A 288,358-nucleotide genomic window follows, 5' to 3' on the forward strand; every position below is an offset into this window, starting at 1 on the left:
TCTGTGCCCCAAGTACTGCACTTCTGTCAGACAGTACTGCAATTTTCCCGGGGACACCTTGTGCCCATTTACAGCTAGGTGATTTAGCAAAGCAATGGAATCCTCCCTGCAAGCTTCTTCTGTCTCTGACGCCACAAGGAGGTCGTCTATGTACTGGACCAGAACTGACTTCTGGGGCAGTACCAGACTTTCAAGATTCTTCTTCAATAGCTGGTTAAAGATCGATGGGCTTTCTGTATACCCCTGGGGGATACGACACCATGTTAATACGCGATTTTCCAGCTTAAAAGCGAAAAGGAAATGGCTATCCTCATCCAATGGGATCGAAAAGAAAGCCTGGCAAAGATCAATCACAGTGAACCATTCAGCTTGGAACGGTATCTGAAACAATATCACGGATGGATTCGGTACCACTGGACAACATGAGACAACTATGTTATTAATCTTTCGGAGGTCCTGCACTATCCTAAACTTCCCATTTGGTTTCTGCAAACCCATGATCGGGGAGTTACATGGACTACCCACGATTTCCTTCAGTATTCCCTGCTTAATCATGGACTCGATCACTGGTTTTATGCCTGCAATCGTTTCTGGAGTCAATTTATATTGGGGTGTTCTTGGAAACTCAGCATGCGGTTTCACTACAATTTTCACTGGGTCCACTCCCTTGACCAGTCCGATCTCTTCCCCAGTGAAATCCCACACTTCTGGTGCTACTGTCTCTCTCAGATCCCATGGGAGCTCATCCACGGTCAAAGTGGGATACAACTCCACACATATTCTTGAATTTGCGACTTTGAAGTCCGCATCGTCATCATTGGTCAACACCTCCACTCCTTGTGGTGTGCAGTATATTGTACAATTTAATTTGCACAAAAGGTCTCTTCCTAACAGACATACAGGACTAGAATCGCAAACCACAAACTGATGCTCATCGCTGTATTTCCCTATTTTCACCTGCACTGGTTCTGTCAATTGGCTAGTCATTCTCCTGTTTGCGACCCCCACCACTTGTATAGTCTCTCCAGACATGGGCAGGCCTGGTACTGCGGCTGATCTTATCGTGGATCGAGTGGCTCCTGTGTCCACTAGGAAGGTCGTGGGGCACCCTGCCACTTCGGCCTCAACATAGGGTCCCCTTTGGTCCACATCTAAGGCTGCCCCAAGGGTACAATCTTCTCTTTCCACTCTCTGTCCTGTTAGTGGATCAATGTAATAGCATTCTTCCCCTCCTACAAACAGAGGCATCTGTCTATATGTCTTACCCATGGTCCCTACTCTGGGTGGCTGGGGGAACTGGGCTCGTGGGGGTGGGGTCCCCCCTTTGAGCACCTTCCCTTGGTAGGGTATAACCCCTCTCGCCGGAGTACTCTGAACCTCTTCCCCCTCTACCTCCTGTTCTCCAATTTCAACGTTGTAGGAACACTCGCGTTTCCAATGCCCCACCTCGTTACACTGGTGGCATCGAGTCGTTTTCTTCAATGCGGCTATATCCACCCTTGGTCTAAAGGTGGAGTTCTCCTCATTGCCCTTGCTCTGGCCATACTGTTTCTTACCCCCAGTTCCTGTTCCCTGCTGCTGTTGCTGCTGTCCACCCTTACCAGCTGCCTGCATCTGCACCACCATCAGTTTTTCTTTTAACTTCTTTGCCTTGGAGTCTATCTCATCACAGCAGTACCTGGCATATCTCAGGATTTCATCTAAAGGTTTATTTTGCCAACAAATTAAGTGTTGCTGAATCATTAAGCTAATATCCGGTCTTAAACCCAGGACAAACTTAAACACGAACTGCCCAATGTCTTTCGGGTCCATCACATCCAACCCGCTATATTGTTTAAACGCTTTCAGCAATCTCTCATAATATTCATGGACAGTCTCCTTGGGTTCTTGTCTAGTTCGATCTATTTTGACCCAATCTATGTCCTGCATTGGCACCTTGTCCTTCAACCAAGTCATCACTCTCTCGTATTTTACCATTACTGTCTCGGACGGCCCATTAGTCTTTGCATCCCTTTCTGGTTCTGCTGTGGGCCACTCGGCGCTAACCTTACATGCGGTCCACAGGTCTCCTGGTACCACTATATCAAATAGTGTATTCAAATCTATCCACAGTACCTTGGAGATTTTCACGAACCTCTCCACTTGCTTATACCACTCGACGGGGTTCTCCCTTAATTTTGGGAAAGAGTTAGTAAAGGCTGCTAAGTCCCCCCTACTCCATGGCACATGCACATAGTTCCCATTTGCAACCTCACGCAAAGGGTATGCCTCTACTCTTTGTAATCCTCCTGGTGTCATACCAAGCATGCTTCTCCTGACGGTCCCCTTCTTGGACCACCTTTCCTCCCACTTATCTAGTGCCCTCCACGTCCTTATTCCCGTGATCAGTTCCCTTATGTGCGTTTTCAATCCTATTGTTCTTCTCTCATCTAAGTCTCGATCTGAATAATGTAGCCTGTGGTTACCCTGTAACGCTTTAGTCCGCGACAGGTCCACCATATATTTGCCTGCTAGTTCAACTAATTTCTCATGGATTGTTCTCGCCTTCCGGGTGATGTCCTTTGCCATGAACAGTATTTCATCCTGCTCATACATCTCCATTCTTTCTAGAGGCAAGGTACCATCTACCATGTCATCCAGATCTGACTTTAAGCTGGCGACATCGAGTCTCTTGGCTTTTATCTCTGCTCGCAGTATGTCTTTCGAAGGGGGTTCACTGGCCTCTCTGCCATCCCAACTCCGAGCCCTACGCTTGGGCTCCGGAGAGTTAAGGAGAGTCCTACCTTCCTCCCATCTCTCTAAATCCCACGCTCGGCCATCCTGCCTGGGGAGGTGATGAAACACAGGCCTGTTTCCCCCTATCCCATTTTGTCCATTCTCTTTGGCTCCCCTTCCTTCATGGCAAGGTTCTCCGTGGTTCTCTACCCTGTCCTCATTCTCTCGTAGTCTAGTGTCACTCAGTATCTGGTAAGATCCTTCCCGGTTCCCCATATCCCCTGGAATGCGTTCCTGTCCGTAATCACAGGGGTCTTGGCGAGACCTCTCGCAACTCCCGTTCTGTCCACTATTCCCAGACACATAGTGGGTGCACTTGAAACTGTTTCTATACTCCTGCGTCCTCCGGTCTCCTTCACTGTGTATTGCGCGAGACACCCCCCCACACTCGGGGCCCCTGTTTTCCAGGTCTGACCTCCCTCTCCTCCTGATAGGGCAAGTGTCCCCTCTCCTGTCCTGTTCCTTCCCGTCCCACTCTGGACTGCTTTCACCAGCCCCACAGTGAGTCCGGGTCCTGCTATCCTGGTTTTCCCTACCAGCTTCCGCTGTTATGATGCTCTTGTGAGCCTCTACGGCCTCGTCCCACTTCTTCATGTACTCACTTAGCTCCTGGAAGGATTTTCGTCCTGATCCCCTCAGATCCTCAGGCCATCTAGGGCCCCCCGGATCCCCTATCTGATCTACTGCTGTATTTACTGGGGTGCTACAATCTCTCGGTCTTGGCAACTGACTTGGGGAGTTGATCGTATCGTTCCTCCTTGCCATCTCTGCTCTTTCCCTGTCCCTCCGTACCTGTTCCTCCCCTCTAGCTCTTTCTGGGTCATAAATCGATACTATAGGGCCTATAGTAACAGGTACTTGCAGGGCATCTGGTAGCGCGTAAGATGTGGCACACTCCGTTTCCGGCACCCGTTGTACCACAAACCTTCCGACCACCTGCTGCACCGGACTAGGTTGGGGCGGTTCCTTCTTTGCCGTGGGATCCCAATCAGTAATGGGAAGCGGTCTATTCTCCCCTATGCTGGCCCCCCCTTCTCCACTGGTCTCTACACTTCCTGGCTCTTTGTTATACGGGGTGGCCTATCTGTCAGTAACCTATTTATCAGGCTGTCCTCTGTCTCGCTCTCTTCGTCTTCTTCTAATGGACTTTTGTTTCCTGGCATTTCCAACACTGGGTACAGTTTATTTACTTCAATGTTATGCACTCTCCATCTTTTAGCATCCGCATCCCATTTGGCATCCTGCACTGCTCTTACCGATCGTTTCACCCTTTCCTGTCGTCTATTCAGGTTCCTCTCGTGCGCTGCCCTAATCCATGCATTGAGAGCTTCGAACTGGGTCGGTCTAGGCATAGGTCTCGTTGAGGTCATGACTGCTTTCAATCTGTGTAGCACCTCTAATCTGAACGTCCCATACTTTGGAAACGTCAGTTCCTCATTTCCCTCTGTAATCTTACTCCACTCTGATATCCACATTATTGTATGGAGCCCAACATTTGCCGCCATATAATAAGCCGGCGTAACCTCCGGCGGGGCTTCTTCCCCTTCATAAGATCTCCGCCTCTCTCTTTTAAACGCCGCTCTTAACCATTTAAAACACTTCATGATTATACGCACAATTTCCAGCCTCACTATTCTGTTTACTTCTTGATGACAATCCACCAATCCTAGCGCAGCTTTGCTAGCTGGCCTATCACAGCGCGGTCTTGCTCCGGCCGGCCAATCCCAGCGCGGCACTTCCTGACGTCACTCGTCTCCGCTTTGCAGCAGCACCCCTCCTTTCTCAGCTCGTCTCCCGGTCATGCATGCGTCCCATTCATACGCCGAAAAATGACTACTTCCGACCAAGCCGTCACTTCTCTTGACTGTACGTCCACAGTCTATCTGTAATTGTCATACCAATTGACGAAACGTCCTCCGTCTCTCTGATAGGTTGCTTACACACAGTAACTTCCGACCAGCGTCCGTTACTCACACACTCACTCTTACGTTCCCCCTATCACAGTCCTGCGGGCGATCAATGGTACCTCATGACCCCCTTCACTCTGGCTGACAATTACTCTGGATGTCCGATACACCCGAACCACTTAAGCTCTCCTTGAACTTAAGATTTTCACCGGTTGCGCGCGCTCACAACCTGTTCCACAGTCACTCTACAGGCATTCAACTCCGCCAGACATTACAACATAGATACAGCACAAAAACACCGCAATCTAACACGCATGACCCTTTATACTCACTCTCGACCGATACTGCTGCTTTTCTGTCTCACGTCATCCGGACCTTCTTCGGCGGGCGGCTCTTCCGATCATCGATCTCTAGGGGCCTTGGGGTAATCTAACCTGGCCTAGGTCACCTTCCTCAAGAAGGCAACCATCCTCTGCTACCAACTGCGGGGGCGGGATTTTGATCGCTATCTTATCACCTTTGATCTAAACCCCGTTCTGGTCGACTGAACCTTTGTTGCCTGTCTTTGAGGAAAGAAGGTGCATCTCTTACCAGGTTAGTTCAATCAATAATGGACTCCGCTCGGAAGAACCACAAACAACTTCTAGCTTTCAAGGATTTATTATAAAGTTAGGTAAGTTGTAAGTACAAGCACCTCAGCATAATATTCACCAGATACATGGGTACGATTACATACATGTGCTCTCTGAAAACTCTCAGACGAGCAAAGAAAACTACCAAGACTAGCTCCAATATTAATAGAGCTGCAAGCATAGACACGTTTTGTGATCTCTCAATCATTTACAGGCGGAGTAAAAGGGTCAGGTTAGGCTGTCCCTACCCTGCTCTGGATGGTATCCCTACTTAACAGAATCCCAACCTACCAAAAGGTGTCAGCGGTGAATGACTCCCTGGGGAGATCACCCACTCTTAGTCTCTAGATGAAAACCTATGATCGCCGGTCATGACCCCTCTCTGCCTACCCATCCGCTCTCTAAAGGGTCCTCAGGCTTCTGCTCTAACTCCACCCAGGGGTGCTGTCCCTAATACAAAAACACAATCTCATTTGAGACGCCCCTCGAGAGACGCCCCTCACGTGATGTTGCTTCTGGCTTTTTCCATGATGTTCTTCATTGGGGCCTCGTGCGTTAGAGTTGACCTAGCTTCTCAGACTCTTCTCCGGCCCGCTGATACCCCTCAAACATTCCTAAACCCTCCTCCATGTCTGGTTCATTTCCCTGAACAACCTTCTATTCATTCTATGTATAATTGGATCCCCCTTCTCATTTGTAGACAGACATCTGCAGCCAGGATCCCAATTCTCATAAACTTCTAACAGAAGTTTGCAACATTCCGTCTCGGCGCACTTGGCTCATACTAATATGTGTAAATCAAGCATGGCTAAACATTTCAGGCCTACAACATTTCTCTTAATGATTATATTCTTCAACTTCTTTCATTAATCAATATCTCGTGTTAATACTCTACTTTAGGATTATATAACACATCTATATAATATAAACCTATTGCATACATAACTACTAAATATCATTTAGTGCAATCCACGTCGTGCAAATGAATACCTTTCCCAAACCCTTTCAGCTCTGGCCCTGAGGCCTACTCCGTTCTGTGCTTACAGCATGTCATTCTTTCATTTTAGCAGCTACACGACATGGATTCAGGATTAATCACGTCTAATAAGGTTATACATGTTCACACATTTCTGCATTAGTTCCACTTCTACATAAATCTCTAGATTAACTACACATGTCAGAATATAGGTGCATATAATGTTAGCACTCATGGCATTTCTCTTCATGATTGTGCGTACTACGTGTAAGTGTGGTGTACTGCTACAATTCGTTCAGTTTGCGCTCTCTCACTGCTTTCAACAGAACAATCAACTCATCAACTACGAAATTGTCCTCTCTCACTGACAAAGCCTTGTTGTCAAAAAGATCAAATGCATGCATGACAATTGGCTCAGACGACCTCTTTACATCACAGACCTATCTAGGTGAACTGCTTGGATGGAGGGTAAAGTTAAAGCTTTCATGCTACTGGCTGGGTTGCTTTACCACCTTATGTTACTCCACTGCTTAGCTGAGACAACCCTTGGAGACCGCATACAGATTATGCCAATATCTAAAGAAAGACATCTTTCACGTTGTTTGTCTCTGCCCGATACTGAAGGCTGAGCAAAAGAGGCTTCTGAAACCACACTTCTTGAGGATCAGAATCCGTACATGTCGATCTGCAGTATTTGGCTACTTACAAGGAGAAGACAGGGGCTTATTTACAAGCCTCTTGCACCACTGGTGCGTCACTTTTTCCCATATCAAAAAAGGGGCTTGTAAATATGCCCATTAGTGCTCTGCTAGATATTTCTGAGGTTCATGCCATACGCAGAAAGAAAACTGACATTGCAAGCCTTACAGAGACAGGATATACGCTATTTTGTTGATATGCTGCCCGTCCTACACTTACTTTGGCCATTTCACCTGAGCTGTGGGGTAACAATTAGTATTTTACCATCAATTAACTGATTGCACCTTGCCCTTCTTAAGCTAATACACTGACTGCACTTTGTTCATTTTCATCCATCTGCTATTCAATCTGCATTAACAAGTTAGTTCTTTCTCATATCACATGCATACTGAAAGCATTTAGTTTAACTGCCTTTCTTTGTACGTAGGTGCAATTGTATTCTACACTTTATTTAGTTAGCCTCTGAGACAGTGAGTGCAATAACACATTGTTAGTGCTAGCTCCCTGTACACATTTGTATTCTATCGTTCTAGATATACACTAAGCACTTTTATGTAACATATGGAAGGGCATCTTAAGACAAATGTTGTTGCCCGGGCTACGAGTTCGGCCTGATGAGACAAAAACCAACGAAAATGTATTTGGTTCTTTCTATCATAGTTTGCTTAACAATATAATTATTGTGTGCTTCCTTCCTTTTAAAGTGTTTTAAATGTAAGTTTTTAATTGAATGGGCTCAGTCTGACGGGATAAAAGCAGAGAGAAAACTGACCCTCTTAGCCCAGCATGTTGAAAGATGTAATGAGTGTGTGCTTCCTTCTTTTTACAGTATTTTTACTGTACATTTTGGTTAACTGAACAATAAAGGTATTCTCTCCCTCCAATCACCATCAAATGTCTTTCATATTTCACTGGGAGTTATCTCACTATCGGTGCCCTAAATTGGAAATCTTTATCTCAACAAAACAAGACCAAAATGACAAAAATACACCATTCATCACAATATCATCAGAAATAAGGCTTTCTGCATCAAAGAGCTCCCCCTAGGGCTATTAGGAGGTTGTGACAGATGAAAATCCAAAAGTATGACGCCGACCGCATCAAAGGCAGGCCAGGCACAGTACCTTGACAAACGATGAAAACAAAGACGTGCACAACTTTGGGGATGTGATGCATCATTCGTGCTAGGCAGCGTTGGTTCCTTATGACCACAGGGGAAGTGAGGCATTGGTTCCATACGACCTCAGAGGAGGCGAGGCATTCTTTCCTTATGACCACAGGGGAGGTGAGGAATTGGTTCTTTACTGTGATGAAGGGGCGGTGATACGTTGGTTCCTTACTGTTGCCGGGGAGGTGAGGCGTTGGTTACTTATTGTTGCCAGGGAGATGATATTGTAATGGCGGTGAAGCATCAGTTCCTTACAACGGTGCAGGTTCGATGTATTCGGGGGTTACTCATGTCAGGTATAGGCTCCACGAGGGGGAAGCACCGATGTCGGTGAGGTCGGGTCTGCGGTGCGAGTTGGGGTAGTGCGTACCATTGAGTTGGGTAACAATAAACACCTGTTATTCAGCGCTAAAATGCCTCCAGGTGAACGTGTGCTTTATAAATACACATCCTATGTTATGTTATGCATAACGAGCGTCACTAGTGGTGCCCTTGGCTCCGGTGCAGGCAGTGGCCTCAGTGACGGTGTCAGAGGTGATATGGTGTGGAGGCAGCAGGTGACGCAGGCTGCGGGACAAGTTGGGGAGGTGTGTCGTGCACTTCACAGGTAGTACCCACAACTTCTTTTTTGTTGCTTTTTCCCTCTGTGGCAGCCGAAACAGAAGTTCCAGGTGCAGGGTGACAGAGGAATTGAAGTCGTTATGTCCCTGAGACTTCAGAACAGGAGCTCTACAGAAAGCCCTAGGAGATCTTCTTCAAGCAGTACACACAGCACAGTTCAGTCTTTGTCCTCTCCTTGGCAGAAGCAGCCACTGCAGGCCAACCCAGCAAAGTATCCACACTGGGGTAATACTCCTCATTACAGCTTCTACAGCTCTTCTCCTTGGCAGAGGTTACTCTTGAGTCCAGAAGTATTCTGACATTTTAAAATCTGGGCCCCAAGGTTATAACACATTTTCCTTTGTTCCCTAGTGGCAAAAAGTATCTTAGCTCAGTCCAAACCAGTTCTGTCTTCTCAGGTCCAGCTTCTTAGTAGGAGGTAGAGCCAGCATTGCGCCTAGGAGACAGGGCCTATTCAGGTGCAAGGAAAACTCATCCCCCTACTCTAAATGCAACCCAGGACTATTCAGCCTAGACCTGAGTCACCCAGGAAAGGCAGGAAACACCTCAAACCACACCTCAAACCCCTCCCCAAGTGACTGTCTGCAGTGAATGCACATCCACAGCCCCTGTTGCTCCAAAACAAGACAGTCAATCCACAACTCAGCAGAGGAACAGTGGATGGCTAAACAAAAAAATGCCTTCTTTCTATAAGTAAACACAAGGAGATGATGCACGGAGTGCTGAAACTTTTCAGACATTCACCCCCAGTCACAGATCTGGGTTGAATCGATCATCGTTCTTTAGCTCACTTTGCCACCCCAGTTCAGAAACAGCTTTATGCAAATCAGTCGACCCTGTGCCTCAGGGGAACAGTCCAGCTGGAACTGCCAAGCCATGTCTTCTCTGGACCGGAAACAAGCATCCTGGGACCGGTTTCTATAAGTGGCATTTTCAAACGCACAATTAAAAAAACATCTTTACTAAAAGATGTGTTGCTAAATTCTGAGTTTAGAGAACCTAAACTCAATTTTTCCATCTTGTCCCCATGGGAAGTTATACTTGTAAGATGTTACATAGTATGTCCCATGCTATCCAATGGGACAGATAGCCTTTCAATAGTGAAAAATGAAATACACAGTATTTCACTATCAGGACAAGTCACACATACAGTACATGTCCTACCTTTCATATACACCGCACCCTGCCAATGGGGTACCTTGGGCCTACCTTAGTGGTGACTCACAAGTAAGAAAAGGGAAGTTTATGGCCTGGCAAGTGGGTGCCCTTGCCAGGTCGACATGGCAGTAGAAAATGCACGCAGACACTGCAGTGGCAGGTCAGTGACACCTTTGAAAGGATGCTGTGTGGGTGGCACAATCAGTACTGCAGGCCCACTAGCAGCATTTGATTTACAGGCTCTGGGCACACACAGTGCCCTGTGCTAGGGTTTAGCAGTAAATCAAATGAGCCAATCATGAAAATACTAATCCATAAACACCATGGAGAGCATATGCACCTGGCACTCACTGAATAGCAGAGGTAAAGTGCCCAGAGTCCTAAAGCCATCAAAAACAAGGTCAAAAACAGGAGGCCAAAAAGCAAAAAGTTCACAAGTGAACCCAATGAAAAAGCCAGGTCTAACAGGTTTCTCTTCCAATCCACAAATACAGTTCAACCCATTTGGCTACACAGTAAAGCTTCAAGTCAGAAAATTAGGTTAAACATAGATTTATTACACATTCAAAACCAATGCAGAAACGTTGCATAGCAATGCAGAATTATCAAAGGACCTCCAACTCTGTGTAAATAATTCATTCTCAATCGCAAATAACCAATGAGAACCTCAGTAGCAACGGTATATAGTAAAGGGAGGGTTGTGGAACCAGCTTCACTGGGGTTTGAGGTACTGTCAGACCTGACATCATTGGCTTGAGTCTCTCCTCCATTTTTTCTGTTTGCCTCTACTGAAATACTTATTTTTATAATACTACGGTGTTGTGTCCATTTGTAGTGTATTCACTGAATTACTGTATGTGGTCATAATTGCTTAACACACAGCCTCTGAGATAAGCCTGTTCTGCTCTGCCAAGCTACCAAGGGGGTGAGCAGGGGTTATCGAAGGGTGTGATCCCCTTGCCCTAACTAGAAAAGGAGTGTCCCTATTTGTCAGAAGTGTATACCTCTGCCAACTGGAGACAGCCGGTTCTAACAGGTACACTGAAAGTTTGAACTCACGATCTAGGCACATTCTGCATCTGCATAGGTCTGTTACCTTGTTGAAGCACAAACCGCGTATTTTGCCCTTGATTTACTGGATTAAATTGACATTTAAGCTTCAAGTGCCCCAACCTAATACAGATTAGGCATGGGTTAGACTTTTTCAATGTAGCCACATCAATTCCACTACTAGGGTCTATAGGAACCCATCTACCTCTACGTTGAGATGGAAATCCACCTCCACCCTGGGCGGCAGAGACTTCTTGCTGATATAGTCCCTGCATAGTAAGATCATTCACAACTAATGGTGGAAGCTGATTTCATCTCTCTGCTGCTTTAATTTGTGCCACCATGAGCTTCTCTTTCAATTTTTTCTGCTTCAACTCAATCTCGTCATTGTAGTGTTTTGCATATCACAAAAGTTCCCTGATGGACTTATTCTGCCAGCTTATCAAATGCTGCTGTATCATCAATTTAATCTCAGTTCTCAATCCTGGCACACACCTGGACACAAAAGGGCCCATATCCTTAGGTTCCATTGTATCCATTCTTCTATACTGCTTGAATACCTGCACGATTCTCTCATAGAAAGCATGAATTGTTTCCTTGGGTTCATGAGTTGTAAAATCAATTTTAACCCAATCAACATCCTTGGGTGACAGCTTATATTTCAAGCATATCACCACTTGATTATACTTCTCATCACAATATCTAACAGACAATTAGTCATTGGATCTCTCTCAGGTTCTCTCTCAGGCCATTCATTGGCTATTTTGCATTCCGACCACAAATCATTGGGAACCACAATATCTAACATAGTATTCAAATTGGTCCACAAAACCTTCCAAATCTTCACAAAACTGCTCAAATTTTTGTACCAATCTACAAATTTATCTCCTAACTCGGGATAATCATTTGTGAATGATGCAAGATTGCTTCGACTCCATGGTCCATGAAGATAACCTTCACCAGGCACTTCTCTTAAAGGTAAATTCTTAATACATGTTCGATCATCTCTCAGAGGAGGTGGTTTTCCTAACAGTCTTCCTGGGCTTTTCTTCTTTGACCATCTCACCTCCCACTTCTCCAATGTTCCCCAAATTTGAATACTTTGAATTAGTCCCTGAATTAGCATTTTTAAGCCTATCATCCTCATGTTTCCCAAGTCCTGATCGAAAAAACTAAGTGATGACTTTTCTGTATGTCTGTGCCAATTTGGACAATTTCTCATGAGCCTGTCTCGCCTTTCGAGTACCATTATTGCTCATAATAAAAAGGTCATTTATTTGATAAGTGTCCGATTTAACTCCAAACTTCCACTTATGATTTCACACAATTCAAGTTTTAATTTGCATACAACTACCAAATTCACCTTTGAAGCTGACTGAATCCCCTGACTTATTTCTGTACTCTGAGTCTCATTTAATGCAACATTACATTCCCTTAAAGAACCTTTGCGTTCCCTTAACTACTCATCTATATTCTCATTTGTCAGTATGCATGTCATCTCAAGTGACATGGACACTACCTTAACATTAGGCGTGCTTTTGGGTACATTCAAATGCGTTTCCCATACAAGGGAACCCAGTTCTGGCAATCCCACAAAATGACCGTCAAGGTCTAATTTTCCCTGACTCATAAAAGGATCTGTATTCCCAGCACAAGAAGAATCCTCATTTATGGGACCTAAGGAAACAAGCTCTGCATTCGATCTAGTAAAAGCCTTTTCTGGGGGTTTTGTCTCACCTGGAATGGAGACATCACGCATAACACTCTCTGTAGTACTAGGGTTATATATCGGGATGTCGGGTGAAATGATGACTGAAACTGTGAGGGTATCCAGTATATTTGGGGCAGTAGAATTATTCGGGGCTATAGGGTAACTAAGAATGCAATTTTCTGAATTAGCTTGTGTCATATTCTCATTCCAAATTATAAAGTTATCTCCCACTGCTTGTACTGCATTAAGTGCCTCGAACTGTGCAGGTCAGGGCTGTGGCTTCATTCCATAGAAAATTAATCTAAATTTTTCAATGATTCATATATTAAATATACATAGCGAGGAAATGATAATGCACCCTCCTTTTCTGTGATCTTGTGCCATTGTTTAAGCCAAACACAAATAAGGAGCCCTATATTTATCGCCACATAATGACCTGCTGTATCCTCAGGCGGCGCATATTCTCCCTCTCTTATGGGATTAGATCATCTCTAAGCAAGTTCCGTATCACTTTAAAACATTTAAATTTTATTACAATATATTAAAAAAAACACAATCAATATTATCCATTTAAAGAGAAAAACAATGATTTTTGCACAATGTATTTTCGGAATCAGCAACTCATACCAGCACGGCACAGTGTGACATAATCAAACAATAACAGCACGATTTCACACCAATTGACCAATGCCAGCATGGCCCAGCCTGATGCTGATCTCACTCCTTGCAGTGTTCACCCTGCTTTATAAGTTTTCAAGAATGCACTCTTTCAGTCTCACACATACAGCCAAATACAATAGAACAATTGTCTGCTTTGCTAAAGAAATCAACAACATTCTGTCACACTTGAAAATCTCCTCAAGCACACATTGAAGCAAAACCTCAACCTTCGAAGAATCAACTTGATCAATACAGCATTCCCCTGAGCAAAGGTTCCACTGCACTAATCGTACTCCTCAATTACACAAAAATGTAAATTGATACTTGTATAGCGCACTACTCACCCGCAAGGGTCTCAAGGCGTTAGAAAAAGGCAAAAGAAAAGTTCCTATCTTAATTTGGCTGTCTCCCGAGAAATCCCACAAAATTCTAGCAGACAATGCAATACAGTGTCTTCTACACCTTTTAATACTGTCCCAAGATCTAAGGCCACGTCGGACCCATTAACAAATTTACCACGTTAAACACCACATTCTCACAACATACCCAATACCTCTGCTAGACATCACACAAACATTACAACACTGTAAGCTAAGCCATATGCACACAACCCTGTTGATACTCGTTCCTTCTGCTGCTATTACACCAACTCCTGACACTGTAACTGCACTGATCTACCAAATCAAATCATAAACTTTAGGGCTGAAAGCGACTTAACCTGGGGATATACATGTATTCACCAAAACGCACTTACTTCCTATTTCTAGACCATAATCATCCTACTTCCCTACCTTTTCTGTCCCCTCCAACTCAGATCTTTTTTGGGAGCTTGAGGAATAAAAGAGTTTCAACTCAAATTCACCAATACAGTGCAACCCATTTGGCTACACAGTAAAGTTCCAAGTTGGAAAGTCAGGTTAAACATATATTTATTACAAATTCACAGCCAACGTAATATAAATCAGCCTCAGCAACATTACATAGCCATACAGAATTATCAAAGGACTTCCAACTCTGCAAAACAAATTAATTCTCAGTAGTAAATAGCTAATGAGAGCCTCAGTAGCAATGGTACATAGTAAAATGAACGTGGCAGAATGAGAAGATTGAAACGTCCGATCCTCCTGTCTATGATGCATTAAGATTTCTAATTCTCCAATTAAACTACACTAAAAATGCTAAACTAATTTTCAGTTAAATCTATAAAATAAGGCGAAAGGTGTTACTGTGAAACTTCAGTAGAAGTTTCTAAAGCAAAGCATTGCATAGCACGAAGCCAATGAGAACAAGGCGTAGAATGTAAGGCACAAAGGTCCTAACCTCTACTATCCTAAACAAATCTCAGCATGGTGTGGATTCAAAGCCACAGAAAATTGAATAGTTATGCCCTCAAAGACCCTCCAAAATTATTCAGTACAAATAGGGGGAACCGGTTCTGGACAATATTTAGCGGGGTCCAGTGTACATGTCCAATCAATCATGAAATGCAGAAGGTACAAAGTTCCCAGAGAACATAGAAGAAGGAGTGTGTGTGTTTGTATATTAGGAGAGTGGAGGCAGGGAGCAAGCAGCTCCATTGTTGGAACTGAGAGGCCTCACACACCCAGCGAGCTAGATGTCAAGCTTCATCATTGGCCTCTTGCTCCTCGTCAGACTGGCACTGCAATGTCTGACGGGCGCCTAAAAGGCGCTCTTTGTCGGAGTTCTTTTGTTCCAGCCAATGGTTGTGTGCGTGTGAGGGGTAAGGTGAAGGTGTAGTCGTGTGGGGATAGTGATTTAAAAAAAGGTGAGTCAATTCACAAGGACATTTATTCGCGTGAATGATTCCCTTGGTTAAAAGGTGGGAGGGGAGATAGAGACTGTAAGGGGCACAGTGGAACTACCTCAAACCCTCTGGTCAGGTCGACATGTTTCTTGCTTAATTTGCAATTCCTCAGGACCTCAAGTTAACAGTGCTATACAGTGATAAGAAAAAGGAGTAAATACAACCTCTCTGGGTCTGTATGGGGGCAGGCCAAGTGGTTCTGCGGTAATGAGGTGACCTAGAAAAGATGTATGAAAATAAGCCAAACGTTTTATAATGGCATTATCGCCTCATTGAGCAGTTGGTCACCCTTGCTCTCCAAAGAAATTCACACACACATAGGAATATTAAAAACGGGGCATATCAGCAGAATAAGCCCGTAGACACATTAGTACATAACAACGATTAAAAAACAGGAAATGAATGAAGACGTAGGCTGATTCTCACCCTAAAGGTGTCCCTAAAGGGCCCGCAGTCTGCTCCCGTGGGGCAGCACAGTAAGGTATGGTAACCTGGAGAGATAGAAATGTATACACATACCAGGTACCAGGTTTAAATAGGTATGGGGATTGAGCCATTCGAAAAGTCATGGCTAAGAAGATGCCATGATATCAGGGGTCTAGGCATGTTTGTGGCAGCACTAGAGCCCGATATCCGGAACACCACGAGCCGAAACCGGCCCCCAGAACCCCCCGTCCGGCCGGCGTGCAGTGCGGCCCCATGATGCCGGAAGGTGGGCACTGCATGCATCACATATGGCATGCACACTCAGAAATCAAGCCATCCATGCCCCCGTGTGATGCAGACAAGGAGTGAGGCAGGCAGCAAGGTTCGCCACGAAGCAAAATGCGTACCGAGTAACACAACCCATGGAGGCCACACGCACAGCCCACCAATCGTGGAGAGGTCCAGCGAGGCCAGGCAACAGATTCGAGTGAACCATGAGACATCGCGGATACAGTACTGTAATCGGTAATCTCTCACCTGAATTCGGAGTATTGGCATGTATGTCCTGCATACAAGGCACAACACCCAGAGGTTTTATATGGTGTTCATATGGTGAAAACATGAAAGTGTCTAGTCGTGTACGTGTCTGCCGAAGTAAGGAACGCCTCCTTCAGGAAAGTGTTAGCGCTCTTCTTCATGCAAATTTCAGAGCACATACAGGGCTATCAGATGGAAATAATTTCACAACTGAGCTCGGTCAATAAAACAATACATTCAATGAATGTGAAGCACACTAGGCTCCACAGAAAAGACAGAGTATTTTAGTTTTCAAACAATGAAGGCTTACTAAAGATTAAGGAAAGCAAAAATCTGATGTCAATCGATTGTGATCAAAATATGAATACATCAAATAATATGAAGTTCAAATCATTTCAAATTCTTATAAAGTAGAGGACGAACAAATATGGGTTTGCCTCAAAGGGAAGGACAAAAGGAAGTCAGTTTCCTCACTTGCCAGAGCACTCTAACATCTCCTGCTTTGCGCTTTTCTAAGTCTAAGTCTGAATTCAAATCTGCACTATATTAAAAGCACCATTCTAACAGTTTTCCCACCTATACACACACACACATACACAGAGTTCTCACAAGGCTGAGCGATCAGGTTAAAGCAAGATGATACAATTACATGCTCGTTAATTGCTCAGGACACGTCACAATAAAGGCTTCTATCAGCCTCCTTCAGACTTACACTTATCTGTATCAGGATGAGGCACATGTACCATTCATTAAGACATTCCATGATTTCCACAAAGAACATTGAATTTGTTATTAGGACTCCAGCTTCACCAAGAAATAAAATGTTTACATGCCACAAACCAAGATGGCCACCAGTTATAACTATTTTAAATTTCAGGCATGCATTAACTACAGTCAATCTAAATGTGAATGAAACTGATGGAGCAGGGTTTTGCTGAAAGAAACCTGCTCGGATTGACACCCTTGTAATACATACTTACAGTGTGCGGTGGAAACTAACATCCAAATCATATGAAATACACAGGAAACCGCTTTGCGCATGCATGCACTAATGTGAACTAATGCATGAAAGAACTAAGCTGCATTTTACATTGCGCTTTGAAAGAAACAAGAAATAAATGTATGACTAGGCTGCAGTTTGCATCTTGCATCTTGCTTTAAAAATAATAATAAATAATGCCGCTTTTGCTTAAAGCTTTCCTAAGAAAAATACTAATATGGGATAGTGCAAAGATGGGTGGTAAACTGTGAAAAGTGCATTTCTATGTAATGAATGAAAACTTATTTTTTATTTGTCATTGTGAGCCGAATGGGCCTGTATTTTCCTAAAATTGACATGATAGATGGGGGCTGAAGAGGGCATAAATAACCCGACAAATAGACAGAAAAGCTGAAGTGCCTGAAAAGTGAAGGTTGTTCAGCCACAGAGAACATTGTTTGTCTGCCAAAAGAGGAGACTGGCCGTTGGACCCAAGAATTCTTCCAGGGATGTAGCTGAGAGACACAGGTGAAATAATGAAAAAGTTACAAGTATTAAAAATGAATTAACGAGTCAAGATTTATGTCCTGTGAAAGTATGTAAAACAAAAGACTGTAGTATACTGAATGTGATCATGGTGGTGTGACAGACCACCTCCCAACCTATCAAATAAAAAGCCGAATTTTATGAATTGTTTCAACTAAAGTGTATTGGACATGTAGATTTTAGGGTTTAACTGGGGTGACTTTGGGGGTGTGGTTTGGAGAGAGAGAGAGCTGATAGGAGAGGTTGGTCGTCTGGAGAGGAGAGTGGGGTGATTCGTCGTTGTCCATCGGTTTGCAGAGAGGCCTAGCTGTTCCTGTCCCAATCCTGAGTTCTGAAATCTTTGTTCCCTGACTCTATGTCAGGGGACCCCCACTACCTCCTTGGCCAGGGGAGTGGTATTCCACTGATCTTTGTGTTAGTATTATCCTTCTGACTCAAACTATGCATAATCATATGCAAATGTATTTTTGTCTCTGAAACTTATGTCTTTTCATCTGTCCCCTCCGTCATATGTATGATGTTTCACATTATTTTGCTGAAACTTATGTCTCTTCATCTATCCACTCCTTCATACGCATATTGTTCATTTGATGATGAGTATGACACTTTTTGCATTTTGCTGATGTTTTTCTCCCCCTCTTGTGGGATTCTTTGTTTGCATTTGTAAACTGTATGTGATGAGCATTAATTATTCACATTTATTTGCGATAAACTTCATTAATCTTACCAAGAGTCTGTGATTATTTAGCTAACTAGACAGATAGATAGATAATACTATTATTACCGTCAACTACTCAACCAATTGGTCCATTGACCAGAGGAAAGAGAGTTGAAATACAGGCTTAGTTATTTATTTAGAAATGTTAAACATGAACCTGTGAAGGAAATACATTTTGACATCATTAAAACTTGACCCCCAGTGCAAAAGGGATTTCATGAGTTGGGTGCATGTGTATGGGCCATTTGTTCGATGTATTAATGAGTATTGATCCCTGATAAAGTGTTGAGCATGATCAAAACCATAAACTAACATTTGTGTGAATGTGTTAATGTTGTTTTAATGCAAATCATTTAAAAACCAATCGTTTGGAACAGCCACACTCACAAAGCTTTCCACAGCCCATTACCACTATGTTATGCTGCAGGGATTTGTAAAGTGTCACTAATCATCCAAGGGGTATACAGGCACTAGCTGGAGCAGGAGAGAAGATTGTATGCAGGTTCTTAGTTGAAGAGACAGGTCTTCAGCTTCTTACGGAATTCCACAAGCGAGGAGGAGGCCCTTAGGTGCAGAGTGAGGGTGTTTCATGTTTTGGGTGGATGTATGAGAAGGCTAGCCCTCCTGTTCTGCTTAAGCAAATGTGAGGTGTGTATGTGAGAGAAAAGAAGAGCTATGATGTCTGGTGGGCTGGTGGAAGTGGAGGAGAGAGTTGATTTATGCTGGTCCAATGTTGTGCAGAGCCTTCTATGCTAGCGTGAAGATTTTGAATTGGCAACGTTTGTTTGTCTGCAGCCTTTGGAGACCTCAGAAGTCGAGTGTGATGTGGGTGATGATCCCCAGGTTGCATGCATGGTTGGTGAGTAAGGAGTAGGGCCAAGCTCTGGTGGCCACCAGGTGGAGTCCCAGGGAGAGTTTTTGTTCCCAAAGATCTGCATTTCTGTCTTATCCGTGTTGAGTTTCATGCAGTTGGTTCTCATCCATTTTGCTACCTGAACCATGCATTTAATGAAGTAGGACCTAGTCGTGGGGAATTTTTCTGACATAGAAAGGATGAATTGTGGTCATCGGCATAGAAGATGATGGAGATGCCATGGGATCTGATGACATCCACGAGTGATGTTATGTAAATATTTAACAGGGTGAGGCCGAGGGATTATCCTCAAGGGACTCCTCAGATCAGGTTCTTGGGCACTGATCTGTGAGGGGGATCTGACTTGCTGAGTTTTCTTCATGAGGAAGGAGTGAGTGTATCCAGTCGAGGACTGTGCCTTGGATGCCTTTTTCGTGTAATCATTTGATGAGGTTGGAGTGTGACATGGTGCCGAATGCTGCCGAGAGGTCTAGCAGTATGAGGGAGGTGGTTTCTCCTTGGTGTAGGAAGTGCAGCAATAATGTTGTCTCTGTGCTGTGATTGCTGCGAAATCTCGATTGGCAGTGGTCGAGAAGATTGTGGAGACTCAGGTGGTTGGTGAGTTGCTGATATATTGCTTTCTCTATCACCTATGCTGGGTATGGTACAAGGGAGATGGGCCTGAAGTTGCTTTGTTAGTTGGGGGTCAAACCAATGTTTTTTTTAAGAGGTCTGTAACTGCAGCCTGCTTCCACTCCTCTGGGAAAGTTGCAGACTCAGTGGAGGAGTTGATGATATGGGTGAGGAATTTGCTGATCACAGGTCCTTCTAGGTTATAGAGATGGTGTGGACATGGGTTTGTGGAGTCCTGGAGTGAATGATCTTCATGACTGCTGTGGTGCCTTCCTCAGTGAGTGTTTACAATTGGTTAGGTGTCTGTCTGAGTGGTTGGTGTGCAGTTTTTGATGACGTCCTCTGGGTTTGGTTGCTCATCAAAGTTATTGGACATCTTCTCTATTTTGTTGTTGAAATGATGGAATTGATCATGTCAAAGTGGTTGGGCTGTTGGGAAAGTGTTTCTTCTAGAGAAAAGAAATCTCTGCGGAGAAAAAAAAGAACTTAAAAAGTGCAATTGCACTTATGAAAGACAAGCTTCCAACTGTAAACATTCATTTTCACTAACGCATGTCTGAATATCTTTTTATTGCATGAAATTGTAATTCACAGAAATGTCTCAAGAACACTGCTGAAAACCTATGCACACCCAGCTATTGGAAAGCTTTTTATTTGCTATTAAAATTGAGTATTTGATCTAAAACTACGACTGAATGAGTTTGGGAGGTGGGGTAGATTTGTACTTTTTATGTTATGCAGGTCATTGTATTCTGATTGGCCTGATTTCATTTGCACAGAAGGATGAGCTGCTCCAGAAACAGAATGATCAGGGATTGTTAGACCTCTTTCTGTTTGCGGCCAGTGCTAGGGGGTGGTGCAACCGCTGTGGGCTGACTTTGGATGGGGCCTTCGTGTTTGAAGCACCTGTTGACAAGTTCCTGGCCTCCAGCAATTCAAGCAACATTAAAAATGTCAAGATACCTCTGTGATTAATGTTCTTCCAGGAGAGAGATCAGAGTTTTGCCTAGTGGAAGTTTTGACTCATCTTAAGGTTAATGTGCCCGCTGCAAAGAACACGTATCATTCAGATCACAAAGTACCTATAATGTAAATACTGCTTTTGTCTGAGATGCTTTTGTCACTTGTAGTTTATAAGTTATAATCTTAACATAGAACAGTGAGCTATTTATTAACTGTCATCAAAAAGCTGCATGCAAACAGCAAAATATACATTAGACCCTTATGATTTTTTTCTCCAGTCTTACACTATCCTAATGTTGGAAAAGGGTTCATTTCGATAGAAATCAGTTCTGATTAGTAAAGAGTACCCCGAACCATGGTGTCATGTTTAAAATTCTGAGTTTGTGTTTTTCCAGACCAAGACCTCTTTAACTATACTGCCTCCCTGTGTGGATGACATGTCGCTCCTATACCTTGTCTTATGTAACATTTCCTATACTCTGATTTACACATGTATGATTAATTGTCTCTGTGTGGTGTGTGAGGGGGGAACGGCGTTTACAACGCAACTTTTACAACGCAGTACCTTTACGACGCAACCATTACAACGCAAATCATTACAACGACTTGCGCTGGGGGGCGCTCTAGGATAGGGAATAGTTTTAATTTACTATCCAACACCTTCTCTACTATCCACGGGGACTGGAGTTGGAATAGTAAATTAAACTATTCACTATCCAGCGCCCCCCAATGCAAATCGTTGTAAAGACTTGCGTTGTAAAAGTTGCGTCATAAAGGCATGCGTTGTACAAGCATGCGTTGTAACGACGTTCATCCGTGTGATGGAATTGCTCTGTTTACACCCTACAGTGGTGAGTGGCGGCGCCGCCATAACACTAAGGCAATGTATCTGAGAGAGAGTGGGTATGGAGCAGACCCTCCAGGATTTCGCGATTTCGTGATTTGCTAAATAATCGCGAAATCAGCACTTTTGTAAAAAAGGCGTGCCCGCGAAATCAGGTGTTGCAAGCTCCTCGGGGGTCTGATTAGTCTTAATCGGCGTCAATTGTTAACACCTCTCAGACAGAGAGCCTCCAGGTCACATCAGAGAGAGCGCTGTGAAAGGAAGACACACAGGAGTCACCGGGAGCAGGAAGGATTTACATGCTGTTATTTTTAAACTCTCTGCATTGTGCACAGTATGGGGCCCCTCCTGTCCTTTTAAAGTCTAGTTGGATGCTACTTTCATTATATTCCGAGATGAGAAAGTGGCGTAATTGGAGACTTGGGGGGCACTGTTAAAGGGTGGTAGTGAGGGAATCCGTGGCAGAGGTGGTCATTGGGCGGCGCCGACAAACATTGTCGCACAAGGCGCCAACAAAGCTAAAGCCGGCCCTGTCTGTTTGTTATTGTCCAGGCACTGTGAATGTGAGGGTTGACTGCTTCTACCAAATAATCTTCTGCCAGCAGATGAACTCAGTCAGCCACTGGTGTTTTCATTTCCGCCATGAATGATGTTTAAGCGCCAGACAACGACCAGCTATGATCAACTTCGTTTAATTCAATAGTAACAAAGCCATGCCAAGTGTGATAAGGATCAAGAGATGCTGCTTGCACTCTTGAAAAAACAGGATTTGAGTGGATCTTTCAACTTCCAATTTTTTTAACAAACTATTAGGGAATTATTCTCCAGCTGTAAGCAAAAGCTTAAGAAATTACAGGCTCTTCCTTGCAGAAATGTCCCTTTTAATGTAACCCTCTGAACAATAACGTATGTTCTTGGACCAGGCCTTTATCCAAAATACTGTGGCTTGGCAAATAGCATGTCTCAGATTTCAACCACATGTATTTTGGGGAAAAAAACAAAAGATTTTTTATTTGGCAGGTTAGTCGCATATCTTTAAATGCACTGTTTGTGCGTGAGACGCAAAAATAATTCAAACCAGGACAGCAAGATGATTTCTTCTTTCAGGATGTTTCGACTTCGATCGATTCCAAAACACATCAAGACAAGACTCGGAGAAGAAAAAATAACTAGAGCACACAACCCTATACTTGGGTTCTTATCTAAAGGTCACGGTTATGTACTGGCGCCCAAAGTGAAAAACAAATGCCGTTGCCTAAATGTATCCTTTAGTGTACAATTATTGCATTGCTTCGCATTTCTGCTGTTGTGGACTTAAACAGCAGCGACATGTGAATCATGTCTAAATCCTCTCTGTCTGCCAAATTCCCATAAACTACTTTCTTCCACACGTGCAGATCAAGAGCCAAGACTTTGCCGATAAAACGTAGGGCCATATTATCAAGAACGGCGTTAATTTTATCGCTGCTTTATCGGCAGGAAACTGCCGCTTTAGCGACAATAATGGGCTTGATAATATGCCCTTGTGAATTCCCATAGAAACCCAGGTTCACACCAGAATCAGGGCTTCTATGGGAATTCACAAGGGCGTATATGATCAAGCCCATTATCGATGCTTTAGCGGCAATTTCCTCCCGCTAAAGCAGCGATAATTTTAACGCCGTTCTTGATAATCTACCCCGTAGATTTTAGAGGCTACTGAGGTCAAGGTGCCTTTAGAAAGCACTACATGTAAGTTGTTTCCAGTATGTTGGTTCATTATCTCGGTGTCCAGCGGGACATTTGCCACAGAAATTAAGAACAAGCAATAGTAAAGTCAGTAGGTCTAGCCTGGCATGCTACTGCAATGGTTATGTTTTTTAAACGTTTTATTTATTGTAAACCTATGTCGCAAAAAATGATTTAAAACAGAAAACATGATGGCATCCAAATATGGCCAACATATATGCGCACTAAAAAATTTTAATAAAAAAAAAACAGTGATGTAGATTTTTTTTAAGCGTTGCTGTAAAAAAATAAATACTGTTTCACTTGTGCCTTGATTGTCCTGTTATTTTAGCGAAGGTGGCAAGAAGGAATTATCGCCCAAACAACCACTCAACTTGCAAGCTACTAAAATATCAAAATGTCACGTAAACCGTATATAGCAATCATTTTCAGAAGGCAGAAGGATGTCATTTACCATCAAATTGGACATCCACAGTACAGACAAAATGAAGAGGTAGAGGATGTAGCCTTACATCTAGAGCGGTCGACCTCAGAGCTGGGGAACCAGGTTCGAGTCTCGGCAATGATGCTCAACATCCTCTGATTCTCGGCAAATCATTTAGGGGCATATGTATTAGGCTAAATTGCGATTGCAAATGCTAAAATTCGCAGAATTTCCGCATTTGCATTCGCAAATTAGCTGTGTGGAATATATGAGATAGAAAACAAAATAGGGAATCGCAAAATTTGTGATTCCCTATTTTGCAATTGCATTTAAGGAATTGCAAATTGCTATTCCTTAAATGCAACGTAGGAAGCACAGAAAAAGTGCGATTTGGCCGTAAGTAATCGCAAATTACCACCAACTTCAAGTTGGTGGCAATTTGCGATTTCTTTAAAAAATTAACTTTTTTGCATTTTTCAAAGTGCCATGTGGCGCACATACATGCCCTTAGGGCATGTATGTGAGGCAAATGTGCACACATACATATTTCAGGGGTGCAACAGGGTGTCCTTTTGACACCCTGGCACCATTGAAATTGCATTCTCAATTTGCGATTCTCTAATTGCTAATCGCAAATTGAGAATGCCTTCCCATTTATTCTTATGGGCCTCCTAGCCCATAGGAATAGCATTTTGCGATTCTCAAATTGCGATTCGCTGAAAATCGCAATTTGAGAATCGCAAAAACAACATTTTGATACATATGGCCCTTGATCTCCATGTGCCCAATAAAAATTAATGTGTCAGTCTGTAACGCGAATGGTGCTCATGTAAAGCGTTATAGACCGGAAGGAATCAACTTGATATCTTCGGGTCTAGTTCCCGCTATATAAACCTTACAAAAAAGTGTCATTTGAAGATAATACACTAAAATAAAAGATTTGTCACTGAAAATAATAAACTATTTAAACAGATTTGAACAATATAGTCAAGTCCTATGCAGCCACTCAAAGTGAAATTAGCCAATAGATAAAGTGGGCTGTCCCACTACCACTTACTGTATGTTGTGCTGAGCAGAAGCAGAAGCAAACTGTAATGACAATTCAACAGACCAATAAATTAAACCTGCTGACCCTCTCTATGTAAGTGCATTATGTATGGATATTTTGGAAAACAGTCGTCTGGGGGCACAACTAAAGCTGTTTCAAAGACCAGACTTAAACAAGGGTCTCTCCCACTTCCACTGTTACAAGCATAAAAGGCTAGAGGACCCAGGTTGGAGAAACAGCATAGACTCTGAGACACTAGCTGAGTGGCAAACCAAGCTGCTCAGACCAATTCTGGCGCTGCTCTCATACTATTGAGAGCAGCACCGTTATTGGGTGGGGATTCTGTGCTGGTGTCCCAGGGACTGCTGGGAAACTATCAGGAGAGAAGAGGAGCATCAAGGCGGCTGGTAGCATAGGAACAGGAACTTAAAACAAATTATAAGTATTTCTCTAATCCCTGTCCCGTCCTCCTCCTCTGCCCCCCCTACTTGAACTTTGCAGTGGCCGCCACTGATAACATGCACTTCAGAGTCCAAGGTACCCTTGCAAGTTGTGCTAGAGGTTTCCTGCATAAAGTCAGGCAGATCAATCAGAAACATGAGAATATATTCTAGTCAAATAATTTCTTGATTTGTCCTTTGAAGGTCTGAAGGCGAAAGGCCCACATAATATTGGATTTACTTAGTTACCTCATGCATATTCATAGACTCTGTCAAAGATAAAGGTTGTGGTCTGCTCTCATTGAAAGAGTGTCAGAAAGGTGACTGCCTCTGCCACTCATCAAGTAGAGATGCATCTGTATGCCATTCAGGTGGTGAAGGCAGTAGGATGATATATGCTTGCCTTGATCAGCATGTAGCGTCTTGAGGGTTAGAGATGATGGGGCCCTTTTGGTTCCTGGCAGATTCCATAGAACAGTGATGTAAGTGCTTGGGTGTGGTTGATAGTATTCATGATGTAGAATGTTCAGTTAATGGTTGCACACTGAGAAAAAAAACACTTGTAGCGCCAAGCTACACATGTGTGGCATAATCATTTACATGCTTCGAGGCTGGGGAGGTTGCTAAAATTGTTGACAAGATAGGGGATGCATAACCCAAATAACTGACAGTACTCTCCCAGAAGGTTTGCTGTGGTCCAGCAAACTGCTTGTGCATGCCACTCGCACCTCAAATAAAGCGAAGATTGACAGTTGGAGTATGTGGAGTAAACACTGCTCCAGGCAGTGCAAAGCTTTTGAAGAAGACAAAGGCCTTACAAAGGAATTTGCATATTATTGACCAGGAACCTGCTGTTGAAACCATGAAAGAGGTACTGAACCGCAACACAACTTGGGAATGATAGCGCTAAAGGCAGCGACAACCTGATACAGAGAAGCGCTAAAGGCAGCAATAGCAGGTACTAGGAAGCACTAAAAGAGAAATAACAGCTTCAGAGTAACATGAAAGACAGTGGAAAACAGATGAAATGCAGTAGACTGAAAATGGTGATAGACACAAGCAAGAGACAAAACGAGTACTTACTGTAAAAGAGGAAGAAGGTGCTGCACGTCTGATGAGTGGGCCAGATGACCTGAGTTCCAGTACAGAGCTAGTACTTCCAGAAGGTACAGAAGTAGGTGCTCATCAAGCGCTGTATGAACAGCACATACACTTCACGTCAGTAAGTTCCACAGCTGGTCAATAGCGCTGCTGCTTTCCTGAAACCACTGCTTTCATTCAATACAGCCAAAAAGCAGAGTATTGGCGCCAGATGGACTGCCTGGATGGAAACTTTTGATGATTTGATTGATGCATTGGAAGAAGTAGATAACATAAAGCTCATCAAATATCTCAAGAATTTTGCAGGTGAAGGAGTAAAGGAAGTAATAAAGAAAATACTACATGCTGATGAAGTTTCATTTCATCAAATCAAAGAAGTGCTAAATATCAAGTTTAATCCAATGCTGAATGTCGATTATGAAAGATACATTTTAAACCAAGAAAGGCAAAAAGCTGGTGAAATGATTGACGAGTTTTGTCGAAAGACTTGATACGCTCAACAAACATTGTATGTTTAGTGAGAGTGGGAACCTCAGCGTCTTTGTTTGTTTGGACAGACCCAGCGAGGTACTCGAAGTCCCAGGAGGCAGTTTGCACCTATTGCCCACACCTGTGCCTGCGGGGATATAAAACTACCTCGCTGCTCTGCGGGAGCCACATCGTCTTTGTTTGGACTGATCCAGCGTGGGACTTGAAGTCCGAGGAGGGAGGAGGCAGCTTGCACCTATTGCGCACACCTGTGCCTGCGGGGGATATAAAACTACCTCGCACGCTCCGCAGGAGCCGCAGCGTCTTTGTTTGTTTGGACGGATTCAGCGAGGGATTCGAAGTCCCAGGAGGCAGGAGGCAGCTTGCACCTATTGACCACACCTGTGCCTTCGGGGGATATAAAACTAAGTTGCCGCTCCTGCACAGCGGGACATGTGCGGGCGCGTGCCAGGCGAAGCCCGGGACAAGGGTGGGCCCGTCTGAATCCGCCAGAGTCCGGACGAGGACTGGCCGGGACCATTATCTAACATCCCACCAAACGGTTAGTTTATCTGTATGATCGTCTAATCATCTTAACTGTGTATTTTTATCATCTGTTGAAAGACAGCCTAGGCTCCTTTGATTTTTTTTTTTTTATTTGTTTTATTTTTTTATTATTAACAATGAGCAAGCGGGACGCAAAGAGGCCAGTTGCTCCTACTGGTGGAAGTATACCAGGAACTTTAGATCAATTTATAACTAGGGCATCGTCGGTCAATGAGAAGGAAATTGAATTAACTGAGCGCCGCTTGTCTTTGGACCCATATTTGTTGAAAAGATCGTCGCTAGGTTTAATAGCTACAGCACTCTCACCGGTTAACTCTCAGAAAACTATAACTACAGTTTTAACCTCTAATGAGAATAGCTCGTCCGTGTCCATTCCATCAAGCCCTCAGGATAATTCGGCAAAACTCCCTACAGCTACAGCTACTGTATCCATTGTAGCTAGTGCCCCATTGAGATCATCAGTTAGATCCCTGGAAAAGAATAAAGCAAAGAACAACAAATGTTCACCTGATCCACCAATTAAAAGGAAGAGAGGAAACTGCCCTCAGAGGCCGACTATAGCAAAAGCTTCCAGGACTAATAAAAATGGAGGACGCTCTCAACCAGCTATACCTAGTATTTCGAGCATCGAGCCTATGACATCCCCAGATTTTGAATTTGCAGCATTGGGGGGGGTCACTGTACGAATCCTAATAAGGACATGTGGAGAAGGTTGGAGAATCTCCTGTCAACTCTACTATCCCCTATTACCTATAGACTGTCCCGGATTGAAGAACGTCTTGTTAATGTAGAAACTCAGGTTAAATTAAACCTCTTGGCCTTTGAGGAGCTTTCAGCCCATTTAAAACCTACATCGGAGCTCCCAACAAACCATTTAGCGAGCTCTTTGCCAACCCCGGTTATAGCCAAATCGATGCATCTAAATCGTCAACCTCTGCACGAAATTGCCTCTAAACCAACTATAACCCCATCAGTTGTAACTGAGAGGAATGGATAATTGTGAAGTCGAATGAGTCGAATAAGTATGCACAGACATCATAATCAGAACCTGCCACTCTGTTTAAAAACAAGGAATTTATCTTGGAATATTGCGGGTCTGAATAATAAGATAGATGACCCGGATTGGGAATCTTTTATAACCCAATTTGAGATCTGCATGTTTCAGGAAACCTGGGCACGAGGGGATGCTTTTAAGTCAGGCTTTGCATCAGTAAGTACCCCCACAACATTCTGGGGTAAAGGGAGACCTTCTGGTGGTCTGATGACATGGGTGGGGGTTCATTTGGGTTGTACTGCCGAAAAGATCGATACAGGCTCAAATGACATATTATGTGTCATATTGAAATTTTCATCATCAATCTCGGTAGCCCTCCTAAATATTTATTCTAGACCAATACCCCAGGGCAAAGAGTCTACCACGCTGGAGGAATTAACAATATTTTTAGGCACCATAGCTGTCAGCCACATGGTGATCCTAGGTGGAACCTTTAACTGCCAGTTAGAGCCCTTAGAGGGTATGCTCCGGGATTGTCTAGATGATGAGGATAATTTCTGGGCAATTCTGGAGACAAGGTGCCCAACAGTCAAAAAATGGTCCCCACTGGTGATTCAGTTGAACTCCCTTGTCCTGAAATACTCATTAAGAGCGTGTAATGGGAGAACCCTTTCAGATACATCTAATGGTTTTACGTTTTATAGAAAGGATTGTGGTTCCCTACTAGATTATATCATTATCGACTCCAAATCATGGGGAAGATTGATCGATTTTAAAATTATGCCATGACTGGATAGTGACCATCATGCGCTTGTACTTGAATTAAAATCATTCACCCCAGGGAGTATGTCCACTTGGGACAACCCTAGAGATTCCAGGTTAAATATCTCCAATTGCAGGCGGAGAGTACAATGGTCTGTTTTTATTCATTCAGAAGATAAATTGGGCACCCTATATGAAGTTATACTGCCACTGCTTCTGACGGCCCCCACCACAAAAACTGATAATGGAGATGGCATAGACTTAGATTTGGTTGAGACGAATCACGCCAGATTAGGAGAAGTTGCATTGAACTTTTTTTATCCCAAAAAAAACAATTGGCCCAGTAGGACCCCTCCCCACCCTTGGTATAACGATATTTGCCGTAAGGCTAAAAGATCATTAGTAGCTTCTATCAAAGCCAATGATCGCCCACAAGTAGGAACTGCAAGGAAGGCATATAAAGTGGCTACCTTAGAGGCTAAAAAAGGGTGGCAAATAAAAAATTGGAATACATTGAGAATTTCTTTGGGAGATAGGGACATGAGAACCTTTTGGCGTGTGGTCAACACAGGTAGCTCTGCTCCCGATACATTGGCAGTCCCTAACCTGGACGAAGAGGTCTGGCGGGATCACTTTGAATCTCTCTATTATGAGGTAGAGATGATGAATGGTGTCTCGTCTGATGAAAGTTATATGGGGACTGATGTTACCCCCCTTCCAAGGGGAGCGTAACCTCCCCGAGGAAGACAGCTTCAGTACAGGTATAAGTCTAAACGAAGTAAAGGGAGCTCTAGCAAAAATAGCCCCAGGTAAAGCTCCAGGTTTGGATAAGATTCCCGGGGATCTTTTTCGAAGTGAAACATCTGTCTGGGCTCCCTATTTTTGGATGTTATTCAATGCAATTTTGCAGGGCATGAAGATTTCCGCCAGCTGGGTTGGCGTGGAAATAATTCCGATTTTTAAAAAAGGTTCACCGCTCCTCCCAACTAATTATAGATTAATCAGCCTGATAGATATCTCACAAAAAAAATTCTCACGTATTTTGCTTCTCAGGCTACAAACTTGGATGGAAGAAATGGGGATAGTATTGCCCTTACAGGCAGGTTTCAGGGAGAAGTTGTCCACCCTGGACCAAGTACTTAGGTTATAATTGTTGCACTGGAAGACCCTGTCCCTGGAGGGGGGTAGTCTCTACCTAGTATTTGTAGTCCTGAGGTCACCCTTTGATTTGGTTCTGAGGGAAAAATTATGGCTAGTACTGCGTGAGTTGGGGGTTCCAGCATATTTAATCAATTTAATCAGCTCCATGATAACAACTTCGTGCAGATTAGGTTTGGCAGGGATGGGAAGTTAACTGCACCTATCCCGATCAAGCGTGGTGTGCACCAGGGTTGTGTGTTGGCCCCTACTCTATTTAGCCTATACATCAATGACTTGATAGATTCTCTGTTAGCAGAAAAAGACCTTGATGCCCCTAAGCTAGCCTCCAGCCTAATCCCGGCAATGATGACACTTTGTTAGTATCTAAATCTCCTATGGGGATACAAAGGGTTCTTAATAAATTTGAAATTTTCTGTGGTGAAAGAGGTTTAGAAATTAACCAACAGAAAACCAAATTTATGGCATTTAATTGTCCAAAAAGCACTCGCCCTAACCCTTCATTAAATGGTAAACCTCTTGAAAGAGTATCCTCCTTTATTTATCTCGGCATCACCGTTACTGAATCTATGGATTGGGGGCCCATATTATCAAATCATCTTTAAAATTGGCACAATCTTCAGGTGGCATCATGAGAGTCTTCTGCAAGTCTAGTCAGAAACCAGTCAGCCCAGCAATTGAAATATACAGGGCCCAAGCACGGGGAGGATGTGCTTTATGATGCTGAATTATGGGGCCACTCCAAGCTTGAGAATTTATCGGAGGTCGAGAATCCTTTTCTTAGACAGTTGTTAAGACTCCCACAGAGCACTCCATTAATCCCGCTCCAATTAGATCTGGGGATAGTGGTGATTGCTGACGTACTGAATCTTAAACCTTTAATGTATTGGCGGCACCTGTGGACAACCCCTGATCTTCTATCATACATGGAGGAATTGCTAGAAGTACTAAACCTGCGGGGGGGTATTAAAATGCTATGGTTACCTCATATCAAACTTATGCTAACCAGAATCGGGTTGGCGGATTGTTGGGATGCTCCAGAGTCCGCATGTTTATCAATCACAAGTAAAGAACTAAAGGCTTACTTCATGAGGTATAGGTTGGCTCAGCTTCACAGTTGCCCTCATACAGGCAAATTGACATCAGTGTTTCTGAAAATTAAAGATACATTATGCTTTGAGCATGCTTTAGACGTTATCAAACCTGTAGCTGCTCGAAAGCTTTACCTACAGTTCAGACATGGGGCCCTACCTCTTCGCTGTTTTACATCTAAATGGAAAGGTTTGCAAGAAGTGAACTGCCCGGCATGTGACTGCCTGAGGAATCTGTACTCCACGTCTTCTTTAGCTGTCCTGGCTATGATAAAGCAAGGAAACGCTGGTTGAAGCAGATTTGTAGGAACCTTGGTAGCAGGCGATGCTCTGAGGCGTTCAGGATACTGAAGTATGACACCAGTATATCGATTGTCTACTCAGTTGCAGGCTTCCTATTTTCTATGTGGTGTACTCAAAGGATTTTTATGAAATCAATTTAATATGCTGTAGTACGTAATTTTGGGGATATAATATTATTGGTATTCCAATAGCTGGGAATAATATCGCCCGGCGGTGGGCCCTGATATCTCACATAAAATTGTGCTTGTGACTGGACATGATTGAAAAAAGTTGCTGGTAGCAGTTGTCTGGTTGTTAGGAAATGGTAAATCGTTAGTTTATGTCAGTAAAACAAAAACTTTTGCATAGGGGTGATTTGTAGACCTGGGGAAGTCAGTGCAAGTACAAATAATATTTTTTTATTGGACATATGGGAATAACGTTGGTCATTCCGTTTAAGATCCTTTTTTATCTAATTATTTATTTATTTATTTACTCTATGCACCTTGAAGTGACCTTTGTCTCCCGTTCAGAATTAATCATTGAGATTCTTTTTAACTGTTTTCTTTTTAAATATATGTAAAAGTTTTCTTTTTGATGTAACCTTTTTAAATCATATTGTATATACTGTGTTGTACTTTTTAGGCCATACTGACCGAAATAAAGTTGTTTGAACTTGGAATTCAATGATGAAGAAGCCATCCATCTCAGAGTCATAGATGGTTGCCTTTCCAATTCATTCAGATGACAAATGCTGAGAAAAAGCACATTCTGGAGTGATCACCCATAGATTCAATAGCTGAAGAACGTAAAGAATGACAAGCTACTCTCATGGAGGCTGGAGGAGCCCAAATTGAGTCAGCACTGAACATGAAAAGAAAGCAGAGACACAAGGTCAAGGGCCACAAACTTATGTCTCCAAAGAAAAAGAAACTATGTTTCAGATACAACTTTTCTTTTAACATGAAGGTAAACGTCCCACCATTGAACACATATGTAAGGGCTGAGAGAAAGACAACCATTTTGTAATGGTTTGCAAAGCGAAGTAAAAGCGAAATGCGTCACATCGAAAAAACAAAATGGACGACTGAACATTCCAGAAGCGGCGTTCTACTCACATTCACAAGGCAATGTGGCCCCATCAATTGAGGCAAATGGATACTGAATGAAGTTGATTGTTGTCTAAATCTGACAGTAAAGAATTTAGATGTGCACTGTTGATGTTAACTAAAGAGAAATGTGCACCTGTTGGATTAGCAGCATTCAAGGAAAAATGTGAGTTGAAGAAAGATTGACTTGTGAAGTCACAAAATACCGACCCCAATACTATTTCTTTCTTAGTTAATTGGATTGCCTTGCCGGATAACCTACTCAATACACATGTAACATCATACCAGAACGTGGTTAGTTGAAAACATGTAACAAACATATGTCTGAGATCCGCAGCATACTCATTACATTTAGGGCAGTATGACTTCGAAGAGACCTGGAAAGTAGGCCATTTTGAAATTACCTGCAGGGTACATTATAACATGAATGTGGTGCGATGTTGTTGCAAATAAGTTGATCGAAGAGACAACAGAATTTATTATAGCCATTGAATCAACAACCTCTTTCACATTAATCCCAATTGCAAACATACGATTGAGTTTGGCTACAATCTGTGATCCGTCATTTCCAATTGCAGACTGGAAGCTCTGATAAGCTTTCCCAATCTGACCCTGCCCGAAGGTTTTAAAGATAGCCAGAAGTACATCAGAAGTATAAGGGAGGGCTAACAAGCCCTTCCCTTGTATAAAATAATCCCTGGCTTGCAGGTACTTAAAAAATGAATTATGGGATATCCCAAACTCATCTTTTAAAGAGGAGAATGAGCGAAAACCACATTCATCATACATCTGCCCCAACCATGTTATGCCACACTTTTGCCACATTCTACAGACCGAGACTGAGAATATACCCGGAAGCCTGGGTTTGTCCCATAAAAAAATTAATTCATGTAGATCTGGCACAACAAAAGTTTTACAAATATCTTGCCAAATACGATAAATGTGCCTAACTACCTTGAAACGGACTCTGTTGAAATAGTTTGGGTCCTATATATAGTGTAGCAGAAACCCAGCGTTTGGACCAAATGTGAGCTGATACACAAACCATCTTTTGACCACAATGGGTCCCAAAAGTAGACTCTAAATACTATTCAGAAAAGCTGCCCACAAATATGTTTTAAAATCGGATAGTTGAAACCCACCCTGCTCATATGTCAGCTTTATATATCTGAGAGCTCTCCTGGCTCTGCGATAGCCCTAGATAAAGCTTCCAATAATGGAGTCTAGCCGTTTAGAAAAAGACATTGGAACTCTTAGAGGAATTGAGCTGAACAAGTAAAGGAATTTAGGCAAAATATTCATTTTTACTATGTTGCATCTCCCGATGATAGTCAGAGGCAACCTGTGCCACCTACGCAGATCAGCAGTAATTTGTTTGAACAGTGGGAGGTACAGAGCAGGAATATCGTCGTAAAAATATCGACTAACCTAAATATCACTGCAAAAATATCTACAGGAAGAAATATCGATGGCAAAAATATCGTCTGACCAGAATATCGACAGACAGGTAAGTAATATCGTTAACATTAATATAGTTGTAATAAATATCGTTTACAAAAACATAGTTTACAATAATATCATTTTTTAAATAATTATAAGTAATGTAGTGTTTTTAATGAATATTTGTAGTCAAAGTAGTATTTTTAGTAGTATATTATTATTTAATAATGTATTTTCAGTTGAATTTAGTATTAATAGTTCCGTAGCGGGTTGTGGGTTTATAGGGGAGTAGGGTGGGAAGTAATTTAAATATAATGAAATAATACATTAATTAAGGTTTTAAATGAATATAACTAGTGTAATAAATAATAGTTAATTAATTTCAATTAGTTAATTGAATAATAATTATGTAATTAATTATGTTAATTTTTTTTATTAATTTTAGGTGTGTGTACAGGATTTTTTTAGTGAAAATGTTTTTGGGTAAAGGGGTATTTTTAGGGTTCAGGGTCAGTTTTCAGTTTTTGGGTAAAGTGGTATTTTTAGGGTTCAGGGTCAGTTTTCAGTTTTTGGGTAAAGGGGTATTTTTAGGGTTCAGGGTCAGTTTTCAGTTCTTGGGTAAAGGGGTATTTTTAGGGTTCAGGGTCAGTTTTCAGTTTTTGGGTAAAGGGGTATTTTTAGGGTTCAGGGTCAGTTTTCAGTTTTTGGGTAAAGGGGTATTTTTAGGGTTCAGGGTCAGTTTTCAGTTCTTGGGTAAAGGGGTATTTTTAGGGTTCAGGGTCAGTTTTCAGTTTTTGGGTAAAGGGGTATTTTTAGGGTTCAGGGTCAGTTTTGGGTTTTTGGGTAAAGGGGTATTTTAATTATATGTATGTATTATTGTTGTTATATAAAGTAATGTGTAAAATCAATTTATATGTCCACATTTATTAAGTTTATAATTAAAAAGTGTAGTAAATTTTTTTGAAATAGTTAAAAAATAAAAGTAATGTAATGTATTTTGTTAATAGTACTTATATTTATTTATTATTTAATGTAATTTTAATTATTTTAAAAAGTCGATATTTTTTACATCTATATTAATTACAACGATATTTTGGAGTCGATATTTATGTACTTACCTGTTTAAGTATAGGGTGTCGATATTTTTGTAAACGATATTTTTACAACGATATTTATGTCAGCTATATTTTTGTAATCGATATTTTAACACCCTACCCAGTGGTCATAGTTCAAGGCCATAAAATCATCAGTACAACTACTGAGACAGACACCAAGATACGTAGCAGAGGCAATAATACCTAGCAGGGGTAGAGCACGTACTGGGACATAATTGAGAATAGACTGTATTTTATTTAAATTAAGCTTATAGCCAGAAAAGGAACCAAAATGTTGTGCCGCCTGTGTTATTACAGCAATAGCCACCTCCGACCCCGTAGTGAATACAGCGATGTTGTCTGCATAAGCAGTAACTTTTAGCGTCATACCATTAAGAGATACCAGCAAGACACAGACATTCTGACGAAGATGCCTGATCAATGGCTCAATGTACAGAGCGAATAGTAAAGGAGAAAGCGGGCACCCCTGATGTGTGCCCAGCTGTATACTAACTGCCCTAGATGTACACCCATTAAGTTTGATGACAGCAGAGGGATTGCAATACAATTGCTGGACCGCAGAGACGAACCTCGGACCGAGGCCTAATTATAGCATAGTACACCATAAGAACCCCCAGGCAACTCGATCGACGGCCTTTTCGGCGTCCAGCATTAACATCCCTATCCGCTGACCCAGATGACCAGCAACATCAAAAGTGGCAAATGCAGTGTTTATATGTGCTACCGTATCCCTACCTGGAATGAACCCATGCTGTTCTTCTGAGACCAATAAATGAATAAGTGGGGCAAGGCAAGATGCTAAAATCTTAGAATTTTTTTTACCATCCGCCTTGATAAGGGATATCGGTCGATATGACCCTAAGTCCTCCACACATTTGCCCTTTTTGGGGGAAAACCACAATATTTGTTCGATTCCAGGAAGGGGGAGCATCCCCTCCCAGTAGAATATCGTTAATCAACTCAAGGAGAACTGGCATCAAAACTTCCCTAAATGTTTTGTAGAACTCCAGCGGAATAGTGTCTTCACCCACCGCCTTGCCACTGGGCAGAGCCCCAATAGCTACGATCAATTCCACGAGGTCGGCATTACTCTCTAGACTCAAAGTATGAGAAACATCCAGATAAGGTAAGACGCTCTCTTGTAAATAATTCCTTGCAATTTGTTGGTTATAGCTTCCGGCTTCCTTATATAAGCTAGCATAAAAGATCCTGAACTGCTCGGCTACATCCTTGGACGATGTATAAGTAGCACCATCCACACCCATAATTTTCTTAATGTGAGAATTAGCCCTCTGATCAGCAAGTTGAAAAAGCCAATATCCGTCCCACCCTCTCCATACTCATACTGCCTTGTTCTAAACTGGAGGAAGTTGTTGGCAACTTTATCCTTCAACCTTCTATGGAGTTTCGCTTTAGCATCAGTAATCTGGGCATATATCTGTTGTTCATTCATATTCTTTGATGCTATTGCACTAGCATGTTGCTGTTCTAACTCAATATATTGCCTTTGTTCATTGGCCAACTGAGTACAAATAGTCTGTTCTGCTTCACTACATACTGGAGAGTAGCCCCTCTCACACATGCTTTTAAACAGTTCCATTCCACAGCAAGGGATGAGGTGTGAAGATTGTTCAGAATATATTCCTTCAAGACCTCATGCATATAAGTAAAAAAGTCAGGAAGACTTCTTCTTTTTGAGAATTGTCATACCAGAGAGTCTAAGACAGCAAGTCATTGAAGTGGCACATGAGGGACATTGTGGAATTGTCTCCACTAAGTGAGCTCTCCGAGCCCGAGTTTGGTGTCCTCATCTCGATGAAAGGGTTGAAAGGGAAATAAAGGCCTGTCATTTGTGCAACTGTTTTTCTCTGAAAACAACCCAGCATCCACTGAAAATGTCTGTTCTTTCATAGCATGTGTGGGAGAAAATCACTATTGTCTTCTTAGGGGCCCTTAACAATGGACATCATTAAATGGTAGTCCTTGATGAGTATTCTTGTTTTCCCTTGGTAGGAGACCTCTCATCAATCACTCCGTAAAATGTAATCGAGAACTGAGATGGTATTTTTGCAACATGGGTTGTTCCTTCAGTTCTGAAGTCTGACAATGAAACACCCTTCAATAGTTGAGAAATCAAAGACTTTCTTACTCATTTGAACGTTAAGAATCATAAAAGCACAACTCTTTGGCCACAAGCAAACAGCGTTGTTGAGCATTTTATAAGCAACAAAAAAAGACTATCAGATTGCAGTACTAGAAAAGCTGGAAATCAAAGTAGCTCTTCATTCTGCTCTTCTTTCACACAGTTCAACTCCCCATTAAACTACATGTGAAAGTCCTGTAACGTTCATGTTTGGGAGAGCAATGAAGACCAAGTTGCCACAATGAATCACTACAAGATTGATTGATGATGGTGAATGTTGACAATCAGATTCATGTCACTAACACAAAATGTAGACCTACGTGGACAAATGCTGATTTGTGAGGAACAGTGTCTTTACAGAAGGAGACCGCACACTTGCCCGACAGAAACGAAAATACGCTTCTGATTCTCCTTTTGATGCTAACCCACTGAGGGTTATGACTACTAAAGGACGCATTTTGCCTGCTCACCATCCTGGACAGTCATTAGGCCAAATTATTTGCATTTCAAGCACCTGTCTCGACATTTGCCAACTCCAGATGTCAGAGGTGAGACTTTCCACCTGAGAGCCCAATGACAGCACCTGTGTTTCTGTCACCAGCGCCATTCATTGATTCTTCTCCTCTATCTCTGCAGCCTCACATAACAAGATCTGAGAGATTCATTTGCACACCAAAATGACTTATTGAAGAGTTTTGATGAATATATGTATTATTTGTACTTTCTATTTAACAAAAGAGGAGATGTAGTGTTTTGTGGGTTAGAGATGAGGGGATCCATTTGGTTTGTGATAGACTAAGTATAACAGTGACATTAGTGCTTGGGTCTGATTGATAGAATTCATCATGTAGAATGTTCAGTAAATGGTTACACACTGAGGAATAAAGACATGTAATACCAAGCTCTGTGAGTGGTTAATCATTTACATTATCTGGTGCAGGGAAGGATGCTACACAGTATTGTTCTGGTAGGGCAGTAGTTTACAATTGGTTTTGAGTCTCTCCCTGGAATGTGCAGGATTCCACTCTGGCTGTTGCTACGTTACTCTTCTACCCTTCACACACTCACACACACACTAAACACCCACACATACACAATAGACAGGGCTGAACATATACGTGCAGATCAGTAGCGATGTGACAAGAGCTTGCATGTGACTCTCCAGGCAATGGCACCTTTCAATAGAAAACAATATACAACAACCAAAACAAGACTGTAAAGAGAGCACTGCGGACACCTCCAGCAGAACTTAAATACTTTATATAGCTGACTACTACTGGGCACACAAGAGTGCCAACTACAATAAATAAACAGTCACAATACCCAACAGCAAGCATTACTCAAAGCAACTCATACAAATCCAACACAGCTAGGAGTCACCATATGGTTGTACAACATACTTCTTCTGAAAAAACTTGACACAATGATTGCACAACAACTCAATACCGCACATGTATTCTATTATGAAGGGGAATTGTGAACCCTAACAAGATATATGTACTATTACCTCAGACACATACTTAAAAGTGGGCAATGAACATACAAATCTCATGGTAGAAGGTACTGAAATTTATAAAGACCTCCATCTACACATCCACACCTACACCACTAACCATTACAACATACATATATAACTAAGCACATACAAGAAAGCATTAGATTCACCACATCCATACTACAGATTATCCAATTCAAATATTTGGAAAACACACTTGGCTCTGTGACGAAATCGTTGAGACCAGGTCTCAATGGTAGCTGAACTCTGACAAGGCTGCAAGATCATACTAATTACATCTTTAAAAAAATCTGTAAAATACATCAACATTGTGTTCTAAATATTAATTACAAAATTGTGTACTGTTGGGTGTAGATTTGCTCGTATTAAATGAAATGTAAATTATATTTAGGACAGGATATTTCTATCAGACGATATTCTGATGATGATATTCTGGTACTACATGCAACTGTTAATCTGGCTATGAAATAAAGTTTTCTGTGGTCTCACATATAATGGAGGACTACAACAGATATGTGACCGGTAATTCTGATGACCGCTTGCTATTAGTGTGGTTCTCCAATGCAGCATCCGATGTCCTCTAGGATATGATTGATTTCAAACATAAAAGTCCTGATTCACAGTGCTGGGCCTGGCTCTTTCTGCAGGGTCACCCCAGATTTTCTCTCCCTTTTAAACATGCTACAACTGGCCTATACGTGAATGGTACATTTAATTTACTTGTAAGTCCCTAGTATATGGGACCCAGGGCCTGTAAATTAAATGCTTAGTAGGCTGCGGAACTCATTGTACCACCCACTAAAGTACCTTTTTAAAACATCTCAGGCCTGCCACTGCAGCCTGTAGTGCAATTGTAAACTGCCATTTCAACTTGGCAAAGTAAACCTTTTGCCAGGCCTAATCCTTCCACCTTAAAACGTACGTCACTTCTAAGGTAAACCATAAAGGCTCAAAAGGCAGGGTGCTAAGTATTTAAAAAAGTAGGATAAGTGGGTTTAAGTTTCATATGCATGCCAGAGAAATCTCCTAAAGTCGTTTTCACTGTTGTGATGCTAACTCTCCCTCTGAGAAAGTCATCTTTTTTTCCATGATCACCCCCACGTTTTGACAGATACTGGTGATTACTGACTCTGATTGTGTCCTGGGCTCTGCACACCAGGCCCAGGGCTAGTGCTCTGTTTAAAAGGTATATGGTAATTAGGTGTAATTACAATTGGTAAGTCCCTAGTATATGGTAAGGCATGTAGGTTTATAGGCCCAGTAGCTATAATGCACTATAGTGTGCCCTGCTGTGGTGCCTGCTGTCATTTTGAAGGCAGCCCTGTTTTGCGCACTGCTATTAAAGTAAAACTATGTCACAATTTCACAATGGAATTAACAGTTCCTCCAAAGCCTTAAAATACCTAATTTTTACATATACGTCACTACTTAAGTCTACCCTAGGTGCCCCAATGGTAGGAGGAATTGTGATAAAAAAGCAGGGGCATTATAAAAGATGTTTTATATGCCCTCTGGAAGAAAATAACTCCCCATTGTAGATTGCTATCTCCATAAGCTAACATGGGAATGCTTTCTTAAACTTTAATAAAGTCTATCTTTTGATTGGAGTGGGCTGGAAATACAATTCAAAGTATGACAATAATGGTTACAATAAATCCAGTAACTTGCCAAGGTTGGATTTATTATAACGATTGCAGAAAAGAGGTTATAGAACTGCTTTCCAGAAGTCACCTAAAATCAACCCTGTAGCAACCTCTTCTTGTTGCCCAGTTTTTGAAAGGCTGAGCCAACCTTCCTTAATCAGGTGTGAAGTGGCCTGGGCTGAGACGCAGAGACCATCTAGTGGGGGGAGATCTACAGCTGCAGATGCCAGGACAGGAAGGGGGCTGGGTAGTCAAACTGGTTTTCAAAGGAAGAAAGGTAGGACCAGAACCAGGTCCACCTCCACTTCCTGCACCCCCAGCCAAAGGGGAGCACCTGTAATTAAATTAGGAGTGAAGCTGGAAAGGGAGTGTAAGGGAAAAGTTAGCCACACCTGTGTGTTGGGTTAGCCAGACCAGAAGCTCCAGGAGAGATTTTCTCCATTTAGATTTTTATTTAGAAGAGCTTTCTGGGACAAAAGTATGCCATACGTCTAAGGAAGTTGTCATCACAGAGGGTTGCACCCTGCACCCCATTGGTCAGGGGTGCCCCCCTCTTGCCAGCCCAGAAACTGGAATAAATATATTTCAAGAATTTCCATTCTTATTTGTAGTGTTGACTAAGAATATCTATGCAAAGACTTGTGTGCTCCACAAATTTACCCATTTAGCTAAGAGGACTTGGCTATTGTGCAGTGACTGAGAATTCTGACTCACCTGACAGTGAGACAACGAATTAGTATACAATAGCCGGATTATCACTTATCTAATGGTTATTCATTGACATCACAATTTTCCTGCCTTTCTGGATATGTTTTCACATATTTTAAGTTGTGCAAAACTATTGCAATTCTTATCTCATGTATCGATCAATTTGAGAATGAGCGGTGCACTGCCAAAGATGAAGAGAACCTTTTTTTTTTTTACGAATACACTAAGGGGCTTATGATGCACTACAATACATGGCTTACAGACCGAAGCAGTTCTTCTGACTCCGACTGGAAGTTCTGAATGCAACGGTTTTGGAAAGGTCAATTACAGCGGATCAGAGCGCAGTCTGGCCCCTGAACCGACCACCCTATTACAATGCATATATCCGACACGCCATCTGTGTCGGTCAACCCACCTCATCAGAGCTGGTGAAAGCAACGGAATATAAGGATGAAACTCACCACAACATGCTGCCACATTTTGGGTGCAGTTATGGAGCCAATTGCGCACGTCATACCACTTCTATACCTAATTGATAACCTACAAATCAGAACCGTTGTGTATGTTGCCGGCAGAAAGTGACACACCTACCCTAACACAAGTGAGCTTCAAACATCTGAATGCTGCACACCCCCTGTAAAAAAAAACAAATCCTCAGGCCCCCCTCAATTTTTTCACAATTATTCTGCTAAATTGGCAATGTTTAAAGATGTGTAAAAATATTTAAATATTGCAGTTAAGCTCTGTTACCCTTTTTTACACATACTCCCAGTCAGGAAATAATTGACAACTTTTTTCAGTGACAGTGCATTACTAGGAGCCTAACTGCCGCTCATGCTTCTAACACTTAAAACAAAACATGATGCTTCTCTTGGCCAGAGACTGGCACTCCCCCATTATCCCTTAAGGCCTCCACAGACTGGCCCATCTCCCTAGTTCGAAGACCTCTGCCCTACACATTGAAGTGATCACAAAGCGAAGGTGCAGTAATGAGAACAGGTACTGTAGCATGTTGCACAGAAGGAATGAGGGAATGACAGCATTGGGTATCCACAGTGTGAACTTGAAATACAGGGATACCCAACATAACGTTAGGAATAGAAATGTGCATAGGCACATAGATATATGTACAGAAATATGTATGTTGAGATCGCAATTGCTCTATGTGTCAGATGTCATGGCAACATAACACTAATGCACATATGAAAGTATGTCCCACAGAAACCCATACACTGGCATACTACATCCTCCCAGAGCCCAATGTCCTCATCCCCACTGCCAGTAGCAAAGACTAAGGGTCCACCTGATTCCCTAAACTTCACCATGAAGGAGGGTAGTGTCACACTGAAAAGGTATACCTTGAGATGTACCACATGAGGGGGCAGATTGTACACTGAATCTGTATAACTATCTTGTGGTACCACGTTTTGATTGGCTTTGTGGCACCTAAGTAGCAATTTACATATGCATGTTGACCTAGGTTGATTACTCTTTCATCAGAGTGATCACATAATACTTACAATTGTAGATAGATGTAAAAAGGCACAACATGAGCTGCTATTGATGTGCAAAGTGTTTTTATTCCACAAACATGGTGAATAGGTGATGACACACAATATGGATCAGTAATAAAAAAAAGAAAATTAGAGAAGTTGACAGTGTTGTTGGTTGAAGTCCAAAGCCCAACAATGTACTTCCATCTGATGTGGAACGTTTGGTATGATTGGTCAACAAAGTGAACAGTTAGTGATGTGCTGTTTGTTACTGGCTGGGAGTAGTGCATTGCCATCTGACCCTCCCTTATCTTTCTTTGGATGACCCACCCCATGTTTGGTGTGGGGAACAACAGCAGGCTCCTGGTGTACTGAGGAGTCTCCACCAGGCTCAGCACCCCTCCCTATGACTTGCAAAGATGTTGAGGGCACGAATGGGGATGTCACACAGAGAGGGGTACTTATTTGTGAAAATGCCTGGCGGAGGGTGTTAATGATCTCCCTCAGCCCCCATGACCTCGTTCACTTTGTCATTGAAACGCTCAAGTATTTGGTCTTGGGTCGCCTGCAGTTGTTCAATACCCCAGAGGTGTTCAGAAACCTGGCACATTGCCCCCGGTACCCCTCAGAGGCATCCAGCAACCGGGAGAGGTTAGCCTGGGCATCAGTGGTACCAGCTGTTTGCCGACATGGTCTACACATCCCCTCCCACCACCCATACCCCCAAGAGCTGGTACGGTTTGTGCCTGCACAGTCAAACATGATCCTTCTTCCTCATTAACCGGGTTTGTGTCCGCCATCTCTAGAGTGGACTGTGTTGCTGTGTTGATTTTGAAGCCCGTGGTTGATGGTGTATCTGTTGTGGTAGGGGTCAGCTGTGTGCTGGTAGCTGAGGTGGGAGATGTCACAGTGGATACTGCTGGACGTGCTGGTGCCATCTACTGAGCCAAACCTGATGGGCCAGGTTCCTCCTTCTCATCAAAGGATACTGGCAAGACTTCTTTGTCGGGCAGCTCATTCAGGGTTGGAGTCCGAGCCTGGTTGGTTTCTTCAATCTGCATGGAGTTGTTCCCAGGTTGCCCTGTTGGTACAGATATGACACAGTCAATTATGTGATTATACATTGTACATCAACTGGTAAACATCAAGTAAATGCCTGGATTCCAAAACAGTTTTAGATGGAGGATTTGGCACCTATCCCCGTGATGTTAGGCTTTATTTGGCAAAAGCAATGCAACTTAATCATTATGTTGATTATGGTCTTGCTCCACGTCTGTGCTGATATGGTTATGTTTTCAAATTTGATTGTAACATTTCTACTGACATTGATTGATGCCACTTGAGGATTACTGAGCTACACATCCAAATAATTGTCATGACATACATACTCATTAATTAGAAATGTTATTTGTTGTTATTTATGTGTGCTGTGCATGGTCTATGTATCACCAGGCACATTGAATTAACAGCTTAACCCCGAACAGTTTGTGTATTTTACAGAAAAATGCAGTCATGCTGTGAGTGATGGGCTCATACTTTTCTACTCAAGATACTGGGGTACATCATCCTCATTAGGCATACATGTATGTGCATAGCCTTGTGCATACACACCTCAGTGATTTCTAACTTACACTGCATAGTAAGATATAAAGGTAAATGGTTTTAGAGGTACACTACAGGTGACTGTTTCTGTGATCTTGTGTAAGAAGGCCTGATGGGAGTTGTGCCAATTCAAACACTCCTCCACACCCCACTGCTTGACCAATGGCTTCCTGCCAGTGAGGGGGATTGAAGTAGAGAGATGGCTGTCCCAGGTGCCTGAGTTTGGGATACAAGGCCTGATGGGATTTGTGGCCATTTCTAACACCTCCCCCCCCCCAGTTGACCAATGACTGCCTGCCAGTGAGGGGGAGTGTAGTAGCAAGATGGCTGACCCAGGCGCCTGTAGGTCGGAGTACAAGACCTGATAGGATTTGTGGTCATTTCTAACACTGCCCCTCCAACTAATGACTTCCTACCAGTGAGTGGGAGTGAGGTAGAGAGATTTGACCCAGGTGCCTGTAGTTTAGAGTACAAGACCTGATGAGATTTGTGGTCAGTAGAATGTGTCCTCCTCTCACCCAGCTCAGTCAGCCCACCTGGGTCTATCGCTTCCTGCCAGTGAGGGAGAGTGAAGTAAGAAAAATGGCTGACCGAGGTGGCTGTAGTTTGGAGTACAAGATATAATGGGCTGTGTGGTCAGTGGAATGTGTCCTCCACCCACCCAGCACAGCCAGCCCACCTGCTGGCCCACCTTCCTACTAGGGAGGCCTCCATTGTTTGGCCATATGTTTGTCATCACTGATGCCCGGTGGTCTCCGCCGCCTCCTCTTAGTCGCCGATGATATTCTTCTGGATGCTTTCTGCAGCTCCGTTGATTGCCGCGGCGACGACCATTCCAAGGCCATGTTCTCCTTCTCTCTTCTGTGCGGGGGAGTGGTTTGTGGTTAATCGGGCCTGTTGCCCCCTATTTATCCCCCCCTGCTTTGTTCCGCTGGACCCCGTATTGGGGGGTCCGAGCTTGCCCTGGGGTGACCTCTATTGGGCTATGCAGATGGGCGGGGAGGGCCTTCTCACCTCTGGACGACATTTGCCCTGGGCCCCTACTGGGTCCTGGCTTCGCCTTCTCCGGTCCAGATTACAACGTGATCCAGTGAAATTTGGAAGATATAAGAAGGTTTTTTATCACATTGGCCCACTGGACGGGCATGAAGATTGTGATAATGCAAATGTTGCAAGAAAAATATTTGTGAATGTTGAATTTGAATTTTGCATATTTCTTTTAGAAGTATTGTGGAAAAGTCACATGCAATACAATACATAACCCATTGCCACAAAAATAAAACAACTGCCCCATTTCAACATGCACGTCTTACTAACAGTTTACCATTGGACTACACACCACATTTTTATTCATTTTAGAAGTGCAAACATCTCTGTGGGGACATTACATCATGGCGATATACAAAGAAGTTTCTGAGGACTTCCCTAACAGATGTGTTTTACCATTGTTATCCCTTTAACAATGTGAAATACATTTCTTTACGGCAGGTTGCTATGCAGCCGCGAAGCCTTTACGACCTTGCCACGTGTGTTCCTTGTTACAGAACCTTACAATGCCAGCTAGCAGTCCTCAGCGGAATAATAAGGCTTCATTCTTTTCAAGCCTCCCCCCCTCGGTGACCTGGGTTCACTGCTGCTGTTAGCTAGAAATAGGATGCAAGCTGTGATGTGGTGTAGTGCCTTAATTCTGAATTCAGAACGGAGTCTAATTTCTAATTCTTGACCCCTTCTTCACTAAAACTGGGCAATTCTGGGCTAAACACCTCATCACGCTTGCTTCTAGTTCCATTGCTGCAAAACTTGAAAAGGTTTCTTAAAAGCAGCTTAATTCTGTTTGACAAGAGCGTGGGTCCATAATATGTTCCCTTTTTAGGTCGAGCCTAGCATAACCAGTGCGAAGCACTGCTGTCGCCAGCGACCTCTATTGTTAGGGAATTGGCTTGGAAGTGGGACAGGAGATGGGCACGCGCAGAGCTTTTGGTCATTTCAGCAGGTGTACGTGCACGTAGAGCCACGCACTGTGCACATCTCCTGTCCCGCTTCTGAGGCAAGTCAGCCTCCTGCAATCGCGCCCACACACGCAAACTCACACACACACACACCACACTCCACGCACCACACACACACACAAAAATAAAACACTCACCGGGCTCTTTGTCGCTGCGCTGGTGTCATCTCCTCCGCATCACCTGGCACACGCAGGGCTTCCTTCACTCATAAGAGCCCCGCACTTGCATCGGTGGCCTCAGGTAAGAGGAGTGGTTCTCTACACAGGGGGAATTGTTGTAGCTGCTTGAGGAGGGTGGATGACGCAGGATGGTGCATGATTCATGGGCATGGATAACACTGGTTTGATGTATATCTATTGTCTTAGCACTTCGCGGACAGGTGCATACAGGCTTGCTTTTGGCGTGCCATCAGCGCGCCTACACATCGGCTGCCATTCAGTTGGGGTCGGGGGGAAGAACAGCTGGCAGGCGGGAGTGACACATTGGGGAAGGAGGGGTCGCAGGGGCAGCAGTCACGGGGAGCGCAGGAAAAGGGGGTGGGTTGGCCATGTGGAAAAAAGAGGCAGAAGCGAAAAGGAAAGGGGAAAAGAGGCACAAAGGAGTAAAAAAGAGAAGAGGCACAAAAGAGAGAAAGAGGCAAAGAGACAGAAAGAGGCACAAGAGAGGAAAAAAGGCAAAGAGAAAGAGGCACAAAGGAGAAAAAGGTAGAGAAAGTGGCAAAGAGATAGAAAGAATTAAAGAGAAAAAGGCAAACAAGTAAATAGGCAAACACGAGAAAAAGCACAGAACAGAGCGGAATAGCAGAAGAGCAGGGTGCTCTTCCACTAGATCACCAGGGATGAGAAACAAAGAGGCAAAGAGAAAAAGGCAAACATGAGAAAACGGCAAACAAGGAACGAGGCAAACACGAGAAAAAGACAAACAAGAAAAAAGGCAGACACGAGAAAAAGCACAGAACAGAGCAGAATAGCAGAAGAGCAGGGTGCTCTTCCACTAGACCACCAGGGATGAGGCACAGGCAGGAGCCTGTGCATGGAGGAGGGCCTTGAACACCTACATGCGGAGCTCAAGCTAAAGCTAAGTGCAGACCCTAATGGTGGAGCTCTGCGGGGAAGAGCAGTTACTCTGACCAGGAGGTCAGATGTCTTGCTCTTCTTCGCAAGCAGCGGCCTACATTAAGTAGGGCTCGGGGGAGGGCGATCAGCTGGTATGCGAGAGCAACATGCTTGGGGAAGGGGCCATGGGGGCAGCAGAAAGTGGGAGCGCAGGAAGAGGGAGCGGGGAGGGCAAGAGGGAAAAAGAGGAGGAAGCGGAAAGGCAAGTGGAAAAGAGGCACACAACATGGAAAAAAGGCAAAGATAATGAGGCACAAAAGAGAGGAAGTGTAGTAGTTTTATTAGTCTGTCCTTGACATTAATTCTATGTTTCTATGATGTCACTGCCATGGTGACGGAATGTGTATTTTTGAATACTTGGAGGCAGTTATTGTGTTCCCTGGAAGCTGTGGAGATGAACAGACAATAAACATATTGTTTACACACTTACCTGCCTCAGTGTGATCACTACAAAATTGGCGACGAGTTGGTCTGTTCCTCTCTCCACCCACGTGTACTGCAGTCTCCCATGTCATGTTCCTGACTCATTTGTGGTCATCTAGCTGTTCTATTTCAACTCCGCCATCCTGGTTCTCCTATTCGGCGCTCAACTGTCTCCGCTGTGCTGCTCCTCATTAGAATATTTAAAAGCTTATCTTGATATCTGCAGGTTTGCTCGATGTGATCCAGAGTAAGAGGCAAAGATAGAAAGGCAAATATGAGAAAAAGGCGAACAAGAAACTAGGCAAACACGAGAAAAAGACAAAACAAGAAAAAAAGGCAGACATGAGAAAAAGCACAGAACAGAGTGGAATAGCAGAAGAGCAGGGTGCTCTTCCACTAGACCACCAGGGATGAAGCACAGGCGAGAGCAGTGACTCTGAAGAGGAGGGTGGGTCTGCATATTAGGGTGTGTATAAGGACAGGCCTCTTTTATCAAACATCTCTATCAGATGACAGGTGTGCATATCAGGAAGTGTGCATGGACTAGCTTCTCCTTCCAGACCTCTCTCTCAAATGACGGTTGTGCATAGTAGAGTGTGTAGAGAGAAACTGGCCTCTCCGTGTTCATACTACAGTGTATTCAAAGATGACCTACTCCTTTCTACTTTACAGGATTCCACGAGGGTCTCGCAAGGTGGCAAAATAAAATCAAAATAAGAGTTAACCATCTACTCATCACAGTACTTATCTGTTAAACAATCACCCTCAAAAACAAGGGCTACAATATGTATTCCTACTAATAGAGTATTTTGAGAGTGCACCTACTCCTTTTTACTATTCACAATCCTGCGAGAGTCCCGCGAGATAATGTAAATGACTTAAAAACAGTACACATTTATTATCTTCACAGTAGTTATCCCTTAAACACCTACTTTCTAAATCTAGGGGGACAGAATGCCTTTCTGCTGACCTCTTACATTGCTTTTTTTACTTCATTTCCACAACACCTCCAGTTTTTCACAGTAAACAGTAATGGCAACCTTTTATTTTCTAACACTCCAAAAGGCAGCCAATCAGAATGCTCACTTTAACAGGACTCGCGGGAGTGTCTTGCTCCCGTGAGAGCGTGAAGGCTCATGGGAAAAAGGGGCCTCTTGACCAATGATACGCCTCTTTTTTTGATTTAGCGAGACTCTTGCAAGCCTAACTGCCAAAATATACAATTATGTTTTACCCTTAATATCTCTAAAAACCAGTGAATAGATTTGCAACAAATCACAAAAAGCACAATCTGTAGACCAAGATCTAGCTTCCTGTTGAATTTGGTGCAATTCCATGCAGTTTTTACTGTAGCCCTACCTAAAAATGCATGGGGATTTTTCGTTTTTGGACTCTGAAACTTTCCAGGAAGGAGCTGAGGTGGAATTAACTCTTTTTTGGAAAGTTTTTTTAACATTAGTCTAACAGGGCCAAAGTTATTAGCAAACCAGAAAACGCTCAGTCTACAGGAAAGCAGACCTTACTATAACAACTTAGTGTCGACCACAATTTTTGCAGTGGATACTTTCTCAGATAAGATGGTTTAGTTTCCTTCATTTATCCTTATTAATATTTTATTTGTATGCCATGCCTGAATGCAGAGATGTGCTAGGAAAGTTATATTATTATATTATTCAGCTATTTCATTCATTTTATGGGCTGTATTTGAGTGCCGAACTTTCATTTGCATTACTGAGTGTGTTTTTATTAGTAGGCACCGTCGCAGAATTTAGGTGTGGTCTTGAATTTGGTAACACTCATTATTGGATTTTTCCACTATGGATTACTTGAGTATGCTATGGTTATTACAATATGGATGTAGACTTTATTCAACCAAAGCGTTTATTATAAGCTCAGAAAAGACACATTCCATGACTACCAGTATGTATTTTTTGCAACATTCAACGCAATTTCCACTATGGACATATTGTTTTCTGATGTTAAGACACTGTGTCATCATATTCGCATTATGCCACATATATTTGGGGATAATCGTGTTCACTTTCTGCTATGGAAATCCATACTGCTTATAGATAATTGAAACTAATAAGCTGGACTAAACCGCTATTTGTAATAATATTGTTTTGCTTTATAAATATCCAATAATGCTATCCTCTATTTAAGTTATGAGGATTTCCCGTGATTTTAGGATAAGTGACATTGTTTAACAGCACATTATATGACTTTGCTAATATATTTCTTCTAATAGGCACCACATTACAAAATGGGCCCACAATTGTATGTTGTTTTCACAGTCCTTTCTTTATGTTATCACTATTCTGTATCGTGGTGGTCATGTGATTAAGGCCCCCTGGGGCTGAAATGCATCATGTGTTTATGGTGTAATAAACTGTGTTTATCCTTGTGAGCGGTAAACCTATTTTCATCTAAAAGAATGAAAAAACAATCCCCCACTGAGTATGGCCTTCGACCCCGTCACCAACGTCAATGCAGCGTGCTGGTGGGCTTGCAGCACTGGTTGTGCCACCCACAGAAGCAGCCTGGTAAAATGTGTCTAGGTCTGGTACTGTCATGCTGGCTGGACAAGTGTACACACTTGCCAGCCCCTAAACCTTCCCTTAACTTCATATTAGTCACCCCTATGGTAAGCCCAAAGGCAGGGTTCATTGTAGGCATAAGCTAGGACAAGCCCTGATGTGTGTGGCATGTCCTAATAGTGAATTACAGCCATTTTCGTTTTTTACTATTGTAAGGCTACCTGTTCTCATAGGCCAGAATGGGCTGTTGGAGTTGTTACATCATACATTCCTAACAGACTCAGGGAACATGGTAGAAAGTCAAGTTTAGTATGCCTGAACTCAGAATAATAAAATACATCTTTTAGTAAAGTTTATTTTAATATCCTGTGTTTGCAAATGCCACTTTTAGAAAGCTGGCATTTGCTTGCCTAACCAGTTCAGCCTGCCTCTGCTAAGATGTGTATCTGCTGTCTGGTTTCTGTGTGTGATAGGGCTGAGGAATTCCAGGAGACAGTCTGGGCTGCCAGGTGGTGAATAGAGAGATTACACCTGGATGGGTGGGAGGAGTGTCCCTTGACTCTGAATAGGGCTGTGCTCTGCCACCACAATGCTGGCTCCACCTCCTGCGGAGCGTCTGATGTCTCTGCCCTGCACCCTGAAAGAAGAAGCAAGAGTCTCCAAAACAAAGTGCTCCAAAACTGGACTCACTAAGGCTCTGGCCCCCTGGCCTGCAAGAACAAAAGAAATGCAGTATAAAGATAGGAGCCCTGCTCCTAAGAAATCAGATACTGCTTGAACCACGAAGAACCTCTGCCCGACAAGAAGGACCTGGAAAAGCTGAAGGAGGAGTACTGTCCCTAACCTGGGGATTGACCTACAGTGGGTGCCTTGCTGTGGAAGGAGAGGAAAAGACTAAAAAGACTTTGCAACTTGTGCTTCAACGATCTCCAAGGGCTTGTGGGTGAGCTTGCCCCCTGTACAGAGTCCCAGGACTATTGGACTCTCTCCTGCCTTCCCTGATGAGCTGCTGGACTTTTGCTCGATCTTCTGTGCCGCTGGAGCCGCGAATTTAAGTGCGCCTAACCCCTGTCTGTTGTGCAGACTGTGCCTGGCCGCCCCACCATGGGTGACTCTGCTCTGCCCTGAGCCATGTTCGCCCCGTCCTGCTTGGGCCGCCCTCACCCTGCCTCCTCCTCCCCTTCGAGCCGCACTGCTCGCTTCGCCGCCCCCACCACTAGAAGCCCAGCCGGAGTAAAATGCGAGGTGAAGTACGGCCCTTACGCACGAAGCGTACCGGCCGCCTCGCACCACGCTCCTGATTGCTGTGACCGCGCCGCACCAAGGAGCCTGCCTGCATACCTCGTACTGGCGGCCTCGTGCTGCACGCATCCCCCCAGCAGCCTCGAACGGAAGGTACGCCTCGTACGCCGCAGCACAAGTGAACGCACTGCACCCCGCACCGTCCGCCTTTTTCAACGCAGCTCATTCCTCTACGCCTCGTATTGACAACGCCAATGAGCCGGAGCTCGCACCTTACCAGGCCGACAAAGCCGCTTGCATCGCCTTCGCTTTCCCCGCACTGTGCGCGACGAACTCTTCACCTAAGATACTGTGTGCAATTCGAACCCCATCCCCGTGTGCACTGGACAGAAGCGTCCACTGCGCACGTTTGACTCTCTGTGTTCACTTTACATTGCCGAACGCACCGAACTAAGAGAATGAGTCGCACAGGCCTAAAAAAGTACGCTTTTAACAAGAACGCTTTGCTGAACAGTATTGTGGCCTGATTTGAAATGTTATCTGGGTCTTGTAATAAGTCTGCTTGATATATATATATAAAACAACCTATTTTTGATATAAAACTAGACTGGTGTCCATTTGTGGTGTATTCTTGAATTACTGTATGTGATCATAAATGCTTAACCAATAACGCTCTGAGATTAGCCTTGTCTGCTCGCGCCAGGCAACCAAGAGGGTGAGCAGGGGTTATTTTAAAGAGTAAGTCCCTTGCCCTGACTAGAGGAAAGGGTCCCTGCTTGTCACAAGTGCTTACCTGTGCCAACCAGAGACCCCCAATTCTAACATGTGCCGAGTCTGAGCATAAAATGATGGACTTGGACGCAGCCCTTAGTAAGTAATAATTCAAGCATTTCACTCACCACTGTTTTATATACTTCAGTGCAATGCCCTAAGTGCAATGGGTAGCTCAGACAGGGGTCCTATTCTCGTTGTGCCACTGGAGACAAGCTGCTCTCGATTGACAAGCCCCAATCAGAGCAAAAACGGTTTTGGGTTGCTTGTGTTTCTGGCTTGGTAATTTGGGCTGCACTGTTCCTATTGGAGCAGGACCACGGCTGGTTTGCATACAGCTGGATCCAATCTGAGGTTGCAGGGTGAGCCAAATAATGATAGACTGTGATGCAGCTCCAAGTTATTACCAGTGACTGAGATTAATTTGAGCGTTCTACCCATCGCTGTTTTGTTTACTTTAAAGTGTTGATTATAGCACCAGTATTATCGGTGCGGAGAAGGGAGATCAGATAAACCATTCCCAGAAGCTAAATGAAACAGAATGATCTTGACAGTGGAATGTCACTTGGCACTCATGAATTGTGTCTCATCAATGTAGAAAACCACACTTTTTACTTTATGTTTTGCTGGTGGCTACTTGATCAAAGAGACAGAGGCAAAACACTTCAAGAAGCAGTGTATTAGGCCTGGCTCTGACACTAGTAAGTATTGTCATGGCCTTTCCAACATTATGCTGGAGCCAACTGTGACTCATCCTCAACTCAATGTTCTTGAAGTATGCCAAAAAGGAATCACATAATCCGGCATCTTTGTATATCTTTACCACAAGCCTTGTTTCATTGGCATTATACTAAAAAAGAGCTTTAATTTTCTGATGAGATCTATCAATGGAACGAATTGACCTTTGTTTCTCTGAAAATGTTAAAGGGGAAAAGTGGCATAACAGTCAAGGAAATGCTAAAGGTACCTGCCGCAGTGCTCACCTGGTGGATCAGTAGTGAATTATTCACCATTTCAAACATTGTTTAGAGGTCCAACAGGACCGCCATCCCAAAATGTCGCTGTCTTAAATGATACAGGGCAGATTGTACTGTACAGCCAGAAGTAAGATCTCAATGCCATGCCTGGCCAAAAGTCTGATGCCTGAAAGCAGTAGTACTAAAACAGTTTTTGAAGTTGGGGCTGTCATCAATGTTACATCTCTGAAGTAATAGGGATTGTGAAAAATCAAAGTGTCACCCAAAGAAAAATTGTAGTAAATAAGCCACACCATTCAGTAGGAGAGTGATAACGTTGTGGTACATAGCTGATAGTGCACTTTGCATGACACTGTCACAAATATTTTACTAAAGCATGGTGTGGTGGTACACTGTAATTCACAGACAGTGCATTTTCCATTGCAATAGCAACAAAATTCACACTGACATGCACTAATATGGAATGTAGGAAGTGTCCAATCATAGGCCTTATGAAACAGTCAGCTTTAAGTACCTTTTAAAATTGGGTCTAATAAGTAATTGATTTTATAGCTAAGAGCAACGTGGTAAGGAGAGGGTGGGGCGAAGCACAGAAAACAAGTGACCTCCAGGTTGTGCTCTAGAATATTTATGTTTGAGATCAGGAACTCTTGAGCAGAGCAAATAGTTTGATTAGCTTGCTAGGTTAGAGGCAATAATACCAGTAGAAGAAAACACACTTTCTTCATAACAAAGGTGCATGACAGAACAACAAAGTAGACCTGACAGTGTATTTGAAGAAAATTGCCAACCATGACACCCAACCTCATCACAGAATATGGGACTGATTATGAGTCAGTCATTTTTTCCAAGCCGAGCATAACGTGCATAAACCACTGTTTATGCACAAGTCAGAATTACGAGTTGCCACTACACAACACTGAGATATAAATCATGCAGAATGATAATGCTAAAGGCTTGAACAACCAGGTACCGAAAAGAAGTGCTGAAGGATCTAATAGTCAAAAAAGAGAAGTGCTAGCTAACACAAGACAAAAAAATTAAACATATCAATGGACTTACCGCAACCTGAGTAAAGCGAGTCATCAGACCACCGCTGTGAGCCAAGTGACCCAAGTGAAAGCTTGCAGGGTTGTTGTTATAGACCTGTTGCTCCTTGAATAAACCACAATAAAAGGCTTTAATGGCCACACAACATCAAGGCAGTTGCGATGACCCAAAGGTTAGTGCTCAGGGAGGGCTAGACAAAAATGTCGATTCATGTGGGCAGTGAACAGCACTGGAGACAACTCCACTCCCAATGTCAGTAAGTTCCATTAAAGGTTATACAGCAGCTGCCTGAAACCACTACTTCCATTCGATACTGCTAAAAAGCAAAATATTTTTTACGGATGGACTGCCTGGATAGTAACATTTAATGGTTTTATTGATGCACTGAAAGAAACATACAGCAAAATAATTGTCAAATATATAAAAAATCTTGACAGTGAAGGAATAAAAGAGGTGATAACGAAACTACCAGGAAACTGAAAAAGTCACATAGCGCCAAATCAAAGAAGTGTTAAATCTCATGTTCAATCCAATGCCGAATGTCAATGACGAAATATGTATTTTTAGGCAGGAATGACAGAAAGCCAGTGAAACAATTGACAAATTTGTTGGGAGACTTGATAGGCCCATCAAATACTGTAAGTTTCATGAATACGTTGATGAAGAAGCTACACATCTCAGAGTTATCGACGTCTGTCTGTCAGATTCATTCAGACAGTGAATGCTGAGAGAAACCCTTAGTCTCAAGCACCTTATCATGGCTGCCAGAGTTGAGGAACATGCTGATCAACGAGCTGCTCAAATGGAAGCCAGAGGTGCCCAGAATGAGTCAGTCATGAACATGAAAAGTAAGCCAAAACACAAAGCTGAAGATTGCAAAGTGAAGTCTTCAAAGAAAAAAAAAACGTGCTTTAGATGTGGATTTTCATCTCCTCACGAAGGTAACTGTCCTGCCATTGGACAAGCTTGCAAAGGTTGTGGGAAGGAGAACCACTTTGTAATGGTTTGCAAGGAAAAGCTAAGTGTGCCACGATGAGAAAATAAAATGTACCAGAAGCGACATCATACGTGTGAGCACAAGGCCAAGTCTTAACATAAACGGAGGCAAAGCGACCTAAATGAAGTTCATCATCATCTAAATCTTCGTCCAAGAAAAGTTTCCCTTTATTGTTAAGTGACAGTGAGAAATACGGGTGTGTGATGTTGATGTCTACCTCAAAAAAATGCGCACCTATCAAACTAGCTGCATGCAAAGAAAAATACAAGTCAAAAATTTGACGAGTAAAATCAAAAAAGTCATTCAATCTTTGTACAAAGATTACACTAAAGATAAACGGTTCCTCCATACCTTTTATTTTTAACAATGGTGCATAGATAAACATTATGCCTGTGGAAAAAATACAATGAACTGTCTGCATTGCCCCGTCTCAAACCACCGAAGGCTAAAGGGCCCGATTCACAAAAGTAATCTGAAACAAAATGCTAACGTTATGACTTGCTGTATTCACAAAAGGCATTTAGGAGTAGTAAAGTTAGGATTCCTAACTTTACCTCTCCTAAACTGAGACAAAATCCTAACTTTATGACTTTCGTATCCACAAAAGTTATTTAGGAGTAGTAAAGTTAGGATTCCTAACTTTACTACTCCTAAACTGAGACAAAATCCTAACTTTACGACTTTTGGTATTCACAGAAGGCATTTAGAAGTAGTAAAGGTAGGATTCCTAACTTTACTACTCCTAAACTGAGACAAAATCCTAACTTTATGACTTTTGGTATTCACAGAAGGCATTTAGGAGTATTAAAGTTAGGATTCCTAACTTTACTACTCTTAAACTTAGACAACATCCTAACTTTACGACTTTCTGTATTCACAAAAGGCATTTAGGAGTAGTAAAGTTAGAAATACCTAAAAGGAAAATGATAAAGCTCTTATACAAGTGTGTTATTTACTTGTTGATGCAGGTTTAACCTTGAATGTAAATTCCACAAAACAAAACTCAACTTCTTTGGCCACATCTCTTCTGATGGGGGCATGATGTCAGATCTAGCTAGAGTACAAGCTTTGTCAGCCACCAATCCCCCACAAGATGTTACCATGTTATGGCAGTTCCTTGGCATGGCCAGTTGCTGTTCCAGACACATATGTGACTTTGCCACAGCAAGTGCAGCCTTAAGGCACTTTACCCAAAAATATCATCATTTTACTGGTCACACAAATGTGAACAAAGTTATAGGAAAGTTAAACATGCAATTGAGAACGCTACTAAAAATGGCCTAATTTGATCTGAAACTTCATACCGAGTTTGTTGTTGATGCAAGCCCGGTCAGGTTGGGCACAATCCTTGCCCAACATAATGGACACACAAATGCTCAAAGGCATATTGTAGCATATGCAAGCAGTAGTTTGTCACAAACTGAAAGTGCATATTCACAACCTGAGATAGAAGGTTTAGCAGTGGTGGGGTTTGTGAACATTTCCACATATTCAGATATCGGAAACCTTTCATTCTTCTAACAGATCATCAAGCATTGCTTACAATCTTTGGCAACCCAAAATCCAAGATGCCGTCTAGAATTGAACATTGGGGTTTGCAACCCCAGGAATATAAATACACTATTGTGCACTGACCAGGAAAAGATCAAAACCCTGCTGACTACTTTTCTTGAGTGCCAGTACAGTGCCATAGTATTTATTTATTTATAAGTTTTATACAGCGCTTGAATCACCCCCAAAGGGGTATCTCAGCACTTTGGACTCTGCGACTAGACAGGGTTGATGGCAAATATTAGAATAGAACGGTCTTGAGGAGTTTCCTGAAGCGCACATAGTCGGAGCATTGTCTAAGGTGAATAGAGAGCTGGTTCCAGTGGAGGGGAGCAAGGTAGGAAAAGGATTTCCCACCTAGCCTAGTTTTTCTAATCCAGGGTACGAAGAGGAGCACTTTCTTTCCTGACCTAAGGGTCCTGGAAGGAGCTTAAGGCTCGAGTTTCGTCGAGATGTAAAGCGGACCTTTGTTATGCAAAGCCTTGTGTGTCTGATACATCAAACTTTGAAAATCACGTGTTTGCGGACAAGAAGCCAGTGAAGACATTAAAAAAGTGGGAGGGTGGCAGTTCTCAGAGGGGCATTCTTGATGAGGCATGCTGCAGTGTTCTGTACCACCTGCAATCTGCTAAATGAGGACTCATTGGCGGAGACTAGGAGAGCAGTGCAGAAGTCCAGCGGACTTATAACCATAGCCTGAATAAGGGTTTTTTGAGTGGAATCTAGTTCAGAGGACGAAAACTCGTTGTAACAGGCCCAGCATATAGAAGCAGGACCCGGCGGTTCAAGCCGCATGCTCCTTCAAGGACAGGGTGCGATCAAGGTGGATCCCCAGGTTTTAACTAGGGCTTTATGGCCAGGGGGAGTGCCAAGAGAAGCCGGCCACAATCTTGTGACCACAGCGATGGTGCATCTCCGAATAGCATAAACTCTGTCTTTCCCATGGACAGCTGGAGAAAATTGCTCTTCATCCAATTCGCGATGGCTGTCCTTCCCATAGAGAATGTGGACTGGACCGATGAATTTTTTCGTTAAATAAAAAGAGGAGCTAGGTGCCATCAGCATATGAAATGGGTATAAAGCCACAGGATCTGTGGAGGTTGGCCAAGGGAACAATGTAGATATTAAACAGAGTGGGGCTCAAATATGAGCCCTGTGGGACTCCCTTGGTCAGTTCCATCGGTTTTGACCAAAAAGAGCCAAGATTGACAGTCTGGGAACACGAGGATAGAAAGCTTGCCCTCCACTGGAAAGCAGGCCCTCTTAGTCCAATCTCTTCCAATCTCCTGAGCTAAATCAGGTGAGATAACGTGTCAAAAGCAACAGAGAGGTCTCCCTTCCAAAGCGGCAGAACCTTACATTATTATCCTCATAAAGCCTAGTACACCTCCCCCTATTTCATTGGCACAAATCATTGCTGAAACAAGCAATATATTAATCCTAGACACAGCACAATCGACATACCACACATGACAGCAAATATCAGAACTTCAAAAATGTGAAAGATGAACTGTCCATTACTCAAGAAAGTATCATCTTACAAGATTCAAGAATTGTCATACAAGAGAGTCTGCAACAACTAGTAATTGAAGTGCTCATGAAGGACATTGTGGAACGTTGCCACTAAACAAGCTCTCCGATACTTAGTATGGTTTCCTCATCTTGAGGGAGTTGAAAGAGAGTTGAAGGCCTGTAATTTGTGCAATTGCTTATCTCCCAAAACCATTCATCCTACCTTGAACATGTCTGATTTACCAAAACCTGTATGGGGGAAAACTGGTGTTGATTTCTTCGGTCCTCTTGACAATGGACAGCACCTGGTGGTTATCAATGAATGCTTCCGTTTCCATTGGTACAAGATCTCTCATCGATCACTCAAGAAGTGGTTTTTGCAACATGGGGTTTTCTTCTGTTTTAAAGTCTGACAATGGCCCACCTTTGAACAGTTGAGAATTCAGAGACTTTCTTAATCATCTCTATGTGAAGCATTAAGAAAACACACCTCTTTGGCCACAAGCAAATAGTGTTGTTGAACACTTTATGGGCACACATAAAAAGAAAGTTAAAGCATGCTACATTGGAGATGCTTGATCTGAAGTCAGCTCTCCAATCTCCATGCTGTTCTTCAAGCTTACTGGATGACTCCTCATTCAACAACAGGTTAAAGTCCTGCCACCCTGATGTTCGGAAGAGCCATGATGATCAAGTTACTACAATGGACCAACAGACGATCTACAACAGATGGCGAACTTTGTCAAACAGACTTACGTCACAAAAGATGAAAATATATACTGACAAGCGGTGATGTGCCAAGAACACTACTTTTAATGAAGGAGATCGAGCATTGGTACAACAACAAAGAAAACGCAAATCTGATGCTCCCTTTGTTGCTGTACCCTTCAAAGTTGTGACTTGTGAAGGACACATGATGACTGCTTACCGTCCTGGAAAATCCATTACACAAGATTCTTTGCACTTCAAGCTTCTGCCTCATCATTCGCAAGTCGCTGATGCCAGAGATAAGACTAGTTTGATTGAGATTGTAGAGAGCTCCCTGACTGCAACTGTCCCTACATCACCAGTGCCAGTCATGTATTCTTCTCTTTTTTGTTCCAAGCCTCAGAAGGCATGATCAGTCCATTTGGTCAGAGCACCATTATGACTTATAGAAGAGTTGTAATGCATATATATCTGTAAAAACATTTTTAAATTTAACAAGGGAGGAGATGAAGGGGGATATTCACAAGAACGTGTGACAATCATCACAAAATAAGCTTAACGCAACTCTTCACATCTAAGTTTGTTGCAGGAAAATAACACTGTGTTAACATTGTATTCTCAACACGGCGGTACCATGCAAGAGGCTCAAGATAATGTGTCAAATGTCTGTGATAAAGTCAACGCGACACAGCAAAAATGCAAAATACAGAAGTTGTGATGAGGCCAATCGCAACACAAAAACCAGTGACAGGCCTGAAATTCCCACATGTCAAGCGGGAAAAAGCACCATGAAATCTGAACAAAGTACAAAGCGAAACAACAACAAACTGCGTAGCACCATGGATGCACCTGGACCGAGTGCAGAGGTCAACGTGAACCCCACAATCTACACAGACCACCAGCATGGAACCTCAGGGTCAGGGAAGGCCAAGGAGAAGAGGAAGACTGGGTGCAGTCCACAGGAAAACTGGATCAGCGTCTTAGAGGTGACAGTACACTACCATCAACTGAATTTCAATTTGACAAACGTGTATGCAGGCGGAGTGTGGAGGAGGTCAGTGGAGGAGGCCAAGAGGCGCTGGCATTATGTGAAAAACAAAACCATGCAAAAACCAGGCAGCAACGGCGACAGGAGGTGGGAGTCCTGCGCCACAGGAGGAGCTGGAGGAAATGGTGTGCACAGTCATCAGTGTGAAGACACTGCAAGGAGTTGGGAGCCGGACACAGATCGATAGGACCTGACACAACATCAACAGGGTGAGTAATGACCAGGGACTGGTGGGACGGCGGGAGATGGGCACAATGGCAGAGATGCACAATGATGTGTAGCACATTGCACATTCACAATGACTTTGGATCATGTCCATGATCCCCGTGGCACAATGCAGCACACATACAAACACCAAGTTGGCCCCCGTCCACCATGTGCCCAAAGGGGTCCCACCCCATACATCAACAATCCCAAAACCAACACATGCACAAGTGCGAAACTCTGCACAGATGCATATTTGTGACCCACACTGACAATGTAACTGACACTACATGACTATCAGCATTGCTGCAGTACAATCATCATGACATTGTGCACGCCACAACACTGAGGTGGCCGAGTGTGGACCACATCCGGAAAGGAGCAGGTCACACTCTGACACATCCACTCGCACAATCAACCCTTGACGTCAACAACACATCTGCATACAAACATGCACAAGAGTACAATAACCGTTCAAGAGCACAAATGACCACATATCCAACATCTCAGTACCGTAAAAGCACATAGGTCAAAGGCACACTGCCTCAAAGGAATAAGGGGCAGCAAAATCACAGCTGCAGGGATGACTCCCCTCCAATGCTGAACAGTCACATAGCAATCACTCCACATCCACATTGATGACAATGTGGTACAAAGTTCAACACTTCCAATGCAGAACAGCGGACACAACTGGGTCTGCTCATGGGTAGGCACGGGACAATCACATCTGACATAGCAGGAAACTGTCAGATGAAAATGTATGTGTACAACTTCACATCCGTCATGTGGTCCAAATGTCCCCTATAACGCATTAAACATTCTGCACCTCCCAAACTGTCACAATGTACATTGTCATACAGTCTGCAAGTAAACTTGAACAATGCGCCACCATACATGTCAACACAATGTCAAAATGCATCTCCCCTTCACATTGCAGAGGGACAAACAACACCTCCAGCATAGCAGACCAGACAACTCTTCACTGATGCTGAAGAGGACCTCCACATCTTTGACACCGACACCCTACAACAGCTCATGGACATCTTAGACAAACCAACCCCAGGAGCAGGGCAGCCCAGCTACATAGAAGAGACCCCACCCCCTGCACAGACCACACAGTAGGAAGCACCCTCCACCACGGTTAGCTCCCAACACTTTACCGAAGCACACATCGCATTCCAATACCAGGTGTCAGAATGCCAGAAGGAGGTCGCCAAACGGGTGCGGGTTGGGTCCGACCTCATGGAAGCTGAACTAGATCACATCCCCAACAGAGAACCCCACTGTGACAGAGACACATGCAGTTGCACATTTCTAATACTGAACCACGCCCAGAGCCCCGGAATATTCATTCACACCCCCACGCTGGACCTTCGTACAATGGACCACTCCACTACTCTTACATATTGAGTGGGTGACGGCAAAGCTACATGTCCAAGGCCTTATCCTCTGCCTGCAGTGACATGGTTGCATCTGATGTACACAGCACCATGTAATGTTTTAAGGCCCGGGACCCTCATGCACACATTATGACTACATGGACACACTCAGATAGTATGTTGAACTGGCTAGGGGCACATGCACCCAGCACCTTTTTTGCCAGGGTCACATGTACTGTGACTCCTGTGTTGTATGTGTGTAGGATGAGTATAAGCCAGCCTCACATAGGTGTTGGTGCTGGCAACACTTTGAACAGTGATCACTATTGAAACAGAAACAGAATACAACAGCATGACAGAAACAACTGCGTAGCATCATGCTGGTAGCCGGAGCAAGTTCAGGGGTCAACCAATATGCTAACAGAAGTGGAGAAATTGTCTAGGATTGTGTCCCTTCGGGATTGTCCTGCTGCAGCTGCTGTGGGGTGTGTTACACCTGCATCATCTTCCTCATCATCGTCCCTGCTCTCCCACACTGCGTGGGGTGACATTGCTGCATGAGCTCTCCACAGCACAAAACTCCATAAGAAATGGCCCATGAGTTGTGGTGCACTGAGTTAGTGGCACCTGAAGAGCTGAGCAGGGTATCAAGCAGATGATGGCATCCTCTTCAGGTGTGAGTAACTCTGATAGTCTGGCAGTAAGACTGTTTCGACTTAGCTAGTTGTTGGTTGGATCTGGTCCTGACAGTGGTGGCGAGTACCTCTTGTGGTGATGAGATGTTTGGGCAGGTCAGGACTCAATGTGTGATACTGGTGGACCGCAGTTGAGGTCGGAGGCAGCGGACTGCGCAGGGCCACAGAAACATGGCGTTGATTATCCCAAGGACATCGACCCAGAGGCCATCCAATATTCCATCAGACAGGACCCCTGACTTAAGCTGCACAGAGTTAGTGGCTCCGGATGCACTGTGGCCAGCACAGGCACACTGCCACAGAACGGTAACTTGTGGTGCACTGAGGTAGGGCCACGCAAACTGAGCGGGTCCTCATCGATGTCGAAGGTGAATGTAGCGGAGGGTTGCGGGGAGCAGTGGAAGGTGTCCTCCAGGGCATGATGCAGATTGCAGAAGGCAGCAGGAAGTACCAAATGGAGGAGTGGAATGCTACAACCTCGTTATTACCACCAAGTCAGTCTCAGCTACATGATAATGAAGACAACCCCCAGCCCATAGACTCATACGCCACCAAAGTTCAACCAGATAGTGTCTATGAATGTCGGGGAACAGACTTAGTGGCACCGGAGCTGAAAGGGTATGCAGTCTGCGATGAGGCCTGTACAGTGATATGAACTCCACCATGAATAAATCGAAGCTCAGTTCCAAATGTGTGACCTACTCGATCACAGTGTAGGCCAAGGGCAGCGGTCAAGAGGGGCCCACAGCCATGTGAATATGGCTTGTGACGCACAAAGTTAGTGACACCAGAGCAGTTGTTGGTAGTTTTTGTTCACCTCCGTAACGATGATCCTTTTTCCCACCGGACTGAACCACGTTTTCCTCTTACACCTCTCCTTGCGTGCAATGATATGAACTCTGCCATTGGCAAATCAAGACTTAGTTCCAAATTTGTGGCCTACTCACCGCAGTGTGGGCCGAAGGCAGTAGTCAGCGAGGGACCACAGACATGTGTGGTTGGAATGCTATACACAGACTTGGTGGCACCACAATAAAGGGAGTACAGTGACATCAAACGTCCTATGAACTTATGAACTCGGCCATCCGGATATCAAGACTCTGTTCCAAATGTGTGACCTACTTGACCGTAGTGTAGGCCAGAGGCAATGGTGGAGTACATCAACGAGAAAGGAGTAATGCGGGCCTGTGTCGCAGAGGCTGTGATGGTCGGAGGAGGCTGCCAAGGTCCTGGGCCTCAGGCTTGGAGCTTGCACCGCCACATGGTGGGCCCTCTTTGACACACTCCGGTGTCGGCAGGTGAGCAGTGAGGCCTGGATGCGCAGGGGTGGGCAGGACGGGTTCGGGACCAGCAGCCTGGGGTGCAGCAGGCGCATAGGATCGCAGACAACACCATTCATGGTGACGGCCTCATGGCAGGGTAAGAGGTGCCACCCTGGGAAAGACGTTGTGCATTCCGGACGAGAACCATGCCCAGAACTACGTGCTTTTTATTCACACCCCTACGCTGACCTGGCATTCGCCGGGCCATCCCACTCCGCTTACGCTTACAAGAGGGTGACGTCACAAGCTACATTTCCGCAATCTTCCCCACTGGCTGGGGTGACATGATTGCGTCCACTGTCCACTACACACCAAACATCAGCAGTGTCTGTCAACATGGATATGTGTGTGGTCTGCATACTGCAGTTTGGCCAGCACATCCACGCCACGCTTGACATTGTGTACATTCTCATTCATGGGTCAGTTGACTCCTTCGCACATGCCTGGTACCCACCGCTCCACACATTCTGCTATTGTTTGACTGCGGTGCCATGCCGTTGATAGCTCATGTACATGACTAGCCCAGGTTACCACAGTAGGTTGTGCTGTTATGTCTGGTGGGTGGGCATGTTGTTTGGCATGTTGTATGTGAGTTTGTATCATGTGCATTCCCAGAGTTGCGAGTTGCATGTTTGTGGAGTTGTGGTGTGAGGTGTGTTCATTTGGAACTTATCAACAGTCAGCGCATTTCCATAGGTGCCATCCTGGAAGCGCCGGTTGATGATGGACTGTCGGAAGATGTAGGAATCATGCACACTGCCTGGGTAGTTGGCGAGGACATTGGTGAAGAGTCCCCGGTCCACTGTTGTCTGCACATTGATGGAATGCGTGTGCTTTCTGTTGCGGTAATTGTGTGCAGTGTCGGCAGGGGGCACAAGTAGGATATGTGTGCAGTCAATGCCCCCAACACGTGCGGGAAGCCAGCAATGGCGTAGCAGACTTGCTTGGTCTCCAGCTGTTCCTGCGCTGTGTTGGGGGAGTGAAGGTACTGGGGTACCATGCTGATGATGGCATCCAAGACAGTTGTGAGGAACTTTGATAGGGCTGGCTGTGAGACTCCTCCGATTCTGTCAGTTGTTGGTTGGAAGGTACCAGAGGCCAACAGATGCAGCACAATCAGCAGCTTTGTCTGCGGAGGAATGTTGGTTGTCCGCTGTGTGGGTACCATCAGCCTGTGGGCAATGATGTTCAGGATGTGGAGAATGGTTGTACTTCTAAACCTGTGGTGGGCAATGACATCCTCTGGTGTTAGGTCTGTGAGGCTGGTGCGTTTTCCGAAGGTCCGCTGTCTTTGTCTTCGCTGCCTCTGTGGCAGTCTGGAGGAGGCACCGGAGGGTTCGGGGGCGGGGGGTATTGCGGGCCTGGGTGTAGTGGCGGTGGGTGTTGTGGCCCTATTGGGTCTCCGAGCTGCATGATCATTGGCTCCACGCCATCTGTTCTTCTTCAGGTGTGGCTCTTGGCTGGGTTCCCTTTTCATGTGCAGGTTGTCGTCCGGCTTTACACCAGGTAGAAGTAGGTGTTAGATCCCTGCTGCTAACGTGCCTTATCGCCTGTTTTGTGATCTTATTGCCGTTCTGGATGGTTGTCGAGAATGTTGCAGAGTGGTGTTGTCTCTGCATTTTACACTGGAATGCCTACTCTGCATCTCATTAAGGTTAGTTGCCAGGGTCATCGGTGGCGGTGTTTTTGGTGGCTACTATTGCAAGTTAACTGGTGATATGGGCTGGTAGCACCAGCTTGTGAATGGGGCGAGAAATTTATCGCCAATTTGGCTGCTATAAAGTGCTGATAACTCGGCGATAAGTCCTTTAGAATATGCCCCGAAGTGTATTGTGAGTTTAACGATGATGATGCCTTTTTGGTTTCTGGTGTACTTCATAGAACTGTGACGTAAGTGTTCGGCGTGGTGAATAGAGTTCCTGTGTAGAATGTTGAGTTCACAGTTACACACAGAGGAATAAATACATGTAATATCTTGCTCAGTGTGTGGTGTATTCACTTATGAATGCCCAGGCTGGAGAAGACACTACTGATAGACATCTAATAGAAATTGTGCCAGAGCAAGATTCCAAATTAGAAGTGAGTATGGCATTGAGTCCTGTGGTTTAATATGGTTTGAGCTCAATTCCTATAGCAACCAGAGGGGTCAAAGGTGTCAGAAAGGTTGATGCCAAATTCCCTCCGCTGTGGTGTCACTAATAGCACTGGTATTTATTAAAAATTAATTCACTAATTGTTCACTGAAGAACTGAAAGATATTGTTGGAACTGATGGCGGCTTCACCGGACAGTTTGTTAGTGATTTAAAAGAGTTGTTTTTATTGGATGTAAAGATAACACTAAAAGAACGCTGGTGATGAGCTTCTTATATTGTCAATGTATTATTCGACAAGGATACCTTATATCATGATTTCTTTAAAGTATCATAGTTCAATGCCACTGTCACACAGCACATTTTTCCCTACGGGCATATTCATGACATTTGAAGTGAAGGGCAGCACAGCAAGTTACCTTGTTGCACTGCCCTGGTGCAAGGATATGTGTATTGTAGGCACAATTGTTTTTGTGCAGGACAAAGCACCTTCCTGCACAAAAACAATCGTTCTTTCTATATGTGCTGTATTATGCAGCACACATAAAAAGGGAAAGAAATGAGTAGAAATAAAGATATTTTTCATCTGTGAGCCCCTTTTATCTTTTTGGTGCTTTCCTGGTTTACAATGTCTTCTAAGTCTGGGAAGGCATCAAAACCATGGGAGTTGCATGGGAACACCCACGCAACACCTGTTGAACACACACCCATGGCAGATTAACACAATGCAGCGATTTTCACTGCCTTGCATTTCTCCATATTTTTGGAGCCACACAAAGTGGCTTTGCATGGCTTCAAATATATGACTTAAGGTTTGTATTGCTCTTGCACTACATTGCATAGTGCAAGAGAGACGCAGATCAGATAATAAATATGTCCCTAGGTTTGAGTGTTTGAAGAGATTCATTAAACCAAGTGTATAGTTCTTCATGTCTGGTGTCCTAGAAGAAGGCGCCAACCCTTCCGGGTGAGAAAAGAAGTGGTAGTTTGTACAGTACTCCTCCTTGGGGGGAGACATCAAGCAAATATTGCTAAGAGTGGTGGCAAGCAAGGGACTCATAGAAGACAGAAGGATGCTCTAGGAGATTTGAGACGTTCCTTCTATATAGTGCAGTCATAAATATTATAAAATGTTAGGCAAGAAGAAAACAACTTCAATTTAATGAAACCAGCTAACAAGGGAGAGTCATAATTTCTGGTGCAGAGTATAGATCAACTATATGAGCTGATAAATAGGCAGCTGAGTAAATTATTGCTTACATGATACATTTAATACTAATATTTACTATTAATACAGTAACAGTTAGTAGTACAACAACATTTTTTTAAATAATTAATATTAAAAACAATATAAAATATATATTACATTTCTTCTGAACCTATTACCCAAAAAACATGTATACATGCAAAATCAAATAAAAGTAATATCTGAAAGAAACAATACACATTAGTTTAACAAATAGTACTATTACAATAATTTATAGAAAAATCATTCAAATAAATTAAACAATTTATAAAATTCTAATTCCAATCAACAAAATAAAAATTACAACAATTAATTATTATTTTATTTCAAATTATCTAGTAAGTAATTTACAACTAAAATAATGTACATAAATGTTAGACCTGGCATTCTTGGCGTGGGTTTCCCCTGCATTTTTGCCTTTGCCTCCTGTTATTTTGCTGTGTGTTGGACTTTATTTTTGCTGGTCTAGATGCTTTGGGCACTTTACCACTGCGGTTCTTTGCCAAAGTGCAAGCGCTTCCTCCGTAAATTGCAGTTATGGAATGGGGATTCCAGGATTAGCAAATTTGATTTACTGGCAAGTCCCTAGTACAGTGCACTGTATGTGCCCAGGGCCTGTAAATCAAATGCTGCTTTTGGCCTGCAGCAATGATTGTGCCACCCGCATAATCAGCCTATAAATGTAAGTCAGACCTGCCACTGTAGTGTCTGTGCGCAGTTTGGTACTGCCATGTCGACTTGGCAAGTGCACCCACTTGCCAGGGCTTGTCTTACATGTGAGTCACCCCTAAGGTAGGCCCAAGGTACCCCTTTGGGCAGGGTTTGGTATATGTGAAAGGTAGGACATGCCCTGATGTGTAGGCCATTTCCTGATATTGAAATACTGCCAATTTCGTTTTTCACTATTGAAAGGCAATCTGTCCAATAGGATAGAACCGGAGTTTATGTATAACATCTTATAAAAATAACTTCAGATTGGAACAAGATAGGAAAATGAAGTTTAGTATGCCTGAACTCAGAATATAAAGATGCAGCTTTTAGTAAGAATGATATTTGTGTTCTTGGTTTATTTTTATTTAAGAAGTTTTATATAGCGCTAGCCTGACCGGAGGGTATCGGAGCGCTTCGCATCAGTTACACAGCAGAGGAAAAGAGAGCAGAACAAAATACAATAAGGCAAGACAGTCCATATAATAATAATCATAGTGACAGTGACGTAAGAGTTGTTCCATTTAAAGGTCATGTTAACACCGTCAATCTCAAGGCTCCAATCTGTTCACTAGGGATCGGCCAAGGTAAAGGGTTTTGAGCTGACTTTTGAATTTAGCGAAAGAAGGAGTAGTACTGATGTGAGGGGGAATAGAGTTCCAGATTTTGGGCGCGTTGCCAGCGAAGGACCTAGCCGTGGTTTTCTGTTTTCATGATTTTTGCAGGATGAGGAGTAGGGTGTTGGAGTTTCTGAGAGTTCTGTTCTGGCCTGCTTTTTTAAGTTTGGCCGCCAGATATTCGGGTTTGCCTGTGTAAAGGGCTTTGTGGGTGAGGCAGGCTGTTCTGAAGTTCACCCGCAGTTCTATTGGTAGCCACTTAAGTTCTTTGAGACAGGAGAAATATGATCAAATTTCTTTATTCCAGTGACCATTCTGGCAGCCGCATTGAGAGTTGTTTTCAGAGGAGCAAGATGTGTTTTAGCTATTCCAGAAAGGACTGCGTTTCCATAGTCAAGTCTTGACAGCACCAATGCTTGGGTGGCTTGTTCAAGATCTTTGGGCGGGATAAAAGGTTTTATTTTGTTTAGCAGCTTCAGGTTGAGGAAGGCGCTCTTCGCCGAGATCTTAATATGTTTGGTCATGTCCAGTTTTGAGTCTAGTGTAATGCCTAAAGATTTAACAGAATCAGCCAGGGTGAGGTTCACGCATCGATAGCTTTTATCCACTCAACCATTTGTGGGTTTTCTTCTTTGTTCGAAATGAGGAGTAGTTCGGTTTTGGCCAGATTCAGTTTTAAGTGGTTACTTGACACCCACAGTTGCACTTCTCTTAGTGTTTCATTGAGTCTTTGAATGTCTTTGGCCGAGGAGATTTCCAAATAAATTTGAGTAGCATCAGCATATAAGTGGACAGGGGTGTTAGCTTTTCTGAGTGGGGTGGTGAGGGGTTCCATGTAAATTTTGAAGAGTTGAGGGGAGAGCACTGATCCTTGGGGTACTCCCCTGTTGATGTAGAGGAGGTTGGACTCAAAGCTTTTTATTTTGATTCTCTAGAAGCAGTTGTGGAGGAATGAAGAGAACCATTTGAGGACCACCTCGTCTAGACGTGCCCTATCTTTGAGAGCCTTGAGGAGAAGTTTGTGGTCTACTGTGTCGAATGCTGCTGATAGGTCTAGGAGAATGAGTAGGCAGCATTGGTCTGAGTCCAATGATTTGTGGATGTCATCTATTATGTTGAGGATTGCGGTATCAGTGCCGCAAACTTTCCTGAATCCCAACTGATGGGAGTCGAGAAAGTTGGTGTTGTCCAGGTGTTGGGTTAGTTGTTGGAGTACACATTTTGCTAGGATTTTGGAGAGAAGAGGAAGGTTGGAGACGGGTCTGAAGTTGTTCAAGTCATTTATGTCTAGGCCTGTTTTTTTTTAGCAGTGGGGTGACTTGTCCCACTTTCAGACAATCCAGAACGATTTCGGTTTTTAGGGAGCTATTATTAATCCTGCACCAGAGAGGGGCTAGGGAGAGTTTCAGCTTTTAGTGATTTGAGCAGGTAGAGGGTCTAGGGCATGTGATGAGGGGTTGGAGATGGAGATACGTTTGACTATCTCTTCTTCTGGGATGGGCTGGAAGAGAGACCGGGGTTCAATAGTAAGAGAGGGAGCGCTACTAAACACCCCACCCGGGCTGCTATGTGGAAGTAAGGCGCAATTGATGTCGAGTGATTGCTCGATATTGGAGATATTATCATTGAAGACGTTGGCGAAGTTGTCGCACCGTTCTTTGGATGCCGGCCCTAGGGACGTATCAGGTTAGGAGGTTTGGCATCTGATGATGTTAAAGAGCTCATTGGGTCTGTTTTTTGCGCTATCCAGTGCGGAGCGGAAATACATGGATTTTTTGTTCTTTAATTATCTGTTGTATTTCTTACGGACTGTTCTGAGTTGATCGCAATGAGTGGTTGTGGGCATGGTCCTCAAGCGTCTTTCAGTGGCTCTTAGTTGTCTCCTTTCATCATTGATGTCTGAGTCGAACCATGATCTGGACGGAATAGGACGATTTTTTTTAATTATAGGGGAGCAAGTTGGTCGAGTAAGGTTACCACATTCGCGTTATAGAGCGAGGTGAGATCAGTTGTGGAGAGCTCATTGTCGCTAGGTAGAAGCAGATTTAGCCTCTCTTCCATGACATCCAGGAGAATCTGGGTGATATTTCTGGACCATTTGGGGTGGGTCAAGGACCAAAGGCAGGGATAAAACTTTTTGGTTAATGTGGAATAAGATCATGTGGTGATCCGACCAGTCCACTGGAAGAATGTTGTCGATCGTAATTGCGTCCTGGTGGGCAATGATGTCATCCAAGGTTGCTCCTTTGTTGTGCATTTCTTTAGAACAGTGTTGGGAAAGATTATTGTCACAGTGGAGGTTGTTGAGAGATTGGTTTGGAGAGATGTTGGTTTCATTCCACCATAGGTTGAGATCACCCAAGATTAGGTAGTTAGTGTCTTTGAGTGCGCAATGGGCAATCAGGTTGGATAAGTGTTCCCCGAATGTAGGGGTGTTGCCTGGGGGGTGATAGAGAAGGTAACAGACAAAAGGGCTGTTCTCTTTAGTCTTAATGTTGACAGAGAGACATTCAAATGAGCTGTACTTGCAGGAGTCAATTACACCTCCCCCTCGTTGATCTTTTCTATCTTTGTTGACAATGGAGTAACCTGGGGGCACAAGCATATCTAAACAGGGAGGGGAGATCTCATTTAGCCATGTCTCTGTGATGAACGCAATGTATAGATCGTGCAAGAGGATGGCTTCTGCTAATTCCATTGCATGTTTGGGAGCTGATCTACAGTTAATGAGCAAGCAGTTAGTGGATAGATTATTATTGCTAGGGTACTTTCCTGGTGGGGCCTTAGGTATGGAGGAGAGGGAGGGCGGGGTCTTTTGACTTTAGAGGGGGGTATTCTCTTCTGAAGCCTGTGATCACTTGAATATTGGATTCAGGGGAGGCTGTGGGAAGAGAGTCGTATGTGGAGGTTAGGTCCGCTGCTTCTTCCGCGGACATTGCTGCTTTGGTCCTAGAAGGTCTTTGCGTCTGGGACACAGCAACCTTACTTGGAGGACTCAGAATACAGGACACAGGGGATTTGATTCTAGTGAGGGTCTGTAACAGGATCTCAACGTCAGTTTTTGAAGGCCTCGGGAGCCGGTTATCGAGGATGGAAAAGGGCTTGGACTGGGGTTTAAGAAGGTTACAGTTGGTCGGTTGAGAGGCCCTTGTATGGGATTGCTCGGGAATTCGAGCCTCGTCTAGGTTGGTTATAATTTCATAAAGGCCTCTGAATATTATTTCTAACTGATTCTCTAGTAAGATCAGCCGGTGCATCATGTTTTCCGGGGCAGGAGGCATTCTATTGTGGTGGTAGGCAAGACCGAATTGTGGGGTCTAATGCTGATTGGGTCGCCCAGATTGCCACTGTTCATGACCCTTGATAGGGGGTTGAGTCGCAAGCTCTTCCTCAGTGGTTCTGTAAGAGTGGGAAGGGGTCAGTAGACCAAGCTCTTGGGATGGTGTTGGGGTGTAGGGGAGGATGAGTCTGAGGGGGTGGAGGGGTCAGATCTACCTCAGGATATTGACGGTCGCGATTAGTAGGAACTGGGGAGTGAGAGGAGCTTCTATCGGGGAGGCTGACTGGTCTCACCGGGGGAGTGGGAGTAGGTATTTGCATCCCCTGGTGGGGAAGGAAGTCCAGGGAAGGGGGTTGGGGTGGAGCGGATCGAAGAGAGTGAAGATGGGCGGAACGGAGAGCAGGGAAGAGGGAGTCGAAGGCCTCTAGGTTCTCGTTGTTAGCCTGTATCAACACTGTACCATTTGAGTAAATGGTGACTGTTGTGTTCCCATTTCTAGTCGCCTGGTTAGGGAGAGAGGTCGTCCATTTACAGCTATGTGAGGTGGTCGTCGTTTTGGATATGTGAAGTTGCATTCTTAGAGTAGTGATCTAGTTCTCAGGTCTATCCGTGTGGAAGATGACATCCATCTTTACCTGCCCTTTGGAGGTGCAGTGACCGTTGTACACAAATAGTGTTTCTGACTGTTGCCTGATTAGACTATGTTTGAGTTTCTCTTTGCTCTGATGGAGAGCTTGGGGGGGGGAAGCTAATTTCGAAGGCGTTCACGCCTTGTGGTTTCGTGTGGGTCAGCATGGGGGAGTTGACAGAAATGGGGTTCCCTGTGGTATTGTTGTGGTTTTATGAAGTTGGCAGGCACGTGGGGGCCGTCACTGCTATGGGAGCCAAGGGACTCTCTAGGTAGAAAAGGCCGCAGAGTAGTGGTGGAAGCTATAGGTGGTGTGGGATCGCGTAGCCACCATAGGAGTCGGCGGGATCTTGAAGGCCTGGTCAGAGGTGAAGAGGGAGCTATGCGACTAAATTGGGAGAGAAGCTGCTCTGAAAGGGAGGAATGGGTGAGAACTTGTGGGATCTAACTTGCCCGCGCTCGGGCCCTATTCCTTTGGAGGTTAGGTGCTCCTGGTCTCGTTAAGACCCTTATCAGTGTTTCATGTGCTCGCTTGTGGTGCAGCTGTAGACCCTCTTCTATTTAGTTGCTTAGCCATCTAGTGTGCCTCTGCTAGGTTTGTGTATTGACTGTCTGGTTTTGGAGTGACAGGGGCTAGGGATATGCATTTGGTTCAGACAGCCACTTGGGGGTTGAGGTGTGTCCTGCCTTTCCAGGGTGAGTCAGGGCTTGTCTGAATAGACCTGGGCTGCATTCAGACTAGGGGTAGGAGATTTATTTCTCAACTGAATGGGCCTGGCCAGCCTTAGACAATGCTGTCTCCACCCACCTTCTGCTGGACGGTTGCACCAGAGAGGCCAGAACTGGTTTTGGCTGGGCAAAGAGCTTCTCTGCCACCAGAGAACAAAGGAATTTGTGCTATAAAAAGTGGGGCCCAGACTCCAGACTGTTAGACTACGTTTGGACTTCAAGAATGAACCACTGCCAAGGAGAAGAGCTTAAAGAAACTGGAGGAGGAGTACTGCCCCTTTTCTGTGTGCTGCCAGCGGTTGGAATCCGGAAGCTGCTTCTGGCAAAGAGAGGAACTGTGTGTGTATCCAGATTGAGAAAGTATCACCAAGGGCTTGGAAGTGGAGCTTAACACCTGTTCAAGAGGTCTCAGGAACAGCAAAGACCTCACCATCCTTCTGGGCACCGTTTCTAGAAACGCTGGTTTCAGCCGCTGCAGAAGAAAGGAGCAGCTGACTCTGTCACTGAGTCCATTGCAGGGTTCCATGTCCTGAAGGAACCACTAAAGGCCCGCCACACTTTGCACCACATCCTTACTCAAACTGACGCCATCTGGACGATCGTCACCAAGCCGTTGCTTGCATTTGCGCCCTGTGGGCACCGTACTCTGCAAAACCTCGCCTCACCCTCCCTGGACATCACTGACACCATCGCTGCACGACCCAAAGATCGACCAGCTCCATCTCCTGCACCTCAAACTGCCAGTACGGCATCAAGCCTTAGTCTCACTAATGATGTCTCGATGACCGTCACTGAGCCGCTGCCTGCACTGCTTCATAAGAGCACCGCACCCTGCACCGCTTCAATTTTGCAACTTAACTGCAACGGTTGCCCCGTCCGACTCGCACTAGTGTGTCAGCCGCAATGAGAAAGTTACTATTCACTAGTATGTCAAGACTTTAGCTGGCCCGTACTGATGTGGTCGGCTGCAACTGTTAGGCTCTGTTGTTTTCAGCATTGTGGTAGCCCCGGACAGAGCTACTGACTCAGAGGAATTGTGATTTTCAGCTATTTCTGCAATTTAAAGGTTATCTTGCAAAATAACTATTTTTACACATTGTATATTGAATTTGTGTTGTATTTGGTCATGTTGGTTTAGATAAAGTTTTGCTTATTTTTCTAAACGGGTCGGGTGTGCATTTGTAGTGTTTTCACTGTATTATTGTATGTATGCACAAATGCTTTACACACTGCCTCTGAGATAAGCCTGTCTGCTCGTACCAAGCTACCAAGGGTGTGAGCAGGGGTTATTTTAGAAGTGTACCCTCTTACCCTGACTAGGAAGAAGGGTCCCTACTTAGACAAAGGTGCAAACCATTGCCAATTAGAGGCCCCCATTTCTAACAATAATTTATCATCAAAGTAGCACATGAAGAATACCAATAATATTTAAAAACTAGGTAAAAAAAAATATACATTTCTTTCTTTAGAAACATGATATTCTTATCACCTATATTCTGTCCCATGATATTTTTTGAATCTCAATATGTTGACACAATATTTGTGTCCCACTATAGATATTATGGTGGAACACCCCAGATGACGACACTATACATGATGGAAAACCTCCTAGGCCAAGTTAATTGGACAGGCACGTAGGTGGGTTGGCATGACTAAATCCTGTGATCTGGGAGGAATAATTTTTCCAACAGTAGTCCACTGTGCTTAAGATATTCATGCAATAGTGGCAATTATCCGCCTTAATGGGCTCCCTCAGACGACTGATAAAGAGATTTATGCATTAGATAACATTATGAAATGTTACCAAGATGTGGCAAAGATTTACTGCCTGTATTCAGGGCCATTGCATGCACAAAATTCTATTGAGGCACCAGAACATAAGAGGACCACCAGCAAATCCTGCTGTCAGTCCCCATGAAACACCCACAAACTTACCACCTCCACCACCTAAACCACCACCAACTCAACCATCACTGACTCGACCACCACCAACACAAGCACCATCACAAGCTTACTTGTAATAACACTCACAACCAGTATTGTATAGGCAAAGTTTTAAGCTTAACCTCTGATAATCATTCTAAATTTGTTTGCATTCTCTTTTCTATCCAAAACATACAGATTTAAACACACAATTAAAATAGCATTTGTATGTACCGTTCCCGAAAATCTAGAAACCTTGATATGGCCATAGGTCATATGCAATGTCCATATGTAAGCTCCAACATTTGACCGTGTTATGCAACATACACCAGGCTATTTTGCTCTTGCTCACAACTTCTGAGAGTGCATGAGCACTCCACCCTCATATAGTCAAGACATCTGCAGCATGACTTAAGGATACTAAAATATGCTTAATGATAGCTTGCGTATGTGAGTGTGATGCACGTTTGTCCTCCATTGATTGTTCCTCTGTTGGGGTAGTGTGGTTGGACATGTCTGAAGTGTATGAGGAAAAGGGGAAAGTGAGTATAATAGACATTGCCTGCAATAAAGGAACCTTTTTAAAACAAAAAGTGCTTCCAATCTAAATGTGCTGCATCATGCTTACATACATGTACTGCCTGTAAAAGTCATGCATATCTATTGTGTTGTAGTGAGTAATGATTTAGTATTTTTACAATGTCAGCCCTCAGATACCTTATTCAAGCGTAGTGTGAGATGCTATTACTTACATATGAGCCACATGTCAGTATAACCCCAGCAACCAACTGATGTACAGGGAAGATGTGGCTGCTGTGTGTGCCTGTAGGAAAGCTAGCATTCGAATCAGTGAAGCAGTCCCTGGCATAGCACACAGATTGCACATCGATGGAGTGCTAGAGGTGTCTCTTGCAGAAAATGTGTTCTATATGGTGAGTTGGCTGAAATGTCGTGTGTGCAATCAATATCACAAAAGACTTGAGTGAAGTGGGTAAATGCCTTAAAATACCTTGACACCCATTACCTTTTCTAAGGCGACAATGGTATGGTGATAAACTGGCAGACGTGGCTTTCCTATGAGATGCCTGTATTGCAAGAAGTCATCTTCTGGAAAGACCCAGAGTCCAATAAATGGAATGCAGCTAGTTTTTAAATATGGGCAAGGATAGCCTGGGAGCAGTCTTTAGTTTAATCAAGCTCCTGCTCCCATATCAAGGATCACTTGAGGGGAGAAAGATATCTTGCAAGAACTTCTCCCCTGGAAATGCCAAATATGCTGATCATTTGCCTGTAAACCCCCTCCCTCCTCCAGAAACACGTGTTTATAAAAATGAGGGACAAAACAACAAAAATATTAACCAACATAGTGAAGTTCAAAAACTGTTGTTTGGTGTGTGTTTACTTTTTTAGGTGGTCACCTTATGTGATTGTTTGGTGCGATGTGTTCCACCTGTAGATGGGTGGTGGAGTCTACAATCATCACTCCCCACTGCATTATCAGGTGTGCTGTAAGTGTAGTGAGCCTTGTTAGAAATTTAAAATAATAACTATAGATTTGAATAATTTAAAGAACCCATAGAAAACATTGAAATGGTGCATTTTACACCTCACTTTTCTAAGAATTTGATAAAAAAGGCATAGGCTTTCTATGCCTCCAAAATTGTTCAAGATGTGCCTAATGTGGGTGGCCTTCACCAGAGACTTTATGAATCAATTGTTTTGATTAAAGGTTTCAAATAGACACTGCACAATCCTCAGCAAGCGTATCTGCATTACCATTCATGGATCCACTTCCCCTTATCTTGTTTAACTGTCCTTTTCACTGTGTGGTTCTTATTTCTAAAATCCAATCGATCTTTTCTAATTTTGACACATCTCTCAAGTTTTGTTCTGTATTTGTTGTGAGTAAATATTTGCCACCCTCCTTTAGGTTTGATGTATTTCATGATCATCTGTGCTGTCAGCTGTTGGCTCTATAAACGTTAGAGCTCCGATGGTTCTCACACATGTAAGTTCTCTCTTTGGTTAGCAAAATAAAGAAAATCCATCCCTTTATGTCACTAAATGTTCTTTCTATTCCATCTACAACATGTGTAATTGTTTAAGTAAGTAGAATGCGCCAACCATTAGGATGCCATTTATGTATGCTTGAGCAGGCCTCTGTGTCCCACTTGACCAAGTCAGTGATGAACCAATTAACCAATTATTATGGTCCCTTATGAGAAGCCCATCTAATATCTGGCATCAATCCCAGGAGAATGCTGCTTAGGAGGGAGTCTGGGATATGAAACCCTGTCATTTCTGCTATGGTTGGTATAATTTTCCTTCCACAGGGGCCTAATTTGAGGCCAGCTCCATAGTATATAGATTATTGAACCTTCCTGCCACTATCACTCCATCACAGGTAAGACCATGTAGGGTCAAACATGTACAGGCAATTAAGTGTCCAGTTCCATCTCAGGAATACCCAGTGTAGAAACTGGGTTACTGTTTGAGATGGGGGTGGGGGGGGGGTGAAACTCCAGTTTTTGTCAGGGATAACACAGGCAAATCCCAAAGTTACCTAATGCTTGACACAAAGCGGTCAAGTTTAAATTATAGGCAATGTGTAAAGTATGTATGCAGTACTTCAAACAGTAATAAAAGTGAAAACACAACACAAGTACATTTCCACACCAATTAGGAAAAATAGAGTAAAATGTAATTAATTTTTTGAGTCCAAAAGAACAAAAATGTAAGCAGTAGAACCCGAGATATGCAATTCTAAATATGTAAGTGAAAACTGTGCTTAAAAGCACAAAGTGCCAACCGTGGTTATCTCCTCGTGATGGAACGCGCAAAAGGCACAAGTTCAGGCCAACTGTTAAGGAGTGCCGGCCGGGTACAGGGACACTTTATCATGTTTAATGGGGAGAACACAAGCACTTTAGCAGTGGTTAGCTGTGATAAATTGTGCGGAGTCCTAAGGCCTACAAACATTGGAGGATGGAAGGAAAACAGTTGGAGAAAAGCCACACTGAGTATGTCAGGTCCAACACCATTGGATGATGCCTTTAAATGTGTTCTGCAAGACAGTCCTAGTTCTCTCTCTCATATATACTGAAATCATTTCTTGCCCTGTGTTTCATAGTGCCCTTGCGCAGCCTTGAGGTGAGAAGGGCCTCACCATCAACCTGTTTGAGTAAATGTTTAAAACTGGGCAATTGGCCATTAGGTCTATTTGAGTGTATTGAACTGCTATTGCTCTTGTAAATATATTTTGTTTTAAGTTGCTCAAAGAGTTTTAATTTCTCCTTTGCCAAATATGTTGTCCAACTTGTTCCACCTTCCATTTTGAAGACCTCAGCTAAACTCAGATTTCTAAGAATGGGTATGTATTGTGACAAGAAGCTATGCAGAACTTATATAATTGCACTTCGGTCCCAGACCCTAAGAGTGGCTGATGTGTATTTATACTCACAGGTCTGTCTTTCCAAGGCAATCACTTCATCCAAGGGAGATCTCCTTGCTAATGTGTGATCTAGGAAGCACCAATATTTCTGCTTTAGACTGGTTAGTAGGAGCAGAGGTGCGCTGCCTGACAGCACAGTAATATATCTGCTATGCCCATGCCTACCTTAACACTGGACAAGCCCCCTACCTTTCTTGGTATTCCTACCTTCCTTCCTCCATCGTTAATGTGTGCGCCTATCAACTGTAGTTGGTGGACACATTTATGTTCTATCCAAATGAGTTTTAATTGGAATAAGAATACAATTCTTGACCAAATCATCATCTTCACCATAGCTATCATTCCTAGTCAGGATAAAGTCTGATTGTATCTTCTCTGAAGATCGTGCTTGATTGCTTGGGATCACTGGGGAAAGTTAGCTGTAAACAACCTAGTATGGTTGGTGTCAAATGTATGCCTAGATATCTAATAGAAGAGGTACTCCATTTAAATGTGGAATGCTGGGTAAGGCATACTTTATCTTTTCTCAGGGTCTTGATTAAGGCTTCTAACTTGTGCTTGTTTAGATACAAACATACACTGCAAAGAAGCAATTTAGCTAATCTATGGGAGGCAGGATTAAGTTTAGAGAATTCCCCAGTGTGATTATGATATTGTCAATAAATAATGCAATTTTGAAAGTATCTGTACCTAGTTGCATTCCAGCTAAAATAATATTCTCTCTGAGCTAACTGCTCTCTACAACATGAAAATAGCAAAGATGACAATGGGCATCCCTGTATAATTCAACAGTGGTGGGAATCTTTTCAGAGTCCCTTTAGTGTTAACACATGCTCTAGCTGAGGGTGAATCACAGGGCCAATTTTAGAAAGTGTTGCCATACATATTTTTCACATAGGACCAACCTTAAGAATATCAAATAGACCTTGTCAAATGCTTATTCAGCACATAATGATGGGAGTAGAACTTTCTTCTATTGGCTTGTTGACAACATCAGTGATGTGTGCTGATTTCTTTATGACGTCTTCATCTTGTCTCTTGTGTATCATCCCAACTTGGCTGGGATGCATTATTGAGGCATCTATTTCTACAGGCAAGTTGCTCAAATGTAGGTGTCTATTTTCACACCATTGTTAAGGAATGATTATGAACTGCTACTTTCTGAATCGTTACCGGATTTACGTCTGATGGAAATTCTTGCCTCTGCATTGATGAGGTAAACTCTCCAGTTTCAGCAAAATGATTAAACAGTTTATACAGGAATTTTAGCATCCATGCCACAAAAATTGATGAAGGGAATATGTCAGAAGCCGGCACTTTCCAAAACTGGTTATTCTTATTAGCTCATTTCTTCTTGTGAGATGGGGAGGTCTCACTCTGTTGTTGATGTTTCTGAAACTTTTGTTTGTGTGCCTCCTTCACGTGTCTAGGTAGGAGCCTTTCGTTCTACTGTTTAATTTTTTTAATAAAATTCTTTAAAGAGCTTTCTCTTTTCTATCTCCGCAATCCTTGTCCTACCAAGTTCTATCACGATGGGACCTTGGTAAGACTGAACTTGGCATTATTCCAAGCAGCTTCCTGCCTTTTTTGCCTCTGTCATAGTATCTTGTTGGAATTTAACTAAAGAGTTTTGCCTTATTCAGTTCCATCAATCTGATCTGTCCTTGTACTGCTTTCCTCCTAACTTTTAGAATACGTCTGTGTCTGCTCTGGCCCCGTAAGGTCAGATTCCACTTTTTTTATATTTCTTCTGATTGCTAATATTCAAGCTGATTCAGCAAGACAAAAAGCCTTACTGATAGCCCTCAATGAGTCCCAAGCCATCCCTGGCTTGAACTCCCCACTGGCTTTGGGTCACAAGTGCTCTTTTATTTACACTTGTAAAGCAGCTTTGGATATGGGATCTCAAAATAGAATTATGTTAAATTATCGGCTAAGACAACCTCAGCTCTACGTTGCATCCCAGACCAGAGAACAACAGCCCGGACCTTGGTCAGTGATCACAAGGGTCCCAGGTTGAAAGTCAGTAATGAAGAGATCTATTTCAATGTCTAATCTAGCATAGGTTTTGTGGGCTTCTGAATGCTGTGCCTATCTCTTAGATGTGATGTGTTATCTGCACATCAATAAGGCCCATTTCATTCAACCACTCTTGTCTATTAATACTGTTGTGCCCTCATATCTCTGTTTGGTTTTATCTCCATATTCATTGGGCACTATTCCAGACTCACCCTGTAATCTGGAGTCCCCTTTCCAGGTATATTATGTTATGTTATGTTAAGTTTAGGGGTTAATTATTAAAGAAAAAGATTCAGAGGTGGGCGGTAAACTACGCTCCTCCAGCAGAGTTCACACAGTCTTGCCATTTTGGCTGTTCTCTTTAGTCTTAATGTTGACAGAGAGACATTCATATGAGCTGTACTTGCAGTAGTCAATTACAGTGATGTCTATGTCGTCTCGATGGATGATGGCTACACCTCCCCCTCGTTGATCTTTTCTATCTTAGTTGACAATGGAGTAACCTGGGGGCACAAGCATATCTAAACAGGGAGGGGAGATCTCATTTAGCCATGTCTCTGTGATGAACGCAATGTCTAGATCGTGCAAGAGGATGGCTTCTGCTAATTCGATTGCATGTTTCGGAGATGATCTACAGTTAATGAGCAAGCAGTTAGGGGATAGATTATTATTGCTAGGGTACTTTCCTGGTGGGGCCTTAGGTATGGAGGAGAGGGAGGGCGGGTCTTTTGACTTTAGGGGGGGTATTCTCTTCTGAAGCCCGTGAACACTTGAATATTGGATTCAGGGGAGGCTGTGGGAAGAGAGTCGCATGTGGAGGTTAGGTTTGCTGCTTTTTCCGCGGACATTGCTGCTTTGGTCCGAGAAGGTCTTTGCGTCTGGGACACAGCAACCTTACTTGGAGGACTCAGAATACTGGACACAGGGGATTTGATTCTAGTGAGGGTCTGTAACAGGATCTCAATGTCGGTTTTTGAAGGCCTCGGGAGCCGGTTATCGAGGACGGAAAAGGGCTTGGACTGGGGTTTAAGAAGGTTAGAGTTGGTCGGTGGAGAGGCCCTTGTATGGGATTGCTCAGGAATTCGAGCCTCATCTAGGTTGGTTATAATTTCGTAAAGGCCTCTGAATATTATTTCTAACTGATTCTCTAGTAGGATCAGCCGGTGCATCATGTTTTCCGGGGCAGGAGGCATGCCATTGTGGTGGTAGGCTAGACCGCATTGTGGGGTCTAATGCTGATTGGTTCGCCCAGATTGCCACTGTTCATGACCCTTGAGACGGGGTTGAGTCGCAAGCTCTTCCTCAGTGGTTCTGTAGGAGTGGGAAGGGGGTCAGTAGACCAAGCTCTTGGGATGGTGATGGGGTGTAGGGGAGGATGAGTCTGAGGGGGTGGAGGGGTCAGATCTACCTCATTATATATACGGTCACAATTAGTGGGAACTGGGGAGTGAGAGGAGCTTCTAGCGGGGAGGCTGACTGGTCTCACCGGGGGAGTGGGAGTAGGTATTTGCATCCCCTGGTGGGGAAGGAAGTCCAGGGAAGGAGGTTGGGTGGAGCAGATCGAAGAGAGTGAAGATGGGCGGAACGGAGAGCAGGGAAGAGGGAGTCGAAGGCCTCTAGGCTCTCGTTGTTAGCCTGTATCAACACTGTACCATTTGAGTAAATGGTCACTGTTGAGTTCCCATTTCTAGTCGCCTGGTTAGGGAGAGAGGTCGTCAATTTACAGCTATGTGTGGTGGTCGTCGTTTTGGATATGTGAAGTTGCATTCTTAGTGTAGTGATCTAGTTCTCAGGTCTATCCGTGTGGAAGATGACATCCATCTTTACCTGCCCTTTGGAGGTGCAGTGACAGGTGTCCACAAATAGTGTTTCTGACTGTTGCCTGATTAGACTATGTTTGAGTTTCTCCTTGCTCTGATGGAGAGCTTTGGGGGAAGCTAATTTTGAAGGCGTTCACGCCTTGCGGTTTCGTGTGGGTCAGCATGGGGCAGTTGACAGAAATGGGGTGCCCGGTGGCATTATTGTGGTTTTGTGAGGTTGGCAGGCACGTGGGGGCCGTCACCGCTATGGGGGCCAAGGGACTCGCTAGGTAGAAAAGGCCGCAGAGTAGTGGTGGAAGCTATAGGTGGTGTGGGATCACGTAGCCACCATAGGAGTCGGCGGGATCTCGACCTGGTCAGAGGTGAAGAGGGAGCCTTGCAACTAAATTGGGAGAGAAGCTGCTGTGAAAGGGAGGAATGGAATACGGAGAGAGGCAAGATAGCGACGGAGTGTTAGACCACTGTGAGACACCTCCCAGGCCAGCGCTTGGAGCACGGCGAGAAATGGAGATGTTTTGTTCACTTAAGTAATTAACGGGTGTAAAAGGACTTACCCTTCTTCTTGTTGCTACTTCTTTCTCCCGACGATGATATCGAAGAGATGGCTGGGAATCAAGTAGAGAACCGACTCTTGATGGCTACACCGGACCCGACTGCCCTGCAGCTCCGCTTTTCATTCTGCACTTCGCTGATTGGGGTGCTTGTGCTGAGACTGATTGCTCGTATCCAGACCGGAGAGGCAGCCACACAAAAGAAGCGAGTTAGCCCCCCAGGGCTAGTCCAACTGACTTGGCTTCCTAACGAGGCTCCGCCTTCACGGAGTAACCTTTGCGATATGGCGCCGAAAAACGCCGCAACGGTACCTGCCGCCGCAGCCAAGACTAGAGCAGCAAAGCAGGCTCTCCGTGATAGAGAGCTGATGACAAAATGAGGCGGTGCACGACTGGAGGGGAGCGGTGATTTTGCTGACTCCGACACTACAGCTGGCAGGCCAGCAAGAGGATCCAAACAGCAGCCTAATACGCCCGTAGCTGGTCCCTCAGTAATCGAGCTGCTCCGGAAGACTCCCGCTCCTGCTCCGGCTCCGGCTCCTTCAATTCAGGTGCCGGCAGATCGACCATCAACCCTGAATGCTCAGAATGTTTTTTCAGGGTCTACAGTGACATCAAGTGGGCAAATCAGGAATGACAAAGCTGGGAATGAGGGAAAAGCTGACACTATTGCAAATACTTCAGCAAATGCAGCGAGTGCAGAGAATACTTCTATGAGGCTCCAGGAATCTGCAGTGGCAGTGGCAGTGGCAGGAATAGCAGACCCTAACGCTGGAGTACAAGGTATGGAGAGCCATTCTTCATGTGATACTCTTTCCTTCCCTACTGCTTCGGTAGCCTTATCAACACCAATAACACCGATAACTCTGACAGTCCTGGTAACCTCACCAGTACTAGTACCAGGAACAGTATTCGATGCTGTTCCAACGGTCCCTAATACCCCTGAGATTGTGGCTGAGCAGGATGGTCAAACGCCGCAGGGTGAGCAGAATCAGGCCATATGTAATGCTCCAAAGAATGATATGCGGACATTAGAGGTGAGAGACATCTCAAAGAATTTGGAGAGTTTGCTGGGGGCTCCTGATGGCAGTGATAAAGCCGATGGAGATGAGATAGACCCTGACCCTACTGACACTGATAGGGATCCCTCAGATTTTTATTCAATCTCAGAAGGGATCGAAGATACAAGATGGTCTGATGATTCTGAGCTCGACATCGAGACTAATACTGGGTCTGAGACGGAAAGTGACCATGAGGTGAGAACTGCCGAATCCAGGGAAAATAAGAGAACTGCCTTGTGGAAGAAAAGGGCCCTGGGATTAACATGGGATTATTCCCCCTCTATGGCACTTGGCTCTCAAGAAAATACCACTGGCTCACGCCCTACACAACGGGGCTCTCCACATCAGCAAGACGCTACGCTTTCCACGGTGATGGACACAGTTCTCCAGGCTATCGCCTCCCATCGAGAGGAAACATCAAGGGATGGATGTAAGGCGCAACTAGCTCTACATAAGGTACAGGGCACAGTACGTAAATTGTCAAAATCTGTCAATACCTTTAACACTCGAATGACAGAAATGGAAGATCGTATAGTCATCAATGAGGCTGAGGCTACAGCCACACAGGAACAGGTCAAATTACATGAAGCAGAGCTAAGTGATGTCAGATGGAAGTTCGAGGACATGGAAAATCGCCTTCGACGTAATAACTTACGCGTCCTTGGAATACCTGAAAATATTGAAGGTACTGATATGCGAGCCTTCATCATCCAACTCTTTAAAGACACACTTCCTGAGCTCTCTTCGTGGAATTGGGAGTTAGAAGTGCAACGTGCACATAGAACACCATTTACTCTAAAATCCAACCAGAAACAGGGGAGTTATCCACGAGCAGTCCTGGTATTTTTGGAAACTTTCTTCTCCGACAAGCCATTTCAGATAGAGTCAGGCCAGAAGCTCGACGTACTAGAGACTCCATCTCCTATTTTGTGAGACCGGACTTCTGCCACACTACGGTGGAAAGGAGGTGGCGCCTTCGACAGCTTATCAAACCCCTTATAGAGAAGAAAGCACAAGTGTACCTTAACAACCCAGCCAAACTGAAAGTTCTGTACAATGGTCAGACCAAATTTTTCACCTCCGAGATAAAAGCCAAAGAATTTCTAGACAGTATGACTTAATGGCTTAATGATGACAAAATCCGGTTTATAAATGATTTTTGCTGGCTACTGGCTGAGAAATGGAGAAGTCCAGGAGGTTGGAAACTCGGGGATTGGACTGGAGAGTGGAGAGAGGAGAGAAGAGAGTGCATTTAGACATTATTTAGACATTATTTAGATATGTTAGGATAATTCACTAACTGCCCTTATATTCCCCCTTTTTTTTCCCTCTCTTCTTTTTTTCTTTCTTTTTTCCTTTTTAGTTTTATAATTCTTTCTTCTCGCTCCTTCTTTTCTTCAATTTCCTTTTCTTTTACATTCTTTATCCCTCTAATAAATCTCTCTCTTTCTCTTTCTCTTCCGGGAAAGGTATACCCCCTTCTTTTTTTTTTTTGTGTCTATTGGCTAGGTCTGGTTTGGAAGTGTCTCTCCATCACTAAAGACTTTTATAGAGTCTAATTGCCTCACTGTGCGGGTGGCTGAGGGTGGGGGGTGGGCAGTAGAGGCTTGGAGGGAGGGGGAGGGGGAGGGTGAGAAGGGGGAAAAAACGATAAAATGAGCTTGATCAATAGTACAAGAAATGTTCAAAATATACTGTTTTCTTTAATTTTTCTAATTATTAGGAACTACATGTCAACTATTTTGATTAACTGGAAATTGGATTGGAATATTAACATTAACATCGAGTCTAAAAGTTGTTGGTGTATACTATACTGTTTAGATGGTGCCGGTTTGCTGGGGAATAGCTTTGAATGGGGAGAGTAAAACTGCGCTGTTGGAATGCTGCCGGTCTTAATGATGCGAAAAAAAGGGCTCAACTTTTTCAATCATTACATCAGGATCCTGTCGACAGCCTATGTATTCAGGAGACCCATATAGCTGAAAGTGATAAAAATTTGCTAAAAATTCCTGGGTATAATCTGACTGCATCAACATCTCAAACATCTAAAACACGGGGAGTTGCTATTTTGGTAAAACCCGGCTTGGGGGGCCCCAGACGCCGACTTGTTGATAAACACAGTAGGTGGGTTGTGGTTCAACTAGAGTTGGGCATCACCATCTGCTCACTCTATGGTTCTAATCTGGACGATCCACAACTGTTTATCGACCTTGAATTAGAACTGGCCTCCTGGCCTGGTCCACTCATTCTGTGTGGGGATTTTAATGTGAATATAGGGAAGTTAGTAAATAACAAATTGCCCCAGAATTATAACGGCCGTAAACCTAAGGTTTATAGGGCAGTATCCCATCTGATGGACAGTCATGACTTATTTGATGTATGGGATACGTTGAGGCAGAACAATAACGGCTTCACTTAATATTCTTATCCCCATAATAAGTATGTCCGATTAGACTACATCATGACATCATTGCAGAAACTGGCCCTAATAGACATAATCAAATCCCCTAAAACTATTTCTGACCATAATGCGCTTACTCTGATCTTTGATTTGGATAGTTTTAAAAGACCTAATATCCAATGGTCATTTGACCGCAAGCTCCTTGTTAACCCAGAATATATAGGCCATATAACATCATGGGCCCAATCCTTCTTTGATCGTAATCAATATAGCGCACCTAGATTTATTGTCTGGGACTGTTTTAAGGCAGCGATGAGGGGGGAGACTATATCGTTTGTAGCTAACCGCAAAAAAACTCAGGATAGTATTGATAAACAGCTTAATTCGGAACTCACTAACCTGGAAATACTACACGCTAGTCAGATACAGCAAGGAATATCAACTTCTGATACACTTCAAAAGGTATTGATTTTAAAAACAGAAATTAACAGCTCGTTAACTCAAAAAGCGGCGGAAATATATCAAGCCAACAAAAATAAAATCTATGAAGCAGGAGAAAATGTAGGGAGACAATTAGCCCTTAAAACTAGACAAAAGCAAACATACAATAAAATAAAGCATATTGAATATGAGGGACAGCAATACTCTTCCACTCAAGACATCGTAGGTGTGTTTCAAAAATATTATCAAAAGCTTTATCAGAGTGAAAATGAACATCAACCTACCAGAGACACGAAAACCTTTCTCAATGAGTGGCTGCCTGCATTAGAATTAACTAGAAAAATTGATCAAGCAGTTAAGGAAGACCTGGAAAAAGAAATCACAATTACAGAGTTAGAGATTGCACTATCGGACCTCGCTAATGGGAAGGCTGCTGGTCCCGACAAGATCCCTTTAGATTTATATAAGGTGTTGGGCAAGCAGATACTACCCTACCTATTAGACCTGTTTCTGGGGGTACAATACCACTCAACTTCACCAGACTCTTGGAAACACACTAACATAGCGATATTCCCTAAAAAGGGGAAACCCCCTCAGCTTCCATCTTCATACAGGCCTATCTCCCTCATAAACTCTGACTCAAAGCTATATGCTAAGATTCTTGCAAATCGGCTGAGTAGGGTCATCGAACATCTTGTATCCCCGTGGCAGCATGGCTTTATTCCCGGGTGGGGCACGACTGATCATACCCGTAGAGTCATCTCCCTATTTGACATCATGGGCGCCACGGGGGTGAAATGTCGATGATCCTACTCAATGCCGAAAAGGCATTTGGTCGAGTATCTTGGCAGTTCCTATGGGACATTATGGAATTTAACAACTTTGGACCAGGCTTTATTAAAGCCATAAAAGCTCTGTATATCAATCCTAGGGCTAAACTTCCATTGGTGGCTTAGAGTCAGAGTTTGTCGAGGTACAAAGAGGCACTAGGCAGGGCTGCCCATGCTCCCCGATATTATTTGCCCTAGTAATTAATCCTTTAATTGTAAAGCTTCTTACCTCCCCTCCAATTCAACCAGTTAAGGTGGGCCCCTACTCAACTAAAATTCTGGCATATGCCGACGATATTGCCGTGCTTACAACCAACCCGGCAGATGCAGTAGTAGAAATAGAGCAAATAACCCAGGTTTTTGGATCTTACTCTGGCTATTCCCTTAATAGGGATAAAACCATGGTTCTCTGTACAAATAACATCATATATGACAGCCCCTATAAAGTTAAAAATGCAACCTATCTCGGTGTAAATATATCTCCTGAGGTGAAGGAGATTAATTGGCTTAATTATGATCCTCTGATCAATTTAGTAAAAACTGACCTTAAGAGGGTAGACAATCTACATCTCTCAATATTAGGGAGGGCGAATTATATCAAAATGAGCTTATTCCCGAGAATACTCTATCAGTTCCGGGCTATTCCATTGATGGCCGATGGTAGCACTATTAAAATTCTAGATTCCACTATATCTAAATCCCTATGGAACTATGGTAAAATCAGGAGAGCGCTATCATTACTGACTCTTCCTCTACATAGAGGTGGCCTTGGTATCCCGAATTTGACACTCTATCTTTGGGAGACACTACTCCAGCAAATGGGCCCGCTTTTTAATGTTAAACCTTCCAATCCGTCTAATATAGATTCTCGTATCCCCTCTATTTTTGAACTTGGACTAGGTGTTAGATGTCAAGGGCTATTCTTGAGACAACTTGAAGCATCATATTATATAAAGATCAAATTCAAGGTGATTAGTGATTCGTGGAAAATATGGAAACTTGCCTCTAAACAACTAGGCATACCTAAAATCACTAAATACACCTCTCTATGGTATAGTAAGATCATACCATCTTGTCTAAATGATAATATTTCTAGGAATTGGGAGAATCTCGGCATTCATAAACTAGGCGATTTCTTTGGACAGAATGTTATTCCATCTTTTGAAGGGTTACTTACAGCATAGATTCGATATTCCATCCACAGACTATTTAAAATACTTCCAAGTGTTTACCAGTATCCGTAACTCTAAATTTAACATTAATTTAGACAGCTTTCATTTTTTTACTATTATTGGGAGACGGGCTACCAGGATAGGTACCTTATATGACATACTCTCTGAATCTTCTTCTGATGATTTAGATTGTGTTGAGCGGACTTGGGCGCTAAAACTCGGAAATCCAGATGTGGACATTGACTATTCCCTAAACCTCTCTACAACATTATTTCTAGCCCCCAATCTTAAAGCACAATACTATAAAACTATTTACAATCTTTATTTTACCCCGTTTAAACTTTTCACATGGGGATTGCGGGCAGACGGCTGCTGCCCAAGATGTAGACAGGGGCAAGCAAATCTAATCCACATGTTTGCTGAATGTCCTAAGCTCGATATTCTACAGACTATGATTGGAGGATTTTGGGCTCAAGTTTTTGGTCGGAATCTCAGATCCTCCGCTACTCTATATCTTCTAGGTCATGATGAATCCTTAGGTTATAGTACGGAGGAACGCAGGATTGTCTTCTTGGGCACCGCCGTCTTTCGTATTATACTGGCGGCCCGATGGAAAGACCCTAATCCACCTACTTTTCAGATGTGGCTTGGTCGATTTCTTGCCACATACATGCAGGACATAGCTTTATATAATACAAGAGGTAGAAAAGCTAGAGCTCGCTGTACCCAGATTTTGGCCCCAATTTCTGATTGGTACTCCAATGCTAGACCTCCCTACTGATATGAGAGGAAATGACATGATGCATGATGTTATAAATCTATATAATTTTATTATTTTTTATTTCATTGTGCTTTTTTTCTGTTGAATTTCTTTTTTCTTTGTTAGCTGTACACCTGTATTGTTTATTAATGTTTTCCTGTTTTTTGTCTACCTGCTATTGATATATACATTTTTTTTAATAAATTCTCTGATGTATTATCGTTACATTATGCTGTTACTCTTTTGTAATGAAAATTTTTAATTGCTACTGATCATGCTCAATAAAAAACTTAAAAAGTAAAAAAAAAAAAAGAAAAGAAAGGGAGGAATGGGTGAGAGTTTGTGGGATCTAAATTGCCCCGGCACGGGACCTATTCCCTTGGAGGTTAGGTGCTCCTGGTCTTGTTAAGACCCTTATCAGTGTTTTATGTGCTCGCTTGTGGTGCAGCTGTAGACCCTCTTCTATTTAGTTGCTTAGCCATCTAGTGTGCCTCTGCTAGGTTTGTGTATTGACTGTCTGGTTTTGGAGTGACAGGGGCTGGGGATATGCATTTGGTTCAGACTGCCACTTGGGGGTTGAGGTGTGTCCTGCCTTTCCATGGCGAGTCAGGGCTTGGCTGAATAGACCTTGGCTGCATTCAGACTAGGGGTAGGAGATTTCTTTCTCACCTGAATGGGCCTGGCCAGCCTTAGACAATGCTGTCTCCACCCGCCTTCTGCTGGACAGTTGCACCAGAGAGGCCAGAACTGGTTTTGGCTGGGCAAAGAGCTTCTCTGCCACCAGAGAACAAAGGAATTTGTGCTATAAAAAGTGGGGCCCAGACTCCAGACTGTTAGATTACGTTTGGACTTCAAGAATGAACCACTGCCAAGGAGAAGAGCTTAAAGAAACTGGAGGAGGAGTATGCCCCTTTTCTGTGTGCTGCCAGCGGTTGGAATCCAGAAGCTGTTTCTGGCAATGAGAGGAACTGTGTGTGTATCCTGCATGAGAAAGTATCACCAAGGGCTTGGAAGTGGAGCTTAACCCCTGTTCAAGAGGTCTCAGGAACAGCAAAGACCTCACCATCCTTCTGGGCACCGTTTCTAGAAACGCTGGTTTCAGCCGCTGCAGAAGAAAGGAGCAGCTGACTCTGTCACTGAGTCCATTGCAGGGTTCCATGTCCTGAAGGAACCACTGAAGGCCCGCCACACTTCGCACCACATCCTTGGTCTCACTGACGCCATCTGGACGATTGTCACCAAGCCGTTGCTTGCACTTGCACCCTGTGGGCACCGTATTCTGCACCACCTCGCCGCACCTTCCCTGGACATCACTGACACCATCGCTGCACGACCCAAAGATCGACCAGCTCCATCTCCTGCACCTCAAACTGCCAGTACTGCATCGAGCCTTAGTCTCACTAACGATGTCTCGATGACCGTCACTGAGCCACTGCCTGCACTGCTTCATAAGGGCAACGCACCCTGCACCCCTTCAATTTTGCAACTTAACCGCAGCGGTTGCCCCCGACCGACTCGCACTAGTGTGTCAGCCGCAATGAGAAAGTTACTATTCACGAGTATGTCAAGACTTTAGCTGGCCCTTACTGATGTGGTCGGCTAGAACTGTTAGGCTCTGTTGTTTTCAGCATTGTGGTAGCCCCGGACAGAGCTACTGACTTGGAGGAATTGTGATTTTCAGCTATTTCTGCAATTTAAAGGTTATCTTGCAAAGTAACTATTTTTACATATTGTATATTAATATATATATATTAAGTTAATTGGACAGGCACGTAGGTGGGTTGGCATGACTAAATCCTGTGGTCTGGGAGGATTCTTTTTCCAACAGTAGTCCACTGAGCTTGAGATATTCATGCAATAATGGCAATTACCACCTTAATGGGCTCCCTCAGATGACTGATAAAGAGATTTATGCATTAGATAACATTATGAAATGTTACCAAGATGTGGCAAAGATTTGCTGCCTGTCTTCAGGGCCATTGCATGCACACAATTCTATTGAGGCACCAGACCATAAGAGGACCACCAGCAAATCCTGCTGTCAGTCCCCATGAAACACCCACAAACTTACCACCTCCACCACCTAAACCACCACCAACTCAACCACCACCGACTCGACCACCACCAACACAAGCACCATCACAAGCTTACTTCTAATAACCCTGAGGTTCCGTGACGGTTCCGTGACAATTTGAACCCGTGTTTTCAAGTTTGTCGGAAATACATAATATTGGTATCAGTGAACCGCAAATGATCCATTTAGTATATCCTGGTGTTTTCGCTACGCTACAAGCAAGAGCACTCCTTCTATTGATATATTTCCGATCTACCCACGGCATCCATCTTAGATCATGGCCGCCATTTTGTGTTTCCTTGCCCTCACATATGCAATAGCCTCTGATCACTCCACTTTGATTAAGGACACGTAGCCTTAGCCGGAGATTCACCTCTTACATGACACGTACACCTTAAACCAGATCACGCTGTGGCTGCATGACTCGACAAAGGCTGCCTCCTCTGCCCGAGGCCAGTCCTGCCAAACTGGTCCTCGTGTCCATTGTACCTGATCATGATTAGGCGGCCGAAGCCGGCAGCCTTGCCCATTTACAACCCACAAACATCCCTTATCCCGCTTTCCTATCTTCCACACCTGGCTCTGTTTCTTTCTTTCTGAACCTTTATTAGGGGGAGGTAACGAACTTTACGATGAGGCGGTCCGGGTCCTGAATGCAATATTGACAGGGAATTGTGACAAACTAGTGGGAACCCCTCTCTTCGCAATGTTTGGCCTCAGATATTATCGACGGTTCCTGTGTAACGCCAAATATTTATTGTTTTAGACACAAAGGTTTTGGGAATGTATTACATGTAAAGAATTCGCCCCCAGCTTAAAATTTAGTATATAAGGAGCAACCCTCTTTGTACAAATCGAACAGGCTCCTGGTTACTGCCCGTGTGTAGTATCTATGACTTCTGTGTCCCTGCAGTAATAAACCTTTGGTCTTTGACGCCACCATCGAGAAGCCCGTGTTTCTGTTCATTTGTGCACCAAGGCAGGTTGGAACTCCGGGGTCTTTGGGTGTTGTACCCTGACACCTCTGGACGGAACCAAAAAGTCCAGAACTCCAGTTGGCGCCCAACGTGGGGCGACGTCATTCGGTACCGGTCCAAAAGCCTGAAGAGTTCGAGAAGCTTCGTGTGAAGATTCCTGAGGGAGGCGCCCCACTTCATCGATCCCGGCATATCGCAAAAGTGGCCCGAAGTTCTCTTCCACGAGGGTTTCCCGTTCAGGACGGCTGCAGTGGGCCGTTGCCTTGACCGTCGCCCTGTCTTGGACCCGAAGAGGTGCAGTCCTTAGTACGGCGAAACGTGACGGGTTTCTCCTTGGTGACGTCTTCAGTGACTCAGTTAAGTATTTAGTGATAGCTAGCTGGTTACTTTTGTGAGGATTGTTAAAAATCCTTGATCGGTTCTTGGTTTGGTTTGGTTTTGTCAGATTATCACTGGTTGTTCTAGTTACGATAATCTATTTGGTTTAGTTTGGGTATCGATACATCAGTTCGTTTTGGTAGGCCTAAGTTCTTGGTTCGAGTGCACATATTTGTTCCGTGTTTGTTTGTTTTGTGTTCCGGACTGAAAATGGTAAGTCGGAAAATGTTGTCTTGTTTTAGTTGCAACAGTGACTCACGATTGGAGGACTCTTGTCTGGTTCCTCCGATTGGGACTCCCCTATATGATTTATATTGCAAGTATGGCGTGGGTCCTATATCTTATAATGAGATATGGGTCCGTTATTGTAAGAAGGATGGTGTCCTTAGTTGGCCACTGCATGGTAGTTTTGAACCAGAGATTCTCGACAACTTGGAAGCGAAATTGTTTAAGAAGAAAGCCCGGCCGGCAATGTTTGATTCTTTCCGTTATTGGCGAAAAGAATCCAAACAGAGAGAAATGAGAAGGTTGAAGAAAGAACAGAAAGAACAAGAAGAGTTAACTCTAGAGCAAGCGACTAAACAGTTGCAGGCTAACGAGTGTGAGAAGGCTATAGATGTAGCCATTAGAGAGCATAATCTAGCGATTGACAAGTGCTATCCTGCCTTGCCATCGAAAATGGCTAAGATATTGGAGGATTCCGAAAACGATCCTCTGTTATCTTATCTGTTACGGTCACCTCCACCGTATGCACAAGGTGCTGCGGCTCCACTCGTCCCGAATGTTCAATTGCCGGTTGCTGGACAACCTGGTGCTCCTGCTCCTGTTCCTCAGAATCAAGTTCCTGTACCTCCTGTGATGAATGTGAATGTTCCTACAGCTCCTCCTCTTCCTACACTGCCAGCCTCTATACCTACTTCTGTACCCACTGTTCCTCAAACTATTTTTCTCGATACTCCTACTGTTCCGTTATCTATTCCTACCTCTACTGCGTTCTCTACGTCTGCGAGTGTACTAACTCCACTTTCTGTTCGTCGAAGAATCACTGATTCTGTTACTAATATGCTGTCTCCTATATATAAAACTTTGATTAAGACTCCTACTCCTGACTCTGTGCAGAGACGGAGTCAGCTTCCAAGTACTGAGGAACGGGGAGTTTTAGATTCCACGGCTCTCAGATGGATTTCGAAGGGTAGAAGATATAGTACGAGAGATGTGCTAGACACATTTATGCAGTGGGGGGAACCAACACAACGGTACGTCTTTGATGAGATGTGCTCGTTGTTACGTGAAGAGATAGAAGAAGACGATGTTGAATCAGATTTGGAAGATTTAATTAGGGTTCAAAAAGAGTTTGCTGCTGGAATGATAGTGGGTGAGAATATAAAGGAAGCGATGGAACTCATTTTAAGTTTTAGGAATGATCCATCTCTTCGTTCACCGAGAGATTTAGAAAAAGGTAAAATGAAGCTAAGCCGCCAATATCCTATGAGGGAGGTTCCTCCAATTTGGCGCGAAGCAATACAACGTGATGATAATGCAGGTATTGCAGCTGCTCCAGCACAGTTCCAACGAGTGTGGATACACATTCCATGGAAGCGAGCAGAAGTGCTAGCGGTGAAACAGGCCTTGCCAGATCCACGTAAGAATCCAGACGGATATTACAAGGAATTGACACAGACAGTTGAGGCTTGTATAATGAACCTAGCCGACATCGATATGTTGTTTGGTAACGTAGTTCCGCAACCAGTGTGGGCTAAAATTCGTAGAGAGGATCATCAAGCTGCTTTAGGTGGTGATTGGGCAGCTATCACTGCAGCAGATGGTCAACAAATAGGTGGTGCGAAACCCGAACCTTTAATTGCTAATCTGCCAGGTAGAATAATTGATCTAATGAAGACTCTGATGCCAGCACTACGTGTAAATTGGGACAAGTTGTCAGCATGCAGGCAGAAGAAAGACGAAAGTGTCTCCGACTTCTTCACGAGGTTTGAAGAGACTTTTGTGGATCATAGTGGTCAGGACATGAGTACAGAAGGAGGACAGAGATTGTTTGTCGATAAATTTGTGCATAATTTGTTACCTGAATTATGCAATAAATTAAAAGACTCAGAAAGTGCGTGGGCTGTATCTACGACAGCGCAAATACTTGCAACTGCACAGTACTACGAAAATAGAGATAAAGAGGAAAAGGAAAAATCAGAGAAGAAAACGAAAGATTTAAAAACTAAAGTTCTTTTGCAGCAGGCGTATCCGCCTCGCGCGAATCAAACTAGTACGCAGCAAAACTCATACCAAAGGACAGATTATGGTTCATCAAGACCTCAATATCAGTGGAATCAGTGTGCGTACTGTAAGAAAGAGGGTCACTATAAAAATGAATGTCCGATCTTAGCGCAAAATAATGCAGCAGCAGCTCAGAGAGGTCGTGGTGGTTTTGTGCAGAATTCTAGAGGTCGAGGGCGAGGTGCTATGCCTCCACAAACGAATGATCGTCCCTCCAATCACTTTGATCAACGAAATGGACAATCTACTCAGCAAAATAGATCTCAACAATATCTTGTCGAGGACTATAATGAAGTAGATGAGGGTTATCAACAAAATGGGTACTAGGACAGCCATGGACAGAGAGAGGGAGTAGTATCAGTTCCAGTGGATCAGAGTGGGCCTTATGTCGCAGTAGCAACATCAGGTGTAGTCGAACCGTTTCTGTAGGATACTGGTGCCGCAAAAAGTTCTATCATTCATGCGAAACTCCCTGGCGCACCTTTGTCTGGCTCAACAAATGTTTCCGTAGGTTTTTCAGGCGCCCCTGTTTACAACCCGATATCTGGTCCTTTGTCTATTTCTGTTGGACCGTGCCAATTGAAAGCACCCCTAATTTTGACGACAGGTTGTAATGAAAACCTGCTTGGTTTAGATTTGTTAAAAAGACTATATGCGACATTGTACTGTTCTCCGGAAGGAGTACAGCTTACATTGGGTAAAAATATCACCTCTCCGATGTATTTGTCAATGGACGCACTCCCGCCGGAGCTACGTTCACTCCCTGATTCTCTTTGGGCGACTGGTCCGAATGATGTAGGTCTCCTAGAAATTCCACCGTATGTAGTAACTTTAAAAGCGAATGTGAAATTTCCAAGAATTCCCCAATATAAAATATCGAGTGAAGGTGAGCGTGCACTTTTATTGATTGTGCAAGATTTGATTAAGAAGGGTGTGGTTGAGGAAACTAGAGGAAATGTCTGTAATAGTCCTGTATTACCGATTCTGAAGCGAACTGATCCTACAAAACCTCCAGTTTATAGGTTTGTCATAGACCTTAGAGAAGTTAATAAGATTGTAATCCCGCAGTTTCCTGTAGTGCCAGACATTACTGCCTTGTTAACATTGATTCCTGCCACAGCCACATGGTTCTCAGTTATTGACCTAAAGAATGCCTTTTTCAGCATTCCGATAGCCGAAGAAAGTAGGGATATTTTCGGCTTCTGTCTAGGAGGTCGCAGTTTCAGATTTAAACGCGCTCCACAAGGCTATTGTGAAAGTCCATCAATTTACAGTCAAGCTTTAAAAAGTCAGTTAGATTCTTTTGTCCTTCCTCCAGGTTCTGCCCTAGTACAGTACGTAGACGATCTTTTAGTGGCTGCCGATGACAAGGAAACTTGCAAAGCAGCTACAATTTCCCTATTGCATCATTTGTCTAATTTGAATCACAAGGTCTCTCCTTCGAAAATGCAATACTGCTGCCAAGAAGTGACCTACCTAGGTCACCTCTTATCAAAGGAGGGAAGGAAGTTGACCCCAGAGAGAATAAAAGCAATTACGCAGATGAGTGTTCCACGCACACAGAGAGAAGTACGTGCCTTCCTAGGTATTACCTCTTACTGTAGGCAGTGGATTCCAAATTTTTCTCTGTTAGCGAAACCATTGGTAGCCTTGACTGGGAAAAATGTTCCGAGTCCGGTGCCATGGTCTGATGAATGTCAAGAGAGTTTTACTGAATTACGAAAAGCATTGTGCTCAGCTCCTGTATTGGGTACACCTGATTACAGTAAGCCATTCACGCTCTACGTTCACGAAAGAGAAGGTTGCGCGTTGAGTGTTCTGACACAGAAGTTTGGTGATAAACAACGCCCTTGTGCGTATTTTTCATCAACATTAGATCCGGTAGCCAGAGCGTTACCTAGTTGTTTGAGAGCTACAGCGGCAGCTGCAGCTTCCATTCGACAATCTGCTGGTTTGGTGATGAACAATATGCTAGTGGTCATGGTTCCTCATGCAGTGGATACACTCATGAACCGAACGAAGACACAACACCTTACTAGTGCGAGATTATCTGGTTACGAGCTGACATTACTAGCGAGTCATATTCAGATCAAGAGATGCAATGTATTGAATCCAGCAACATTGTTGCCGACTGATCAAGAGTCGAGTGATTCCGAGCCACATGACTGCTATTTCAAAACGGAGGAAGAGACAAAAGGACGCATCGATTTGAAGGATACTCCGCTATCCGACCCAGATGGTACGCTGTATGTGGACGGGTCATGTTTTAAATTGGAGAATGGTGATGTGACTGCTGCCTACGCGGTAACGACTTTGAAGACGATTGTGGAGAGTGCAAGAGTGAGTCAGAATTCTGCCCAAGCTGCAGAATTAATAGCTCTAACAAGAGCGTGTGTTTTAGCGGAGGGAAAGAGAGTGAATGTGTTTACAGATAGTCAGTACGCATTTGGCGTGGCCCATAGTTTTGGCCGGTTGTGGAGAGAAAGAGGTTTCATTACGTCCCATGGGACTAAGATCCAGCATGGTCAGCTAGTTAACGACTTGTTGGAATCTCTAACCTTACCGACTGAAGTTGCGATTGTGAAGTGCAGTGCTCATAAAGCAATCACGGATGATGTTGGTCGTGGGAATGCCTTTGCTGATGAAATTGCTAAACAGACAGCTAGAGACACGATGAGTAGAATGTATGTTGCTACGTCTGCAAGATGGATTGCTGAGTCTGGAATGTGTGAGGACACTATGGAAAGTGTGAAAGAGATTCAGAAAGAAGCGACTGAGGAAGAGAAACGTGTATGGAGAGAAAGTACGGGCAAATTGGACTCGAATGGATGTTGGATTGATTTGACAGAACAGCAGCGTTGGATGTTGCCCGATGCGTATGTGCTTGCAGTAGTGACAATGGCGCATGGAGTAGCGCATATAAGTTCTAAAGGGATATGTAAGATGTTGGCTCCGGTCTGGAAGAATGAGGGAATCAGTAAGTGTGCAGAAAGAGTGGTGAAAAATTGTATGGTGTGCTTGATGCATAATCCTGGCAAGGGAACTCCAACTCCAGCTGGTCATTTCGCTCCTCCTTCCTGTCCCTTTGAAGTGATTCAGTTAGACTTCATTCACATGGAACGCTGCAACAATTTAAAGTACGTCCTGGTGGTAGTTTGTGCTTTTTCCAGGTGGATAGAAGCATACCCACTAAAGGACAACACTGCCCTATCGACTGCCAAAATTCTTCTCAAGGAATTTTTCCCTAGGTATGGAATGCCACGGATTGTATGGTCAGACAACGGAAGTGAGTTTATAGGGAAAGTTATGCAGAGTGTGTGTGCCGGTTTAGGATTGAAACAGAAATTTCACAGTGCAAACCATCCCCAGTATGCTGGTTTAGTCGAGGGTTACAATGGCACCCTCAAGCTAAAAATAGCCAAAATACAAGCATCCACAGGTTTAGCCTGGCCAGACGCACTTCCTTTGGCCCTGTTATCAACGAGAGCAACAGTACATTCTAGAATAGGGCTTAGTCCATACGAGATTGTGTTTGGCCGCCCGGCAAATATCTGGGGTGTGCCAAGGCCTAAACAATTTTGCTCCATTGAATATCCTATGTTGATAGACTACCTTTACGACTTGACTGCTAAATTGAGTCTTATTCATCAACAGGTTTTCGATGCCTTGCCAAAACCTCCGGAGAGTCCAGGGCACCAGCTGAAACCGGGTGACTTCATTGTAATCAAGAACTTCGCGAGGACGAAGAACCTTCAACCAAGATTTGTGGGGCCTTTTCAGATCTTACTGGCAACGAGGACAGCAGTTCGTGTCGCTGGCCGCAAACACTGGATTCACGCTTCTCATGTAAAGCGTGTTCCGTTGCCGCTCCCTTACGACGACTGGGTGAAAAAGGGAATTGGTGCCTCCGAATCTGAAATCACACCGAAGTTCATCTATTGCAGCGATGCCGAATTGATTACTGACACTTTGAAACCTGACTCTCCTCCTGAAAAAACTCCTTTGAACATTGAACATTTGTCCCCAGCATCAGAAGAAACTTTGCCACCTGCGAACTTAAACTCTGCAACAGCTGCTAGTGATACACTATTTTCCGATCAGACAGTACCAGCGAAGCAGAGATACAACCTAAGAAGCCATAAAATGGACAAATAAAGCAGGCAACTGCATATTGTGATTTTGATATATATATATTGAACTTTTGCCTTCAGCCAGGAAGTTTGCTATTGTTTATTGTTTTTAAAATTGCCTTGCCGTCTGGGTAGCCGTAGGGTCGTGGCTGTGTGCCTAGTTTGAATTTGCAGGGATCTGACACAAGGTCGATCTTTCTGTTGGTTCTGGGAACTCCCAGGGCTGATAGAGGCATTTTCATCTACGTACACATCATCAGTGGTCGCGAGCGGATTGTAGAAGATGGAGCTTCCTGCGCTGCAACGAGAAAATGTGATTTATGTTCGCAGAAACAGACTTAATAGAATTCTTCATAGCAAATGTTTTCTGATGCAATGTGCCATTACATTTTTGATTGTTTTAGCAACATTGGTGGGTGGAATCGTCTTTAGCATAAATTTGATTTTTGTGCCAGTTTCTACAGTACCTCCCCTTGATCCTGCTATTTCTACTGTTTCTTCTATACACTCTTTTCACTCGTTTCCAGAACATGAGCAAGCCCGACGCTCAGAATTTACCAACAACACTTTTGTACAGCTCTTGCACCAACACCAACTGGTAGATAACACGACAGACTGTTGGGTGTGTGGCTTGATACCTCACACCATGGATAAAGGTATTCCCTATCTGGTTTTGCCTTACAGCTATAATGGATCATTTCAGGCCTTCCAAACCATCTTTGCTTATGCCCTTGAAACCTATCCTCCACGTCCACCGCGTTCCACTAAATATAACTCTGCCAATAAAGCTTTAGTCCAGGGAATTATTGACATGGTCAAGGACGTCAATAATACTCCATCTTACCCTAGAGACGAATTGCGAGTATATTTAAGTTGGAATACTTCAGAGTATCGCCTTAGTTTAGGAGAAAGCAAGCGTAAAAGCTCAACTCCAATCTGGGTCGTACCTCACCGAGGTCAGGTCTGTTTGCAAGGTAATGGGAGAAATCCAAGAGCTCAGCTAGGGAGGAGTGAGTGCGTAGAGACTTATGTGTTTCCGGCTAACTCTTCCCCTGCCTTTCTCACTGCTAGGGGTACCTATTTCATTTGTCGAGACAGAGCTTATACATGGTTGCCTGCCGACTTCTCAGGATCATGTTATATTGCTCGACTATTGCCTCCGACATACACTGCTTCACCTGATTACCACAGAACAAGAGTAGCGAGAGGTGTCTTCAGCAAGGAAGATACCGCTGGTCAGGAAGCTGGAGACTTCTTCAAAGGCTTCCTTCCGTTCTGGGGGCCTATGGCCAATAGTAGAAACATACGTCAGCTAACACGGGTAGTTGAATCTACTATTACCGAAACTGCTGGTGCCCTTAGCAATCTAACAGCTGAGCTTCAGGCGGATAGGCTCATGACGTTGCAGAACCGTATGGTTCTAGACGTTATACTTGCAGATCGAGGTGGGGTATGTAAAATGATCCAATCGAGCTGCTGTGTCTTTATTCCTAACAATGCTCCAACAGTCTATGAGGCGATCTCTAAGTTGCACAAGATTTCAGACTCCATACATGTAGACAAGGGAAACTGGTCCTTCATGGAGTGGTTTTGGACTCTAATCTCAGCGTGGGGATGGAAGGTTCTAATGGTCATTGGTGTCATCCTAGTATTCCTATTCTCATGTTGTCTGATTATCCAGTGTGGTCCTGCTCTGTGTAGTCTTTGTGCTGCGACTTGTCTCAGAAAACCACCTGCGTTTGGAGAAAAGACACGAGAAAGGATGATGATACAACAGCATGTCACTGACCTGATGAGCATAGAACTAGATTCTGACATAGACTGAGTAATTGCCTATGTAAGGGCAAAAGGAGGGTCTGAGGTTCCGTGACGGTTCCGTGACAATTTGAACCCGTGTTTTCAAGTTTGTCGGAAATACATAATATTGGTATCAGTGAACCGCAAATGATCCATTTAGTATATCCTGGTGTTTTCGCTACGCTACAAGCAAGAGCACTCCTTCTATTGATATATTTCCGATCTACCCACGGCATCCATCTTAGATCATGGCCGCCATTTTGTGTTTCCTTGCCCTCACATATGCAATAGCCTCTGATCACTCCACTTTGATTAAGGACACGTAGCCTTAGCCGGAGATTCACCTCTTACATGACACGTACACCTTAAACCAGATCACGCTGTGGCTGCATGACTCGACAAAGGCTGCCTCCTCTGCCCGAGGCCAGTCCTGCCAAACTGGTCCTCGTGTCCATTGTACCTGATCATGATTAGGCGGCCGAAGCCGGTAGCCTTGCCCATTTACAACCCACAAACATCCCTTATCCCGCTTTCCTATCTTCCACACCTGGCTCTGTTTCTTTCTTTCTGAACCTTTATTAGGGGGAGGTAACGAACTTTACGATGAGGCGGTCCGGGTCCTGAATGCAATATTGACAGGGAATTGTGACAAACTAGTGGGAACCCCTCTCTTCGCAATGTTTGGCCTCAGATATTATCGACGGTTCCTGTGTAACGCCAAATATTTATTGTTTTAGACACAAAGGTTTTGGGAATGTATTACATGTAAAGAATTCGCCCCCAGCTTAAAATTTAGTATATAAGGAGCAACCCTCTTTGTACAAATCGAACAGGCTCCTGGTTACTGCCCGTGTGTAGTATCTATGACTTCTGTGTCCCTGCAGTAATAAACCTTTGGTCTTTGACGCCACCATCGAGAAGCCCGTGTTTCTGTTCATTTGTGCACCAAGGCAGGTTGGAACTCCGGGGTCTTTGGGTGTTGTACCCTGACACCTCTGGACGGAACCAAAAAGTCCAGAACTCCAACCCTCACAACCAGTATTGTATAGGCAAAGTTGTAAGCTTAACCTCTGATAATCATTCTAAATGTGTTTGCATTCTCTTTTCTATCCACAACATACAGATTTAAACACACAATTAAAATAGCATTTGTATGTACCGTTCCCGAAAATCTAGAAACCATGATATGGCCATAGGTCATATGCAATGTCCATATGTAAGCTCCAACATTTGACCGTGTTATGCAACATACACCAGGCTATTTTGCTCTTGCTCACAACTTCTGAGAGTGCATGAGCACTCCACCCTCATATAGTTAAGACATCTGCAGCATGACTTAAGGATACTAAAATATGCTTAATGATGGCTTGCGTATGTGAGTGTGATGCACGTTTGTCCTCCATTGTTCCTCTGTTGGGGTAGTGTGGTTGGGCATGTCTGAAGTGTATGAGGAAAAGGGGAAAGCGAGTATAATAGACATTGCCTGCAATAAAGGAACCTTTTTAAAACAAAAAGTGCTTCCAATCTAAATGTGCTGCATCATGCTTACATACATGTACTGCCTGTAAAAGTCATGTATATCTATTGTGTTGTAGTGAGTAATGATTTAGTATTTTTACAATGTCATCCCTCAGATACCTTATTCCACCGTAGTGTGAGATGCTATTACTTACATATGAGCCACATGTCAGTAAAACCCCAGCAACCAACTGATGTACAGGGAAGATGTGGCTGCTGGGTGTGTCTGTAGGAAAGCTAGCATTCGCATCAGTGAAGCAGTCCCTGGCATAGCAGACAGATTGCACATTGATGTAGTGCTAGAGGTGTCTCTTGCAGAAAATGTGTTCCCTATGGTGAGGTGGCTGAAATGTGTGTGCAATCAATATCTCAAAAGACTTGAGGGAAGTGGGTAAATGCCTTAAAATACCTTGAAACCCATTACCTTTTCCCAAGCGACAATGGTATGGTGATAAACTGGCAGACGTGGCTTTCCTATGAGATGCCTATATTGCAAGAAGTCACATTCTGGATAGACCCATAGTCCATTAAATGGAATGCTTCTATTTTTTAAACATGGGCAAGGATAGCCTGGGAGCAGTCTTTAGTTTAATCAAGCTCCTGCTCCCATATCAAGGATCACTTGAAGGGAGAAGGATATCTTGCAATAACTTCTCCCCTGGAAATGCCAAATATGCTTATCATTTGCCTGTTAACCCCCTCCCTCCTCCAGGAACACATGTTTATAAAAATGAGTGACAAAACAACAAAAATATTAACCAACATAGTGAAGTTCAAAAACTGTTGTTTGGTGTGTGTTTACTTTTTTAGGTGGTCACCTTATGTGATTGTTTGGTGTGATGTGTTCCACCTGTAGATGGGTGGTGGAGTCTACAATCATCACTCCCCACTGCATTATCAGGTGCACACCTAAGTGTAGTGAGCCTTGTAGAAATTGAAAAAATAACTATAGATTTGAATAATTAAAAGAACCCATGAAAAAATTGAAATGGTGCATTTTACACCTTACTTTTCTAAGAATTTGATAAAAAAGGCATAGGCTTTCTATGCTTCCAAAATTGTTCAAGATGTGCTTAATGTGGGTGGCCTTCACCAGAGACTTTATGAATCAATTGTTTTGATCAAAGGTTTCAAATAGACACTGCACAATCCTCAGTAAGCGTATCTGCATTACATTCATGGATCCACTTCCCCTTATCTTGTTTAACTGTCCTTTTCACTGTGTGGTTCTTATTTCTAAAATCCAATCGATCTTTTCTCATTTTGACACATCTCTCAAGTTTTGTTCTGTATTTGTTGTGAGTAGATATTTGGCACCCTCCTTTAGGTTTGTTGTATTTCATGATCATCTGTGCTGTCAGCTGTTGGCTCTATAACTGTAGAGCTCTGATGGTTCTCCCACATGTAAGTTCTCTCTTTGCTTAGCAAAATAAAGAAAAATCCATCCCTTTATGGCACTAAATGTTCTTTCTATTCCATCTACAACATTTGTATTTTTTTAAGTAACTAGAATGCGCCAACCTTTAGGATGCCATTTATGTATGCTTGAGCAGGCCTCTGTGTCCCACTTGACCAAGTCAGTGATTAACCAATTAACCAATTATTATGGTCCCTTATGAGAAGCCCATCTAATATCTGGCATCCATCCCAGGAGAATGCTGCTTAGGAGGGAGTCTGGGATATGAAACCCTGTCTTTTCTGCTATGGTTGGTATAATTTTCCTTCCACAAGGGCCTAATTTGAGGCCAACTCCATAGTATATGGATTATTGAACCTTCCTGCCACAATCACTCCACCACAGGCAAGACCATGTAGGGTCAATCATGTACAGGCAATTAAGTGTCCAGTTCCATCTCAGGAATGCCCAGTGTAGAAACTGGGTTACTGTTTCAGGAGGGGGAGGGTGAAAGCCCAGTTCTTGTCAGGGATAACACAGGCAAATCCCAAAGTTACCTAATGCTTGACACAAAGCGGTCAAGTTTAAATTATAGGCAATGTGTAAAGTATGTATGCAGTACTTCAAACAGTAATTAAAGTGAAAACACAACACAAGTTCAGGCCAACTGTTAAGGAGTGCTGGCCGGGTACAGGGACACTTTATCATGTTTAATATGGAGAACACAAGAACTTTAGCAGTGGTTAGCTGTGATAAATTGTGCAGAGTCCTAAGGCCTACAAAAATAGGAGGATGGAAGGAAAACAGTTGGAGAAAAGCCACACTGAGCATGTTTTGTCCAACACCATGTACATTGGATGATGCCTTTAAATGTGTTCTGCAAGACCACATCCCAATCTGTGTCTGTGAAGGACAGTCCTAGTTCTCCCTCTCATATATATTCAAATCATTTCTTGCCCTGTGTTTCATAATGCACTTGCGCAGCCTTGAGATGAGAAGGGCCTCACCATCAACCTGTTTGAGTAAATGTTTAAAACTGGGCTATTGGCCATTAGGTCTATTTGAGTGTATTGAACTGCTATTGCTCTGGTAAATATATTTTGTTTTAAGTTGCTCAAAGAGTTTTAATTTCTCCTTTTCCAAAAAGGTTGACCAACTTGTTCCACCTTCCATTTTGAAGACCTCAGCTAAACTCAGAATTCTAAGAATGGGTATGTATTGTGGCAAGAAGCTAGGCAGAACTTATCTAATTGCACTTGGCCCCAGACCCAAAGAGTGGCTCATGTGTATTTATACTCACAGGTCTGTCTTTCCAAGGCAATCACTTCCTCCAAGGGAGATCTCCTTGCTAATGTGTGATCTAGGAAGCACCAATGTTTCTGCTTTAGACTGGTTAGTAGGAGCAGAGGTGCGCTGCCTGACAGCACAGTAATATATCTGCTATGCCCATGCCTACCTTAACACTGGACAAGCCCCCTACCTTTCTTGGTATTCCTACCTTCCTTCCTCCATCTTTAATGTGTGTGCCTATCAACTGTAGTTGGTGGACACATTTAAGTTCTATCCAAAAGAGTTTTAATTGGAATAAGAATAGGATTTTTGACCAAATCATCATCTTCACCATAGCTATCATTCCTAGTCACTTTGCTAATATTCAAGCTGATTCAGCAAGACAAAAAGCCTTACTGATAGCCCTAAATGAGTCCCAAGCCATCCCTGGCTGGAACTCCCCACTGGCTTTGGGTCACAAGTACTCTTTTATTTACACTTGTAAAGCAGCTTTGGATATAGGATCTCAAAATAGAATTATGTTAAATTATCAGCTAAGGCAACCTCAACTCTACGTTGCATCCCAGACCAGGGAACACTAGCCAGGACATTGGTCAGTGATCACTAGGGTCCCAGGTTGAAAGTCAGTAATGAAGAGATCTATGTCATGGTCTAATCTAGCATAGGTTTTGTGGGCTTCTGAATGCTGTGCCTATCTCTTAGATGTAATGTGTTATCTGCACATCAATAAGGACCATTTAATTCAACCACTCTTGTCTATTAATACTGTTGTGCCCTCATATCTCCGATTGGTTTTATCTCTATATTCATTGAGCACTATTCCAGACTCACCCTGTAATCTGGAGTCCCCTTTCCAGGTATATTATGTTATGTTATGTTATGTTATGTTATGTTAAGTTTAGGGGTGGATTATTAAAGAAAAACATTCAGAGGTGGCCGGTAAACTACGCTCCTCCAGCAGAGTTCACAGAGTCTTGCCATTTTGCAAAAATTCTGCCAACCGTGGCAGAGTTTTTTCTCGTGAGCGGCTTGCCAACATTAAGTTGCCGAGCAAGGGCGAGAAGGTCAAATTCTAGACTGCTTCCTGACGAAATTTCTCAACACGGGCAATCGTAGCAAGTCGCTACCACTCGCATTTAGAAAGCTGCTGGTCGCATTGAGAAACCTGCTGCTTGAGTAGAAAGTCTACTCAAGCGGCAGAAAGAAGCAGCATCCTCTGGCGCACTGTGGGATGCACTTCGTGCTGATTTTTCAGCACGGGACAAGCTCCTGGCACTAAAAATCAGCACACCCTTCTCTGCTACTTGAGAAACTCGGCAGAGTTTTTAGGCAACTGCGGATTTCCATGGAGTCAAACTCCTTGAGTTCCGCCCACCCCTAGTTATTTTATATTATGTCATGTTATGTCATGTTATGATTTATAGCGTAACATAACCCTCAAAGAGCATCCTGGAACAGGAGGCTGAACACACATAGCAACTGATACTGAAGGACAGTGAGGAAAATTAAAGAAACATGTGAGTTTAAGCATGTGAGTTTAGGTGGGTGTTAATAAGCTTTGGCTCATATAGATTTCTTGCACTTAGTTTGAAGCATACACAAGAGCTAGAAAGATTGATCTCCTTGCAGAATTCCACTAATCAAGAGCAATTTGTCTTTCTTTTCCTAATGCATGTCATTAATAAGCAGGCTCAAAGTTGGATTCCAACTAACTTGGATTCAGTGTTACTTGAGGTGAGGTGCTACACTAGGAAGGATCTTTATATGAACCTCCATATATCACATGTTAGTAGGTGCATTTCGTGAAGAAAAATAAATCTCCTCCCATTTTTCCTAGTACCCTCAGAGTCATAAGCCTCTTGTTAGAGGGGTTTAGGCCTCTCACATGCAATAAAATTAATGTTAGGTTTGCTAGGTCTCATCCCTTAGGTTCCTGGAGAAGTGTGGCTCAAGAGTTTGGAGCGGCAGACCCTGATGCAGAGGTCTGGCCCGGACCAGGGTTCAATTCTCCGCCTCGGCGGGACTTGGGCTCAAATTTCCCCGGACCTGACAATTCTCGCCTCGGTGCCTATTCCAATCATGGAGTCCCACTCTGTAACTCTGGGCAATAGCTTGCTTAATCTCTACAACGGCCCCTCGCAGCGGGATGCCTGGCTTTCACCTTGGGGATGCCCAGTAATGGGTTATGTCGCAGGGGAATACCAGGACGGGTTCCCTAAGCAAGCGCTGGGACGCTTTCGGGCAGCCATGCGCTCTTCAAATCAAATTTCATTTCATTTCATTTCATTTCCTAATAGTCTGTTTTCCTTTGTTCATAACTGCCAAGGAGCTGCACAGAGGTGTATGATGTCTCAGAAGAAGCTATTACAATTGCTGAAGTGAGGTGAAGGTTTTCCTTGTTCTCTGTACTCCTCCCTTCCCCTAAACTTGGATAGAACATAACTCAGAATTGAGATTGGTTAACAGTGATTGGATGTGGCATTTTACTCATTGATGTAGTCAGTAACTACTTCATTTTTGAAAGGTAATGGCAAATAGGTTACTGAAGAATGAAACTTGATGGTCTTTGAATGTGAAGTAAAGGTGTATGATTTTTTCTTAATTTACTCTCCCATAATTTCGAAAAAATTCAGGAACATTTTGCAAAATGACGTATCATTATCTGTAATGTAAAATTGAAATGCACTAGGTTTTACTACACAATACTTCCATCCAGCAGGGAGGTCACCAGCAGGGAGATCAACCAACTGACCCTTGGAGTTCCTTTTACAGTCATCAATAAATGTGGGAGCAGATCCAGACTTTAAGATTCTCACAGGTCACAACAGCAGATGCAGTCCTCCTTCTGTTGTCCACAGGTCCAGTAGTGTTCTGAATAGGGTGCTACTTTTATTCTTGACACTAGGCTGTGGGTGGGAGTGAATCTTCCGCACTCCCTGACTATTTTAGAAATATTTCCTCGGGGTAACCCTAACCATATGTGCAGCAATTCCTGTGTGCCCTTCTACACACAATCACACAGTGTCCCTCTCTACCTAAAACCAATGTGGCATAACATTTCCTCCCTTGTGTAGAACTCCTGTGCCCACACTAGAGGTGTGGTCAGGGAAATGAACAAACCAGCAATAAAACATAGCAAAAATTCGAAGCCACCATGTAAAAAAGGGGCACAAGGGTTTTTTTTCCTACAAAGATTTTAGCCACCTCTGAGATAATGAGGATAATTAAAATACATATTTCCTTTATTCCTTTTACTTTACTTCTTTTCTTATGTCATTCATTTACTGTTTCAATCTTAATTTCTTTCTTTCTTCCTCTCTTTGTTTATTTCTCTTCATATTTTTTTCCTTGATTCATTTTTTCAATCTATCTTTCCACCTTAACTGACATTCATCTTTTTTGCTCTTTTGCTTCTTTTCTGATTACTTCTTTTCCATATTTCTTTTCTTTTTTCTTTCTGTGTTCATCCAACTTTCCTCGTCTTTCTGTCATACCCTGTTTGGGTCGCGACAGGGCTACTGAACTTCATCCATGGTGATTGAGGCCTTTTTATACTATTGTCTTTGCTTGGGTTCTACTATGACTCTGCAAACTGGGACAAGTACAGTCCTTTCCACACTTGACTCTCAAAATACCGAGTGCAAGCAGACACAGGTTTCTTAGTTATGTAGTTTGGGGTGAGCAAGCTCAGAACTCAACAAGCAGTAACTGACACAACTACTTAATACCTTTAATGTCCAACCCAGTGCTTGCAATTTAAGAAATGAAAGTATGTTTTAATCACAGATCAGTACTGAATACAGCCAGGGGCGGACTGGGAACCCAAAGCAGCTCTGGCAATTTTTTCGGACCTGTCCTTTGGGGTGGAGGGTGGAAGAGTGGGTGATGGGACAAGTATGAAGCCCTACTGCTTTTGTAACTGGGGTGTTATATTGCAGCACTGCTGCAAAACCGTCCCCCAGCAACAAAACTGGCCCCCACCACTGTAAAACCACCCCTCACCCTTCTAGCCTCTTTGGGAAACTCCTGATGCCTGCTACAGCCTGTCTGGCCCTGAATTCTACACAATAAAACTTAGTACACAGGAGAGTGATCAAGGTTATGATTCTCTTTTGTGGCTGAGTTTTCTCTTGCTAATCCCACCCTGGTGACCAGTTAATTGCTGTCGTCTCTTAGAGCTAGAGCAGAGGCATGAATCAGGCTAAGGTGCCGTATTAAGTTCCCTTCACAAGCTCCCTCAGTCCACACGTTTGTGGTTGTAGTGCTCGAGCAAAGGGGCATGACCTGCTGCTGTGGCTCAGTCTGACCACCCAATGAGGTTAGTCCCAACTGAGTTAATCAGCCAAAGCAGATGCAGGGCCAAACTGGACTGTCACAGTCACTTTAGCAGTTGTAGCCGTGAACAGGTCAATTCAGTCTCCTAAGCAGATGCCACCCTAATTGGGCCGATGCAGTCACTCCTAGCTTGCTCTCAGGTAGTAAGTTTTCCATGGTTGTCCTTCAATCTCTGCGGTGTGCTGGGTTTCTCTTCCAGGACAGTCTCTCCTACTGTAGGGCCTAGTAGACTAGATCTCTCTCACAGCAGACTGGCAGGCCTGCTTGTCATGAAGAACTTGGAACTTGAACGAAGTGTGCAGTTTGTGTCCCATTTTATAAACATTTTAAAGAAAGGGGATGTAGCGTCACTGTCTCAAACTTCAGAACTCATCTTTCCAAGTTGCTCTCTTGTAGAGTGATCCTTCACTCAGCAGGTAGCACAGTCGCCTTTTCCAAATCAGAGAATGTACAACACAAGCACAATTAAGTGGGAGGCGTCTACACCTGGCTGTCATCAGTCCGTCTGAGGTAGCAATCTGGTACCCTTTCTTCCTTTTTACATTATTCCTTCTTTACTTCTATCTTTGTTTCCTTCCTTCATTCTTGTCATCTTTTTTGCCTTACTTTCCATCTTTCTCTCATTCTTTCTGTTGTACTTTCATTTTCTGTCCTGCTCTTCCTTCATTCTCGTTTTGTCTCCTTCCTTCACTCTTTCAGTCCTTATTTCCTATTTCCTTGATTCTCTCCATCTCCTTGTCAGTCTTTTTCCTTCTTTCCTCCCTTCATTCTCTCCATTTCCAGTTAGTAATTTTCCTTCCTACCTCTCTTCTTCTACCCATCATTGTTTTGGTCTTTTTTCAATAGGTAACATTACCTAACATAACATGTATTTATAAAGCACACAGTCTCCCAGTGGCATGTTGGTGCTGTATAAGATAATTGATTGTACGTAACTCGTTTTATCGAACTCAATACGAAGAAAGCTGACTGAACCCTCTGGGATATTGGACCTGTGACACACAGATCTCCAAAATGTATGCAATGGTCCACTGAGTCATCTCCTCTTTCATTCCTTCTTTATCTCAATCTATCTTCATGTTTTCTCAGATTTTGGCCATCTTTTCCTCATGTCACCCTACTCTCAATCCACCCATCATCCCCTTCCCCTTCCACCCTACTCTCTATCAACGCAACATCCACTGATCCTTCTCTCACCAATGACCGATTGATCAATCGATTGGTCCCAATAGGATTGGGTGGTAAAATACCGACTCTTAAGGGCCTGTGGCAATCTTAGGAGTGCCACCTACATATGGATTTACCGAATCGGTAAATATACCGATTCGGTATTTTACCGATTCTGTAAATTTACTGATTCGGTAAATTTACAGAATCGGTAAAATATAGGCCCCCTACATATGGAAACCCTAATACCGAGCTGGGCGTAGGAGGAATATATATATTGACCAACTTCAATGATCTTTTTTGTTCATACATCCTATACCTTACTAGTATAGACTGTACCTAAGTACTGTCAATGACTATTTCCGCATGTTCCGCATTTAAATCAATTGATATGAAAGTTGCTAGGCCGCCTGAGGGGCGCCCATAAATGCTTTGCTTGGTAGTGGGTACATAGTATCCTTTATAGCCATGGATTATGAACAGGGCTATTGCTCAGGTCTCTTGCAACAGAATGATTTGATAATTCTTGAGTGATTCAGTTATATTATCTAATTTGCTGCCTATACCGTTTACATTCCTAGAGCAAATCGTTGTTTCCTTACTGATTTTATTTGTATTCTTAGCCGATCTTTCTTGTTTTGCTTGTCATTTTGTGTTGCTTCCATGTAATGCACTTTTTATCCATGAATCCTTTATCCCATTTTCGATTTCATCGCTAATATCTTTAGCTTGGGGTAAAACACCTTTACCTAATTGTTGATTTGGATTTCTTAGAACAGAGTAGGTTCAATTCAATTCAATTCAATTAATTTATATAGCGCGCTACATACCCAGAGGGTCTCAAGGCGCTTGGAGAAGGGTGGGGGATTACTTGTCGAATATCCAGGTTTTAAGTTGTTTTCTGAATGCCAGGTGGTTCTGAGTGAGTCGAAGTTGAATGGGAAGTGAGTTCCAGGTTTTAGCCGCCAGGTAGGAGAAGGATCTTCCTCCCATGGTGGTTTTGTTGATGCGAGGTACAGCAGCAAGGGCTTGGTTGGAGGAGCGTAGCTGGCGGGAGGGGGTGTAGAAGGAAAGTCGTGTGTTGAGGCATTCGGGTCCAAGTTCGTAAAGTGCTTTGTGTGCGTGGGTTAGGAGGCGGAATGTTATCCTCTTATTGACGGGGAGCCAGTGGAGGTTTTTCAGGTGACCAGAAATGTGGTCGTTACGCGGGATGTCTAGTATGAGTCTGGCTGATGCGTTCTGGATGCGTTGGAGTTTTTTCTGAAGTTTTGCAGTGGTACCGGCGTAAAGGGTGTTTCCGTAGTCCAGGCAGCTTGTAACCAGTGCGTGGGTGACCGTTTTTCTAGTTTGGGTGGGGATCCAGCGAAATGTTTTTTTGAGCATGCGAAGAATGTTGAAGCAAGATGATGAAATGGCGTTGACTTGTCTGGTCATCGAGAGTGAGGAGTCCAGAATGACGCCCAGGTTCCGTGCGTGGTCAGTTGGGATGGGTGCTTTTCCAAGGGACTCTGGCCACCAAGAGTCGTCCCAGGCAGAGGGGGAGGTACCTAAGATAAGGACTTCTGTTTTGTCGGAATTCAGTTTCAGACGGCTGTGCTTCATCCACTCGGCTACTTCTTTCATTCCTTCATGTAGGTTGGTTTTGACGGCGTTAGGGTCTTTGGTGAGTGAGAGGATAAGTTGAGTGTCATCAGCGTAGGAGATGATGTTGAGGTTGTGTTGGCGTGCGATGGCCGCGAGGGGGCTCATGTATACGTTGAAGAGGGTGGGACTGAGTGAGGATCCTTGTGGCACGCCGCAAATGACTTCTGTGGCCTCTGACTTGAATGGTGGGAGGCGGACTCTCTGTGTTCTTCCGGCAAGGAACGAGGTGATCCATTCCAGTGCTTTTACCTGGATTCCGATGTTTCTGAGGCGTTGTATCAGGGTGCTATGACAGACTGTGTCGAAGGCTGCGGAGAGGTCGAGGAGGATGAGGGCGACTGTGTCTCCATTGTCCAGTAGAGTTCGAATGTCATCTGTTGCTGCGATGAGTGTGGTCTCAGTGCTGTGTTTGGCTCGGAAGCCGGACTGTGAGGAGTCGAGGGATTTGTTGGTTTCGAGGAAGGCGGCGAGTTGGTTGTTGACAGCTTTCTCGATGACTTTGGCCGGGAATGGAAGGAGCGAGATGGGGCGGTAGTTTTTGAGTTTGGTGGGGTCAGCTGTGGGTTTTTTCAGAAGGGCGCTGAGTTCGGCGTGTTTCCAGCTTTCTGGGAAGGTGGCGGAGTTGAGGGAGCAGTTGATGAGGTCTCGGAGGTGTGGTGCTATGATGGAATCTGCTTTGTTGAAGATGTGGTGAGGGCATGGGTCTGTGGGGGACCCTGAGTGGATGGAGTTCATCAGGCGATGGTGTCCTCAGTGGAGATTGGGTTCCATTCATTAAGGATGTTTAAGGGGGGTGAAGGGGGGTGAAGGGGGGTGAAGGTACGGCAGAAGGTTGGGAGGGTTGGTCTCCTGGGTGGCTGTCGAAGCTGTTGTGGATGTCTGCGATTTTGTCGTGGAAGAACGAAGCTAGGGAGTCGCAAAGTGTTTGAGAGGTAGTGATGTCGTTGGAGTTGGCAGTGGGGTTGGTAAACTCTTTGACAATGTTGAATAATTCCTTGCTGTTTTGGGCGTTGTTGTCTAGTCGGTCTTTGAATGCGGCTTTCTTGGCAGTCCGGATCAGTTGGTGGTGTATGCGGGTGGCGTTTTTGAAGGCGTCTCTGGTGTTGGTGTTTGGGTCTTTTTTCCAGGCCTTCTGAAAGGAGCGACAGAGTTTCTTGGATTTCTTAAGATCATCGTTGAACCAGGGTGTGTTTTTGTTGCCTAGTTTGATATGACGTTTTTTCAGGGGTGCTAGGTTGTCGGCGCTGTTGGTTAACCATTGAGTGAGGTTAATGGCTGCTTGGTTGGGGTTCGAAGAGTGGTCAGGGGGGTTTTGAAGAAGCGATGAGGAGATCTGGTCGATGGTGATTTTGTTCCAGTTTCTTCGCAGAGTAGGTTGAGGATGGTTGTGGGTTGTGGTCTTATTGTAGATAAAGTGAACGCAGCTGTGGTTCGTCCAATGGAGAGCTGTGGTGTGACTGAAGGAGATATGTTTGCTGGAGGTGAAGATAGGGTCAAGTGTGTGACCTGCGTAGTGAGTGGGGGTATTAACAAGTTGTTTGAGTCCGAGGTTGGCGAGATTGTCCAGAAGGGCGGTGGTGTTGCTGTCGTTGCTTTTTTCCAGGTGAAAATTGAGGTCTCCCAATAGAATGTAGTCCTCGAAGGGGAGGGCGTGTGGGGTGATAAAGTCAGTGATGTCTTCACTGAATTGTGCACGGGGTCCTGGTGGCCTGTAGAGGAGGGTGCCTCTGAGTGTGGTCTTGGGGTCGGTGTGGATCTGGAAGTGAAGGTGTTCGGCGGGTTGAGATGCAGATGGAATTCTTGTGGACGATGGCGATGCCTCCTCCTGTTTGCTTGTTGCGGTCTTTTCGGATGATCTTGTAGCCTTCCGGGATGGCAATGGTGATGTCTGGGGCTGAGGAGGCGTTCATCCATGTTTCTGTTAGGAAGGCGACGTCCGGAGAGATGGTGTCTAGTAGATTCCAGAGGTCGATGGCGTGTCTGTGGACCGAGCGGGTGTTGAGCAGGATGCATTTTAGGTGGTTGGTGTCTGGTCTCTGTTTGGTTTTAGTGGATGAGGAGTTGGTCTTGGTGCCGTCAAACTTGCAGGAGTTGCATGTGAAGGGCCCATGGGTGTGTCCAGGGGCGGCTTGGGCGCAGTTGGAGAGTCGGCCGGGGTTAAGGGCTAGGAGGGTGGAGGCGGCGTATGTAATGCGGGTGGGTGGGACGGGGGCCAGGGGGTCTGGTGCTGGGCCGAAGATGGCTGAAATGCCAGAAACCGGTCCCCGGTAGCTTGTTTCCTTCCCAGTATAAGAATTGGCTTGGTAGTTTGGTCTGCCCTGTTCCCATGATGCACTGGGCCAGGGTCAGACTAATTTGCATATAGCCAAGTTCTGAGCTGGGATGGTGCAGTGAGCTGAAAAACGGTGATGGATTAAGCCCTGATCCTTGGACTGGGTAAGAGTGGTCTGCTTAATTCAGACACTCTGTTCATCACCACCCCCTTTTCTGAATCATGGTGCTGGGCGCGGGCTTGGCGCGGACGGGCGTAGACGGGCTTACCTTTGGCGCACCTTCGGCGCGACTGGGGCGCGACCGCTGCGCGTGACCGCTGCGCGCAAGAGCATCTGTCATAAGTGGGTGGGGAGGGGGAAGGGGCGAGGGAGGAGCAGCTGGGAGGCAGGTGCGTGGTGGAGGGGGCGGGCTCCGGGCAACAACAACAACAACAGCAATGGCGGCTGGGGCGGAAGCGCCGACCGGGTCGGGTGAAACCGACTAAATAACTACGTGGAGGTCAGCGAGGCGGCCACACAAATAGCACTCACTAAAACAATGTAGGCACGGGCCCACGGACTCCCAACAAGCAGTGCAGTAGGCTCAAAACAGGTAAATTATGCAGGCACGGGCACACGAACTCCACGCAACCAATACAGGCAGCTCAAAATAAATAAGCAATGCAAGCACGGGCACACGATCTCAAGGCAGCCAATACAGGGAGTTAAAATAAATAAATAATGCAGCAATGGACAACAAGCACGGGCACACGATCTCAAGGCAGCCAATACAGGGAGTTAAAATAAATAAATAATGCAGCAACGGACAATCTCTGTGATTAGCAGCAGAGCTGTGCAAACGATACCCAACTTGAGGCAGGAGAGAGCAAGGGCAGGAGGGAGCGACCGCAACTGATGAAGTCAGGTTGGTTGTCCCTTTTTGCTTTTTTCAGGACCCAGCGGATTTACTGTTTTCAAAAGTGGTATGGGGTATTCTTTTGGCATATTTCTATTAACCAATATTCCCCAGCTGCGGAAAGTGTCTTCTTCTTTCATGATTTGTTCAGCTACAGCAGGGGACGCAAGTGTTATCAATGTTATCGGTAATTGACTGTCTGGATTTTAGAGGAAGCCAACACAATCAATATCTTTAGTTGTAAATTTAGCCTGCGATGGGACTGATAAAAAAAGGCACAATAAGTTGCCTCTATTAAAAGTATCTTGATGTCCTCTGGACTCGTATACTGGCTTAAAATGAATTGAACCTTCCTCCGATTTTTTGTATCCCATGTGTTGTTTGTATTCAATTCTTTTTTTACTATATTTATAAGTCGTTTATTATTACCACTTTTAACTATTAGTATTTGGTCTTCTTTTACTATATCCTATATCGGTCACATCTTCTGTTAGGGAAATTGCTTCCGATGGTTTTGCTGGTTCAATCAATGGAATTTGTCTTGTATTTATAGTTATTTGTTTGGAGTTTGTTTTAGTATTTGTCTTACTAGTTTATTTGATGAAAGTTCATTCCTCTTTGCTTCTTCATTTTGAGCTTGAGTCACTGTTTGTTGGTCCATGTGTTTAGCATATATTGCACATGAATTGTTTTCTTCTTGTACTGTATTACCTATATCTTGTTTTATCGGACCAATTACATTGCAACGATTGAATTGAGTTCGAGTCTGGGTTTTTGCTAATTTATCAGCAGTTTGATCACTTATTTCACTTGTGTGGCAAGCTATGTCGTTTTTAGGTTTGTTATCTTCCGAAGTAATGTTTTTCTGATCCTTATCCGTATTCGTGTGATTTCCATGCTGTGCAAATATGTCATAATACTTTTCTGCATTTGATTTTGTTAACAAATTATTACCTATTTTCCTGGTTGTTTCCGTTGTATTGTATTGTATTGTATTGTAAAGGCTCTTCTATAGCGCATGGCTACTCGGGAGCATCCCAGCGCTTAGGACTAACCAAAGGGAAATGGATTGCAGAAGATGCGGAGGCCCAGACTCTAGATACTGGGAAACAGGACAGTTTTTAGCTTCTTTCGAAATGCAAGTAAGTTAGTCTCTTGTCGGAGGGATGGAGGAAGAGCATTCCATAACTTAGCCGCATTATACGAGAAAAGACGGCCCCCTGTGCGGGCCCTATTAATCCTGGGAATTGCTAAAAGGTTTTGCTGATTGGAGCGAAGATTCCTAGATGGTTTATAAGGCCTAATCATGTCATCCAGGATGGGGGGCCTCTCCCATAGAGTGCTTTGTGGACCGTACACAGGGTCTTGAAATGAACCTGCTCCCTTATTGGAAGCCAGTGCAAAGTGCTCAACGTGGGTCTAGCTGATGTGCGGTAGCTAGCACCCGTAAGTAGCCTCGCTGCAGAGTTCTGGGCGACCTAGAGTTGCCGAATAACCGAAACAGGGGCTCCTAGATAAAGCACGTTGCCATAGTCCAGCCTAGATAGAATAAGGGACTGGACTATGGTTTTCTTGGCTTTTTCGGGTAGCTGAGGAAGGATTTTGCGGATTGTCTTCAACAATCCAAAGCAAGTAGCTACTGTCGTCCTTGCCTGGGTTTTGAATGACAGCTCCTCATCCAGCCAAAATCCAAGGCTCTTAATCTCGGTCTTTGGAGTGGGCCCGGGCCCCATGCAGGAAGGCCAGAGGGTCAAGTTGTTAAATGTGGCTCGTTTCCCCAATAGCATCAGCTCAGTTTTCCCCCCATTCAACCTAAGGTGGGATGAGTCCATCCATTTTGCAACTGCCTCCAGATTGGTCCAAAGGGGCTCTACCTGATTTAAGGAGACAACTAGCTGGGTATCATCAGCGTAGCTTACTAATTGGATTCCAAAGGGGGCCACTACTTCTGCCAGAGGCGCCATGTACACATTGAACAGTGTGGGCTAAGGGAGGAGCCCTGTGGCACCCCACACTGTAATGGTACTGGAGGGGAACAGCTGTTCTCCGAAAAGACCTTAAAAAATCTATCAGTAAGAAAAGACTCGAGCCACATAAGGGCCTTGCCCGTGACCCCGATCCTTCCAAGGCGAGATAGGAGGACACGGTGGTTAACCGTGTCGAAAGCGGCACTGAGGTCCAGGAGGATAATGGCCGTGCTGCCACCATCGTCCAGAATCCTCCTGAAGTCCTCGACCACCCTCAACAGAGCTGTCTCAGTTCCCTGTCCTCTCCGGAACCCTGTTTGAGATGGGTGGAGCAAGTCGTGGGTCTCTAAAAAAGACGCCAGCTGTTTGTTCACCCATTTTTCGGTCAGCTTACTGATGCCAGAGAGAAGGGAAATGGGGCGATAGTTGGAAAATCGTCAGGCTCAAGGTTTTTTTTTTTTAACAAAGCCCTGACCATGGCCAGCTTCCAATCTCGTGGCACAGTGCCTGACTTAATGGAAGTGTTGACTAGGTTGATGATGTGCTTACTAATGTGGGGCAGAGCCGAGTTTAAGATGGTCATAGGGGCAGGATCGAGCGGGGAGCCGCTCTTTATGGAATTAATGAGAGGGGGTAAGAGTTCTGCACTGAGAGGGGAGAAGAGAGAAAGGTGAGGCGAGATGGAGTCAGTGCCACCTACCAGAGGGGAAGTTAATTCAGCCATGGGTAGGGGGGAAGGGAGAGGAGGATCTTTTGAATTTTGGCGGCAAAAAAATTTGCTCATTCGTCGCAGCTAACACCAGATTCATCAGAAGATGATGATGATGGCGGGTCCGGGGCTTTTAACAGAGATTTGGCTATCTTAAACATCTCTCTCGGGGCGTTGGCGGAAGCCTCAATTTTTTCTGCATAAAAGGTGGGTTGTAGGTTCATGTCCTTTATTTCCCTTAGTGGGTATGTTTTGCAGTGTTTCCTCTAGAGAGCCTTGACCTACTTGTTCCACTAACTTTACTATGTTTCGTGCTTTGTGTAACTTTTTTTTATTCCTTTTTGTCATAATAAAAGGATTCTGATCCATGTCCATTTTGTCCTCAACTTCAATATATCCTTTATTAGTCTACGCTTCTTGTGTAATTAACTTCTCATTTTCAGTATTTTTAGCATTCTCTAGAGTATTAGTTATTACTCTGTCTGTCAGTTGTTTTGCGGTTTGCAACTCAGTTTGGCATGGCTTGTAGACTTTTTTATTTTGTTTAACTTCAGTTGTAGGACTCGTACCTTTATCATCTTCTACTGTCCAATTTCGGCCCCTATTGAGAGTTGTTTTAAAATCTTCTAGTATGGTACTAAAAACATCTGGAATAGTTGTTAGTTTGTTAATTATTGGCGCATATGGACATTTTACATAAGATGTTGATTTATCTGCCTGTGCTCTGGTTATCAACGAGTTAAGGGCAGCTAGTTTTAGATCTATTCCTTTAATTGCTTTAGCCATTGTCCTTAAAATGTCAATTTGAATATCCATTTTATTGGGCTGATGTGATATGCTTCGATAGTAAGTGTTGAAGTTTGGTAGAAAATATCCCAAATAGAGGTCAAGTCCTGATTGTCTTTTGGTTTGATGTCTTCACTCTCCCATGTTCTCTGATCGATACTAGTGAAATTTTTTGAGTTGGTACTGTTATAGACTTCTCGGTGTAGTAATTGTACAGGCTCAGAGTTACGTCTTATTTTGACTCCAACCGGTTGTATTGTTTCCATGTCCAGGTTTGCATTGTCCAATTGTTTCAGTGCTTCATTGGATTTGGGATTCAGTGAATCTTTTATTTGCGTACCCTTTTCTCTACTTTCTTTGTTTGACGGTAGCCTGGTGGTTTCCAGTTTGGCTGAGACGATTTGTACTTTCCTTAGTTGACTTTTAAGTCGAAACTATCCAGCGTGAGTTGATTATTAGTTGTTGGTCCCCCAATTTCTGCTGCATTTTTCCTTATTTCCACATTAACTTCTATAGGTATCCTTGATGGCGTGGTTACTATACCTGGATCCCCATGGAAATCAACATGCGACATCCCAGTTTTTATTTCCTCCTTGGTGGTCCCGATAGTATCAGATTCCTGTATATTCGTTATATATAAAGGATCCTGGCCAAAGGCATTCATTGTTACTTGATTGACAAGATTAGCCGGGTTGTTAGATTCTATAACCACCTTGTTTATGTCTTTTGCTCCAAATTGTTGAGTTTTGATCACCTGGTTATCAAAGGATATAACATTAATAGGTGTAATGGGTGCCTGTAAGTTTCCTATTGTTGGATCACCTTGCATTGACAATATGACTTCTGTTGGATCCTTTAGAAAGTCATTTTTTTTAGGAATTTTAGAACATTTTTCAAACATTCTTGCAATTTGTGAAATGAGTGTTTTACTCAGCTCCTTAGGTTGTGCTTTGGAATTCTTTATGGCACTCTGGGCTTTGGATTTGTGTGATCTACGTGCCAGGGGTGCAGGTAGCCTTTCCATCCCAGAACGCACTGTTATTTATGAGTACAGTGATATCGATATAGTGTAGGTTAGCAGCAATCAAACTCCCAGGTTAACAAGCTATGTGTAAATCAGCCTGTAAGTAATATCTTATACAATGCTTTATACAATCTAACGGAATCATACTTCTTGGGGTTAGATCCCAATAATGCTTGTGATGTTTCCAGCAGGCATTCTATAGAAAACATTGCAGTAGGTACTTCAGACTGCCTCACTTGCCTGTCTGAGTAGATAGTAGATGGGGCTTGCACAAGCTCAGTGACCCACCTTTTCTCCCAAACCCGCACTGCAGACCATCTGCCTCCCCTGCTTGTCTACTCGCTGCCCGTACACCCGTTCCTCAACCGCCAAACCACCAAAACCAAACAGCATAGCAATATGATCTCTGAGCGGACCTCAGACAACTTAAGACAGCCTCAACTATACAGGTTAGCGGGACGCAATGGCGGATGGCAGACAGTGAGAGGAAACCAAGGGCCGCAGCCGTCGGGGAATGGTAGTGACACTAGCAGCTGGTAGGAGGATGGGGAAAATATGAAATTGCGAAAATTTAGGAGAGCTGTGATTTCAAATGACCCAATGTCTCAATGTCAATGCCTCGCTGTCACAAAGATTGTTTTAAAACTCTCTAACTCTCTAAGAATCAGGCATTAATTGGAATGTTTTTTGTTAACTTCGCAGTTTTTCTATTTAAACTGTGTGTTTTGTCTGATCATTTTCTTGTAGCTTCACTGTGGCTGAGGTCTTTTTTAATCACTTGCACCTTGCCTTGTGTCTGGTCTTGCGTCTGGTGGCAAGCAAAACCGGGACCGGATGCGTCAAACCTGAATAATGGCAGAATGCAAGGTGACAGGATTGTGCTCCTCTACCCTTTTTTTCACCTCCTTGGTGCAGCCACTGCTCGCCTCACCAGTTACTTGCTGCTCCCCGTAAATACAGATAATTGGGGGGTTTGCGTAGGAATTGTGGGGCAGAAGGAGCAGCGAGTGCGAAGAGCGGGTGTTCTCTGTTTCGGCATTTTCAACTGAGTCTCCGAGGCAGTTAGGACCAGGTCAGTGTCTTTCCGGGTCAGCCCATGGACCAAGGCCTGAGGAAACCACACCTGTGCCAGCCTGCAGTATTCTCTTGCACCATGCCAGGACCCACCACAGTCGCTCACCGCTGCTTGAGCTAGGAAGAGCCGTTGAATCACTACCTGAACCTGATAGTCAGCCTCTACGAAAGGGCGGAGGCAGTGAGTGTTACGTGTTCCATTTCTGCAATCTTTTAAACTTTAGTTGCTATTTGGAAACAGGTGTGGCTTGGCACTAGGCCTCAGTCCCCCTTGGCAGGGGCGTGGAAAGGGCCGGCAATAGGTCAGGTGGCTTGCTGCATGTCTAGGAGCCTTGTGCACCACGCATTGAATATGTTTTGCCCCATTGTTTACTGCATTATTATATCAACGTATTTTCAGAACAATAACAACAACAAACTTCTAGCCTTGTCTACCTGCCTGTTGTGGATACCGGTGTACTCATCCCCTCTGCAACATGACTTGTGCCTAAGTTCATGCAGGTAGGCAGCACCAGGTCAACAAAGGATACAACACAGTGAGATAAATTCCACCCTACTGGTGCAATATGTCTGATCAAGTATCAAGTATCAAGGTCTAGCATGTGCAGGAGTCCGATCTAAGGTCCTGTGATATCTGCCGGTATGCCTCCTCTGACGTGTTTGAGCTTCATGGAGTATGAGGAGGTGACAGTGGCTTATAGCAATATCTGTTGCTGCTAAACAATGGTATACTGCCTGATGGATGGCTATCTGTTATTGCAGTCTGTTTTTCAGTAGTGATAACTTTAAGATTTAAAACAGGATGATGTGACAGTACCCTTAGAGTCTGTTGCACAAGAGGAAAGCTGAGGGGTAGCGGAGACGGTCTGGTTAGGACCAGGCATGGTTTGCAAGCCGCTCGAACACTCCCTTTACCCACCTTTTTGAACAGTTGGTCCAATACTGCAGACATTATTGTACCTGTAAACTATAATTTATTCCATACTAACTGTTTCCTCTACTTTGCTAAAAATCATGCTGTCTAAGCACCTATTAGGGACCCTACAGTCCCAAAAAAGACAGAAGACCACTAAAAAAAGTCCTAGAGGTTATAGCAATTTCTAAAGAGTGGGATTTTCAAGAACACAAGTCCAGTTAGTTGTGACACCAATATTGGATCCCAATGAGAGTGTTTCTTTACATTTAATTAGAACTGCCAACAACACCCCGATCCAGCCCTCCCAGTCCCATATTATGGATTATTTTAAACTGGCAGATGAAGCCAAGTATGAAGATGATCTTGTCGTAATTTGACAGTGATCGGGTTAGCGTTAAGCTTTGCTACACGAATTTCCCTTATCTTGACTATGGTTGTCGGAAGCCATTTTGAATGTGCCGGCGGCCATTTCATATGAATGCGTCGCCTCGTGGCCAGCATACCCTTTTGTCCTTTCTCTGTACCACTGACCACTCGAGTTTGCCCAGCAACAGGATATTTTTAGTATTGGTCAAGCTTACACATGCGCAGTTAAGCCCTTTGTACTAGTGGACAGTCATCACTTAGGAATGTTCCTCCAAACTGACCAGTGGTGTTGTAACTCCTCCCATGAGTTGGCTGTGTTCCAAAAATGACCATATATGTACCTAAACCTCTGTAAATGTGTTCCGCCTACATTTTTATTACTGTAAAACTGTATAAAAGAGGTCTCGCACCGATGTTCGGTGTGATACTTCTTGCATTGCTGAAGGGTGCTGTAGGAATGTACCAGCACCCAATGGGGTCTTAATAAACTTGTCTTTTGCATTTTCCAGTTTCCGTGCCAACATTTTTTATGGTGTAGGGGGTGTCTGCGGAGTATGTAGGCCTGGAGAACCCAATACCACAAATTGGCGACCACGAAGGGACTCATCGGCGACTCGGATGCCCGAAGGAGAGGTCGTGACGAAGGATTGGAAACTCTCCATGGACGCGTACGCTGCCACTGAGTGACCTGAGTCTTGGCACCCACGGTGTTTTCTTCCTTTCCTTCTGATCTGACCTTCCAGGTGGCGCCGGTCCTCGACTGAGATCCTGCTCGTTCGAGTTGTCGTACAGTGCCGGTTTGGCTGATTCGATTAAAGACCTTGGCAGTTGGAACCTGGATATCTGAGAATTTGGTAAGCTTGTGATTGGTAAGATAGTCTACGGATGCTTACTGTGGCTCTTTGAATATGTTTTGAGTTAGCTAACATTTGATTCTATGATTTGAATTACATGTGCAGTGCACTTCACATAGGCGGGCATGTAGAGATATTTCTCTAAACTTGTTTTTCTTTGAACGGCACATTTGTGTGGAGTATATTAAGTGCCATTTTTGTGGTATCACGTTTCCGTGATATTTTTGACATGCCTGTTTTAAGCACACTTCAAGGAATGTGCTGTCTTGGAAATGGTACCACTTATCGATTAAATGAATCTCAGCCGGCTCCCCCAGAGGGGACTCCCAATCGGGAAATGTATATTAAATTTGGCCTTCCCCCTATATTATACAGTAAATATGGAACAAGTATACTAAATCTGATCCCGAGTTGTAATGGCCATTACATGGGTCGTTTGATTTGCGAAAGGTTCAGTATGTGGAGCAATGTTTGTTTCAGCGTAGGTCTAGACAAGATATGTTTGATTGTGTACGAATGTGGGAGAAAGCAGTGCGCGAACGAATGAAGCGGGAAATAGCCTTGGCGGACAAAGAGCAGCGGAAGGCTGCTCGGGATAAGGCTTTACAGCTGGAGGAGAAGGAGTTGCAGGAGAAGAAAGAGAGGGAGGCACGGGAACGTAATTTGCAAACGAATGGTCAATTCCCTATTTGACGTCCTCTTTATCCTGTCCTTACTAATGAAGTTGATGATTTTTCATTATTAGATCGGTGCCCGCCTCCGTACGTTCTGCCTACGGCCCCAGACGAGGACTCGGACGGAGATGGTCAAGGGAGTAAGAGTATGAGGCTAAGTGCTAGTGAGGCTGCGGAATTGCGCAGTTTTGCCCGTAAACTAAATTTGAACAAAATAACTATGTCAGAGATTAATGATGAAATGAGTAAGTGGTCCGAACGAGAACGGTTGTATTTTTTGAGTCAGTTTGGAGATGAAGTTGTAGATCGGTTTAGGAAATATTCGACTGATCTAGAGACTAAGGATATATCAGTTAATCGTGAGAATATGCGTAAAGGTTTATTTGTTATTGCAGATGCGGATGGGTTTTTCCATCGGTTGGTCCAGCTACGGGATGCGGCGTCAAGATTACGGGAAGCAAGAAAAGAATCACATGTGCCTGCGCCGGGGTCGACGGAGCAATCCAAAGAGTGTTCTATCTTTGGAACGGATAAGAGTTCTACGGTTCATGTTATGCCTATGTGTGAAGCTGCACCTTTGTATGTCCCTCCTAAAGGGCAAGGTACAAGTGATGATAAATTGACTGGGGATGCCAAGGGTTATTTTGTATATAATTGGGTTTATACACCTTGGAATAGAGCGGATGTTATGGCACTGAAAAATGCTTTACCTGATCCCCGTAAGAATCCGGCAGCTTTCTATAAAGGAGTGGAAGGGGCTATTTCCTCATGTGTTATACCGTTAGTTGATATTGATCTTTACATTGGGTTAATATTGCCCCCTGATATGTGGAGAGCGATTCGTAAGTTTGATGATCAAGCGATTTTGGGAGCGGATTGGAAAGCTTTAGCCCAAGCTGATTTAGATAGGGAGCCTGCATGTAAGCCGTGTCAATTAATCTTCCAACAGCTATCTTGAATAAATTAAAAACGCTTGTTCCCCCTAAAAAGATTGATTGGACTATGTTAGCTTCTTGCAAACAGAAGCAGGATGAGTCGGTGTCTGACTTCTTCTCAAGTTTTGAAGAAGCGTTTCATGATTACAGTGGGCAATTATTAACAGATGACACGGGTAGGCATTTGTTTGTTGACAAGTATGTGGCTAATCTCCTGCCGGAGATTGCAAAACGTTTGAAGACTAGCGAAAGTTCCTGGACCACGGCGACCCCTGCATCCTAATTGACTATGGCTCAGTATTATGAGCGACAGGAATTAGAGACTAAGGAAAGTACTGATAAGAAAGCAAAGGAATTAAAGACGAAAGTGATGTTGGCTCAGGTTCGTGTTACGCAGCCGAGAGGGAACGATAGAGGCAGGGGAGGAGGGTACGGTGCGTCCTCTGGTCGTACCGACATTGCTGAGGACCAGTGTGCATACTGTAAAGAGTTTGGACATTGGGCTTCAGATTGTCCGGTGCTTCGTGAACAACGTAATCAGCGTGGCCGAGGAGGTGGAAGGACACGGACTAGTTATTCGGGAGCGAGGGGTGGAGCAAGTGATCGTGGCAGGTTTGAGGCGAGGGGTCGTGGTCAGGATGATCATAATACTTTTGATCGACGGAATCAGCACCAGATATCGGAGTGTGAGAATGTGGAGTCCCAGGATTATGTGCATGCATAGGATTGCGTAGGATGGGGTGTGGAATCGGTTGAAGTACCAGTAGTTAACAGCGGTCCATATGTATCAGCGGGCGTTTTGGGTTCTACTGATCAGTTCCTGGTTGATACAGGAGCTACTCGTAGTGCTCTGTCTAAAAACTTGGTTCCAAGGGCTCCCCTGTCTGGCGAAACGATTACATCTATAGGGTTCGATGGAATACCCTCTCTTAGCCCATTGTCACAACCCCTTACGTTTTACATCGGCAGATTCTTTGGTCCGTGCCCATTTTTATTGTCGCCGAATACTCCAGATAATATTATGGGCATAGATTTGCTTAAATACTTCCGAGCGACAATACGCTGCGCTCATGAAGGAGGGCGGGTTATTTTGAATGACAATTATCCAGATGTAGGGAGACTGTGCACTATGCAAGAAATTGAAGCATTAGCCTCTCTCCCACAAACGTTATGGGCTACATCGGACACGGATGTGGGACAGATGCTTATTCCCCCTATTCGAATAACTGTTAAGGAGGGTGTGTCTATGCCACGTGTACCACAATACAAAATCTCTAGGGAAGGTGAAATTGCCTTAACTCACATTGTACATGATTTGATTATTGCAGGAGTAGTGGAGGAAGTTCCCTACAATGTCTGTAACAGCCCGATTCTTCCGATCTTAAAGAAAGATACTGATGACAAAGTCTATCGATTTATTATTGATTTGAGGGAAATTAATAAGATTGTAGTGCCCCAATATCCGGTGGTGTCTGATATCACCACCTTACTTACCTTGATTCCGCCCACTGCTACCACGTTTACTGTGATAGATCTCAAAAATGCCTTCTTTTCCATTCCCATACATCCCGACAGCAGATATCTATTTGGCTTCACATTAAATAATAAATCGTATAGATTTTGTCGAGTTCCTCAAGGCTATACAGAAAGTCCTAGCATCTATAGCAAGGCTTTAAAAAGACAGCTCGATTCTTTTGATCTGCAGTCTGGAGTGGCTCTCATTCAGTATGTTGATGATATTTTACTTGCTGCAGACACGCATGCACAGTGTGAAGAGAGTACTCTTGCTTTGCTCTCGTTTCTTGCTCAGAATAACCACAAAGTATCTAGGAAGAAATTACAATATTGTAGACCAAAGGTGACCTACCTCGGTCATCTTTTGTCTAAGGAGGGGCGTGCATTAACATCTGATCGAATTCAAGCAATTTTAGATACACCAGTCCCCCGCACCCAGATAGATGTGCGTGCTTTTATAGGTTTAACGTCTTTTTGCAGGCAGTGGATAATGGGGTTTTCGCACATTATAAAACCTTTGTTAGCACTATTGTCCAAAACTACACCAATGCCTCTTGAATGGACAGATGAATGCCAGAATGCTTTTGAACAATTGAGACAAGCCCTTTGTTCTGCACCAGTGTTAGGTACACCAGACTATACGAAGATTTTTAAGTTGTATGTACACGAGAAAGATGGGTGTGCATTGTCAGTGTTAGTGCAGACACACGGGGATAAGCAGAGGCCCTGCGCGTATTTTTCGGCAATACTTGACCCTGTAGCACGAGGATTACCTGGGTGCTTTCGAGCAGTTGCAGCAACAGCAGTGGCTATACGGCAGAGTGAGGGAATAGTTTTGTCACACAAATTGCTGGTGTTAGTTCCTCATGCAGTAGATGCTCTGTTAAACCAAACAAAGTCCCAGTATCTTACCAGTGCACGTCTAACAGGATATGAGCTCACATTGTTGGCGCCACACATCACACTAAAGAGATGTGCTACCCTGAACCCTGCTACTTTATTGCCATATCCAGTTGCTGAAGGCCAGGAGGAAGAACACCATGATTGTGTTTTCCTGACTGAAGAACAAACAAAGGGTCGTGTCGACTTACAGGATACGCCACTTCCAGATGTGGATGTGGAACTGTGGGTTGATGGATCGTGTTTAAGGCTGCCAGATGGCACAACTTCTGCAGCATATGCGATCACGACACTTAAGACGGTGGTAGAAGCAGCACGAATACCACGGAAATCGGCCCAAGCAGCGGAACTGATAGCCTTAACAAGAGCATGTGAATTGAGTGCTGGCTTATGTGTGAACATCTACACTGATAGCCGGTACGCCTTTGGAGTAGCGCATGATTTTGGCCTACTCTGGAGAGAGCGAGGGTTTTTGACTTCGAATGGAGTACACATCATGCACGGAGAACTAGTGCGTGATCTTTTGAATGCGTTACTTTGTCAAAAGAAAGTGGCGATAATCAAATGCAGTGCACATAAGAAAGTCACTGACAAAGTGGGACAAGGAAACGCTTTTGCAGATAGCATAGCGAGAGAAACTGCTATGTTACGAAATGCCTCGCCAATGTATGTAGTGAAATCACAGGCTGAGCGATGGTATGATGCTAGAGAGGAGATACTAGACATTCAGAAATCAGCGTCTGAAGCAGAACTCGCAACCTGGGCAGCAGAGGGAGTGCTGGATGATGAGGGTTGTTGGCGAAGCAAAGATATGGAAAGATGGAAATTGCCTCCAGCTTACTTGCAAGCGATGGTTCAAATGACACATGGATTGGCACATGTTGGAGCTCTTGCAATTACTCGATTGCTAACGCGAGTTTGGGAGCATCCTGAGATTGCCAATACGGCCAAAAGAGTAGTGCAGACCTGTCTGATATGTTTACAGCACAATCCTGCAAAAGGGACCCATACTCCGAAAGGAGGGTTTGTTCCACCTACTGCACCATTTGAAGTACTGCAAATGGATTACATTCAGCTTGAGCGTTGCAATAACCTTAAGTATGTCTTAGTGGTGGTGTGTGCTTTCAGTAAATGGATTGAGGCATTCCCCACGAAGGATAATACAGCGCTGACAACAGCTAAGGTTTTGCTCAAGGAGTACTTCCCTCGCTACAGTGTTTGTAAATTTTTGTGGAGCGATAACGGTCCTCATTTTGTTGGGAAAATTGTGGAATATGTCATGAAGGGATTGGGAATTCAGCAGAAATTTCATGCTGTATTTCATCCGCAGTCAGCAGGTCTCGTGGAAAGATATAATGCTGCTTTGAAGTTAAAGCTAGGAAAGATTGTGGCATCCACGTCTTTGAAATGGCCGGATGCCTCTGGCATTGCTATCTATTAGATCAGTGCCCCATTCCCGAACTGGCCTCACACCTTATGAAGTGATGTTTGGAAGGCCTATGAATATATGGGGAGTTCCTAAGCCTCAATTGTTACATGATGTGCCTTGTATAATGATGAACGATTATTTGGCACGATTAACAAATGATTTACTTTCAATTCATCAACAGGTTCGAGAAGCGCTCCCTGACAATTCTATTGGAGAGGCTCACAATCTTCGTCCGGGGGACCATGTGATGGTCCGATCCTTTGAGAGAATAAGCAGCTTGGAACTGAGGTGGCGTGGCCCCGAGCAAGTGCTTCTTGCAACTCGTACGGCTGTGCGAGTTACCAACAGGAAGCGGTGGGTGCACCCCACTCACTGCCGCCGTGTCTCTCCGGATCTGGTGAACCCAACTGTGCTGTCTGATTATCGAGACATCTTGGACGAGGAGAAGAGCCCAGCTGTTACGTCTACTGAATCGGAGGGAGCCTTCCCGGACCACACTGTTTCTGGAAGAGAGAGATACAATCTACAACCACGACAAGCAGTTGTTTTGTACGAGACTGGTTGAGTTACCGCTCCAGGTTTGTGAAACGGAAGCCGGGAATATTACGGGGGGGATCTGTTCTGCCAAGTGTAGCGACACCCATCTTGAATCTCGGAGAAGAAACTAACGGCTACCTCGGAGCTCAGCACTCATATTTTTATTTTTTAGTTATTTTTGAGACATTTTTGAACTTTTGAACTATGGCATCTTCTGCAATGCGAAACAAGAGAATTCTTGGTGCAGTACTATTCGTTTTGACAATTGTGGTGATAGCTGTGAGAGCTTGGGTAGTAGAACTCCTGGTGCCGGCAAGGGAACATTTATTGCCAACTACCCCGATTCCAATTGAACATTTTCATTTTACTTTGCCTTATCCTGAAGAACGACACAGACAGACTTATTTGAATAACAGCTTCATCCAGATTCTGCATCACACCCACAATAATGGTTCTTGCAATGCCTGGTATACACTTTTGTTAACTTTGCGATGGCCAACGAAAGGTGGACTACTTTTCTGACTCAACAAAGTTTGCTTCAATGATCGAGATGGTTATCCACAAGCTGAAGGAACTAAGTTCGAATGGGAAGAATACCGTCCTGACAACGTATCCGCGCCACGAATTTATAGCAATCAAAGAACTGTAAATATGTCTAATCTGCACGTGATTACTGTTATTGATACGAAAGCCGATCTTTGTGTTCGTAATAAAGGTACAATCCCAGTAGGAAGAAGTGAATGCAACACCACTCTCACCTTTGACACTCCAAATGGTATTACATTTGTGGCCTCACGAAACATGTACTTTATATGTGGAAATAAAGGTTATCACCGTCTCCCTATAGGATGGTTAGGAACATGTTATATATCCTTTGTATTACCCCCTGTGTTTATTGCCCCGCCTATGTATCATAATGATTACGTGTTGTATCACGATTTTATATTGAATAGAGTGAAGAGAACATTAGTTCTCGATGAAATTGACCAAACTGACACTGCTTTGCAACAATATGTTGATTTTAATTTAGGTCTCTTTTCATTTGTTGGAGCTGCTTTAAATAGTCGAAAAATAAGACGACTGACACGTGTTGTAGAAGCTGTTGCTAATGAGACAGTTTTTGCCTTAGGAAACTTAACAGAGGAACTTCAGATTACTAGAATTGTAACGCTCCAAAATCGCATGGTGTTAGATGTAATATTAGCTGATCGTGGAGGAGCATGTCGCATTATCGGAAGTAGTTGTTGTGTATACGTGCCAGATAAATCACCTTCTGTATATGATGCAATATCTAAATTACATAAAATTGCTGCTGAGATACATCCTGATAATGGTACATGGACATTTTCGGGGTGGTTTTGGACATTACTTAGTACGTGGGATTGGAAGTTGCTGACGATCCTATGTGTAATAATTGGGATATTATTCTTCTATGTCTCTGTATCCAGTGCGGCCCTATGTTATGTTCTATGTGCCTTTCTGCTTGTATTCCATCCAAACGAGCTATTGCCAAGATGAACAAATGATTCATAGAGAAGTAGCGCAAATTATGTCCATTGATATTGAAGATGAGTACCCTGATTATGTCCACTATGAGGTATCTTCAGCTAAACGCTAAAAGGGTTGTCTGTCGTAATATGACGGTGATCGGGTTAGCGTTAAGCTTTGCTACACGTATTTCCCTTATCTTGACAATGGTTGTCGGAAGCCATTTTGAATGTGCCGGCGGCCATTTCATATGAAAGCGTCGCCTCGTGGCCAGCATACCCTTTTGTCCTTTCTCTGTACCACTGACCACTCGAGTTTGCCCAGCAACAGGCTATTTTTAGTATTGGTCAAGCTTACACATGCGCAGCTAAGCCCTTTGTACTAGTGGACAGTCATCACTTAGGAATGTTCCTCCAAACTGACCAGTGGTGTTGTAACTCCTCCCATGAGTTGGCTGGTTTCCAAAAATGACCATATATGTACCTAAACCTCTGGAAATGTGTTCCGCCTACATTTTTATTACTGTAAAACTGTATAAAAGAGGTCTTGCACCGATGTTCGGTGTGATACTTCTTGCATTGCCGAAGGGTGCTGTAGGAATGTACCACCACCCCATGGGGTCTTAATAAACTTGTCTTTTGCATTTTCCAGTTTCCGTGCCAACATCTTTTATGGTGTAGGGGGTGTCTGCGGAGTATGTAGGCCTGGAGAACCCAATACCACAATCTGTCATTACCTATATCATCCCCAGTAGTCAGTCCTATGTCCATCAGCAGTAGCAGCATGAAATGACATAGTACTTCAGCGTTCTGACCCGAGTGATTGTTAAAAACAGCCAACTAATGGAAAACATGCTTAACAATGGCTGCTCCGATTAAGGGGGGGGGTCGCATGCAACAACAGTTAAGGCTCAAATTAATTCGGATCTAGGATATTGTGTTTCATTCTCCTTCCCCACTAATGCATCTTCAGGTTTAACAACGTTAACAACTGTAAACTGTTAAGTTGCTTATCCGAGGCAGTTGTTGCAGCACAAATCAGATTAAAACTGCATAGCTGTTTGAGTGATTGTGACAATTCTATCATATGTCTGAGCGAGATTCAATTAAACCAAAGTCTACCTAAGTTATACTAATCTAGTAAGGAATCAAAGGAATGTGACAAATCTGGCATATGCCTGAATGAAACCCAATCAAACCAAAGACTTCTCCAGTCACCCAAGTTCTCCAAGAAATGAAATGAGTGTGTCAACTCAGCCTCATGTCTGGATGATGAACAAATAAATCAAAATCTATTGAACTCATCCAAGTCAAGTAAGTGTCTACAGAAATTGAAATGGGATCCCAGTCTTGGTGACAATTATAGCCCTGAATTTATAATAGCCTAGAAAATCAAAAAATGTCTAGGAAGCAGATGCTGATGATAGCACCTCCAAGTCAATAATCAATATCAATTACACTCAAAATCTTGGGTTCAGGCGAATCTATCGATCAGCCACTGAAAGCCAAAACTTGTATGCATCCTTTTAGTTCTAATCCTGTGGATCGTTGTAAATATTCTGATCTACAACCAATCCTAACACCTCAAAAGATTATTGTTATGGAATCAAGCCAAGGCCCCATGATAGTTGTACAAATGGAAATTTCATTAAACTCTGCTGATCTCTTCTTTTGGATAAGTATGATGTACATAATTCTGTGGATGCAAGATCATTCAAATATCAGAATACAGCTGATGATGATGTAAGGAAAATTAGCTTGAGACAATGGATGCTATAACAACAGTGCTAAACTTTCATTCTAATAAATTCAATATTCAAGTGGGGCTATTAAATACGCTATATATGTTTCTTGGATAGATTACAAATTGCACATCTTAACTAATTTGGTGATGAGTTCAATTGGATGTTAACAGCCAACTAATAAAGTGTACATGCTTGCCTATTTGGATAATGATTCCGAACTCTCAACTATTGTAGGATCCCTTGTTGATGAAGTAAATATATTGGCTTCACAATCAAAGACTGAGCCAATGCCCTCATCACATTTGGGCTTAAGTGTGGGGAGAGTTGATGATGTCCAGAGACTCAAAAAGTACAATCTAATGCCCTTGCACATGTTCAAAATGACCAACTCCCAGGCTACTCAACCTGTGGCTGTCGAAGAATAATAGAGAAAAGCGGAGATACTAACAAGTTAGAATGAACTTTGGGGTCAGAAAAAGACAAAAGTCCTGTCTCAATAGAAGATCATGACAGTAAAGTAAGTCAAGTCTCAATTACTACGGACCCCCATGAGGGTTCTGTTGTAAATGAAGTAGAGAGGCAGATATCAAAGTAATAAAGGATAATGGATATTTATTAAGCACTACAGAGAATAACTGGTGTTCCCATCAGAAAACCAGGGAGCTAACTGACAAGGAAGAATCCAGACAAAGCAAAGCAGAATATGACATCAGGAACATAGAATGTGAGTCTTAAAGCGATACAGCAAAATACAAGTAAAGAGAATACAACAGGTTCCAATCAGCTACCTCTAACAAAAAGGGCCAGAAAGAGCTTAAAGAGAGGCCCAGAACAAAATAAAGAAGGTTCCAGAAATATTGTGTAAACCTGTGCAGTTACCCATGGACTGTTTTCTCATTTTTAAACCATGTTGTCAGATCACACAGCTCACACAACTTCAGGATACAACTTCAATCAGAATGAAGGTGATCAACCCTGCCCAGAATCAAACAACATAGATAAGTTTCCAGCCCAGATCTAAGTTACAGAGTCACTAAAAAACCCACAGATTAGAGATATCAAGGAACACTGAGATTTTGCATATTGTGGGACAGTTCCTGTTCCATATGTCAGTCTTAATCAGTGCATTTCTGGGCCCATGTTAGACAACAGAATTACTTCTGCAGGTAACAAGAGACGATTTTCCCCTGAGGGTAATTGTAACAGTCTTTCAGTAGGCAGCTCTCTCTCCGGCACTAAATCTATTAAAGTGTCCTCAGTTGGGCATATGCCTAAAAATCATTCTCTCAATGATTTGAAAACATTATTTCATACTCAATATGAATCTAGAATCAATCAATTAATCAGGAAATTTATATAGTGTGCTACTCACCCGGAGGGTCTCAAGGCGCTTGGATAGGGCGGTCTGCTACTGCTCAAACAGCCAGGTCTTGAGTTGCTTCCTGAAGGAGAGGTAGTCTTGGGTCTGATGGAGGTGGATGGGGAGGGAGTTCCATGTCTTGGCTGCCAGGTAGGAGAAGGATCTTCCTCCCATGGTGGCTCTTCGGATGCGTGGAACGGCGGTGAGGGCGTCGCTGGTGGATTGAAGCTGGCGGGTGGGAGTGTAGAAGGTCAGGCGGTTGTTGAGGTACCTGGGGCCCAGGTCGTGGTGAGCCTTGTGTGCGTGGGTGAGGAGTCGGAACGTGATTCTCTTGTTGACAGGGAGCCAGTGCAGGTCTCTCAGGTGTCCGTAGATGTGGCTGTGAAGGGGATGTCCAGGATGAGTCGTGCGTAGGCGTTCTGGATGCGTTTGAGTCTCTTCTGAAGTTTGTCTGTGGTTCCGGTGTAGAGGGTGTTTCCATAGTCCAGTCGGCTGGTGACAGGTGCCTGGGTGACCGTCTTCCTGGTTTCAGTGGGGATCCATCGGAAGATCTTACGGAGCATGCGTAGGATGTTGAAACATGAAGATGAGACAGCGTTGACTTGTCTGGTCATCAAGAGGGAGGAGTCCAGGATGAAGCCCAGGTTGCGTGCGTGGTCCGTTGGTTTGGGTGCGCTGCCCAGGGCAGGGGGCCACCAGGAGTTGTTCCAGGCGGAGGAAGATGGTCCCAGGATGAGGACTTCCGTCTTGTCTGAGTTGAGTTTCAGGCGGCTGTTCCTCATCCACTCGGCTACGTCTTTCATCCCTTCGTGTAGGTTGGTTCTGGCGGTGGCTGGGTCGTTGGTGAGGGAGAGGATCAGCTGGGTGTCATCGGCATAGGAGATGATGTTGAGGTTGTGTTGGCGTGCAATGGCCGTGAGGGGGCTCATGTAGATGTTGAAGAGGGTGGGGCTGAGTGATGATCCTTGTGGTACGCCTCAGATGACTTTGGTGGCCTCGGATCTGAACGCGGGGAGGCGGACTCTCTGGGTTCTTCCAGCGAGGAACGAGATGATCCACTCCAGAGCCTTCTCTTGGATTCCGATGTTGCTGAGGCGTTGTACTAGGGTGCGGTGGCAGACAGTGTTGAACGCTGCGGAGAGATCCAGGAGGATGAGGGCCGCTGTTTCCCCGTTGTCGACCAGGGCTCAGATGTCGTCAGTGGCTGCGATGAGGGCGGTCTCGGTGCTGTGGTTGGCTCGGAAGCCGGACTGCGAGGGGTCGAGGGATCCGTTTGTCTCGAGGAAGGCGGCAAGCTGTCGGTTGATGGTCTTCTCTATGACTTTGGCAGGAAAAGGGAGGAGCAAGATGGGGCGGTAGTTCTTGAGGTCGGTGGGGCTCTGCTGATGGCTTCTTCAGAAGGGCGCTGAGTTCGGTATGCTTCCAGCTCTCCAGGAAGGTGGCAGTGTTGAAGGAGCAGTTGATGATGTCTCGGAGTTGGGGTGCGATGACGGAGGAGGCCTTGTTGAAGACGTGGTGGGGGCATGGGTCGGTTGGTGATCCGGCGTGGATGGTGTTCATTGTGTGGATGGTGTCTTCGGTGCTGACCGGGGTCCAGGCGCGGAGGGTGGTGGTGGGGTGCGTCGGTTCGGTGGTTGGGTGCGTGGGCTGTGTGCCGAAGCTGTTGTGTATGTCGGCGATCTTGCTGTGGAAGAACGAGGTGAGTGAGTCGCAGATTTCTTGCGAGGGGGTGGTGTCGTTGGTTCCGGCGCTGGGGTTGGAGAGCTCTTTGACGATGCTGAAAAGTTCCTTGCTGTTGTGTGAGTTGTTGTCTAGTCGTTCCTTGAATGCTGTCTTCTTGGTGGTGTGGATCAGCTGGTGGTGTTTGCGGGTGGCGTGCTTGAGGGCAGTCATGTTGTCTGTAGTCGGGTCTTTGCGCCAGGCTTTCTAGAGGGTGCAACAGTTCTTCTTGGAGTTCTTGAGATCGTTGTTGAACCAGGAAGCCTTCTTGCTGCCGGGCCTGCTGGGATGGGAAGTATGCATGATATTCTAGAAGTATGCATGATATTCAGGGAACACTTTTGAAATTAATATCTTCTATTCCTGAACTATCTTTTAATTCGACTGTAGATCTCTTATCAGTCCAATTTAAGTACATTCTACAAAATTATGCATGGAAGTCTACTTTTACACCTTAGTCTACCAATGAAACAGTAAATAAAATCCTTGAATACAGCTCATTCTTCTCAGAATGGGGTATTGATATTAAGAAATCCACCGCTTTAAAATATTCCTCTATGTTGGAAGTAGAAATTCTGAAATCTAAGACTGTCTTATTTAATACAAAAAAAGGCAGAATAAGACATTAAAATATCTACCCCACTACTTAGAGGTGCAATTAGGCCCCTTAGTAACTCAGTTAGTTTTACAGGTCTTTCAAATACACTATCAGAAGTCCGTACTAGCGAATTACTGACCAAAAACGAAATGTAATTGGAAGGCTGGGCGTGACTACCGTCAACCCTATTGAACATATCACCTGGTGGCTGGGAGTGAAGTCTGCATAATAATAATGTTAAAAATTAGTAACTCTGGATTTGCTCTTGAAACGTTCATGGCCTTGTTCCAATGTTGACCAACCCTGATTCAATATTCGTTTTACAATCTTTTGAAATGTTGATATTTCAGGAAACATGGAGAGAAAAGGATACTTCATTGTTTGCCTATAAGGAATTTAATCTTCCAGCTATTCATTCAATTAACCAAGGTTGCGCTAAGAGCAGCTTTTTCATTCTACATGACAATAGAGCTGAATGAGAAAGTAGAAGTACTTGTCTTGCAATTGTCATGGTTACAAGGGGTTCTCCTACAGTTTGATTCTCATATGATAATAACATTGCACATCTATCTAAGTACTAGGAAAAAACCCAAAATGACTCAGTTGTTTACCATGTGGGACATTGTAAAATCATTTGCAGTCCATTATGCGATGGCTGGTCTAATCCTTTCTGGTGACTTCAATATACACTTGGTCTCATTTAAGTCCTCAGACTGGTCAAGCTATAGATCTACTAAGCTGGGTCATGATGATCTGCAGTAGCAGGGCCTAATTATGCTTAATGAATGAGTAAATCAAGGAAAATTCCAATATTTAAAAATTTGAATTCTGGTACAAATTTTGACTTTACTTTTAAATCAGTTGACTTCGGTCCAAATATCCATGATTATAATGTGATTCCAAGAGTGGAAAGGGACCACAATATCCAGTCATTAACCTTGGATTTGCCAATAAGTTGAAATCATAAATCCAATTTGCTTCAACATTCAACCACTTCAACCTACAGTTTGAAAATGTTGGTTTGGCAATCCGACAGTCTGAAATAATGGAGTTTGCTGACCTGATAATCAATCAAAATTCCACGAGTATTCAGAGTAGAGAAACAATGGAATCCATGTGGAAACTCATTTCTACATCATTAGTGGCGAAATCCACTGCAAAAAAGTCAGGCAAGGCTCACCCCTTGAATACATTAACCAATAGGTGGTATCCACATAAGCTACTTAACTTTTATTTTTTTTTACAGAGTTTTATATAGCACAAACTTGACCCGAATCGTGTATCAGAACGCTTTACATAGCACCAGTTGCGTTACATGAGGACACATTCATTTTTGTTAGACACAAGGAGATTAAGTGATTTGCCAAGAATCACAGGATTTTCAGCGTCATTGCCGAGACTCAAACCCAGTTCCCCAGATTCGAGGTCGACCGCCCTAGACATTAGGCCAATGAAGGCTCTTAACAGGGCCTCAAGGGCAGTTTTTAACCTCTGATACCAGCCAACTTATCATTCCTTTAATGAAAAGCTGAAGCAACTGAAAAGGTCCTATATACAGGAAATCTGGAAGGCAAAATTACAATATCAACATGGTTTATGGCATAGGTTACTGAATGATACCAACATGAATAATGCTCAAGCATTCTGGGGATCATCAATGAGCTGGAAAAAGGTGGTAACAGGGCCTATGGTGTCAATACCATGGAGGAGGTTTGGGTGAAGTTTATCCCCAACTTGCATGGCCCAGTGCTGCCAACCTAAGTCCAGATAAGAGTCATCATTACAGGAAATGTAAAAAAACATCAGTGTTTGACCTAGCTTGTTAAGCTGGTTTATCCCCAGACTTTTTGCTTTTTGGCGTTCTGTTTCTGACCTGTTTCTGTTGGTTTTATGACTCTGGGCATTCTACCCCTGCTGATCAGTGCTAAAGTGCATATGCTCTCCCTCTAATTGTATTTATGGATTGGGGATTCCATGATTGGAACATTTGATTTCTTGGTAAATCACTAGTACAGTGCACTGTGTGTGCTTAGGGCCTGTAAATCAAATGCTGATAGTGAATCTGCAGCATTTATTGTGCCACCCACATGAGCAGCCTGTAAATGTAACTCAGACCTGCCACTGCAGTGTCTGTATGCAGCCTAGTACTGCCATGTTTTACATACTTGCCAGGCCCTAATCTTCCCTTTTCTGACATGAGAGTCACCCCGAACGTAGGTCCAAGGTACCCCTGTGGACAGGGTGAGTGTATATGTGAATGGTAGGACATGCCCTGATGTGTGAGGCATGTCCACTAGTGAAATACTGCCAATTTCGTGTATCACTATTGAAAGGCTATCTGTGCCATAGGATAGAATGGAGTTTATTTATAACATCTTATACATTTAACTTCCCAAACTCAGAATATAAAAATGCATCTTTTAGTAAAGATGATTTTTCTATTATTTGTTTGAAAATACCACTTTTAAAAGTGGGTATTGTCTTGCTTAGTTAGCCATCCGGTGTGCCTTTGCCCATCTAAGAGCTGGAGAAACTGAGGAGGAATACTTTCACTTTGCTGTTTGTTGTCTGGGGTTGGCCTGCAGTGGCTGTTTCTGCTAAGGAAAGGACAATGACTTTGCTGTGTGCTGTGTCCCCTGCTTGAGGAAGATCTCCAAGGGCTTGAAATAGAGCTTGCCTCCTCTTAAGAAGTCTAAGGGACACAAAAGACTTCCTGCAACTCTGCTGGTGCTGCTAGACTCTGCCATCTGTGAATCCTACCCATCCCTGAGGCGCCTCCTGCAGTGAAAAGGCCTCAGAAATGGGTTTTGCAGATGCTCTCTGCAAGAACTAGTGCAAAGCATCGCAAAACCATGCAAAGCCTCTCAGAACAGACGCCGGGCGACGCAAAACCGTGCGAGTCCCGCCGGGTGACTCAAAGCCTCGCTGCACAGCCCCCAGCACATACGCCAGAGAACACGAAGCCTCACAAAGCGACACCTCACCTTCGGTGCGCAACACCTCACACTTGGGCGTCCAGTCTGCAAGAACACCAGGCCGCAATAAGAAACCATCACATCACCTCCCCACACAATAAGATACCGACTCATCACCTCCCCTTCAGTAAGGTACCTACGCATCACCTCCCCTGCATGGCAGTAAGGAACCAAGGCATCACCTCCCCTAGACTAAGGAACCAACGCATCACCTTCTCTGGGCGTAAGGAACAGATGCATCACCTTCGCTGTGACTTTTTTTGTTTGTGCATGTGACGCATCAAAGGTACTTTGTGTTGAAAGTGTTGCATCCATAGTTTGCTACGGACAGAACTGTTTTTGCTTTCTAAGGATTACCTTGTGATCACTGTATTGTGGATTTTTGTCGTTTTGATCTTGTTTGGTTTAGATAAAGATTATTTATTTTTCTAAATTGGTATTTGTCCATTTGTCGTGTTCTCACTGTATTACTGTATGTGTGCACAAATTCTTTATACACTGCCTCTGAGATCAGCCTGTCGCCTCGTACTAAGCTACCAAGGGGGTGAGCAGGGGTTATTTTAGACGTTTATCCCCCTTACTCTGACTAGGAATCAGGGTCCCTACTTGGACAACGGTGCAAAACCATTGCCAACTAGAGACCATAATTTCTAACAATCCGCATTGATAAGGAGTAGCCCAATACAGGCACTATATCTGGAACATTTGAGTAGAAAAGAAATAGCACATTGGCTGCTTCAAATTAGATTGAACTGGCCCCTGGCCCTAATGGACTACCAGTGCTATATTTTGAGCCAGTCCTGATATGTGGCCCGAAGTCCTGACCCCTTTGTATAATGAGGTTTTAACAATGAACATTGCTCCTGAGTCCTGGCATGGAAGCACAGTGCAGCCAATTTATAAAAGCGTCCCAGCAGATAAACCCTCAAATTATCGGTTAATTGCTCTATCTGACATAGTGGCAAAGGTCTTTGTCTCCTGATTATTGACAGATCTGGAAGAATGGGCATCATCACAGGGAATAATCCCATTTAATCAACCTGGATTTTGTAAGGGCCAATCTACAATCACTAACCTATAAACCCTTATCATACTGACTGAGTGATCTGTTTTAACAAATAAAATATACATTTGTTTTATTGACCTAAACGTTGCATTCAACTCTGTTTCAAGATCCATACTATGGTGGAAACTTGCTGGCTGGGTGTTAGAACTGGGGGTCTCTAGTTGGCAGAGGTAGGTACCACTGTCCAAATAGGGACCCTTGCTTCTAGTCAGGACAAGGGGATAACCCTCTTAGATAACCCCTGCTCGCCCTCAAGGTAGCTTGGCCTGAGCAGTCTAGGCTAACCAGAGGCAATGCTTAAAGTATTTGTACCAACACTCACAGTAACACAGTGAAAACACCACAAACTGATTCCACAACAGTTTAGGAAAATAAAGATATTTATTCTAAACTACACAAGACCAAAACGGCAAAAATCCAACATACACAATGCAAGGTTATGGTTTCAAATGAGTTCTTCAGGTTGTAATCAAAGTTCTTTAAGTTGCGTTAAAATAATCCACAGATGCGTGAAAAGTTCACAGTTGCGTCACGTTGACTCACAGTTCCTTTTAGATGCAACAAAGTTCCACAAGCAGGAAGCTGGTGCCGTGGAAACAAGCGATGCGTTACTCCTGAGACCCTGGGGAGGCGATGCGACAGCCCCGCTGCAACAGCGGGCGTGTTGCGACGAATCCGGTCTGTATGGGGAGGAAGGCAGCTTGCGTAGATTCCGGTGCGTAGGTTCCGTGGGAAGTCTGTTCTCGCAAAGGCACGATGCGATGATCTCGTAGGGGCTGCGACGATCTCCGGGGCGATGATGCGCGGTCCAGCGGTGATCCTCTCTCTTGCAGCTCCTCGATGTGATGTTTCTGCGGCGATGTTCGCAGCGACGTGATGCGGTCCGCAAGCAAGCGGTGCGGCGATCTCACCCAGGCAACAGGCTCTGCGACGACTCTCGCAGCGATGTTCGATTCTCCCGCACCGGTCTGGTGCGTCCCGCAAACGAAGGGTGCGACGGCTCCGGCAGCGATGTCAGGCGCTGCGCCGATCTCGACCTTCGTAGCGGCGGGAAACTTCTCGCACTGTCGGGGATGTGCTCCGCAAGCGAGCGATGCGACACTTTTCAGCTTCACAAGTTTCTCAGCTTAGTCTCAAGCTTCCCAGCTCAGGTTCAACTTCTAGAGGCCCCACAACTGGATCAAGCACTCTACGAAAGACAGAACTCTCTCAGCAGAGTTCAGGGAGACTGGGGGTGAAGTCCTTTTGGTCCTGGGACTTCGGAAACAGGGAGCCAGCTCTTCTCAGGCCCTTGGAGATTCCTTACAAGACAGGGGACACAGCTCACAGCAAAGTCCTTCCCCTCTCCTTGGCAGCAAAGCAACAGCAGGTCAGTCCAGCAGAGCAACAGCAGGACAGTCTTCCTTCTTCAGAGTGAGCTTTCTCCTTGGCAGAGGTTCCTTCTTGATTTCCAGGATGATCTAATTTTCTGTTGTCAGGGGTCCTGTACTTATACACCTAAAGTCTTTGTTCTCTCTGTGCATGTGGGCCCTGCGCCCGGTCTGAACCAGTTCTGGGTGGATCCTGAGCACTTTGTTTTGCTGGCTGCATCTTTCCTTTCAGAGTGAGGGGCAGGGTCCTCAGCCACCCAGCAGGAGGTGGAGCCAGCATTGTGGCAGGCAGGCACAACCCTATTCAGCCCAGGTGCTAACTCCGCCCACCACTCTGGTAGCAATTGCTTCATTCAGCCTAGTGCTGACTCATCCACCCTCTGGGGGAATTCCCCAGCCCCTGTCACTCACAAACCAGACAGTCAATACACAAACAGGCCCAGGCACACAGAAGGGTCAGACAAGAGAACAGCAACTTTCTAAAAGTGCTGTTCTCAAACACAGGATTTAAAAACCACCTTTCCTAAAAGATGTATTATTAAATTCTGAGTTCAGGGATACTAGATACTTATGTCCTATCTTGTTCCTATGGGAAGAAATGCTGTTAACCACTGTAGCCAGCATCCCCCATGTTAACCTATGGAGCAAGATAGCCTTACAATAGTGAAAAACGAAAATGGCTATAATTCACTGCCAGAGCATGTCACCTGCACTAGTATATGCTCTACCTTTCACATACACTGCACCCTGCCCAGGGGGGTACCTTGGGCCTTCCATAGGGGTGACTGATGTGCACGAAAAGGGAAGGGTTAGGCCTGGTCAGTGGGGACACTGACCAGGAGGACATGGCAGTTCTAAACTGCCCGTAGGCGCTGCAGTGGCAGGCCCGAGACACCATTTTAGAGCTACTCCTGTGGGTGGCACAATCAGTGCTGCAGGCCCACTAGTAGCATTCGTCATCACCGGCCCTGGCACACCCCGTGCACTTTACTAGGGACTTCATGGTGATACAAATATGCCAAACATGGATATCCAATCATGATAACAATTTACATAGGGAGCACTTACACTCTGGCACTGATCAGCAGTGGCAGAGTGTCCAAAGCATCTAAACCAGCAAAAACGAATCCAGCACAGCATCGAAAAATACAGGAGGCATAGGCAAAAAGATAGGGGTAATCACGCCAAAGATGTCAGGTCTAACAATGGGGTAATCCACAAAAGCTACTCAATGCTATCATGGTCTAGGAAACAAACATGGATTTGCCGTGTAGGTCCTACTAATCCATTGGATCTGCGCATTTGTTGGACAATATAAACTAGGGGTTGGTGCCTATACTGATTCTGGACACCCCTGCAGGATATGTTGGCCTAGAGACCAGATAGCTCACAGTGCCACCGTAAGCCCTCCTAGAGTTACCAGGGGTCAAATGGTTTCTAGCAACCACTGACAATGACAACCCTGACCCCTCTGGGATCAGTGAAACAGTAAAGAACCTTTCGCTCAATCACTCGTGCTCACTTATCCTCAGATAGGTATGCAGAGAATGCAGAGGGACGTTTTCAATATATTTATTGGACCATTGTAATTCTTGTATAAAATACGTGTGCTGCGATGATTAATAGACAGAAACAGATAAAAGGGAATACAAGCATCAAAAGCATAAATAGAAGAAATAGTTCTACCATGGTGCTAAAACTGTGTATGTATACAGGATTATACAAACAAGGCAGTAATCAAGCAATCTCCTACTAGGTGAACCCTACTCTAAGTGCACCTAGGATGTGTGCAGATGTAGAGCAAAGAATACCCCCAGGGGACGATCCAACCCCATTACCTGATGGGAGAGAATGAAGGAACCAGTCGAGGTCAAGGAACTGGACACCCCTCATGAGATGTCACACCCCTGCACAGTGAATTCTCAGCATGCAAGGACACTTGGTGCCAGCTGGAGGGCATCCTCTCCTAATCTGTTGAGATGCTCATCTTTTAAATTAGCAAGCAGCCTTGCGATGTGCCTACAGATTAGTGATGCTATGGATATGTAGATAGCCCTGTCGCCCCATGGATGAAAATAGAGATAACATGTGTACATGGTGGGAAAAGAGACCTTGTACATAATGTTCAGGGCATTGTGATAATGTTGGATCGAATCCAACATTGTTGCGCACACAAATATGTGCAAAAGGTCACTGCTGAAAACTAGGACAAAGTAAGAAATAAACTGTTTCGCTACATGGGCCTAACCTGGGAAATAACAGGCTCAGGTTAAGATAGGTGATGGATCCAGCCTGTCTCGGAAAATTAAAACCCACAATGGCCTCAAACAAGACTGTGTATTGGCTCCATGCCTTTTTTTTTTTTAAACAAGTTTTATTACCTTTTCGATGTATCTTAATTGTAAGTATCCGACATGGAGCTGTTGCTCACAAGAGAATAGCACATCACACAAATTGAGACACCTGCAAGGTACATTTGGTAAACAAAACATTTGTAACAACCACAACTTCACGCTGACTGTCCCCGTTCCCCAATATTGGCATATATCATTGACAACCTGTACACGATAAAGATAAAAGCTGGACAAAATATTAAAGAAGATGGCCAGTAACACCCAGTAGATGTAGGTTCTTAAGGGGATTGCGAGGGACGCAGGGGAATATCTATACCACGGTAGGTAGCCCATCAAGACCAAATATTCTTGGGTTTTTGTGGGCAACCCTGTGCCTGGAATACTGCCATTTCTGCCCCCATTCACGTATCAAGCGCCTCTGCCCCTTTCCCAACATCGCCGGGGAAGTTCCTTTTCATAGCTGGGCTATATCACGCTTGGCAATCGTGAGCGCCAGGAAGAGTAAATGTTGCTTATACCTGCTCCCCCTATATCTTCTGTACTGTGTAGAAGAAACAGTCGGGGTCCAGCGGGAGGTCCCACGACAGTACTTCCTTAAGACAAGTCTGAACACTATGCCGAAAGTGCTGAATAGCAGGGCAGCCCCCACCGTATGAAAATATGATCCCTCTTCCCGATCACAGCGTAGGCACTGTGGAGAGGCAATAACTTCCATCTTCTAAAGATGAAGGTGCTTGTAGTACACCGTATGGACAAATTTAAAATGAATAGGCCAGTATCTAGAGGACACCACAGCGCCCCTAGGGCTAGCGATGACCTCGACCCAATCTTCATCAGTCAGTTTATTTATTTATTATTTAAGAGTTTTATATAGTGCTAGCTAGACCCGAGGGTATAATAGCGCTTTACAGCATTGTCACACGTAAGGTAAATTTACACAGTAATATGTACAATGAGTCAGGACGCATCACAGAGTATCTTCATAGAAGAGCACACTGTCCTTCATAAGATATGTTAATATAGTAGGGTGTATGGTGTCTCATGGCGCTTCACAGAAATGACTTCGTAGAAGCAACCGAGATTCTTGGCGAGATTAATGAGGTAGGTCTTGCTGTCAAAGTGTCTGTGTGCTGCTATAGGCAAGCTTAGTTGGTTAGGCATTAGCTATCCGTTCATGAGATTGTTTAAGGAGGAGGTCTTTGAGCTGCCTTTTGAAAATTAGGTAGGAGGGATTGGTCCTGATATGGATTGGTATGGAGTTCCAGATTTTGGGTGCATTTCCTGCGAAGGAGCTAGATGCGTTTTTTTGTTTTTGAGTTTTCGGAGGGATAAGGAGTAGGGTGTTGGTACTCCTTAGGCTTTTGTCTGACCAGCCTTATGGAGTTTTGAAGCCAGTTAGGCGGGATTCCCTGTGTGCAGCCCTTTGTGTGTGAGGCAGGCAGTTTTGAAATTGGCAGCATTTCGATTGTGAGCCATTTTAGCTCTCTGGATGACCATTCTAGCTGCTGTGTTCAGAATTGATCTGATGGGAGTTAGGTGAGATTTTGCTGATCCTGTCAGGTTTGCAGTCCCGTATTCCAGTCTTGACAGCACCAGGGATTGAGTGGCTTGTTTGAAATCATTGGGAGGGATGAATAGTTTTGTTTTGTTGAGTAGTTTAAGGTTGAGAAAGGCGCTCATTGCAGTGTTCTTGATGTATTTGCTCATGTCTAACTTAGGGTCCAGAGTGATTTCCAGCGAATTTACAGAATAGGCTGGGGTGGGGTTATGGTTGAGAGCATCAATAGCTTTTAGCCAGTCTGTGATTTGGGGGTTCGTCTCCTTGTTGGAGATGAGGAGGATTTCTATCTTGTCTTGGTTTAGTTTCAGGCTGTTGTGTGATAATCAGTGCTAGACTTCTCTTAGAGTGTCCTTCAGTCTTTGGAAGTCTTCGATGGAGGAGGTTTCCAGATAGATCTGGGTATTGTCAGCATAGAGGTAGAAGAGAATTTTTTTTTTAAGTATGTTGGTAAGTGGTTCCATATAAATGTTGAAAAGCTGCAATAAGACAACTGATCCTTGTGGGACACCCCTGCTAACAGGGAGTAGGCCGGATGAGAAGTTTTTGATTTTTATTCTTTGGGAGCGGTTTTGTAGAAAAGAGGTGAACCATTGTAAGACCACTTCTTCTGCTCCAACGCTTTCCTTGAGCAACTTAATGAGAAGTTTGTGGTCAACCGTGTCGAAGGCTGCCGATAGGTCCAGGAGTATGAGTAGGCAACATTGACCTGTGTCAAGAGATTTGTGCATATTGTCTATTATATTTAGGATCGCTGTCTCTGTGCTGCCTCTTTTTCTGAAACCCGATTGGTGGGGGTCAAAAAGGTTTGTGCTGTCCAGGTGTTGAGTAAGTTGGAGGAGAACACATCTTTCCAGGATTTTCGCTAGGAGAGGGAGCTTGGATATGGGTTTGAAGTTGTTCAGATCGTTTGTGTCAGAACCCAGTTTTTTCAGTAGAGGTGTGACTTGGCCGATTTTGAGACAATCCGACATGACTCCAGTGCTTAGTGAGCTGTTTATAATCTCGGTCCAGAGCGGGGCTAGGGAGAGTTTCAGTTTTGTGGCCAGTTGGGCAGGTATGGGGTCCAGGACGTGCGCTGAGGGTTTGGAGTTGGAGATCATTTTGATTATCTCTGCTTCGGAGATGGGACTAGATTTCCATAGGTTTGCGGGGTACTTGGGAGTGGTCTCTTCCATCTCTGGAGGCAATTTACTGGTGGGGGGACTACAGTGATCGTCCAGGGAGAATTCTATCTAGTGATTTTGTCATTGAAGAAATTGGCAAAGTTATTGCATAGGTCTTTTGAGGCTGCAGCTTGTGTCGAAGTGGGTTTGGAAGTTTGTTGCCTAATGAGATTGATGAGTTCTTTAAGCCTGTTTTTAGCATTACCAAGGGCATTACAGAAGAAGGAAGATTTTTTGTTCATTATGTGCTTTTCATATTCCCTGCAATCTAATTTGAGTCTATATCGTAGGATTGTGGACGAGTTATTTCGCCAGAGTCTTTCTGCAGCTCTTAGATTCTTCTTTAGGAGTTTATGTCTTTGTTGAAAGATGGTCTAGATGGTATGTTCCTGACTCTTTTTAGTTTCAGGGGGGCTATTTGGTCCATAATGGAGGTCTTAGTAGAGTTATAGTCAGAGGTGAGTTCTGTTGTGGAGAGCTCGCCGTTGTGGATGGGGAAGAGGGAGTGTACTCTTTCCTCCAGATCTCCAAGGGGAATCTGACTTAGATTTCTAGGCTAGCGGGGGATCTTGTGTACGGGGCTGGTGCTCAATCGTTTGGTTGATGTGGAAGAGACTGTTATGGTGATCAGACCAGTCAACAGGCAAGGTGTCGTCGATAGAGACTAAATCTGGTTGCGCGATAATGGCATCCAGGATTGAGCCTCTGTTGTGGGTTTTCTCGGTGCAGTGTTGGGTGAGGTTGTAGTTGATTAGGAGATTGTTTAGGGTTTTGATTACCGTGTTTTTTTCCCGTTCCAGTGTAGATTGAGGTTGCCTAGAATTATGCTGTTGGAGTCACGGAGTGAGTAGTGAGTTATCAGGTCGGAGAGGTGATCGCTGAATGAGGCAGTGTTTCCTGACGGATGGTAGTGGAGATGGCAGAGTAGTGTTCTGTTATTGCTTGTCTTGACAGTGGCAGTTAGACATTCGAAAGAGTTATATTCGAGGGCATCGGTTTCTGTTACAGGGATGTTGGTCTTGTGTATGATTCTTATGCCTCCTGCTTGTTGTTTTTTTTGTCTTTGTGGATGATTGTGAAGCCTGGGGGCGCAAGCATGTCCATAGTTGGGGGGAAGATCTTGTTTAGCCATGTTTCAGTAATAAACTTGATGTCTATGTCATAGGTGAGGATGGTCTCAGTCAGTTCTGTAGCATGTTTGGTGGCCGATCTGTAGTTAACGAGCATGCAGTAGTAGATGATCCCTCCTCCATTTTGGGGTTTTTCTTTTGGTGGGCCCTGAAGATAATGGTGAGGAAGGCTGGGGATCTTCAGGATACGGGGGAAGCGGTCTCTTCCAAATCCAGTGATAACCTAGATCTTTGAGCTGGAGGGGGCAGTAGCGGAGGAGTCATATGAGGAGGCAAGATCCATCGCTTCACTCGGGGGCATTGAGGCACTTGTTCTTTTGGGTCTCAGTGTCTGGTTTAAGAGGGGTGTTGTGGACCAGCTGACATTTTTGGTCTTGTGGGGTCTTGTGTGATTGGAATTGGTGAATGTGGAGTTCAGAAATGGGAGTTTGTTCGGATTTCGTGGTGTGGTGAGGTTCCGTAAGATTTCGGTAAGGCCCAGTATTACGGTTTTTAGCTGGCTTTCCAGCAGGGCAAGTTGGTGGGTCATCTCTGTGGGGGAGGGGGAGGGGACGTCCGGGGAGGTTGTTGTGGCTCTTGTTCTTGTGGGTCTTTTTGTCTGGTTCCAGATGGGGGTGGTGGTCAATCTGAGTTGTTGAGTCTTGGGGGACCTTGCATGATTAGTGTCGGAGATTGTTGGTGTCGGGTGTGGGTGTTGGTGTTGAAATTGCTCAAGTTGTCCCTAAGGGTAGTCCTGGATGTAGGGAGTGGAAGATCACGGCGTGGTTTGAGTGGCGATCCCTTGTTTTTTGGTTGCAGGTGAGATTTGGGAGTCATTGACTGCGGGCAAGGTTCACTGGTTGTTAGTTGTGAGTGGGTGTTTAAGGAAGGAGGGTGTGTGTGTTGTTCAGTAGAGGGCTGGATAACCTCATCAGTGATGGGGCTCTGACTGCTAGAGGAGGAGGGAAGAGAATTGAGAGCTATCGGCAGGGGTGAGTGTTGTTTCGTAGGAGGTTGGAGAGCCTCATTAGTGATGGGGCTCTGACAGCTTGAGGGGGGGAGATAGTTGGGAGCTATCAGGGGGAGGTGGGAGGAGGATGGTGTCTGGAGGTGGGAGGTTGGCTTTCAAGGCAGGGGATTTGTGGTTGCTTTGTGCGATCTTCAGGATGGGCGGTCTAACAGGGGATAGGAAGTTTGACGAACGGGGGCAGTTTAAAAGCGATAGGGCAGTGCGGAACAACGGGAAGAGGGAGTGGAAAGCTTCTAGGTTGTCATTGTTGGTTTGGATTATGACGGTGCGGAGTGAGGGGAAGAGGAAGTCAAAAGCTCCAAGGTTGTCATTGTTAGCTTGGATCATGACTGTGCCATTGGTGTAGATGGTCACAGAGGTGTAGCCGCTGTGTAAAGGGCGGTTTGTGAGGGTGATAGTTAGTTTGCAGCTGTGAGGGGTGTTAGTTTGTTTTAGATATGAGCAGAAGTGTTTTGAGGGTTGCGTTCCAAATAGCAGGTCTCGCGGTATGGAATAGGAGGTACATTTTTAGCTGGTCTTTGGAGGAGCAGTGGTAAGAATTTCCGGGTGTTGTCTAATTAGTTTGTGTTTGAGGATTCTTTTTGCTTTTGGTGTGAGGTTGGGTGGGAAAATGATGGAGAAGGAATTCGGGCTGTGAGGTTTCAGTCTGTAGGGTGTGGGGGGACGGAGGGGGGAGGTATTGGGCGGTGACATTTTAGCTTTAGGTTGGGGAGGTTGCCCAGAGATTGTGTTCAGTCTGTTGGTCGGAGAGGATATGACAGTAAGTAGAAGGGGTTGGTACCCTTCTCCGTGGCTAGGTGGGAAGTAGGGAAGGGTTTATTGCCCCTTCTGACCGTAAGAGCTCAGTCTTAGAGTCCGTAGCGTGGGTTAGTAGTGAATTGGAGGAGAGGGTGTGACTCTTCTGCTATCTCTTCTAGCTTTGGAAGGGGTGAAGGTGTGGAGTGGGTTCTCCGGAGAGGTGCTGAAGTGCAGTGGTCTGCGGGTCCGATGAGTTTTCCCTCAGTTGCTTTCCATAGTTAATATTTTTTTTTAGTTCCAGGATATCATCCTGCCATGCCCTACGAGTCATGTGAAGGGTTGTGCTGGCATGCGTGATCAGGGTTTGATAAACCTGTTGGGGCAGATTTACAAGCCCCTTGCGCCGATTTTACGCTGCCACTGCATCACTTTTGTGACGCAGCAGCGACGCAAAAGATGCGCCATGGTGTGGGGTATTTACCACGTGACGCATCTCCCAGGTGCGTCACGTTATAAAGCCCTGCGCCAGAAGAGGCGTACCATCGCAGGGGGGAGGCATTCCGGAGCAGGAACACCTCCCAACAGGGGCTGAGTGAAATCTACAAGATTTCAACTCAGTCACTTTTGGGCCCATGCTGCGTCAAAATCCTGTGCCTGCATGAAGCAGGCGTAAGGATTGACGCAGCATTGTGCACATAGAGCCCCCCTCATCATTGCTGGAGCTGCGTCGCGCTTGCGACGCAACTCCAGCAATGAGTCGCTTTTACGGGACAGATGAGTGACGCATCTGTGCCGTTTTTGCGCCATGGTGCACCGCATTGTAAATGCGGCGCATCAAGGGTGGCAGAGCTGCGGCGCACAATTACTGGTGCATCCCTTCCGATATGCAGGGATGCGCCAGTAATTGTAAATTTGACCCGTTGTATTTTGTGAGCGCCCAAATCACCCACAATGAGGCGACCTTCCAGTGGGTGTAATTCCAGGAGAGTATCCATATGTCTTATCGCAGGGGTGAGCACGTGGCAAAATCGGAGATATTTATAAAATTGAGTTTTATTAAGTTGGAACTCTTCCTGTAGTTGTTGGAAAGATTTAGGTGTTGTGCCTCGCATGACATCACTTAAAGTGGAGATGCCGATTAGGTCTCACTGGTGGATTCCCCTCAAAGCTGTCTTCTGGCGCAGGGGTTACCCTGCCACAATGGCGTGGCCTGGGTCAGGCGCCCCCGTCAGCCCATCCACCGTACCACGTACCTCCACAACTGAACCGACGTTTGGCTGGTGTGAGGCAGAGAATCTAGCTTCTGTGTACCGTATAGCAACTGTAATCGAGGGGTCCCGCAATTGCTGCGTGTTCTAGGGCATACGCCGGTTCAGTAGGCAAGATGTATCATCAGTCATTTATGACCAAGAGATGAGAAGCTGCATAATATGAGTATACATCGGAGGCAGTGATACTACCACAGTAAGTGGATTGTATGCATGTCTGCAGGGCCACTCTTACCGCACCCCCACCCCAGAGGAAGGTATTAAGTATAGTATTTATTTGCGCAAACCAGGACCACGGAATATAATACAGAAACTTTTGAAGTCGATAGAGCACCCTGGGGAGAGAAACCCTCTTAAAAATCGCTGACCGCCCATACAGCAAGAGAGATAGAGAGTACCAATGGAGGTCTCTTCGCGTAGCCAGACAAGGAGGAGAATAATATTTCCTGACCAGTTCCTCTTGAGGCAGGGAGAAACATATACCCCCAGATACTGGAAGACATCAGTAGCATGTCAAAGCTGAGACGCCCAAGTGCTACTACCCTGCTGCCTAAAGACTGGGAACAATACCTATTTGGAAGGGTTGGTATGAAGGCTAATTGTCTGGCCAAAGACACGAAGAATCTGTAAAATACGCGGGCCCAATATTCATTGGTCAGTCATGAAAAACAGTACATTGTCAGCATATAATGCTATAAGATTCGGTTGTGAATTAGGCCAATCGAAACCCCGGAGCACCGAATCGTGGCAAACCCATATTGCCAGGGGCTCCAATGCCAAAGCAAATAAGAGCTGAGGCAGGGGGAATCCCTGTTGTGTGCCACGGCCAAGGGGGAAAGGGGAAGAACACTGGCCGGTGACACGGACCGAAGCCATAGTATACAACAAGCACACGTATGCCCAAAACCGCGGGTCAAAATTACAGGCCTCCTAAAGCTGAAATAAATACTCCCAGCTCAGGGAATCGAAAGCCTTGTCTATATTGGCAAGGAGTATAGACGTAGGATGCACCAGCTCAGGGGCCAGTGCCACAGTGCTATGGACAAGGCAAATATTTTGGCGGGTGGCGCAATGAGGCATAAAACCGGATTGGTCCAAATGGACCAGTTCCTGGATGCAGGTCTGTAGGCGATCTGCTAATACCTTTCCCAAGAGTTTGAGTTCAAAATTAATCAGGGAAATTGGGCTGTATGAGGATGGGTCTACTGGAGGACAACCTGGTTTTAAAAAGAGAACTATCTCTGCCTGGTGCCAGTCCCGGGACAATAACTGCCCGTCAAGGGCCTCTTGTATTGTGTCCAGCATATGCGGAGAAATTCCATGGGAAACCCATTGGGACCAGGGGCCAGGCCGCATCGCATATAACGCCGCCGTTAAATCTACGCCTGGGCGTAGTTAGCAAAGTAGAGCTACGCATTGCTACAAGAAGTGCACTTTGCACTACGCAAGCTACACGTAGCACTACGAGAACTGCATAGTGCGCAATGATTGCACAGTGCCGGATGCTTGTGCACACTGTGCAATTATTGAAAACGGCATCTTGCAAAGTGCGTGCTGTCTTTTACTACCGCTCGAGTAGATTTTCACTCAAGCGGCAGCTTTCTCAATGTGGACTGGTAGTTTCTCATCGCGATCGGTCGCGAGTATACGCAACCACTCGCAATGAGAATCCTGACCTCCCCACATTGAAAATCTCACCGGGAGGTTTATTTTCCACGTTCACGATCGGCAACTTGATGTTGCTGATCGCGAACGAGGGGAAAGTCGCGCCTTGCTTACTTGCGGCACCTTGTGAGCACCCAATGAGTCCTCAACAGAAATCCCCACTGCAAGGTCACAAGCTGCAACAGGGCTAGCCCATCTGCCTCCGCAACCCACAGCAGGAAACCAAGTAGGCCCATCTAACAGGACCCACCACGATGGACCACCAGCCCACCACCCCACCCAGCAATCCCCACACCACAAGGCAGTCCTCTGTGTCCTGCAGAACTCGGCACACCATGGGTCTGACGCTGGCCAGATGTCATGCTGTGTGGCCTCTGCCCCTCACCAGTCAGGCGGCATCAATAGGGCCCTCAATGTCTCTGGGCAGTATTCCAAAGCCCCACTGTGGGTCCCGTGAGATTGTCTCACGGTCTGCTGATGGCACAGCAGGGATCCAAAACAATGCCGTAGGCACACAACCGCCATCAGGCTACGGACAGGCACAGGCTCGAAGTCTAAGGCGCCCATGGTGCCTCCCTCCGGCTACAAGGATATCCCTGGCTACACGCCAGCTCCCAGGCACCACACCCCTGGGGGAAGCCCAAGCACGCAACCAAGGAGGCCCTGCCACATGGGGACACTCCCCTGATACCCCAGCACCAGGGACCGATGCGGCCTCCTCCCACGAGCCGAGCCCCAGCCCAAACCAACCCTGCGGCCCCAGCCACAAGTGGGCCAATTGCAATGCCTTTCCAGAACCAGCACCCAGCTGCAGTGGGAAAGTTATGCAGTAGCAGCCCCGGCAGGGCACGAGCAGACATACCTGCAGCACTCGCACTGGCCCCCTTGTGCCGCCCGGGTCCTCACCTCGGGGCAGGCTCCCCTTTCGGTCCCCGCAGTCACTCAGGAGGGCCCGTGGAAGCCTGCGACACCAGGCCCGATCCACTCCTCCTCCTAGGCAGGCTCCGCAGCCATACAGAATCAGCCGCCAGCGATCAACGTTTCACCGTACGCCCGGAACCTCGTGATCTGGGACAGCTCCGCGGCCGACAGATAAGTATACCGAGTGGTATCTGTAGGATGACGCAGGATTAAAGAGGCGAAGGTACGGAGCTCATTCAAGCTGCGTTGCCATGATGGCCCCTCAAGCCACGCCCCTGCTTCATGCCTTTTTATGCCAGATCTGCTACAGCATTTTTAAACTGTTAATGCCCACCCTCCCAAACTTGGAAAAGAACATCTTAAATATCTCCAGTATGTGGATGGTATGATTTTACTCAGCCAATCCCTGATAGCCCTACAACGACCAATCACTGCTTTTGAGGAATACATTACAGTCAACTGTTTTTAAATGATTGTCAAGCAAACTAAGATCATGAAAATTGTCTCAGTGAATTTTAAGACCCGACCCTGAAAAGCGAGAAGGAGGGCCAATTGAGGTTGTGATGACTTACAAGTACCTGGGTATTTTATTTGATAATAAAGTTTTGTTTACAAGTCATTTTAATGTCTTAAGAGCTAAAAACATAATATCTAATATATGTTTTTAAGTCATTACGTAATTCAGTAAGATGTCAGTCGTATGATCATATTCTTAAATCATGAGTGCCAAGTTACTACCAACTATTACATATGGCTCACTCATCACCAAGAGAAAATACTCTAACTTATTGGATCTATTGTTAATTAAGGCTGCAAGTCCATCTTTGGAATTCCTAAATCAATCGGCCAAGCAGAAATCCACTTGGAGGTTGGTTTTCGAAGACAGTCCTTGGTTGCGCAAGTGTCATTTTTGAAATGCATACATTTACTGTCCCTATCTGAGCCTGGCTCCTTAGCAAATAACTATTGGCACAAAACAAATCACTCTGAATATACTGGGGCTTGAAGATCCTACATTTTAACATCATTTCAAAGCGTTGATCTGCACCAGGGTCTCCGGATATGAATAAGCTCAGTTTTAACCAGCTTTTGAAACAATTATAAAAACGAATTAAATTAGTGTGGCTAAAGAGGCTTTATCTCTGCAAAGAAACACGCCTGGGCGTTGATTGACTCACATTGGAGCATGGGAATTCAGCCTTATTTCACTACTTTCTTTTCATACCGTATAAGGGGCAAATAGTTAAAGGTAAAACTTGGAAGGTATCACACTAAAAACGGCACACCAAAATGGATTCAACAATGGACAACTAGTGATTGTAGACTGTGTGGGCTTTCGCAAGAAACTCTATTGCACATTGTTTGTGCCTGGCCAATCCTGCTTAATGCACATCATAGTCTTTTAAACCCCTCCTTTCTTAATGTAGGGGTGAGATTCACTCGCCATGCTCTTATTTTAGATTTATTTGGTGCTTGTCTCATTACCTTGCAAGTTGATAACGTTTTTGACCATTGCAGAAAGAGTGCTTGCATCAGCATTTTAAACACTGGTATGTTTCTTGTTAATATAACATTGAGGGATTATTGTCTTACTATGTGACATAAAGGTCTTTCCCACATATATGTTCATGCACTTGGCACTTTCCTGGCTATGGCCTGAATAAATTATATGACTGGATAGTCACAGTGCTATATTGCACCAAGGCGCATGGCACTTTTTTATCAGTACTAATGTATTCTTAGGTCTAAAGTTGCAGTATTATGTTAATTGCATATGTTCTTCTGTTTGTAGTGTGAAACATCAACTTGTGGTGGGTTTTTTAGGACTCAAGATTTAGTAGACTATTTGTTCTTAAGCACGTGGCACGTTAGAACACTTTAAACAGTTATTGTGTGATGTTTACATTGGCAGCACTTTAAAGTTTGTACTGTTTCTCTGTGGTAGCATTTACTTTATTGTGGCTGAATGTCTATAAATAGGACATGTATGACTAGTAGTGTGCTCTCTGTTTCAAGTATTTGCCATTTTTATGAATCCTGTTCGATTCTTTTTGCAATAGGATGAATTAATTCATGTTTAATTGAGTTATTTTACTTATTTAAGTTTGTAATTAGTTTTTGTCTGTGTATTGTAAAACATCATTTTGTGATGATTTTTATTAATCAGACAGTAAATGCATATTTACAATCAGATACAGCACATTCTTTTTCTTTCCTCCTGCACTGACGCACCAATGGCTGCCATGCACCAATGTAGGCACCCTTTTGCCATGGTGCAAGGTTGTCTTCGTTTATGGATTGATTGTTTTTGTGCAGGAAGGGATATCATTCAGCACACATAGAAAGAGGAAAAAATGAGGAGAAATAATGTCACTTCTCCTCGTTGGTCTCCCCTTCCACCAGCCCTAGTGAGGCTTAGGCTTTGATGCATTCTGGGAATGTGTCAAATGCCATGGGTGCTTCGTGGGAACGCCCACGGTAATGCCCATGGCACACTTCCCTATTGCAGGGTGAGGTAATGCAGTGACCTCCGCTGCTTTACCTCAGTCCATATCTACAAGCCCATGAAAAGCCACACAGCATGGCTTTATGTGGCCTTATAGATATGGCCCTGCATTGTGCGCCACCGGACTGCCACTGAAAGTGACGTTACCTGCAGTGCAGAGAACTTGTAAATGAGGCCCTCAGTGTTTACTGTATCATGCACATTTTGCTGCATTAAATACCAACACCTGCATGTTATTCCCCACCAACTCGTAAGAGGTGTTATTTATCATACTCAATAAATAACATAGGCTGTGGTATCGTCAGGTGTGTTAAATAACACCTAAACTCATATTCAGGCCTGATTAATTCATCTATAAATATGAATAAGGCACTACATTGGAGCATAGATAAGATAGAATCTTATATTTTCACAGTTAGAGGATCTGCTATCACAATATGCCAACGCTTTGTGTACTGCTTTTCAATGGATTTCCCTGTGGATTGGGTTCAATAAATTAACAAAAACAGTGTGAAGACATCACAAGGAGCAAGGTCAAGTGAGAAATTCTTGGTATCGTGAACCAGATGGATATGGATGCAGAGTATGTTACTGTAAAAGGGCCACAAAACAGATATTTAGACTGGGCAAGAAAGACGAGTTGTAAATAAAAGGGAAAACTGATGTTTGGAAAAGCACCTTCACTCAAGAGGAGAGTACCTAATGAATTACTTTATCAATGGCATCTTGTTTTATGGACTGTTATTGCATAACAAAGGTCCTTACAGATAAGCAGCACACGGCCCTATAGTTCAGTGCTAGATAAATCCCGTTTTGTGGATAAAGTCGGAAGAATTGTGCAAGACAGATAATCAACTTCTATTCTTGGTTCTTAGAATCCCTGTTGATACAGTCTCATCATAAACATGTCTCTCTTAATATAAACCATTTTGCCTGGACGCAAACATCTCTGTTTCTTGATTGCTGGGCTGAGGCAGAGCACAATACATACTTCCTTGTGGCAGGCGTCAGTTTTGTTGTGGTAGCATTCTGCATTCAAAAAAGTAAATTGAGACTGCCGAAGGCAAGGTTCCTCTTGTTTAGAATTCGGAAATATATTGACTACAGTACTATATTTGATGAAAACCGTGCCTTGGTGACTGATGCAATTTTTGGAGAGTATTCATTCTTTGCCAGGAGGTTAACCGCAGTCTGAAAAAAAATCATGAAAACTCACGCTCCAACATATGTCTGGAAATATATTTTACAGTCCCATAATAACATATTTTTATGATTTCTCAAACACAAATTAAAAGATCTAAATGTCCCTTTCGGGTATGCTTATCGATTTTTCTAATATAATTGATCCATCAACGGTAGCAATTGCAACTTTATATTTGTTCTTCACACTTTCCCTGGTCTTTACAGTCTCTATGGAGTGTAGATCCATCATATGATTAACTCTTGTCACGGAAAGTGTATTCTCCTGCTTAACTACTCAGCTACTTTCAAGAAGGAAGCATTGAAATGTAAATGCTGGGTTGCCGCATTCACAGAAGCTGACGTCCCATGTGTAAACTGCTGCAGCCCCTCCACGGTGATTGCTGTGGTTAGCATTTATTTTGAGATTACCTACTCCAATGCTGACCACTTGAAAGAGTGCTGATGTGCAAAACTACCAGCTTTCAGAGTAAATCGTCGAGTACCCAGATCACATAGTTATTATGTTTTCAAGAGAATGCAAAGGATGTCAATTATGAATGAATTTATTGCTCTGAAGTTCTCCCTGGTTTCAATGTATGCGGGACTTGACATCAACTATGGGGAACATTTATGGGATTTGTGGTGCAGGACAGCACAGCAAGTCACCTTGCTGCACTGCCCTGCATCACAGGGAAAGGGCAGGGATGTACAGTATTTATCCAATATGGTACATTCCTGTGCTTTCCCCCTGCGCTGGTACAGTTTTGGGAGTCTAGCGCCAACACAGGCGTGCAAAGGTGCCTATGTTGTGCCCTTGTATGCAACTAAGCCAGGCAGAATCCACCACTCTAGTCAGGACAAGTCATTTACACCCTAAGTGTTATCCTTTGCTCACCCTCGGCTAGCTTGGCACAGGGCAGGAAGGCTCAGAGACAATTTGTAATTAATGTGTGCAACACACTCAAATAGCAACACAATGAAAACACCACAAAATAGACTCCATACAATATTATGTAAAAATAGAATTCTATATTATACATCCAACCAGACAAAAACTGACAGGAATCATATGTTCTGGCAATATATTTAGGATTAAAATGCCACATTAGATGCAGGGAGCAAACACTGCATAACTATCACTTTACATGTATGTAGAACACAGATACTTTCCAAAGGAATTCAGTATATTTAGAGACAGTCACCTATATTGTAAGAAAAGAACATGAATCACAGTAGACAAACATAGGGCACAGAAACACCAGGGCACCTACGAGCAACATTGTGTTAATTTCAGTGAGCCCTATTACATTGATTACTTTCAGGGACAAAATGTAGGCAACAGAGGCACCTATATGGTCATTTCTGTGAGATGTCCCGGAGGCACGTTAGGAATTACCCCAGAAAAAACAAACCGGGGCCTCAAAATCATCTTCAAGGTAATCACATGAAATAATGCCCATCCAGGGGGCAATCTCTTGGTTTATTCCATTATGTTGAGCTGGCACAGTGCCCAGTGGTCTGGCGAGCCCAGTGCCTTCGCTAAGCTTCACTGGTCACCACCAATGTCCCCAAGAGACGGATTGAATAGGGCACCACTCCTGAAAAAGAACAGAGGAGCGCAGGATGGATTCACGGCTTCCCTTGACTCCACTCTCCCTCCGTTTGCTTCGGGGGCATGAGAGAAGCTGAGCAGGCCGCTAGGCACTCCTGCTGGGCCGCTCAATGTTTGGCGTGCCTCAGGAGCAGGGTGCAAACAGGACTCCTCTGGCCACAGGAGACCTCCTGAACAGCGCTGCTGGAGTGACAGCCACAAAGCGAGGGTCAGTGCCCAGAGACTTACTCCCACCGGAGCCCTTACTCACAGTACCTTCGCTCCTGGGGACTGCGCGGTTAGGGACCCATCTCCCTCGAGGTTTCTCCATTGGGAAGAAGTAGCAGTGATGGCCGTGCTACTATGTCTTAGGCTGGATGGGGTCTCAAATTCCGGGATCTCCGTCCTAGACTGCGGCGGCCTCTAGCACGCAACGCTTGGGGTCGGGCTAGCTATTGCCACAGCAACACACTATGCTCTTTCCTCTGACAGAGTGCTCTGTAGGCATGCAAAGCACTTTTACTATTACAGCGTGAAGTGCTGCTTGTTCACCCACGACGTTCGACTTTGGTGTAGAAGGGAACACTGGCGTCCATCTCTTCTTTGGAAGGGTGGCGCTGGAGAGCACTAAGTGCTTGAGGTTCGCACTGCCCCGGGGACAAATAAAATACTCCGTCCACACAGAAGGAAGCATAGGGGTGCCGACTCAGAGTCCCACATCAAGAGTCTTTTCTGTTCTTGAGACTCTGGGAAAACAGAGGGAAAGACAACAAGTCTTTGAAGAGCACTTGGGGGCACAAAGGGTACAGCAGGCAGGCCAGCACATAAAGTCACTTTGCAAAGTGACATCCCTCCAGCAGCCCAGCATGCAGCAGGCCGGTACAACAAAGCAAGTGGTCCAAATGGTGGTTTCTCCTATCAGCACAGCAGTCTTCCTGGCAATGCGCAGAATGTAGAGCAAGCAGAATCTGGTTACAAGTCACATGCAGTGTATAAAAACATGGGGTCAGAGCCCCAGTAATTCCTTAGGACTCTGTGGCATATGGCGAACCTGGCACCCGCGGCATAATGTATACAAACACACCTCACCCTCACATAAAACACTGTCTCATCTAGGCCTCCCTTTGGCCCCCACCACTGATGTTCAGCAAGTATGCACTGGCAATATACTTCCCTGGGGCATCTCGAACTACTCGCCAATTGAAGTTCATTTCAGAAGCCATGAAACAACAGTGTGACCTCACTGGCAATTTAACTCCTGGTTAGTTCAAGGTGATAGTTGCATGGATCTCCTGGCCATCTAGTTACAGGCCTACTTCGAAACCAATATAGGGACAGTGCACTCAGCAGCCATGTTTAGTGCCATTGGCATAGTCACCATACATGGAGTGGCAATACATTGCATACAACAGACCAAAAAAGACCAGCTGTGAGTGGTGACATACCTGGAAACCCATATTCTTACACTGGATCAGCAATATACCTGCTATGCCACTGAGGCCAGAGAGCACCACTTGGCGCTCACCAGGTCTACCCTTAAACGGGGAACATAGTTTACAACGAAACTTTTACCACACACTACCATTACAACGCAGGAATTACAACGAAAGTCGTTACAATGACTTTCGCTGGAGGGCACTGTTGGATAGGGAATAGTTTAATTTTCTATCCAACACCTTCCCTACTATCCACTGGGACTGGAGTTGGAATAGAAAATTAAACTATTCCACTATCCAGCGCCCCCCAACGCAAGTCGTTGTAACGACTTGCGTTGTAATACCTGCGTTGTAAAGGCATGCGTGATAAAAGCATGCGTTGAAACGTCATACAACCCCTTAAACGGACAGGTTTGGAAGAGGAATGCCAATGTTGAAGGGCCTCCACACAGCGAGTGTAGGAATACAAGGATACATCTAGTACTCTTTTCTACTGGCTTGCCACCAGAGATACAGCCTCTAGGTCAATTCCTGAAATCCTGGAATCAACTGTCTCTCTTTAATATACTTCCTGTGAGATAGCAGCAGTGTTTGCTGAATATTACCGCATTCTATAATCGACCAGACCGCAGCCCAGTCACAAATAACAGAACCTATTCTGGCAGACATACCACTCTCCCGACTAACCTCTGTGGAGAAGAAGAAATCCCCAAAGCAATATCACACCTGAACTCGGGACGGCACCTGGAGTGGACCAATACCCCCTAGAATATTATCATAAGTTCTGCAATGCCCTCTCTCATCACCTCTTCAACCTATACACAGAAGTGGCCCAGTAAGTTCTACTGCAATTAGATATGGCCCGATAGTGGCTCTCCCAAGGGCGGACAGCCCACCACACTGCAGCTCCTACAGACTTATATCCCTTATCAACACAGAGGTCACAATCTTTGTGAAGATTATCGCCACTAGACTCCAACAAGTCCACCCTGAACAGTGTGTGTTTATACCCAACCGGCTTACTCAATACTGTATATGGTGGATGCATATCGAACTGAACCGAGCCCATTAACAGACCGATCGTTGAGCAAACTTACTCTTCAACTTCGAGAAGTCCTTTGACTCAGTGGAATAAAAATGTTTTAGAGTGGTTTGGATGCAAATGGGTCTGTGGCCTCACATGCAAGGGTATATTGACCATTTGCACTCAAGCCCACGGTCTGAGATGTTGGTTAATGGAGTACTGAGGTACTTTTGGATCCCTTCCCCATCAGTAGGGGAACCAAATAGGGATGTCTCCCTCCTCCCTCCTCTTTGCTTATAACCACTCGCCCATCTGTTGAGATGTGATGCCCTAATACCAGGATGGAAATGAGTGAGCGGTATGGAAGAAAGAATGTTGCCTTATGCGGACAACACCATGCTCTTACTAGCAAACCTAAGCCTTATGGGGCTGTGATTCCTCAAACTCTGGCCCTTATGGCCATGAAAGGTGCCTTGTTGTGGGTGGATCATCCAGCCTGCATAGCCTGGCATTATTGCCGACTGTCAGTATGTGACGGGGGTGGGGATGGAGGACCTTCAGCTGTATTATTGGCCAACTCAACTACTGGTGGTCAACAAATGGCTGACAGGGGGGTTGGATGACCCAACATACCAGGTGAAACTCTCCCTTCTTGGACTCAACATAGCAATGGGGCTATTGTATGGAAATCCCTTGCACCTCCCTGAAGTCACCTAGTTAATTTTCCTTTACAAGTAAGGGGCACTAAGATGTATGTGTTGGCAACACATACTCACTTAACAGACCTCATTGTGGAGAGGATGCCTGCTCCATCATTCCTCCAGCCTTCAAGGCTTCCAGGCATGGGCAAAATAGGCATGATGGCCCTGGGAGATATCTAGGCCATTCCAGGACCTTAAGGTCCAACTGCCCTCTCTAAGACCCAGTAACATAAATACCTGCAACTCAGACACACCCTTGAAATGTATGAAGATAGTCTTGAAGACCTGCCTGAAAAAGGTCTCTGAAAGGCAATATGCTAGTGGGTAAACTGGGCAGGGGTAGAGTCTAATGCATATACCATTTCCTGATTGACAATGCCCCTGATGTCTTTACCCTCTGTAATGCAGAAATTGGAGGGTTGGCTGTCCCCCTGGATGACCTTGACTGGCAACTTGCTCACATGGTCCAACGTGAAATCAACATATCCTCCTGACTAAGACTAATTCAACTGAGTTAATTACACAGCACCTACCTCACTCCCTTGAAACTACGGCATGGGTAGAAACAGCTGAGCAACACCTGCTTCCACTGCTCTATCACAGAAAACGATTTTGTCAGAATGACATAGCACTGCCCCATGATCGAGAAGTATTGGCGGCATATAGCTTACTCCCTGACTCCAGTCCTGGACTGCCTCCTTGAGCTGATACCCAAACACACTCTCCTGGGAATACTGGATGGCCTATGACATACCGTTTGGGAAAGATACTTCACTGGCATGGCCATGATGATAGCTAAAAGAGACATAGCTTGTAAATGTAACACAACTGGCCTGGCCACGAGGGCTGAATGGGTATCAGGCATTGACTAGTAAGTGAAACTGGAAGAACCCATTTACAAAGCAAGATAGCAGCCTTCCCCACAAACACAAATGGATTTGGGGGAAATGGTGGGATATTTACAGATTAGGGTCTCTGTCACTTGATGTTTGATTATATGACCCTTTAGTGAAACTGGGGCGATCCATCGAGCGACTCAGTAAGAAGTGTTCCTTGTATTTGACAAACCCATTAAAAATAGCTTATCACTAAACAAAATGACACCAAAATGACAAAGTCCTATACAGGAAGTTGGAAATATGAATTGTAAATGTTTTAAGTAGGAATAGCTCTATGAAACATGAAGTTCCAATGATAGTCAATGGCCATGGTAGACAGGAACCTAGGTGTAATTTGAATCTCACCACACTGGAGCATGTGTTAGATGCACAAAGCAGAGTCATTCTTGTCAAAGATTTTACCTTCTGACTTCAGTTCTTTAAGTCACAATCCCCCATAGGAGTACACATCTAAAGCTTCCCCACCTCCAGGCAGAGGCCAACAGTATGGTCCAGTCCATGTCCAGCTGCCCCTGATCAGCTGGGCCATTACAGGAAAGATCTCCTGTAGCTTGTTTTATCCCTGTAGCTTAAACAGGAGGTAAGTCATATGAACACTGGAGTCTACTTCTTTGTCCTGGGTGCAAGAGAAAGCAGGTGAAGTCTTTCAGGTTTCTTGTCGCATTACACACAACAGGTTCAGGCTTCATCTAGTCTTCCTCTAGCAGTGTTCAGAAGCGGATGCCTAGAGATGGCACATTTATGTCTGGCATTAACTAGTGGGTGAGAATGACTCATGGGCATAATGGGTTCACAGTTCCCAGGGTGCACCTTACCCTCTTTGGCGTTTTTAAGATGGCAAAAAACTGTGCCCACCTTAAACCTGGGCTCTGAGGACTATGGGGGTGTGGGGAGTGTACTATGATAATTCTAGTGTCCTCCCACATCTAACACTAACATCCAGTGTGGTATAGTACTCAGAGACAGAAGACTTGTAGAACAAAATTAGGGTTTTCAAGCAACCAGATGGTGGTTACACATGTTTTTTGGCATCCTATTTCCTTTCCTTTCAAGTGTACCCCCAGTGGTATTTCTAAAACTCAAAAATACAAGTCTGGTAGACGAAATTGGGGTTTCAGCAATGAGGCAGTGGTGATAGAGCATGCAGGTCGCCCGACCCTTTATTTCATCAAATTGCACGCACTTGGGCCCATAACGTGTTTTTGCACTATGCTTTTGTGAATCGGGCGAGCTTACACATTCATATCAGTAATTCTTGAGTTTTTCTTACTACTCGTTTCCGTTGTACCTGACTTACCAATCCTTGTCACAGATACCTATGTTCCTGATAGATCAGGAGCTAGCAGGGGTAGGAGATAAGGCTAACCAAACACACCATATACATTTGAAAATGATTTATACTATTGTAATAACCACAGACACCTGAAGGGTTTTCAAGACTTTATATAGGAAAAATTAAAGTCCACATGCCATGAGAATAAAGTTCACACAAACTAGAATATCTATAATTAAGATCAGAACTATAATATAACTATGAATGAGAGTGCGCAACATTGAATGTCAGAAAACTAAAGGAAAAGGGTAATAGGGGACAAGCTATTCAGTTTTCAGGCTTATACTAAGGCAGGTAAAGTGGGAAAGGACCTACTATGAAAGCAGAAACCTAGAATTCATCAGTGATCTATATGAGATGGAACGTATGCTCTGTTCTAAATAAGAAGGCTTCGATACTAAAGGAAAGGGTAGTAGTGGAACACCCTGAATGAGCAAGACAATTCAATATTCTCCTAAAGGTAAGGGTAAAAGTGGAACATAACTAACAAACAGTTGTGCATGTAAAATCTTTTAGAGAAAGACAGGGAAAATAACATAGGCAATGATGCTTTATTAAAGGAGGAGAGGAAAGAGTATAGAAAGACGAACACCCACAGATATATATTTACCTAGGACGGGAATGAGGACTAACCCTGGCCACGGGTCAGTCTGGGAAAATGAGGGGAAGGACCCTCAAGGATTTAGGATGCCAGTAGGCGAGCAGGTACAGCTCATGGACAGTCAGGACAGGATACCCCTCAGGATTTGGATCAGGACTGGGCTCATCAAAGGGTACGACCAACACCTGCAGCTTCGGATGCAAAACCTGCGCTACTCCCTCTCTGCACGGAATCTGCCAATAACCCCGATTGGGTTTTCGAATCTCCCAACAAAGTGCTTCGCCAGCACTTAAAACTATTCCACCCCTTGGAGTTTGTGGAAATTACTGACAGAGTGCTCCGCAGCTCTCTGTATCAATCACCTATAGAGTTCGTAGGGTCGGTGACACGTCAGCTACTCGGACAAGTCGGACAATTTCTCTATCTAATACTAGACTAGTTATACTGTTTTTGGGTCAGTGGACCACCCACAAATGTTGCAAGTGACAGGATCCCCAACTTTGGATTGGACAAGAGAGGTGGTTAGGTCATTGTCTCCACCTAGAATTTAGGGTTCCCACAATTAATATTTATATTTTCAAACCCACCCCTTACATTCCAGATCCCATGGCATGTGGAAGGTGTAGTACAATAGGACACACATAAAATATGTACATTGTATCAGTTTTAGGTACAGCCAAAATCTTCTCCTGGTACAAGGGTGACTTTCCCAGGCGCATCTCAGCTTCAGAAGCCAGCTGGCTTAGTTCCACTCCTGCGCAATTCGGTTTCTCCCTCATCACGTGATTAGGGTGACATGGGTTTCAAAGATGGAGTGGCTCCCCTTCCCCAGGCCCACAGATACGCGGTACATGAAAAGTAAGCAAAAACAAATTAGAAACACAGAAAAAATGAATACACTGTCTACCGTGATTGGCTACGCTACATCCCTTACTTCATAATATCTATAGCATTAGGTTTTTAGGCAGAAATAGACAATTGTGCCAAAGCAGCGGCAGCAGGCAAGATGCGTGTTAAAGACAAAGCGGCCATATTTGCAATAATGCGCATGTGCGAAAAAATGCCTCCAGAACTTCGAGTGTGTCACATCACATGGGTATGACCGACGCATGCGCAGTCTGAAATCCTGCATAGCAGCGACCAGTCAGTGTGCAAGCTTTGTTATGATTAGAAAACACATAAGCAAGCGTCTCTGGGACACCCGCCTGTAGTGTGAAAGTGCAATATTAATACCAGAACAGATTGAATTAATAATATTATTGATTATGCGAGGTTCTTGAATTCAAGCAAGTCGCATTACGTGCGAATCCTTGCTCCATCAGTGGTACATAAGAGTTTTTGTGGCATCCATACCCTATCGTATTTTATGTAAACGTAGCAGACATATCATGCATGAAATGACATTCACACATGATTTTACATTGTAATGTAAAAAAAGAATGCTTATAGCCCCACAAATATTGTCAGGTTCTGAAAAGTCATCTGTGTCCATTCAAGTAAACCTATTGTTTGCTTCTGGTAGGAAATTCATACCCTTTTCACACCTGCTAATTACTGGCTGGCAGAAGTGAGAGAGCAAATGCAAATTTAGACTCCAGGAACTTCGGGCAAAGAAAAGGTAACTTTTTAAATGTTAGTTTTCCCTAAAATTAATGTTAAAACCTAACTTCAGTATTGAATTGGATTTTTGATAACTATTAAAAGTAGTTGTTTAATTATTTTTTACCTAGTCCTATTCCTAAAATAAAGTATTAGGATTTTTAATCTGCACTATGATCTGCAACATAGGACAGAATAGGTAAGCATGCAACAGTGAAGAACAGATTTTGGATGCTAGTAACTGTTACAAAAGGTTATTATTACATTTCTACTTGCTCTACTTTTAAATACCATGCGACCATGCTGTGTGGTCAACAAGACTATATAGGAGTCACTTAGCTGTGTGGTCATCAAGACTATATAGGGGTCACTTATTAACAGTTACGTTTTTACACTGCTACAGTCAGGCTACACTGTTAGGCCTAAAACTATATTTTAATCTGTCACTGTAGTGGGTTGGACACTAGGTTATGCAGTCCTTTAAAGACATTTAACGTATAGACTTTGGAGACATTTTATACTATATACTAAGGTCTTAGAGGTAAGTTAAATATACAAATGTTACAGTGGCAGCATAGGACACCTACCACTGGATAGCAAGAGTAAAGTGCTCAGAGTTCTAAAACCATCAAAAATATAAGGTCCTGCAAAAGGCCAAAAATCAATCCAGCATGATGACGCAAAAAAAGGCATATTTTCAACAGTAAACAAATGATTCTACAAAAAGTACACAATGTATTTTTAGAACTTTTGGGATAATTAGTTTAATTGTCCCAAAGGAATATTTGGCAACGTTGTTTGCTAATGGCGCTTCTTACAAATAAAATCGGACTGAAGCATTGAGTACAAATTGTATATTACCAGAATATTGACTCCTTCTCAGGCCTTGGGGACCACATCCTCCGGGCCATCTATATTTTTGACTGGAGAGGGGGGCCACATGGCCCCCCTCCAACAGCATGTTTTAGCTCTGGGGACCCCATCCCACGGGACCTCCATTTTAAATAGGAGAGTGCCCCGTGCCCACCCATGGGGCCACCAAGCACTCTTTGGGGAATGCGTGGGGAGCCCCATCAGGCTCCTCGCATGGTATGTGTTATTGATGCTCCTCCGTCCCGGCAGGGGCAATATGTTGTTGTGTTTCTCTGCCTGCACATGTATGCTCCTGGCTACCGGGAGCAGACTTTGTGTTTGCTCCTGTTTGGCGGGAGGTTTGAAAATGCTTCCTAAAGATTGGAGCAAAAATATGTTCCCCTGCCCCTGCCGAAGCAGTCATGGGTTCTCCAGGACACAGCAAGTGAGCCGGCCCCAATGGCTAGGGTCCCCAGGGCCATTAAAGGCTCAGGGTGGGGGTTAGTGCAGCCCCCCTCTCTTTTGTATAACATGACAGCCTTGGAGATGGGGTCCCCAGGGCCTTTTTAAAAGACTCAGGAAGGAGGACAGCGTGATCTTCAGCCAGGGATTTCATTACAAGACCGGAGGCTTCCATTATGCATACAACTTTAAATGGGGAACAGCGTTTACAACGCAACTTTTACAATGAAGTAGCTTTACGATGCAACCATTACAAAGCAAGTTATTACAACGACTTGCACTGGGGGGCGCTCTAGGATAGGGAATAGTTTTAATTTACTATACAACACCTTCCCTACTATCCACGGGGACTGGAGTTGGAATAGTAAATGAAACTATTCACTATCCAGCACCCCCCAACGCAAGTCGTTGTAACGACCTGCGTTGTAAAAGTTGCGTCGTAAAGGCATGCGTTGTAAAAGCATGCGTTGTAACGACGTACATCCCTTTAAATGCAGTCCAAGCATAGCCGCATATGTCACAAAGCAAAAGTTCCAACTTAGAATACATATGAACCAACAATAGCATGAATCTGTAGGCAATCATCCTCTTTTAAATGCGGCTGCAAGCAAGATAAGTCAACTTCCTACTTAGCTCCTCATAATATTGTAATTTTATGTTTAAGACTTGTACTTTAATATTAATCTATGTTTTCTTACTCTATACTGATTAACCCCCTTAATCCCTACATATACAATGAAGTTGTCTTATATACCTTCTTAAAAGGTAGAGTAACACTTTTTACTCCTTATACCCGGATCCCCAACCTCCAATTTACGGAGGTTGGCTTCCGCTTTCCTTTCCTGTAGTTGTCTTTATTTTAAAGTAATGATTCTATCCTCGGCGCTCGCGAAATATTCAAAAGACGCACTGACCCGCCTTTATTTGGAGAACAATGTCACAGACGTAGATAATTTTGCCCAATGCCTTAGACTTTGCCAAGACCTTGTAAGGTACAATGCTTTGTGGCTTTGACATGTTTTTTTGTCACGATCAGCGCTTCCTTATTTTCAAGAGGCTCCATCGACACGGATTAGAGGAATGACCCCTGGCGGTACACACGTAGCGTGCACTGCCTGCCAAGGGTCCTTCCTCGCAATACCTTCGATGTATACAGCTGATTGAGATGCGAGCAACGGTTTTAACCCTGTTCAAGCGCTCAATCGTCTGTTTGTTAGTGCGCTTCGTTTTTCGGTTGAGAAAATTGTCAAAATATATCCTTTTCCATCATTATTTATTTATCCGTATTACCCTCGCCTCCCTCCCATAATCAGTCTACTAGGATTGATATTTACAAAATAATTTAATGTTAATATTTAAAAAAATTAAAAAAAAGAGAGGGTATATATATATATATATATATATGTATATAGAAAAGATTATTATATATATATATATATATAAATATATATAAAAAAGGTGTACATATATAGAAAGTTTATAGAGAAAAGCTAAGAAATCTAAATAAGGTTCAGACATTCTTATATATTTATTTATTCAATTCAAAATATGTCTGAGTCAGATTCGGATTCAATTCACAGTATTACTGTTGAATCTCATTTTAATAATGATGCCATCAAAAAACGTATCCACAAGGAGATGAGATCATGTATGTTTTCTACTCTCTCCCAAGTTATGTCATCTAAGATATCCTTGATCCATGATAATGATGACCTATCTGACCTGGACATAGCAGGGATTAATGAACTCACCGAAAAAAGGGGTAAGAGGCATAAAAAAAGTAAAAATATTGATTATATCCCAGAGAGCACTGGAGGTCCTAGCACCTCAAATTTTACAGGAGGTCCTCGCACCTCATTTACCCCAGGTGTCCCTCGTGGCACTAATCTGAAAGGTGTCCTTAGCGGCACAATTCACCAAAGTGCTCTAGATAATGATCCTAGTGATATTGATGGCTCAGAATTTCCTGTCGAATATATTCTTGACCTAGATGAGGATGACCAATATATTGTTTCCTTTCTCTTGAATAATGCAATGGTCCTTCATCTTCTAAAGATAGTATCTTGGACCCTTAGGGGAAGAAATGTTCTCCCCTTTTAATATTAAACACCCTAGAAGCTCAGAGTGGACTCCACATGAGCACTTTTCTAAATTCATATCTAAATGGATTAGGAACCTTTTAGAAAGGGAAACTCGCAATCTTTTAAGGGCAGAGTGTACCAGACCTTCAATTGAAGGTAAAGTTTGTCAAACTCCTAACCTTGATCTAGAACTAATTACTTATCTTTTTAAATTAGGAAGAGACCCGCGCAAAGGCTTGGAAAAGTCGCTTAAGATCTGCTAAGATAAAGTTCTCGACATCCTAGGTCCGCTTACTAAAATAATCGACGCAGCTGAGGAGAGTTACCTTAATGGTTCCCCTCTTGACACACATTCCATTCGAGGATGGAGCCAAAGAGCACTTGTCCTCTTAGGAAATGCCAACGCAGGACTAAATTGTGAAAGAAGAAGAGTGGTCCTCAATAAAATTAGTTCAAAATTAATCGATATGGCTGAAAAAGAAACCTCCATTAACCCAAACTGTTTACTTTTTGGAGAGGACCTTATTAAAAGTTTGGGAAAATACGTATCAACCTTTATCGCTTTAGATAAAGCACATCAAAACATTAAAAAAGGTTTTTTATTGCAACAGCAACCTTTTTGGAAGGGCCGGAAGAAGGGGGCAATCTTCCAGCCGATTCAACCGGCGCCCCTTTCAAAGAAACAGAGGGAAGTTTGGTAGAGGATACCAACCACCCAACCAACAACAGTTCTATCCACCCAGAGGAAGAGGTTTCCGCTCCAGAGGATTCCGAACGAGAGGAGCACCTACCAACTCCACCCCTCAAAGTGAGTACTCCTCCCCCTTCCCTTTCTTTGAATCCAAAAGAACAGGCAGACTGAGATTCTTTTACCACAATTGGAAAACTATCACACAAGATCCCTGGGTTCTGAACACTGTTCAAGGTTTTTCTATAGATTTCATCCAGACTCCAATTCAAAACACTCTTCCAAGACCCATACCCCTTACACTAGATCAAGAAAAAATCATAGAGGAAGAAATTTCCTCAATGCTAAAAAACAGAGCAATTCTAGAGGTTCCCATGGAATGTTTGACATTCATAAGTACTCTCTTCCTTGAAGAGAAGAAAGACAAGGGTTGGAGACCTGTTATAAATTTCAGGGAACTCAACAAATTCCTTGTCTACCGTAATTTCAAGATGGAGGGCATCCATCTTCTCAGAGACCTCTTACTAGAAGGAGACTGGCTAGTCAAATTAGATCTGAAGGACGCCTACTTTACAATTCCCATGGCAAAGGAACTCAACCCTTTCTTCAGTTTCTTTGGAAAAACCATCTCATTCAATTTCAGGCTCTTCCCTTCAGCCTCTCCTCTGCCCCATGGTGTTTTACCAAGGTAATGAGAGCAGTTGCCTAATGGCTAAGAGAAAAGGGGATTCGCCTCATCATTTATTTAGACGCCATCCTGATTCTTTCTCAAGACAATGCTTAAATCATCAAAGATCTGAAGATAGTTATAGACCTCTTAGAAAGTCTGGGGTTCATCATAAACAGGGAAAAATCCATTCTAGTACCCTCAAAGAAGATGGAGTTCTTGGGTTTCACAGTAAACACAACAGAATGTCTTCTTCTCCTTCCTCCAAAGAAGATTGCCAAAATCAGAAAAGAGATAAGACATGTATTGAAACAAGAAAATCTCTCACTAAGAGAACTGGCCAGACTTTTAGGCCTTCTATCTTCTTCCATTCAGGCCATCTTTCCGGGACCACTGAATTATCGAGCCCTTCAGAGAATAAAAGCAAGGGCTCTCAGGTTAGGTCTTTGGTACGGAGATCGAATTTCCTTAAACCCAGAAGCCATCCTAGAACTAACATGGTGGTTAGACAATCTAGATGCATGGAACGGGAGAGCGATCTTTGGTTCAGCACCAGATTTTATTCTAGAATCGGATGCCAGCCTTCATGGCTTAGGTGCTTGTCTACAGAATCAGAACACTGGAGGAATTTGGTTGCAGCAAGAGTCCCTGCACCACATCAATTATCTAGAACTAACTGTAGGGCTTTATGCTCTAATGAACTTCAAACGCTGCAATTCGCCTGAGGCTTGAGCCGGGCGGTCACTCTTTTCTCTTGCTCGTATGTTTTAAAATTTCTTATTGATTGCACTTGCCCTTTGAGTCCTCTCCTCCCTGCACCAGCGCGCGGATTTAGCGCAACGCTTGCTGTCTCCACCGATTTTCGGGTGAAGGCATTATTTTATCTTTATTTTAAAATATAATTTGATTGCACTCACCTACTTAGCGCTGCCTTCCCCCAGAGGGTCCGGCCGATTTCAGGGCTGTTGTACCTGGGGCATGGGCGGAGTTACTGCGGCGGCCATCTTGGGTAGGGCTATCCTCCCTTGGGGCGAGTGTCAACAGTATAAAAACAAACGGCTATGGCTCCGCGCAGCGGACGCATTCAGCGGGCGCGCCGTATTCGCGCCGAAGTCAAGCCAGAGTCAAACCAGAGTCCAGCCCGTCTGCGCCCGTCTGCGACAGACCGGGGCGCGGGGCGAGTCCTCCTAGTCCTCCAATGCCATCCAACATGTTGGGACCGGCCAGTTACAATATACATTATACCAAACAGGAGCTCCTGTCGCTACGTCCGAGTCTGGCAAATAGTTGTGGCCACATTTTTCAAGCTGATTTACTACCTCTGTCATGCGGTTTTTATGATCAGTCCTTTCATCTCTCGAAGAACAACATATATGTAATATCCAAACCGAACATGCTATTATTAAATTGCAGGTCAATGAAAAAACATAAACTTGAGATTCATGATTTATTAACTACAAATAATCCCCACGTGCTCTTTCTCACCGAGACGTGGATGGATGAAGATTCATCTCCTGAAGCGCTCGAGGCCACCCCTCCTGGTTATTGTCTACTCCGTCTAGATAGACTTAAACAAAGAGGGGGGGGCTAGCCCTTATTCATAAGTCTGAGCTGGAATGCACCTTAGTGAAAGCCACCTTACCTCACAGAGAGAGCGGGCTATTTACCATTAAAATCGGGCCGAGAAATGTCATCAATGGTCTGCTGGTGTACCGCCCGCCTGGAGTAGCTGGACAGTTTGGTAATCAGCTTTTAGACTACATTACTCAGCCAGCTCTCCGTTACAAAAAATTCGTCATTTTAGGTGATTTAAACCTCCATTTTGAGGATAGGGAATGCAAGGAGGTACAGGATGTGGCGACAGCTCTGGCATCCTTGGGGCTTAATCTGCAATCCACCGCCCCCTCACACCAACTTGGCCACCTGCTGGATCAGATCTTTGCTAACTGGGAGGGCATTATAGTATCCCCTCCGGTTAGAATAATTTGGTCAGATCACTTCATCATCCCGTTCTTTGTGGACAATACCCCTTTAGAAACCAGACTTTTTAAACCCACTTCCCTGAAACGGAGAAACTGGAAAACTTTTAATCAAGAAGCATTCAGAGATGCTCTACAAAAAAAACCTCCTCCGCAAAGTAACTCTCTTCAAGAGGCTTGGAAGAACTATGAAAAATGGATGTCCGCTACCCTGGATGAGATAGCTCCTTGGACATCCAAGCCCCCTGCTAGGCAATCTAAAACCGCTCCCTGGTTTTCGGAAAACCTTAAACTTGCTAGATCCAGATGCAAGACTCTAGAGCGCAGCTGAAGAAAACATTATAATCTTGAGTACAAACGATTGTATAAAAGCGAATTGAATAAATACCATAAATTGGTGAGATCCGAAAAAAGTTGCCACCTTAAAAGCAGAATTGACTCAGCGAACAACCCTACCAGAGAACTTTTTACCATCTATAGAGTGCTCACAGTCCCAACCAGACTGGAAGCTCAAGACATTTACTCGAAAGAATTGTGAGACTCTATTGCCGATTTTATCGTAAGTAAGATCGACAAAATCCATGCCACTTTTACTAAGGATGAGACCCATCCTAGTAAACATGCAGTAGCCAAAAACATCTATACGGTAAATTCTGGTCTCACTTGTTTTATTACACCTGAGAAGCAAGAGCTATTAAGCATCGCCAACAGCATACAATCGGGATCATCGAGCGATGTTTGCCCGCCGGCTTGCTGTACAGGAGTCATGGAGACCACAATAATCGATCAGATCAGCCATATTGTGTCGCTCTCTTTTCAAGAATGTCAGGTATTGGATGCTTGGAAAAATGCTCAGGTAATTCCCCTCAAAAAAAAGGCCAACATCCACATCTCCCAATTTCAAAACCTCCGTCCTATTTCCCTTCTTCCCTTTTGTGCTAAGATTGTGGAAAAAGTTGTGAATAGGCAGCTCATGAGTTATCTGGAGGAACATTCTCTCCTGCACCCCACACAATCGGGTTTTAGAGCTGGTTACTCTACGGAGTCAGCCCTACTCTTTTCCACCGAGGGCCTAAGGCGCATGGTGGACGAAGGAGAGACAGCAGCGTTGGTTCTTTTAGACCTAAGTGCAGCTTTTGACACCGTGCTGCACTCAACGCTGCTGTCTCGGCTGTCTGATATGGGAGTAAAGGGACAAGCCCTCGCTTGGATAGAGTCTTTCTTGGTCAACAGGAGCTTTCAGATGCACTGCCCCCCCTTTAAATCTTCTCTAAGGAAGACAAGCCATGGGGTTCCTCAGGGCTTGAGTTTGAGCCCTACTCTGTTCAATATCTATATGGAACCCCTGGCTCGCATAGTTGAGACATTTGGGGTGGGCATTGTCAGCTACGCTGATGACACCCAACTGATGTTCAAGCTCACAACCGACCACAGTGAAGATGCCACCAATTTCTCCAACTTTGTTTCATCCGTGGCAGCTTGGATGAACAGCAACTGCCTACGCCTTAATGGCGATAAAACCGAGCTACTGGTGGTAGGAAATTCATCTTCAGCATTGTCACACATGTGGTGGCCTGCGGAACTAGGCAGTCCGCCCTGTCCTGTGGTTTTGGTGCGTAATCTGGGCATAATACTTGACTCAGACTTTCATACAAGTCTCATGTCAGTAAAGTAACAGCTAAGTGCTTCAGCGTACTGAAAGTTCTCCGGAAAGTCTTAGACCTCCTTCCCATGGATTCCAGGAAGACCATTGTCCATGCTCTGGTAACCCCCCATCTGGACTATGGGAATGCTCTGCTTTTGGGTTTGAGCAAAAAAGGACTTCACCAACTCCAATATGCTCAGAATGCCGCAGCGAGACTTGTGCTCAAACTTCCTCGCAGAGCTTCAGGGAAATCCGCTCTGTCCAAACTCCATTGGCTCTCTATCAAGGAGCGAATTAAATTCAAACCCCTCTGCTTTGCTCATCGTATTGCCCATGGCACTGGTCCAGGCTACTTACAAAGCCTTCTTACCATACATCGCCCCATCAGGAATCTGAGATCTTCTGGAATGATGATGTTCAAGCTCCCCAAAATTACCAGAGCTAGGATGGGAGGTTGTTCTTTCAGATACCTGGCTGCCAAGTGTTGGAACGAACTCCCGCTCGAGCTCCGGATGGAACCCTCTGAAATCAGGTTCCGGGGAAAACTTAAAACCTTTCTCTTTCCATGTGCATAATCTCTTCTCTTTCCCCAGCCCCTCTTGGCTCACCCATGTTCTTTCCTTTTGAGCTGTTTTGCAGTGTTTAGCGCGGGGACACACTGTTTTTGGGTAACCAGGCGCTTTATAAATGGTTTTATTATTATTAATATTAAGGAAGTTCAGTCATATTGAAAATGGACAACATGTCTGCTGTCGCGTACATAAACCGTCTAGGAGGGACCAAGTCAGAAGATCTCTTCAATCTAGCAAAGAAGCTTTGGTTCTTCTGCCTAGAACACAAAATCTCTCTCAGAGCAGAATACCTTCCCAGGAAATCCAATCTTTGTGCAGACTGGAATTCAAGATTCATCTTGGATTACAGCAACTGGAAGCTCAGCACTTCTGTTTTCAACTCCCTCAATCATTTCTGGGACCCATTCGAAATAGACCTTTTTGCGAGCAGATTAACTACCAAATTGGTTTCTTATTTCAGCTGGATGCCCGATCCTGGTGCTCTAGCAGTGAATGCCTTTCTCCAATCTTGAGATGGGATCAATGCTTATGCCTTCCCTCCATTCGCAATGATCCAGAGACTCCTTCAGAAAGTGAGACAAGAACACTCCTAAATTGTCCTAGTAACTCCGTTTTGGCCATCCCAAGCATGGTTTCCAACAGCTCTGGAACTAACCTACGATTTTCCCTTCCTAATTCCTCCTCTGAAAGATCTTCTCACAGACGCAGACAGTCAAATTCACCCTCTTGTTCAGACAGGGAATTTGAACCTTCTTGGTTGGAAGGTGTCAGGAGATCTAACTATCTCGCAAGACTTTCGTCAACAGCTTCAACTCTCCTTGGAGAGTCGTGGGCCCCTGGGACACATTACCGGTACAACAACATTTGGAAAGTCTGGTCACGTTGGTGCTTGGAAAGGAACTTGGATCCCGTGGAGGCACCTATTGTTGATATAGTTAATTTTCTTGGAGAAGAATTCGATAGAGGTTCAAGTTACAGATCTCTCAATTGTTTTAGATCTGCTATTTCTGCTGGACATTCTCTAATTAACAATAAAACTGTATGTAAAAATCCTATAATTTGTAGAATACTTAAGAGTATCAGACTTAGAAGACCTCCTCAACCTAGATATCAATCTCTATGGGATGTTAATTTAATTCTCGACCTTTTTTGTACGTGGCCTGTAAATTCTCTTCTCAGCTGGAAGAACCTTTCAATCAAACTAGCTACTCTTCTTTGCTTAATTTCAGGCAGGAGAGTCTCTGATGTTAAAGCTCTAGATATTTCTTACAGATCTTATGATATGTTTGGGGTTCAATTTGAAATTCATAGAAGAACAAAAACTATGTCCGATTCTATTTTATATCTTCGTTTTGATAGTTGTACTAAACTCTGTGTTGTTCAATGTGTGAAAGAACACGATGTGAGAATGAACTCTCTTCGTCCTTTGAATGTATCTCAATTACTCATCTCTTTCGTTAAACCCCACAAAGGTATTTCTTCTTCCTCTATTGCCAGATGGGTTAAAACCGTTATGAAGCTTGCCGGAATCAATCTGAATATTTTTAAACCGCATTCTATTAGAGGTGCAATGGCCAGTAAGTCATTCTGGTCAGGTGGTAAGTTAGATGATATTCTAAAAGCTGCTGATTGGTCTAATTCTAGAACCTTTGCTAATCATTATTGCAAACCTGTGACTCATATGTCTGATGTTGTTTTACATGGCTACCAACATGCATAATAGTAGCCTCCGGTCTTGTAATGAAATTGCGATTCTCCTATTAACATGACCAGAGAATCTGGATTTCATTAAAGACACGGAGGCTAACATTATCCCTCCCACACTTTTCCCTGGGTGGTTGATTATAATTTATATTATGCTTTTTTCTTTTATAGGAACAAGTGGATTTTAAGTTATAATATGCCTATTTAAATAATCTTCTTACAATCTTTACCTTGGCAGGAATTTTTTTTCTGATTAATTTTTTAGATCTGGATTTATTAGCATCCTTTCTTTCTTTTTCAGATAACCTTTCTTTATTCCTTTTTCTGGATTTCCCATCATTAATCGTGGATGGATGATGTGTTTGGTTTATTCTTCATTCCTCCTTCTTCAAGTTTGATGTTACTTTGGAGTTATTTGGACATTTTCCTTTCTCTCTGTCACCACATTTAAAAGATGCTGATTGCCTAGTGATTCATGCTATTGTTGGTTCATATGTATTCTAAGTTGGAACTTTTGCTTTGTGACATATGCGGCTATGCTTGGACTGCATTTAAAGTTGTATGCATAATGTTAGCATCCGTGTCTGTAATGGAATCTAGATTCTCTGGTCATGTTAATAGGAGAATCGCAATTCAGCTACTTGAGGAATTCAAGAAATGAGAAGTAAGACCTAATGTGTTGGGGAGGTTGTTCCATGATTTAACGGCTTGGTAAGGGAATGATTGACCTGTTGTTTGGTTTCTGTGGAAGTGACCTTTGTGTGCGAGTGTGAGTGTGTAGTGTAGTTCCTATTTTCCCAATAGGCTCTGCGCATTGGAATAACATAAACAGCAGTGTAGACGTAGGACTGAGGTCATCTAGGTCTCTACTGAATATGTTAGACTTAATTTAGGTTTGCCAGCTAGCTCAGAGGTCACTAGAAACTTTCTCGAATGAATAGGGAAGGGTTAGACAAGAAGGGATTCAGCTTCTGACAACCGCATAAACATGACAACTTTGCTCCCTCAGAATAAAGAGTGCATTTCTAGAGTCGTTGGAAAACAATAGACGGCTATTTCACTCAGTCAATCATGCATACTTAGTTTCAACAGAGTGCAGAGAAATAGAGAGACAGGCGTTTTTAATAAAAAGTTGTTATTTTATTGAGCAGTCTTCTTTCTCATGCAAGAGAAATGAATTGCCACATTTGCAATACTTATTATGAAGTAAAGTGCGTACAGTAAAAGTAGTATTACGAAATAATACTGTAAAAGCATAGATATGATTTCTTAGCCATATGATACTTAAAATAGATAAAATACATATACATACATAAAACCATTGACTAACGTACTCAACTGGGGCTTCTAACTACGCCTACCCCGATGTACCTGACCTAATACTTGGGAAGGAGTAGGTAACTAACAGTTTAAGTTAAGTTGGTTAAGATTGTTTTTGCCAAGGATCTGATTCAAGAATTCTCTTTAAGGGTTTAGTCAGCTCCATACCTTAGTAATAGAATGTGGGAGGTCTGGTATCTCTTTCTTCAGGACTCGATCTCCCAGCAACCCGCAAGGGTGACTCTGGAACACCGGAGCTGGATTTTCTTGGCGTGAGAAAAAGTAGCTTCTCCAGCGCGTCAAAGGGGAGGGGCGGCTTCCGTGGGCTCTCGCATCAGCTGGGCTCTCGGGCAAGTAGATAGCCGCTCTGCTCCAAACCACTGTGTGTTTGCTTAAGGCAACTGTCGGTATTTTATACCTGAAAGGTGCCGGGTTTGACGTAAGGTTGGGCATAAGACGTCACTAAGAACTAACAGTTCTTGCTGGACTCCAGGAGTTCTTGTTCAAATCAAAACAAACGCAGGGGGGGAATTTCCCGGGCTGCTGGAGGCTTGGTTTGTTTAAAGAACGCGTTGTGCTTTTTAGAAGTCGATGGGAGTAGTCGTGCTGTGCTTTGGACTCCATGGGCTATTAATGAATATGGATATGATTCTTATGCCTTTGTAAGGATATTATTGATTATAACCGCACAAGGGCATGAATAGGGAATATCGAATTAGGGTCCTAGATAGAAATACAACAAGTGATGCTGAGTGAAGTGGTCTGGTGGGCTGGAGGAAGTGAATGCTGTGATTGAGGTATGCAGGTCTTGTGTTGTGTAGGGATTTGAATGCTTGTGTGAGAAGCTTGAGCTGGCAGCGCTTCTGAATGGGGAGCTAATGGAGCTCTCTGAGGACGGGGTTGGAGCAGGAGGTAAAGAACTAGTCTTGGGGTGGAATTTTGGATGATTTGAAGTTTGTGAAGGAGATGGGTTGGGATGCCATCCAGAGTATGTTTTTATAGTCCAATCTGCTAGTAATTAAGGTGTGCATGATGGTATGTCTGGTGTCCAATTGGAGCCACTTGAAGATTTGTCATAACATGTGGAGGATGTGGAAGCATGTGAACGTGATGGTGTTGACCTGGGACTTCATGGTGAGGTTGGTGTCTATAATTAGGCCTAGGTTCATAGCAGTGTTGGTTGGGATTGGAGCGGGCACAAGATCAACTGGCCACCTGGTGCTGTCCCACAGTGAGCTTTTATTCTTGAAGTTCACAATTTCTTTGGGTGTTGAGTTTGTGGCAGATTTCGTTCATCCACCTGGCCATGCTGGTTATCCATTCTTTGAAGTTTGTCTTGGTAGTGACGGTGTCATCTGAGAGGGAAAACATTAGCTGAGTTACATGGTGTAGGGGATGATGTGGATTCCATGGGATCTGTTGATGTTTTCCAGAGGAGTCATGTATGTGTTGTAAATGTTGAACAGTGTGGGGATGAGTGATGGTCCCTGTAGGACTTCACAGACAAGGTCTTTGGGTTCTGATGTGAATGAAAAGAGCATGACTCATTGTGTTATTCCAGAGAGGAAGGAAGCTATCCATTTGAGTGCTCATGCTTGTATCTCCACTGTGTTTAGTCTGGCCAAGAGTGTTTGATGGGAGATGGTGTGCAGAGGTTAAAGAGGATGAGCGCGGCAGTCTGTTTGTGGATGAAGATACTGCGTATTTCATTTGTGGAAGAAATATAGGCTGTTTCGATGCAGTGGTTGTTTCAGAATCCTGTTTGCAAGTAGTCCATGAGTTTTTGGCATTCTAGGTGATCTGAGAGTTTTCTTTTGATGGTCTTCTCAAATACTTTGGCCAGGAAGGGAAGCAGCTAGATGGTTCTGTAGTTGTTGAGTACTTCAGATTGGCTGAGGATTTTTTGAAGAGGGCAGTGATTTCAGCTTTAATCTTGCCTCTAGCAGAGAAGATGTGGTCAAGGTTGTATCTGACAATGTGGGTAGTCCCTTGTATGTGCTGAGTGAAGTAAATATTCTGTAAACTTTTGAACATGTCTGCAGAGCTGGAGTCCTTGGGGTTGTCGAGATGATATTTGAGATCGTCTAGGTATGAAATCTTTGGTTTCCATGGAAAAGAATGTGGTGAAAAATTATATATGGGGTAGGGGGGGTAGAAATACGCTGCCCCCTAGCCCTAGTGGCACCCGGGTGCCAATAAAGTATTTCGTTTTTGCATTTTTAGCAGCACCATGGATCCATGGAAGATCTGCGATCTGCGGTGACAATTAAAACAAATGGCCAGTATAATAATAAATTGAGAGGTGGCATAGGGCCTCCCTCACCGAGCAACTGGAGGCCCTGGGGACCCCATCCCCTGTGTCATGTATAAGTAGTAATGGGGAGAGGGTGTACAGCCTCCCTCCCAAGCCACTGGAGGCTGCTGGGATCCCATTCCTTGGGGCTCGTGTAATTTGTGATGGGGAGGTGGGGATGCAGCTCCCTCCCAGAGCATGGGAGATGCCCCGGAAACTCCTTCACAGGGGACACATTTTTGATTTAGTATAAAGGTCATGTGGTTCCCCTTGTATTATTCTGGAGGGGTCGGGGGAGTCGGAAGTGAAACCTCTCCCCAAGCCATTGATCAGCCCCAGGGACCCCATCCTGGGCCCATCCCCCTGAGAACTGCTATGGTTTCTGCAAAAGAGAGTGCGGGAAGGAAATAAAAACATAATATTCTGCTTCCACTCTTCCAGGCAGGTAACAAAACATTGCTCCTGCCCGGAGGGAGCAGAGAAGAAGCTGTTACTGCCTGGGTGAGAGCAAAGTCAGACAGCTGGCTCCCGCCAACACTGCAATGGGTGCTGGCTGGCAAGCCAGCTGGAGCCGCGGGACTCCACCTGTGCCCCGATCATTTGGTATGCGGTGGGTGCCTTGGATGGGCTTTTTCTCGGAAATATTAAAAGTCACTCATGCTGGATCCACCATGTGTGCTGGATGGGGATCCTACTGAGGCTGCTGGGACATGGTGCTCCTCTTGCAGTTCCCAATGATTTGATTTGCCATGAGTGCCCTGGATGGGTACATGGACACCCACTTTGAAAAAAGTATCCGGGTACCGGCAGCAGCACAATAGCCAACTTCCACAGATATGTGATACACATCGCCAACTGGATAAAGGACAACTGTTTTAAACTCAACACAGACAAGACAGAAGTGATCATCATTAGAAAGAACACCTTAAAACGACATATAGCGGCCTGCTGAACTCAGCCCATCCCCACCCTGACAGACCATGCCTGCATTCTCTGCATCACCTTGGACAGCAACTATCTATGAAAGAACAGGTAAACACTATTGCATCCGCCTGCTTCCACACTCGGTGCATGCTCCAGAAGATCTTTAGGCGGCTCCCATCTACCACCAGAAGGATCTTCACACAGGCCCTCATCACCAGCAGGCTGGACTACTGTAACACACTCATTGAAGGAATGACCTCAGACAATACAAAACTCATCAGCAAGACACATCCTTGACCTCCCCAGATGGATTCACATCACACTGCACCTCAAGAAGCTACATTGGCTTCCGATCCAGGAAAGGTGCCAGTTTAAGATGTTGTTCCACATATACAAAGCCCTACATGACAAAGGACCAGAATACATCAACAAACGCATGACCTTCCACCAACTTACCAGACACCTACAATCTGCCTCCCTTTCCATCGCAGACATCTCCAGATCTGCCCAGGTTGCACGATCTAACACTGCACCTCAGGACAGCCTCATCACTCTGGGAATTCAGGAAAAGACTCAAGACATGGCTGTTCAAATGAGCAGATCACCATGAAGCAGTTAGCAACTCTAGTGCCTTGAGACCGTCAGGTGTAATTTGCAGTGCTTTATAAATCCTTGATTGATTGAAAGTAAAGGTCAAAAGATAAATGTTCACATGATGAGGTGCTGAGGATTAAATCATAAAAATGGGCTAAGCCAAAGAATGACAAGGAAATGGTAAACAATAAGAATGGTGATACGGGTTGCTAGAAATAAAAAGTAGGTGAGGACCTGATAATAATCAATTTAAAGGACTGAGCAATGCTTTTAAAAGTAGTGTCTGCATCTCCAAAGCTGAGGAGGTTGGGCACTAATAAATATCTCTGCAAGTCACAGTCTTGCTTCATGTGGTAGGAAAAGCTCGGGTTTTGTGAAGGATTTAAAATGACCTAGCAAAATACTTTTACTGTATGATATTGGACTGTTTTTGTGCGGGAATTTAGGTTTTCCCTACGAAGAGGGTCCTTGTTTGCAAATGATATTACCCCAGAGTGCACTGTTCTCTGGGCATTGCTCGGTCCACGTGATGTCCTCCAGGGATTGCCTGGATGCATATGCGCTGGTACAAAGTGCAGAAAAAAATGAAATTTTAACAAAATCCTCAATTAAACAATTGGCACAAACACGTTTAGCGCCCTTTTTCAAAGAAATGACAATATTCATAGTAAGATTGTCAAAAGCTCGTTTTGGAGGCTGACTGTGAAGGGACGTTACTGAGCAGTGAGGGTGATGTCGGTTTTGGAAAGCACGTAAGTGTTATCACATGAGTAACACACAATAAAAGGGAATGTCATGCCAGAGCTATGCATTTGAAAAAGAATGCCTTTATTTAAAGCATGGATTATTAGATAAGCAAAAATTAAGGGCAATGCAAAATTAAGCAGAATTGATTAATTTCTTCTCGAACCACAATATAACCTCAACAAATTTTCATAAAGGCAATCCCTTCTGTTTTTTTAAATTATTATTTATTTGTATATTTCTCCAGAGAAAGTGCAATTGCAGTAAAAAGTCAAAATACATGAGTACATTTCGAAAAACACATTTCACTTAAATGTATCATTATTATAAAACCAATGTAATTCATTGACTGATGAAAGCGGTAGTGAAAAGGTTAAAAGGTTATAAAGTTAAACAGACTATAATCAGAGACCTAACTTCATTTGGGTTGCATTAATCATTAAATCCAATACATCTAGAAAAACAATAGCAGCATACTAATGGTCATAGATACATTACAGAGGATGGCAGATGTATCAACAATTTGTCATAAAAATAATCATTGGTCGATACCTCAACATTCATTCAGCCTAGGTGAGTAGGTTAGCCCAATCAGTTAATGGCCCAGATCCGTTTCCCTTTAATCCTTCCCTTTCTGCCTCTCCATTCATAAAGTGCTCTTTCTAAATTATATATGTACAAAAATCGAGCGTTCCACTGCTGAAAGGTCGGGGTGAAGGATCTAACCAGGCTGAGGCTACATACACAGAGTCTGAGGACTAACATTACTATAAAAATAAGCTCTTTTCCAGTTTTTCTATCATGTTCAGTTATGCCTAGTAACATAAGCTGAGGTGATAAAGGGACATCCTCTTTCAATACGTGCCGCAGAAAGTCAGATATTTATTGGCTGATCGGTTCTATACTAGGGCATGTGGAGAAGATAAGGCAATCCCTTCTGACTGACAAATAAACTCTAGATTGAAAACATTTGGTTGTATTTTTCAATTGCTCGGGCCTTGAGGGTGTCAGTGATACTCAGTCAAGGATCCTTATAGCAGTGTCTTTTAATCCTGTCAATGAATCTATACCTGGCCATGTTAATGAAGCAGGGGCCACACATTGTCTGGCCGACCCACTTATTTTTCTCATGCTTCGCAAACTTGGGTCGAATCAGCTTTGCGGCTTATAGGACAATGTGGAGCCCTTCAGATAGTACCAAAGCCAGCAGTCATGCTGCAGACCCCAGGCCTTTTGAGCACAAAATCTCTCACCCTAAAAGCATCACAAAATTAAGTCAATAAATTCGAAGTCTCAGGTACATATAAATGTAGATATACCATGTAGAGTGGTCGTGCCTTCCCAATATAAATATTTCCAATTTTAAATTTCAGTTGCCATTCTTTTGGAACACTTGTGTTGTATTGCAGTATGTATTTAGCACTCACCACCCCTATGTAATGTGCTTAAGCACTTGCCTACATGATACACAATGGAGGGTGTGTGGTTGGAATAATGCTGTTTATTTCTGATCCTGTGTGGGAAGTGTTTCCATGTCGTGCAGAGGTGTGGCTATCGTGTTATAAGACACAGCATATAGTAGATTGTTGAATGATGAAGTGTGGGAGACAGAGATGCAGTTTCATGGTTTTCAGTATGCTGTTAGCTTTGAACTGCCCGGCAGGCAACTTAGTGATATTTCATGTGATATAGTAAGCTTAGCTGGTTATTACATTGGGTTGTCCAACCTGAGATTTTGTGCACAGTTGTAGTCCAAAGCTGCTATGGTTAGAGGGAGAGAGAAGTGGAGAGATCTGTTGGGATGGGCATTTTTATTATAATCCCATATCTGAGTTTCTTAGTGAGATGTAAAGAAGTGGACAGATTGTATAGATATATGGGGCCTTAGTGGTGGGCTATATAAAAGTCATCGAAATTATCCAACACTGTGATCTCTTCAGTTATTCCATGCCTGTTGATTAAGTGATGGATTTTGGTGCTGGTGATGGACCCCTATCAAAGCAGCTATGTCTTGTGTGTTGTCATTCCCAGGAGAGATATTAAAGAGGGTTGAGGATAGTGCCCGACTACTTGGCCCCAACAGGATAGAAGAGGATGGCTGATCATTAACCTTTTAATTGCCTATTTGGTCTTGGGTAATTATGGCATCCTGTATCAAGTGTGACTGCCTTGATAACCTCTCCCAACCTTGACAGGGGCATATTACTAAAGACAATGGTTCCCACACCAGTAGTGGTCTGTTAAGGTAAACTATAGCTAAGGTTCATGAACCTACCAGTCATGTCAGGGCAGTGTGTGGGGTCTTCTCTGCAGTCCTAAGGCCAGGCTCATGCCTTTGCACAAAATCTATTCATGGTTTTGTTCTTACTCTGGCAGGGCACATAGCTACTTTGAGAGCATTTAAATGAAAGTATGAATCCAAGGAAGGTGTGGATATTAGTAGATATTATGAGCTGTTTGTTGGAATCAACTGTCACCCCTGCACCTGTGTGGCAGTCTGCTTACTTAGTTGTTAGAAAGTTCCACTTTGTTATGCTTTCCAGTACCATAGAGCCACTTTTGTGTATCAGAGACAAAACAGGCTTTTATTCAGAGGAGCTGCCTATCACTCTTCACAGAGTTTATCATTTACAACATTTTAACATGATATGGCTGCGCAAAAAGCAGGAAATCACCACCTTTTTTAGTCCTGGGGAGACTGTCAAACCATTCATGAGCATAAATAACTGAGATAATGGCTTCTAGTTTCAGATTTGTGATGGGAAGGGACACATTCCTGCACATATGCAATAATTCATGGTGCTTTGCTGTTTCTATGTGCGCAAAATGCAGCGGTGTGGCGGTGGGGCCGGGTAAGGGAGGATTTCGCGGGACGATACATAGGGAAAATAAATAAATAATTAATTCTCCCACTGCATCATCCCTCAAAATCCCCCCTAACCCAGCCACACCGCTGTTACCTGCATGGACCACAGCTGAGTATTTTGCTATGTTGAGACCACTGCAACACTCATTGCCCACCCCTTTCATGGCAAGTATAGCATGGAAATGTGCCCTATTTACAAGGCACCATTAAGTCACGTTAATTGGATAAAAGCTGCCTTGTAAATAATGCAAAGCCCCTATTGCCACAGGAATGTCCTTAAAAGTGACATCCTGTGGCGATAGGGACTTGTAAATACGCCCCTAAGTTTTCTCCTGCAACTCGGCCAAGCTGAAATATTTAGCATTTTATAAAGATTGAAACATTTTGAAACTTAGTAAACCTTTGATGGTGTAAAAAATAATTAAAAAAGACTTTTAGCACCGACATTTCCACAAAAATGTTTCCTAAATAAAGTGAGTTTTGTTGGGGTTGTTTCCCTCAAAATCTAATTTTGAGGAATTAGATTAAAACCAATGATTTTTATAAAATACTTGCATCCATGGAAAGCTCTCTGTTTTTGAAATAAAAATGAATTTGCTGCCTTGGACTGGTGGCCCAGCAATGTCGTCAACCCCCTCCTGCCAACTGACATAGCAAGGAGTCTTGGAATCAATTTTGACAATGATTTATCTTTCTGTCAACAAGTTAACACTGCCTTATGGGTCTGTTTCTCCTTGATTAAGTTCCTGAAAAAGTTCTTTGATTTTCTTTCCCAGTCAGCAAGAACGACAGTTGTTCATGCCCTGATCACAGTCTTTATTTATGTATCAATGTGTACCTGGGTTTGCCAAAATACCTTATCTAGATGCTTCAGGTGATTCAAAATGCGGTAGTTAGACTGCCCATTAAACGTCCTTGCAAAAGTTCCACTGCCGAGGTCCTACAAGAAGTCCACTGGCTTCCTGTTGAAAAACGGATTTTATTCAAATCCCTAACTATGGGGCATATTATCAAGGGGGTTTATCTCCGCTTTTTTAGCTTTAAAAGCCAAGAAAGCGGATATAAAATTATCTCCCTATTACCTAGCTGCCGCTAACACCAGTTAGCGACAGCTAGTAGGAGATAGCGACCATCTTGGGCCCCACTTTGCATGTCAGTGATATTTATCACTAATGAGATGCAAAGTGGGCGTGCCAAGATGTTAGAGACTGAAAACAGTTGCTAACATCGCTATCTCCTATTACCAACTTTTGGAGATATTCGCGCTAAGCGGGAATATCTCCAAAAGCTAACACCTGCCCTGAGCAGTTCTTAGCCATGTTATCCAATGGGAGGTGGATAACATGGCTAAGAGCATTAGCTCGCTAATGCATGAATATCGCAGACTTTTCAGCGATATTCATGCTTTGCGGCGATTTTTACCGCATTTGCGTTAAACCTTGGTAATACCAAGGTTTATTTGGGGTAAAAATCGCCGCAGCGCTGCGGTAAATTTTTGTCCCTAACCAAGCAATAGCGCTAATTATCGCTATTGCTTGGTAATATGCCCCTATATTTTACAGGGCTTTCTATCAAACTGGTCGCAAATTTCTCTCAGACCGACTTGCCCCTTACTCTCCTCAGAGAGTTTTAAGATCTTCCATCAACAAACTACTACCGATCTTTAAATTTCTACTGCAAACCAGGGGAGGCAGACTCATATCCATACTCTGGGTTAAGGCATGAAAACTATCCATCAATATTTTTGCTTTTAGGAAGCTTCTCAAACCCTGGCTTTTTTCCAGTCTCAAGGCGTTACTTTTTCTTATTAGACAGAGGGTGACAAGTTCTTAGTTCACTGATTTCAGCATGGAGATGCCCGTCGACAATTACTTTTGCACTTTGCAAATGTTTATTTCATTCATTCATTTGCAAAACATTCAGAGTTTTGAAAAAGCTTGCAGAGTTTGCAGGAAGCAGGTTTATACATACAGGAATCATGTCAACATAGAAGTTGCAGACACACACTGTCACCTCATCATCGTGTGTTTCTCTAAAGATGAACCTTCATAATAACTGAAACCTCAGCTGAACATGGAGAAAAATCTGATCTTGTATGAGAATTTCAATGAGAGAAGGAGGAGATCACATTTGCATCTGCCGCAGGCTGTACTAATCTTTTATACAGTGTCCTCTTTAGGTATCAGCGGAGAAGTTAATCCATCACAAACGTGATGGATAGTTTCTCCACCTTATTACAAGTGCATTATATCACATGGAACTTCTCATAAGGCAGATGGGACATCTGTCACATTTGTGATGGAGTATTGGTCTGCCAAAGTCCAAGACAAGCCCTAGGGTTTCATTTTGTTTTAGGCTCTAATGCTAATTCCTCAGATTTCTCAACATAACCTTCGTATGCTGGTACTCCACTGGTAGAATTTCCACCCCATACTATCCGTGTAATGGGGTAAAACTGCTAGTGGATTATTATCTCTAACAAGCACTCCCTCAAGAAAATTAGGGACTAAATTTGCTTTTGGAGCGTTACTGCCCCATCCACAATTTTCTTCCTTGTGTTTGAGGGAGCACTGTGTTTGACCTGCTCGCTGGTTGATTCTTTGCAATTGAAGTGTTAATTTTTGGTTGGTGGCCCTTCTGCACTTACTTACCAGTGAAGGTCGAGGCTTGTGCTACTCATTTCTTTGTGAGGTTGAGAATGACAAGGCAAGGTGGCCTCCTTGCAGCATGCTGGAATACAGTGTATGGGTCCAACTTCAGTGTAGCGGATGCTCTAGTACTCCTTCCTGGTTCAGGATAGGGTGTTTTCTGCCCACAGAAAAATATCAGATCAGACGTTATTAATCTATGTCTTCCCAATCCATAGTTGCTACACATTACTTCTGTGTAATGTCTAAAAACAAAGTAATGCAGTAACACTACATAAAGCTTAAACCTGTTTTCATTAACTGCAGAGTAAAGCTTCAGGGTGCTCAGTCTTTGTCATGTTCTAGCCCCACCTACTCCTGCATTTACCTTTTCTTCTTTTATGTAGTTGTTTTTTTTTATTCTTGTACTATTTGCTCATATTTTGCCTCATGTTTTTAAGCATGTGTGCCTGCTGTGACTTTGTGTTGAAAGATGTGCTTCTAGCACCTTTCCTTATCCTCATCTGTCAATCCTCTGTTTAAAGGTGGTCTCTCTGTGAGGTTCTCCAGTACCACTTCACAACACTCCTAGTTCTGTTGCCTCTTGGCTGTCATGTGCCCCACTTGTCCCGATGGTCAGTGTTGAGGGTCCTGTTTTAGGTGTGGCCCCTTCTGCTGTCTATTGGTTATAGAGGACAAAGCCACCTTTGCCCATAGCTGCCATGCCTGGATGATTCTGAGCACCTATATATCACCCGGGTTACAGGCTTACTTTGGACTGGGGTATTGCAGGAAATCAAAAGAAGCCTTCCTAAAACACAGGCTAGGAATTCTACCAGCCATACCCCATCTATAACCATGGTTGAGAAGGAACTGCGGGACAACATGCAGGTTATGCAGTGCAGGGAAAGAATATATTGAACATGTGCTACAATCCTGTACGAAGCTAAAAGAGGAAAGAGAAGGTCTCTTAAAAACAACCTTTAATAAATACAGTATACGCACACGGAGACAAGCAGTCCTTTTATGCTTCGATCCAAGACATCCGCTACTAAATGGGATGTTTGTAAAAAAAATTAAATTAGTGGTGCTCAAACAATCCAACAAAGATGTTGGTGGTTTAGAAAAATAAGGAACTATGGACATTTCTTAAACTCTCATTTTTCAACTACTGCATTTTCTTAACAATTAGGATTTTCTTTTTCTTTTAAAAAACATTTTATTGATGAAATGTGCATCCAAATGTATTTTTGTAATGGTTTTAATTAATCAGAAACAATACATTTTTTACTTACTTACTATTGGTTGGCACTTTCCTTGGTCGGTATCCTCTGGTTAGGGTTTGTGGCAGCATTTCTCTTGCTAATAGCCTTCTAGGGCTACTACATTTGGTGGCTTTCTCCTTCCTAGCAACCTGCTGGTTTGTTGCTCACTCTGGATTATTGTCTTGTGAGTGGCTCTGGCTCCATCTGTGCCTCTACTTTGCGAACTGCATGTGTGCTTGGTCTGGTGCCCCTATTCCTTGTGATTTTTTTACCATCTGTGGGAAAATTAGTGTTGTTCAGTCTGTCCCTTCCTTGAAGTTCCTTCCGATCCTTTTTAGATGAATCTTCAATTCATGTTACATTTTGGGATGATGTGCTTCTGTTCTATTGTGTCTTAGGCCTGGCTTATTTCTTGGGCAGCTTTCCCTGTTGGTCACTCTTTAGCTCCTTTTTGGCCGAGGGTGGTTGTGGGTCTATGACCTATCACTGCCTTGTTCATCTGTTCTGTCTGGGTCTATTGCTTCCAAAGCTACTCTTTAATCTCATAGTGTCTCTCCTGTTTCGGGTGTTTTGTTTTCTTTTTAGGTGATTGGGTCATGAGTGCTCATGTATAATCTCATATCGTAAGGGCGAGGAAAAGGAAGGATTGAGTTGGAAAGGAGCCGATTACTTACCAATAAACTTCAGTTTTCTGATTACCTTTCCTTGTCCCAATACATACATCCCAACCTCCTTTTACATGCTACAGCCACATTTAATGGTGCTTGATGATGACTGCCAGTGCTTAATTTGAGCTGGTGGTTGCAGGCAGGTCCCACAGGCACTCATTATTAGGGACAGGCACTTCTTTGTAGTTGCCCAAAGCAGGCAAGGGAGGTTAAAACACACAGGGGGTTACTAAAGAGAAAGGTGGAAAATAGGGAACAAAAGTAGAAAGCAGGAACCTGCAAGAGTGAGATAAAAAGGTAGGGAGTGTCTGTTGTTGAATTAGAGGCATGAAGTGGAATCATGGCTATGTAGCCTTGGTATTTAGCATGTCGACATTCAATTACTGCAGATTCTTGCGTAATTCAATATGCGAGAAGGAGGCTCTTTGTGACCATCGGTTTTATATACGTTTTGCCGAATGGCATTTTTCCAGCTACTGAGACAAGGCTTCGTCAATTGCATTAAACAACACTCTTTTCTATAAAGAGCACATTTACAATTTAGAAGAACTGTGAATAATAGGAATCAGCTTGAACAATTTACCTGGTTTACTAACTTTGGAAAGATGGAACACTGAGTAGGCCTTGTCTTGTTTCAAAGTTCTGACCTACTGATCACTGCTTTTATTTTTTTAGCACCATGAGATATCACCAAATATAGTATTAAGGAGGATAAACATTGAATGTGATTGATTTGGGCTAAGTCTATTCTGTAGGTAATGAGAAGAAAGCTACCCTCATATTGCAATGTTTAAATCTGTCTCGAACATTATATCATCGGAGGTAGCTTAGCTGGCTACCTTTGAAACTAGGGGTCCTGGGTTTCAATGCTCCTCGAGGCAGTACGCTTAAAATAGTGGACCTCATTTACAATTTTTGGCATAGGGCAGCACTGCAACACTTCCTGCAGCACTAACCTACATCAAAAGAAAAGGCAGGAATCTGTCATATCTATAAGATATGACGCATTTAATTCCTCTTTTCTGCACAGGCGCTCAATGTGCTCCCCTGCTCCATTGCAGACGCCCTTGCACCGTGGTGCAAGGGTGCCTGCTTTATGTGGCTGGTTGTTTCTGTGCAGAGAGGCACACAAAAGCAATCAATGTATGTGATTTCCTCTTTCTATGTGTGCTTGTGAATGCAGCACACATAGAAAGAGGAAAACCAAGGAAAAATAATAATGCAATATTCCTTGTTGTGCCTCTGCTCGGCTTATGATGCATTCTAAGGGTTACAGCATGTTGCAAATCAAGGAATGTGACCAATGCTATTGGTGTTATGTAGGAACACCTGTGGTCTCCCCATCGGAGTGTGAGACAATGCAGCGACCTTCGCTGTGTTGTCTCACACCATATTTACGAGGCTATGTAAAGCCACGCAGGGTGGCTTTACGTGGCTTCATAGATATGGGTAAGCCCAGTGTGCCGCCGGAACACAGTGACATTCCGGCAGCGCAATGGGCTTGTAAATAAGCCCCAGTGTGATTAACCCGCCCGATCATCTAAATCTGTGCAAAAGAGTAATCTAATTGTGCAATTCAAAGATGCAAATACTCCTTTGAATGTACTGAACTTTGTTGCTCCAAGTTAGTGTTATATAAACATCAACACTTCAATACAGTCTGTGAAAACTCCACATGCACAACAATGATTGGATGTGTATATATGACTTGACTTCAAGAATTTAGTTAAGCTACTGTAGGCTGAATTAACTTACACTGAGTGAGCTGTGACGTTCATAAAGGCTACGCCTTGTCCAGTCATCCATATGTCCTTGCTAGGTCATGAGCCTGTTTTCCTTTGAAATGTCCCTATAGATTTTTTGTACAAAGAGGTCTAAGAGCTGGAAAGGAATTTGACTGCGCTGACTGACTTGGGGTTTGGAGTTGCTAATGTTTGTTTTTTTGTAAGATGGGAAGAACCCGCTGTTGAAACTGCTCATACTGTTATCAAAGATGCCATAGACAGTGGCACAGGTGATGTGAAGTGCTGTCAGTTCAATATGTGTCAGTGAAAGCAAATGGCAACATCATCACATTCATCACCAACACTGCTCCAGGCGTCCTCTCCATAGAGTGGTTCTTCTTACTCCATGTTTAGTTAATGGAGGGTGGTGGGTGATGGCTGCAGGGCACAAGGGCACATTATCCACAAACTCTTTTTATTGTAAGAGGTGTCTTAGTACCTTTTCATCCATAAAGTCCAAAATTATCAAGTCTCTATTTTAGACAACTTTCTCTATCCCGTTGATTGTTCCTGGGCTTATTTATTAACATAACATTTAATCTGAGTTTACTGTTCAAACAATGTGCTCTTGCTAACAATATGATACATATGCGTCATCATATGCTGTTGTAGTGTCATCTTGTTCTGTTAATTACTTCTTGTTTACCATGGTATAAATGTAGTTTGGTCATTTTAAACTGCTATTTTACGTTTTATCCTTTTTTAAGTGTTCATGCTGAAAGAGAAGTTATGCAATTTTACTGATTATATGCATGAGATAACGCCATACTAAATGTGCTGTATAATAAAACAAATAAAGGATCAAAAAGATTTAGGTGAAATGCAACAAATGGAAACATCATGTCACAAGACCTAAACAATGGAAATGTTTGACATCTGAACATCAGCATGGATAAAATAATGGTAATCGTTATAGTGAATATTATATAAATCGACCTTTAATGCACAATTGCATTGTAGGCGTTCTTATATAGTGCAAACTGCCACCCTACGGGTATCCTGGCGCTCAGACTTAAGGAAACAACATACATATTGAGCATGGAATGCATGATGAATTCAGCCCCAGAAATATACAAGCAAATTACATCATGAGTTACACAGCACACAGAGGACACAATTATATTACCAATAATAAACATGGACATAATTAAATGAGATATATAATTGTATCACTTGTCAAGGATGAATATGTAGTAACCTTCAGATACTGTTATCCCAGATCAAAGTCTACCATGGGTTGTTCTGTGTGATCACAGATCTCACAGCCTTCCATCTTCTGGGGCCATCAGCTCTTTTACTCAGGTCCAAGTCATTTATGTTTCCGAAAATAGTATACATAATTTCAATTATGCAACAGACATTACTTTGAAATACACAATCTAGAGATCAAAAACATATTTTCGGTAAGTGAGTAGTGTAATGTAATTCTTGTTGCTTGATTATCAAAAATCATTGCAATTAAAAATAATACAATCATGAATAAAAACAAATCACTTATTCACCAATTAATATACAACTGTACACACATAAAAGAAAGGTTGTTTCTATTGTTACATGCTGCACAGAAAACCTTGATACCACAATTGCACTCCTTTTATAACAGCTGTTAAAATTCATAAAACAAATAAGTCAGAAGTGTTAGACATGTATTCAATAAATTATAATAAAAATCAAAAACAGCAGCATCAGGAATTACAAGCAGTGCTTAATTTCAGCTGGTGGCATGGGACAGAACTTAATTGTCAACACTGGCGCGCTTTTGACAGTCTGCCACCAGGAGGTCTGACTAATTCAGAGATGACTACAATAGCATTTAATTATTACTTAATTATACATTAAAAATTACTATTACCTGCTACCCAAACCATTCCTGTAGCTTTGGGGTCCTGGAATAGTCCAAATTGTCACATTTGTAGGAGTGTGATGGTTAGGAGTTGTGTTGCTACTACCATTGGCAGCAGGGGCAATGCCGGTGCAAGCTGCAGTGGCCTCCTGACGAGAGCCCTTGCACTTCATTTTTCACAAATTAAGCACTGAATCACAGGAACTAAAAATCACACTTGATAATTTACTCACAGGGAGGGTTCCCTCAGAAAAGGGACAGATACGTCAAAATGATGGTTAGTGATAAGACAACATCGACTAGCGGCAAATAACAGAGCACATAAAATATGGTGCATATCAGGTTGGGGGGTGGGCACATCACATTAAGTGAGCACCATGAGCCTTAAAGTAAGACCCATGCCTGATTTAGAGTTTGATGGAAAGGATACTCTATCACAAATGTAACTGAGGGCCCGCTCTGTGTATTACACATGCATTAAATCCAATGGCATATGCAATATGGTTGACTGGATGTCCCTCAAGTTTTCATGGAGTGTCCAGTCTGCTAAACCCTGAATGCAGCCCTCAGTCTCAGCCACAGTTGTGGGCTGGCTGTTTCTTAAGTAGCTGAAGAGCTAGAGCAGTACAACTTTATCACCTTACATTGTAACCAGCTGCTTGTCACAGGAACTTTCATGGCATGTACTGCTTTAGGCGTAGAATATTGTAGCATTTGTTGAAATATCTAAAGTAAACAACAGAACATAATAACATACACAAAGCAACATAACAGCACGTATAAAACAAACAGAATTCAAACAATAAAGTAGTAAACACAGAATCCAAACAGCAGCAGCAGTGCATAGCAATAAAATCACATGGCAACAATGCAGCTCAAAAACCATTCGAATACATTACTACCTCAACAAAATTCCCTACAATAAAAAAGCAAAAACATTTTTGTCACACAAGCCTATGGTAAAGGCTGTTTGGACTAAGAACTGCCTTAACCTACCACCAAGGACATGAAGTAGCGCCAAGCAAAATTGTTTTGTGATACAGAACTGGGCGCGGGCCTGTTCCATTTACCGTAAAACGGGTACTTTGGCTTTAAAAACACAATTTGCTGCAATCGTTTGCTGCAAAACACCAGTTACTCCAAGGAGTGCTTAACTAGTTCAACAAGCACATTCACGAATGGAGCCAAGGAAAAAGCAAAATAACATATAGTCTAGGAAAATGTTTTTGTTCAGCCCTACAGAAACATATTAAAACACTTCACGCAAATATAAAGCTGCAAATATATTATTGTGCAACAATTAAATGCATGCTGACAAGTAAGATAAAATACGGTACTCTTTAAACACTCTACTCATACCTCACATTACATCTGCTTTGCGCTTTAGGCTGGATGTCTGACAATGTGATGTGCGTGAAAGCTTATTGAAAGTGCACTCAGAGGTTCACATAAGGTACTGAAATGAATCACTCTTTAAATCATTGTGTACATGAACACTAGACATGCGAGAGCCTGGAGACAATATAACATGCATCCTGAAAAATACCTTAAGTCAGCCAATGGGTAGCACTGGGCCGGAACAGCATGTTTTCACTCTGCGGCTCGGATGCTTAGAGTAGGAGCTGGTTCCCCTCAAGGCTCCATTTTGCTTCCGCATAGGAGCAGGGAGGAATGGCCACAGAAGCACACATGGGCCCTGATTCAGAGAGAACCTCCGCACACGGGCGGAGGCTCCACAGTCGTGGCGGGATCTACGCAGTCGTGGTAGGGATCTCTGCAATGGGAAACTGCAGTGCGGAGATCCCGCCATTAGTGTGGGGATGCCGCCATGAGTGCGGAGCCCCCACCCCGAGCGCAGAGGCTATTTCTGAATCAGGGCCATGATGTTCTGGCTCACTCATTGGTACCAGTGATGGGGGGAGTTGCATTGGTGGTGCGTGGGGTTCCCATGCATCCCTCATGGGTTTTGACCAAGTCCATAGAAAGGGATCTGCAACAAAATTCTGTGTCTCCCTGAAGCAGGATTAACGAGGCGAAATGTTTTCATTTCTCCTCTTTTTTTTCTTTGCATGTGTTCTGTGTTCTGGAACACACACACAAAGGCGAAAATAGCTCAAAGCATTGCTTTTGTGCAGGAAGGGACCACTTCCTGCACAAAAACTGTGCTGACTACAACGCAGATAACTTTGCACTATGGTACATTGGCACATGGCAGACCCATGTGAGCTGACGCTGGGAGAAAGTAGAATTGCACAGTGGTGGCAGGCAGGCAATGGGACTGGCGAGGTGGGGAGAAGCTCGGTGGGGAGAAGCTCGGTGGGAGTAGGTAAAAAACACCTTTTGATGGTCACCAACTCTTCTCTTCCTTGTGAGTTCCAGAGGGAGGATGCACACAGCCTCCCAGAATCCCCTAAGCCAATCACTATGCTGCAATGCAGTGTTGTGAATTCGCTGAGTACCATGGTTCTGTGCTCAGATAGGGGCTTGGAGTCTGTGCTTCTTCCCCAACAGGCTGTGCATTACAACCTGGTGGGTAACATGCAAAGTCGCATGACTGTTTGGCCGGCCCAAGACGGCCAGCCAAACAGTCATGCACACTTAGAGTGCACCACCACTCCTCCCCCAGTGACCCAAGCCCTGCCACGCCCTAACCCAGCCCTTCAGCCACAAAAATAACACTATAACTTTATTATTATCATTTTATTTTTTCCTTTTTTCACTGTTCTTAGAGAAGTGGAGAGACGCTCCTCCGCCTTAGTGGAGGAGCTGACCCTGGAATTGCACCATTTCTAAGTAGATATGCTACAGTTCCGATCTCTCCCGTTCACTCAATGCAACTCAGTAACTTGATGTGCTGCGTTGCAGGAACTCTTTGTGAATATACCCCTTGGTATGTCTGAAATATGTACTTTCTTACTTCAGGGGTGTGAAACAGGTGCCTGAAGCCTGGTTGCCAAGGAGGGGGCAACTTTCCTGTAGGCCCCAACCACTCAATGTAGCCCCATTCAGCCCCAGACCAATAAATATATGTGCAATGGGGGACACCTCAGGACCAGTCATCATGTACTGCAGGGGGCATAATTTTGTGTTATGCCATTATCTTCTCTTGTGTTACACCACAGTCTTCCCTTAGCTGAGATATAAAGTGACCTTATTTCTGAACATCATCTACATGCACTCATAAGCACAGAAACAGTCACTTGCACTATATACTTATCATCATATCTTTCAAACCGCTGCAAATTACAAGTGTCACTCACTATAAAACAATGCTATGGCACTCAGTTTGTCAACTTGGAAGGCTAAGTCCTCCCAGACAGAATTCGAACCTAATACACACAGGCCAAGCAGAATATCATCAGCGAGCATGAAAATTACTGAGCCAACTGGCTGGATGTTCACTCCTTCAGGGCAGCATACTAGTGAGGGAGAGAGGAGCCGCGCCTCATCATCTGTGGTCTTCACAGTGGAGATGAACAGCTGAGAAGACTTGAATGAATTAAATAATATTGTAAAGCATGCAATACCCGAGGGTGTCTTAGCGCTAAGTGAATCAAGACTCGTGGGAAAGGAACATCAGCCGTGGGGATCTAAGGTGTCGCTCAGCGGAGTGCAATATACCAGGGACCATGATCATGTGCGCATAGCTTGATCTAAGGTTCCTGCTGGGTGAGTACCAGGAGAATTGAGCTTGAAAAAAAGATGAATCGGCTCTATAAAGGCCCTTATGGATTAGGCACAGAGCCTTGAAGGAGATCCTTCTCTCCACCGGCAACCAGTGAATGCCATACAGTAGGTGAAAAATTGGGTGGAACTTGGGAACCAGCAGTAGTGTTCTTGTTACAGCATTCTGCAGTTTTTTATCCAATATTTGGAGGTACCTAAATAGAGGGCATTACAATACTTCATTTTAGAGGCGATGAGTGCCATCATCTGCATTCATTTGAGCAGAGAATCATGGTTTGGTGTCAAAGATAACTCCCAAGTATCTTGCCTTTTCCATGGCTAAGGTAATGAGCCCAACTCTGAGGGCCACCAGGATGCATCCCAAAAGGAGGTCTCTTTCCCAAAAAGAAGAACCTCCGTTTTGTCCGAGTTTAGCTTCAGACAGTTTCTCTGCATCCAACCTGCGACTGCGGCCATGCACCTGCAAAAGCTGTTTGCATCTTTTTCCACCTGTGATGAGATGGATACTACTATCAGTGTGTCATCCGCATAGGATAATATGGCCAGGCCAAAACTATGAACAAGCTTTGCCAAGGGAGTGACATACTCATTGAAAAGGGTGGGACTGAGCGCAGAGTCCTGAGGCATCCCACAGGGAAGAGAGAATGGTTTAGACTTTGCATCTCCCACCTCGCCCCTCTGTTTTCTTCCTTCAAGGAACAAGCTCTACAATGTTAATGCAGTATTCTTAAAGCCAAGAGAATGAGGAAGTTTGCTAAGAAGTGCGTGGGCTTTGCAGCCCTTGTTCACTATGTCTTTTATTTCCTCAGATGCAGCCATCAGTGCTGAATCCGTACAATAGCTTGCTCTAAAACCGTATTGAGAGGGGTCGAGCAAATGATTGGTGTCCAGAAAGGCTAGTATTTCTTCATTCATTGCCTACTCTAAAATATTGGCAAGAAACAGAAGATGGGAAATGGGTCTGTAGCTTTCCAGCAGCTTGGGGGTCCAGGGAAGGATTTTTCACCAAGGGCAAAATTGAGGCTTTTTTCCAAATATTTGTTTAAGACCCTGAGCTCAGAGCCACATTTAGTAGTTTCTTGAGTGGGCCACCCACCTGGTTGGCGACCAAATTGTTGACCAGTAGACTACAGGGGTCCGAGGGGGCTCTGGATCTCTGGATTTCATGGCAGTTATGAGATTAAGGATTTTTTCCCACGTGAGAGGTGAGAACTTCTCAAAAATGGGAGATTCACAGGGCCCTGGGACTAATCTGGAGAACGGAGCCTCTACCTGATATGGGAGGGGGGGGGGGGGGGTCAATGCTCAGTGTATTCAGAGAGAAAACTTAAAAATTAGAGTTGACCTTAAATCGGAAAAAATCTGCCAACTTATTACTGAAGGATTCATCAGGAACAAAGATGTTGTGGTTGTTCCATTTAGACAAATATTTGACTATTTTAAAAAGTTCCCTAGTAGAGTTTGCAGCTAGATTGATTTTCCCCGAGAAATATTTGGTCTTTTCTGCTTTGATTAGCTATTTATACTCAAAAAGTACTTTTTTGTATTTATTTTTTTCATCTGGATGGTAATCTTTACTCCATTTGAGCTCCTGATGTCTGCGCTTAAGCTGCGCAGCTTTTAGAACCTGCGAGAACCAAGGGGCTGATGGACTTTTCCCGTGGCTCTTCAGTGTTTTCTCCGGTACCACTTTGTGACATGCCACATCTAACCAGCAAGTGTAGTTAATTGCAACATTATCAATATTATTGTCGGGAGCAGGAGCTGATTTAGAGGGAGTATCCTGCAAAGCCTCTGCTTCAAGAGTACAGCGGCAGAAATTAACAGTACAAGGGGGTATATGTATATGAGTAGTACTTTCTTAGCAAGCACTTGAACCGCTCCTCCCTTTTCCACAGATTCCACTCCTAAATCTCCACACTGCATTCTTCCTTCTTTTCATTGTTTCCTCCTTTATTGCCTGGTCTCCTCAGCCTCTTTTCTTCCTCAGCTCACACGAGGTGCTACTTCATTGTTTTATTGCCTTACCTTTCTTTCCCAGTACGTATTTGTAACTTTTTATCTCCGTTCTTATACATTTCTTTTCTTTCTTTTGTCTTTTCTGCGTGACACATCTGTACAGAGGAGTTTCCAATATGTCCTCCCTTGGAGCCATGGCATCCACTGTGATGTGCAGCAAAGCCGCAGCACCATTAACTCATATTGTTTAGATCACCTGAGCTATAGCATAAGATGCAATAGGAGACCCTGTGTTAAATAGTTCAACTGATGTCAGGTCTGCTGTTGAATGAGGTGAAGACTGACTGTCAAAATACGAATTGCGCCATCTGAACTGAAAGTGAGCCCTGTTCTTCTTGGAAATGGCAGGAGTCAACGAGGCCACTGTGGATGCTGCGTCTACTCTAGTCAGTAAACCATTCAACACACGTGTAACGTTTGAGCCGAGGTCTTCTGCTCACACTTCATCAGGTTCACTTCAAACAATTTTTTCAAAATAACACACACTTGATGTATTTAAATTGGTGAAGTTGCCAGGCCATGAGCAATAATAATAGGAGTGGTATGCCATTAGAGTCACACAAACCTCTACGCTTGTCTCTCTCTTTATATTACTCTTTCATTATCTTTCTCTGTATCTCTCTGTGTCACTTTCTCTTTTATTGCCTCCTCTCCCTCCCTCGCCACTTTTGCACTTGTCGTCCACTTTCTATCTCTATGGTCAGTGTCCTCTCTCTCTACTTTTGTTCACAGGAGATCCTGAAAGAAGAGGACTCATGGGGAATTTGTTGGACCTTTAAGCAGCAGCAGATTCGTCCTGCATAGAACACTGTCAGTGTTTGGGGGCAGAATATGGAATTACATTTTTGGGAGTTATAAACAGCACCAGGGAGACCTCACTCAGACCTGGTTAGTACAGGAAAAGGTGTTTTTTGATTTCCTCCTGAGATAATTTTTATCTTTACAAACCTCAGTTGGTGTGACTTTTGGATTAATAGCAGGGAAAGCTTTTTGAACACCTATCACTGCATGGGTGTTTCCCTGACAATATGATGCTTAATTGGAAAACATTTAGTTCTATTTGGTTCGTTCATGGTAACAGTTCACATAGATTTTACATGTGGCATTCAACTATAATACCTAGAGGCATATTTACTAATGTCTGAAGCAATGCAAGGCAGCAAGAAAAGTTGCTCTGCTGCATTCCGTGAACAGGAAGAGAAGAAATGCACCATATCTACTAAGATATGGCACACTTCTCCTCCCTCCTAGCCCTGGCATACTGTGTGCTGCCTAGCACCAAAGTAGGAACCCTTGCACCATGCTGCAAGGGGGCCTGCGTTATGGGCTGGATTGTTTTTGTGAGGGAAGGAATACCAGGGCCGTACTGGCCATAGCGGGCACAGGGTTATCCCACGGTGCCCCGCACGGGTGGGAATTTATGACGTTACAACGCATACTTTTACAATACATACATTTACAACGCATTTTTTTACAACGCAAAATCCATTACAACGCATTCCATTACAACGCATGCCATTACAACAAATTTTTAAACACTACCTTTACAACGCATTCCATTACACCTCATACTACCTTTACAACGCATACCATTACAATGCATACCATTACATTGCATGTATGGTAAGTGTTGGATAGTGTAGGGGTAAAAATTACTATTCTAACTCCAGGGGGTGCAACAGTAGGGTAAGTGTTGGATAGTGTAGGGGTAAACATTACTATTCTAACTCCAGGGGGTGCAACAGTAGGGTAAGTGTTGGATGCGTTGTAATGGTATGCGTTGTAATGACTGTGTTGTAATGACATGCGTTGTAGTGGTATGCGTTGTAGTGTCATGCGTTGTAATGGTTGCTTTGTAATGGCATGCGTTGTAATGGATGTTGCGTTGTAAAAGTTTTGTTGTAATGGTAGTGCGTTGTAAAAGTTGCGTTGTAAAGGTTGTTTCCCAAGGGTGGGGGACGGTTTTGGGCCCCTGGAGGCCGTTTTTGTTACAGGGCCGTTTTTGCAGCATAGCTGCAAAATCGACCCTGTACCAAAATCAGCCAAAACCGGCCCGGCAAAGAGCTCGGTGGCACCTCCAACCCCCCCCCCCCCGAGTGGGGAGGGGGGGCGGCCGAGCACTTTGCCAGACTTGGTTCTGATTCCCAGTCCGGCACTGACACTCCATCCTTCACATGCACTATACAAAGAAGCATTTTCCTTTTTCTATTTGTGATGCCTTATGCAACATTAATAGAAAAAGAAATACTGAGAAAAATAAAAATCTCTTCATTACACAATCCTCTGGCAGGCACACATATAAATGTGGAATTGCTTCAAATCCTTGGGTGCATATACTGGAATGCTCATGCTCGATTCAAGTAAAGCATACCTGGTCAAAACGTAACATAACTCATTGCAAGTCACTGCATTGCGTTATATTTCTTTACAAAGTCACACAAGGTGGCACAAATCGCTCCTCAAATGGCAATGTAAATCTTAATAGAACGGCTGCATTGTTTTTGCATCACCGTGTGCGATGCAAGGACAAACAAATGCTTAAGAAGTCTGGGCTTTAATAAGGGATGCAACAAAACGTCCTGAATATGGAACTAACAAGATTGAAAAGTGGTTGCCAGAGCCCTGTGACAGATGATAAAACCTCAGTGTTAAAATGTCAGATAGAATCTGTTTCAACATTTAAAACATGAATGAATGCTGAAAATATTTTTTCATTCGTCACAATAAAGACTTTTATCTAAGTGATTCAATTTGCCTTTCTATAAACTTGAGTCAGCCCCAGTTTGCCAAGGTACGAGCTTCTTGCACTGACCTTCAATTCGTTTTCTCTCCAACTCCAGGGCATTTGATTAGGTGTCAACTTCCTGAACAATTATTGTTCTTCCAGAAACAAAAGTAGTTCTGACTCCCTCCACTTGTGCAACCCCAAAGAGAGCATGGGACCTTTCTTCAGGGGGGTCAGACAGGAGTGTTTTTCACCTATATGAGGAGCTGACTCCAAAAAAGCAGTATAAAGGAACAAAAAGGTGGTCAGAGGAAACCCAGGGAGAGACGCCTGTACAATCTTAGAAACCTAGAAATAGTCTTCTTGATAATTGCCTATACCATGCAATACAAGAAGTCCTGCAAGATCTAGCTGAAGAAAGTAGCAGAACATTACAATCATAGCGTGAAGGCAGAATAGTCACTAGTAAATGTGAATTATAAAATAAGTCTCTCACCACCAAGAATCCGAAATAGTACCTGACCGGACACATAAAGATGTCTGCATGCAAGAATTGTCCTCCCCCTAAAGAGGAATGCTCGGAAGGCATACAAAAGTATAGTGAAGCAGAGGAAAGAAGAACTGAGGCAGTCAGCATGGGATGACCTGGAAAGAGGTAGTTCTCTTAAGGACTCGAAAAGCTTCTGGGAAGTTATAAATCGCCCATTATTCAATGGGGAGATGGGTAGGATGGATTCCCCGTTTTTGGGGAATATGTTTGGGAAGCCCACTATGCAGCCACTTTTAATCCCAAAGGCCGCCAATATGAGGTCCCAAGTGAGGATTTGTCCTAAGATCTAACCTCTGCCCTTCACCTAACTCTGTCATTCTCAGTAGCTGAGGATGAGGAAGCCCTCGCCAAAGGAATGAGTGTGAAAGCTCATGGCCGGGATGGAGTGCTATTAGATCTTTTTAAACTAATCCTAATCTCTGGGCCCCATTATTGACAAATGTGTTCACACAATGGTAATCAGCCCTATCCCGCCATATTGGAAGGAGGCTATAGTGGTCCCTGTGTTTAAAAAAGGTAACAGACATGACCCTTCTGTTACAGGCCAATCTCCCTTATTAATGCCACAGTGAAGTTGCTGGGAAGGGTTGTCCTTGCTCAACTTGAAACTTCGGCGACAGACACTGTGGTAATCGCTAAATCACAGTATGGTTTTAGGAGGGGGATGGGCACTACTGAACAGTGCCTCAACTTCTCCCTGATTATGGGCAGGTACATGAGGGCCAGGAAGGGTTGTCCTCATCTGGCCTTCATGGACTTGCCCAGTGCTTTTGATACTGTAAATCAGGATAAGCTGTGGACACTGATGGGGAAAATGGGAGTTGAGGAATCTTTAATTTCTCTTCTCCACAGGCTCCACGCCTCTACACCTGTAACAATCAGATATGGTGCTAAAGGCGGCGAAAAACTAGGCCTATTGCATCAACAGAGGGAGTCCTGCAGGGATGGAACTTCGCTCCATTTCTCTTTCTAAAACACACCAATGGCCTTGATACTTTCTTGTCAGATAAAGATCTTGACTGTCCATACATTGGGGGCATTCAGGTTCCACTTCTTTCTTAAGCTCATGATACTGTTTTGTTGTGAACGTATCTAGGACCCTAATTAAATATTCCCGATTTATGCCCTAATGTGGTTATAACAAATCAAATCCTTATAAAGGCATAAGAATCATATCCATATTTAGTCATTGCCAATGCATTCCAAATACGGCAAGGCTACTTCCCTAGACTCCTAGAAAGTACAATGTGTTCTTTAACCCCTTCCATGCTGGTGACGAACCCCAGCCGTCATGCACTACGGTGCTCGTGTGCTGATGACGGCTGGGGTTCGTCACGGCCCGCCCCTGTTCGTCCGGCGGCCGCACACGGGGGAAATCGCGGCCGCACGGAAGGGGTTAAACAAACCAAACCTCCAGCAGCCCGGGAATTCCCCCTGCTTTTGTTTTGATTTGTCCTAGAACTCCTGAGAGTCCTGAAAGAACTGCCAGTTCTTAGTGACAGTTCTTAGTGACGTCTTATGTCCAACCTTACGTCAAACACGGCACCTTCCAGGTATAAATATACCAGCATTTGACTTAAGCAACACACAGTGTTTTGGAGCAGTGCGGCTACCTACTTACTCAAAGACCAGCTTATGTGAGTGCCGAAGGAAGCCGTCCCTCCCATTTGACGCACTGAGAAAGACGCTGTCTTTTCTCCTGCCGAGAAAATCCAGCTCCAGTGTTTCCAGTCACCCTTGCGGGTTACTGGGAGATCGAGTCCTGAGAACGAGATACAAGACTTCCTTCATTCTAAAACCAAGGTACGGCGCTGATTAGATCCTTAGAGAATTCTTGATTCAGATTCTTGGCAAAACTAACTTAAACTGCAACTCCCTTACTCCTTCCCACGTACTAGGCTTAGATTAGGTACACTGGGGTAGGCGTAATTTAGAAGCACCAGTTGAGTACGTTTAGTCAAACTTTTATCTTTGTATGTATTGTATATATTTTATCCGTTTTAAGTATCATATGGCTCAGAAACCATATCACTGCTTTTACAGTATTATTTCATAATACTCCTTTTACTGTACGCACTTTACTTTATGATAAGTATTGCAATTGTGGCAATTCACTTCTCTTGCATGAGAAAGACGACTGCTCAATAAATAACACCTTTTATTGAAAACGCCCGTCTCTCTATTTCTCTGCACTCTGGTGAAACTAAGTAAGCACGATTGACTGAGTGAAATAGCTATCTATTGTTTTCACACAAGTCTGGAGATATCCTCCTTATTCTGGAGGGAGCAAAGTTGTCATGTTTATGCGGTTGTCAGAAACTAATCCCTTCTTGTCTAAACAGGGAAGGTAACTCCTCCCTGTTCATTCGAGAAAGTTTCTAGGTACCTCTGAGCTAGCTGGCATACCTAATTAAGTCTAACATATTCAGTAGAGACCTAGTCGACCTCAGTCCTACGTCTAAACTACCATTTATGTTATTCAAATGTGCAGAGCCTATTGGGAATATAGGAACTACACTACATGGCGCCCAGCGTTTGGTAAGGCGATAATCTAACGCAAGATACTAGAGTAACTCAGTCGTGCTTTTTCACACAGACCCCTTTTTCCATAAAAACTCCAATAGACGTATGGAGTGGGTGAAAGGTTAATATCCGCCTGAACTTAGTAGGAAGAGATTCCTATGTTTTAGTTTTTGGTTCAGTCAACGTTGAAGGATACAGTGTTCCAAAATATTGTGCACCTAATCTTTGTTTCCTCAAAACTTGCTCTGCAAAACTTTCATTAAACAATGTCAAATCATGGCGACAACAACGAAACCGGTGGAGCCGCAGTAGATGCGAATCAACCGGGTATAGACGTTCCAGGATTTAATGATGACGACCAGGATGCAATAATCATGCCGGTCAATATAAGAAAAACCATAACTATAAAACTTATAGAGAATGGAGTAACATCAAGAGGTGGTACAGTCATATTTGTGGTAGAGGCACATGAATATCGGCAGACAGAGGTATTCTAATCCTGGATAAATTTTCCAGCAGCACATGCTGTAACACATGAGTTCCACTACTACAAAATAGCGTAATCTCCAGAGGAATACTCTCCTTTCAAGGAAGTTGAAATTCCACTAACATACCAAGAGTACCTGCTCTGGTTTAATGGCGCCCTAAAAAATCAAAATCACATTACCAGGCTTGGTCTACTAGGTAGACCGGGAGCCACATGGCCGGTTCTAGCCAGCTACACACCACACCCCGACATTGAAAAAATGTCAAGCGAAGAACTCTTAGTTAAAATAAAAGAATTAACAAAAGCATATAGAGATTTAGTTCAATTCACAGTTGACGGTACAACCTACTGACTAAAAAAAACTAATTGAAAATCCTGAAAAAACTTCATTAAAAATAATCTCAATTCTCAAAAGAAGAAGTGGGAGGGTAATAAACAAACTTTTCCCAGAGAAAAACAGTTTCAGTCCAGAGGAAGGTCTCCCCAACGAAGAAATAGATCTCCAGAAGTGGGGGCAAGTCTCCACAACGGGAGCCCTCTGAAAAAAGATAAAACCTTAGAAATAGGGACAATTTGAGAAAACCTGACAGATATCAAGATATTGATACACGTCCCTCTCGATCTTTTCAGACTTCCTCAAAGAAATCGAAAAGAAGAGGACTGTCAGAACATAAAGAGGAGCACGTCAAGTCCAAAGACAAGGAACCTGCTCATCAAAGTAAAAAATTACAATTTCCCAGAAAGAAGGTAGCCAGTATTAAAGTAAAACATGCCGAGAATTCTGAGGACACAACTGAAAAACGGAGAGTGGGCTCAGACAATGCTAGACAGCGCAGCAGAAGTGACTATAGCTCGCAAGATCCTGATGAATCTTCTGGAGACAGTGGACACGAATGAATACATTCAAGTGGAAACTGCAGACACCCGAGTTAGCGTGCCCCATAAACTATATGAAATAACATTACGTATAGAGGGAGATAAAACTAGGAAAATAAAAGGTCTCTTCTGAGAAAATCTATCTAAAGGTTATGATATCCTTCTAGCAGAGAAAGACTGGCCACCAGAGTTTGTCAGGGAGTGCCCACATGGCGAAGAAATGATTATGCCTGCCTTCTCAAATCACATTCCAATTCATAAAAACTACACACTTGCTAGAAAATGGGCAGTGGCCCAAGCCCCTGCATTATATAAAAATCATGTAGGATGGGATGATGATTCGCCTCACCATAAAATCCAGTTAAAAAAACAACCTACTGCACAGAGGCAATATCCTGTTAAGCAAGAAGCTGAAAAACAAGTAAGAGTAATTTTAGATCAACTTGAATAGCAGGTGGTGATTGAAACATGCACCTTACAAATGAACAATACTTTGTAAAATGTCTCCAAGCCAGACGATTCATATCGTCTAGTTTTGGACTACAGACACCTAAACTGCTGTAAAACCTTTGCAGTACAAAACTCACACAGTGCCGCACTAATGAATAACATCGTGCACAAGAAATATAAAACGACATTAGATATTTCAAATGGTTTCTTCTGTCAAAACATAGCACCTGAAAGCAGATATTTGACCGCTTTCTCCAGCATGGGGATTCAAAAACAATTTTGTCCTCTCCCACAGGGATTCAAGAATAGCCCAGGGTTATTTTCAGCCAGGGTAACAGAGTTACTACAAATATATGATGATGAGGCATTATCTTATGTCGATGACATCTGTCTTACAGACGATGACCTAGAGACTCACTTGAAAAGAGTGAACACCATCATACTTGGGTTCGCATCTGAAAGGTACAAATTCAACTTTAAAAAAAATCACAAATTGCCCATCTAACTGTCCTATTTTTAGGATAGGAATTATCAAGTGAAGGCAAAAGCCTAGCAGACAATTTCTTAAAGAAGTGTGCAGTACTCTAAGCTCCAAAAACACTGAAAAACTTACGATCAATTCTCGGTTTCCTGAATTTCGGAAGAACATACATTCTAAATTATGCAGAGAGGGTTAAACCTCTCTACGAACTAATAAAACCTGATTTTAAACCAATTAATTGGACTCAGAAACACACAGAAATTTTAAGATCATTACTAACAGACATGTTAACTAAAACAAAACTGCAAACACGCGCAAACGAACGAAAACTTGTAATCCAAGTCATTCCAGGAAGATGCAGATTCACATACCTGACCTCTAATGAGGGAGGAATGTTACCAATAGCTTACAAATCACACTTGTACACACAAGCTGAAATGAAACTCAGTTCTACTGAAAAAATTCCAACTGCCGTTCAAACTGCTGTAGCAAAAGAAAGAGCCCTATCCCAAGGGAAAAGGATATCTGTTTTAACAGCAGTATCAGCCCTTGAGGAAGTAACAAGACCAGGCATTCCAAATGCTATATAGCTCTAGATCCAAAATGGATACAATGGGGAAAATTCTCTTGCTACAGAAGACGTGAAACACTCTTTTGATTCGAAAATGAAAAAACTAGAAAATCTGGAATATGAACATGAATGCCCTCTGTCAATCGAAATTCTGCCTCTCGAACAGTGCACATGTGTAATCTACAGGGACAGATTTGCACAACACTATGTTGTGGACAAACAAATTTACAATGCTGCGTGCACGATTGTTAAAGGTCGCTGGCGCTTAGGTAAATTCAGACCGATGGTCACTAAAACTGAATCACTCAGAAACTGTACAGCTCAGCGAGCTGAAATAAGATCTCTAAAGATGCTGGTTGAAAATGACGATCACGAATTCCCCACACTAATAGTGTGCGATTCGCATTACTGCATCTGGTCCTACAATAATTCCATGCAGACCTGGATAAAAAAACGGTTATAAAGATGAGATAGGTGCCACAATAAAGCATAAAAAACTATGGAAACATTTAGTTCTTTTGCAGAAAGAACTACAAAAGACTCACGTGATACAAACGCAGAGTCTTCAACGTTATGGCGTTCACGTTGCAGGGAATTCATTGGCTGACAAAACCACAGCGGCAGCTGGTCAACCGGCTTCCGTAGCCACAAAAAAGCGTTCTAAAAAACAAATAGACGGTGAAACGCTGCTTGCAGTAAAAGCCTCAATAGAAGGCAATTATGCGGCGTTACCTCTAAATTATCCACTCGGCAATACATACATAATTGATGTGAACTCCGTTCCGTTTGCTTAAATCCCTGGAGTGGGGGATAGAGTAATTCCAAACACGAACCTGAGAGTCTTCTTGATTGAAGAAGCACACATGGGATTGGGTCTGAGGCACCAAGAAATCCTAAAATCTCTAATAGAATTACAATCAAAATCCTGGTGGCCGGGGATGAGCGTGCAAATTTATAACTTTTCAATGAATTGTCAGGGCTGCAACAGAGATCGCAGTTGTGAACCAGACCAGACACCTGCCCAGACACCTCCATTAGACAGCATCAGGCTATCTATACGCAGACATCCGGACAGAAAAATGCGATCCCATAATTATTAGGACGAGGTTCATTCGGATGTGGCCCCAGCGCTCGGCTGACGCCAGAACTGTTATAAAAGATTTGCGAGACTTTATCGGCACATACGCAATTGGCATGCTACATTCTGACCAGGGTCCTGCGTTTAGCTCTCGGGCTTTCAAGGAGGCCATGGCCAGCATGAGCATTGCATTGCGGTACTCTAGTCCATTCCATCCCGAGGGAAATTCGGTAGTGGAGAGAAAAAAACTTGACATAAAGCAATCTATAACAGCGAGGGTATTAGGTTCGGGTGACGGGTGGGTCATACATCTAATAAGTGTCCAACGTAGTCTTAATACCATGCCAAGAAATTCTCTAGGAGGTATCAGTCCGTACAAACTTGTATTTGGTACTAGAATGATCATCCAGGATTTGGATTGTCAGACTTCAGTGGTGAAACAAAAAACGTTTGATATCAAAGATCGTTTGGCTGTTTTACAGGACTTAAATGAAACAAGACAAAGTCTAAGTAACGAAAAGCAAAAGCCAATGACCACTGAAGAAAAAACACCTGTCCCAAGGAAGACCTGTCTGGATTCCAAAGATTGGGGATCTGGTCAGAGAAAAGATTGCGGTGAAGAAGGAATTTGGGCCTTCTTACAGAAAAGCAGTACCTGTCTTAGCTGTCAGCGGAACAAGATCAGTAGTACTACCGCCCCTTGCTGATAAAAAGGAGAACCGAGTTGTATCAATCGACCTGGTGAAACCTCAACCATTTGGCCAATAATAAATAGTAGGCCCAGTGGACTCCCAAGAAATAGCAGAAGACCAAATCTTGCTACAATCCAAGAGGTTCAAACAGAGAGACTAATCACATTTGATAAACCTTCAGTGAATAAAAAAGGACTATACAACAAAGCCATGGAATTTGTGCCTCTTGATACCCAAATCGCAACAGTTCTTCAAGAAACACCTGTCTACAACGATGTAGCCTCGGACTATACAAATGTAACAAAAGAAAATCCAAAGATCAATGGAAATCCGGAAGTACTTCCACCAATTGACAGAACTGCATCTGGCTATTTTATCAACTTTGATGACTTTTTCGATGATCCAAGTGAACATGGAGACAAGCCAGCAACAAAAACTTTCAAAGAAAAAATTACAGAGCTCTTTCATCAACTGAGAGAAACATATCTAACTTCACCATGGATTAAATTATGGATTGTGTTAGGTGTACTTTTCCTCCTTCTGTGGCTCATCTTGGTTTTAAGTTTGGGTAGATTTATTGATGGAAAATATAGTACAATGGACACAGCAAGTCAGAACATCAACTTGGTCCTGAAACCACACAGATCCTCTCACATCGAAAAAAGAGAACTATCATCAGTGAACATCACAGCCATCCCTATACATGGTGGTATAGCATGGGACAAAACTGACTATGAAATCTATGGACCGGTTGAGCTCTTGAAATAGCCACACCAATTTAAGATCTCCTTAAGTGACTTTGTATTACCTAGTACTTTCTCTGATGATTAGGACTTTGAAAATATTAATAATATGATGTCAGGTTTACAAATGTCAGCAAAATTTACAGAACATGATTATTTACAGGCTTCATCGAATTATGAGGAAATGTATTGTTTCAATCACTTTGGGCATCATTATCTGCATAAAATCTGCTAATCCTAGAAATGTTTTCAGTTATAATCAGTGGGAACATTGTCCAACTCCGCCAAAAGGCAGTTCAAAAACATTTTATGAGAAATTGTTATACTTCTCAGGGTTTAATTACACTAATCCAGAAACGTTTTATTTCAAAATGTTAAATAAGACAGGAGTGAAAAACATGTTGACAAATACTAAACTGATTTATTCTGAAAAATATTATGAAAAAATGTCTTCATTTGGTTTTGAATTTTGGAAAAACAACATTGAGACAAAAACCATCTTGGGTACAAAAGAGTGGCAGGTACAAGGTCTAGAATCATTGTTTAGAGCCTGCCTGATCCCAGAACAAATAATGTTCCTGAATGACACCATTCAACAAACGACCTGTCTTGGTCTAGCCAAGATAAAAGATTTAAACAACCCGTCTATACCAAAGCCTATGCCTGATAGAAACACTACTACAGATGAGGGGTTAGACGTGTCCTATATTTTGAAACAAAACAGAACAATTCCTGAATGGAACAAATGGTTGATCTGGCCCACAGACACAAATAAGTGTCAAGATAGATTCCTGAACAAAATACAGGGGTTCAAACGAAACAGGCCAGACCCAAGATATTCCCAGAGACAACATCCAGGGAAGGTTACAACATACAGTGTAGGAAAACTTTGCCTCGACTGGCTACAGAGATCCACACTTCGCGAAATTAAGCAACACTTAACTTTACTTAAAGAAGGTGCTGACTTGCGAGATTACATAATGGGACCTCGCAAACAGTGTCAAAAACGTTTCATATACGCCGGTATATACGCAGCTTACAATGAAGCTTGGAAAGTAACACAAATTGAAACTTCAGAAAAAATACGAGAAATTAATCGTAATAATTTGGAAAAATCACTTTCAGTAGTGGACAATGGGTTAATGACTCTGTCCTCCAGAATTTATTCACTGGACAGCATTGTGTCATTGCTATTTATATAATAGAACAGGATATGCTAATGTTACAACATAGCCAGTCCCAATTACGTTCTACTGTACAGCTAGGCTGGACGTTACAAAACCTCCATTCAGGCTATGTGCCATGGTGTCTAATCAACACAAAGTCATTATTTTCTATCTTTATCCTCACTGATAGACAAATCTCGTTGGCACAAAAAGGAGCAGACTATACGGTGCTGAGCATTGAAAAACTTGAAAGATTACCATTGACAATGTCAGAAAGACCTGTCATTGAATGGATAATACATGGCACCATTACAATCACGATAACAACTTTTCAGTTTCAATACTGCCAAAAGTATATACCAGCAGGCCTGTATGAAAGGTTGGGTAAAGTATACATCAAGTCAACCTGGAATTTACCTTATACACATAGATGTTATAGTGAAGGGAAAAAATAGTTATTTCCTAGTGGTAACAATTGTAAAAAATCACTAAGCGGTACACTTCTGTGTCAAGGAATTAACTTGCATGGAGCCTGCGAAGGTTCATCAAACAACCTTTCATGTCATCTGCACGGCACCCCTGCTACACAGATAGAGCCCTTTTTCAGACAACTTTCCAACGGTAGCTACGTTATAAGAAGTGACCACAGCTGTTGTGGCATGATGCCAGGGAAAGCCTATCTCGTGAGCGTTACTTCCATGGTCATTTGTTGCATGCAAGTATTGTATCCAAAAAGCAATCCAGACATGGAGGCAGCAATATGGCCTTCTGTGAATATCTCTTCTATTCGAATTGATACTTTAAGCAGAATGAAGTCTATTCTTTTACAAACAACTTTGCCTTTAACCTCGTCCAAAGAAATGTATGACCTGCAAACTGCAAGGACAGCAGCAGAGATACATACCCTATTATCGACAAATTGCCCTGTGCATTTCGTAGAAATATTAAGCCAAATCTTAAACATGTCAGATACCAGTGGCATCGCACATGTATTTAAGACAATTTTTTCGGGACTGTTAGCACCCTTTGAAACAGTTCTGGGCAGCTACCCGAATTTTCTGCATTCTCTATTCGGTGGCCTGCCTCTAATTTGGGACTCGTAGCAGGAATTTTATTTTTGTTCCTTCTGCTCCGATATGGCAAGCCAAGTCACAGACAAAACTCAAGCTACGATGGAAGAAACGATCCTAGCAATACGATACCGAGAACGTATCACTAAGGTCCTCGGATTGGCCCGGCTAAGAGATCTGAATACTACCTGCTTTCTTTCGTTCAGACCAAACTGGCAAAATTGCATCTTACCTGTGCTTCGATGTCTGCTATCCGGAGAAGAATGCGTGTTGGACGTCTGTCTTACACTACCATCAGCAGTGCCAATAGATATTGATTCTTTGCTTTGTCCGGTAACGACTCATGCAACGTGTTGTCCCCAGGAACTACCTATTCTGATGACGGCATTCGTTAAGACTTCACCTTTACGATTAGGTGGCGGTGAAGAACGAGATGAAAGTGGCACCACACAGGTACAACATTCCGTGACCATTGCTGATCTAAACACCGATGATGGCAATGCATCGCATATATGCACTATTTCAACTTTTTCGGAGTTGGCCCAACTTTCACCTACTGTTGTAGACACAGTTTTTTGCCGGCCTATCTGAAGTAATGTTCTCCCCTTACAACGAGAATTTTATTTGAAATAGCGAGCACACAGCGTTCCCTGAACTCTGAATTCGGCCTTCAGTTTTGATAAACAGCACTGCTGAAAATATTTGGAACTTTTTTTTCCCATGAAAGCGAAATTATTTTTTCCCAATCTTCAAAATATATAATTTTTTTTGGCACAAGTTACTCTGCTTAAAGTAGAACTATTGTTAGAGAACAGAACTTCTATTTTTAGAGACTCTAGAGACAATATTTTGAAATCAGCCTCTAGTACATTTGCAATCTTGTATGAATATGTGATGAAATGGTCTTGACCTTTTTTTTCTGTATTAAGAGCCATTTCATGAATGTAAATTTCGTGATTCGTTCAGTCAAAATTCTAAATGAACAAAATTTTATCTGAATGATACCACTGCTTGAAAGCGTACAGTATAATACTCATTTTCATGTATCTATACCATTTGAAATGCATTTGATGTATTTTGGGGTGGGCTGGAAAACACATGCATACTTATATGTTTATATATTGCTTAGTATTTAGTAATGATGGACATTATACATGGAGTTGGTGTTGTGAACGCATCTAGGACCCTAATTAAATATTCCAGATTTATGACCTTATGTGGTTATAACAAATCATATCCTTATAAAGGCATAAGAATCATATCCATATATAGTCATACCCAATGCAGTCCAAATACGGCAAGGCTACTTCCGTAGATTCCTAGAAAGTACAATGCGTTGTTTAAACAAACCAAACCTATAGCAGCCCAGGAATTCCCCCTGCTTTTGTTTTGATTTGTCCTAGAACTCCTGAGAGTCCAGAAAGAACTGCCAGTTCTTAGTGACAGTTCTTAGTGACGTCTTATGTCCAATCTTACGTCAAACACGGCACCTTCCAGGTATAAATATACCAGCATTTGCCTTAAGCAACACACAGTGGTTTGGAGGAGAGCGGTTATCTACTTACCCAAAGCCCAGCTGATGCGAGTGCCGAAGGAAGCCGTCCCTCCCATTTGACGCACTGAGAAAGACACTGTCTTTTCTCCTGACGAGAAAATCCAGCTCCAGTGTTTCCAGTCACACTTGCGGGTTACTGAGAACGAGATACAAGACCTCCTTCATTCTAAAACCAAGGTACGGAGCTGATTAGATCCTTAGAGAATTCTTGATTCAGATTCTTGGCAAAACTAACTTAAACTTAAACTGGAGCTCCCTTACTCCTTCCCAAGTACTAGGCTTAGGTTAGGTATACTGGGGTAGGTGTAATTTAGAAGCACCAGTTGAGTATATTTAGTCAAACTTTTATCTTTGTATGTATTGTATATATTTTATCCGTTTTAAGTATCATATGGCTCAGAAACCATATCAATGCTTTTACAGTATTATTTCATAATACTCCTTTTACTGTACGCACTTTACTTTATGATAAGTATTGTGTAGGAGAGTAGGGTCTGCAATCCTATGATCACCTGAGATTTTTGCTTTTTGCTTCACTGGTTTACGACTTTCCCTGGCTGTGGGCCTGCTAATCAGACCCACAGCCTAGCTGTTCTCTCTCTAAATTGACACACATGTACCTTAGGTGCATTTACCAATTGGTATTGGGCCACCTTATCAGTCCCTGTACAGTATACCTTAGGTATCCAGGGCATAGGTGTACCCAGGGCCTACCAGGGGCTGCAGCATGTATTATGCCACCCCTGGCTGGCCATCCAAATCTGACACAACTGGCTGCACGACAGCTGGGGCAAGGTGGTGTAATCACCCTTTGCTTTAGATATAGTATTCCTATATCTAACCCTAAAATGGACACATGTCTTCCTATCAGTCACTCCTATGGCAGGCCTTAACAATCCTGAAGGCAGAGTGCTTGGAATTATGTGAGATGGTGCTCTGGCATGAGCTTAGCCCGTCTGCAGCTTGCGGAACCAAGTCCTAATAGCTGTTCCATGATAACGCGTACCATAGTTCCGCAGACAGGTTTCCGCCCAGGACAGGGCACCGACATCGCCCTCCTGGCTGCAGTGGAGGAGGCCAGAGTGCTCTTAGACGAGGGAGGATCAGTGGCAGTGATCCTCCTCGACCTGAGCGCGGCCTTCGACACCGTCAACCACCAACTTCTGGTCAAACGGCTCAAGAAGGTAGGAGTAGACGGCACTGCTTTATCCTGGCTTTCCTCCTTTCTGGCCCAACGCTCCTTCCAGATCTGGGAAAACAACACCCGCTCCTCCGATACACCCCTCCAATGTGGGGTGCCTCAGGGCTCCTCCCTGAGCCCCACATTGTTTAACATCTATATGTCCCCACTGGAGGAGGTCGTCATCCCGTTCGGAGTGAGCATTGTCAGTTATGCGGATGACACAGAACTAGTTGTCTCCCTTTCCCACCCTAGTCAACAGCCAGCGGACCTATTCAATTGCTTGACGCAGATCCAAGGGTGGATGAATAACTCAGCCCTAAAGCTGAATGGTTCTAAAACTGACATTCTCCTTCTGGGTCAGAAAGGACTCACCTTCCCTTTGAACATCTGGCCACCCTGTCTGGGACCCCCCCCCCCTGCCCCTAAACAGGAAGTAAAAAGCCTGGGAGTATGGATTGAAACAGATCTTTCATTCACCACGCAGGCCAAAAAAGTAGCAGGCACCTGCTTCGGGCTACTCAAATCGATGAGAAAGATCCTGCCCCTCCTTCTACCCACATCGCAAAGACTTCTCATCCAAGGCCTCATACTGTCCAGGCTTGACTATAGCAATGCTATATACCTGGGTGGACCCGAAGCAACCCTAAACAAACTGCAGAAAATTCAAAATGCGGCCGCCCGGATCCTCACGCATACTCCTGCCAGAGCCTCAGCCAAACCTGTTCTGAAGCTCCTTCACTGGCTCCCAGTGAGGGAACGAGTAACATTCAAAGCCTTAAGCTTGGCCCATAGGCTACTGCAGAATCAGGGCCCCCCCATTCTGAGGAAATTTATACAACCTTACAAAGCCCCTAGATCTCTTCGATCGGACAAGGAGTCCCTCATCACCGTGCCTAGATTCAAGAAAGCCCGCACGGGTGGAAGACGTTTCTCAATCCACACAGCGCGCCTATGGAACGCCCTCCCTCGAGACCTGCGGAAAGAATCGAACTACCTACGATTCAGGAAACGACTCAAAACTCACTTGTTCCCTTAAACTTTTAACTACCTCGATTTAAACAATCACTTTTGTTTAAAATTGCTTCTGTTTAAAATCGCTGTCCCCCTCTTTCCACCCCCGCCCCCACTGGTGTAGGGATCTTCAGCACTGGGATACCTCAGGGTGACTACGCGCTCTACAAAATTTTTTAATAATAATAATAATAATAATAATAATACACTCTTAAGTGCATTATAATCCTCGCGGTTATTTGCTATCTTTGGTATTGCTTTATCAAAACATGTCGAGTAAGGTGTTATACGAATTGGAATACTAACCCCTCGCCAATTCTGGTGACGGGGTTAGCATTCCACCCTTCTAGAGGGACACGACATGTATGTAACTGTGAACCCCGGTTAAAGTTAACTCGAGCCTCAGCATCACAAAATGGATGCTGCCACCACAGACACAAGTCTGACCTCCTGCTGCTGGGAGTCCTTCCAGCGAGGAGAGCTTGGACAAAGGGTTTCCTGTCAGTGGCGGTGCTAGCACCATCCCAGACAGGGTTTTGTGTATCCCAGGTAGGCAGGGCTGAGAAGGAAGTGTTCACTATGCATCTGCCAGTTTGAACCAGTTCCAGGGGCACACCAGTCCCTGAGCTGGGGAAAGTCCGGACAAGGGAGAGGGGTGTAACCACCCCCCTCCTGGTCCCACCCATGGGCAGGACCTAGTCGCGTGCCAGCCCCTTTCTTTAGTATAAAGGTAGGAGCGGGCCCCCTTCCCAAATTAGATAATTCTGAATCTTGACTACTTTCCACAAAAGAACTCTTGAACATTTCTGAAGACTCTCCCTTGTGACTAAAGAGTAGCCACCCTGCATCAGTGGGCACCATCTAAGCACTTGCGGTTTGCTGCACATCCATCCTCCGGATCAAGACTGCCCAGCTCGAATAGACCCGGATTCCCTGGCATCTCTGACCTCTACCTGCATCATCAGCCCAGCTGAGATTCGTGGGTGAGACGAGACCTGAAGGGACCGGCCATCTTCAAAACTGCACGACGCTTATCCAGCACGACCGCCGAGGGATCCTCGAGTGAGTGCTTTGGGGTTTGAGAAGCCCTAACCCTGAGCAGCTCCGGCACCGAAGTCCAGCCCCCCAGCATCCACGAGATCTGCGGGGGCCTTCTGCTCTTTGCTGCTCACTGTGTTGTCCAGTCACTTGCCTGCTGGCTAGTGGCCCTCCTGACGACGAACCACGACGATTGCACCTCTGGTCTGGTCGCTCCAGACTGGCCCTTGCTCCCTTCCAAAAGAGGAGAACCCTGGACCCTCCTGGTCCACTCCAGACGCCATCTTGCCTTCACTGCGTGGGCTTGACTTTGCCAAGGTTTGTTGCCCCAATCCTGGGTCCAGCATCGCCAACAGCAGACACCTTCGTGGGACAGCTCGCACCTCCATCCTGGTCGCTGACAACGCCTCCTGGTCCGAGAGACAGCAGAGTCCAGCGTCGCCCACTCACCTGGTCGAGGTGACTTCATCCGGTGCCATCCTGGTGCCCACCTAATCACTGGCTAGTGATTAAGAACTGAGTCCCCTCTGCTTTCAGGTCGTCTCCATCTTCGATCCAGGCTTGGATCACTCCGGACATCTTCACTGGTCGCCTGCCAGCAACTTCTTCTTTCAGGCTCCATAGACTGTAACGAGGATTCCCGATGTCTTTTGAACCCTATGCATCCGTAGCCCCTGGGCTAGGTAACTTGAGCATTTCGGTGCTCCAACGTAGGTTCACTATCTAAGTGTCCAGATCCTTTTTCGTTTTGAGCCTATCTAGTCGGATTCGTCCGATAACACTAACTTTACGAATACTAGCATCCATAGACTTTGTCCCTCATCCCGCGTTGAAGTGCACACTCTGCACCCGATCTCCCTAGGCCTCCTGCTCCTAACCTGAAGGTTCAGTAGTGTAGTCCTAGTGATCCTAAAGCCTCTGGATCTTGTTACTTACCTGCTAGTATCTCGCATTCCACTTTTAGAGTATATGGTTTTTCGTGCCCCTCGGGCATTTGTGTAAATTGTGCAACTTAAAGTATTTTCTTAAGAGTTTTGTTGTGTGCTTAGCTCCCTGACTCATAAAGAGATCAGGGTAGACTTGTTATAAATAAATATCCTTTTATTTTCATAACAACTTGTGTGGTGTCCTTTCACTTGGTGTTCAAGGGGTATATGTGATGGTATAACAGCTGGCTTAACACGCCCTCTAGAGTTTAGCCTAAAGACTGCTCTTGTCCATGCTACTAGGATAGCTGGTCTATAAGGTTGACTTACAACCAATCATCAATAAGGGTTGTTTGGAATGATACACAGTGATCACCAGAATAGTGAGCACTACATATCAGGCCAACTTCTCACATATTGCAATTGTGGCAATTCACTTCTCTTGCATGAGAAAGAAGACTGCTCAATAAATAACACCTTTTATTGAAAACGCCAGTCTCTCTACTTCTCTACACTCTGGTGAAACTAAGTATGCACGATTGACTGAGTGAAATAGCTATCTATTGTTTTCACACGACTCTGGAGATATACTCCTTATTCTGGAGGGAGCAAAGTTGTCATGTTTATGCGGTTGTCAGAAACGAATCCCTTCTTAGCTAAACAGGGAAGTTAACTCCTCCCTGTTCATTCGAGAAAGTTTCTAGTGACCTCTCAGCTAGCTGGGATACCTAATTAAGTCTAACATATTCAGTAGAGTCCTAGTCGACCTCAGTTCTAAGTCTAAACTACCGTTTGTTATTCCAATGCGCAGAGCCTATTGGGAATATAGGAACTACACTACAGTTTTAATGCCCCTAACAGCAAATGGCATCCAAAAATCTCTTAATTCATGTTCTGATTTTATGTTGTCACTTGATCTTAAAATTAATTTTACAAAATCTTATGCTATGGTCTGTTGGCCTAAAAAGACTAAAACTCGAAATTATGCTGTGGGTGCGAAGAAGATTGACAAAATGAATAAATGTAATAATCTAGGGAACCTGTTTAACAATAAGCTGAATTGAGATTCGCTTGTTACTACATGGTTGCACAACGTAGGTAGGGTGATTGAGGTACTTTTTCGTTTTGCCAGCAAACTGGGACATAAACCGGTGACCAAGCTAGTAACACTCTATAAAGCCAAATGTTTACCTGTGGTAACATAAGGAGCAGGCGTATGGGGGTATCATAGCAGCTGTCAGTTGTAAAATATGGAAAATACATTTATAAAAAGGCTACTGATGATTCCAAATCGTGCCTCCACAAGCTTTTGTCATTATGAGTTGGGGCTTGACTTTGTAAAAGACTGTGTAAATATTGCCCCATTACTCCTATGGGCTAAAATGTGGTTATCGGAAGAGCTGGAGTTCTCCAGAGAGATTATAAAAGATTGTCTTAACCTCGATGGTGCCCTTACTATCCCCTGGCTCCAATTTGTCAGGGGTTGCTTTTAGAAGTTAGGCCTGGGACATTATTTTGATTGCCCAGCCAGCATCCATGAGAATGTGAAAAAGATTATAAAGAGGTGCATTCCACAGGGGCAAACACTCGCCGCTCTCAACCTGAGGTACCAGTCCCTCTTTGTTTATTCCCTGCTCAGCAGCAATTTTATTTAATGTTCACTACAAATATTCAGAGACGTTTTTACTTAACAAGATTCTGTTTCCTTACCCTGAATTTCCTAGTGGCATTTCTGAAACAAACTGGGTGGGCAGACAATCTGGTGCCCACCCTTGTGATAATTCGGCAGCCCAAAGCACACAGCACCATGTGCTTTTTTGAACTCTTTACAAAGAACCTAGACAAAAAATTGTAGTCCCGATTTTAAAAGAAATTAGGCCATGTTCTTATATTGATGGTTTTAAGTACCTGCATTCTTAGGCTACACTTCACTTATGTACTGGGGTCTCCAACTTTATTTAAGTTGCAATTGCTATAAGGAAACAGTATTAGTAGTTGTAGCTGAACTGGATTAGCTTGATTCATCATCATACATTTTAAGTGTCTCATGAACTAAAAGGTGTGATTACTTTAAGATTTAATTTTAAGTATTGTATTCTTTTAATCCCACTTTTATCACCCTTTTAATAACTTAATTGTAGGAATTGCCAATCACGTTGTTTTGTATATAGACCATCACAATTATAAATTGTATTGCTGATTTTTTGCACTTTTATGGTTCTCTTTTTGAAACCGAATAAAGTTACTTTGACTTTGAGCATTGTTTGCTTTTTCTACAGAAAATCATAACCGGTCATCTATTTATTAAATGCTCGTCATTTTAGTGTCATTTTTAATCCCTACTTGATAACACTTTAATGTTTTTTTTCTGCTGGTAAATACGAAACATGAATTTTCTCTGATGGTAGTCTGTCATTTCTGCAAAACTACCAATTGCAGCTTAGAGTGTTCAAAACCATAGTAGCTCAGCCACAGCATACATCAAGATACAGGCATAAAAACATTTGAAAATAAGAATGAACATCAGTTTCAGATATGCAAATATAAAAATTGATAAAAAAATCCTAACAGAATTTTGACATCTATTTTCCCCAATAATGGACTTGGCCGTTTCTACAGAGCCATCACTTAATGTTTTGTCTTCAACGTACTGGTTTCGGAACCCGCTTTTGTGTGCTCTGTGCACTTTACCACTGCTAACCAGTGCTAACACCCTTGTTCTCTCTCCTTTAAAACATGGTAAGTTTGGCTTATACCCAACTGGCATATTTCATTTACTTGTAAGTCCCTAGTAAGGTGGCACTACCTGTGTTCGGGGCATGTAAATTAAATGCTACTAGTTGGCCTGCTGCAGAGATTGTGCCACCCACTTAAGCAGTACTTTAAACATTTTGTAGGCCTACCGCTGCAGCCTGTGTGTGCACTTTTAAACTGCCACTTTGACTGGAAAAATTAAACCTGTTGCCAGGCCCAAAAGGTCATTTTTAATACGTATAAGTAAATTCTACAGAAGGCCCTGGAAAGCCCAGAGCGCAGGTGCAGAGTATTAAGTTGGACGTATACATTTAATTTTTACAAGTCCTAGTAGTAAAAAAACGACTTTCTTTATTACTGCATGGCTTTCATCTCCCACAGAATAACATTGGAATTACCTTATTACATTTAATAAAATGTCATTTACAAATAAGAATAGGTGACCAATTCATGTTTGGTGTTTCTGGAATTGTAAAGAAAAATCCTAACTTATGGTAAAATTGGATTTTAAATATTAATTTTGAAAATGCCACTTTTAGAAAGTTGCCATTTCCCTGTCTTAGCCATTTGGTGCCTGCAACCTTTGTCTGGGTCACATGACTGTATGTAACTGACAGTTGGGTTTTGTGTATTCCTTCTAGAAGCCACACCCAATAGGGAGATTTGATGTGCTTGAGTGGGCCACCATTACCAGGATGGGAGGGAGGAGCTGGGCACAGCCCCCTTACACTTGAATAGACTGTTTCCTGCCACCCCACAAAGGGCTGTATACCCTCTGTAGTTCGTTTGGAGCCAGGGAAAGAAAGCATGCCTCTAGAAGCCTTGGGTCACTTCAAAGGCACAACTGGGTATAAATAATGGACCACAGATACCAACTCTTCAGTACACTTCTGATCTTGTGGATATTCTGTCAGCAAGAATGACTGCCATGATGCTGAAAGGACTGCCAATCTGCTGGACTGCTGCTATAAAGGACTACTACCCTGCAGTGCTGACCTGCTGACTGTTGCCCTCTTTCCTGAGTGGGAAGGACTGGATCTGCAACTCTGACCACTTGATCCAAGGGACGGTTGGCTGGCCTCCTTATCAGAATCCTTAAGGACAGAACAGGCTACCAACAAACTTGAACTCAGCACCTGGACTCTGCCATTTGTCAGTCCTGCCTTCCAAGAGGTGCCACCCCAGTCCTGGACTCTTGGAAGTGGTCCTGAAGGTGCTCTGCCAATTCCAGCTGTGGTCCTCATCAGAACTGATGCAAAGCCCTGCAAAGTCGTTTGACACAACTGCCAGTTGTATTGGAACGGATGCAAATCCCCGCCAAGCTACACCACACAGCAAGATTTGTTCATATTCTGCCAAACTCAACATTTTGAACAGGTGCAACACCAAGGCTGGAATTGATGTGATGCTCACACATTTCAAACCGTTTTGAAGAGGTTGGCAATTGTGTGACTGTCCAAAGCAAAGGCATTAGGCTGTGGTGGGACTGCTCGAAGTAACACTGACTTACTAGATTACTGCAATAGTCTAGAACATGGAAAACTAAACAATGAACGCAAACAGCAGATAACTGAGTAGCGGCAGCAGGATTTTCAGGGTGCTGGTATGGAATGTTACCTAAGTGAGAATGGTGTTCGAACTCACATATCCACTGACTCATCATCCTATATATTCCTCTAAGTGATTATGCACCTGCTCTGGACACCTGTCTTTAAGCTATATATCACTCACACCTTAATTGAGTATGTTCTGTCAGTGATTAACGCTTGTACAACTCTGGTCTGCTAGATCTGCTCTGCAGAAAATTGGAAGATTGCACATACTGCTTTCTTAAAGAGAAGGAAGCTTGCTTTGATACTGTCTCTATTCTGTGAGTCTGTCAAGCTTGCACAGCTGCTGTCCGATTTGTTACCGCCCTGTGATTAAACATGCTTGTGCTGATGAGACTTCGAATCCGTCTCAAGATGTTTGTTATCGGTCTAGGAAGGACCTTGCCTGGCAGTTCGGGCTAGACTGTTTCCATGGGAACCAGGCTAAAGACTGATTTGCATATTTCTGGGCCCAGTGGCAATGTTGGGCAAAGATATGATGGATTGGGATTTTATTTTTATTATTTGAATTTGTTAGGCACTCAGCTACCCAAAAAGGGTTTCCCTGGGCCATAGCGGACATAGAGCAAAAGCCAGAACAGTGAACAGTGATCAGAAATGATTGGTCAAAAAGCCAGGTCTTAAGGGTTTTACGGAAATGGGTGTAGTTAGTTTCTTTACGTATGGTGGAAGGCAAGGTATTCCAGAGGGAAGGACCTAGGTAGGAAAAGGATCTCCCACCCATTCTGGAAAGTTTGATTCTGGGTACTACAAAGTTACCCTTGGCTATAGATCTTAATTGGTGGGATGGAACATAAGGACAGACAAGTGCTTGGAGGTATTGAGGGGCAGTGCCTGTCTTGATTTTATACATACAGCTCAGGGCTTTGAACTTGAGATGGTTCTCCACCCTGAGCCAATGTAGATCCCTCAAATGTCCAGCAATGGAGGAGAACCTGAGGATTCTGCAGAGGAGTCTTGCTGCAGAATTCTGGACTAGCTGAAGTCTGCGGATCACGGATTTATTACATCCCAGATAAAGGATGTTGCCGTAATCTAGTCGTGACGTACTGAGGGCATGAACAAGAGTTTTTTGGGTGGATATCGGCAGCATCCATAAGGTTTCCTTAAGCCACTTCAAGATGGTAAAGCATTGTGCTGTCAGTTTCACGGTTTGTTGATGCATTGACAATGAATCGTCAATTATGACACCCAGGTTACGAACATGGCTAGTAGGCTTAGGGAGGTTGCCCATCTCCTCTGGCCAGTGGGACAGACACCATAGGTCTTTCTGCTTACCAAGGATAAGAACCTCAGTTTTCTCACCATTCAACTTGAGGTGGTCTGGGTCATCCAAGTTGAAATGTTCCTGAGGCCTTGTTTTAAGCAGGAGGGTGCCAATGGGTTGGAGCTAGAGAGGGAGAAGACAATCTGGGAATCATCCACGTATGTAAGAAAGTAAGGCCAGACTGATCTGCAATGTCGGCCAACGGCCTAACATACAAGTTAAAAAGCAAAGGGCTCAGGATTGAGCCCTGAGGCACCCCATGAGGTGACGCGTAGGTTTTTGAACGCGCTGTAGCTGAAAAGATTTGGAAAGTGCGCAAGTCCAGGAAGGAAGTTAGCCACTCCAAGGCAGAGCCACAAATACCCGAAGATTTCAAGGTGTGGATAAGCTATGTATGAGAGATGGTGTCAAACGCCGCACTCACATCCAGTAGGATGAGTGCGACTGTCTGACCTTCATCCAGAAGGTGGCAAATCCTCTTAGGGACACCCAAAAGTGCTGTCTCTGTGGAGAAGCTAGAGCGGAAACCTGATTGACAAGGGTGGAGGAGATTGTTAGTGTTGACAAACTGTGAAAGAAGAGAATGGACATGCCTTTCAAGTATTTTGGAACAGGCTGGAAGAAGGGAGATTGGTCTATAGTTGGCAAGCACTTCGGTGTCAGCCATCGGTTTCTTTAGAAGAGGGGTAACCATTGTGTGTTTCCACTGTGCTGGTACAATGGATTCCAGTAAGGAGGCATTAAGAGAATTAAGAATCACTGTCAAATGGTGGATGTCTAATTTTTTCATAATGGCAATGGGCAGGGGGTCATTGGGCGAACCAGATTTTATGCTATTTAGGATAGTTTTAAGTTCTTCAATATTGAGAAGTGGCCAGCAATTAAGAAGGGATGGGGGAAAAGGGAGTTTTGAGATGGTTTCCAGATTTGTATCCTGAGTGACCAGAGTGATTGACAGAGGCTGAGATTAATTTAAGCATTCCATCTATCCCCTTATTGTTTTTGCATTTGCCCCTCTAAGTGCACCGGGTATTCCAAGACAAGTGTCCCGCGATCACTGTGCCAGTGGATTCAAGACAGCCTGGCAGATGAGGGACAATATCCCAAAACCAGTCCCAGGATGCTTGTTTCCAGACCAAGGAGGACTTGGCCTGGCAGTTCGGGCTGAACTGTTTCCATTGGGAGAAAGGCGAAGACAGATTTGCATATGGCTGGGTTGAAACTGGGGTAACATTGTGGGCAAAAAACAATGGAATTTGATGTGGCCCTAAGCGATTGCCAGTGGCGGAGATCAATTCAAGGATTCCATCTATCACATTGTTCTTTTTGCATTTGCTGCCCTAAGAGCGCCGGGTATGCCCAAACATGGGTCCTGGGCTCACTGTGTCACTGGATTCAAGCTAGCCTTGCTGACGAAAGGTGAAACCCCAAAACCGGTCCCACAATGCTTGTTTAGAGTCCAGGGAGGACATGACCTGGCAATTCATGTTGGACTGTTTCCATGGGGAGCAGATCAATACTGATTTGCATAAGGCTGGGTCTAACCTGGGGTATCATGGTGGGCAAAAACATGAATTAGGATGTGGCGCAAGTTATTGCGAGTGGTTGAGGTGAAATCCAGCATTCTGTCTATCATCTTGCTGTTTTAGCACTTTCTGCCCTTAGTGCGCTGGACATGCCCAAACATGGGTCCCAGGCTCACTGTGCCAATGGATTCAAGCTAGCTTGGCTGATAAGGGTCTCACCCCAAACCCAGTCCCAGGATGCTTGTTTCCGGTCCATGGGGACCTGGCCTGTCAGTTCAGGTTGGACTGTTTCCATGGGGAGCAGTGTCAAGATTTGCATATGGCTTGGTCCAAACTGGGGTGGCATGGTGTGCCGAAAAATGATGGCTTGGGATTTGGCCCCCAGCAATTGCCAGAGTCTGAAATTAGTTCAAGCATTCCATCCATCAACCTGTTGTTTTTGCATTTGCTGCCTCTAGTTATACCTGTCCTCTGAAGAATGGAAACTAGCACTGTTTCTGCCCAAGGTGTAGCTGTTGTGTGAAGAGGCATGTTTACACTGCTATTGCTCCAATTCATAAAAAAAAGCAAAGGATATTTTTAATGCATTTACTTTACCTGCCCAGGACAGTTAGGAGCTTTTATTGGACCCAGGGCAAAACTAGAAGCGGGCCCTGACAAAGAGACATTGGTTTCATTTGCAACTTCCCAGCTTGACAAAACTGTGTGACCACAGGCAAGTACTTTTCTTCTCTCTGCCTCCTTTACAGTCATTATCACAACTCAAAGCACCTTGAAAGCATGTATAAGACACATGTTGCAACGAGGAGTAATTGGCAGCCACTTTTGAACTTCTTAGTTCATGTTGAATTGTTCTTCCTAACCAAAAACACGCTGCAATGGGGAACAAGCATTTACAATGCAATTGTCTCAGCATTATTAAAGGTAGAGCTATTGGCATTGCTCATGACATTTTCTTTATTTTTTTAAATCATAAATAGATGGCATTGTCATTTACATTGCCAGTAGCTTAATCGTTAAATAAATGGCATTGTCATTTAGAATGCCAATAGCTTAACCGCTCGCAAATGCATGACCAATTGCATTTACACCCACACAGAGCCGAACACACAAAGCCACCCACACACACATACGGAGCCACCCACACAAAGCCACACACACACACACAGAGCCACACACAGAGCCACACAGAGCCACAAACACACAGAGCCCCCCCCACACACACACAGAGCACCACACACACAGAGCCCTACACACACATAGAGCCCTACACACACAGAGCCCCACACACACAGAGCCCCACACACACCCAGAGCCACATACACACCCAGAGCCACATACACACCCAGAGCCACATACACACACAGAGCCACATACACACACACAGAGCCACATACACACACAGAGCCACATACACACACAGGAGAGCAAGCACAGCGAGGGGGCAGGGAAGCAAGCACAGCCAGGGGGCAGGGGAGCAGGCACAGCTAGGGGGCAGGGAAACAAGCACAGCCAGGGGGCAGGGGAGCAAGCACAGCGAGGGGGCAGGGAAGCAAGCACAGCGAAAAAAAGGCGCACCTTGGTAGAGGGCTTAAACACAAAGGAAAAAGTAGTATCTAACTCAAGCATTTACAATGCAACGGTCTCCCCTTAGCAAAAGTTAGAGCTATTGGCATTGTAAATTACAATATTTTTATTCATTTGTTGGTTCTGAAAAACGATAAATAAATGGCATTGTCATTTACAATGCCAATAGCTTAATCTCTTGCAAATGCGAGACCTATTGCATTTGCACCCAGACACACACACAGAGCCACACACACACACACCCACACACACCCACACACACACATGCACACACAGCCACACACACACAGTGCCACACAGAGCCACACACAATGTCCCACAAACACACTGTCCCACACACTCACTGTCCCACACACTCACTGTCCCACACACACACTGTCCCACACACACACTGTCACACACACACACACTGTCACACACACACACACACTGTCACACACACACACACACTGTCACACACACACACTGTCTCACACACACACTGTCTCACACACACTGTCTCACACACACTGTCTCACATACAGTGTCTAATTTGGGGTTCCCCCACTTAGTGCGGTTTATGGAGCACAGTGTTTGTTGGGACCCCCCCCTCCAAGATGCACAGACACAGAACAGGCAGGAGACGCATTACTTAAAAAAAACAACAATCCACTCTCCTGAACCATCAGAGTTCACCATTAAAAAGCTGGAAGTGACCACCCAGCAAGGGGCCAGAGGGGGACCCCGAAGCTTACCTTGGTCACAGTGCAGGTGGCTTAGAGTCCGGGTCCCTTGAGGGGAGGGGCCGGGGTGTGCCCCTCCTGCAGAGTCACTGTGCTCCAAAGAATGATACAGATCCAATAAAGGGGTGCAAGGAATCCTGGTGTCTCCAGCAGCCGGGCCTCTCAGAGAGCCCATGTGAAACCTGCCCCTAGAGACTTTTGGCAGGCCTTGCAAGATCTCAATTATACAGCTGATGAATAGCCACCTTTGTGTCCCCCCAGCACCCTCCAACTCCTCACCTCCTTCTGGAGTCTAGATAGATATTTTCATACATCTTCCATAGCTGGTACATACTGGTCTCCACGGAAGGTGAACAAAGTAGCTACTGGCGATGCATCAACATGTTTGTGAACTTATGCACCCTCTGTACTGCCATTGGACGGGAGTGGTCAGGGCTGGTGGACATTGACTGACATCGACGGCATTACCTTGCTGCCTCCGGGCTGCTGTTTGGCCATACATATTACACGGCTTGACTGACAGCACGGTTTCTTCCAAGGACAGGCGCCATTGGCTTGCAGCCTCACTCGCGGTCACGCACTTTTGCCCTGGCGCACTCTCGTGAATCCCAACCGTGATGAATCGTTGACCAAATTGGCGCGTGCGGCTGCATGCAAACGTCTTGTTGATTAGACAAACAATCATGTAGAGATATGGCCACCTTTGAGTCTGCTTCACCAGGCAAACATAACCTTTGCTAGCCATGTGATATACTGTTTGCGTTCACCTCAACTTCAAGCGCCTAGTAAGCGCTAGATAAAAGCAATTTTAATTCAGTTCAATAGAGCACCTAACATTTGCACCCAGTAACATTTGCTCCCAGTACTTCTCTCTTCTTCACCCCTTCCCTTGTGACGCGTTCCCGTTTTTGTGAGGTATGCATCTGTGCCCATTTCGCTCACCTCAGCCACCTGGAAACTGGTTTGGAAGATGGATAAACTGCCTCTCTGCTCTGTATAGGGGAAATGCGTCGTTTTGATTATCCAGTTGTGAATCGTTTTTAGTCCCACTTTATTCTCTAACGATTTTTCAACCCTTTGCGTCCGTTTAGTTGTACTGCATTGTTTTGCTAACCTTAGTAGATAGCAACAAAAGTCCCTTGTAACGAGAACTGCTGGTTTGTAAATGATCGTCAGTGAGCTTGTCTCCATCTATGTGTTTTTTTTTTAATTTGTAAATAAAGAACAATTGCAACAAAAAACAAAGTGCTGGTCCCGCGGAGAGCGCTGGCTGAAAGGCGTGGTCATGTGACTGTGCGCCCCGCCCTCTCCTCCTGGAGTCGAGGTGAGGTGCAGGACTGCCAGGGATGGCCATTGTTCTGACGCGGCTTGTTTAACTAGCACGTGGGTGGGTTTAAGACCACTGTCCGCCTTTTAAGCTGTTCAACTTTCCAAAGGAAACCGTTATACACAAGAGCAGTTAATATACCCGTCCACAGTGGTACACAGACAAAATATCGAGTTTTAAATTTCGATATACAATTATATTGAAGTTTAAATATCGATGGGACAAAATATCGAAGGTAAGTAATATCGACAGTCTTAATATCGATATTAGTATGATATCAGTAATATCGAAGTTTTAAATATCGATGTCAATAATATCGAAATAAATAACTTCGATGTTACTAATATCAATTTTTAAATAAATTTAGTGTATAATATATTGTATTTATTATGTTTTATTATTTATTTTTAATGTAATTTAATTAAATATTGTCTTTTACTACTGTAGCGGGTTGTGGGTTTATAGGGGAATAGGGTGGGAAGTAATTTAATTATGTTAACTTAATTATTAATTAGTAGGAATTATTAATTAATTAATTTTTAATTAATTTTAATTAATTGATTAATTGATAAATATGTTCTGTAGCGGGTTATGGGTTTATAGGGGAATAGGGTGGGAAGTAATTTAATAATAATGAATTAATTAATATATGTGTGTACATATTTTAATTAATAATTAATTGGTAATTAATTTATATTAATTAGTTAATTAATTAATATAATTTTGTACATATTTTTAATTATTAGTTAGTTGGTAATTAATTAATATTAATTAGCTAATTACATTAATTAGAGTAATTTTTTATATATAATTTTTTGTTATTCTTAATTAATTAATTGGGAAAAATAATATTAATTATTAAATTAAATTAATTACAGCTAATGTGCTAATATATTTACTTTATTGTTATTGTTAATTAACAATTAGTTGGTAATTAAATAATATTAATTAATTTTGGGTAAAGGAGTATTTTTAGGGTTCAGGGTCAGTTTTCAGTTTTTGGGTAAAGGGGTATTTTTAGGGTTCAGGGTCAGTTTTCAGTTCTTGAGTAAAGGGGTATTTTTAGGGTTCAGGGTCAGTTTTCAGTTTTTGGGTAAAGGGGTATTTTTAGGGTTCAGGGTCAGTTTTCAGTTTTTGGGTAAAGGGGTATTTTTAGGGTTCAGGGTCAGTTTTCAGTTCTTGGGTAAAGGGGTATTTTTAGGGTTCAGGGTCAGTTTTCAGTTTTTGGGTAAAGGGGTATTTTTAGGGTTCAGGGTCAGTTTTCAGTTTTTGGGTAAAGGGGTATTTTTAGGGTTCAGGGTCAGTTTTCAGTTCTTGGGTAAAGGGGTATTTTTAGGGTTCAGGGTCAGTTTTCAGTTTTTGGGTAAAGGGGTATTTTTAGGGTTCAGGGTCAGTTTTCAGTTTTTGGGTAAAGGGGTATTTTTAGGGTTCAGGGTCAGTTTTCAGTTCTTGGGTAAAGGGGTATTTTTAGGGTTCAGGGTCAGTTTTCAGTTTTTGGGTAAAGGGGTATTTTTAGGGTTCAGGGTCAGTTTTCAGTTCTTGGGTAAAGGGGTATTTTTAGGGTTCAGGGTCAGTTTTCAGTTTTTGGGTAAAGGGGTATTTTTAGGGTTCAGGGTCAGTTTTCAGTTTTTGGGTAAAGGGGTATTTTTAGGGTTCAGGGTCAGTTTTCAGTTTTTGGGGTACAGGGATATTTTTAGGGTTCAGGGTCAGTTTTGGGTTTTTGGGGTACAGGGATATTTTTAGGGTTCAGGGTCAGTTTTGGGTTTTTGGGGTACAGGCGTACAGGGTAAAAATAATTTATTTTTACATTAAATCAATTAAATTAAATTAAAAAAAAGAAAATTACATTAAATTATTAAGTGTTTTATTTATTTTAAATGTATATGTATTAGTTTTAATTTTGTTTTAATATTTTTATTTAATATTTGTAAAATTATATGTATTTTAAAATTATTTTTACATTATTATTAATACATTTAAAAAAACGATATTTTTAATTTCGATATTTTTGTACTACGATATTATTTTTTCGATATTTTTGTACTTACCTTTATGAAGATATGACTCCGATATTTTTGATGTCGATATTTTTGTGCCGATATTTTTGTATTTCGATGTTCTGTCTGTCGATATTATGTCAGACATTCGTCCACAGTCTATTTTCCTCGCAAGAGCACCGCTTCTAAGCCGAGAATCCGTTCATCTCATCACCCGCAACCCCCAGAGACAGCATGGTGCTAAAGATCACTGTGTCCCTGGGGCATGGTCTAGTACATTAATAATCATTGCCAGCCTACCTCCCAAAACCCGATTTATCTCCCAGACAATTACAAACTTCTTGGTTGCTACTTTTGATGTCAATTCTGTATAGCATCTCTGTGCGGGCTATTTACCAAACGCATAAATAACAAGCCGTGAGCGTGCACGCTCTCGAACTTCTGGTTTCGGGATGTGCACGCTCATGGCTGTCGTGGGGCGGAACTTCCGTCTTTGCGAGAAGCCCGCGCCCACGGAGTGGATGGCCCAGAGGACCGGTGGCAGCAGAAGTCAGGAGTGGTGGCTGAGGCCGCTGATGCGGTAAGTGGGGCTTGGGGGGCTTGGCACATGTTTGTCTGTGCGTGTGCGTGCGTGTGTGTGTGTGTGTGTGTCTGCTTGTGTGTATCTGCGAGTGTGTGTGTGCGTGCCTTCAGCCGGCCTGCGTAAGCGCGTCCACAGACCCTGGTAAGCTCGTGCACCGCTCTGTCTCCCTTGAGAGCGAACTCAGCAATAATAGGTCTCGATGCCGAGACCTAAAAAGGAATCTTTGAATTTTGTTGTTGTGTTTTTTGTTAGCTTTTTTTAATGGAATTCCTTATCAACAAACTAAGGGGCTTAGTTATGAGAGAGCCGTGCATCACTTTTGCACCGCTTCAAGTGGTTCATGCATGACGCCGGACTCTCATTTCAAATTATGATGCCATGCAAAACTTTGGCTTTGAGTGGTCTCACAAATCATGAGTGAGGTGATGCAATGCAAATCCCTGTATTTCCTTACTCAGCCCCAGGGAGGCATTCCACTAGATTTGCAGTCGGTTTTTCCACACAACGCAGAGGGAAGTTGACGCTGCCCTAGATTTACAAAGTAATTTTAATCTGGGGAAGTACCAAATCCTTAAGCATCCAGAGGTGAGGTGTAACGAGGAGAAGTATGGTTACTTCTCCTTGTTTTTCTTCTTTTTATGTGTGCTGCACTGTACACCACTCTACTCTAGACCTGTCCACTCTACGCCACTCCACTCTGCCCCAAACTGCTACATGCCACTACACTCTATGCCACTCCATTTTATGCTGTTCTACTCTATGCCACTCAGCTCTATGCCACTCCTCTTTATGCCACTCCATTCTATGCAATTCCACTCTACATTACTCCACTCCATGCCACTCTACTGTACACCACTTCACTCTATGCCACTCCATCTTTGCCACTTCATTCTACCTCTCTACACTATACTTCACATCAATGTATGCAACTCGACTCTAAACCACTCAACTCCATGTTATTCCATTCTACACTACTCCAGTCTTCACCATTACACTCTGCTGTATTCCACCATATGTCACTCCACTCTGGACTACTGAACTCAATGTCACTTCAGTCTACACTATTCCACTCTGCTCCACTCCACTGTACACCATTCCACTCTATGCTATTGCAGGCCACACCACTCCACTCTACATCACTCCCCTCTATGATACTCCGATCTGTACCACTCCATTCTTTGCCACTCGACTGTATGCTTTTCCAATCTATACCATTCCAATCTATGCATACCAGACTAGGCCACTCCACTCTATGCTATTTGACTGTACCCAACTCCACCTTACGGCACTACACACCACTCCACTCTACGCTTTTCCACTCTACACCATTCTATGACATTCCACTCCAATGTACAGCCTTCTACTCTATGACATCCCAGTTCACTCTAAGCAATTTCATTCTGCGTCTCTCCACTCTAAAACGCTGTACCACACATTTATTTATTTATACCATTTATAAAGCGCGCTGTTACCGAGCGGTGTCCTGGCGCTGAAATGATATGATGTCTCCCCTAAGATGTCCGTTGGTTTTTAAAGGCCAAAGAGCCAGGTTTTAATGTTTTTCCTGAAGGCCATCAGGTTAGTACTTTGTTTCAAAGCCAGGGGCAGTTTATTCCAAACGGTGGAGGCTCCAGAGATGAAGCTACGGCCTCCCCATCGTGCTTTCCTAATCCGGAAAGTCTTAACTAGCCCTTTGTTGGCAGACCTTAACTGTCTGCCTGGCGTGTACAGTTGAAAGTGCTGTTGAAGAAAGGATGGACCCAGTCCATTCACTGCCTTGTACACCATACACAATGATTTAAACATTATCCGCTTACGTACCGGGAGCCAGTGCAATTTCCTCAGTTCCTGTGCCACCGGTGCAAACTTGGGCAGGCCAGTAATTAATCGAACAGCTGCATTTTGCAGCATCTGTAGTTTATTGAGCAGCCCCTGCTGGGCTTCCAGGAAGAGACTGTTGCAGTAATCAAGGCGGGACAGCACAAGTGCTGTCACCACCGTGCTACTGTCTGATAAGAAGGGGAGAACTTTCCTAATGGTTTTCATAATCCAGTGGATGGAAGAGGTTAATGCATTGACTTGAGGTTTAAAGGATAGTTGGCTGTCAATAAGAACTCATACACAACACAATTTTTAAGGAGGGCCCAAGGGCAAGTTTAACGACCACCAAGGTACATGCCCCAGAAAGCAATAACCAAACAACCAGTGGTACCCAGTGGTCAAAGGAGTCAATCATCCGGAATCACAATGTAAGTGCAGTGCAGATAACACCCACAGGAACACAACACACCTGTTACTTAAAGTGTAGAACTGGCCAAGTTAGGACTCAAGGACATATGGAAAAATTCCCATCAGAAGCCACACTGTACTGCCCTCTTTTACATCATTTGGGATCTCCTTGCCCAGGAGACTAAACACAACGGCCGGCAGAAATTACCTGTGCCGAAATGGAGATGTGAGAGGAGAGTAACACAAGAAATTAATGGCAACTGAAAAAAGCAGTGTAGGGTGAAAAGAAAAGAAAGTGAATATAAAATTAGGTGAACTGGGTAGAGAATACAAAGTTTATTAGTGTCTCCCAGTCCCTAAGGCTAAAAAGATGTGTGCAAAAGCGGTTTTAGAAATAATAGCCGCGTTGAGTAGTGGTCGACATGTTTCAGCATTGATTGAAAAAGATTTTTCATGCATTCCTCAGGACCAAGATTTTAAAACTACTGCTTTTAGTGAAAGGTAAAAGATATCACCTGCAAGGATCAGGTTATGCTCAACCAAGGACCATGAATGATGGTTGAGGAGCTTCACCCCACCTGGCTGCGGCTCAGGTATGAGGAGCACCGCTCTATCTGTCGATGTCTCCCGACAGTCATCCGAGCTGTCTTGGTCCTAAGGAATGCATGAAAAATCTTTTTCAATCAATGCTGAAACATGTCGACCACTACTCAACGCGGCTATTATTTCTAAAACCGCTTTTGCACACATCTTTTTAGCCTTAGGGACTGGGAGACACTAATAAACTTTGTATTCTCTACCCAGTTCACCTAATTTTATATTCACTTTCTTTTCTTTTCACCCTACACTGCTTTTTTCAGTTGCCATTAATTTCTTGTGTTACTCTCCTCTCACATCTCCATTTCGGCACAGGTAATTTCTGCCGGCCGTTGTGTTTAGTCTCCTGGGCAAGGAGATCCCAAATGATGTAAAAGAGGGCAGTACAGTGTGGCTTCTGATGGGAATTTTTCCATATGTCATTGAGTCCTAACTTGGCCAATTCTACACTTTAAGTAACAGGTGTGTTGTGTTCCTGTGGGTGTTATCTGCACTGCACTTACATTGTGATTCCGGATGATTGACTCCTTTGACCACTGGGTACCACTGGTTGTTTTGTCAATAAGAACTCCCAGGTTCTTTACCTTCGTTGCCAGGATGGGTGGGGCTCCCATATCGTGGGGCCACCATTTGGGGCTCCAGAAACTAACATCAGCGCCCAAGAGAAGAACCTCGGTTTTAGAGGAGTTCAATTTAAGGCAGTTGCCTGCCATCCACGAGCTCACCGCAGTCATGCAGTCCTGGAACCTAGCCGCTACTCCTTCTTCTCTCCCCGGCAGCAGAGATACCACAATTTGTGTATCATCTGCGTAAGATGTTAATTCAAATCCAAATGACCGAATCACCGGGGCGAGGGAAGAAACATAAATATTAAATAGAGTGGGGCTTAGGGAGGAGCCCTGTGGGACCCCCCCTGGGAGTTTGAAAGGTCTAGATTCAAAATCTCCCAGGGCCACCACCTGGACCCTATCAGCAAGGAAGGATTTCAATATGCTCAGGGCTGTCGCCTGGGTTCCGCAGCCTTCTAAACAATCCACCAGAATGCTGTGATGGACAGTGTCGAAGGCCGCGGAAAGATTGAGGAGTACCAGAGCTGCCCGTCCTCCTGCATCCAGCGCCATCCTAATCTCTTCCGTGGATTTGATCAGGGCAGTCTCAGTGCTGTGGCCTTCCCTGAACCCATGTTGGGCTATGTCCAAGCACTGAGAGGACTTGAGAAAGGCACACAGCTGTGCATTCATGACTTTCTCGATAAGTTTGGCTGGCAGTGGTAGCCTGGCTATGGGCCGGTAGCTATTGGGGTCTGAGATATCGAGTGTCGGTTTTTTAAGCATTGGGGCAATCAACACTTGTTTTCAGCGTGTCGGATATTTTCCGATGTCAAGCATCTGGTTAAATAGATCCACAAGAACGCACGATATGGGGATGGCTGCCAACTGTGCCACTGAGGCTGGACAGGGATCTTGAGGCGAGCCTGATTTAGTTGCCTGGAGCAGTTTTTTTATCTCTTCCGAGTTCACAGGACGGAACCCAGAGAGTTTTGCCTCGTGTGGATTGACCAAAGTGGTCCTGTGTTTCCCTTCAAGGAGAGTCAACCCCACTTGATGTTCCAATGCTGAGAAGATCAGTTCCACTTTATTTAAAAAGAACTTGGCGAGAGTCTCACAAAGTCCCAAATTTGGAGGAACAATTACTTACTTGGGGGTGACCAGACTGGCAACTGTGTCAAATAGTTCTCTAGTAGAGTTCTTGGCTCTCTCAATCCGATCAGTAAAATATGTGCTTTTAGCCTTCCTAATCATTTCTTTATAGATCCTTTGACTGGCTTTGAGCTTAATTTTATCTGCCTGAAGGTAATCTGTACGCCAAACGCGCTCTAGTTTTTTACAGATCACCTTATGGTCTCGTAACTCATAGGTGAACCAGGGAGCAGATGGTACTGTGCGAGTAGGGCGGCAGAGTTTAGGCTGAGCTAAAATAGTACATGCTCGATCTATCCAGTATGTGTACTTCTCTGCAGCTTCATTTACATCTGCAGGCAGAGTAAACATAGAGGTTGTGAGCCGATCCTCCAGCGTCCTTCCATCAAGCTCTTTCCAGGGTCTATACAGCTTGGACGACTTCCTATCCTGCCTGGCCCTGACCAGCTGGGGTATTTGGATGTTAAAAAGCACAACTGAGTGATCTGACTAGGCCATGGACTCTGTATGGATGAAATGTAAGTCCGGGTTGTTTGTAAAGATGCATCCAAAGTGTGCCCTACTGTATGTGTGGCTCCCCTTACCACCTGAGTCAGTCCTGCCCCCTGCATTGCTTCAACCAGAGCTAAAGTGTCCAGGTCTGAGCCCCCTTTTAAATGGAAATTAAAATCTCCTAGAGCGGTAAAGGATTTGGTGCATAGGGATTCCTCCAGAAAAGTGCCCACCGTATCTAGGAACTGAGACCTGGACCCGGGTGGTCTATACTAACCCTGGGCGTAGTTCGCGGAGTCGGACTCCGCGGAGCTACGCGAAGACGTAGTTGCACTCCGCGAACTACGCGTAGCTCCGCAAACATGCGGAGTTGCTTGCTGGGCCCGTTCGCGCGCCGTTTTTCGTCTTCGGGAGCGCGGTGCGCGTGTTCGGGGCGTTGCCTGCATGCTCGGGATGGCTAGCGCGCTAAATTACCACAGAGGTTTGTCCCGCCTGCTTGCGTTCCCTTATTTCCTGTTCCGGGTCACAATTAACGTGGTCGCGTTGTGCAAGACATGTTCGGGAACTCATCTTCTCGTTCGCACTACAAAAGTGCGTGATCGCGCTAAATATCGCGCGAACCTACCCATGCGGTCGCGATGGGCGCAGCCATCTTGTGGATCACACTCTGGCTATGGTTTTGGGCCTACTTTTGCATCCTGTTAAAATCTCTTTAATCCTTGTCTTTTTACCCACTTTTTCTAACTTTCTTTAGTTATTACCTATTTCTCTCTGTGCCTAGGTTTATATTTTTCATTTTATTTCTACTTTTACAACTTTTCTATTGCTTTTTACTTCCTTCTTGTTCTTTTACCTTGCTTCTTCTTTCCCCTACCTTTTTGTCTTGAACTTTTAGTTTTCTTCTACCCTCCACCCAGAACCATGGTCAAGGGCGCCAGCAGCAGCGGCGGCTCAAAGGGCAAGGCGCCAGTGCCCCAAAAAACTAGGCTGCCTTGCGGCAGAATGCGCCCCCAAGGGGTGAGGCCCCGCCAACTTTTTGGGGAGGAGGAGGTGGCTGCCCTTGTTTTTTTTATCCAGCGCTACCTCCCCTTGATGTTGGCAGCAGGTGGCAGGCCCGGCTCCGGCTACCAGCATATTGAGGAGCGTCTCCGGCGGTGGGTGAAGGTGCGCCGGGCAGTCTTCCGCTGCTCCGGTATCCGGCGTACCCACCACCAGCTGACCCACCGTTGGGCAGACATTTTGGACCGGGAGCAGGACCTGTTGGACCTGCTTGGCGTCGAGGTCGTGGGTCTTGGTGAGTGGCTACCCAAAAAAAAAGTGTGTGTAATATATCTCTATACTATAGTAGTATAAGTATTGTTGTTGTATCTTTGTAAATCTTGGCTGAATAAGTAACGCAATGACTGGTGCTCCTAGTTACATTTCCGGTGTATTCCGTTATTATATCTACTGTAATTGTATGCCACTGGTCTATGCTGCGCTTCTTCATCTTCACTGACTCTTGCGTGTTCAATTTGGCGCTAGCTTTTGCTGTTTATTGGTGTGAGATTTTCTTTATTGTAGAGAACTGAAGTTAGTTAATGCTATTAATAGAGTCTTCTTGTCCTTCCTTTGTCCGTCAGTGAAATAGCCGTTGATGGATAATTGTACGTGTTTGCAATGCATATTGTATCTTTTTTTCACGGCCTTCTCTTCTGCATGAATAATACTCCTCTGGCAATGAATGCAAAAGTTACTTTGTTCTTCTTACCTCAGCCAGGGCCGGATTTAGGCATGTTCAAGCTGTGCAACTGCACAGGGCCACCAAACGCCAGGGGCCACCCCACCAATATATATCCTTAATTTAATAATCCTCAGAGGATGGATACATATTTGCGTGGCGGCCCCTGGCAGGGATTTGGTGCCTCCGGCTCTGTTCCACTTCCAAACACCCTGACTCCCCCCTCTTCACTGGCCTCCGTGCTCCGCCCCGACCTCCTCTTCCGGGCCCCCCACCTACGCTCCCTGGCCAGGAGTCCAGGACCACCATGAGCCTATAGCTGCCCCTGCCTCAGCCCTCCATAGAACTGATGTAGTTTGTTTATTGAGTGGGTAGGGCAGCAGTAGCATTCAGTCAGTAGCAAAACAAAATATGATGCCATGAACGTACAATTTCGTGTTAGTTAGTATGCACAAAGTTAAGCTTGTCTCCTCCTTGCGATCTAATTATTTTGCTGGCAAAAAATGAAAAAGAAATGGCTACTTACATTCTTGAATCTGTGGTGTTGTTCAGGTCTTACTGCCTCTGTGTTACTTAGTAATCTGCAATCAGAATGTTTATGGAACATTTGATTTGTTTTCACCAAGTACACTAGTCAGTGAATCATGCAAGGCAGTAGTCATTTGGTAGACCAATGTTTGTTTCTTTTAATGTTGTAGCAGTGGTTTTTGAAATGCTTGCTGTCTATGTTTCACAGCACTCAATGTTTTCTCTTTCTTTATTATTTCTTACATGAACCACAGAACCCAGGGGCAAGCAGAAGGCTGGGACCGAGTCGGCGGGTGAACGTGATTGTGAACCACAGGCACAGAGCTCCTCTACTGAGGATCCTGCTGCTGTCCCTAGTAAGTCCAACAGTGTTTTCTTTTGGAACAATGATATTTCCCTAACTTTCTAACGGAGCTTTTTTTCCAACCGAATGACATTTCACCTAACTGTTTAGTTAAGGTATCAATCGTTTCAAAAAATCTGTGATCGAATAGCGGAAGGCACAGGGTCCACTCCTGTCTTATGCTTTTTCCTCTATAATGTCTCTTCTTTGGCAATTGACACCAACCAAGTATGCATGCAGATAATGGTCTACTATTTTGTAAGCGTTAGTAAGAAGAATACCACTACTACTCTTGCAGGTATTCTTCTATGCAGTGACATACATAACTATGTATGCACCCCAAAATTGGATGTTGTTGTTGTTGATAGGCAGGTTGGACCTTACTTACTTACAGTCTTACACCTCAGTCACAGAACTCAGAGGAACCCACAATTCAATGAACGACAACCTATATGGGCTCAGTCATTGGTCAATTATTCAATTACCCCTTTCCTGAACCCCAATATGAAGATGCCAAATGCTTTTTTTATTACACAATCCATAACCTAAGTAACCCCCTTTTTCTCACTCTCTCGTGTAAGTCTACAAGACAACAGACACTGAAAATATACTCCCGAGTCAATGTGGTACTTCAAAACCTTTATTTTGTTAGAAGTAACTAAGTAAGTAACATCAATGTTTTTAAGTTGTTCTGTCAAATACGTCAAGGGCAGGGCCACCAGAAGAAATCCAGAGTTAAAAAAGGCTCAATAAAAAGTATCCTACATTTGTACAGCTACCAGTGCACGATAGGGAAATGTGGGAAATGTCCGAGACCCCTCACCATTGAGCGTATACTGGTTGCATATGCCTCTTGTTGGTAAGCTCTGCAAATCTTTGCTTCGTAGAAGTAAATCTTCTCATCTGCCGAAAGATAATGACAAAAGTGGTGCACGTTAGACAGTATGAAAACATTACATACATTTATTCAACTTTTTAGCTGTCATGCAAAAAAGAAGGTGTAACCTGAGGCTGTAAGGAAACTGGACTCCACAATCCACATTCAAAAAGTAAATACGGGCCTCTATTTTCCAAACTCTTCAGGTGTATGCTTTGAACTATCATGTGGCCTCAAAGGCGTCTCCTCGTACTGCGCAACAAGCTGTGAGGTAGCATGCGCAAAACTGTAGACATGTCATTGATGTACAAAGTAAACTGGTTAGGTTACATGGTTCAGTCTAACTTTCCAAGGACTAGAGTACCAGTATAGAATAGATGAGATGAGCTTGGGTACCATACCATACCAAATAAATGCTGATATGTGTAGTGTGTTACTTACTCTGCTGTACTAGGCAATGTGGACTACTAGTGATTACGTTGTACTTAACTGTTTTGCAGAACTCCGTTCTTGGTGAACAAGTACAATGGGGGCTGTGCATCCATCTAAAAAGGTGTACTTAATTACTTATTTTTATTTTTGCAGAACCGGTACCATCCACCAGTGCCGACGGGGGCAGCGGCGCTGCAACGCCGTCAGCAGAGGCGATCCCGGAGGGGAATGGAGGACCACCAGAGGCACCTACAGCAGCACCGGCAGCAGCGGGGGAGGAGACAACAACGGTGGGCGATGGTAAGTTACATTCAATAGTGATCCGCATTACTTGGTGGGTGGGGAAAACTTCCTCACTGTACTCTGATATTTATAGTGAACTTGAAGTTCTACTGGACAATATATGACGCCACTGTTCTCATTACCAAGCTTAGCAAAAGCATTACCACCGGCCAGAATTGATAAAATTAGTTATACATGCCTCTTCTATGTGACTACAACTCAGCTGTGAAAGGTTGGTGGCAGACTAAAAAAGTGTTATCCACAACATTACATGACCGCGATGGATTAACATGAGATTGATTTAACTAAAGTATGATGAAAGTTGCAAGGAAAAAGCTCTAATCATATAATATAGAAGGATACTTTGGAATCAGCAATGCAGGTGTTTGAGAGCAGTTGGATGCGTGGGTTGTTGTGGAAGCATAGAAAGTGGAAAACACAGCTGCCTGCGTGGGTGGGAGACACATCCAATATTGGTGGTTAGTGGACAGTGGATACTAGTGTTGGCAGCGGTGTTTTGGTTAAACACAAAGGCAAGGGAAGGAGGGGACCACTGGATGCATTCTGGGTCGTTGCTGGCGAAACACAAACCACCTAACGTTTGTTGGCGATATAAAGAATGATAGTCTCTAGTCTAGAGTAGACATTTATTAGTACTAGCTGGCCACTGTTAATTTAATGTTAGTTTGAGACTGTCACTTTTCCCGGAAGCACAGAGTATATGAAATAAAAGAACGAGATATGAAAAAGACAGGTGTTCGTATGTGACCGTTCAAGTACACCCATACTATGTTACTAGGGCAGGCATAATGCCGTGCCAAAAAGGCAGACAAATGAAGTATATAAGGCGTAGAATAGAATGTTCAAGATAGATAAAACAACATTTTAGGTACTCAACTTGCTTGCTATTGCTACTGTACTGTGCCGCCCACTATGTGTTGGATCCATTTTGCGTTCTTTATTTGCTGGGATTTTTGATTACAACAATTCTGTCTCTTTCTTTATAGTTACTCCTTCTAAACCAACCAGGAAGGAGCTGGCAGTCCGGGCCCGTCAGCGGAAACTGCAGGCCATCGTTGAGGCCTACCGCCGGCTGGTGGCTCAGGCCGAGGAGGAGGAGGAGGAGGCGGCGGCAGCAGCTGCTGCCTCTTCCAATGCCCCGGCCCCCAAGCCTGCAGGAGTACGTCGGCGTGCTCAGGCAGCCGCCCGCCGCCAGATTTTCCCTGCATCGTCCACCCCCCCACAACAACATGGCTGCCAATGTAGGTGCCGCCAGTTCCAGCGCAAAATTCTCCTCCGGGTAGCCAGGCTGGAGGCTCAAAGCAGTCAGACTAAAAAACAGATAGAGGAGCGTGTCAAGATCCTGGTGGATCAACACTTAAAAGCCCGCCGGCTATGAGATGGACCCTGTTTGCCCCTTTTTCAATCCTTTTGTTGGTGGGTGGGAATTGGGTGTTGGGTTTTACTATTTTTTTACATGACATTGAGCGTGGGAATTTGGTTGGGGTTAGGGGAGGCGGGTAGGGGGACAGCTTGGTGTAGGATTTATATATATTTTTGTATCATCTTTAGTTTTATATATATATTACATTATGTTAAAATAAACGAGACAAAGTTATTGTAAAAAGAAAACATTTGAAGTTCATTTGCGTTTCTTGTGGGGTTGGAGGGGGGAGTGTTTCACCAAATAATGTACGTTGTGCAACCTCGCAAGGTTTAATTTGGCCATGCAGGTCGGCGGACAGTGCTTTTTAATAATAAAATATATTGCCCACATCTTTAACATGCAAACAGATAGATGCAGTAAACCCTCACCGAGTTATATTGGTAGTATTAGAAGAACGACCAGTCTGTCTTGCGTTATACCTCACTGCAAACTTATCTTACCTGTGATTGCTGATGAGATGATGATGATTTATCATGAAGTGTGGCACTGCAAGGGCTGCATTTGATTTCAAAGACAATGGCGAAGAATCTGTGGTTCAGAATCAGAACTTCTGTGATAGTAGACAGACCCTGCCAGTAGCGACAAAAAGAAAGAGACAGTCATTCGCGTGACAGACAATGTGGGGGTAGTATAAGTAAGTACAGTACATTGCATGGGTGACCCAATATTGCAACTGCTAAACTGAAACAAAACAATGGTTTTGGGGACTGGAAACAAAGTGCAAGAGAAGATAAGAAGTTCAACGTTACTTGTAGTACTCACGGCAACGTCAAACTCTTCTAAATCATAAATGCTTTACACTTTAAACCCAAAAAATAAATTACGCCAATTCATTAGATGCATTCGTTGTTTGATGTAAAATGGTAAATTATTTGGCGTTATACACAGAGCTTGAGTTGGGAAGCCGCAGAAGATCCTGGCCATGCCTTGTTGACATTTCACTATTGTTGCTTTGACCACATCTGCCCCAGCAAGCGCGTGATCAAATTGTTGGTGTATATTTAATGTAAGAAACATCACACCTCAATGTAACCACGCAGCCCGGGGGAAGAGGGTTAGGGATTGTTTAATGGATGGGTACGGGGGTTTTGGGAAAGGTTTGAGAAAGAAAAACAGTACGCATGGAGATTGGAGACAACAAAAGCAAAACAATGAAGACGATGATTTATGATGTTGATCAGCTAGCTAATGATTGTGAGCAATGGACGTAAGAAAAGGACACGCTGAATATGATTCTTGGTTTCCCGCAATCCAATTGCTTGATGATGAGGATCTGTGGTAAGGATGAGAGTTGATGCTCATACTATAAAGCAGTGGGTGAACCGTGAAAGATGTCCAGCCTGAAAAAGAAAAGGCAAATACAAAAGAATGTGAATGACCTAAACAAATTGTAATACAGTGAAGATAAAAAAACAATACAAAACAAGAGGAGTAGTCGTATGAGAGGACTTTCAGACTGAGGCGGCTTGGATACAATTTGTATAAGTCTACTAGTTGCATATCATTTTTAATGTAGAAGTACAAAAAAAGACAGGAGCAAGCACACAACAACAGGCCCACGACGACACAGGTTTGGCCGTTATACAAACAAACTGCATTTCCCTAAAAATTTCAGACCCACAGAAAGGTGAATGAAATTGAAAAAGCAACCTAGCATTTACAAAATTAATCAACAAAATCAATGCGTCATTCTCAGTCATCAATCATACCACTATTGTACTCTACCACAGCACTGTGCACAAACATGTAGTAGCCTGGGTCTACTGTGCTGTGACTCTTATTTGTATTTTATTTATTACCTTGTATTCCACTCCAAGAAACATCGTGCATCAATCAGCTCAGATCCAACCGCCGGACAGCAAAGATAAATTAAGTCCTGACTGCATCTGTAGTAGTAGGAACACAAGTGCGTAAATAATTTCTATTATTAGTAAATAACATGGAAGAATTGGCTATCACGTGAGTCTGAACTGAAGTTACTAATATACTTCAACTCCATGCACATTAGCTCAGAGTCAGCCAAAAAATACATCCCATGCAATGCATGGCATTCATTTTTATACCTGTTTTGCTCTTCTTCTCTTTCACTGTCAGAAGATTGATCACAGATGCTGCCGAGCCTTTGTAATGCGAGTCATCATCACAACAAGTTGACTTCAGTTGTGGATGCCTGCTCAAGTTTCTTTTGACACCGAAGAGTCGTCTCTGAATGCCTGCAGACAGAGGTGGTAGCCTTAACAGTAAGACTCAGCAAGGCAGTTATTATGAGTTGCAGATTTCAAATGAAATAGAGGATGGCTGTAGTCATGTACGGTTCACTTATTATGGAGGGACTGTTAGAGGCTGCATTATTGTTATTGTACTATACTCCATCTACAACATCAAATGTATGGCTGCCAAGATGGAATTGTATTGACTTGAGTGGGAGTCAAGAAGATGCAGCAAGACTCTGAGGAGTGCAGTCAACATGGAACATAAATGCACAGGCGTGCAATTCCAGGAGGTAATTAAAAAAGATACAGCCAAAATAAAATGCACAGGTGTGTAACTCCAGTAGGTACATTAGAAGAATGAGTGGTGGGGATGGATTTGGTTGAGCTTTTTATTTTAAGATTAGCAGTTATGCACCAGAAAGTCATTTTTAATAAGAAAATAAATAACACAAATAAAAGAAGGGAAAAAGTCACAATTTAACAGCCTATTGGTCAGGGAAGAGGTGCTCGTCCTCAAACTCTGCGGGTCTGGACAGCAGTAGGTCATGTAACCCAGCAGTGATAAATTCTTCGGGCTCGCTTTCTTCATCCTGCTCTGATTCACGTACAGTATAGTCTGGTGGTATGAAGTGTTGATTCATTTTTATCATTGTCAGCCTCTCGACGCTTTTGGGGGAGAGACTGGTCCTTTTCGATGTCACAATGGCACCAGCAGCACTGAAAACCCGCTCAGAGGCGACACTGGCTACAGGACAAGCCAAATACTTTATCGCCAGCCTGCTCAGCACTGGCCACTGTCTCCTTCTTTCATACCAATAGACCAATGGGCTTTGCTCCATGAACACCTCTGTTGTGTCATCCAGATAGGCCTGAACCATCCGCTCAGTGTTCAATGGTGCTCGGCTTTGCTGCTCCTCTTTCCCCTTTGCAACAGCAACAGACTTACCCATTCCCTTCTGTAGAAAAAAAGCAGTTATGCTTTTGGTTGTGTCTGCTGAATCAGATCGTGCAGGTGCTGCTTTTGGTACTGTTGGTGCCTGCTGGGAAGCGGACGCACCGCTCTCATGCTGTGATGAACTTGCCAGAGTTGCCTCAGGAGGATGGCCTGGAGTACTTTGACTGTCCTGGGCTGGCACTGTCAGGCCTTTAAGTAACAGCCGTTCAGTTTCGAAATCATTAGCTTCCACAGCTATGGAACTTTTGTAATTGGCAACATCCCCATCTGAAAAAGGAATGACTGCGCTACTGCTGACAAACAATTTGTACCGTGGATCCAAGATTGTTGCAGTTATGTAATTTGGATCTGACACAATCATTTTAAGCCTTGCATTTACAGATAAGCGGTTGCGTAAGGCCTTGGCCAAGGTACATGCATCAACTTTTTCTTCGTCACCTTCGTATGCTTCACAGACCTCCTTCAGCTGTTGCTCGAGCATGTACAACAATGGGATTGCTTGGCCCATAGTACAGTCCTCCCTGCTAACTGCACGTGTGAACACCTCAAAAGGTTGTAGCATCTCTGTCAAGCATTTAATGATGTCCCACTGCCACATCTCAACGGTCAGGCTTTTAAGATTAACAGTAGGATCCACTAATCTTCTTGACATTACATAAGCATTCAGTGGTATGTACTGCTCAAAGAGACGCTCAAGCATGAAATAAGTCGAGTTCCAACGTGTTGGGACCTCCTGGATCAGTGCTTTGACTGGCAAATTATGCTCCCGCTGAATGACGCGTAGCAGCTTCCGCGCTTTGAAAGAATGGTTAAAATGCGTGCATATTCTTCTGCAGATGGTCAGTATGTTGCTGACTTGTTGTTCATGTTTCAGAAAGTCTTGCACGACTAAGTTAATGCAGTGTGCCAAACAGGGTACCCTGAAATACTTTCCATCTTTCATTGCCCTCACTACATTACTGCCATTGTCGGTGGCAACAAAACCAATCTTAAGGCCTCTTGGTTTCAGCCATTCAAAGACCTTGCTGTTAAAGTCAGACAAAATGTTGTCAGCAGTATGAGTTTTCTCCATACCAAACATGGCTACAGTTGCATGTTTGCGAGTGTCATTGAAAATCCCAGCAACATCAAGAAGGCCTGATGTTAACTTGTCTTTCACACCTGCAAAAGAGATCCAGTGTGCGGTGATGCACATGTAATCTGCTGTGGCTTCGCGACTGCTCCACATGTCGGTTGTCAGGTGGATACAATGGACAACACTCTGTTGTAAGGCTTTCCCAATCAATCCCAGCATGTCGTGGTGTAGTGCTGGAATAGCAACTCTTGCAAAATAGTAGCGACTGGGAACGTCCCATTTTGGGGCGAGTGTTGCCACTAATTGCCGAAATCCCACTGCCTCAACAAATGAAAATGGGAGAAGGTCCAGTGCCAACATTTTTGCAAGTTTCGCATTGTACAAACGTGCTGTTGGGTGGTTCCGCTCGTACTTTCCCTCCTGCCTAAACATGCCAGTAATGGTAAGCTGCTTGGTAATTCTGTCTGTTCTGCTAGACGGACCACCTTTCAACGCAGACTTTTCACTCCTTGCCCTTGGTGTCTCCGGCTGACTCTGGTGCCACTGAGAAGTTGCTGATGCTGAGGATTTGGACTGCACCACTCCAGTGCTGGCGACAGGGCTCATTGGTGTACCACTCCCAGATAGGTCATCGTCTCCCTCTTCTTCCATGAGTCGACCTTGTAGTACTGTATCCTCCCCACCAACACCAGTGCTTACATCTTTTTGTAAGCTTGCAAGGTGGTTCTCCCATACAATTGTGTGTGTTATTTTCATATGGGTCGTTGGGCCTCCAGTACCATAGTTTGTACCAATCTTACCACGACTAACATTGGTGTGACAAATGGAGCATATAGCAATGTTCTCCTGATGTGGGTGAACCGTAAAAAAATCCCAGACTGGGGAGCTAAACTTTTGTCTCCTGCCATAGGAAGAGGAGGACCCACTTCCAATCCCGGATGAACTGGAGCCTTTTGGTTGCATTTCCCTATGTGACAGTTCAGTACTAGTACTGCCACTACCTCCTTCTGTTGAGGTGGCGCTTGCGCTGGATGTCGCACGCTGCCGGGCCTTCGCTGATGCAAAAATGGGAGCTGGTGTTACTTTGGGCGCTGAGTGTGTAGGAGTTACACGTGCTACCTGCTCATCACTAATCGCAGCCCTTCTAGATAGGGTGAAAATGCTGGTCTCTACATCCTCTGCACCAGGAATAACGCTTGTGATGATGACATTGTCAGTGTCAGACCCGTCTTTATCACCATCAGCATCCTGTTCACCTACATCGAACTCCGGAAGTTCAAGCCTTGACGGATCCTTCCTTTTTCCCAGCCTGGTCTTTTGATGCCTCTTCTTTGAATGCTCAGTTCTTCGTCGTGGATGATACTCCTCATCAAGGTCATCTGAAGGGATGCTATGCGAAGAACTCGATGCACTGCCACTAACCCTCCTTTCCTTTCGTAAATTTAAAGACAGTAGATCACCTCCAGAAGTGGCTTCCTCTTCTTCTTGCTCGGAATGAGGCTCTACTTCCTGAACTGCCCCGACATCGGGAGGAACAACTTCCACTATTGCGTGTGGAGACGGTGGTTGTTGTTCTTGAGGAAGTACTATAGCGTGCTGTGGTTCTTCAACAACTACTACTGTGGGATTTGGTTGTTGTTGAACAACTATTGCGGGCGGTGGTTGTGGTTGTTGAACATCTACTGCTGGCGGCGGTTGGTCAGCACTTTCAGCTTGCATAGATTGTGTGCTACTTTGAGACAGCGATAAGTTAAGTTCAGGCTCAGTATCACTGCTTTGTAACACTATGTCGGCTACCTCTTCGACCCTCATGTGCTTGGCCCTGGGTTGGTGGCTTGCCCCCGCTAATGCCGATGTGCTGGCTCCAGCTTGCACCATGGACACCGCTGCTGCAGGCGTACGTTTTGGGGGCCCAAAAAAGGTTTGGGTGTCCATACCAGCCTTAAGTGACACTTCCTTTTTCTGTACCTTCTTCTCAGCAACTTTCTTGGTGGTGGAGGACCTGGTAACTGCTCTCTTAGGACCCATCTTCTTCTGATGTCAGCAGCACACAGCAGCACTCAGTAGCACAAATTGCAGAGATGTGTGGTCAGATGAGTCACACCCCACACGTGGCGTACAATTGAAGGACGTCCGTCTGGCAGTTGAACGGGCGATGGATGAAAACAGCCAGCACCTCCTCAGTCTTTTTCTGTGCACCTACAAGCAAAGAAGACAGAAAACGTCAGTCAAACAAGCAGTAAGCCAACAACACATGAACAATTGAAAGACACACAGGGCAATGTATAAAACACAAAAAAGAAGACTAATAGTACGGGCACCACAGCTCCCAGCTAGAAATAACCAATAATAAAGTCAAGCAGGCCTATCATATACCAACATGGATAGAAAAAGGAGGTTGCCTGCTACACATGAGTCATGACAGGTTAATGCAAGGAAAATCGAAATACACCATGGCTAAGAGTTTGTAAAACTTCACGGCAAAAACACATACAAGTCATAAAATTATTCCACACACAAAAAAGTTACCTACCCCCCTGCCCAGACAACCAACTTGGAAATGCAATGGCATACACACATGCCGTAATGATGGTAATTAAATAGACCAAATAGAAACAGCTACATAAAGCAGCCCCGTTCACTAGTAACTAACTACCACCTCTGGGAGTCTGCCCTACTATCAGATCAGACCAAAAGCAGGGAGGCCAATGATAAATGCACAAAGGAAGTACCTACAAAATGGCCGCCACCACATGGCCTGTCCAGGAAGACAAAGCTACAACCAAAGAAGTAAATAACACAAAAAATGAGGACTTTTTGGTAGCACAGGGGACACATTAAACATTTTCGAGGAACTTTTATGCAACTCGGGACATATTGTTCGCGAGAATGCAAAATCGGCGTGTTCGGCAACGCGAATCGAGTAAAAAGTCGTTATCGCGTTCCCGAGCCAGTACATTGAGCGCGCGAAAAAGACAAAAAAGGTAAGGTCGCGTTCCCACACGGCGCGACGTTACCAAAACTACCCGAGCGGTATTCCTAGGGTTACCTAATGGCAGGGAGTGCCATAATAGCTACACACAAGCAACCAAAAAACTAAAAGTACCACCATTACAAAAAAATGTGAAGCAATCCAAAGCCATACACGGTGTAATTAAAGTTACACCCCAAAAATAGTTGATTAACTTGAATGCACCTATGGCTTTGAGTGGTAGTACCTACAAAAGCCTTGGATGGCTATGGCAAAAGAAGAGGACCAGGGAAGGACACAGAAAATGGCCGCCTCCATAGGGCCAGGAGGACAGGGACACCCAAAGACAACATGGAAAGGGGATGCACCCAAAATGGCCTCCACCACATGGCAAAATCAGTCACAAAGGAAGCATACACAAAATGGCCGCCACCACATAGCCTGCCCACCAACAACAACATAGCAGAATCATCACAAAGGAAGTACACACAAAATGGCCCTCACCACTACATGAAAAGAAAGAGAGGACAGACAATAAATGCCTATGCCAAAGGGACAATGCTTTGCTTCACAAAATGAACACACCAGACACCACCCCCCAAATTGGTCACCCCAACCATAAACAAGAAATCATTACATAGAGGACAGAAAGGAACTGGGAGTGGCCCATGCTCCAGGAAGACAGAGCTACAACCAAAGAAGTAAATAACACAAAAAATGAGGACTTTTTGGTAGCACAGGGGACACATTAAACATTTTCGAGGAACTTTTATGCAACTCGGGACATATTGTTCGCGAGAATGCAAAATCGGCGTGTTCGGCAACGCGAATCGAGTAAAAAGTCGTTATCGCGTTCCCGAGCCAGTACATTGAGCGCGCGAAAAAGACAAAAAAGGTAAGGTCGCGTTCCCACACGGCGCGACGTTACCAAAACTACCCGAGCGGTATTCCTAGGGTTACCTAATGGCAGGGAGTGCCATAATAGCTACACACAAGCAACCAAAAAACTAAAAGTACCACCATTACAAAAAAATGTGAAGCAATCCAAAGCCATACACGGTGTAATTAAAGTTACACCCCAAAAATAGTTGATTAACTTGAATGCACCTATGGCTTTGAGTGGTAGTACCTACAAAAGCCTTGGATGGCTATGGCAAAAGAAGAGGACCAGGGAAGGACACAGAAAATGGCCGCCTCCATAGGGCCAGGAGGACAGGGACACCCAAAGACAACATGGAAAGGGGATGCACCCAAAATGGCCTCCACCACATGGCAAAATCAGTCACAAAGGAAGCATACACAAAATGGCCGCCACCACATAGCCTGCCCACCAACAACAACATAGCAGAATCATCACAAAGGAAGTACACACAAAATGGCCCTCACCACTACATGAAAAGAAAGAGAGGACAGACAATAAATGCCTATGCCAAAGGGACAATGCTTTGCTTCACAAAATGAACACACCAGACACCACCCCCCAAATTGGTCACCCCAACCATAAACAAGAAATCATTACATAGAGGACAGAAAGGAACTGGGAGTGGCCCATGCTCCAGGAAGACAGAGCTACAACCAAAGAAGTAAATAACACAAAAAATGAGGACTTTTTGGTAGCACAGGGGACACATTAAACATTTTCGAGGAACTTTTATGCAACTCGGGACATATTGTTCGCGAGAATGCAAAATCGGCGTGTTCGGCAACGCGAATCGAGTAAAAAGTCGTTATCGCGTTCCCGAGCCAGTACATTGAGCGCGCGAAAAAGACAAAAAAGGTAAGGTCGCGTTCCCACACGGCGCGACGTTACCAAAACTACCCGAGCGGTATTCCTAGGGTTACCTAATGGCAGGGAGTGCCATAATAGCTACACACAAGCAACCAAAAAACTAAAAGTACCACCATTACAAAAAAATGTGAAGCAATCCAAAGCCATACACGGTGTAATTAAAGTTACACCCCAAAAATAGTTGATTAACTTGAATGCACCTATGGCTTTGAGTGGTAGTACCTACAAAAGCCTTGGATGGCTATGGCAAAAGAAGAGGACCAGGGAAGGACACAGAAAATGGCCGCCTCCATAGGGCCAGGAGGACAGGGACACCCAAAGACAACATGGAAAGGGGATGCACCCAAAATGGCCTCCACCACATGGCAAAATCAGTCACAAAGGAAGCATACACAAAATGGCCGCCACCACATAGCCTGCCCACCAACAACAACATAGCAGAATCATCACAAAGGAAGTACACACAAAATGGCCCTCACCACTACATGAAAAGAAAGAGAGGACAGACAATAAATGCCTATGCCAAAGGGACAATGCTTTGCTTCACAAAATGAACACACCAGACACCACCCCCCAAATTGGTCACCCCAACCATAAACAAGAAATCATTACATAGAGGACAGAAAGGAACTGGGAGTGGCCCATGCTCCAGGAAGACAGAGCTACAACCAAAGAAGTAAATAACACAAAAAATGAGGACTTTTTGGTAGCACAGGGGACACATTAAACATTTTCGAGGAACTTTTATGCAACTCGGGACATATTGTTCGCGAGAATGCAAAATCGGCGTGTTCGGCAACGCGAATCGAGTAAAAAGTCGTTATCGCGTTCCCGAGCCAGTACATTGAGCGCGCGAAAAAGACAAAAAAGGTAAGGTCGCGTTCCCACACGGCGCGACGTTACCAAAACTACCCGAGCGGTATTCCTAGGGTTACCTAATGGCAGGGAGTGCCATAATAGCTACACACAAGCAACCAAAAAACTAAAAGTACCACCATTACAAAAAAATGTGAAGCAATCCAAAGCCATACACGGTGTAATTAAAGTTACACCCCAAAAATAGTTGATTAACTTGAATGCACCTATGGCTTTGAGTGGTAGTACCTACAAAAGCCTTGGATGGCTATGGCAAAAGAAGAGGACCAGGGAAGGACACAGAAAATGGCCGCCTCCATAGGGCCAGGAGGACAGGGACACCCAAAGACAACATGGAAAGGGGATGCACCCAAAATGGCCTCCACCACATGGCAAAATCAGTCACAAAGGAAGCATACACAAAATGGCCGCCACCACATAGCCTGCCCACCAACAACAACATAGCAGAATCATCACAAAGGAAGTACACACAAAATGGCCCTCACCACTACATGAAAAGAAAGAGAGGACAGACAATAAATGCCTATGCCAAAGGGACAATGCTTTGCTTCACAAAATGAACACACCAGACACCACCCCCCAAATTGGTCACCCCAACCATAAACAAGAAATCATTACATAGAGGACAGAAAGGAACTGGGAGTGGCCCATGCTCCAGGAAGACAGAGCTACAACCAAAGAAGTAAATAACACAAAAAATGAGGACTTTTTGGTAGCACAGGGGACACATTAAACATTTTCGAGGAACTTTTATGCAACTCGGGACATATTGTTCGCGAGAATGCAAAATCGGCGTGTTCGGCAACGCGAATCGAGTAAAAAGTCGTTATCGCGTTCCCGAGCCAGTACATTGAGCGCGCGAAAAAGACAAAAAAGGTAAGGTCGCGTTCCCACACGGCGCGACGTTACCAAAACTACCCGAGCGGTATTCCTAGGGTTACCTAATGGCAGGGAGTGCCATAATAGCTACACACAAGCAACCAAAAAACTAAAAGTACCACCATTACAAAAAAATGTGAAGCAATCCAAAGCCATACACGGTGTAATTAAAGTTACACCCCAAAAATAGTTGATTAACTTGAATGCACCTATGGCTTTGAGTGGTAGTACCTACAAAAGCCTTGGATGGCTATGGCAAAAGAAGAGGACCAGGGAAGGACACAGAAAATGGCCGCCTCCATAGGGCCAGGAGGACAGGGACACCCAAAGACAACATGGAAAGGGGATGCACCCAAAATGGCCTCCACCACATGGCAAAATCAGTCACAAAGGAAGCATACACAAAATGGCCGCCACCACATAGCCTGCCCACCAACAACAACATAGCAGAATCATCACAAAGGAAGTACACACAAAATGGCCCTCACCACTACATGAAAAGAAAGAGAGGACAGACAATAAATGCCTATGCCAAAGGGACAATGCTTTGCTTCACAAAATGAACACACCAGACACCACCCCCCAAATTGGTCACCCCAACCATAAACAAGAAATCATTACATAGAGGACAGAAAGGAACTGGGAGTGGCCCATGCTCCAGGAAGACAGAGCTACAACCAAAGAAGTAAATAACACAAAAAATGAGGACTTTTTGGTAGCACAGGGGACACATTAAACATTTTCGAGGAACTTTTATGCAACTCGGGACATATTGTTCGCGAGAATGCAAAATCGGCGTGTTCGGCAACGCGAATCGAGTAAAAAGTCGTTATCGCGTTCCCGAGCCAGTACATTGAGCGCGCGAAAAAGACAAAAAAGGTAAGGTCGCGTTCCCACACGGCGCGACGTTACCAAAACTACCCGAGCGGTATTCCTAGGGTTACCTAATGGCAGAAATTGACAGACACCCGAAACCTGACATACCCCACACATAAACATAAGATTTTCTAAATCAATCCAGTCCATCCATGATTTCCTAATTAGAGGTACACCAGAAAAACAGTTGATTACCTTTCATGACCCTATGACTAGTACCTCTGGCCTACTGGAAGAGTAGGCCACAAGTTTGGAGGCCTATGGCAAGACCAAAGTGGCTGGGAAACATAAAATGGCCGCCAACAACACATGGCCAGGCCAACCACAGAAAGTTATTACAATGAACTCAAACATGCCTACACACTAACTACATGGAGTACTAGGGTCAGCTATTGGCTTAAAAAAATAAAAAAACTTTTTCATTACACAAACAGAAATTCCACAGCAGACATTGCTATTGCAGAATGATGACCATAATCCAATGCCAGCCATGATGTTTGTTTACAAACTTGAATAAAAATTTAAACACAGAATTATGATTTTACCCATGGGTACCTCTCTATGTAGCCTGGATGAAATTTAAAAAGAAATACAAGTTGGGACCTCATAAAAGTAGGCACCCATCAATAATTTAAATCAAGGAATGAATAATGTAGTTAAAACATTTTAAATCAAACAAACACAAGTCTACAACATCATACTCACTCATACATTACTGAACTTACTTGAAAAAGAGAATTCAAAATCCAAAAGTCCTCAGTAAGATTCAAAAAAAGCAGTAATGCAGCCAACACACACAGAAAGTGATCCTGCCAGCTCAAAATCCAAATGAAAGTGACCACCTCATGGACAAAGCACTGGGAGGAGCCTGGTGGACAGGAACAGGAAGTTGTAAACTCCAGAGCCCTTCCTCCTTAATATTCAAAAATACAGTAGAAACAGAAAGAGGACTCCTTCCCCCCAAAAAATACATCCAAAGGTACAACTTTGAGGGGTTTCTCACTTGTTTGCTAACCAAAATGGTAATTTATTATTATGGTTTAACTTTTAACATGCTCGCGAGATATTCTGTGCAAGATTGCAGGTTCTGCGTGTTCGGCAACTCGATCTTACCAACAAACATACTCGCGCGTCCTTATGGCTTTATCGCGCTTCCAATGACGTTATCGCGTTCGCACAGCTGCACGGAAGGGTTTACAAACATGGTGGCCGACGCGACCGGGAAAAAGCGAACGCAGAACCAAGGTAAGCCATTGCCGCGCACGCGATAATGTTATTTAGCGCGCGACAATGTTATTTAGCGCGCGACAACTACGCTCCGCACCGGATAGCGGAGTTATCGGCAGCTACGCGAACTCCGCGGAACGCGGAGTTGCCAAAACTCCGCAAACTCCGCAAACGGAGCGTAGTGCTTCGCCCAGGGTTAGTCTATACATGAGGCAGCGCTGGAAGGTATGGTGATTTGATATTGAAAGCTTAAATCCCAGTGCCTCATACGTCTGTGAGGACACCACCTGAAATGATCCCTGGATAGAGGCATGATAGATAATAGCAAGCCCACCCCCTCGTTTACCGGTTCTATCCAGAACATGGCTAAGGTAGCCTGCAGGCGTTGCATTGACTAGATCCGGTCCCGATGCCGCATCTGTCCAGGTCTCTGTAAAAAATGCAATTTTAGCATTTTTGTCCTGAATCAGTTCTGCGCATTCCATGCTATGTTTGACCAGGGACCTGACATTGATGAGTATACAGTTGATTGTATTCTCCTCCCTATCCCCCTTGATGTAGTGAGACCTAATGAATGCCCTGATAGGAGTACATAAAATTGCAGGTGGGCGAGAAAAGCATGCTTGGCAAGAAATAGGTCCAGTCAGCATATTCTTGTCCGGTGTTATACTGATGCAATTCTCCTCCACCTTTCCCTTCAGACTCAGCAACAACTCACGGTTGTAAACTCTCCTGGTGTGATGGTCTGAGGAAAAATGACCAGGGGTCCTGGCACTCGGCGCTGGACTGGCGCAGACGGGCTTGCCTTTGGCGTGCCTTAGGCGCGCCGCCGCGCCCGCTGCGCCCGCCCGCTGCGCCGTCGGGTAGTAGAGGTCATTTTATAGGAGGGGAAGGAGGGTGGGAGGCAGCCAGCAGCTAGAACGTTGTCCTTGGCGTCCACCCAAAATGGCGTCCACCCCTGTCTCCTACCGCGTGAGCACGTAATCTGCTACGCGAGGAGCGGGGTTCGAGATGCGGCAAATATAGTATCAGCAGTAGGTAAGTTTTTTTTTTTTTTTTAAAGTGAGCAAGTAAACTAAAACGAAAAGCGTGGCGTTTTTTGAAATGGGAGCTGTGATTTCGAGCCTAAACCCCGGCTTCCGCCTCAGGGGAGATGTCAAATTTAATCTGAGCGCCGATAAAGAGCGCGATTTAAATAGCCAGGACGGGGGAGGCAGCCAGCAGCTAGAACGCTGTCCTTGGCGTCAACCCAAGATGGCGTCCACCCCTGTCTCCTACCGTGTGAGCACGCAATCTGCTACGCGAGGAGCGGGGTTCGAGATGCGGCAAATATAGTATCACTCTATGACACACCACGCCATTCTACTTTACCCCATGCCACTCCACGAAACACTGCACCACTCCACTCTTCATCACTCCTCTCTACGCAACTCTACTCTACAACACTGCAATGAATGCTATTCTACTCTACGCTATTTCACTCTACACCACTCCACTCTACTGAAAAGCATTCTAATCCACTCCACCCTATGCCACTCAACTTCATGCCACTCCACTCAACCCTACTCTACTCCATGCCATTTCACTCTATGCCACTTTTTGCTATTCCACTCTATGCCGCTCTATTTAAAACCACTCCAGTCTATGCAACTTAATGAAATGCCACTCCACTCAACACCACTCCACACTATGCCACTCAAATTACACCACTCCACTATATGCCACCCCATTCTATGTTATTCCACTCTATGTCACTCCACTTTATGCACCTCGAATCCAGGCTCCACTCTATTTCACTCCACTCTATGGCAATCTTCTCTACAACACTCCACTCAACATTATTCCAATCCACAGCACTCCACTTTATGCCACTCCATTATACGCTTCTCCACTCTACACTATTCCACTCTACCCCACTCCAGTCTACACCACTTAACGTAATGCCACTCCACTTTATGTCACTCCACTCTGCACCACCCCGCTCTGCACCACTCCACTCTACACTATTTCATTCTACACCACTTTACGGTACGCCACTACACTCTACGCCACTCAACTCACTGACACTCCTCTCTGTGCCACTCCACTCAACACTACTTCACTTTACACTATTCCACTGTATGCCTCTCCACTATACGACACTCAACTCTATGCCACTCCACTCTACAACACTCCACTCTACACCACTCCACTGTACTCTGTTCTGCTGTACACCAGTCCACTCTATGCCAATGTGCTCCACTAAAAAGTGCATGTTAAATGTGTTGAGAATGCATGCACTGACATGATGCCAATAACTAAGGTTGCAATCGCTTACCATGGCATAACCAGGAAATGCAACATTTTCACAGCATCTTAGATCCTAGACTGAAGCTAGAGGATGGCAGGTGTTTTTGGGTTAACTAAGCAGAGAACTAATTATTTACTATAAAAAATGAACTAAGAATCTCGAAACACATTGTATGCTGGGCTTGTGATGCATGGCTATGCAACCATCTGTGCAATGTGATGGACGCGAAAGTTGGCTTAAATTGCAGAGGCCAAGTTTGCTGAATTTCTTTTCAGTCATATTTTCTGTCTCATAGTGCTAATATGACTACGCATATTAAAATGGGAAATGGCTCTCCCCCCTTCCTACTACTGGGAACACCTTGATAGCTCTGCATGGATATTGCCATTCCAACCCCAAATTGGATGAACTTTGCTAATGGGAAGCTTTAGATGGATCGAATGGAGATCGAGGTATTCACAAAACATCCCATATCAGATCACCAACAGGTGTTTGTAGCTTTGGAGAACAAACTCCACCCCATTCTGAGGGATAACACATGCATAAGGACAAATAAAGAGAGATAGGGAGGACAGAGAAGAAAGACAACAAAAGCAGTAAGGCTAACTGAAGCCACTTATTGTAAAGGGACTAGGGACTAGAACCTGAGGGCCTTATTTATGAGAAGTGATGCATTGCTGTGTGAAAGCATCAATGCATCACTTCTCAGTGCGCCCTCCTTGCGACATGATGGATGCTTCATATTTACTGTATGATGCATCGTGTCACAAGGAGTTACAGATACGTCAGTATTTCTGACGTATCTGTGGACGCAAAAGTGACGCATTGCTGGAGTGGGTCACAAAAGTCCCATGTAAAGGGCCTGCGTCAGTCTTACGCCTGCTGTGAGGTAGGCATAAGATATTGACGCATTTACGTCCTAGAAGTGGACCGTGAAATTTCATAGATTTCACTGCATCTCTTCTACGAGGCTTACATGTCTGGGAACAGCGCCCCTGCATACATTATACCTTCCGCAAGTATAATGTAGCCCAGGGGTTTATAAAGTGACACATGTTTTACACCGCCGATGCGTCACAAAAAGTGGCGCAAATCCAGCGCAAAACTGTTGCAAGGCCTCATAAATAGGGCCCTGAATGTTTCCAGAGCAAGCAAATAAAAGTACCTTTTGAATGCTAAGGATGCATTCTGATTGATTTGTTTGTCTTAAATGTTTAAATCTTAGTGCTAATGCTGTTTTTTCAATGCACTACTCTTTTTGACGAACAAAGTTAACAACGTTGAAGATTTGCAGCATTCTCACTTTTTACAATTGTGGCATTCAACAATGAAATCGTAAGGTTTTCAGGTAAGTCAGAATATTGATGTCATTCTACGTTTATTTATGGTGAATGTAGTGTTTAATGACCATCTATACCGACAAATGTAAACATGTTATTCAAATAATTAAATTGCGTTACTTTGCTGTAATATTTGTTGGTGGAGCACTTCTGGCTATACCTATTCAAATGTACTATTCCAATACCCTAGCGTCCTACATTGGTTGGCATGATGTCAGACATGCAGAAACTAATCACAATCATGTGTAAGCACAAGTACTTGCACCATTGCGTACAACTTTCATCCAATATTTCAATCTCAACATGTGGACAATTTCTTCAACTTTGATTCATTTCAATTAATCACACATCTTTAACAAATACAAGTGCAATTTTTCAAAAATATATGTTAACACTTTTTTTATTAATATTCTGTTCACATCACAGCAACAAACACTTCCAATAATTCATATAAACATATTCTGTTCAATGTCATGCCCAATGCATTTCCGGACATGTGTCCCTTCCCCAGGGGCCCAAATCTAAAAATAACAAAACAGTCTTAAATGACAATGTGCAGGGCATCATGTCTTTCTTTACATGCACACATGGATATCTTGTACATGATATTGGTGTGAAAGTCTAACTCCTGGGTACTCATAGTATGGCCCGCGGGTCGCCAGCAGCCCGGCAAGCCTTCCTTGGCGGACCTTGCAGATATTGTACCTGTGTTGTTCTACTAAAATTTCAAACTGTCAGCAAACACAGCCACAGCAGCGCGGACTCTGGGACACTCCTCTGTATGGGGGCCAGTCGATTCACAACAAAGTCTCATTAACAAGTAAATGGTCTTTTAAAGACCTGTGAAGTACTCAGGTGCGGCTGTTTGTGTGCCTGGGAAGCTGGGGTGAGGTGACAGAGGGAGATAGAGGGAGGAAGAAAGAGGGAGGGAGGAAGACAGAGGGAGGGAGACAGATGGATGGGGACAGGGAGGGAGACAGAGGGAGGGAGACAAAGGAAGGGAGCAGACAGAGGGAGAGAGAGGGGAGGGAGACAGAGGGACGGAGACAGAGAGGGAGACAGAGGGTGACAGATAGATGGAGACAGACATAGGGAGGAGGGCGGCAGAGGGAGGGAGACAGAGGGAGAGAGACAGATAGAGGGAGACAGAGGGAGGGAGACAGACAGAGGGAGACACAGGGAGGGAGAGGGAAACAGAGGGAGACACAGAGAGAGGGAGGGAGACAGATGGAGGGAGACCGAGGGGGGCAGAGGGAGACAGAGGAAGGGAGACAGAAGAAGGGAGAAAGAGGGAGGGAGACAGGGAGGGAGACAGAGAGGGAGGCAGACAGAGGAAGAGAGAGAGGGAGGGAGACAGAGCAAGGGAGACAGAGACAGACAGAGGGAGAAGAGCGAAAGGGAGACAGAGAGGGAGACAGAGGGAGAGAGGGAGGGAGGGAGACAGAGGAAGGGAGACAGGGAGAGGGAGACAGAAGAAGGGAGACAGAGGGAGGTAGACAGACAGAGGGAGACAGACAGAGAGAGACAGAGGGAGAGAGGGAGGGAGACAGAGGGAGAGAGACAGAAGGAGAGAGAGTGAGGGAGACAGAGAGAGGGAGACATAGTGAGTGAGACAGAGGGAGAGAGAGAGGGAGGGAGAGAGGGAGACAAAAAGAGAGATAGAGAGAGGGAGGGTGACAGAGAGAGAGAGAGGGAGGGAGACAGAGAGAGTGAGGGAGAGATAGAGAGAGGGAGGGATAATTTATTTATTTCTTTAAGAAGCTTATAAAGCGCGCAGCTACCCCCAAAGGGGGTGTCCCGGCGCTGAGAAATACATGTTATTCATGAGGAGGAAGTACCAGGTGCATGTCAATCATAACCCGGAACTACAGGGGGCCACAAAGGATAAATAATCAAAGATTGGTAAACAGCCAGGTCTTGAGTTTACGTCGGAATACTTGCTTTGACTCAATGAACCTGAGGTCCAGAGGGAGGCTATTCCAGTACTTGGCAGCAGCCACTCTGAACGTTCTGCCACCACACCTGGCGCGACGAAATCTGGGTGCCACCAAAAGATGAAGGCTGTTAGATCTCAGGGATCTGACGGATACCGATAATTTGAGTGTTTTACTCAGGTAAGGGCCAGTTCCGTTTATAGCACGAAAGGCAAGGATCAGAATTTTGAATTGAATGCAACGGGACATGGGGAGCCAGTGTGATTCTTTCCGGTAGGCTGAAACCGAGTTACGGGCAGGGATATTTCCAATGAGTCTAGCTGCCGCATTCTGAACAATTTGCAGCCTATCAATGAGGTAGAGGGGGGCACCGGCATACAGGCTGTTGGCATAATCTAGATGTGCCGTGATAAGAGCATGGACAATCGTTTTGCGGGAATCCAAAGGGAGGTAGAGAAAGATCTTCCTAATCATGCGCAGCTTGCCAAAGCAGGCAGCGGTGACTCTGTTGACCTGAGCTTTACAGGACATAGAAAGATATCAAAAAGGAAGCCGAGGTTGCGGGCAGACTGGACAGGACTAGGAGGGGGGTTCAGGACAGTAGGCCACCAAAGGGTGGTGGGGGGGCCGACTTTTGGCTAAAGAAAAGAACCTCCGTTTTGTCCGTATTCAGAACCAGATGGTTAGTGGCCATCCACGAGCAGATGTTGCCAAGGCAGTTGCGAAAGTTAGAGAAGTGGGAGTCAGAGTGGTCTCTAAAGGAAAAGACAAGCTGAGTATCATCAGCGTAAGAGACCACCCTGACCCCCCAGGACTCAACTACCCTGGCAAGCGGGCCTAGGTACACATTAAACAAAAGAGGGCTCAAGGCCGAGCCCTGGGGCACACCGCAAAGAAGAGGTTTGTCCTCCGATTCAAAGGGACTGAGGAGTACCCTTTGAGTCCTCCCTGAGAGAAAAGATTTAATCCAGGTCAGAGCCGTGCCTCCAATCCCCAGCTGCTGCAGACGAGTCAGGAGTATATCATGGGACACAGTATCGAAAGCAGCGGACAGGTCGAGGAGGACCAGCATGGCCTCCTCACCCCTGTCCACAGACTCCCGGATTGTCTCCGATACCTCCAGCAGCGCCGTCTCAGTGCTGTATCCGGTTCTAAATCCAGACTGAGAGTCGTGCAGCAGCTGATTAGTTTCTAGATACTGGGCCAATTGTTTCTGAACCACTTTTTCTCGGATCTTAGCAGGTTTAGGCAGAAGGGATATAGGGCGATAGTTACAGAATTGAGTGGGATCCGCATCTGACTTTTTTAGGATGGGAAGCAGCATAGCTTGTTTCCACACTGAAGGGAACTGACCATGGGTCAAGGAGGAATTCCATATGGAAAGGAGAGGGTTGATTAAAACCGGGGCAAGATTTCCCATCACTTTAGCAGGGACTGGATCTAGTGGTGATCCTGATTTAACCTGGTTGAATAGTTTCATGGCTGTATCTAGCGTGAGCTCATCAAAGAAATTAAATGAGCATTGCTGGGAGTGTGGCTCAGCTGACCAGGGACTTGATGCCGCTGGATCAAATGAGGAATATAGCTTGATAATTTTATCCTGAAAGAAATCAGAAAGTCCATTGCAAAGGGCTTGAGTGGGAGAACTCTGGGTCTTCAAAGCAGGGGGATTTACAAAATCCTTCACAATTGTGAAGAGAGTTTTGGTAGAGTTCTCTGCCAATTTAATGAGCTGTGAGAAGTAAGCTCTCATCGTGGTCCGTTTGAGTTTTTGAAATTTATTCAAGGCCACCTTATAGACTATTTTGGCAGTATGATCATAGGACTGGCGCCATTGACGTTCAAGCTGTTTGCATCAACTCTTTTCCTCTCGCAACAAAGGAGAGAACCAAGGAGCAGATGGACGAGATCTAGCGTAAGTGATAGGTGCTAGTGGAGAAATAGCATCTAGTGCGGAGGTAAGGGCGGAGTTATATCTAACAACTACCTCATTAAGATCAACAAAAGGGCTGAACTGATAGAGGAAACAAGGGTCAATGGTGTCACAGGTAACATTAGACCATTTGCGACCGTTTTCTCTATTGATAGATGAGGGAAGGGGCAGGGAAGGGATAGTAATTTCAAAGGGAAGGAGAAAATGGTCAGACCATGTAAGGGGCAGGGAAGAGAGGGAGGTTATCCCAGGATGATTCGTGAATATGAGGTCAAGGGTATGACCGGCTTTGTGTGTTGGGCCCTTGACTAATTGGGACAGGGTTAATCCTTGTAAGGTTTCGAGTAGAAAAGATGCTTGTGCACAGGAAGGACTATCCACATGTAAGTTGAAATCCCCCAACACCGTAAAGTGAGAGTGTTTGAGGGAGAGGTCAGCAATAGTGTGCACTAAAGGGTTAAGAGAGGAAGTAGAGGCCGTAGGAGGATTGTAGACCAGAATGCCAGCAAAGATAATAGTGGCAGAATCCATAATCGTGAAATACATGGCTTCAGTAAGCCCAAGGTTGGTTAGTTTCTTAATACTCAAATTAAGGTGGGACTTAAGAATAACAGCAAGGCCTCCTCCAGATTTATTATTGTCTCGATTGATACCCATCAATCGATAGCCGGGGGGAGTGGCCAGGTGTATGTCAGGTTTGGAGGTGTCTTTAAGTCATGTTTTAGTAAGGAATAAAATATCCCACTTCTGAGTGTCCAATGATAGCCATATATCAGAGGCATGAGCAGGCAAAGATCGGCAGTTAACTAGGGCAGCCTTTAGGGGGAGACTGGGGTTTAAAGACCTTCCGAGAAGGAGGGTCCAGATTACGCTGGAAGGAAATGGCGAGTTTGCACACCGAACAATTGTAAGTAGAATTCTCAAGGCCGAGAGGACAGCAGCATGCATCAGGGGTACAGACGCCTTGTCTCAACAGATGAAGCTGCCTATTGGTCCAGGTAATTATTGAGGGCCGAGAGGCAGGGGGACCGGCGCTAGGCGCGGGACCGGCGCGGACGGGTGCAGACGGGCTTGCCTTAGGCGCGCCATCGGCGCGCCCGCTGCGCCTGCCCGCTGCGCGGGCGGGATATCCTCTTTCTTTTATCCATTTCCGGAGGAGGGTGGGAGGCGTCCACAAGCTGGAGCGCTACCCTGCCTCCCCCCAAGATGGCGGTTTCGCGTTCTCCCAGCCGGCGTGAGCGCTGCAATTGGCTGCGCCGGGGGAGAGAGACCAGTAACAGGGACCCAAGGATGAGTTGATCTCGTCGGGTCTAACAAGTAGGCAAGGAATGAGAGAAAGATGTGTGTATGCCGGGTCTGGTGGCTCAGTGGGCGAAGGCGTCCGCTTCAGGGGCCTGTGTTCAACCTCATGGTCACAGGTTTTTTTTGCTCTAGCCTCGCCCCCCTCCCCCACTGACCCCACCCCAACCGGTGTGTCCCTCGGCCACAAACCACACTGTAAATTTGGCCCTGAGAGAAAGTTTGTGAGTACCCAGGGTCTAACTAATGATAGAATCTACATCTAGAAAAATCACTGACAGATTCTGACCCGGCAGCGTTCACCTCAGTGTGCTCTCCTCCTCCTCTTGTGGAATCTCGATGTAGATTCTATCATTAGTTGGACTCTCACACCAATATCATCTACAAGATATCCATTGTCATATTTCCGTGATTTCAGAAATCGGACTCATTGCAGCATCGGGATGGGTTACTTTTTATCCCAGGTAATTGGGCATTGAGCATGGACAATGAACAGAATATTTCAACATGAATTATTGGAAGTGTAAATTTCTGTGATGTGAACAAAATAATTTTTTTTAAAGCGTTAATGTATATTTTTGAAAAATTGCACTTGCATTTGTTAAAGATGTGTGATTAATTGAAATTAATCAAAGTTGAAGAAATTGTCCACATGGTGAAATTGTTACATTGCTATCAAGCTATATTGCAAGTACAATCCTCTTGCCTTTTGGTTACACTGCATCATGATTTTAATATATTCTGTATTACCTTTTCTGGCTTATTTATATTTCTTCTTTCGGCGTGTTTAAATAACAGGGAAAGTCATTTGCCGATTGGACACGTTACCACTGTGTGTTTTAGCCAATAGCTTTCTAATTTTCCCCACATGTTTAATACCATTTGCATTAACTTATTTTGTCTAAACCTTTTTTGCTTCTCGTTTCCTTTTTACGTTGTTTATGTCCTGTGGTTGCTATGTTCTTTGCCAGTTTTTGTATTAGCGAGTTTAACTTAGTTTTTTAAATTAATTTGTCTAATATGATCACTCTACAGTCTCTTCTGTTTAATTGAAAAGAGCTTTTGTTTGCTAACGTTATTCCTCAGTTTCCTGTTGGACCTTAAGAAAACCAGAAAATATTTGCAGTGCTGCATGAGTTTTTCACTTCAAAATGAATTCTGGTATTTGATAAGATGTGCCAGTTTATAAGAGATCATTACATGCTCTCTAGATCAAATTTAGCTTTTGAACTCCTTGCACTTTACACAGCGGCAAGTGATGTTCTGGAGAATTTCACTAAAGCAGGAAAAGTGTGATTGGAGCTCAAACTAAATCAGTGCCAGAGCAAGAATGTCAGGCACAATGATGCAAGCAAAGAAATAAGGACCTGGCTCTGGCTGGGTAGTAAAGAACAATTGTGTTAGGGGTGGAAATGGCCCCTCATACCCCTGCACCTGCTGAACCAGTGATACATACGCTACTGAAACCATGGGCAAATGTATAAGTGGGCATTAGAGTGAATGGACGTGTTTCGACAGTGTCACCGTGCCACATATAGAAGATCTCTTTGTGGTCTATGGTTTTCGGTCACTTAAAGCCTGATTTAGAGTTTGGACGAAGTGAAGGATAGACCGTCTTCCTTATAGTACCATAGGACATAATGCGCTTGTATCAATGCAGATGGGATATCTGATGGAATAAGCCAAAAACCAAATCCTTAATCAGTCCTTTAGACAGCTGAACCCCTATGTTCGGTCTATTTGATCTTTACTGCAGATTCTCCAGTACATGCAACAAACCTCCTAGTTAAAACACACTGGGCCTATCATACTTAGAAAATTGGTAAATCAGGGAGGATAAAGAGGAATTGAATTTCAAATTGTAATACATTCAAGATGGACGACTTCATTACATTCAAACTTCATGAAACATTATGCCTTATGGTACTTTAATTCTCCAGTCATTACACTTTAAGTAGAAAGGTTGCTACATGCCTGCGTTTTCAACAGGTGTCCCTGTTTTATCCATCATAGTAAAAATTTAACCCTTGCAGGGGAGTGGACCGCCGCAGATTCTTGGAGTTTTACAACCTTCATAGCTGTCAGCCGCTTACATGTTTTGCGGTCATCAGTTTATTCTTTACCCTGTGAGTTGTGCCAAGACTGCTCCAACAGCATCTTCTTGAACTGTGAATGGCTGAGAATAGCCTAATATTTTTATGACTGTTATTTTGCACATCTGATACAGAGCCTCTTATCTTTATTATACAGTTAATAAAAACCGTAATGTACAAACAGAGCAATGCATGTTAGATTAAAATTTTAAAATATGTAAAACAGAGCAATGCATGTTAGATTAAAATTTTAAAATATGTAAAAACATGATCAGGTTCTTAATACTGGGTGTTTATGCAGTGCAGTTAAAATGATATTGACAAACTTTCCAGCTCTTGCTAATGCCTGGGCTGAATTGTTACTAAAACACAAAGTCGATGCTTCGCTAGTGTCTCAGTGATTGTTCCCGAAGACGGGGATCAGTATGCGACGTCGATCGGTGGCAAAAAATGCGCAGCAGCAAAGCAGGTGGAGCCAGGACTCATGTTTATAGCTACAAAACCTGCAAATGGGCTGCTCATTCCACCGAGCCCACTGGGGGTTAAAGTCAAAGATTGGTAGGGCTAGCAGCCTCATATATAATATTTTGTTACGAGTCTGGGGGTTGAGGGAGTAGTTGAAGTATATTTGAGGTTTTCCCTTGATATATGATTCGTTCAAGGCAGTAAAAAGTTCGTTTTTAGATAGCCCGGCAACGTCGGTCTGAAATGAAACTGAGATGATTTGTTTTGTTATTGTTTTTTTCCATGTTAGCGGAAGAATAGTTGGGTTAATGAGAGAGGTTGGTTCAATCTTTAGTGTAGAGATAGCAAGGTGCAACTGTTTGTGCCAAGGGGAGTGTTCGTCTTTAAACACAGCTTGTAGTTGCTCTTTCAAAGATTGTCCTGGTGCTTGTAAGGTGTGTATAAAGTATTTGATTAGGTCGCCCAGGCAATAGAGGTTTGCGCATGTCAGGCCCAGCTCGAGTCTCATCCTCGACCTTCTCACATGCTGCGGAACGGAGAAGATTTTCTTATAAGCTTTTATTTGTAGGTTTCCCAGAAATGCGTCAATTTTCCCGGGAAAGGCCAAGTGGCCGTAGGTCACTGCAGGTAATAGTTTGGCCCGCAGCACCCTTAGGATTGGTTCGGCTGAGGGACTGTGCAAATGACGATTCAGGCGCCTAAGGCTATGGATGATCCTCATACCCTTGGACCTTAAGTGTCCAAGGTGTACTGCTTGGTTTGCCCTGGCGTTGAACCAAACTCCTAGGTAGTTGTAGCTGGTGCAAGTCGTTATTTGTGATCCCCTGCTCTCCAAGTGAGATTTTACTTTTTGTAGCTCCCAAAGATCAAAATTTTGGTTTTTGATTCATTCATCACAAGATGGTTCTTTGTATTATATTTATTGAGAGCGGTGAGCGATCTTTGCAATCCTGTTTTCGTATGGTCCATGATGATGATATCATCGGCATATTGCATTGTCTGTAGGCTCAGCCCGCCCGGTTTTGGGGCAGCCAGGGCTGCGTCAGCCAGTTCCTTTGGTAGATCCGCGGTGTAAAGGTTGAATAGTAGCGGAGCAAATACAGAGCCTCATATAGAGCAACTGACACTTAGCAGTTGAAATGATCAATATGCTTCATCAAGGGCAGTGCAGGCAAGGTTCACTATGGTGAAGTTGGCTTCAAATGTTGGGTAGTACACAGTTAGAATAAGGGACTTCTTTAGAGGTGATCGGTAATTAGACATCTGACAAAATCAATGGATGCTCTGTTCGCCCACCTCTTGGTTCCTCTAACTCATTCTGAGAAGATGGATCTGGTGGGTTTCAGATGGTGGAGACTAAGGGGCATATTATCAAGAAAGGCATTAAAATTATCGCTGCTTTAACGGCATGAAACTGCCGCTAAAGCGGCGATAATGGGCTTGATAATATGCCCTTGTGAATTCCCATGGAAGCCCATGTTCTGGTGTGAACCTGGGCTTCTATGGGAATTCACAAGGGCATATTATTAAGCCCTTTATCGCTGCTTTAGCGTCAGTTTCCTACCGCTAAAGCAGCGATAATTTTAACACCGTTCTTGATAATATGCCCCCTAAATGGTTCTGTCAGCAGAAACTCTGTTTGACGGACCTGTCTCAACAGAATGACCAACTCCAATGCATAATAATACCTTCCCTACAGAAAGTTGCCTTTCTTCCTCTCAACTAACCAATAAAATGTATTCTGTTCAAGATAACCAGGTCTCAATTGAAACTAACGAGTTTAAAAAAAAAATTGTTATTGTGTTGAAACATTCTCAACAAAGCATCCTTCATGCATTAATATGTTGTTTCCTTAATATAACACAGCTGGAGAATAGCTTGATGCCCACTAAAAGCATGGCGTTTCAGTAGAACCACCGCATTCTCCTCCATGCTCAATTTTTGCATGGGATGTGCCAAACCAATTGTAGATAGTTCTAAAAATTGAGAGCCTACAACATGTTCACATTCTCATTATCTTTATTGACGTGCGGTGAAAAGTTATCTGCAGGGAAAGCTACAATGGAGCGATTGGGAATGTAAGCTCCATCCAACTCTAACTGTGTCGAGGGCATGAGGATATTGGCAAACATACCTCCTCTAGCCCAGTTCCACTTTTAATCAAAGCGCTCCCTTTTTCTCTTCCTCATAGTGTTTTCTCTTCTCATCATTCTGTTACTTGACCCTGAACATTTCCTGTTCAGTGTCTCTGTACTCGAGTGTCATCTAAAGTTTCACCCATTTGAGTGCTTTGAGGTCAGCGAGGAATCTAGAATGGACTGATACTCCTGGAAAGAGAAGTTTGTCTAGGCATACTTTATGCTTTCCCACGTAGTCAAGCGAGTTCAAGATACTTCACCTTAACAAGTGCAAGTGATTTTTATGAACTTTGCCCAAATTTTCCCAAGGCCAATTAAAATTTGTCAAGTCCTCCTGCATGCTACATTTTTGGATAAGGAAGTCTCAATGACTGGAAATCCTGTAACACAAAATCTTTAGGTAGCTGGTAGCAGTCGCTCCCTGTGCAGTTAGGAAGTATAGGGCGATGGAGGGGATGGGAGAACCAATAGAGTTGGGGAGCATGTGTAAGGGTAGGTGGAACTTGAGGAATTTTGCTAGCCGGAATTCTACTGAGTTACATAAAAACTCTGTGAGATTCTGTGGATTTGTTTTAACGCATGCAAATATGGATGTTGCACTGCAATTTTGCACTGATATCGCGTTCTGCACTGAAACATTAGCATGAATGGCATCATGCAATACACAAGAGTGCCTAGCCATTTGAGTTCATTTTGCTGCAGCTCGAGTAGAAAATCTTCTTCAGAAGCAGCCCTCTGTCTCAGTCCTGTAACCGGTTGTGACTGCTAGCATTAGAATATTTTGCTGGAAGACTTCCTAACAACAAAATATCTCTTGGGGACTCCAAATTTTGCTGCCACTCGCCAACTATAATTTCTGAAGCCTTGTCGAATAAAAATTCTGCCACGCAGAATTTGACGAGAACTCCACAAGAGTACTGTAGATTCACCCAAATTCTGCCAATTCTGCTAGTGGAATGACATTTTCCACCTGGGGCCAAAAGTAGGGTCTTTGCAAAAGCAGACAATAGCTTGATGAAGGGACAGGGCTGTAGAGAACTGGGTGAAGTTGTCAATTGAGATTTAGCCCTGGGGTGAAGGCATGGACGCATGGAGGTTGAAAACAGACCTCCAGAAGCCCTGTATGGCCATTGACCTCTTTCAGAACAATTTCCAGCTGCAGCAAAGAGCAGCTGACGCTGCCCTTTAAAAAAGAAAAATGTTGCAAGCTTTGCACTTTGAAAAGCATGTGAAATGGCTGAGGCAAAGACCCAAAGGCATGTGTCTCTTTTAGGCTCCAAGTACCAATCTCATTCACTTAGAAAATCACTATCCAGTTCTTTCCCAAATGTGATGAAAGATTAGTGGCCACCCTGTGAACAAATCGAATAAGCAGCCAATAAGGAACACACAGCCTGTGCAATGAAGACCTTATCGGTCCAAGATGGTGGCTTATTTGTAATGAATTCAGAGCAACCCTTTAAACAAGATATGACCTCCTGATAGCATCAGAGAGGAGGGATGAGGAACATGGAAAAGGGCAAAAGACTTGGGCACTGCATCCCCCCCCCCCCCCCGGCAACTCAGCAGTGGATGGGCTCAGGACCAAAAATGAGGAGCTCCAGCACAAGTAGATGGCTGTCATGTGGAAATCCAAGTAACAGTTGAGGCTGACCTGTTTTGAGTGAATAGATTGGGGGATAAGGATCAATTTACCTTTGGCAGGGTGTGTTTTTTCATGATCAATTATCTTGTCTCTGTATCACCTGTTGTGCCCTCTCAGTCACTTAACGGACAGACTGTGGCCTTTAGCAGAGTCTTGCAGGCCTTATATTGGACTGCCCCTCTCTTGAGGTTGCAGGGGACACCTTGCCCTAGGAGCGAGCATATTTATTTCTGTAGGAAAGTGGGGTATTATGTAGTGAGGCTGGTTAGACTTCTCTATGCAATACCTTCACATTAACCCAAACAGGCCCTTTGAATTCACACTAATAAATCCCTAGCTCAGTCCTGGTACTGTGGCACAGAGCAGTCAGGCTTTACTAGAGGGACATGTGTTAAGCATTTCAGAGTACCAACATAGACGATAAGTAATTGACACACTCAAAAGAAATCCAACACCAATTTATTTAAAAAAAGCTAATATTTATATAAATTTAGACCCCAAAACAAAAACAATAGGATGACTATCACTGAAGTTATGGGTATTGAAAGGAAAAATAAATCAGTGCATTTAACTCTTGTAAAAGGAAAACATTGTGGTCAATCGGAAAAGATGCTAGTGACACTCGATCAATTGCAAGTTGAGTCCAGTCGAAACCTCATGGGTAAGGTGATGAGGGTCCCAGGCCCAAGCTCCAACAGCCAGTTGAATCTTGTGTGGCTTGTAGGGCCTGGTTATAGAGTGCTGCCTGTCCCTGGAGATGAACGTGGGAGCCATGGGTGATGGTTTTGCTTCTTGTAGGATGCTGGTAAGGAAAGGGTTGCAAATGCTCAACAACAGGGCCACTGGGGCATTGGGTCAAAGATATTGTGGAGTTCTCTCAATGTGCAGCATCAAGTAAAGGAAGTGGTAGCCGAGCAGCCCACCAACAAGCATTGGTAGTAGCAAACACAGAGTTTGTTACTTGGAAATTCTGAAGTTCGTGGGATAACAGTAGTCACCTAAAACTTGCTGGATGTCAGGACTATGTGTCCAACAATGCATTAGACTATTTACTTTTGTATAATCTACTCAGCGGGCCCGATGGACAGTGATTGTTTAGTTCTGGAAGTGTGCTTTTCCTGTGGCTGCTGGTGACTAGTACACCTAGTCCAAGGAAGTTCTGGTATTGCCGTTAGCTCTCAGAGAGTTTGCTCTTTCCTTTGAAACCAGTCTCTGGTTCGGGACAAGTTGCAGTCATTGCAGGATGGTTGGCACAGGGTATCGCGACTCTGCTTTATGCAGGTTCTTAAGTTGCAGACTTGGGCTTCTCCTTTGTCCTTTGCTGCAAGTTGACCAGATCTGAGGTTCTGGTGCCTGGGGAGCCCCTTAAATCCTAGATTTAGCATTAGGGGTGTTGGTGCTAATAGCCAATAAGCTACTAGCCCAAGCGGCTAATCTGCCCCTCAGGTGACCACTTCCTATAGAGGGTGGGACTTGTTTTACTTAGAAGCCTCTATTCTGCCACAATTAAAAATGGCAGAACTCTTCTTTGGCTGAACAGACCAGGTAGCCCACCATAGCGGTGTGGCTATCCTTCTGGGGGGTGTACGCCTCTTGACTACCACATTTTCCTGCCTGCCTGGCTTTCAAATGTACCTGGGGAAGGTGATACCTCTCACCCAGGCAGGCCTTTGTTTCTGCCTCCTGAGAGAGTTCACACCTCTTGACAGGGGGGCAAATTCTTGTTATGGTGGCAGTAGCTGCAGTCTTTCAGCCTGAGTACAGAAAAGGCTGGGGCAACCTGGTGGGCAACCTCTAAGGTAGCCACCAGGGTGCATGACACATTAAATCCGACTGTAAAAAAGGTTGGGTTTGATGAGACAATTTGTTTGATACCAAACATGAGAGTTTTCAGTGGGACCATAATGGAGCTGGCAATCTGGAGGTGCGAGCCCATATAATCATATGGCCCCTGAACACTTTCTATAGCCCCTAAGGGAGGGAGGCTAGTATAGAGACATGTATGCCTGGGCTCAGTTTGTTTACCTTAGGGGTGACTAACATATATAAAAAATAACGCTGTGACCTTACCACTAATAGTAAGGGCAAAGTCGAGTTTGAGCAGTTTTCACTGCTCCTGCAGTCTGCAATGGTGTTATCTGGTTACTGCGGTCACTGAGGGTGGCATGATCAGTGCTGCGGATCCTGGTGACCCCTTTAATTCTCATGTCCTGGGTACCACTGGTACCTCTTACTAGGAACTTAAAAGGGGTTAAAGTACTTGACAAATGGGGTTACCAATTTACCTTCATCACATTTTTGGGATGCAGAACTAGCACAGGATTCTGGTTAGCAGGCTCCAGTCTTTCCTACAATTTCCATGACACCTTCCTCACTGACAGGCGTGATGTACCTTCACTGGACTCTACTAAGATGTCACTAGAATGGTTAACACCACTAAAACAAGCATCTCCAATAAAAGCAAAAGCTAGAAATTGGTAACTGTAAAGGCCATGCCCCACATTTAAAAGACAGAGACTCCAAAGGCACTCCCCAGCCATCATAGGGCCATGAAGACTTAGTTGATCTCCCAGTCGACCTTGCAGCCCTATCCTCCTAGTGGGATATCCAAAACCTAATTCCAGAGTTCAGAAAATACCTTTAAGACCTCAGACAGGACTTCTCTAAATCCCTGTTGAATGTGGACCACTCAGTGAAAAAAGAAGAGACTAAAATGGCCAATCTTTAAACACATTTTTGTGAGCAAATGCATCACTACCACAAACTCAAAGTCAAGGTCTCGGGAATCAATGAAACACACCATAACAAAATAAATGAAAATAGGGAAAGGAGATCTCAGCAGACTAATGATACATTTCATCATTCACTCGAACATACTGGGAAGAAAATTAGAAAATCGCATATGAAATCTGTTCCACCAAATACTGCAAATTCTGGAGGACACAGGTCATGTTAGATAGGACTCATCAGTTATATACGCAAATCCAACAAACAAAAAATCGGATCTCTGATCTATTGACAAGGATTCACTTCTTCAAAATGGATTTGGAGAGGGAGGAGCTTTATACACCTGCTCACAAAACATTTAAATGAAAAACAAAGAGCCCCCACACACTCAGAGATTTCTCCCACAATAAGGTGGTCATTATTTGTTTTTTTTTTGTTCCTCACTGGTTTTACCTGGCAGTGACAGACATATACATGTGACAATACATCTCAAATCAGATGAAGAGTGCAATACCCTTCCTCCAAATCTGCTAATTTGTTGGGCCATTGGAGAAAGATTTGGAGAGATATTTCCATTTACAGAGCCACATCGGGCACCGTTAATAGAATACTTACAGCTGATCAGTTTCTAAATGATGTAGTCATGGTGGTTTAGTAGACGGGGTACTCAAAACTCGATATTAGCTTGTATGAGAGACGACCTATCACAAATGGAGTGGCTGCTGACCTCGACAACTTTGGCTAAGAACCTGCTGTAAATCCTTTGAGGCGCTCTGGAATGCAGTTCACAGTGCATCACTGGCTGGCATTCCCAACTGTGGATTGAGTCTGTGGCAGTGAATTTTGATCCACGTACTCGAGTTGATGTGTTACCATTCTTGTTAAAGCCAGTGGATGTCCCATGTAATAACCGCCTTTATCGAAGAAAACTCCATCCTAGACGCTACCCAGTCCGGATTCTGCAGCAACCACAGCAGAGAGGGCCCTCCTCGCTGCCACCAATAACATCTGCATGCTCCTAGACCAGGGAAACACCGCAGCCTTCATCCTACTAAACCTTTCTGCAGCTTTTGACACCGTCTGTCATCGCACCCTCGCAGCCAGACTCCATGACGGAGGGATACGAGGAACCACCCTCTCCTGGGTCCAATCCTACCTCTCCGGCAAAACCCAGACGATCAGACTCCCACCTTTCCTCTCCAATCAGATCAACTGCGAAGTTCCCCAAGGATCATCACTCAGTCCCACGCTCTTCAACATCTACCTGGTCCCCTTCGCCGCCATCATCAGACAACACTGGATCAGCATAGTGACTTAAGCCGACAACACCCAGCTCATCCTCTACCTCACGAAGAACTCCGAAGACACCAGACTCTGTTTCGAGGAAAGAATGAGAGACGTGGCCACCTGGATAAAAAGCAGCTGCCTAAAGCTCAACTCGGAGAAGGCCAAGGTCCTCATCCTCGGACCCTCCACCTCTGCCTGGGGCAACACCTGGTGGCCCTCCACCCTCGGAGTCCACCCACGCCCGACAGACCATGCACGTAACCTCTGCATCATCCTCGACTCCTCCCTCTCCATGACCCACCAGATCAACTCCATTGCCTCCACCAGCTTCAACTGCATTCAGATCCTTTGCAAGACCTTTAAATGGATACCCCCAGAATGCAGAAAAACTGTCACCCAAGCAATGATTACCAGCAGATTGGACAATGGCAAAGCCCTCTATGCCGGAATCAACAGAAATCTCCTACACAGGCTTCAAACCATCCAGAACGCTGCGGCCAGACTCGTCCTCGGAACCCCGCGGCACGAACACATGACAAAACAATTACATACCCTCCACTGGATTTCCGTCGAGAAAAGTGTCATATTGAAACTACTCACCCATGCCTACAAATCCCTCCACAACATCAGACCCAAATACCTCAATGAGAGAGTCTCCTTCCACATACCCAATGCAGCCTTCGCTCCGCAGACCTCGCCCTCGCAGAGATCCAGAGCAGGAGGAAGAGCTTTCTCCTACGTCGCAGCCAAAGCAAGGAACAAACTCCCAGTGAACATTAGACGCTCCCCCACCCTCCACACCTTCAGGAAGAACCTCAAGACCTAGCTCTTTTCGACTGAACTGGAGCTGCACCAACCCCCCAACACCCACCCCCAGCGCCTTGAGACCCTCACTGGTGAGTAGTGCGCTTTATAAACCCCTGATTGATTGATTGATTTATGGTATGCAGATAAAACAATGATAGGGCCAGGGAGGGATTGAGTCATGTATCAGTAGGTATGGTTTCTTTCCTTGCTAATGTTTTGAACAAAGCCTTACAGGCACAGCATGTTCAGTGATATAAATCATTTTTCTTTAAAGTTGTTTCTTAACACCTTTCCCTGCTTCTTTTCTCCTACCCATGCTGTGCTATTCTCCCGTTAAAATGATGAGTAAGAATAATATTTTTCACCTTCATAATTGTGAATTTTGCAAGGATTACAACTATGTAGCATTCTTGACTAATTGTTCACACCCATGCCCTAGCGAGGCCAGAATACACAAGAACATAAGTTCCATGACTTTTCTGCGGATGGCATCCCCACAGCATCCTTGTTGGCCAATTTAAAAATTATACCCTTTAACATACTGGGCCTTAACTCACCAATTAAACATCAAGCAGTGTTGTGATGGCTTCACTCTTAAAACTGTAGATGTAGCCCTGGTGTAGGAGAGACCTGTCCCGTTCAATAATCTTTATTCGACCGAGAGTGTTCATAAAATTATACGCAAAAACAAACAAGAATTAGCACCAGTAGATAAGAAACAGTTAAAATGTTAAAAGAAGCAGATAAAAAAATCACAATTAAAAATATAGTTAAAGATAATACATTTAATGCTCAATAAGAATAATGTAATCGTTAACAATTTCAGGCTTCGTTGATTGCAAGAGTCCCGAGGCCCTTCCTGATTCTAACAGCATGGCTGATACAAGCAATAACTCCATGGCATAGAGGCTCGAATGACAAACACTGGAGCAGCTTATGGCTCTGACTAGCTGATCTATAGTTAAAAGAACATAAAAGAGGTCTTAAATATTTAGCTCTGGGTTCTGAAAAAAAGACTACAGAGAAACAGGACATGAATTGTGGATTGTTTACTAACATTATCACAACAACAAGTAGGTAAAAGCGAAAAACAGCTACCTTCAATGGGGAAAACGGCCAGGAAATGAACAGGGCACAACATGAAACTTGTAAGGTAAAATCTGTGTTCTTGGGATGGAATGCAGTCCAAGTAAGGTTTAACCCAGGCTGATGATAAGATATCCATATGATGGCGGGCAGTGTCCATAGCTTGGCCTTTTGTCTGCCTTACCAACTTATTAAATGACTAAAATAGGGAGCGAACTGGAGATTTGGGGCCAGATGCATCAAGCGAAATGCGCTCGCAAAAGGGCCAGATTCTCAGAATCTGGCCCTTTGCGAGTGCAATTTTTGCATTTGGGATGCATCATCCCAAATGCAAAAATCGCAAATAGAGAATTCGCTAAATTGCGATTGTTTGCATTTAAGGAATCTCAAATTGAGATTCCTTAAATGCAATGCATGAAAGTATCAAAAATAGCGAATTCGCTAATAGGGCACGCAAATTACCACGAAGTACAACTTCATGGTAATTTGCAAAAACTTTGAAAAATGCACTTTTATGCATTTTTCAAAGTTTCATGTTGCGCACACACATGCCCTAAGGGCATCTGTGTGCGCAACATATGTGCACAGATCACATTCAGGGGTGTATGGACACCCCTGCACCCTTGAACTCGCAATCTAAATTTGCGAATCGCTAATTGCGATTCGCAAATTGAGATTGTCTTCCCATTCATTCCTATGGGCCTCTAGGCCCATAGGAATTAATGGGGAGGTATTCATTAATTGCGACTCGCAATTTGCGAGTCGCAATTAAGGAATTCTGAGGAATCGCTATTTTTATAGTGATTGCTTGATGCATTCCATTTTGCTATTCCTTATTAGCGATTCCTTATTTTTCGCTAATAAGGAATCGCAAAATGGATGCTTGATACATCTGGCCCTTGGTATTCCCAGTGATCATACTGGGAGAATGGAACAGGGGTGGAACTTCTAGTTCTGAAAAGGTTTCCCTGACATATGACAACCAGGAAATGTTGTCACTGATATCCAATTTAATACAATCAGCTAATACACAGCGTGAGAATTTTGTAAAGATGGAACTCTAAATTTTAACTCTAAGGAGAAGTGAGGCTAGTCTAACTGTTTCTTTGATATGGGGGGACCAACCTCAGAGTGAATAATAAAAGATGCAGTGCTGTTTGGAACAGCCGGCAATCTTGTGAGAAATTTGTTCTCAGCTACCTGTAGAGGGTCACACCCAGCATAGCCCCAGACAACCGCTGCGTTGGTGCCTGCTGAAATGCTTTATGCTTTGTAAATGGATAACCGATCCTTCACTGGTTTCGGCTTGAATTTCCTGGAGAAACCAAAAATGTCCTCAGCCACACAGTTAATTTTGTTCCCTCCCTGGTCAACCAAATTTGACCAATTTATATTTACATTCAGTCAGTAGTTCAAGTTGGGTACTTTTGTGATGACCGCACCATCAATGCTAACTCAGCGAGTACACATATTTGTAGTGCATAATGATATAATAAAATATTTTTATGGTTGAGCCTTAGTTTTAGAGCTAGCATGAAGGTATTAAAAGTATCCAGCAAGAGTTGTAGACCTATTTACTGATACCTGATAATAAAAGGCTGAATTCCCACACAATACCATTCGGATGCTTCCTCCAAAACAAGGTGGGGCTCAGTCTTGCTCAAGCAAGGTCTAGCATTCAAACTGGGAGCCAATTAGGCGATCTACTGGGATATCATGGACATATCACAGGAGCTCGCTTTGGACTCTGATCGATGATCCTTATTTAAATTGTCACTGGCAGAACTGCCTTTGATCAGCTTTGACTCAGGATATGGGTGTATAGCATGGGGCTGATTTTGCTCCTTCTCTGTTATTTTATATATTGTATGTTTATATCTAATTTCAATTTCTGATTTTGGTTGTTGATTTAATGATGTTGGATTGTGGCAGGCCCTTACGTCTTAAACCATTGATGGGACACATGCTTTTTATTGGGTGCTTAAATAAATGTTAAATACTTGTGAAGCGCACAGCTGCCCCAGCAAAGGGGCGTCCCAGCGCTGTATACCGCTGGGAAGCCCATCCTGGCTTTCCCTGTGAACTGGCCCCTCCTGGGCATCTCCAAGGTGAAGACAAGCATCCCCGGCGCTGATGGGGCTGTCAGAGATTAAGCAATCTACTGCCCAGAGTTGCTGAGTGGGACCCATGGTTAGAGTAGACACCGAGGCGAGAATTATCGAGTCTGCTGACCATGGCCCAAGACCCTGCTGCGCCGGGAATCAAACCCTGGTCCCGGGCCCACCCCTGCTTCTGCTTCCGGGTCTGCCGCCTCTAACCAGTGAGCCACACCACTCCACTCCACAAATAGGCCCATTTTAGGGTGTGTTTACAATAGCTTCATCTGGCTCTGGCTTGTATACTAACAATTTAAATACAGGTTCTGGGTGGTCTCACAGAAGACATTTTTTATTTAGTGCTGGGAGAGTGTAACTTGGCATTTGAATAGTTAGATGTATTTATTTGAAAATGTAATTTACAATGCTGAAAAATGCATGCTTATTGATCGGATAACTTTTAGTTGGTGACCGCATTTAGCCATTTTAGGCAGCAACCTGAATTAACATGTTTGTATAATTTAAGTTAGCCGAATTTTAATGCCATTTTTAATTTTGACATTTACACTTTTAAGACTAAGAGTCTTGCACATCACTTTTTCTGTTGTGTTGTATATTATGTTTTCTTCCCACTGCAGGTGCTGTATTTTTCCAGTAGTCTTTTGCTAGAGTGTGATGCGCATCGTCAGGAGAAAAAGATGGCAGTAGGAGAGAGCAACTTGTGAGAAGAGCTGGCTGTATCCAATAGTCTGTTCAGTGTAACAATTGAAGGGCGTAGTCAAGTTTTCACCACTGTTTAACCTCGGATTGAGATCCGCTCCTGAGATGGGTAGGAGCAAAAATGTTGCAATTAGTGATTTTGCTGAAATGTAATACTGTGGGGCATATTATCAAGGGGGTTTATCTCTGCTTTTTTGGCTTTAAAAGCCAAGAAAGCGGAGATAAAATTATCTCCCTATTACCTAGCTGTCGCTAACACCAGTTAGCGACAGCTAGTAGGAGATAGCGACCATCTTGGGCCCCACTTTGCATGTCAGTGATATTTATCACTAATGATATGCAAAGTGGGCGTGCCAAGATGTTAGCGACTGGAAACAGTCGCTAACATCGCTATCTCCTATTACCAACTTTTGGAGATATTCGCGCTAAGCGCGAATATCTCCAAAAGCTAACACCTGCCCTGAGCAGTTCTTAGCCATGTTATCCAATGGTAGGTGGATAACATGGCTAAGAGCATTAGCTCAGTAATGCATGAATATCGCTGACTTTTCAGCGATATTCATGCATTGCGGCCGATTTTTATCGCATTTGCGATAAATGTTGCTAATACTAAGGTTTATTTGCGTTAAAAATCGCCGCAGCGTAGCAGTAATTTTTTGTCTCTAACCAAGCAATAGCGATAATTATCGCTATTGCTTGGTAATATGCCCCTGTGTTCCTTAAAATAGCTTTTCTCCCAGCCTCTCTTACTCTCACATTCACACTCTTGTGCTCTAGAGAGATACTCGCTGACTTTAACTGAGAAGTCCCTTCTACCTCTGCTGATCTCCACTACCCGAGTGCAAATGCTTTGTGCCTATACATTCATATTTCTCTTGTCAGAGACCTTTATCTGTTTTTTTAAGCTGACATCTTACCTTATTTACCTAACTAAATGCCCTTTCGGAACTTCTCTTTCTTAATTTAGATGTGGAGTTTCGTTTATGGAACATACTTATTGCATATGCTGTATTCTCTTTGTAATTCTTATTCATGTTCTATTTTACCTTATTTTGAAATATTAAATTCTAGACCTTTACAATTTTTAGTAATGATGACTGAGATTTAAATACTCAATAAACTAGTGATTTAGAGTAAACTAATTTGTTAATCCTTTTCGTCGTTTTCTGTGGATCCCTGTTGGTCTTCACTGTTTATAGAAATGAATGTAAATGATTGCTCCTAGATCTCTCCCCTTGTTAATGAAAAAGGTCCAAATGACCCATGGCAGGGTTTGTATGATGCTTATACCGAATATCTGAGATTTAGGAATGACTGCTCCGTCAGTGCGTACAGGGGACAAGCAGTTAGACTGATTGAGGATATATTCAACAGTATATACGATCAATATGTGCATTTATGTTTTTCTGGATTACATGGGGCAATACTCATATATCATAGTCGTAGGCATATTCCGAGCAATAGCTGATCCTGAATTGTGATATGATATACTTGGTTCCGTCCATGATTAGCATTAAGCACACATTTTGTAATATACAAGATTGCGATATCCATATTAGCTTGTATGTAGTGAAAGCCCATTTGGGCCACAACCCACATTCATATAATAGAATATGTATAATGAATTTTCTGATTAACTGGGGTCACTGTAGGATATTCCATATAATATCAGTGATGGGCAATCATATTAGTGCCACTGTCTCACCTCCATCAATTCTCCAATTTTTATTGATCTCGCACACATATTTACACGTTGTCCACTGCACTTTTTTTGCACTGGTCACTTTAGTTTATTCAGTAAGAGACTTGAGTGAGTAAGAAAAGGCTAGGATTAGGCAGGTGTATAGTTTTGAATGGCTGTCATATATATTACGATTAAGCCAGACCAGTCGGTATTTTTTGGTTGAGATTTAAAAAAAAAAAAAATCATTCATTTATATATATATATTTTTTAGGATGTGTGGTTATTAAGAATATGTATGAATTGTTAGGGTTTATTCATAATTTTGGGTGGTAATACTGTGATTGTGGTGATAACGGTGTGATGGCTTGAGCAGACCGTAAGTACTGTTAAACTCTTCTATGTCCATTGGGATGATTTGTTAATATGTTTATGGGTGGTGGGGCACAGTCACCTATCAAAAGGCTTGCATTGGTCTAGGCTGTATGACAAAATAAATCACTGTTTATCTTCAATTTCCTGGATTGCCCGTCTCTCTTGCTGCTATGCAGCACTTCTTGGACAGTGGGGTTGTCACAAGCTACACTGCTGATCCTAAGTTTCACCTACTCTTCCAAACTGGTGAGAAAATAATTCCACCACTCTGCAAGCTACTTGTATGAGACATTAAAGCTTCAAGCTTATAGCTGCAAGTCACAAGTAAGAATGCAGACTCCTGAAGTAACAAAAAAACAGAGGCTCCACTGTGCCTTGTTGTTTTGTAGAAAGTCATTTTCAGTAAACGTGAACACCAAGGTCTTGCCAGGAAAGACTGAGAGAGATATCAGGACAACTCTACTCAAATTTCCTCAAAGAAGGTATTTTCCTTCTTTGATCTTCTTATGATTGAGATGAGTAAGAGTGAGTTGAACACACAGTAGTAAAGAGGGCGGGCTAGACGGGGGCGTGAAGGTACCCCAGAAACAATTCCTCATTGTACCTAGTATGGCTCAGCACACCATTTTACTGCAGAGTAAAGAAGGGTAAAGATTGTGAAACATGATTTATGAACTGGGAAACCTCTCAGGTGATATCCTGCCCGAACGAAGGAGGCAAAGGACTTTCTCCCTAGTCAAGACTTCTATCAGAATAGTAAACCATATCTGCGATAGCCATTATTAAAATGTTAAAGTTGAAGGCCCTGTCTGACTCTGCCAACTAGGAACTTTGAACATCAGTGACATTAGCTAGTATTGTGCCTGCCTCTGAGTTGCCTTTCTAATCGTCAGACACTTGGTCCCATCCTAATGACCCAATCCGCAGCCCGCCCTTTCTCCCAGCAGACAAAAGGACGCTGTGACTGACGAGTCGAGGCGTATTTATGACTTCTCTGGCAAAGCCTATAAACCCTCCGCCACACTTAATTTTACAATAGGGCCTGAACCCAGGAAGAGAGAATGCTTCCATGAGAACATGTGTATATTTGATAATGAGGTAGTCTCCCAATTCCATGTGTGTTTTAAGTCCTTAATCACCTGCTGGTTGGATACACACATACAATCTCAACCTCTGATAGCATTTAATCAACATGACATAATAAAAGACTGATCTAGAGATTTTAGCTGTGATTCTATATTACATAAGCCACCAGAAACCCTTATCAATAGCTGCCACAATTCCAGTAAAGTACCTTTTAGACAATTGCATCGAAAAGAAAAGCAGTACAATCGTAACCAAAAGACTGGTTTGATTTGATTTAATTGGCATACTTGTAGAACGTAGCGAATGCCCGAGGGCGTCTTGGTGCTAGAAACGGAAGATTTGAGCGGTGCTTGTGGTATATGCAAGATGGGTCAGTTGCTAAAGAGCCAGGTTTTTAGCGCCTTTCTGAAGATAAGAGTCAAGAGCTGCTCTTTATGGAAGTGGCCAGCTGGTTCCAGGTCTTCACAGAAGCTTCCTCCACCCCAATGTGATTTCTTAAACTTGGGTGTCTGCAGAAGTTTTGTATGGGTAGATCTTAAAAATCTAGCTGGCGAATACCATTTCAGGTGCGTCCTCAAGAATTGTGGCCCTGTACCCTGTAGAGCTTTGAAGGCCAGACACTGGGATTTAAACTCAATCCTCTTTTTCAAAAGGGAGCCAATGGAGGGCTCTTAAACGTGGAAGACTGATTTGAATTTAGGAATATCTAGTACTAATCTGGCTGCAGCATTCTGCAAACGCTGTAGTCGAAGTCGATGTTGAGATTGAATCCCCATGTATAGGGCATCTCGTAATCCAAACACGAAAGGGCCAAGGCTGTAACCAAAGTTTTGCTTGTGTCAGGAGGGATAAATGGACGGAATTTTCTGATCATTTTTAGGATGAACCAGATGGAGGAGGAGAGCCTATGGATCTGACTATTGAATGTTAGTTTGCCATCAAAGATGACTCCAAGATTTTTGACGTTGGACACAGGGGTTGGACAGTCGACCAGATTGGCAGGACACCATCTGGGCGACCAGAAGGATCAATCCGAGCCCAACAGCAAGACTTCAGTTTTTCCTCCGTTCAGTTTCAGGCAGTTGGACTGCATCCATTGGTTGACTTGCAGCATGCAGCCATTAAAACGGTCGGTGGTCTCCTCCATGTTGCTTGAGACTGACACCACCAACTGGGTGTCATCAGCATAGGAGACAACCAAGAAACCAAACTGCCTAATGATTGAGACCAAGGGTGCCACATGTACATATACATATACATTGAATAATGTGGGGCTCAGAGATGAGCCCTGAGGCACCCCACAAGGCAATTTTAAGTGAAGGCTCCCAATTCAACTGAGAAGGTTCTATCAGCTAGGTAGGACAATAACAGTGCAAGGGAGGAATCTCAGATCCCTAGCTCCACCAGTCTACTGGCTAGTATTTTGTGGTTCACAGTATTAAAGGCCACCGATAGGTCTAACAAAATCAAGGTGGCCTTGCCCCCTGAATCTAGTATTGTCCTATGTTCCTCAACCACCATGAACAAAGCTTTTTCCGTTCCATGTCCTTCTCGAAATCATATTGAGAATGATTTAGCAGGTTCCTGGAGGAAATGTGTGCAGTGAGTTGTACATTGAGAAGTTTCTCAAGTACTTTTGCTGGAAATGGAATTCTGGAAATTGGATGATAACTGCTGGGGTCCTTAGGGTCAAGGTTAGGCTTTTTTAAAAGAGGAAGAAGTGAGGCTATCTTTTAAGGATCTGGGAAGACGCCTGAATGGATTTCCTCATCAAACACCAAGCGTAGGTATTCACTTAGGATTTCCGGAAACCGATGATGTACTTTAGGAGCGAAAGGGGTCTTTTGGGGCTCCTGATTTAGATGTTCTCACCACCTGAATCATTTGTTCAAGTGTGTGGGAAGAGAAGATGGAAGCTGAAAAGGGTCAACGGGATCTGTGGCTGTCAGTGTGATCTTGGCAACTGTGGTGTGGCACAAAAAAGCACACAAAGCATGAGTGTATATGGGGAGAAAAATGTTACTACCCAGCTTCTGAATACGCATCGGACCAGAGAGGAATATTCCTCTGTCAGCTTACTGCATATGGTTTACTCATATGTGACACCTCTCAGGGTGAACTTGGTGATCTCATAGCAGAGGACAAAAATCCTGAATAGTCAAAAGCGAAAATAGTGAAAGTTGAGTTTTGGCCGATGGAATTCCACACTATAGGTATAAGACTATAGGTTTCCACTTTGATGAATTAGATGGAGTTAGATCAAAAGTCGCGGCACTTCCAATGACTTTATAAAGTTCTTTGAAGTAAGACAGCTGTCTATGGAAACACTGGGCCTCATCTATGAAAAGTGGCGCATCGCTGCGTGAAAACAGCGATGCGTCACTTTTCACTGCACCCTCCTTGCGAGACCAATGATGCATCATATTTAAAGTATGGCGCATCATGGCGCAAGGAGTTACAGATACGTCAGTATTTCTGACTTATCTGTATGGCACAAAAGTGACGCATTGCTGGAATGTGTCACAAAAGTGTCGCAAATCCAGCGATGTGTCCTTTCACATGGGGCAAGCCCCATGTAAAAGGGGCTGCGTCAGTCTTATGCCTGCTGTGAGGCAGGCGTAAGAAATTGACGCATTTGTGTCCTAGAAGTGGCGCAGTGAATCTTATAGATTTCACTGCGTCACTTCTATGACCCTGTCTTGCGTCAGAACGCCCCCCCTGCATACTTTATACCCGTCGTAGGTATAATGTAGCGCAGGGGTTTACAAAGTGAGGCATCTACCTAGATACGTCACTTTGTAAATATGGTGCAACAAGGCACATTTTTTACGCTGCTGGTGCGTCACAAAAAGTGACGCAACTGTGGCCTAAAAGTGACGCACGGCCTCATAAATGAGGCCCTCTGTGCTTTTGAATAGTATCATATGGGGGTCAACCAATTGCAACTGGTGGTTGTTTTAAAGGCAAAACGTGAAGCAAACAGATGCTCAAAGCTTGGCGTTAGAAGGGTGGATGACAACAAGGGTACAAAGATTTAATGCAGAACAATATGTCTATGACAAAGATTTGGAAGGAAGATCCATGATTGCTTAAAACCCTCATGTGCGCAACCTGAGCATCGACGGAAAACGCTACTCTCGAAAGTCATACATGTAAAGGTCAGAGTTGTGGGAGCTGCGAAAAGAACAGATGGTGATCAAAGGTGACCTGAGAAGACGAATCAGCGCAAAGGCTGTACAGAATTCAAGGCACGCTGAAACTACACAGATAAGAAATCCAAAAAGCCCTGCAACTGACATTGTAGCACGCAGCTTATGTTGCTGGAGACTCCAACATATTGTGAACACATCGAGAAGAATTTTTTTTTTATATGTTCTTAATAATTTAAAGCACCAGCCGAATCTACCAAACCTCAGAAACGTGCAGCAACTTCAACTCTACCACCCCATCATAGTAAACCGTATGTATATGTGTCTTTATTTTCTAAAAGTCTGTTTTGTTCCTCTGAAGTCCCCTGCCCTGCATCTCCACTCTCTAACCGCAGCTTTCCTTTTCCATTTACCAGCTCTTCTGAAGCATTTCTTTCCGCCCTTGCTCTGTCTCTCCTCTCCAAACTCTCACTGCCCCTCGTGTGAATTTCCCCTGCTTTCTTACTTAGGTGATAATGTAGTAATTAAGTCCACACATGTAGACAGTTCTCAGGTAGATTTATTGAGCAGTTAAGTTAAGACAGGTACAAGCTCAATAGGAGACAATTGGGAGACCCCACCAGGAGCATCCATCTAGGTGCTCAGCCCATCCAACTGTAACATCTCAGGCAGAACACCAACATTCTGATAGTTACATCAATGAACATTCCATTGGTGGTAGAAAGGCATTACATAGAGAATAGCAGGATATTACATACTCTTACCAGGCTGTCTTCTGTATCACTCTCTTCACTGTGTCTTCGTAATCACTGTGGGTATCGCTTCCTAGCTCCACTCTCCTGCTCACTCATGCAGGGGAAGTCAGAGGCAGGCTTTCAGAATGGGAGCACCTGGAACCAGTCCAGAGACTGCATCGGCGCTGAATAGAGACGGTGAGAAGCTAAAAGGAAGGGGGAGAAGGTTGTGCCAACTTATCCTGGTGTCACTGCAGTGCTTCCCTGCAGCCTGGGGTATCAATAGGCGGAGGACACCTACACAGTTTGTAGTACATTTAACCAGGCACAACCGGTACAGGTAAGAGCGGTGAGGCAGGGCAGTGTAATCGACATACGACCGGATAGGGAAAATAATTAAATATATAAAACCACTTACCTTGCTCTCGCCGCATCGCTGAGTCGTCAATGCTGCGACCTCAAGGCAAGGGGTTTTATTTTCCCTATCTCGTCATTGTGATTGCCCACCCCACCCCACCCCACCGCTCTTAACTTCACCGTCCGCACCTGTATTTAATCTAATCATCCTCTTCCTTCCAAACCCTCTCTTCCACCCGGGATGGATCATTAGGGAGTAATCAAATGTAAAACAACCACAGTACTGGCCTAGCAAGCCCCTCCCTTGCTGCATCCCAGTGGGCCATGAAGTAACTGGTGTGAAATTACGAGAGGAGGAGGCACTTCCTATGGCCGTCAATTCACTAAAATGTTGGGGGTGGAGGAAGTGGCATCACATAAGTTTCATTTGACCCAATGATATCACAGGAAGTGACATGATATGATCTGCCACTGAATGATGTCACTTGAACCATAATCCCGATGGCATCACAATTACTGATAATGTTGAAGCTAAGAGACTTAAGTGCAGAGCTAAATACCCGCACAATTTACTACCCTAGATAAATGTACAGGTTATATACCATTTATATTTTAAATCAGTTACTGGTATCATTGGAACATTACACATTTATATTTTTGTATTGTATAAAAAGTATGTGTTTGTTGAAAAAAATATTGCACCAATAAAACACAAAATAACGTTGGACAGCCTCCTCAAACTCCTGATGTAATTGTTTCCTTAAAGTGAAGCTTAACCTTAAAATGTGTTGGAAAGTTACAGACAGAAGCCCAAAAAGATTTAAAATCATTATTGGGTTTGCCCACCTGTATTTCTTATGTAGACCAATGTGAACAATATTATTACATAAATGGTTTTTGCATTGTTACTGCATTTTGTTTCGCATCACTTGTAAGGCACTGTGATTCACGACAGCACATAGGTGAGGTTTTTATTCAAAAACATAATGTTCTACATGTTGACAATATTAAACATATGCAACATCTTGTTTAAAAATTTATATTTTTATTTTAGAAAATTGGTATTCAGTCAAGTATACCTTACTGCTGAATATGTATTTGTTTTAAAGCGGAATGCCTCAGTTCACAAACAGATCCGCTGAAAGGAAACAGTGCACTGTTTATCTTCTGTCCTTTCCATTCTTGACATTGCCTTTGC

The sequence above is a fragment of the Lissotriton vulgaris genome, chromosome 3_1 (genome assembly GCF_964263255.1).
Source record: "Lissotriton vulgaris chromosome 3_1, aLisVul1.2, whole genome shotgun sequence".
In the NCBI taxonomy this organism is placed as follows: Eukaryota; Metazoa; Chordata; class Amphibia; order Caudata; family Salamandridae; genus Lissotriton; species Lissotriton vulgaris.